Below are 288,358 nucleotides of genomic sequence, written 5' to 3' on the forward strand. Positions count from 1 at the left end.
AATTATGCACAAAATTAGAATTTTCGCAAAGAGCCATACTTTATGCCCAAAAGAGCCATATATGGCTCGCGAGCCATAGGTTCCCGACCACTGGTATAGAGTCAAGTATACCTGTTTGATGCTAGTGTGATCAGACGGTTATATCGATCATTGCTATCTGATACCGAATACTGTGCATGCATTTTCTCTGTACCACCATCGTTGCCGTTTGTTTTCATGTATTTTGGTTGGGTGAAAATAAATACTCTCTCTCTCTCTCTATCTCTGCAAATACAGCGTAATTTTCGAATATTAGATTACCGGGATACAAGGTAAAACCTACTTGAGTGTCTGGAAAAATGACAGTAGGCCTACTTCGTTACAGGGCTGTGGTGTCGGAGTTGTTGTTGTTGTTGTTGTTGTTGTTGCTGTTGTTAGTATTGTACAGTGCATATGGTGTTCGGCTACTATGGCCTTTTACACCAGGTCTTAAGAGTCTGACAAATCCATTAGCGTCACAACTGTCTGCCGGTGAGGATAACGAATTCAGCCACTGGTCGTAAAATCCGTGGATCTGATAACAGTTTTGTGAGCTGGAACGTAATCCCTAGATTCGCCGCTGTCGTCTTCAAGTGATCGCGGTGGGTCGAATAGCGTTAGCAATCAATTAACCCTGGCGTCGGAGTCGGAGTTTCGTTGGATTTTGTCATTTAGGAGTCGGAGTCACAGAGCATTTGTAGCACGCCTTGAAGTCAGAGTTGGGGCACCATATATACTATTGGCTGCGGTCGGAGTTGAAGTTGGTCAAAATACTCAGAGTCCGACTTCGACTCCATGCACTATAAAATAGAACCCAATGTTACGAAAAAGTGGCTTTCACGTTTTCGAGCCATCGCAAACCTTATTGCTTTCTGTGAGTACAGTTTTCATAATTTCTGCGAACCATGTCTAAAAAATGTAATAATAATGTTTCAAGTATAGATTTACAAGAATGTCGGAGTCGGAATTGGTGTTGGATTCGGAATCGGAGTTCTGTGAGGAAAATATTAGGAGTCGGAGCTGTAGTTGGGATAGGTATTTTGAAAACGTCTTGAGTCGGAGTCGGAGTTGGAGTCGGCGGTAAAAGTAATCGACTCCACAGCCCTGCTTCGCTACTGACCACATCTAGATATAGGACTAAGCCAGGCCCGACAAACATGTTCGTACTTCGACCTCGAAATGTAATATTTCCTCGTTTCGAAAGTACTCAGGTGACTAGCAGAGTTGGATCAATTGTAATTTGTAATTGAGATGAATGTAATAATTACATTTTTTCATGTAATTGTAATTGTAATTGTAATTGAAGTATTTCTATTTTGTGTAATTGTAATTGTAATTGTAATTGTAATTGTAATGTGATGAAAATTCTGCTGAATTACAATTTCAATTTCATTGTTATGGAAACCTGACAATCACAACATAAAATAATCAATCATTCAATCAATCAATTTTTCGTCACACCAGTGAAAATCCAGTACGGACCAGGATGACGACGAGGGGCCGCAAGGCTTTAAAGCCTTAGTACACAGTCACCGCCTGTAATAATTCGCCTATTTACATCGGTGTTCTATGCGTGCCGCGTTATAACTAGATAATTCAGCAATGCATAACTGTTTCCCATACTTCGAATACGTTCGAGTTTTTTTTTTAATCAAAGGGTGTTCTACGTATCATGAATGAAACATGAATAGCTTGAGATTGTTGCTAATTAAGTCGCTACGGTTGTCAAAGAACACCTCTCCGCCGAATCAATTACATGTTTAACAGTAATTATAATCGTATTTGTAATTGTAATTATTACATGTTTAACAGTAATTGTAATTGTAATTTGATATTTTTAGCATTGAGTAATTGTAATTGTAATTGTAATTGATCCAACTCTGGTGAGTAGTAGTATATTTCGTCGAAGCCTCGCATCCTTTTAGTAGTTCATCGGAGGTGATTATATTCGAATTCAAGCTGAACCATCGCGATTAACGCAAATTACTGATGGCAATACGAATAGGTAAACCTTTTGGAAAATATTCAGATCTTAATCTACAGGAGCTGTTCCGTTCGACTGCCATGACAATTTCACTCTTAATATTGATACAAGCTTACTGTCTACTTTGCAAATTTCAAAGAGCACAAACACAGGTAGATTTGCTTCAAAAACTGTTAGATAGAAGAGGAAGTAGTCATAAAGCTTAGGCCTATCCACTTAAATAAGCAGATCAAGTAGTAGGCTAATACAACTCCACATATATACAAAAATTGAAGTCGGTTAACAAAACCGGGTTTCAATCGCATTCATAAAAGAAATTCACAACACTTTCCAAACTCAATTTATTTAAAATATGATGTTTTATTTCTCTAATCAATGGACAAGCGTCCAACTTCTTGCATTTTGGAATTGACATGTACAATTCTAATATAGTTCGCGGGCCGGCAAAAAAATTTCCACGGACCGGCACCGGTCTGTGAACCACTGTTCTAGAGGGGTGCGTGAACTTGGGATTAATTTCAAATGGGTGCGAATCAGAAAGAAGGTAAACAACTACTGAGCTGTAATAAACATTTAAATATTGAGCTTCCATACGGGAGAAGGTTTGTGGCGTTCGGAAACTGATCATAATTCGGCATCTCGTTTCCCACCAAAGCGTTGGTCGTATCCGACAACAACCGCCAGGCCCACATATATAATATAAGACCATTGCAGCTATTCCCTGTTCTGGCGCTGTGGAATTGAGAGGCGCTCTGGCGCTGTTACGCAATGAAAATCATTACCCGCATACTGAATATACAATCAACAACAAATGCCGTGAACAAATGTTGAAATATATGAAACATAGATGCCAATATGAACGTGATCCTTATTCTCCCATGGCCGATAACGAACGGTCGTGCATGCGCTATCAACTTCTTTTTGCAATCTTCATCTCAGTGAAGCGCATATTCATCCACGTGGTTACGACTTTATCGTACCAAGCCAATCCGACAGTGCCTCTTTTCCCATATCGCCCATTCAGATTGGAGTTATGGCACGCGGCATACCACCATCCACCTCCGTAAATTTGCGCGCAATTGGACGCATGGTCGTCGTGATCCGCATCTTTTGTGCTGAATTGTTTTCCATCATGAACCCGCATGACTGCATCCGCAACGTTCCCAGTAAATCCGCTTACGGACAAGCGGTAATTATCGGATGCTGGCGCCACAGAAAACGCACTGGATATAATGCATGGAATGAATTCATGTCGTCGGATGGATAAAACGAGACAGCGCATTTCAAATCTATTTGCGCGGAGTGTCATTGAGAAACGAATATTTCCGAATGCAGTGCTGTCCTTCTACAGACAGACAAACAGACAGACTTTGTCAAACTTCAAATTTTATAGGATGTGACGATATGACATGTAACGGTCTTGTTGCTCCTCACCTCCATGACAGTGGAGTAATAGTGTATTAATTAAAAATAATATAACAGTGGATAGTCTGCAATCATCGAATGTGAACATTCGATACTGCAATTCTAGGAAAGGATAGAAAAACATAAATAACAAAACAAAAGTCATGGCAAAATTCTCGGTAAAGCAATACATGGAATCAATAAACAGAGGCATATTATATCAATCATCAGGCACATACTCTCAGTTCTTAATATGCTGGTAATCCAAGTAATGGATTTTAAATTCATTCTGAGGCGATTCTTTGATATTGTCACACGCACTATTCCTAATGTTTGGGGCTATATATTCATTAGAATGTTGTGTCAATGTTGAGTTCATGCGGTGAATATGTATAGATGGCCAAGGAGATGAATGATATGGAATATTCAAAAAGAAAGATGTAATATTATCAATGGTTTCTGCACGAGTTTGTAGTCAGGATTTTACATTGAAGTATATTTTTAATTGGATAGCAGGCGCCCAGAAGACAATGCTAAGACACGGTATTTTCTCAAAATTCAGAGGCTGCTTTGTGAATATAGAGCCGAATACTAACCTATACTCCGCGTGCATCCTTGTGCCGTTCATCTCAATCATATCGATTCGTAGTTTGTATTCGCCAGTTTTCGTCAGTTGATGAATTGCTTCCAACCCTGCATACCAATTATTTTGGCTTCATCATTCGTATTTAGAACTGAGACTACGTTAAAACTCTGCGCTACGTGCAATTCTTTCATACTAATACGATGGCTGTAGTTACACGTAAAAATAGAAGCTTGTGCGGTTACTTAAGTATGTGACAGTGTTGGGATCAAGTCACTACCTTCGAGTCACGAGTCATTTCGAGTCACTGCACATTTTGACTCGAGTCAAGTCAAGTCACTCGGTTTTTGGAGGTGACTCGAGTCAAGTCAAGTCAAGTTGCCTTTTCGAAGTATGAGGCATGATTATGTCATTGCATTTGGCTAGCTGTCTGAAATACAGATTGAGTGGTCTGAACCAATTAACTAATATAGAGTTAAATATACACGCAATAAGGCGCTGTATCGCTCACATATATGTAGAACTGCTAAACTACGTAAGTAATTGCATAGCCTCAGTTTATAGTGACCAGCCAAAATAGAGAATAGAGAAACGGATTGATCAGATGCAATTATACATTACCCATTTACAAATTGATATGATACAAAACGAGCCTATGCCGGTGGTTTATGACTATTTAAACTATATTCGAATTCAATTACAATAAAACAAGAGGTTTGGTTAAAGTAAGAACAGAAAACAGAAATATACATTTAGCTATTAAATTACTTAACAGTATTAGTTTACGACCTCGTAAGCTATAAGCTTCGATCACTTCGTTTGCGGTCAATTTATTTGTGAAAGAACAATGGAGGCACAGTGAAACGCACGATCATTGAATGATTAGTCGCTCTCACAGGTTACACGAGCGTTTCGCGAGCAATCCGACCGTATGCAAGACACAATGATTTTTATCGACACCGATTACATGATGACTTGAAATTGACTCGTGAATTTTGCTCCGAGTCACGAGTCAATCCACATTTTTGATACGCCGAGTCAAGTCAAGTCAAGTCGTTTTAGCAAAGTGACTCGAGTCAAGTCAAGTCATACAAAAAAGGTGACTCGAGTCTGACTCGAGTAAAGTCATGACTCGAGTCATCCCAACACTGGTATGTGACGCAAAAAACTATAATTTTAAAAGCGTCATTATACATCTTATTTTACTTTTACCAACATTAATAATTATAACAAACTTTTTGTTTACTTGTAAATAGGGCAGGGGTAAAATCGATTACCAGAGTAATTCGCTTCTGAACCCAGTATTAGCCTTCGAGTCGTGTCGATTGTAACTCATTATGACGTCGTAACAGGATGAGATATGTATGAAGTTTAAATATGTAGCCTACATTCTGTTCACATATGCATTGCTGTCACAATAAATAATGTCAGTTATCCATCACAATAAAGATAATGTGTTATCATATGCCTATTTCTAGGGTTGCATTTAAAACAAAAATCAATTTAAAGCAAACATGATTAAAACAAGACCCTCGTTGAAAACATGATTTTTAAGCCATGACGTCACGAATATTCAATTGTGACGTCATAGTGGGTTGACATCGACAATTGAAAATCTAGGGTCATTATAGATCCTTTGACGAAATATCTGCACTATTGCTGTTGAACCGACTATTTTGAGGGTTCCAACCATCGCATATCGATATACGTCGGCTATATCGGGTGGTAATTGTCTGTAGGCTCCTACAACATGTTTTTTGAAAAGTATTTACACAACTATGTCATAATTTTACAACTAAAAAAAAGACACAATTTTGTGTTTTTTTAAAAGGCCTTTGTTTAAAAAACTGTTTAAAACATGTTTTAAACAAAATGTTTGAAAACACCGTTCGTTTTAAATGCAACCATATCTATTTCATTGTGCTTTGCGACGATGGGTTGGTCACGACCTCACAGATATTTACTTTCCCCCAACGTCCGTAGCTTTGCACCACATGCTTCGTATGATGCAAAATACCGCACAATCAAAACTATCATTTCCATTGATAACATTGCTGAGAATATCCCTGTTCTCTCACCAAGCCAAAATTCTCCATCAGCATTCCCAAACCCCAAGGCATAATCATTCCAGTCGCGGAAGAAATCGACGCTCCCATCTTGTCTTCTTTGGAGAACCTTGGTGAAAAATAGGCTATAGATGTGACGGATTCCTGAGTTACATAACACCACATTATGATAGGCTCTAGTTATCTGGATATGAAGAGCTTCTTGGAGGTACAGAACTTCAATATACAATTAAATATTATATTCATATTGAAATGAACCCGAATATTTTCGGTGGAAACTCGTCAGGGGTAATCGTCAGCAACTAGTAGAGAATTGGAAAGAACATTGTATATCAGTTGCTGACGATTACCCCTGAATAGTGTCAGCCGAAAATATTCGGGTTCATTTCAATATGAATATACTATTTAATTATCTGGATATGAACCATATAATAATGCTTATTAGAACTATGGTTTGGAAGTAGTATGAAATATTTATTAAAAGTAATAAAATTACACTAAAAAGTCGACCTCGACGCAATGTACGTCAGAGTTTCGTAAAATGGGCAAAACCGAGGCCGAGTCGACGTGATGACCACTTTGTAGTCAACACTGGTACTATTGGTTGAAAACTTTCAAAATTAACCCTTTGTAACCGGCCGGCCTATTGACCAAAATTTTACTGCATCCACATAGAAAACGATAAAATGTCATCCATATGGCTTAAATCGACGCCCAATATATTGCCGTAAACCGGCAGTAGCCGCCTAGCGGTCTGAGATACTCTCACGGCTTAGACGCCAGAGGGAATAGCGTTATGCGAGAAAATGTTCGCGATTTCTTAAAAATAAATTACAATTTTGTTCTTCTATATCTCCTGACGTCATACCTAGGCCCTCTCTTAGTATATGACCACCTGATTGCCTTCCGCATGAATCTCTACGTTCCAACGAGACATTACATTCTACCATAGCGCTTCATAGCCCAGCGCTACGATCTTGGAAAGGTAGTGATGATGAGCACAATCACGCGGCCGCCGCCGATGAGTAATCGATTACGTAATCTCGTATTCTCGTTGAAGGCAACGCGCGTCCAGTTGTGCAGAACATAGGAACTGCCTTGGCAATGTTGCCGTTAGTATAGGCCTACATCTCCATGCTATTGAAGTGTTATCAACCCCAGTTGCTTGTTATATGTAATTTGCAGCTGCAAGGAATCCGTAAGTATACACATATTGCCTTATTCGACACTGCCCAGTGCCCATATACGCTCGGGAAGTCATTTCACGTGATACATTGCTTTATTTCGCATCAATTTGAACTGTATTCTACACGGCTAATGCTCCATGTATGATCAACAGTAGTCATACAAGCCAACAGTAACTTCGTGTGCCATCTGAAACAGATATATAACTGCCTCTATATGATGTTGTTATCACAGGCTCGGGTACAAAAATAGCCTAACTCGCACGCTTATTTGTGCGGTGTTAGGGCTGGTGTCGGCTTTCTTATACAAAACTAAGCTCCATGATATGGATATTGATGGATATGCCAGGATAATGGCTAACTATATGTATAATTTGCTATTGCCTGAAGCAATTGTACATCTGTTTGAAACCGCAACGAGTCAGGTCATCTTACGCAGCCATGATTTTCACGTAATAAGGTATGCTTCTTTCACGTCAATTTGAAACATCTTCTACGTGCTAATCTTCGATATAAGGACTTTCATAGAATAGTATGACCAACAACAAGTCATAGAAGATAACTGTAATCGGTTATATGAAGTCTAGAACGGAAGATACAATGGTTTATATTTCAGGCGGTCACTCGCGCGAACATCATTACAAATTCAATTTTGCGGGAAACCTTTTTGCGTGTACAATCTGCATTTCAAGCAGGATATACATTGCAACATTAGGTTATACATGGTCTGATGTATGCGTATTTATAAGAGCTATACATACCAACCGATTGCAATCGTTTATGACCAATACAGGTCTAGCTATCTAGGATTAAATATCGACTCCTCTGCGTTAAACAGTCGCGGTCTAGTATACTAGACCGCCGGTCGCAAAGGGTTAACCATATTCTCTTCCCGTATTTCTGCTTTCAAAGTTTTAAAAAAGTGTCCTCTCTTTTTCGGATCTCAACAAATGGTAACCCTATTAATTCAATTTTCTAACTAGCCACTGATGATCGCATTTAAATACATTTACAGCCGCTTTCGCTATAGAATAAATTACTTGACCTGGTGGAAGATGAGAATTAAATGTTTGACGGTACTGAAGCAAACAAATTTACATATATCGGTGGAGCAAAAACAGCATTAACCGTAATCATCTGAACTTCATATTTTATGATCGAAATATGATGATATTTAGAGTATTACAAGCAAGTGACTTATTTAGCCCGTACTAGAAGATAAGCAAAAAACAAATCAGAATGAAATACCCATAGTGTTTTGATGTCTACATTTACATGCATTTACGTCAGCTTTTTCTGTTTACTGAATGAATAGGCAAGTACGCAGCACGCATTAATTCCAACACCGTGGTATGAAAATTACCTATAGCTTTACAAGCAAGTGACCTATTTAGCCCGCACTCGAAGATAAGCAAGAAACAAATCAGAATGAGATACCCATAGTGTTTTGATGTCTACATTTACATGCATTCACGTCAGCTTTTTCTGTTTACTTAATGAATAGGCGAGTACGCAGCACGCATTAATTACCTATAGCTTTGTTATATTTTCATTACGATCTATTTGGAATTGGAACATAAATACAGAGATCGTCAAATTGTCTGAAGCTGTTGACTTATGTTAATGCGATTTGGCGGCGCTTGGCTTCGCCAGACAGTAGCTGGCCTGAATGTTTCCAGAAATCGTGCCGACCGACGACGTAATAAACGGTTTAAAAAAATTCTTACGTGCTGAGAAGCACTGCTGCCAATCTGCCATACAGGAAGCAGATATAACAAAGTATTAGTGGTTGTCACGCTGAAGGCTAAACTACAACGGTACACCCAACACCCCTCTTCACCAGGTCCGAGTCCGACCTAGTTTAGGATTACCATATTTCTGCAACCCAAATTCCCGACACTCTTTAGCGCCCACTAGTGGATTTCAGAATTAGTTAGGACGTCACATCAGCAAAGCTTTGCTCATAGACCAGAGGTGGTCACGATCCGGTTCAGGAGTATGTGGCTGTGTGTTGTGTAATCGGGACCTAAAGCACATGTCTTCAGCCCCTTCCCGCCCAAATAAACAATGATTTTGAGTCCACACTATAGAGCCATCGATGCAACTTCTGGGGGGGGGGGGTGTTTGTCATATGAATCTGGTTTCTGTATGAATGAATTCTGTCAATAATATTGGTTGTTCCATATATTACTATATAGATACTACTCTCCGCCCACATGATAACAGTTAGCGGGGGGAGGATGATGAGTTCGAAAATTCAGGGAGCGTATAAATTGCACATCGTTTAGTCATGTTCAATTGTTCATGTCCCACCGATAAGATTGTTTATCAGCCTTATGCTGGTGTGCACGACTGAGCTTTATAAACAGCCCCACATCCAGTGGTTTCGAACCTTTTATGGTCGCGCCTCCATCTCTAATTTGAAATGTTCCGTGGCCCAGATCAAAATTTGACGAGCTGATTACTAAAAGAAGTCAGCACCTTTGCCCAGACTTACTCACGGGCTATTTTGTAAGCTGATTACGTTCACAATATTCGCAAACCCCAGAAGAAAGGCAAACGACCCCCCCCCCCCCCCAATTTGGAACCACTATCTTTGAATAAAGCATTTAAACGGCCTTAACAATCTCTAGAAGTATACCGTTCTCTTATAATTGCGATTACAATTAGGCTTATTCCAGTAATGAAGGTTGTTTTTATTTACATTTTATTTCAGTTTAGGCGAGCGTGGCAGTCACCATATTAAATTCAATAAACGTAATAGTAAATCACGCGCACCGCGAAGAAATATATCATGCATCAGCATAAATATTCTCAAAAAATATTGTTTTAAGGCTGATTTACGAAAAAATATTATGAGTCTACGTCAAGTCTTCAAAATTCCGGACGTTTGGCATATTTTAGAAATTCCTCCCGGACGCTACTTTGAACAGTGAAATTCCGGACATGTCCGGGAAATCCCGGACGTATGGCAACCCTAACCTAGTTAGACTCCGGAACCCTTACTTGAGGATTGGAGGTTTACCTCGGCTTCTCATCTCCAACCGACCCGAGAAAGTGGTGTCTTACATTAGCCCAGTGTGAAAGTGGACCGTGCTATTTATTAGTCGGTATAGCTTAGGAATAATGAGATTAGAGTATCGGTCTTGTGCGAAATGATCATGATCACAGGTGTCGAGACACCACGATTGCAATACCAACAGACATTTTGAGGACAGGGTTTCAAACCACGCTTCAAAATCTATCACAACCTATCTAGAGGGTGGTGTTCGAATCTTGAAGTTATATAACAGAATATTCACGATTAGTTACTGCTACAATTCTTATGATCGTAGATGATTAAACGATTGTCAATTGATATGACACAATATGACGTCATTTACTTTTTTTCGTTATAGCTACGACTCGTGGTAACAATCGTAACATGATGTAAGCTAGTGACCAGAGATGGGCGGATTCCCAAATTTCGGGATCCGAATCTATCCGGATCCGGCTGGCAATGTGAGATTCGGAGTCCGGCTGTTGAATGTCCAGCTTGGAATCCGAAAAAATCCTGCCATAACAATGCTAATTAATCATATTGCTGCAAAAAATCCGGCTAAAATCCGACCATCACCGCAAATTCAAAATCCGGATCCAGTCCGGCCAGGTAAAAATTCAATGAAATCCTGCTCCGGCTCCGGCTCCTGAACCGGACTGTGGCCATCTCTGCTAGTGACTAATGACCAATGAATGTAGAATGGCGAAGTAATGAGTGTGGATGTCAATAGGTCATTGTTATGGTCATTGTGTTGCCACTGTCCGAAAATCGGCATTGCTCGGAACAATCAGGAAGCCGCAGCGGAACGACCATAACAATGACCTATTGCGGGATCTGATTGTTTTAAAAAATGCTTATTCGGCTTTTTCGGCTATTTCGAGGCGGTTCCATTGCCCTGATCATATTATAGATTAGGGTTACCATATTTTTGTGACCCAAATTCCGGACACTTTTTAGCGCCCACTAGTGGATTTCAAAATGAGTTATGACGTCACACTAGCAAATCTTTCCTCATAGACTAGAGGTAGTCACGATCCGGTTCAGGAGTATGTGACTATGGTGCTGTGTAATCGGGACCGAAAGCACATGTTTTCAGCCCCTTCCCGCCCAAATGAATAATGTTTTTGACCCCACACTATAGGGTGATCGATGCAACTTCTGGGGGGTGCTTGTTATATGAACCTGGTGGTTAACTTATTTGAATTAATTCTGTCAATAATATTGGTTGTTCCATATATTACTATATAGATACTACTCTCCGACCACATGATCAGAGTTAGCGGTAGAGCTAGTTCGAAAATACAGGGAGCGTAATAACACGTCGGTAAGTCATGTTCATGCCCTACCGATAAGATTGTGCACCAGCCTTATGCCGGTACACTGTAAAAAATAAACATGGATTTTATCATGGAAATGACATGACTTCCTCTTTCTCATGTTAATTCCATGAAAACACCGACATGGTTTTAAAATCTCATGTTGACATGACAAAAACTTCCATGATGGGACATGATAAGTACCCATATGTCTATGGTTATCAAGTAATAGTATCACGTTGAGCTTTCGTGATATCATCATAATTATCATCATCATCGTCACTGAGAGAGAGGGAGAGAGAAAGAGAGACAGAGAGGAGCGAGAGAGGGAGAGAGAAAGAGAGAAGGAGAGAAGGAGAGAAGGAGAGAGAGGAGAGAGAGATAGAGAATAGAGCAGAAAGAATAGTGGGGGGAGAAAGAAGGGAATGAGAGCATATAGCAAGGAGAGAGAGAAAGAGAGAGGGAAGGGGGAGGGGAGGGGTGGAAAGAGATAGGGGAGAGAGAGTGGGGGAGAGATAGAGAATAGAGCAGAAAGAAGAGAGGGGGAGAAAGAAGGGAAAGGGAGCATAGAGAAAGGAGAGAGAGAGAGAGAGAGAGAGGGGGAGGGAGAGGGGAGGAGAGAGATAGGGGAGAGAGAGGGGGAGAGAGATATCAGACTTATTCTCGTTTTCACCATTGAGATGCTTTGACGATTGAGATGCGATAACCATGCTATCCCTGAATGCTGAAAGTTGAGCCGGATAGCCACGGATACCAGTTTTTTAGTCTTTTGTCTGACATGGCCGGGAATTGATCATAAGACCTACCGATCACGAAGCACGACGCTTTACCATTTCACTATATCGCTATTTCAGCTGAGTGACCAGTAAACATCGTTACATCCTCACAGGATATATTGCAATACACAAACATCGTGATTCGTACATAGCTACATCATCGCACGCAAATATAGCCGTTCGGTTACGGAGCCATAATGACTCCGGATTATCTGGTTACAAAACCAGTCATGCGTACAGTATAGCCGTAGCTTTCAATAGGCCTTTTGCAGGACTTCGATCACGTGACTAGATACGCATAGCAACCACAAATTGGTTAGCAAGCTACTTTCTCGCGCACCTGCTTCAGTGCTAAATATCGCATAGTGTACTGTTGATTTCTGGTTGTAAACGTTTCGGAAATTTGTTGTAGAAGTCATCAGAGATTCACCTATGCTAGATGTCAATCCTGTACAAAGCATTTAGAATGATATCGTCCGAATTACGCAAAAATACATCGGTAACGTAGTCGTATTACGGTACCCAACTCTGATCATATGTACTTAAATTTATGCATTTGAAGTAAAGCGATTGGTTTATATTCTGGTAAGAGTATTTGTTAGTTCAAGCAGTACTATTTGTCTGTTGTGGAGCCTGATTTTGGATGGAAGATATGACTGAAGCAGCCGGGATATGCAAGGATCAGGATATACTGTATGCTGGTTTGGGTGCTGACTGCTGGCGTGCTGCTATAAAACAAAAGTCGCTGAACATATCGGAATTATCTTTTGGGAGAACCTGCCATCAAGACTAAGCAAAGCAGTGCACTTTATTGTTGCATTATACAATGCTGATTTTATTAGCACTACTTCGCAACTGCGATTGAAGTGGATGTGGCAAATCACACGCGATTTTGATAAATAGTTGATGTCACATATGTGCGCTATTTAGCGAACTGAGGGAAGTAACTATCAAATAACTCTTAGAGCAGCTCAAACGCAGTGACAAGATCGGTCATCCGATACCCAGAGGTGGTCAACGTGGTCATTGTTGGGAACCGAGTAGAAGTAATGCCTTAATTTATACTCCAGTACAAGTAGCACTAATTACTCCCAGGACATGTCCAAAGTACTTCAAGTGGAAGTAGAAATGAATTTCTGAAAAGTAGTCAAGAAATTCGTTACATGAAGTAGATTTGGTTGAGGATCACTTAGTTTTAGAAATTGATGCCATGTGACAACTGTAAACATTGCATGTTGCATCTTCTTGATCAACGCAAAAGGGTGATGACACCACAAATAGGTGCAATTTTCAAAAATTAATTTAGTTACCGTGGTACTGGGGCTATTTTGCCCAGTTGTTATGACAACCTCACGCTTGAAGGGGATGCAATCATGGGCCAAAGCTACTTTCTAGTTGACAAAATCCCAAACCTGACAAAAAAGTACCACCTAAAAAGTGTCAAGTAGAAGTGGAAGTAGCCTAAACTCATAATGACGCTAGTACTCAGGTAAAATAGTTCTTCGTTGCTGACCCCCTCTGTGTATTGGTTCAACCAACTCAGAAACATCCTCTAAAGACGACTAACATTGTTTCTTTTGCATTGACTCCGTAATATTCTGAACTTATGATAGTCTTTGATTCATTGTATTTACAAATAAACTTGCAAAGAAGTGCAATTTATTAATTTTTGTGCATTTGATACCCAGAGCATAAGAAAAAGTTGAAGAAAAATGCATGTTAACCTTATCAAGTTCAATAACTGCCGAGACTCTTATGCCTATGTATTTTCCTCTACCTCCATAGCCACTTGTCTAGACATATTCATAGCATCCACGGAAGAGCGCTTGTCTTGCTGTACACAAATGAAATATCATTTTCAAAGCAGACATCAACATCGGGAAAGAAGTTCAGGACAGTTAGTCAGTGGTCAGATCATCTGCTGACATTTTCTGTTGGCATGAAACCACGCTGCCTTCTACCACATGACCGAATTTTATGTGATGATAATCCAGGCTGAATTCTTGACGAGGGCATCATCACTTTCTCAGTTGCCTATGTTCGGCTCTCTTGGGATAATCCATCAGATCATTAATTCATATACATGTGGTATAGCCATGTCTTGAAACTCAAGATATTTGCACTGTGCCATAGAGTGAAGTAATCCAATCGAGGCAATCAATCAAGTAATCCAGGCCTCGGGACAGTTTGTTGCACCCTCAATTGGAGCTGATGATCATTTTTCTTCGAGTAGTGGCACTTGGCAGCATGACAGAATGATCAATAACTTGTAATATAGGTGTAGAGGTCTAAATATTTTGAATTGTTTAACTGAGAAGCTATACAATAGCATAGGATGTTTAATATATATATATGGTATGTAGCACATTGCATGAATTCATAACACATCAACATACTGGCACTGGCAGTCATTGTCTCTAGGCTTAAAAATAGCAGTATCCTATGTATATTGCAATCGACATCAATCATCAAACTGCTGCAATGATTACCAACTACCACTACAATACAACTATAGCATAGTATACTATCCACGCCTAACTTAATGCTGCAATAAATATCACGCAGTCAATGTCCTGCAATGTCGAATTTTGTGTCATAAAATCATAGTTGACTACCAAATAACGGCTACAATGTCGATCATTTTGACGCAAGGAGTTTACATAGTTCATGAATTAAAGACATCCAACATATTTGAATCCTTGCCCATTTCCATGACACTTGCGTTTTATATAAAACGTTTACAGCCCGAAAACGATAATATACTGTATCCGAAATACGGCCACGTTAACGACGGATTTCTGCGTAATTCTGACGATATCATTATATGTGCTTTATACAGGATTGACATCTAGCATAGGAAAATCTCTGATGACTTCTAGAACAAATTTCCGAAACGTTTACAACCAGAAATCAACAGTTCACTATGCGATATTTAGCACTGAAGCAGGTGCGCGAGAAAGTAGCTTGCTAACCAATTTGTGGTTGCTATGCGTATCTAGTCACGTGATCGAAGTCCTGCAAAAGGCCTATTCAAAAGGATTGGAAAAAAGAGGAAGTTTGATGGAGTTGGTCATTTCATAAGTTGTCTTTGTCAAAGTTGCAAAGTTTATGGCTTGTTGCTGTATTAAGCCGTGGATTGGATGGTAAGTATTGATGTATTTATTGTTCCTGTCTTCGTTGTAATATATCCGTCGAATCTGCAATGCGTCACTGGGTAAAGTCGAACCTGAAGCAACTTATCGTATTCAGTCAGATACCGGTATATAGCGGGAACTGCCAAACGGCTGCAAATAGTGATCAAAGTTTACTGCGTATCCATTTGTATGTAGTTGTGGATCATGTGGTAGTTGGTAATGCGTTAGTAGTCATAGACGTTTCACAAGCTCCCTTGCTTTTATTTTGTACCGTACTGGACAATGTTAAAGTGAAGTATTTATCCAACTGGAGGAATATTCATCCTTAGGTGATTGAAAAAACTTCAGCTTTAAAAAATATGGGATATCATGCTATACTCGAGCCTTTGATTCAAGATTTGAAAACCCTAGAAACATAAGGAACTGATGTAAATTTGTATTTTACTGATATACATACTGCAGTTGTTTGTTATATTACTCCTGTGATATTTGTGACATTGAAAATGAGGCTGCTGGAGATCATTAACGAGTGATTACAGTGGATCACAGATCTGAGATAGCTGAAACTGTGAGAACTGTATTTCGGAGTAATATCGGGGACAGTATATTCAACTTCTATATTACGACGAGGCATTTGCCTCGTATGATCTCTCGACAATTCAAGATAAAGGAGTAATATGACTAATCTTGACAGACGATGAAAGTAAGTAATTATTACCACAAATAAATTGGTAGGCTACTATACTATGATTACACTCTTAACGCTTATTGGAAGAGTTGTTTCGCGGTTCCGAACGACACTGATTCCAAATATGACCTTGGTTTTTCAAATTGTCTCTGGTTTTCGTGATATCCCATGGGGTTATTTTGACTAACGTCACATTTTCACTGTATGGTCCAGATAAAAAAAAACGGCTAAGAAATTAAATCTACTTGTTATACTGAACACTGTATTAAATCAAAATGCAGTAAAATAATTATATTTAGGGTAATTGGATTTATCATAATTGGAGTTTTTTATAGATTATTTCTTGAGAGACCACATCATATTTAGAGTGCTGCCCCTTTAATTTCTGCCTTGCAATCGATTTCTTACATGAACGTTGCTACTTTTTGCGCTGAAGAGATATTTCCATGGCTAAGCTAAGTATTATCGTGACTCTTCTATACTTGTGCAGAGAAAGCTGTTTGCAAAGTCAACACATCTACCCTTCCGAAGACGAACTTAGCGCCGACGAGCATCAAAAGGAAATAAGTCAGTGGAAATAGAGGGTACCAGATGAAGAGATGCTGCAAGATAGAATGAGAAGAACTTTTAAATCAGGCCGCGACAGTGTCGTAAATGGAACATCAGCAAGAATACTGATGGAGAATCAAGATATACCCAGTTTTGACCCATGCTCCCTTGGTAGGTACAATCCAACGCAGTGGTTTCAAACACAACATTGTCATTTGTCATGATCGAGTCAACCTGCGACTTTGCAACAAACTCACAAAGAGTTCGTTTTTCAGAATGCTATGATAGTACAAAACAAACTACATATATATATTCCTGAAATAATTTACGATAGTTGTGACTTGTGAGTTGTGACATATCCTCGTTCACAAGCCCGACCTGTGCTTAAATTGAGACTACTGATAGTACTAAAGGCTCCTGCAGACTAACTTAATTAATTAGCTATGATGTAAATCTGTCACAATGTTCAGATTTTGGAAGAAGTTGAAATATGTTGCCTGAATCAAGCCTGTTGGATGTTGACTTGACCTCAAAGATTTTGGAAAAGACTTGGAGCTCTGCACTCAGTCTCCTGCAACCGCAGGAAATTCCGATAGAAATTCAAAAAGTTATGGGTAAGTAAGAGACTTTCACAAATTTAGTTAGTTGGCGGTCAATATCTGTCGAGTAGTTGTAGTCGCGGATTGTGAAAAATAATTAGTTCAAATTTTAGTTGCGGGTTTCGGGAAGTGAGTAATTCTTGTTCCAGCTTCGCAGTTGTGTAGGTGCTCAATAACTGAAAAACACATGTCATCGCGAGGGTGGGTTGAAATCGAATAGCCTACCTGAGTGATTCCACAGATCTAGTTGGTTCAGGGGTGGGCAATTATTTTTCTCTGCAGGCCACTTCAGTAATAGAAAGTTAGTTGGCGTGCCAAGCCGAGCCAACATGTTCAGCTATATTCTCCACTGTATAGATTTTATTTATAAATGGAAAGCAGTGAATTACATTTTTAATAAATACGTCTCCGTGGATGTGTTGATATTAGATAGCCTAATGAGAAAAGTACGGTTAATTAACGAAATGAAAATTTATCTTTATTTTCCCTCCTAATTCAAGATAATGTTAAACATGATACATTTTGAATTCTCTGTAATCCGGGTTTTTATATCAATACATTAAAAGGTAGGCTATATCTTAACAGTGCGACTTGATGAAATTGACATATATATATCGGTTTCGGCCGACATGTAGCGGTACTTTTGGTCAAGGTTTCCTCGCCGTTGAGCTTTTTTGCAGCACACTTCGCAGAGTCACATGTTAGTCGAAACGTCATTGTCAACGTCTTCGTGTGTCCTGAAGTGCTAACGGCCGAAGCCGAAATGCTGATCTCTATAAATTAGCTGTTCTTGCGGGTAGAGTGGTACCCATATTATTATCAAAACATCTAGTCACTATATATCGCGCGAAGAAAATTTGAATTAAGTTTCATAAATTATAGGATTTATGTCCATTTACGAAGTAATTTTTGGTGCTTCGAGCTCGGGCCCTCTCCATTTGAGGGGTCTGGGATGCGGCAGTTGCGGCCCTGTGTTTAGTGCTCCATACCTTCTTTGCATTTCAGCTTTCGACATTCTTTTTATGATATGCCCATTCACCCTTTATGTATGATGAGGTCTCAGTCAAAACGCGCACTGACAATGGCAACAAAGAAGGTTTGAACCAAACTATACGGAAGGAGTAACTTATTGTGACTAATTGTTACGACTTTGCTACATTGACTTGATTTTAAATCTGGATTACGCATACAGGCTTGGGAGGGACGTAGGCTATGTAATCGCGATATATTATTGAGCAGGTTTCAAAGTAAATCAATTTCCGTTCCAGCTCAGTTTATCCAGCTTATGGTTTTAATCAGCAATATTCAAAAGTAGGTTTTATGTTTTTAATTCCAACAAATGGCCAAACTTGCTTCTCAAAATAGCGGGGCTCACTTTGCCCATGGCTGAGTTCGATGTATTATAGTTCGTTAGTTGCGGATTTATAAAGGTCATTACTTGATAGGATATTATAGAAATAGGGTATTTCAAATTGCCGATTTTAAAAACTGTCTGGTTCCTAAGGCAATGTTAAAATTTGCATATTTTTTGCCACGCCCATATTTGCAGTTCACACTACACAAACAGTAACTATGCATTCATTTAATTTTTGTAACTGCATTTATTTAATTTTTAAAACGTTTTTTTTTTCTCGAGTGTTTCACTTGAGCTGATCTCTCACTTCTCATTCAGGTAATCAGAAATTGGACTGGATGGTCGGCATCCCCACCATTTTCAATGAACGCTTCGACAGCTTCCTGATTGTGGATAAGGTGAGTTGTTGATAATGGCCAAAACTGGTTTGCTCAATAATACTACAAGACATTACTACAGTAATAATAATAATACTCAATTCAGATTCAAGTGCTCGAATCATTATGTCCAGCCCTACAAACAATGTGAGTTTAGTGTGCGCCATTGCCTCGCGGGAAAACCAGTCAAAAACCACTGATATTGTTAGTTGTGATTTAGTCCGTAAGCTACTGATTTTAAAAGGTTGCTAGTACTAGTTCTAGTATCAAATTTTAAAAAGTTCTAGGTATAGTTGTAAGTTATAGTTATATTTGTGGATTTTGAACATTGAGTACTTTTAGTTACAATTCTAGTTTTGAATTTTATAAGGTGATTGATTAGTCCTAGTTTTAGTTTTACTTGCGGATTTGAAAAAGCGAGTAGTTCTGTTTTCGGAATTCCCAGAAAAGACACAAACAACCTTTGGCCGGGTCACAATCACCAAAGTTGAACTCCGTCACCAAAATACAAGTTTTCAAATCCTAGATTTACCGCCCATCCGTGCATTAATCCATCCATTTATTAATAATTGGATAATCGTAGGTCGTAGCATCAAATAGTATAGTGGTGCAGAGGTAAAGGAACGGATGACTGTGCATGTGTGCATACTTGATATTGTCAAGTGAAAAGTAGATTTTGTACATACCGAGACAATTCATAGACAAGGTCAATGTAATGAGATGCTAATAGATTTTTGTCATCTTAACTGGCTGTGTTTGATACAACTTTAAACCATCTTGGAAACTATTCATATGTATTCTATCCACCTGTGTGCCTTGAATAGTGCATGGATGGTAATGACATTTATATTCATTTTAGGATCCGAAGAATGTCTACCCGACGATGAAGTGCGATACTCTTCAGAAAAAGTGGACAATCCATTTCGTTGGCGAATCTGTCGATGGACTAATGAGTTTCCATCATACATTGGCGACATATTGCGTTTTCAACATCAAGTTTGCGCCAGCGTCAGCGAGTTCATTGAACTTTTCGCAGATTTTCTTGCAAACATTCCAGATGTCAAATACAGCTAAATACATCTAACCACAGGGTATGTGTACATTAGTAGAGGTGAAAGGTCAATTTGAAGCATTATTAGGACATGGGTAGGAACATGGATGTCAACAGGTCTACATGGATGTCGACAAGTTATCATGGGCCTTTTCCATGTCAACATGACTCAGGGGGGACCAGGTCTAGACTATGGGTACACCCATGATTATTTTTTACAGTGTACGCACCACGTAGCTTTATCAACACCCCACATCCAGTAGTTTCCAACCGTTTATGGTCACGACTCCACCTCCAATATGAAAATGTTCCGTTGGCCAGATCAAAATTTGACGAGCTGATTACTAAAAGAAGTCAACACCTTTGCCCAGACTTACTCACGGACTATTTTGGAAGCTGATTACGTACAACATATCCGCAAATCTCGGAATAAAGGCGAACGACCCCCCCCCCCCCCCCCCCGTATATGGAACCACTATCTTTGAATAAAGCATTTAAACGATCTCTAGGAACATAGTGTTCACCTATAAGTGCCATTACAATCAGGCTTATTCCAGTAAATGAAGGTTGTTTTTATTTATATTATATTGCGAGGGCGGTAGTCTCCACACTAAAATCAAGCAATGTGATAATAAATCGCGCGCAGCGCGAAGAAAAACATCATGCATTAGCATAAATATTCCCAAACATATTGTTTTTATGCTGCTTTACGAAAAAAAAATATTAGCCTACGTCAAGTCTTCAAAATTCCGGACATTTGGCCTATTTTAGAAATTCCTCCCGGACGCTAGTTGGTACAGTGAAATTCCGGACATGTCCGGGAAATTCCGGACGTATGGCAACCCTATTATAGATATACAGTGTATATTTTGGGGATCAGGGTGATAGGCCTACTAACTTTCGTAGGTATGGAACATGATGCTATATACCGGCTTATTATGATATACAATTTTAGATGATGTACAGTAGCCTGCATGTATACCACATGTTACCTTGAAGCCCTCACTTCGTCCTTTACAAAAAGCTAGGGCTGAATTGAGATGGTTCCCAGTTCGTTACACTATATGTGCCAAATTTTTCAATAAAATCACTGTGGAAATTCACCAATAGGCCGCATCCAACTGCGAAATTCAGACTATGATTCGTCTCTAATACTCCAACATTGGAATAATTGCTTGTCCATGTTATCTTCACGCGCGTGAGTGGATTGGTAGCTTTGAATCAGCCGAAAACAAGAGTTGATAATATCCATGCTTCTCGACCTAAGTAGCCTAGTACTTTGTTGTACGAATCACAACAGCTACCCAGTGGAGGAATGGATAATTCATTACTGTGCCATAGTTGGTATAATTTTCATACTAATGTGAAGTGTTCATGACCAATGTTACCTCTAAGCTGCGCACGTGCGCAAATGCGCAGTGCTTACACGGTCTTTGCGCAGAGAAAATCTAAGTTGCGCACAAAAAAATCCAAAGTGATGACCATTTTTTGGCGTTACGCACTGTTGTCCAATGGTCTGCGCAGTGAGTTGGTGAGTGTGCGCAGACTCGTCAAAAATTAGATGGAACATTGTTCATGACAATATGCCACATCGGCCTTCGTAGATACGTTCTAGTAAACCCGGAATTTTAATTGGATTAATCTTAGTATATGGATCAGAAACCTCGCTGAAAATCCCGGGATCCCGGGATGAGTAGGGGAGATGTGGTACCGATGGATCACTGGGACCGAAAATACTTGTAAAATTCTCCATGATAATTCCATGATTACACTCCGTGAATTTGTCTACAATTACATGCTGGCAGAATCTTCCCTCACGTGCAAAAAAATTCGACCTGCGTGAGTTATGGGGTCTGTGACGAATGATTTACGTTTAAGGGGGTGTAAAGTAAATTTGGATCGACATTTGCATTTTTCTATATCACCTTTCAGACTAACAAACCCGCCATAATTTTTGATGTGAAGTATAGGGCTTGTATCAGGGTATATAATGGCACATATTTTTTGAATCAATACCATCCGTGAGTGGACTATTTTCAATTCAATTACAATATTTATGGGGTGCGGGACCTATGGCACCCTAGCCAAATCAAGCAAAATAGATGGACCAACTAATCACTTAACAACAGAAACTCGCCTACTTATATATAGGCTGTAAATCATAGTTACTTGTAGTGTTTTATCGCTATTACGAGGTATTTGAAAGTCTAAATGTCGATTTGCGGGAAATATGTATGTGGCATTAATTTTGTAAGTTTGGGCGTAAATCAAAACATGAGTTTATGCCAACATTGGAGTTGATATAATCTATTTTATTCTTGAAGGTCGCGACGAAACATTCTTCATTGGCTTGCTGTAGCTTAGCTTATAGTACACAACAAAACAAGTTAACAAATTTGAGTTTTTGAGCGTATGTCTCATAGGTCCCATGGTCGTGTGCCTTTGGACCCACCGGGTGGGGAACGATGAAACGTTCGAGCAACAAATTTCAAACGTTTATAAATATTTTTTGAAAAGGCGGATATACATGTAAATGTCCGCGACAGGTAGAGCTTGTATTGAAGTGTTGAGACAGCAAAATACCTGCTATTCTCGGCTGAAGATTTGAGGGCCAGAGATCATTTTGCAATTTTTGATCCATCGGTACCACATCTCCCCTACATATGAGTACTTATGAAATGAAGAAGTTATGCATGCACAGAACATTCATACCAATCATCGATAGGGATTTAATGGTAAAACAAACGTACTGTCCAAATTTCCTCTTCGGTTCGTCGGCACAATGCATTTGCGCCTTCAACAACCGACGGAAATATCCTGACTGCCACTTCAGACTTGTCATGAAATTCAAATTCGTCACAGCTTCTCGGGAACATCTTTGGGAATTCTGCAAATGCTCCTGACATAATGAATTATTAGCCTATGCGTGATACAGTGTTTGATATTTACCAACTAATAATTGCTCTCTGATGATTTCCTTCAGTACGGTTACATTACAGCTTCCGGCTGGTCCAATACGCCCGGTGTCACCTTTTGCTCCAGTCAATCCAGGGTTCCCAATAGCTCCTTTGGGCCCAGGAGATCCGCGTCCCCCAGGAGGGCCAGCCGGCCCGGCCTTTCCTACTCTCGTGATAGCTACGACATCTTGTTGTCCTATATTCATCGAGTGACAATGTTGACTTATTAAATCCATAAATGTTACTACTTCATTGTGCCCACGAGCTGACAACACAGCCAATGAGAAAAACACTATATATTTCAACATTCTGTAAATAGTTGTGTCGAGTAGAGAGTTTCATTATCAGTGGAGTCATTCGATGAATGTAATCTTGATAACCACAAAGGTATATATCGGAACATAATTTGTAGTATTTTCCAATTTGCAAGTAGACTATTTGCCGACAATACCATGCGAATCCAAACCGTAACCGCTTCTTCTGAATCTACACGTAGATCTATACGCCTCCATGATGTCACTAATCCATATATATAATATACAATACATACACATTTGGTGCTATTAACTCTACACTAGCAGTCGTGACACGACTATATCTCACCCACTGAATGAATTACAGAAAGGGCGAGATTTTATATCTGTACGTCCACGACTAATGTTCGTTTCTGTTTTTGTTGTTTCTCAACGGTTGTCACCACTGTCAATTACACATGCTAGACAAATTCATAGCGTCTTGAAAAATATTATGACATAGGAAAGTGTTTACAATTTTTCGACTAATAATGAAACTGGTGGTAACAGCTGAAGGTTGTGACTCATAATTTGAGATGAGTCATATAATAAGTCATAATGAGATCTCGTCTCCCCATAAACACTCAACAGGTGCCGGGTGCCAGCTGTATATATGCAGTAATAACAAGTAAGTGGAAATGGTGATGCGCAAAATGATTCGATAATACTCGTATCCAAACCGAGTATTGATTAGTTGGAGTCGCCTACGGTTCGATATTTTCGAGCAGGGAATGTGGGGCACAATGCGACGATACACATTTTCTGTCATAAATATATATTGAATCCTGAAATACCAATGTACTTCAGCAAAACGATGGTTGAATATAAAACGCGTAATTCCATAGAAATATGGTATCCGAATGTACCAGTTGCATAGCGACCACTGCCCCGCAGAATTCAGCGGCATATTCACCTCCGAATCGAAAGCTCGTAAGCGCATCCCTCTACAGCAGGGGTTCTCAACCTGGGGGGGAGCGCCCCCCTTGAGGGGCACGGGAGGCTCTCACGGGGGGGGGCGAGAATTTTTAATCAATTTTGTCATGGGCCGCGCGATTTTTTTGACCATCGCCAAGGGGGGCGCGTGTCAAAAAAGGTTGATAACCGCTGCTCTACAGTCTGTATTATATCGTCTAAGATCCAGGAGAATGTCTGAATTCAAAGTCCATTCCAAGTCGCTCTAACATCATCATCGAATCTTTTCATCGTATTGCAATCAAACGGATAAAAATCAAACCAATTTGAGATTCGTAAGTTATGCATACATAAACTGAAATTGAGTAATTTCTTTCCAACACTTTCAAATATAGCAGGAATCTATCCGGGGCAGCGACAGTGAACAATTCATAATTATGATTTTGTGAACAAATCGACGAAATATATATAGGGTAGGCCTATGCTGTCAAAATCGTCATACGATCCTGTTTTCGCAACATATGAAACATTCAGATGTTCAAATGCGCGGGGCCTCAAAGTTCCACGCAAGCAAATTTTTGAATAAACTTAGCCAAATTGGATATTTCAATGTTAGTCAGCGCCGTCTTCTCTGCGATGTTACTGGTAATGGCACTAACCTCGCGGAAGACCTAAATCTGGAAATGAAATCCGAAAAATAACGTATTTACATCGACAGTGCGTCTCAAATTTTCACTACGTTTGATCGCTTGAAATCTGATTCGGAGATTTGTCTCGGAGTATTGAGTCGCTCCATATTGCTCACGAGTCGAGTCCGGGTCAAATCAAGTCCATTCAAGGCATAGCGACTCGCAGCGACTCAATTCATTAGAAAATCAATAAATAGACTTGGATTTTCCCACACCGCTCATTACCGACCGATGATATCATAAAACATTTTGTGGTCGACAGTCATGGCGACGCAGTTTATTACTATTACGATGGAAAATAGAAGTTATGGCTCTTTATTAAATATAATTTGAAAATCAGGTTAGTATGCTCCAGAAGTTCAGCTTCCGCGCAGCAACTTTAATCCCGTGCTTCGCCTTTTGGTGCCAGAACGTTTGGTTTGAATCTGCTGATGACGCGCGCGTTTCCTATCGCTATCGGATTCGGGACTCCCCTTCTGAAACAGATCATTGTGGCGTCAGCGTCATCGCAGTAACACAAGGGTTCTCAAATTTATTTAGCGTGTATCCCTAATATTGATTGGGTGGTTGCTTGCGCCCCTATTCTGTGACCTAGACTGAGAAAATCCTTCGATATGCACAACTAGGGTTGCTAAATGTATACGCCCAAAATACGAGGAGGATTGGTGTCATTGCATGCAAATTAAGGTCAGTCACACGCACAATACGGTCAATTGTTACGTGAAAAAAAAATAAGGTCAATCCGCACACGCGTGCACAATAGAGACCGTATTCCTACTGAGCCCAACCCCAAATCCCAACCTCTAAAGGTAACGCTAACGACCACAATCCCAACATCCACCCACAATGACCCCCTACCCCACCATATTTACTCTAACTGTAACCCTAAACCGTATGGGTCCCATCTTAATTACCCTGGTCCGAACCCTAATTACCTCAAACCACAACCCTACTGACCCCCACCCCAATCCTCGGGAGTCAGAACCCTCACCCCCAACCCTTGTGACTGTCCTTATTCTGCATGTATAGCTACTGACCTCATTTCTCGTGTAACTGACCTAATTTTGCGTGTGACTGACCTTATTTTGTAGTTTTGTATAGTTTATAGCTGTAGCTTAAGCATTGGTCTTTCGTGGCCACTTAAAAATAGTTTGTACAGCCCCAAGAAGTCCATGGATCCCAGTTTAAGAAATCCTGTTGTACTACATGGAACACCTTTTGTTACTTGGAGTCCAGATCTGCAACGGAGAACATGTCCGGCTGGTGTTGTATTTGCTTTGCAGATTGTCCTGTGAAATTTATAAGAACATGCTAGCATATGCACCATCGTAGGAGCGGATTAATTTGACGAAATAAACTCATTAAGCACATAACCAAGTGATGTAGATAGGATAAACCAACGGGTTGTGCAGTGAATAGGGCAGCACCTTGAAATGATAGTTGAACAAGATCCAGTTCTGCGCGTTGTCCGCATCCTTGCTCGCGTAGAACTTGCCTTTGTATTTCCATCCGTGATGTACCACGAACGCGTTGTTCAGAACCGCAAACTTGTAGCCAGCCACATGAAGCTCGCATATCTGAAGCGAAATAAAGCGTTCGACCAGACTGGGACAGCTAGTCAATTCCAGTTGTTCAATTAGACCTGGAGAGGCCAACCCGTCGCCCGCGAGAGGGTTTCATTCAATATAAGAAATTAGTTATATATTATCTATGAATCGCCCAGGTAATTTACGGTGAACTAGCGACGCCAACCAAAATTGGATTAGCCTGACCGCAAAATTTGGCATGTTGATGACTTTGACGCATTGGCATAGCCAGGAGCCAGCCACTGTTTTGTACATCTTCGTATTTTACCATGAAGCAGAATATTTCGCGGCATATTTATTGAATTTTCTTCGCGCATGGCGTGAATAATTGTCACTCGATTTCTTGCTTTTAATATTGGAACCCCTTCTGAAAATGAAAAATGAAAAATATACGCCTAATTTCCAGTTTTGGAGTCTAACTAAATTAGCAATCATGAGGGATTGTGACGTCAAACATGCGAGTCCGCGGGTGCTCAGGCGGATAGTTGACGATGAAACCTTGGAACAAAATATATGCATTATGGCCAAAACCTTCAATATTGATCATTGACGATATTGTCAAGACGCCGAATAGTCCTGTCCTTGCAAATTGAGCCCAGCTGCATACAGAGGCCACCCGCTATCTACGTCAGTAACAATATATTATTGACCGAATTCATTTATAAACTTTGAAATATCTTCGCTTCGCGTGGCTATACGACAGTGAGTTTTCAATTTTGAAGCGTAATAGTATAAGTCCTGTTTTCACCGTTACCGAACCCGGCTCGGTCCTATCTGACGACAAAAGAATGGTCATCAACATTCAAGTGTCCCACGTAATGGTTCGTAAATTGCATGTGGCCCGTTGGCTGAAAAGGTTGGCCGCCCCTGAATCACACTAATTGAAGTGAAATGTTTGTGAAATGTGAAGTGCTACTGTACTCTAGTTTCAATGATAGTCTGAAAGGTTCCCTGGAAATGCTACAGGAGAACTGTATGTTAGTGCGCAACCAGTCGAGTTTGTTGTTCAGAAATGTATTATTGCATTAATGGGCCCAACACAGTGGAGCTTATCGCCTTTTTAAGCCTTGTAATCCACGACACGAATTTCATAATGTTCATAGGTCTATTCTTTCGTATTCTTGGGAACGTGTTTCAATCTCTGTCGTAGTCATTCGTCATTCTCTCTCGCTCCCATGCGTCACCCCATCACCATCGTGGTCTCTGCTACCGACTTGTAGCACGGCTCACTTTCAGTCTGGGCTTTTCAATGCACTACCGTAATATTGACTGGTGAGGTCGGCGATGAGGAGCCAATACCTGTGTTCAGACATCATTAACGAAGTACTTCTACTTTTCGATATACTCAAGTACGTGCTGGCCTACTTGAACTTCTTCCTCGAGTGGCCATGATTTCTATTTGTGCACCCTTTATGACTATACATTGAAGTGAACTCTGATTAGATAAGAAGTGAGCTTTCATTTTAATTCGGAACTGAATTCAATTTACAAGTTTTAGCGAGCTCAAAGTCATTCTGATCCTAATCTAATTTGCAAGAAGTGTGCAGCTATCATTCTAGTTGTAATCTAATTTGAAAAGGCTGAGATTTCCCTGTTGTTCAAATCTGCGTGCAGGAATAGTCTCAAATCTCCCAACTACACTCACTTGCTGGATTCTATCGAATCCGTACTGTCTGAACCTTTCGTCGAACAGCGGCACGTCGCGTTTCGAGATGTAAAAGGGCTCCCAACTTTTGTCCCAATCAGCGTAGAAGGCGATGCCAAGTCGCGAGTGCTGGAAAAGGAAAAGTGAGGCATCTGTGGTACGACATGTTTGAACTAGTCCAGACATGGTTATTGGTTTCGTGTGATTGTGTGTTGGAAGGCAATGTGTGCGACAGATGGTCTTGTTGGCTAAAATCTCAGGGTTGGGTTTGTGTTTGGGTAAGATATAATGTTAGGCTTCATCTGCTTTATTTTCTTTAAGATATTGATAAACTGTGTAACTGTTGCACCAAAATGTGGGTGTCTGATTATAGATAACTAACCTACGGATAGATGCGCAACACGTGACTCACGGTCGAGTGATGCGACAACGGCAGATTTGTTGTCGCTTCATAGCATGAAACGGCAACGTAATTGCTAATCCCATAGATGACGACCCGAGCGCTCAAATTCAATAAAGTTGATCATATTTGAAAGCTACAGTCGCGCTGATTCGGATAATATACTTTCATCAAGTCAGAAACCCATTGTGTTGGCCGCAATAGTCAATTGCTGATTGGTTGCGCGATTTCGCATTTGTAATCATCATTCTTGTCTGCTTGAAACATCATATTCGAGAGCGACGCGCAAACTTGCCAGTGCGAAACATATTTCGTTACTCACGCGGCGCATTGTGCGTGAATTACATCGATGCAGCACAAAACTCTCAGTGACATAAATTCTGCTTTGGAACGGGAACTTCTATATTCCAATAAATTGATCGCCGTCGAACGGACTGGTAACACAGTTCCACTTTTGAATGATTGTACCGTTTTAAGATTCCATTCAATAATTCGACTGTATGGTTTGATATTAATGAGCGCAGGAGCGGTATCAAAACGTCACTTGAGTTGTAACGCTGTACAGATTACGTACAACAGCGGCATGTAGTACAGTGCGTTCTAATGCGACTATGACGTCACTAATAAGGCATGATTATGGCGTCACAAGACTCGACCACTTCGTACGAAAATAGAAGTAGGCGCCTATGAACACTGACAAGTCTGACAAAGGCTATTATAATCTGCTGTGTGTGTGTGAAATAAAACTGATATTGTCAAATATAAGAATGGATCTCAAGCCGCAAGTAGAATGGTACAGATTTTGAATCTTGTTGGGTTTTAGGCTGTAAAGTCGCATACACAAGTGCAGATGTGGTCACTATCGAAGTCATTCTACTTTTGAAAATACTCAAGTAAGTTTATGCTTATATACTTGCGTCAGTTACCCAAGTGGTCGTGATATTAGGTTATTTGCTATTCCGTTTAAAAGTTTTCAGGTATTTGAGCAAATTTACAGATCTACAAATCGAATTTTACAAATTTAATCACTACTCATTTCGAAATCACTACTTCTACTTCTACTTGAGCGACAATGAGGGCGACTTCACCACTTTTGCTGAAGTGTCGCATTCTCAAAGGTGTGACACGGAAACCGTTTTGAATTAGAGCCACGAGATAAAAACCAGAGAGAAGTGAATAGTTGTCTATAAAACTTGCATTTGGTGGCTATCTGTTAGTTCGTCTTGTAGGTAGAAGCGATAACGCGATAGATTGTTCCTGCTACCCATACCATCGGAATCTTTTTCCAGAGATCAAAGTTCTCGCTTCTGTGGCACCACCAGCAGGTTTCGTTGTGGAACGGTCGAACCGTAGAGTTTTTAACCTAGAAATCCAGATACAGAATTGGCGAAGTGGAAACCTTTTTGCTGTTCCAATTTAGATTACACTTGGAATGATAGAGACGCAGTTTTTCAGATTAGATTAGAACTATTGAATTCGATTAGGCCTACCTCTGAAATTGAATTCAACTCCAATTAGTAAGTCAAGTTAAGTACAAATCTTACCAGAGTTCACTCTCATCAGCGTGAGAGTGGCAAATGTCTATACTATACACCTAGCTTGGCTCGTTTCGCACTACACAGTTCTTCTGCAGCATTCTCAGAGAAAGTAGAAATTAGATTGGAATTAATATGAGAGCATATACACATTTCACACATTATATTACAATTACATTACTCAGAACGAGTCATAACTCATGATTGATATGACGGCACTCACCCCCTCGAGAAGCTCGATTTTATCGCCTGGCACCGAGAAACCTAGTTTGATCTCGAAAGCGGGCACTACGAACACGGTTCGATCAAACATGGGACGTCCCAACAAACTCTTTTCGATGAACGAATTGAAGTCGGTTCGCAAATTCAGGTTGGGGACAGTGTCGATGTCTGTGTGGGGAGTCAGAATTTATCAAAGTTAATTAAAGTATATAGTCATATTTGGTACTGAAGTATATGCGTAGAGCAGGGGAGGCCAACCCGTGGCCCGCGGGCCACATGTGACCCACGGAGTAATCCTCGAAATTAGTTACATTATCAAAAAATAATCAACCAAAACCAAATTCCCAAATTTGATTAGCTTGATCGCAGATTTCTATGACTAAAATATTAGATCCGGCGCATGGGCGTAGCCACGAGCCAGCTATAATATTTTGTAGATCGTCTTTTATGACCATAAAGTATACAATATTTCGCATATTATCCGAAATCATCGTTATTTATATACGTACAAGCGCCCAATAATCATGTCTTTTACAAATGAGCCCAGCCGTATATGCAGAGGCGACTCGCTAGTCATTATACATGCAAGAAACATTATTATGACCGAATTCACTCATTAACTCTGGAAAATTTTCGCTCTCCGCGCTGATAGGTGCTGGTTGCATCTTGACTTTTCATATCATACTTGTTATTGATTTTGATGCGTAATATTATAAATACTGTTTTCGCCATTACATAATACGGTTCGCTCCTATCAGAAGAATAAAAAAGGTCATCAGCATTCAAGTGGCCCGCCAAATGGTTCGTAAATCTGATGAAACCCTTTGGCCGAAAAGGCTGGCCACCCCTGTTGTATAGCATGGGTTGTCAAACTTATTATGTTTGCGATCCCAAATTTCGACTAGAAAATATTGCACTACCCTACCTGTCAATTTGGCATGCTGATTAATAAAAACTGGTCCGAACCTTCGCTCAAACCTACTCACGATTGATTCCTGAATCTGGCGACTATGTGAGCACTGAGCAGTAATAGCAATTATGAACTCTTCCACATATGATCTTGGATTAAGAAACTCGAACAAGAGTATAGCAACGTATCTAGGTCTTTTGGAACGATTCCTATCTATATCCAGTCGAAGTAGCCTATGCTGCTACGTGTCGCGCTGAGCGGTATATTGATTGTTATTATGTTCCTGATCCCCACATAGTAAGGGCCTGTTACCAAACTTAAGTTATAGTAGGCGACGCTTTAAAACGACGATCTGATACCCTGTTTACTGGGTTAGCATTCCTCAGAGGTTGTGCTTTCTTCTATTTTGAAAAATTACCTAAAATATTCAGAAATGAGCCGCCCATAGTATCCGCGTAATTGGCATTCTTTTAATAGTCATGGGTAGATAAATCTCGTCTCCGCGAACCCCGAGAATAGGCAAACGGGGCTCGCGACCCCTAGTTTATGAACCCCTGCATGGTGAAGAGAGTGAGATATGATGACGCATGTTGAACGTTACTGCTGGAGCACACCAGAGCTTAATGCGTCATAGAATGAATCCAAGTTTGGGAAACTGAGAAAGACGGTCGTGACAATATTTGTTCTGTTCGGGTCCATACATACATTTGCTAGCAAATATGTTCGAACATGAACAATAACAAGAGAAGGATGCGTTCCAATAAACCTGATGCCAGACTTCAAAGAACTTGTTGACAACTTTGATCGATCACAAATATCTGATTGACTTCAACAGCTACTGAAGTAGGTAGTAGGTTGGTATATTCAATACATACTGTCTTGGTATCTATGTTTACGCTTAAAGTTCACAATAAATACGATTTATTCCTTGTATAGGTAGATTAATATTCTACTAATGTGTCGATTCTGTAATCCGGCCCGCCAAGTATACATAATTTTCCCATATCAGACCCGCCAACATGAGAAGTTGCCCGCCCCTGCTACAATGATGTAATGTAAATTACAGCATGGACTCTACTTGACCAATTTGGAAATGTGAAAAAGACAAATTAGCAATCTTGCATGAAATGATGTTTCAATGTAGACAGGTTTGATTCGAAACCTAGTCCGTCTACCTTTTACAAGTAGGGTTTACCAGCTTAAACTACTTCCTCAAGTGGCTATGTTTTGAACTACTGCTACCTTACCATATTTCTATACGAAGCTACTTAATTTAAGCACTTTGAATTACAAAAAGTACAGGGCAGTTTTGGGATATGCTTGCATCACATTCACGAGTGAAATCGTCAGCAAGTCGCTAGCATTAGTTGCGAAATGCGTATTGCAATTGCGAAAGAACTTGCTTAATCCCACGAACTTGATTACAATGAACGCACCTATGAGCAGAACGTACTCTGTGATGATCCCCAATCTAGCCGCGTTTCTAAGCACATTGTGAGGAAATGGAATCTTTTCAGCCGCATAATTCTCCTTTCCAAACTTTTCGAGACGGCCGAGCAACTCGTCGCACCTCACATCGCTCCACGACCCCACCTAGAGGAAATTGCAGGCTGATGTCTCCGCTGCGAGCCATTCAACGGCAAACAGAAATCCGTGACCTGACTCAAATCTGCCGGATGTTCGGAAGGATAGACGAGATGGAAAGTGACGTGTTTCTTTACGTAGGGGAAGCATCGTCGCAACAGAACGATCGCGTCGTCTGCGCAACTCGCGTCCTGAGAGAGAGAGACGAGAATTAGCAGCAAATCGAGTCTGTAACGTTGATATTTCACCAACGAGGTTCGGGGCGAAAACTCCGCAAGAGATCGGGCCTTTCCATCTCTCCGCTAGCTCGACCAAGTGATGCAGATGATTCACCGAGCATTGAGTCGCGAGGGTCAGGTCCTGAACGTTTTAGTTGAAGGTTTTATAAAGGCTAAGTTCAAGCTGAAGCTCAGGTTAAGTAGCAGTCTTCTGATGTTGTGACTGATAAATTTTTCATTAAAGTGACTTTCTGACTGGCTGACTTAAAGTTAAGTGAAACCTTATTTTAAAGCTGAAGCTAAGTTGAGGTATAGTTGATTCGTTCTGTGTTTAAAAGGTCATACTCACGTAGAAGTTGTAGTTCTGTGGAATGCCGAGATGTTTATAGAAGTGTACGATCCGATATTGCCCGCTGACCGAACACAAGTATTGCTCTCTTTGATGAGGACTAAGAAATGAACTCAACTAACCTGAAGTCAATCGTCTCGCCTGCAAGCAGAAGCGACTGATTGTCTTCTTCGTTATCAACTGACAGGAATCGAATCAACACTGCGAGTTGAACCAGCAACAAAACTGCCGCCAAACGAAACTCAGAACGCATCGGCCCACTGTGACGCAGGAAAACGCAGGCCTGACTACGACAGGTACGCTCGAGACGGAATACAACAATTCTACTAATGCATTATAACAAGCCGTTGAACTTCAACACTCTGTATGAAGTCCTGATCGATTTGAGATCATCAGAATGAATCGCCCGAGGCTATATCAACAAGTCATCCGTGATTCTAAGTCAACCTGCTGCAGTTTCGAAACCGCCTGGTTTGGGCTGAGACTATCGAAAATTTGTGGGTATTCCAAATTATATTGGAATTGGAATTAATTAGAATTACTAAAGTCACAATACCAGGGATATCTAGAACTATCTAGGAGATCTAGATATCCCTCCACAATACGTTGGGATTGAATTAAATTCTGGGTTAGAAAGAAATACATCAAAAACACAACCTCAATTCAGTTCATACCAGAGTTCATTCTCATTGACTTTTTTGAAATTGTCCTCGGAGGACGCCCTAATGTCCTATTTTTTAAGATTTTGTCCTCTTTTTGAGAATGTCGGGTAAATTTCGGGTAAAATTCGACTAAGATGCAATAAATCGGCACTGAAGTAGGCCTACCGTTCCGCCCGCTATTTTGGGAGCTGAGCCGGAAAGTTAACCTTATTATTTTTTGTTAGTGAACTAACGGAGAATTCAACAAATGTGTGAATTTCAGGAGCCGAGTCGTAAATGACCTCTTTTTTAGTCAAACAACCACAAAGTCGAAAAAATTAAACTTTTTTTCGGCCTTTTACTCCAGTATTGTAAGTCTGACAATTTTGACAAAGTATCCTCTTTTCAGATTTCCAAAATATGGCAACCCTGATATAGCACGACAGTGGCTAATGTCTCTACATCGGGATTGGCTCGGTTTTCCGCTATTCGGCAGTCTTGTATCCTTTTCAGTTAAACCATAAATTAGACCAGTGGTTTTCCAACTTTTTGAGACACGCCCTCTTTTATGATGGTGAAAAATATCGCTCCCTCTTATCTTCCTATCACCAAATCTGTATTTTAAAAAGGGGATGTCCTAATTTTTCATATTTACAGCGCTCATCCCATGCCGCGAACGAGATGGATACGAGGTTTCAACTATACCAGATGTCAATTAGGCTGTGGTTAGGAGTGGGCGTAGGTCGTGAAGTTTTTTCTTAGTCTTTCCCAAATATACCGCCATCGACGCATCAGACCTGGTTTCAGTATCGGCAAAAGCAAGTGTTTGAGGTTTATTTAGGCTCCTCCTCATCTACGTTGATGTACTCACGGCTTATTTACAAGCAAAGGCCACAGAAAGAAGCGATGAAAGAGAAATGTCCAGAGACATCTGAAAGACAGCCGAACACTATTCCGTTGGACATTATAGGTCGAGTGGATGCTAGATTGAGATATATTTCAGTTGGCCGTCATGCCAGTCACAACCTACTCGAATGTTCGATAGTCGGCGCTTCTTCGATATACGCCCGAGATCAAAACAGTGTTCCCGATGACACCCGTAAATGTTTCCCCATGAACACGATATAAATTTATAAACGTCAAAATATTTTTTTCTTCATTTGAATAGACGGATATTAGGGTTGGTGGAATGGATATATTGGTGTTGGATGTGGGTTAGGGTCAAAGTCGGGGTTAGGGTATCCCAAGATTACGGTTGGGGGAGGGGGGTATTAGGGAAGAGAAACGAGGGAGATTAGGGTTGGATGTGGGTTAGGGTCAAAGTTGGGGTTAGGGGATCCCAAGAGTAGGGTTGGGGGAGAGGGGGAAATTAGGGTTGGGGAAACCCTAACCTCAACTTTAACCCTAACCCCAACCCACATCCAACTCTAAGACCCCCCTCCCCCAACTCTAATATTCCCCTTCCCAAACCCTAATTTTGGGGTACCCCAAACTCAACTTTGACCCTAACCCTAACCCACATCCCACTCTTATACCCCTCCCCCAACCTTAATATCCCCCTTCCCCAACCCTAATCTTCGGATACCCTAACCCCAACTTTGACCCTAACCCACATCCAACCGTAATATCCCTCCTTCCTCTTCCCTAATACCCCGTCCGCAACCGTAATCTTGGGATACCCTAACCCCAACTTCGACCCTAACCCACCTCCAACCCTAATATCTGTCTCTCCAAAGGCCAAAAAAAATTTTTTTACGGTTATAAAATTTTATCGTGCTCATGGGAAGCACTTGCTGGTGTTACGTGAAACACTGTTTCGATCTCGGGCGTATATCGAAGAAGCGCCCGATAGTCTTTGTCATGGTCCGGTCGAAATCACTCGTCCGCACTTCACTGCACTTTTATCAGACTTAATACCAATGTTCCCTCTAAGCTGCGCTCGTGCGCAAATGCGCAGTGCTGAGATGGTCTCTGCTCACAGAAAATCTAAGTTGCGCACTAAAAATCCGAAGTGATGACCTTTTTTTAGTCGTTACGCACTGTTGTCCAAGAGTCTGCGCAGTGAGTTGGTGAGTGTGCGCAGTGGTAATAAGCAATGTTCCCACTCTAGCTAGAAAGCCCTAGTTGCAGCACAACCCGAGTTGGATCAATTACAATAATTCGGTTTAATTACAATAACAATTACTCCCTTGCATGTTTCAATTACATTACAATTACTGTTAAACATGTAATTATCAAAATTACTGTTAAACACGTAATTGATACGGTAAAGGTGTTCTTTGACAACCGTAGCGACATAATGAGCAACAATCTCGAGCTAATCAGTATTTATGTTTTTATATTCATGGTGCGTAGAATTAGGTAGATTAGGTAAAGAGGTGTTCTTTGACAACCGTAGCGTCATAATTAGCAACAATCTCAAGCTATTTATGTTTCATTCCTGATATGTAGAATCCCCTTTAATTAAAAAAAACTCGAACGTATTCAAACTATTCCTAATCAGGAGTACTGAAAACTAAAAACACAGAAAAATGTTTCAAGCGACAAAAGTTTGAGCGACTAACAACGAATAGGCTACAGGACAGTCAATGAAATGTAATTAAAGGATTAGGCTACTCAGAGCTGAGTGTGGATAATGAAATGTAATTTGTAAGGCGTCCGCGATAAGGATAATACCGATAAGACGTGTAAAATTGAAATAAATGCAAAAGGAAGGAACTTCCTGATAACTACGAGTTACAACATTTTGGTTCACATTTACATTTGCACTTGCTCGGAAACTGTTAGATTGCATTTGATGAACATTAAGGTGCGAAAATTTCTGGCCCCAGTATTAGTCTAAATCTGGCCAAGACTGGAGGTAAGATTGGGATAACATCTCGACAAATGCGTGATCAAGTTTGATGAAGCCTTTATTGGAAACTTGAATTTATTTTTGCAACTGTTGCAGCAAGCCTCGGTACTGGCCAGAGATATAAAAATATAACTATGACCGTGGTGCAGTAAATGGTTCAGCACAGGTTTCAGAAGAGTTTATTTGCTGTTCATTCATTTTTGATATAGTATGATTTAGTTTAGCCCACTAGCCCGCCAACTACTTTAGACACGTCCCCTTTATGACAGTGAAATATTTCGTCCCCCTCTTATCGTCATATCACACAATGAAACCAGAATGTTATTAATCCTTACAGATAAGTTGATGGTATGGAAGGTTATGACTGATGATGAGAGCATTCTCCAATATGAAATTCGGACTATACACAGAAAAATAACTATGAAATGGAGGTGAATCGCGCCAAGCGTGGAAAAAATTTCAGTTTACCGGAGCCTCGCGCCCCCTTCAGATGCTTTCAAGCCACCCAAGGGGGACACGCCCCCCAGTTGGAGAACCACTGGTTTAGCCTACATTGTAATTCACAAAGTTTTCTGTTGCTACTGAAGTATGGTAAAGAGTTTAGCATGGCTGGCTTATTTAGTTATAACGCGGCACGCATAGAGCACCGATGTCTATAGGCTAATTATTACAAGTATGTATGTATGTACAAGGGGTTTTATGGTGCTCGACTACTAGGGTCTTGTGCACCAGGCCTGAGAGGGAGCCATAGTTGAATCAGATATGTCTACACTACAACTTCTACGACCGCAATAACCATGTGCGGATCAGTCAACAGACATTTCAAGGTAAATCTCACACTGCTACGTTCGGCTACGTTTTTTAAATATTGTCTCTGGTGATCGTATCGAGGACACGTCAGTAGAAAATGTTCGACAGTTTCAGGTACGCTGCACGTTTCGCAGAGACCACTGTCGTGACAACCCATGCGTTGGAGGTGTGAGTTTAATTTACAGTGTCCAGTTTGCAGTCGCAATGTAATTGCTGATTCCCTCCGCGACAAATTTCGTGGACGGGTAATGCATGAGAACGGTGCGTGCATACGAAGGTACGCAGAGTCTCGATCGATGCCATTTAATTCCGACATCCACTTCTCAGTACATAATCCATTGGTGTATGACTTCATTTCGGGAAGTGACAGAATCGTTCCGTTTTCGTCGTTGGGTCCAGATGTGCTAGCGGCCAGTTTTGCGAGTTTATCCGCCCTTTCATTGCCACGTATTCCTGTGTGAGCGGGAATCCAAGTAAACGTGACTTGTACTCCATTTGTTGCCAAGTCTCTGCAAAGTAAGATAATAGTTTCAATTAAACTATTCGAATTGCCATTGTTTTTGATCGACGTCAATGCGCTTTTACTGTCGGAGAATATCGCCAACCGTTTGGACGGCATACATGCGCTGCTCGCCCAATTTAGACTTAACATAATTGCGTATAATTCCGAGGAAAATATTGATTGATTGGCGTCACGTGAGGCCCAATGAGAATATTGAACTTCGTCGACCCAAAATGCTGCACCACCGCGCGTATTTGTTTTCGAACCGTCGGTGTATACTTTCGTATAAGTGCGATAACGTGTCGCTATGTAACGTTCGCATTCCTGACGTATGTATTCAGGATGGTGTGCCCCGGAGGTGATCAGCGTCAATTCAAAATGGACAACAAGCTGTTGATGCACCCAGGGCGGCCATGCACTCGGTATCCTAGACTGTAAAATAATATTTTGAATAGAAGCGGATCTGGTTTTCATATGAAACGTCATAAACTGAGGCGAGTTGGGAAAAAATTCGTGCCAAGATTCTCGAGTTAATGATATGCAGGGGTGGTTTGGAGTTGCCAGAATCATACTGCGATACTTATAACACGCTTGAAGTTGTCTTATGTGAATTGGTGGTTCCCCGCAGGAATGCTGCAGGGCGTAGACTGGCGTGCTCATCATAGCTCCACAACATATTCTCAGAGCTGTGTTCTGAATTTTCTGTATTGCTTGTATGATGTAGAGTGGCGAAAATAAATATGCTTCACAGCCATACTCAATGACGGATCTAATTAGTGCTCTATATACAGCTAGAAGGCAAGGCTTGCAGGTGGCGACTGTGTACTAAGGCCGTATAAGGCCTTGTGGCCCTTCGTCGTCATCCTGCTCCGTACCGGATTTTCACGGGTGTGACGAATAAACGATTGATTGATTGATTATTTTATGTTGTGATTATCAGGTTTCCATAAAAATGCAATTTGATTGTAATTGAGCAAAATTGTTATCAAATGCCAATTATAATTACACAAAATAGAAATGCTTCAATTACAATTACATGAAAAAAATGTAAATAATCACATTCAGCTCAATTACAAATTACAATTGATCCAACTCTGAGCACAACCCAGCACGTTTCCCGTTTAGCCGGACGCAGAAAGGTTCACGCTCAATGCTCATAGCGACAAGCTGCAAAACGCGATTCGGTGATACGGCGGGCGGACTGTTGGCTCGTCCTGTCGGCTTATTTACAGTGTCGAAATTGTAATCCCGGATGTAATGTCAGTTCAAAGCTGAAATTTCTTTTTGCTTACATTTCATGTCCCTGCCCGAAACGCAGTCAACATCAGGTCCTTCCCTTGGCCAAAATACGCGAGGCCACCATATCAGCTACATTTTCTAATTTTCAATTCGAAGTAAGCCATTACTAAAGTTGGCTATTCACCGCTGCATGAAAGTTCCAACGCGCTATACTGCGCAAAAGGTGAGCCCGAATTCGCCACCACAATAACTTGGAAACCTACGACTACATATACAGCTTAGTGAAAATAGTCCAAAGCTACACTTGACGAGGACACCATCACTCATTCGCTATGCATGTATTTCATGAATAGACAATAAACGAATGGAAGTATAATGCATCGGATCGCACGGACTAATTCTATCGGCTATGAATAACCGGAAAACATTCATATTATATATAATTCATCGGAACATTGACCAATCATAAAGCATTTCATGAATTCTTTGAGACTGGGAATAGACAGAGAGATTTAAGACGTAGGTAAAAGTACGTGAGAAGCTTGCCAAGTTACTGACAATGACTTCGTGACCCGGTGAATAACGGATACATCATTTCCTAAATATCATGCTGACCCATGCATAATATTGCGCAGGCAACTATAGAAGATAATGCATGACTATCAATTCAAAACCAAGCACAATTTCAATGCACACTTCGAACTATACTGAATTGCCAACCCATGCGCTTCAGCTGCGTCGGGCTTTTTGTTGGCAATAATCAATCACGAAAATTATAATGCCAACAGCAAAGAAAACACCGATCATCCCGAAAATGATTGAGTGCTGAAATTCGGCTGTTTTAGCGGCGGTGCAGTTAAACTGTTCATCACACCTGCACACTGTCACATCTAAGGTAGACCTTCCCGTCATAGGATTGTCACCGGAATCTGTGATGGTGAATATCAGAGTGACATTTTCTGATTCGGAAGTCAAATTATATTCAGTAAACTTGGCAATAATGTTCCAACTGTCGCTGCCAATAGTTTCGAAACCCCATTTCTCTGTATCCACGGATTGATCAAATTGGAAAGTGAACTTACTGCCGTTTACTGATGAATCGATATCCGCGGCCTTAATGAATTTAATGGTGGCATTGGGTGGACTATCACAGACGACTACATAATCACCATTTTGACTTTGAGCCCAGTCTGGCACAGGCGCGTTATCATTGATATCGTAAATGGTGATATCAACAAATTCACGGGCGTGTGCTGGTGGTCCATTATCGTAGTTATCGGTGGCGGTGACTTTGAGCCGATATGCGCCATCGATAACGCAAGGTGCTTCGTAATCTACGGATCCTACGACGCTGATTAGACCGTTTTCGGAATTTATTGTAAACCACTGTTGTTCATCTACCAAATCGTACGATACTGTTTGATTTCCTTTGAAATCTTTGTCCTTTGCGGATACTATGAGAACTGGTATTGGTTCAGTGGGAGCAGGGGCTTCGGTAATGATAATTACGTAATGGGTATCTTCGAAAATCGGCGGTTCGTTGACATCTATCACCGTGACTTTTAAAGTCTGAATAGTTGCGTATGTATCATCGGCAGCATTCGATGCCTCTTTATTGAAAGCTTTTATCGTCAAAACGTAGTTTGCATTGCGTTCATGGTCGAGTGGTTTTAGAAGATATAACTGTCCAAGACTATCGTTACCATCAAGCAGCTTCGAGGCAATGCTGAAGGTTCCATCGGTATTTCCGGCTGTTATTTCAAAAAATACCTTTTGGTTGACACCTTCATCCACATCAGACGCATACATTTTGTACAGCGACTTCCCTAGTTTCGAAGATTCCAAAAGTGTCACGCCTGTGAGAGAGCCGAAAATAGGGGCATGGTCATTAGAATCTTTGACAGATACGACAACTTCTGCCGTAACGGAGTTGGAACCAAAAATGCGACCACCATTGTCAGTGGCCTTCACAGTAAATCGCAGCAGTTCCGGGTTACTTTCGTAGTCAAGGGCGACATTCTGTCTAACATCTCCTGTCGATGAGTCTATAAGGAATCTACTCCCCGATGAGGTTGGCGGACTGTCGCTTCCTTCTTGCATAGAGTACTCAATTATCGCATTAAACCCAATATCTGCGTCTGTCGCCTCAACTCGCATGAATGGTGGAGAGGACGGACCATACTCGTCGCTTTCGGCCACGGCTCCAATCAAAGTAGATTCGTTGAACACTGGGATTTCATCATTTAAATCAGTAACAAGAATTTTGAATAAAGCTGGCTTCTCCGTTTGGTGTCCTTTGGCATCTTTAGCTATCCCAATCATACTATAAACGTCTTTCTTTTCCCTATCTAACTCTTCGATCTGGTAGATGTGTCCAGTATCATGATTAATGCTGAATTCGGTTGTATAATCACCGGATATATTATACCATACTGTCGAACGATTCATTGAAAAAATTTGAACCACAAATACCGGAACCATATTAAATAACGGCCCTTCCGAGAGTCTTTGGTCGGGATAACCATAATCCGCTGAAGCATAGGGAAGGGTGGACAGCGCCGTGATGTTGATAATGAAGAATACAAACGCAGCCCCATGCGAAAATACATTATGTGAGCCTTTCAAAAGAAACATCATCGTTTATCTTTTATACACTAACAGTGCCATATATTTCCAATTTGCACTTCAGCTGTGTCGCACCTAAATATATACATGTAAAATTGCAAGCAAATATGAGTCAGGGAAGAGTATAAAACTGCTACTTTAAAATTCCTCTGAGCTACCGGTATTGTATTTATGCTGCAAAAACACCAAGGTGAAAGTCAACAGTTGCGTCACATTGCGCAAATTGTTTGGAATACAAAAGTGCATTCGCCTTTAGTGATTTCGCTACAGCGCACTACCCCCATTTATGTTAGGTATTCAATACACTTTGGTAATATCCAATGCATTGAAAGTGTTCCACACATCATAAAAGTTTCTAAATTGTCAACGCTCCTCCTCAACATCCGTCCACAATATTAGACGGTTTTGTAGCTATTTTAAAGTAACGAAGTCCTACGAACGAAAGCATAGCCTAGCCTACTATATCTGACGTAGTAACACTTTATTTTCACTAATTCACGTGCTGGAATATTATTACAACCATTGGATAGATGAGGTCTCATATACCAAAGAATGTAGAAGGACCTTCTACATTCTTTGTCATATACTATAGGAAACCAAATGTAACCCGGCGTCCTGTTGCCAAGGCCGCATCAGCTCACTAGCGCCAAATGTGGGCAAGTAGTCGACATTCTCATGGTCATGGTCATGCGACTATACTTCCGTTGTAGGGTGGCCCCAGGTCCAAATAAGTTTCGATGTGAAATCAAGCGCCACGAAGCCTCGAATCACCGGTTACGTGCTTGGAATGTCTCATTTGTGATCACTGATCATCTCAACAAAAGCATGTGGTCGCCAAGTAAAATTTGCATCACTGTTAAAGATAGCCTAGTCTCTGAGGTTAGAAGAGGACGATCAAAGTACAATCTTTCTGGCAGAAAAGTCAACGCGTCGGGTTTATATCGAATTGCGAACGCAGCTGGAATTATAAGTCATATTCTGAAAGAGTCGACGTAACAGATATTCTGATTCGAATTTATATTAATATCACATTACGACGACGAGAAAGTACCATTGGAAGAAGATAATAAGCACATATATCCTCATAAATTACCTAATATTCATATGTTCAACATGGACAATTGAACATTCATCATGTGCAATGCGATAAACACGACACAATGCGAAGTAATGAACAGATGGAAGATGTTGAAACACACCAATTATGGTATACAGTATCCATCCATACATTTTACATTCGATAGGCTACTATGGGGGCACTGGTGGATACCATAAACAGTGGCGTAGCAACCACTTGGCGGTTATGGCTCTGCGCCAGGGGCGGCAGGCTCCAAGGGTGCGGCAAAATGAGGCTGCACAGTAGGGCTCTTCAAATATGACTTTTTTTCTCAAATCGTACTTGCTACTTGATAAAATTGTAAGGTTACCTAATTTAAGCCTACACACAAAATTTGGTTCAATTCCAGCCAGTAACCGCTTTGCTACAGGAGAAGAAAGTTTCTATTTATTATATAAAAATAAATAACAAAAAATTTGAAACTTCTCTGTTCACCCCATGAAAGTGTTAGGCTGTCTATAGAAACGACGCTCACCAAATGTGGTTCAATTCCAACCAGTGGAGGCGGAGTTATTGCCGTCGAAAAATTTGGATTTGAATAAAATAGTATTTACGGTGACCGATTCTTTGTTTATTTATTAAAGTTGTGCTCCGAAATAGCCGTTAATGCCAATTGTTCCGAACAATCGGAGCGCCGCAGCACAATGACCAATTGACCATGATAATTGCAACTGTATCGAGCGATTATTCGGAAAATTGCCGATTTCCAGACGTTGACGGCTATTTCGGGGTGATTCCGTTGGCCTGGCCAGCTTTTAAACTGTATTTCCGGAATCAGGGCAACAATAGCTTTCGATTAAGATAAGTATTGATGTATTGTTAAATTGGAGTTGACAGGTTTAGGAGGCTGATTCTTAGCAGTGAAACCACGTCTGATCGTAATGCAACAGCGTTGATGTTTTACAGTGGTTAGTTCATAGGGTTGGCTAACCTGCGGCCGTAGAAGCAATTTTGTGCTGGCGTGGACGCCTAATTCAATTAGAAGAGCTTCTTGGAGGTACAGAGCCTCAATACAATTGAATATAGTATATTTATATTGAAATTGACTCGAATATTTTCGGCTGACACTCGTCAGGGGTAATCGTCAGCAAATAGTAGAGAATTGGAAAGAACATTGTATATCAACAATCGTATCACAAAATATGACGTCACCAGCATGAAATTTCAAGTGAGAGAGCGTTCAATGTACTATTTTTAGGTGGTGCACGAACTCCTTTTGCTGACAGAGTTTTGGTTGGTGTATTTTGATAAAAGCCGTTCACTCTGGCATTTGTGTGCCTTGGTGTCGAGATTACGATATGATTGGAATGTGCAAGATTGTGAAACTACCAGAGGTTGTCAGTAACTAAGCACTTCTACTTTTTCGAAGTACTCAAGTAGTTTTTCTCTACTTCTTGTACTTACTCAAGTAGATCTTTTATTCGCTACCTCTACTTCTACTTCGTAATATTTTGTGAACTACTTACTTACTTTTCGCTATTTTCAGTTTGTCAAGTAGAGGTAGTTTAATCCCCCAATAAGAAAGAAAGCTTAGGGAATTTCGGGGCTGTTTTCACGTAGGACCAACATTTAATTTTTATAATAGTCATGTAATACCCAGAATTTTCGTTGCGCTTCGCGCACAGTAGGGGAGATGTGGTACCGATGGATCACTGGGACCGAAAATACTTTGAAAATTCTCTATGATAATTCCATGATTGCACTCCGTGAACTTGTCTACAATTGCATGCTGGCAAAATCTTTCCTCACATACAAAAAAATTCGACGAGCGCGAGCAATGGGGTCTCTCACAGATGATTTTTGTTTTAGGGGGTGTAAACTAAATTTAGATCGACATATACATTTTTCTTTGTAACCTTCAACACGAACAAACCAGCAATCATTTTTATTGTGAAGTCTAGGGCTTGTATCAGGCTATATAATGGCACCTATTATTTTTTTCAGTACTTTCCTTGAGTGGACTTTTTTTCGATTTATGTATAAAATTCGTAGGGTGAGGACCGATGATACAATAGCCAAATCAAGCAAAATAATCAAGCATACTAATCACGAAATAAATGAAACATGCCTACGTACAGAAAATCTTTATGGAATAGTTGCATATGATGTTTTATCGCTATAACGAGGTATTTGGAAGTCACACTCTCAATTTTCAGGCAATATGTATGTACCCACAAATTTATAAGTCCGAGCCTAAATCGAAACGTGATTTTATGACAACATTTGAGTTAATATTTATTCTATTTTTTGACAGTTGCGACCAAACATTCTTCTTTGGCTTGCTCACTGTAAAAAATCTGGTAGATTTACTGGGAAATCTCTGTAAATTTTGCAACGAATTACCGGTAGCTGCCAATAACTGTTCGTAGCTTGTAATTTCACATTTTGATATGTAATATTACCTCAATTTAGCTCTAAAGTTAAGTTACCAGATTTCTTCGCAAAATTACTGACAGTTACTCGTTACTGAAGTTTACCAGGCTATTGGCAAAATTGATTAACCTGAAAATCTCTGCAGCCAATGTATACGTGGAAATGAATGTTACTGATATCATTCTCGTGGTGATTTGACCTGATTCAACCTCGGTCACCAGACTGGAGTCTGTCATACGGAAATTGTTGGCCCTAGTACCAATTTCAGTATAGTACAATAGTACATAGTAGGGTAAAAGAAACAACTGACAATCGTAGATAGCCTAGGCTTACCATACGTCCTCTTTTAAGAGGATTTGTCCTCTTTTTTGACTTTTTTGAAAGTGTCCTCGGAGGACGCCCTTTTGTCCTCTTTTCTGAGATTTTGTCCTCTTTTTTGAAAATTTAGGTCAGATTTAGAGGAAATTGCGAGTGATATGCCGCAAATTAGCGCAGAAGTGAAGCTCCGGCGGGTATTTCGGAGGGAAAAGTGGTGATTTCAGCCCTGAGCGAGAAGTAGACCTTTTTTTTTTTTTTTTTTTAGTCATCCACCTGGCAATGTGGAGCGAAGAACGTGATTTTGAGCTCTGAGCGGAAGTGATGACCTTTTTTTTTTTTTTTTTCAGTCATCCACCTGGTAAAGTGGAGTGAAAAACGTGATTTTGAGCTCTGAGCGGAAGTGATGACCTTTTATATTATATTTTATATTATAAGGCTATGCCTATACGACCGGTCTCGCTGGTTACATTCGTTGTCACGGATAGGACTGATGAGTTAGAATATCTGTTTAGGATGTATAATATTGTTCAGGAACTAGAAATATCAGCGCCGCATGCTAAGTTGACCATTCGTTGATGGCGAACAAGGCGACCTGTCATAGGTTACCGTTACGCGTTACTGCTTTTTCTGAGATTCGTAGTAAACAACCAATGCACAACTGTGACATCACAGGGAGCGTCTGGTTAAGTAAGTACGGTAAGTAGTGACAACATATGGAATAAATATCAATTTATACGCAATTAGATGGAAAAGAAAGGAACTAGATGTAATGATAAATGTTTCTGTATGAAAAAAACGACCTAAATTAACCATTATAACGCAGTGGCCAGTAGATATTATTGGTCGCATGTCAGCGGATGAATACCACTTATTTCGAAATCGTTTGAGTGTCGTATCGTCGTCTGGCCATTATTGAGATTTGAGCAAAGGGTGAAGCGAAGCTTGTTGACTTGAAGAAAGTGGACACGATCGTTGAAGATTCGTAGGAATGCCGATTGGGATACGCATCGTAAAAGGTACAGTACTACATAGTATTCGTTACCGTGAATATCTACGACTGTGCACACCACCGGGATGACTTTGATTTCATGATTGAAATACTTCATTCGCCGCATTCTCTGTTCTATTTAGGGATGTTAGTCGACCTATATACTGACCTGTGACACCACATACTCTGCCGCGGAGTAGTTGAAACTGTTGGCATGTTTATGTCATTTTTGGGCCATAGCATAGAGATGTTTCCATCCACTGCTGGATTTGTTTGGCACACATGCCACCTCAAATGAGGAACATTTTGCTTCAATACCCTAATATCAGTGGTTCTCAACCTGGGGAACGCAAGAAATTGACTAAGTCTGTATGAATTCTGACTAAACATGTGTTTCACTACCAATTTCAGAAGACGATTGTTGAAGATGAAACTTATTTCGTACCGGTATTGAAGAAAGCTCGCCAAATTCAAACTCCAGCAGTCGCGTTCAACTTCATTCAAGCAAATTTTTGATATTCGTTGAAGATTTAGAGGAATTCCCACGTGTAAGTCATTCATTACTTCATAGCTTTGGCAGTAGCCTAAAACTCGTTGCGCTGGGTAGCTGTTGTTAATAGATGGCAAACTGCACTGCGTAAGACAGACTTGGATGCAATATAGGTTGCTCGGTTTCACACTCAATTAAGCTACCCTATATCAACACAATTCAATTCAATTCCAAAACTGATCAAATTGGGCATGGTAGTACAGAACGTCGAACAACTCCTTGTTCTCTGTAGTCACTAACAGCATTAGGATTAGTCTAAGTACAACCGACCTTGAAACAAATTGATGTCCTGTCAAATGTTTTTTTGCTATTTTCAAACAAGTTTGGGAAATTTGTCAAAAATCTTGAAGACTGGAGTACGTATTCAAACTTGGCGTAAGACATACCATACATATACTATTAGATCTGAGATGGGCACCTACTGCCGTGAATGGGAATTTGTGCGGCTGTCAACACCTAATTCAATTAGTATGTGTTAGCATCCGTCGACATGCAAATTGAAATTACTAATTCACTCCCAATTTTTTAAAATTTTTTAATTATTCTCGAAATTTTCTTCGCGCTCCACGCAACATAACTTAATTTTTTGATTCTAATATAGTAGCGCCCTTCTAAATCTGAGCAGGAATCAGAATCGTGTGCTCCTCACAAAAGAAATTTTTTTATGGTACATTTGGGCGATTTCAATATATTTCCACTACCGATACGATGAACAATTCGGATCGGGGATCAAGGAATAACAGTATGCAATAAAGTGCATGACTAATAATAATTGCCCCACACATAGGCGCTGAACTCAGGTATGCTAGGTATGCCGCGCATACCTAGGAAAATTTTTGGGTATGCGGCATACCCAGAATTCGGTTTGGTCTGTTACTGACTGGGTGGTGAATTGATCGATTTAGAAATAAGCGTTTCGTAGTGCTGCTGAACACGTAAGTAAACCGGCATCAATATGTTCAGGCGCTTAACAAAACTCCGTCCTCTAGTTACAATTCAGTTGTCCGTATTATATCAGTGTTGCGCGCGGCCACGGCCAATTAGCCGGAAGCGCGTTTCCAATTTGCGAGAATCGTTTGTGCACAATGTAACGCAACGCGATCTCGACGCTGAGATGATTGCGAAATTAGGTCATTGATTACCGCGCGCAATCGTCGCAGGCCTGATTTATCCCGTCTCCGTCAGGTCTAGTTGCGCTGGCTTGATGAATCGCATCGGCAATAGGCCCGGTGCGCACTATACCATCACTGGCCTGCGCACGATAACATCGTTGGCCTACACAATTGCGTCTGCGTGGTTCGAAATATATCATTGCCGACCTAACTATCGCGTCTCCGGCCTAGCATGCGTTGGCTCCTATCTATCGGTTGTGATTAAAGATTGATATCACGAAACTTACTGACATCGAATGTCCGCAAAAATGTGTGACTTGTGCGTACATGCGTACTTGATTTCCGCTAATACTTAAACATAACCAATAACCATCAGAAGATGCGAGTCAAGGCTTGAGTTATAAAAGTTGAGAAAGGTTTGAACCACCTGAAATCGATGCGGATTCCATTATAAAACACACTCCATAACTCGGCTATGCGCCTGAATATTTGATCAAACGCGAGTGGTCACAAGACGCAACGCGAGGCAACAAGACCGAGAACTTGATACTAAAGATGTCAATTTCTATATGCGCGAAATGTTGCGATTGTCATCTCCTGCTGTGAAGGAACATGATATCTTATGCGCCGGCCGGAACTATCGCTTCTTCTGTGATTGTGATGTCAGACTGGCTCAGACATTGAACAATGAACATGGACGGAATTGATTGAAATACATACTGACCGTGAACAGACAGCGGCGTAATTGATTTTGACTAACGCTAATAATAAAACAGAATGATCAGAAAATGTCTTGCAGGCTCTTGATATTGAAACTTCTAACTCCTATGAAATCAAAGTCACTAATGAATAGAGTCGAGAACAGACTTTCTATTTGGGAAAATAATTCCTGCAACCTTATTAGCCGTCGCCGAAGATGCGTATTCGTTTGTTCTCGAGGCGGAGCGATTGAAATCTCCCGATTGTCGGCGCGTGTGTTGGCGAATATGTTGCGGAGATTGCGAGCTCGCAAATTGATTACACAGTCGCACGCGTTGGTAATCTTATGGTAGCGTGATGTGTCGTGTATATTACACAAGGATGCTGATCCGATCGATGTATTATCGGCATTGGTGCATGTTTTTAACCACAATAAACTGATGCTACCTTGGTAAATTTGAAATGGATTCAATCAATTCAGCAAGCGGCCGGCTGGCTACGCGGCCTGCTTAATCATATCGTAATTTTGTCACCATATACAAGTGCCAGGTGATATTGAACACTTGCGAGTCGGCTAATTTGCCAATTCTGGCGCACTATGACGTCATCCCTTTGTGACGTCATCGATCTCGCATACCTAGGGAAAATTAGAGTTCAGCGCCTATGGCCCCACACGAAGATGCAATATCATTTATAACTTGCCTGCTGCATTTGATAAAGTAAGTCATGAATCTCTGCTATATCATGTAAAATGTGGAGCCGTCACCACACAATGTACCAGTACCGGTACTTCAAAAATTGTTATATTTTTGTTACCCTATTTATCTTAGTAGTCTTTATAATGTCATGTCTAGGTTAGGAACTTTGCTTAATATAGCGACTTACGCATGTATTCTTTTTAGTGGAACTGCAAGATAAAGCTACACAGAAGGAATGAGGACGAGAAAAAGAAACAATTGGAAGTTTGACCGATGGTGGGAGACCACTCGTGTTACTGCATGTCTCCTAAAGAAAAATTAGACCTCCAGCAGCAATACTTTTCCATCGATAATCTTCTCATCGTGAATCATGAATGAATATACAGTTTGTACCAATGTCGTTTGGGGGTGTGGAGAAGCTTTTGCGATATTTTAGCATCAGGTTGCTTTGCGATAGGTATGGGATGTACGTGAATTTACAAGCTGGTATGTAATCCTGATTTACACAGACAGCATGTATGTAGCTAGGCGGTTAAATTACAGTCTGAGTGGCAAATATACAGGATACAATGTAGATTGGATATACTGGAGGTGACTGTAACATTACAGTCTGGCGTGTAAAGTGAGATTGCCGGACGAGTGTAAGTTAAATTTACATTGACTAATGGTAATGTTGAATTACCACGAAATGTCTGGCTACCGTGCTTCCAAACATTTCGCGGTAAATCGAGGTTGTTTTTTTTACAGTGCTGTAGCTTGGATTATAATACTGAGAAAGAAAAGTAGTCAAATTTGAGTTTTTTAGGGTATATGTGTCATAGGTCCCCGGGTCGTGTGTCATTGGACCCACCGGGTGGGGACCGATGACACGTTCTAGCAACAAATTTTGAACGCCCATTAATATTTTTTTAGAAGACGGATATTCATGTATATGTGCGCGATAGGTAGAGCTTGTATCAAAGTGCTGAGCCAGCAAAACATCTGCTGTTTTCGGCTGAACATTTTAGGGTCAGCGATCATTTTCCGATTTTTGATCCATCGGTACCACATCTCCCCTAGATATGGTGTAACAAATACGCTTTAATAAAAGTATCGCTGAATATAAATTAGATACCGGGTTGCGTGGTTCCGTTCACACCGCATTATCGCCTATACCAAATATTTTTTCACAGTAAATATGGCCCCCCATAACGTTTGAAACTATCGTTTCGCAATCTAGCAATAACCTATAATACCTAGCAGCCCATGACGTGTCCTAATCTGGAAAAGTGGACTTCGACTTTTAACGTAAGACCTGTTTTAGCAGACCACCGTGGAAACTTCCTGGACGAAAGACGTGAAATATATTTTCCGCTTTTTACAAGTGGCATTTGTATTTTTTTCTCAATTACGAGCCAAACATATGGTCACTATATATTAGTATACAATACCCATTTGTGATGCGTCAGGGGTGGGGGTACGTGAGGCAGTGTCTCACCTGTCTACTATAGTTTGAACATTTTTACTACCAAAATCACGCAACATGCCTATTTATTGTCAGAAAATAAAGTTCGAAACAGAGGTTAAGGCATTGTGATAGCGCATTTCATCGTAAATAGCATAGAATGTATAGTAACTGATATTATTCGAAAGTAATTGTCGCACTGATTTCGATTCGGCTTCTCAAAGTATTCGGCGGTAATATTTGCGCAATATGCCTACATTTTAACAGCGACCACGAAGCTACATTATCAATCAAGATCGTGGACAGCTATGGCGTTGTTTGTAATTTGAATTTGTAATTGTGAATGTCACTTCCACGGCAGTATATTTCTCGCCGGAGATCAGAAAGACAATGTATAGGCTATAGGCAAACTGCATTGTGATACAGCGCCGCCATGTCTCCTAGTCTCTTTGATCAATGAAACGCATCGTGCAATTCAAGATTTCGTACCGGCTACATCGAATCTGCGAGGGATATTAGTCGCCGGCGCGACAACAACTTAAATTTGAGGATTTGAAAAGGGGGTCCGAACCCCTAACCCTCAATACGTCACTGTATTAACCTCTCAAAGACATGTTTATACTTCCACAAGAATAATTATACTGCTCGTGCTGAAGATTTAATAACAAGTTGCTGCAATATTAATGAATTAAGCACAAAAATAAAAAAAATTCACAAAGAGCCATATCTTCTGCCCAAAAGAGCGGGCGCCACCACAATACCTTGGAAACCTACAACTAGGCTATACATATACAGCTTAAGTATAGCGAAAATAGTCCAAAGCTACACTTGACGAGGAAACCATCACTCATTCGCTATGCATGTATTTCATGAATAAACAATAAACCAGTGGTTCTCAACCGGGGGTCCGCGAAGCAATTTCAGGGGGTCCGCGAGACCTCTAAATTTTTTTAATGGTTGATAACCAAATTTATATTTTATTTTTTAATTTGAGAAAGCATGAGGCAGTTTCGCACCACAACTGCTAAAACCTCATGACTCATATCATCATCATAATCGTCTGACATGAACTAGCGTAGTGTCGAAACTCATTTTCATTGCCAATTTTCCAATAACCTGCTGATACAAACATATTGCTGTTTAGAGACGTTTTGTTGGGGTTTGTGGAAAAAATAAAAATATGGATCAGGGCGACTTCGTAACGTTTGCGAAACCTTCTCGATTTGAAGTTGTCAGTCTCATGAAATTAGTGAACAGTCGTTTGAAATGAAAATTTCCGAAGTATTTACATAATTTGTCTCAATGCAGGACACAGCCTCTTGGAGGCACAGAACTGTAATATACAATTGAATAGTATATTCATATTGAAATGAACCCGCATATTCTCGGCTGACACTCGTCATAAATCGGACAATGATATACCGGCTTTTAAAGCTCTGCTATCAGATTTTGCGCATTCTTATTGCGGATGCCCTATCGACAAGACTGATTTTTGGATGAACAATGAGTGTTTCGTTGCTATCAAAGCATTACGCTCCAATCCTGAAATTCATATCACAAGTTATATTGGCATGCAGTCTTGTCTTGTTAATGTTCAATTGTTCATGGTCGGAAATGTGTGCTCAGATGCTGGACGTGATATGTTCATAAAACATGTGTTTCTTCATTTTGGTGCGATAAATGTTGCGATCACACCAAAAGTATCGTCGGAAGCGTTATGCGTTAATATTGCATTAGCCTCCATCTATCTCTGCGGAAATAGTTTTCGCGACTCCTCGTTCACATCAAAACGAAGACGCGGATTTTCAAGACACGACCACGTAATTCAAGAAATACAGCAGCAAAATTAGCTTTGAAATAATAAAAGTCCACCAATTTCTACATAAATAGTATGATGTTATAATCAGGAAAAATCGTTATTTTGCTGTTCATCACAAGCCTACAGTTCATATTTGCACAAGACAGATGAAGGTTGCACCATAATAGAGCTAAAATTGAACTAAAACTCGAGGGGGTCCGCGAGGGTCCGTGACGGTCAAAAGGGGTCCGCGAAGCCAAAAAGGTTGAGAACCACTGCAATATATGAATGGACGTATAATGCATCGGATCGCACGGACTAATTCTATCGGCTGTGAATAACCCAAAAACATTCATATTATATATAATATATCGAAACATTGACCAGTCATAAAGCATTTCATGAATTCTTTGAGACTGGGAATAGACAGAGAGATTTAAGACGTAGGTAAAAATACGTGAGAAGCTTGCCAAGTTACTGACAATGACTTCGCGACCCGGTGAATAACGGATACATCATTTCCTAAATATCATGCTGATCCATGCATAATATTCCGCAGGAAACTATACAAGATAATGCATGACTATCAATTCAAATCCAAGCACAATTTCAATGCACACTTCGAACTATACTGAATTGCAAACCAAGCGCTTCAGCTGCGTCGGGCTTTTTGTTGGCAATAATCAATCACGAAAATTATAATGCCAACAGCAAAGAAAACACCGATCATCCCGAAAATGATTGAGTGCTGAAATTCGGCTGTGTTAGCGGCGGTGCAGTTAAACTAGGGTTACCATATTTTGGTTGAACAAATTCCGGACGCTCTTTAGCGCCCACTAGCGGATTTCAAAATGATGTCTAATCACATTGTCAATCAATATTACGTCACACCAGCAAAGCTTTATCTATCGACTAGAGGTGGTCAATGGTCATGATCCGGTTCAGGAGTATATGGTTGTGTGTTTGAAGTTGTAACCAGAGCCGAAGTCACCTTTTTTCAGCCCCCTCCCGCCTAAATAAACACTGATCTAGGGCATACCGTAGGGTAGTCGATGCAACTTCTGGGGGCTTACTAACTGCATATGGTCGTTAAATGATTTTAATTGATTATATCAATAATATTGGTTCGTCCATATATACTACTATAAAATTTTGATCCTCTCTCCGCCCACATGATCAGACCTGGTGGAGGCTGATGACGACTTCGAAAATGTAAGGAGCGTAATTGCACATCGTTAAGTCATGTTCATGTCCCACCGATATGATTATTTTATCAACCTAATGCCGATGCGCACTGCACCACCGAGCTATCTAAACACCGCACATCCGGTGATTTACAACGTTTTATGGTCGCAACTCCATTTCCAATTTGAAAATGTTCCGTGGTCCAGCTGGAAATTTGATGAGCGGATTACTAATTAAAGATTGGCACATTTGTCCAGACTTACTCATGGCCAATTTTGGAAGCTGATTACGTTCAACATATTCGCGAACTCCAGAATGAAGGCAAACTACCCCCAGGTTTAGAACCACTATCTTTGAATAAAGCATCCAAACCGCCTAAACCGACTCTATGAATACACCGTATCTCGTAATTGCGATTACAATTACACTTATTTTTGTGAATGAAGGTTATTTTTATTTATTTTTGATCGCAATTTTTGCGAGGTTGTTATAGTCCCCATATTAGAACCAACATATATGGTACTGAATCGCGCCCCGCGCGAAGAAAAATTTCATGTAGCATAAATCTGGCCAAAAATGATATTGTTTATGCTGATTTATGAAAAAATTATGAGCTTACTTCAAGCCCTCAAAATTCCGGACATTTAGTCATATTTTAGAAATTCCTCCCGGACGCAGTTTTATCAGTGAAATTCCGGACATGTCCGGGAAATTCCGGACGTATGGCAACCCTAAGTTAAACTGTTCATCACACCTGCACACTGTCACATCTAAGGTAGACCTTCCCGTCATAGGATTGTCACCGGAATCTGTGATGGTGAATATCAGAGTGACATTTTCTGATTCGGAAGTCAAATTATAATCAGTAAACTTGGCAATAATGTTCCAACTGTCGCTGCCAATAGTTTCGAAACCCCATTTCTCTGTATCCACGGATTGATCAAATTGGAAAGTGAACTTACTGCCGTTTACTGATGAATCGATATCCGCGGCCTTAATGAATTTAATGGTGGCATTGGGTGGACTATCACAGACGACTACATAATCACCATTTTGACTTTGAGCCCAGTCTGGCACAGGCACATTATCATTGATATCGTAAATGGTGATATCAACAAATTCAAGGGCGTGTGCTGGTGGTCCATTATCGTAGTTATCGGTGGCAGTGACTTTGAGCCGATATGTGCCATCGATAACGTCAGGTGCTTCGTAATCTACGGATCCTACGACGCTGATTAGACCGTTTTCGGAATTTATTGTCAACCACTGTTGTTCATCTACCAAATCGTACGATACTGTTTGATTTCCTTCGAAATCTTTGTCCTTTGCGGATACTCTGAGAACTGGTATTGGTTCAGTGGGAGCAGGGGCTTCGGTAATGATAATTACGTAATGGGTATCTTCGAAAATCGGCGGTTCGTTGTCATCTATCACCGTGACCTTCAAAGTTTGAATAGTTGCGTATGTATCATCGGCAGCATTCGATGCCTCTTTATTGAAAGCTTTAATCGTCAAAATGTAACTTGCACTATGTTCATAGTCGAGTGGTTTTAGAAGATATAACTGTCCAAGACTATAGTTACTGTCAAGCAGCTTCGAGGCAATGCTAAAAGTTCCATCGGTATTTCCGGCTGTTATTTCAAAAAATACCTTTTGGTTGACACCTTCATCCACATCAGACGCATACATTTTGTACAGTGACTTCCCTAATTTCGAAGATTCCAAAAGTGTTACACCGGTGAGACAGCCGAAAATAGGTGCATGGTCATTAGAATCTTTGACTGATACGACAACTTCTGCCGTAACGGAGTTGGAACCAAAAATGCGACCACCATTGTCAGTGGCCTTCACAGTAAATCGCAGCAGCCCTGGGTTGCTTTCGTAGTCAAGGGCGACATTCTGTCTAACATCTCCTGTCGAAGAGTCGATAAGGAATCTACTCCCCGATGCGGTTGGCGGACTGTCGCTTCCTTCTTGCATAGAGTATTCAATTATCGCATTAAACCCAATATCTGCGTCTGTCGCCTCAACTCGCATGAATGGCGGAGATGATGGACCATACTCGTTGCTTTCGGCCACGGCTCCAATCAAAGTAGATTCGTTGAATACTGGGACCTCGTCATTCAAATCAGTAACAAGAATTCTGAATACAGCTTGCTTCTCCGTTGGGTGTCCTTTGGCATCTTTAGCTATCCCAATCATATTATAAACATCTTTCTTTTCCCTATCCAGCCCGTCGATCTGGTAGATGTGTCCAGTATCATGAGTAATACTGAATTCGGTTGTGTAATCACCGTATATATTATACCATATAGTCGAACGATTCGTTGAAAAAATTTGAACCACAAATACCGGAACCATGTTATATAGCGGACCTTCCGGGAGTCTTTGGTCGGGATAACTATAATCTGCTGAAGCGTAGGGAAGAGTGGACAGCATCGTAATGTTGATAATGAAGAACACAAGCGCAGCCCCATGCGAAAATACATTATGTGAGCTTTTCAAAAGAAACTTCATCGCTTAGCTTTTACGCTAATACTACCTTTTTATTTCCAATGTGCACTTCGGCTGTATCGCACCTAAATATGTACATGTAAAATTGCAAGCAAATATAAGTCAGGGAAAAGTATTAAACTGCTACTTTAAAATTCCTCTGCGCCACCGGTATTGTATTTATGCTGCAAAAACATCAAGGTGAAAGTTAAAAGTTACGTCACATTGCGCAAATTGTTTGGAGTACAGAAGTGCATTCCGCTCTCATGATTTCGCTACAGCGCACTACTCACACTTGAATTAGGTCTTCAATACACTTCGATAATATCCATTCCATTGAAATTGAAAGTGTACTAGATATGATAAAAGTTTATAAATCATCAACACCCCCCTTAGCATCCGCCTATTATATTAGATAGTTTTGTAGCTGTATTAAATGTCATGAAGTCCTACGAGTGAACGCATATCATATATGACGTGGTCACTACTCACTATTGTCATGCAACTACAGCTGTGTATGTGGGTAGGGTGACCTCAGGTACAGGTAAGTTTCGATATGAAATCAAGTGCCAAGAGGCCTTGAAACACCGGTCACTTGCTTGGACTGTCTTATTTGTGAACTGAGCACTGATCATCCAAACAGCAGCATGTGCTCGCAAAGTAAAATTTGCACTATTGTTGAAAATAGCCTAGTCTCTGAGTATAGAATGTAAACGTTTACATTTACGTTTACGTTTACATTCTATACTCTGAGGTTAGAAGAGGACAATCGAAGTACAATGTTTTTGGCAGGAAAGTCAACACGTCGGGTCAGCACCGTACCTGCCGCACCCCAAACCCCCCAATTGGGGGGGGGGGCGAGCTCGATGGGGGGCCCAAAATTATTACGTGAATTAGCATAAATCATAGAGTATTTTTTGAAAATTTATGCAATTTTTTCAAATATCTTTCGCGCTGCGCGTGAATTCAAGTAGCCTTTTATCTTTATTATTGGGTATTGGGCCCGTACCGCGCCGCGACCCACCAAGACATGCTGACCGAAGACTTCGTTATATATACAAAATACATATAGGTTCAATTGTCCATAGGCGCCTAAATGACTGGCGCCGAATGTTCCTGTCTTTGCAATCTGAACCTCACAAGACAAATACCATCCCGCTGGGAAAAATTTTGTGCCGGTGAAGAAATACCAATTTGAAATCGTGTGCTTCTCTTAGTTTAGAAGCCTACGTTTGGGCGGTTCTATATTTTCAGATATAGCAGACTGGAAGTCACGAAATAACATCATGTAACGAAGTCATATCAACGGTTCCGCCCGCCCGAAGATGTTTAATCATTATTTACGGGCCCTCCCGTTTTCAAGACACTTCACTCAGCTCTACCGGTAAATCTAATTACGTGAGTAGAGAAGACAATAAATTGATAGCATATTATATATGCAGTCGCCGATCTGATTGACCGATTTTATCATAAATTATCGAAAATTTTCGCGCTTAGCGCTGGCTCACAGTACAGTACGGGTAATTTCGTGATAAACGCGAACAACGTGATGGGGGGGGGGGCGTTTTATCACCCTATGGGAGCCCAAGACCCACGTTTTTGGCGGCCTGACGAGGTGTTGTTTTGTTCCTGCCAACGGGTATACGCCCGAAGATGTTTAATTATTATTGAGTGGTCCTACCTTTTCAAACACACCTCACTCAGCTCTACCGGCAAATCTGATTACGTGAGCAGAGAGAAGATAAAAGTTGATAACAATGTATGCAATTCCCGATCATACTGACCGATGAAATCATGAATACTAGAAATTTTGCGCGCTTTGCGCGCTTAGGCGACTAAAGCTGATTCACTAAAGAAACTTCCAATGAAAATGATGAATAGCGGTAAACAGTGTAGCGCCGGAGGGGGGTCTGGGGGGCGAAGCCCCCCAGACGTTCGGTCTATAACACTATGGGGGGCCCAAGACCAAAGTTTTGGGGGGGGCTGACGAAGTGCTGTTACGGCCCTGCGTCGGGTTTATATCGAATTGCGAACGCAGTTGAATTATAAGTCACATTCTGAAAGAGTCGACGTAGCAGAGATATGAATTCGAATATTACTTTCTTTATTATTTGTTTATTAATATTTATTATCATTTTACATTATATCACGATATGGTGACGACAGGGATATATAGAACTCCGGGATGGCTGACTGCGTCAATTGCGTCATCGCGGTATTACCTAAGTGGGTTCAGATTCGCGCATTCAGTTTTGATGCGCGTTCCGTTCAGCCGCTTCATCTGTGTGTAATTTTAAGTTTTTGAGAGCGGTAGAGGCATATAATATCCATGTTTATGTTATTATATAAAGCTAGAGGTTAACTAGGTTATGAGATGTTCAGGTAGTCTGAAACTTTGCGGTATTAGCCCTATTCCTTCAGCAGCAATTTACCGGTATACCGGTACGGTCATTTACTCGCCTTCGGAATATCTCTGCTTCTGTAGTATCTTATGTAACATGTTTTGCTGCGCTGATAATCGTGAGAAGATAAAAAAAATGTAGAATAATTTCCAACGTTAACATTGATATCCGCAGTATGATTTTGATTACGCCTTGCGGTATGTTATGCGAATGTATGTCACCATCCAAGGCTGTACATTGTACAAGTACAAGTGTAAATTTACACTGTGCCGTGTCAACTATGAAGGCGACCGTTAGGAGGGACTTCTACAGTTAAGATCTTGTACTATAGATTAATGTGTGAATATGCAGGTAGTTCTGGTATTGCAGGCTTACCGTTAATCCAGATCATTGCTGGATTATTCCTAGTAAGAATTGGAGCCACTGAGTACACCACCGGTGTGCAAGATTCAAGAGGCATTTCAGTTAAGGATAACCTAACATTTGAATCTAATACAAACACAACACGTCAAGGTCGTTGCAGTTGTAAGTGTCCATAACAACTGTTGAATCCAATCTCATGTTACAGATACTATTCATCAGTTACATGTCTGGTAAAACAAGGCAGGCATATGTTTGTTAATGAACGGCACCTCAATGCTACAGTACTGGAATTATACTTCAACGGAAGTGCACTGAGTGTGAACTGCCAATGGCTGACTGCCAGTATATGGCCACAGCATTTGTTGACCTTTTGCTCTTACTGAAGCCATGAAGATGCCCACTCCCTTTAATGGATAAGCCAACACAATCGTCAGGACACGATACGACCCTGAGATACGGCCTGTCTTTGCCATATAAACACTTATAGCCTATAGGCTATAGGCCTGTACGATGGAGGAAGAGAAAACTCTGAAGATTGCTTTCAATTTGCAAGGTTTAGTCAAATCGTCGCAATAACGCATGGTCTTCTCCTCAGTTCGCCCAAGGTAAGTTTGGCTGATTCTAGTGATACGTTATTATAAATGAGGGATTTACATTAATCCTGCTGTGGTTAAAGTAGTCTGCATTGCTACTCAAGTAACAGTTGTATTCCCGAGCGTACTGGTATTTAAACTTCCTCAAGTAGCTGTAGAAAGTGAAATGCATGCAAGGTACTTAAGTTTGGAGATGGCTGCTTCACAATTACAAGATGTATCTTCGAAAATAGGCAACACCTACTTGAGTACTGCAATGAAGTAGAAGTTCTTCATTACTGACCAAGTCTGCATACATCTATATGTATTCTCAATGTTAATTTGTGTCTCTAAAAACATCATTTGTTCATTTTTGTTGCAGATTCCGGATAAACAAACGCGATGTTCCAGCATTTGCATCACGTCAACAGTGGATATCCTGATATATTATACTGGGCACATTCCATTGAAATCTTGGCAAAGATTGCCACGATCTGGATATTTGGATCTCTTGCCTCCACACCGAGATGCTTTTTTGACATGGAATCATCTATTGCTCTATCGGAAAATATGCAAGACAATGATACTGAATATTTCTTAACTGATAAATGGCATGAAATGCTTCAGGAGGCCCATTCGTGATGTACCGTTAAGCCATGGTGGTAATTTCTTCACTGCGGTCATGAAACTATTTCTCGGTGAACAAAATATCAGCTGAATTCAACAACTGGGTCTACCGAATGCTTCTTAAATTGATACTGATATGTACCAAACTGCTACCCTGGCTACATTTGAACCTGAAGAGAAGTATCAATGGTGTGTTGATTTCTTGATCAACTTTCATTGAGTGACATAGAAGCTGACAATGCTGCTATCACAATTTCGAGTCCTTACAGGCCGTGCTATCTTTTCGTTATTGGAAAGCCCCCATGGTAGGGTGCATTTAAAACAAACAAACACTATGTTTAAAACATGCTTTAAACAGTGTTTTAAACAAAGGCCTTTTGAAAAAAATTCTTTTTAAGTTGTAAAATTATGCCATAATTGTGTAAATACTTCCCAAAATACGTGTTGTATGAGCCTACGGACGATTACCACCCGATATAGCCGACTAATATCGATATGGGATGGCTGGAACCCTCAAAATAGTCGGTTCAACAGCAATAGCACAGATATTTCGTCAAAGGAGCTCTATTTACAGTATAATTTCAATTGTCAATGTCAATCCAATATGACGTCACTATTGAAGATTCTTGACGTCATGGCTTGAAAAAGTATGTTTTATACAAGGGCCTGGTTTTAAACAGGTTTGTTTTAAATGCAACCCTATACTCCATGGTAATTGTCGATTAACGCTAATTGAAACGGTTAATTTAATCAATTATATTACCCCCCCCCCCCCCCATTTCCAGCTGCAAGGTTTCCGACAATGGCTTGTAAATAGGTAGAAGACACTGATATCATTCGTTATTCACCCTGTTATTTATCGCCTGATGCAAATTATATGATGTGTAGAAATTAAACACATACACGATTTACTGAAATTCAGAGTTGTCATAGTTTACTTGGTTGGCTATACAGCAGTAAGGTTGTGATAAGGGAAGAATGTCTAGCTTACTAACTATTCCGCAAAAGGTTGAGGATCGTTATTCTAGAAAAAGCTGTATCGCTAGCTTGCAGAAAAGTGGATATTTCGAGGCAGATTGCAGGTAACTTTCTGGACCTACTTAGGTAAAGGCCAAAATGAAGTCAGCCATCCCGGAGTTCTATATATCCCTGGGTGACGAGAAAGTACCACGAAAGAAGATCAAGCACATTCTCATAAATTACCCAAATTCATAGGTTCAACATGAACACATGCATCATGTGCAATGCGATAAACACGACATAATGCGAAGTAATGAACAGATAGGAAGATGTTGAAACGCTCAAACATGGTATCCAGTATCCATCCATGATCCATACATTTTACATTCGATACTATGGATGGGTAATGACGGATACCACACATTAGGGTTACACTACGTCCGCTTTTAGGATGATTTGTCCTCTTTTTTGACTTTTTTTAAGGTGACCTCGGAGGACGCCTAAATGTCCTATTTTTTGAGAATTTTGGTCCAACGTACGTGGAAATTCGAGATACGAGATACGAAATACGAGATATAGGAAATCAGCGGCCAAATAACGGCTGTCTATAGAAACAATCCTCACCATATTTGGTTCAATTCCAACCAGAGGAAACGGAGATATTGCCGTCGAAAATTTTGATTTGAAGAAAATAGTATTTAAGGTGACCTATTCTTTGTTTATTTATTATAGTTGTGCTCACCATAAATACTATTTTATTCAAATCAAAATTTTTCGACGGCAATAACTCCGCTTCCACTGGTTGGAATTGAACCAAATTTGGTGAGGATCGTTTCTATAGACAGCCTAAGACTTTCATGGGGTAAACAGAAAATTTTCAAATTTTTTATCATTTATTTTTATATAATAAATATAAACTTTCTTCTCCTGTAGCAAAGCGATTACAGGCTGGAATTGAACCAAATTTTGTGTGTAGGCTAAAATTATGTAACCTAACAATTTTATCAAGTAGCCAGTACGATTTGAGAAAAAAAAGTCATTTTTGAAGAGACCTAATAGTCAGGGACGAAAAAGCGCTTTTTCAGCTCACGCCACAACACACAATGGTCTTGTCCCCCCCATAGGGTGATAAACCAAATTTCGCCCCTCAGCCCTAACGTTTGCATTTATGTTTTCACCAGTAGGCTACTGTAGAGCTTATCTCGCGTAATAGCGCCTAGCACGAAAAGTTTCTACATTTCATGACTGAATCGATCAATAATATTGATAATTGCATATATATTGCTTTCAATTTTTTATCCTGTCACGATTCCTAATTAACCGACAAGATAGCGTAATGGTTAAGCGTCCGGCTTCTTGATCGGTAGGTCGTGGGTTCGATCCCCGGCCGGGTCAGACCAAAGACCTGATTAGTAACATTGGTAGGCTATCCATGGCTTCCCTGCTCGGCGCTAATGCATTACTGGGATAGCATGGAGGGGTGGTGCATGACTTGGAAAGCCGTAAAGGCTATTATATCTGCACTTCCTTGTCCAGCGGCATATGCACATCATGCACTCATGGCATGCATATGCGCAGATCGTGTGTATGTGTATCATTAGTCGGTGTATATACCGCAAAAATATCAAGGACAAAAATAAACTGCGTCCTTTCCTTTCCTTTCCTGGTATTTCTTCACTGACAAATAATTTGTCTCTGTGATAAGGCATTTGTCCTGTGGCGCACAGATTGCCAGGACAGCGAGATTCGTCTCCAGCCTATATGGACAATTAGATATGTATACATCCTCCTCGCCATTCATCCGTGTAAGCGGTGTCTTATAAAATACTAGAAGTGGGCCGTGCTACAAGTCGGCAGCTACGGAATAAAAATGAGGAGAATTGGCTTGAACCATTGCAGTCGACAAACAGCCTGACTACCACAAACAACAACAAGAACAACAACATATATAGCCTACGTCGAAGTTATCGGTCAACGAAGGGCAGTCCTTTTCGGCCAATGTTTTCTCGCTGTCGAACGTTTTGTCACACTTTTCGGAGTCCCGTATTAGCCTAAACGTAATTATTTGTTGGGGCGGCGTGGTGCGGCGATGGCTCACGCCGAAATAGCTATTTATATTAATCATGCGTATTTCTTGAGGACAGAAGGGCACCCAATATTGAAGACATTTAGTGACACTAAATCACGCAGAGCACGAAAATAATTTGGAAAAAAGTTGGATGAAGTTTAAAAAAAATACAGTATAATTTATGCTCATTCACAAAATTATTTTGGGCCCCTTCATGCTCGGCTCCGCTCCAATTGGGGGTTTGGGGTGCGACGCGACAGTTACAGTCCTGCAAAAATGAATGAATCGAAAACGAATGATCGCGCATATTGCGCGGTTTGGCGAGTCAACTTCTATTGTCGGTTGCATGTCGTCAAATGGCACGGCTTGAACTTCAAGTTACATCGAATATTTTAGGCCTAGGCCTACGTCACGAAGTTCTGAATCAGTTTAAAATTTGATTTTTATATTTATTTTTTCAATGTACAAGCCTTCAACGTATTGCATCTTTGAATTAGGGTATAAAATTGTAACATAGGCTACCTGGCGGACCGGCGGTTGAGAACCACTACTCTAATTGGAGGAATATCATACTTCTACTTGACAGACTGTAAATAGGGATGAGTAAGTATATCACGAAATAGAAGTACGGAAAAATTATAGATATACTTAAGTACTGCAAGTAGTGGAAAGCTACTTGAGCACTTCGGAAAAGTAAAAGTACTTCGTTACTGACCACATCTGGCTTTTCCTCAATACATCCCGACTGGATAAGACTTATGTAGGCCTATGTCACAAATGGCCGCTATCACATACGGAAAACTATGGATACGTCCGACAAATGCAGTTTCATTCATAAGTGATGCAGATCAATTCATAAACTTCTTAGCGCTTACCAAATTACGGATTTGCAAACGCAAATCATTTTCGCTCCAGGACTTTCCCGATAGCAATGCAGTGCATTTTGTAGCGTAGCTAATAAATATACGTGAATGGCGAAAACTTAAACTTTCTAATCACTGCAATAAATTCGTCATGATACACATACGAATTCTCTGTCGGGAATCTAGATATTAAAATTATACTTGGATGTATCGAAGCGTTGGAATATTGAAAGTGGAAGACATTTTCAAATTTGAGGTGATGAAATTTATGCATAGCTATGATCAGGGTGAACTACCACTATATTTTGATAATCTGTTCAACATACTTTCAGATACCCACCAACATCATACCAGTTTAGTCTGTGTTTAATCTGTTCAACTTCATACCAGTTTCTTCTAACATTGTCTCTGTCTGTGCAACACCACTCTATCAGACTAGTGCAAAATTCAGTCAATTATATCAGTGTCAATATTTGAAATGAGCTACCACCTAATCTCCTTAATTTAGACACTTTGTGCATTTTATAAAAACAATGTTTTAATTCCCTTATCTCTAACTACCGTTAAATCGTATTGGCATGGTATTTCGAATTGTTTCATGTTACTGTGTCTTGTTTTTCTTTTCGTTCATTAGTTAGTTTTTATTTATTAGGTATCAACTCTGAAAATTGCTCCTGTACTGGGTCTAAAGAATCTGAAGACATGTCATATCGAGCCTGCCGTCTACCTTGCATGTCGCATTTCACTGTGTTACATTTTTGTTGTGTAATGTTGATATGTAATGCAGTGTTGGGATGACTCGAGTCAACTTTTTCGTATGACTTGACTTGACTCGACTCACTTTGGAAAAATGGCTTGACTTGACTTGACTCGGAGCTTCAAAATGTGCATTGACTCGTGACTCGGAGTCAAATTTACGAGTCAATTTCAAGTCATCAAGTAAAAGCTGTCGAATAAATCACTGTATCTTGTGTATGTCTGATTGTTCGAGATACGCCGGTGTCACTTGTGAGAGCAACCAGTCATTCACTGATTCTCGTTACACTGATCCTCCATTGTTACGTCACAAATAAATTGACCGCAAACTAGACGATCACAGGTTACGTTGTCGAAGTAGTAGTAGAAGATTAATCTGAACAGCAATGTGTTTCTTTTTCGAAGACCGCTCAATGCTTACGTTGCGCAGTGCTCACAGTTACCAAACCTCTTGTATGATTTAAATCGAACAAACATAGTTTGTGCGTTTATATTCTCAGGGATGTGTAGACGGGTAGTGTAGGCTATTGTATCATCTCGAAGCTTCGCATTAGGTCCTATATTTTGGCTGATGATACCTGACTGTATCAGGTAGCTGTACAGTTACTCCCATTTTATTAGCAGTTCTACGTGTGCGTGAGGGATGCAGCGTCTTTTCGCATGTATATTTAACTAGATATTCGTTATTTCATTCAAGATGAATGATCAAGTGATCAGTCTTTCACACAGCTAGCAATATGTAATGACTTTGAATCATCACTCGTACTTCAAAAATTCAATTTGACTTGAATTGTGACTTGACTCGTGACTTGACTTGACTCGACTTGACTCGAGTCACCTCCAAAAAACGAGTGACTTGACTTGACTCGAGTCACCTTTGAAAATCGATTGACTTGACTTGACTCGAGTCAAAGATCTGCAATGACTCGAGATGACTCGTGACTCGAAGGTAGTGACTTGATCCCAACACTGATGTAATGTAGTGTAGACCAGTGGTTCTCAACCGCCGGTCCGCGGACCGGTGCCGGTCCGCGACGACATTCCTGCCGGTCCGCCAGAGATATTGCAATTTTATACCCTAATTTCAAGATGCAAAGTTGAAGGCTTGCCAATTGATAAAAATTTATACAACATCAAATTTTATACTGCTTCATTACCTCGTGAGGTAACATGAAAGCTGGAAACATGTTCGATTTGACTTAAAGTTCAAGACGTGTCATTTGTCGACATGCTAGCGACAAGTACAGAACAAATACGAGCTGACTCATCGCTAATCTGCGCACTTTGCGCGATCATTCGTTTTCGATTCATTCATTTTTTGCAAGACCGTAACTGGGGCACCCCAACAAATTGGAGAGGGGCCGAGCTTGAAAGGGGCCCAAAATTATTTTGCAACTGAACATAAATCATAGCGTTTTTTGCTTAAACTTTTCCAACATTTTCCAATTTTTTTCACGCTTTGCGCGAATCAGTGTCACTAAATGTCTTGCTTATTAGGTGCCCTTCTCTGCGAAATACGCATGATTTATAGAAATAGGCATTTCTGTGTCAGCTATTACCGCGCCACAACATATACGAACACAAAATGAATTTTAGGCCAATATGGGACTCCGAAAGGTGTGCCAATAATTCGGCAGCGAGAAACCGATTCAGTGATGAATGATCGAAAATTTCCGCTGTTGGATCGATTAAGCTATATAAACTCTCTGCTTAGACTGAGTAGAATAAATGTGATCACTAGTAGCCCACAGGTGAAAACATCCGCACAACAGTAGGGTCTGGGGACAAAGTCCCCGGAAGTTTGACTTTTCGCCATGTAGGGTCCAAAACCAACGTTTTTGGGGATGGGCTTACGAAGTGCTGTTTTTTCAGTTTAGATTTGCGAATGGCCCGTATAGCTGCTGTAACGTGTTTTCTTGCGGCACGCATTGTATTCGTAGTTGCCAGAGTAGCCTGCGCCTGGTGACAGGGGGCAATGAGCAAGGTAGCACGTCAAAGTGCCTGGTTCGATTCCGCAATGCTTCATCTCTCGATATTGCCAAAGAGAAGAATATTATTCGAGTTGGCGTGGTCGGTTAAACCCACGGCCTTCGGCGCGAAAGACTGTAGGCTAAACGACTCTAGGCGGTATCACGTTTATCTGGACAAGCCAATTTAACCTCGACTCGTCAGACTCACTACCATAAAATCACATGCAGATAATCAATTACGACCAAAACCCGCTAAATATCACTCTCTGGCACAATATAATTGCAAAAAATGGTTGGATACTTCACATCTTGGCTTCATTTCAATTTTGAATGTTCACCGGTCCGCCAGACATTTTTTGAAATTTTACCGGTCCGCGAGATGAAAAAGGTTGAGAACCACTGGTGTAGACGAATAAAGATTCTCTCTCCTCTTCTCTCTACACGGTGTGATGTCACAAAGTTCAAGTCAGTTTTCCATTATTCGCACCGTCCACACAGTACTCAAAAGCTTAGCAGCAGAGCTTACAGACCTTCAATATATCATTTGATATATTTTATCTTTGACAATATATGGTTTGCAATCACATGAAAGAATCGGAAAAGGAACAGAGAAAATGAACTGTCGTGAAAGCCACACATGAAGTGCCGGGTGCGGTTGTACATGAAATGTGAAAAGTCTCTGCTTCACTTCGGTTGTCCGTATATTAGCGCCACCTCTTCCAGAACGCGATCTGCACTCGTTTTTATTTCTTCCGTCAAACCTTTCAACCGCTCCACTTCTTTCATGTTAGTAGAAAAATTGCTTGAAATTCTCAAAGACTCTGCATAGTTCACCTGAAAGAAAAAGCAAGTGAAAAATAAAGAGCAAATTCGACCCAAAATGCTCTCAATATTAAAGCATTGAGGTATGCATATGGAAAAATATCAGTGTTGGCCAACTCTGATTGATATTAATTAATGTGCCTGTCAAGACTTTTAAACTCCCACAACTGTTCCAAATGCAAATATTTTCAATGCTGCCAGATTGATTTAGGACCATACGAGTTAGCTTTTACACGAAAATTCTGACGAGGTGTGTTTCCTTAACAGTGAATTTGGCATAAGAAACGTAATGGCTGTTATTTTTTGAAAGTCATGCATCAACAGTGCATTAACAAATTCGAAAATGAATGTTTTGCCGAATATGAGCTCGAATTGTGCTATACAGCACTTGTTGAATTCTGCGCTATGCACTTAGTATGGGATGCATCAATGTATTCTGGTTAGAGAAGGGGTGGGTTAGGGTTAGGGGCCGTCAAGTGCCGAATTCACCAATGGAGGAATCCAATGGTAACATGATCTACAATACGGCTGTTGGATTGTATTTAAACATGTCTATACGATATATGTTTTTTAAATTATTGCCACTAATTAAAACTTCTATGATTGGGCAAGGCAAAATCGAGCAGGCCTACTAGAGCGATTTGATTCCAAACCGAGTCGTTGGCTGTGAGTCAAGTACCACTCATTATTAGGTTATACCAGTATGAATGACTCTGATATCCCAGAAATAAAATTATGGCGGTTACAGCCTTGTGCTAGCCTAGGCCTACACGTCATGGATGCCACATTATACCCAGTCAGCGGAGGTAATAACCTCTGGATAGTCAACATTAGTAACAAGTCTGCATCATCCAAACCAGAGTACGAGAAGTGAAAGAGCGCATCAGAATGGAGAGTTCTTTGGAAGTGTAGACCGAAAGGTTGCTATTCACAAGGTCAAAAATACCAAGGTTAACCTTTGTATGAAGGTGCTCAAAGCAAATAATACAAATATTTCTGGTCGCACTGGTAGTAGGTCCTATGCAATTTCTGAATCCATGAGTACCAAGCCTTACAAAGCCACCTGGTTTAATTGACTGATATTGACGTTCTGACTCGATACCGATAACCAGCTTATTCACCCATACACCCTACAAATTCAGCCTATACTCAAAAGATATGACCATGTAGCTCAGAACACATTTCCAAAATTCCACAGCCTTTGTTCGATTTGCTTTACAGCTATTGCTATAATGCAGTAATATTATGTATACTTCGAGATGAAATGAAGAATTGTATACGGCAACATTTGGACAAAGGACATTTCTATATTGTGGACAATATATCTATATTCACAGCCCCATATCCATATTCCCATTACGGTAATGTATCCTATCATTACCAACCAATTAAGGAATAAAGTTTCTGGATGACCATGATGCCTGAAATCTGAGACCTAACTCGCTATGGAGTAAACATTGCGTTTGTAAGCCTCACCTTCGGTGCTTCTTTTATGACAAGTTCCAGACTGTTTTCTCTTTTGATTATCGACTGAATGGCCATTTGGCATCTTCCATATTTACTACAAATACCTTTGACAGCCGACGACAGATTGCTGATTGTTTTCTGTGCTTCTTTGACCTTAAAACATAACGAGTGTAGTCATTTAGAAAAGCAATGCGTTAAATGTTTGTAGGCCACCCACAGTTTTTTAATCACAGATTGGAGGCATACAAACTTCTTCGATGATGATGCAGGTTGTAAGAAACGAATGGAATATTAGGAATACCTTATTGTTTTGTAGGCGATTCGCACCAATCTTGTTTGCGTTAATATACATGTGAAAATGTGCCTATACATTATTTAATACAATGAATAGGGTTCTGGCAAATACAAAAGCCTAATTACAAACCTCATCAGGCAAATCTTGATTAGCGGTCAGCAGTGTTGATAGTAAGTCAAGCGAAATGACAGACTTTGTCTTCTGCATCACTTTCAAACCGAAATTGTACCCTTTCGTGGAGATCTGCCAACAAGATTTACATGCTAGACAGGTCTCAGTAGCACTCTATCAGCAGTTACTTTGAGCTTCAAATAATGATGCTTCATTCTGAGGTTTGCAATGTACTGCTCAATGCCCGATGATTCCGTTGAGAATATGCAACCTGGTGTCTGAAATAAAATAATCGTGTAAGATGTATGCACGAAAAGATCAGCAGGTGATTTCGTATGCATGGGAGCTATTTTTGCATCTAGATTCCTAAAAAATCATTTCAACACAAGAACTGTACCGAATTCGGAGCCTTTTCCCAGTATTGGCTTCAAAAGCCTCCGATTTCAATATGTAGTCGCTAGGGCAAGTTTTTGTAACTTCCGCAACTTTTTTACAGCTTCTCGCAGCTTCCTAAATCAGACCTGGGCAAAGTGCGGCCCGCGAAGTTATTCTGTGCGGCCCGCGAAAGGTTGCTTGAATTCAAAACATAAAACTTGTTTTTTGAATAACTAAAACCGTAGGCTGTATCAATTGAACATGAAATTCGTTTACTTTGAAGCCTCTTCATTAATATGCCACGATTATTACGCTGCCTACGTATCCTACCTGACATTCGTAATCCAGATTCAAAATAAAGGCTATGTGGCTAAGTAGGCTATGAGTAGCAATTGAAGTCACAAGAAATCACTTTTTCCATAGCTTAGTTCAAACCTTCTTTGTTGCCATTGTCAAATTCCGCATTGTGCGGTATGTGTTTCAATTTCCAAATCCATAATTCGCAAAACAAGTCAATAAGTGCTTGCGATTACTATATGACTTATCATATCCATCACCCATAAATGATTAAAGGGCATACCCAAAAAACAAAGTCGAAAACTGAAATTTAAAGAAGGTTTAGGTTTAGAATTTACAGCACTAAATATTGGTATACTGGAGTCAGGGGTAAACCCGTCCTTCCAGTTTTTGTCGGGCATGTCGCCAAGATCAAGGATTTTAATTAAAGTCGGTCTTATGACAAAAACACGAAACACTCGGTCAAGGGAGGGCGAAGTTAAGAAAAACTGCAAGCTTCGTTCAACATAAATGCTATAAGCTGCACACTGCTCGGAAGGCAGCGACCAAGAAAATAAGCTTTGTACTGTGGCATATATATTTCAGTGCAGTGGTTCTCAAACTGGGAGACGTGAAAGCATCAGAAGGATGGCGTCAAGCCGAAGTTTACTGAAAAATTTTTTCGAGCTCCGCGCGATATATCCCCGGCTTATATAGCTGTTGCTTGGTGTACACTGGAGAATAAAGCTAAAATTTTTCACTCGGCTCACCAACGTATTTATTTTTCTCATTTGGCCCGCGGAGGAAAATAATTGCCAACCCCTGTCCTAAATACTCAGAAGTTATGTAGTATGATGTTTCAAGGTGTTTGGAGGAATCTTATATCGGAACTTTTTTCCATTTTTTTTCGTGCAACTTTTATCGATTTTTCATGCCACTTTTTGCAAGTATTTTCAATTTTCGATGCAACTAACTTTTCACTGGAAACATTTCGCACTATATGTAAATAGATCGCTGGATTATTTCACTGTCGTTTAAATTTGAGGTCCTTTCTGATTTGACGTACATTCAGGCTAGCCCTCGAAAATTATATTTTGCTGGGTTAATTTTTTCAAGCTATTGACTTTGTTGAAGTCGCTAACACTGAGTTTTGCTACAGTGCCTTGGATACTGATTGATTCGAGCAACTCATACCCTAATAATTTTAAAGAACTTCTCCATAATTATGCAACTTTTGTGAAAAATAGTGCAACCATCCACGGATTTGACTGCAACTAAAACTTGCCCTAGCAATCATTGTGATTGCATCAATAATCATGTGTACAAAAGTATTGGGGCCCTTAAAGAGTGTTGCATTTTAAAATGATCACACAGATTTATCACGATATAGCCTAGCAATAAAATACCTTGTCGCAGAATGCTTACCTGTTTTATTAATGCAATGCAGTCCCGCATTTTCTGATCGTGCTTCAACAAATTTTCCGCAATACCAGCAAGAATGTCGAACTCGTTGTCGATAGAATCGATTTTTGTGTTCTTGAAATTTACGAGTTTAGACGCGTCTTCTTGGTAAGGCGCTAAAGCAGACGCAAGTTGCGATTCCTCTGCTGCTTCTATGTCATTTTCATGATCTTTAGTTTCGTTGTTATTGTCTATCAATGAAAAATGGATCATCTTAATTAGAAACAGTAAGAAGTAACACCAATATAATAGCTAGCTAGACTGTTAAATCACGTGCGTGAGCCACAAATCACAGCATTTTCTAGGATTTAGGAATTTCAAAAGCAGGCTAAAACTGGTGCAAGTGTGGCAGACGGATGAGGCAAAATGTATTACAATTAAATAGCCTCAAATATTGGTTTGGGAGAACACATCTTCGATATTCCAAAGTACTGAAAACGTATCCATGTTACGATAAATTGAAGTTGTTTAAAAAAGGAGTGGCCAACTATTATAACTTGAAGTACATTTGGCATGTTTCAGAAATTGCTGCTTCTGCGTCAGTAACAGTAGAATTTGACTGTTCTACTTCTACTGGAGTGGAAAATCTAACTACTTTGACCACTTCAGCTCTAGAATCACACATAACTACCGTTAAAAACTAAAGCTGTTAACCTGGATCATCTAGAAGTGAAGATGGAACTTCATCGCTGAAAAATGAGAACAATTCGTCTTCTTCCGTGATATGTAATTCTGGCTTGTCCTTCCATTCCGTTAATTTCTTCAAAATATCACTCTCTCTGGAATGTCTATCGCGAGCTTCTGTATACGTGATACCGATCGCTTCCATCTAAAGTGCAAGAAATTGCAATACCATACCGCACGACAGTGAGCTATAAATGGTGTGAAGCACACAATCTACTTATATTGGATAGAAGTAGCGATGGTGATAGTATAACTATACCCAGAAATGTTTATAAAAGCTTCTTAGAGGTACAGAACTTCAATATACAATTGCATAGTATATTCATTATATATAACTGTAACATTACTAGACGCAACAGCACATAAACCATTTTGCAGAATTATAAATCCTTGATATGCTGTTATTTAAACATCTTAAATATTACATCGCTACTTGGCATTGATCCGATTTAATAACCATTCAGGGCACCAATGTCGGGGGTTTTCCACATTCATTATAATATACTGTACTTTTGTTAAGTGGAATCGCATGATATATGTTAAGAGAATCATACTAATAAAGTGATGCTGGATTTAAGTGGGACTGCATTCAATTCTACTGCTACTAATACCTACCTATGGCGAAGCAACTGTACTTACTTATTATCTCTAGTCAGTGAGTGTAACACCTACAATTGTGAACTTAAAATGTTTACCATAATTTGAAACACTGATATTTATTATATTATATATTTATGGCATTGACAAAAGACGAATACAATGACCAATGGCAATTAAGTTATGGGGTATTTTCTACTTCTACTTCAACTATATTTGACATACCTAGTAAATGCTACTTCTATCCAAGTAGTAACAAATTCACAATATGAAACATACATGCTGATATACAATGAAAAGGTGCCGCAAACATACTATTCATGCATAAAACGAAAGCTTACCCTGGGATCGTTTTGTGGAATTAGGGCTAGTGGTGACCTCTGTAGTATCTCGAGTGCAATATGGACAATTTCCCTTTCGTCAACTATTTCAGCAAGCCGCATGGTCATCGAGTCTCTGTATGAACGGGCTGCCGTCACATAGTTTTCTGAAACCTGTAATATCAATTGTTACCCGTGGCCAGATATGGTTGTTACCAGTGGCCAGATATGGTTGTTACCAGTTAAATATCATTTTGAAGACGACACTAGTATTCACAAAAATAACGAAAAATCACCGCTACAGACATCGTTAACAATTCCTAGTTACAGTTTGTCACATATAGCTGGTCCTCATAAATAGTTTCTTCTACAAATTCAGGTATAAGCTGGTTTGCACTAGCATAGCATATAAGCCCAGCTTGAAATAAGCTATGAACTTTATCCAGGGTTGTGACCAAGTCGCTAGGTTCCGAGTTACAAGTCAATCTCACTTTTATAGTTTTGACTCGAGTTAAGTCGAGTCATTTTCAATTCATCATCGAGTCAAGTCCGAGTCCAAGCCATTGCGTTGACTTTTCAGTTCCGAGTTAATGTCACGTGAAATCCACTTTTTACAACGCTGAATTGCGATATCGAATGCCTCGCATTCATAATACACTAGTTTTCCTCACTTTTAACAGTTTCTGGTAGCATTTTCAAGTGCTAGTACTGATAGACCAAATGATAAGAGTGTGATAACTTTACTATTCATCGAAATAACAATGAAATGCCGGTCTTGGTAGACCCAGTCTCGAGTCATATGACTTGGTCCAAGTCATGCGCAATGACTCGAGTACAAGTCGAGTCAATACACAAATTGACTCGAGTCGAGTTATTTTTCATTTATAAGAAAATGACTTGAGTCAAGTTGAGTCACCAAAAAATCGTGACTCGAGTCATTACAACTCTGGCTTTATCACTGGTACAACTAGGGCAACTTCATGCTGTTTCTCCCAGGAATGTGGCCCTGTGGATATACTCAGCAGGTATCCCTCTGTATCATGTCTGATTACCACATATGTATCGCTCAGTTATCAAGACTGTGTGTGCCAATCAGAGGTTAACACACCTGATGTAGCCATAGGGTCCATGTCCAGGAGTAACAGCATGATGATGTCCAAGTTAGGCCAGTGATAAAGCATTCTGACAATACCTGCTCAACGCACACATACCTCATCTTGAGCATAAGCTTGTTTGAACATTTCAACGCTCTCTTGTTCGCCAAGAACTTTACGTCTGGCATCCGCTTCATCTTTGACAATGTCTTTCAGTAAAGTATTCAAAAATTCCTGCCCGAATGGTCCACAGCTGCGACAGATGGATAGTAGTTTGGTTATTGCCACGTAACATCATATGTTAACAATCTTTAATAATAATCAATTGGTCAGTGTAAGGAACATTAGTGCTGGAAGCAATCAAGCAATCAGGTCAGTATCAGCCTTTGTAAAATGTTGCTGTGGTATTGACTCACAAAATTATTTAGCATTCAAATATATCTTTACAGAGACGGAGAGAATTTATTCGGTTCCACGAAAAATACATAATTACATGAATACAAAACAAAATAACTTTAAAACCAGACAGATTGGCCATAGGCCTAATTGCCATCATAGTTATAATGAGAAATGCTGAAGCCGTACCTTATGTGTGCAACAAACAGCTTAGAGATGTGGTTCTAACGTGATCTCTCTTGGATTGAAAACGAAATACACCTATTCAACTAAGTCCTGACGAGTGCTTACTGGTATATATGCCTATGGCATCTTTACCTAGTATTCGAAGTTTCTTCACATTTCTTGTGTATAGATGCCAGAAGGGAAGATCTTTCCTGCAGCAGCGCCTACGAAGCATTGTAAAAGATGATTAAGTTGTTTAACATTATCACTCTCACTTGTTATACATATCTTCATATCAGATATCAGACACACACAAGTAGATATAGACAAAAAGACATGCAACACAGCATCTGACGATGGATATTCAACATGATAATATAGCCTACTAGGATAAATAAAAATAGAATACCTTCTTACAGCTTGATAAGACTTTTATTTGGTGCAACAATAATTTGTCCAAGTCATAATTAGGATCTTTCAAGGCATCCTTTATAGCTTGTGGCAGAACATCTTTAATATATACCGTCTGATTTCTTGAGCGAATAATCGTTGGCGCAGACATACTACAACTATCGAATATAGTATAACTACAATACTACAACAACTGTATACTCACGATATGATATCAAAACAAGAATTGCAGATAATGTAGTTTTCTCTGATCATATTCTAAATAACATACCTAGAATATTGTAATATTCTGAACGACAATCAAGTACTCTCTCCCGTACATTTCAAGTAAGCATATGTCAAATGTGAATCGCTTATTTTAAATTAAATTCCAAAAATTCCTGCTGTGATAATGAGCGTATTGACCAATTTTTCGCCGTACCTGATATCGTCTTACCGACCCAAATCCGTTCCCGTACTATCAAAGATTTTTGAGATATGCAGACTTTATTTATTTATGCATGACTTCAAACTAGAGTACACAAAGTCACGTGCCACACGCGACAGGTCTTTGCAAAAGTCACACATACTCGGTTAAACGTGTAGTTATGTATTGGATCTCGTCCATAAAATTATTAGTTAACGTCTGTGCTACTCAATACGTTACAACTATTTCAAAGCAAATGTATTAAATAGCTTCCACCATTGTAATGAGTGAATTGTGATTGACAGCGTCACACCTGATTACACATAAAATGACAACAAACAAATCATTTCAGTCATATCGGCTAGTGGTAGTTTTGCTGCATGGGATACGTGGCTGGCTATGGTGTGTCGTGAATAGCATGTGATGAAATGTAGTATAGTATCTAATGGTTTGTAGATGAAGGATATATTCAATCGAAGAGGGAATGTTGATATTGATGTACTGTACAGGATTTATTGAGTATGTTTCAGAACCTGAACCTGAAAGTTGTCGTCACATATGACATTGCCTTGCCGGCAAGATCTGCCCTGCATGTATGAAACGATGAAATGCCTTGGTCCTTGAGGTAGTGCGGTAGTGGTCCTTGAGGTAGCGAGGTATTGTAATGGCTGTGTGTCCGGCTTCTCGATCGGTAGGTCGTGGGTTCGATCCCCGGCCGGGTCAGACCAAAGACTCGAAAACTGGTATCCGCGGCTATCCTGCTAGGCGCTCAGGAATCACGGATAGCATGGAGGAGAAAAGAACCGGGGGTGCAGACTAGATGACCTTACTATAAAGGCCGTATCGCATCTCCGTCGTCAAAGCATCTCGATGGTGCAGGCGAAAAAGAATACCATATCTCTCTCTCTCTCACTCCTAAAACATTATGAGAGTTTTTCCATCCTACCTGTGATTGAGATTAATCCTCATTGTACATTTGTATATGCTTGCCTCGGCTATTTTAAAACTATATAGTACGGTAATAAGTACAGGCGTACATCTTTTTAGAGTAAGGGCATTCGAGTATCATCACTCATTATGTCACCACAGATGTATGAATGATGTGGAAATTTTAAATATGTACCTTTTATGTGACCATGATGGATTCAATTTCATTTCAATTCAATATTTCGTTAACAATTTCATCATTTCAATACACCACAAGACTACGATAAAATGAAAGATAAGAAGGTGTCAAAACGACTCGGAGTATAGTCTTCGAAATCAGACACCCACCTGGCCTAGGCGACGTTTAAAGGAGGCATGCACGGCACACTGAATGAAATTAAAAGAAGAAAAGGAGATCGATATGGCAGGTCATGAATATGATGCCAGTTCTCTATACCGTACATCACATGAAATATGTTTAGCGTTTTTTAAACTATACCTATTTCATTGCACTTTGGGACAATGCTGTAGGTTGATCACAAGTTCATAGATATATCATTCCCACCAACATGCGTAGTTTGTACTTATACACATTTGTACGTGCATAATACACAGCACTCTACTAGTTGCTGACGATTACCCCTGACGAGTGTCAGCCGAAAATATTCGGGATCATTTTAATATGAATATACTTTTCAATTGTATATTGAAGTTCTGTACCTCCAAGAAGCTCTTTAATACACATTTGCAGGCTATGCTGCAATATTATGACCCATGCAGGTTTACAGCCTTTAACAGTGAAGAATAGCATCGGAACTGTAATTCTCATTAATAGATCAACTCCTAGTGGCAAGGAGAGTTGTAGTACTCAAAAAAATCTCACAGTACTCGAATCATTAGAATATTTTATACTCATTTCAGATACGAGTAGGCCTACTAGAATCATTGTGCCCATCCTACTCATTGTACTGTATAGGCTACCAGACATGTAATACGATATTTCTGAATTCTTTACAGGCGCCATAATTTGTGTGCATAAAATTACCTTAATACAGAATAATTCCATATTCTTTCGGCATGAGTTGGAACACCAATGATAATGTCAGCGAAAATGAGATGTTTCCCCTTTCATCTATGCAAGATGACAATGTGCATGTACGTCTGTTATCGATGAGTGATGACGACGACCAAGAGAGAATGTACACGGCGGAAATACCGGCCTTGAATTTGCGAAACAGGCCAACCAGCGTGCGGAAACCTTTGAATGACGAGAAGTCGCGATGTGCCGTGATTTCCATCTTAATAATAGGGCTTCTCTTGATCATCACCATAAATATCGGGGTCGCGATGAAACTGTATGATAAAGATGGAGGCCTTAACATATTCTCCACCACGAAGCCTCCAGTAAACACAACTGTATGCACCCCGGATAAAGAACAATACTCTATAAGCTGCAATGAATCATTCCCCTGGAAAAGTTACAGACTACCAACCTCAATCCACCCTGATTTATACTCTATATTTCTATGGCCAAACTTGACTCTTGGGACATTCAATGGAACTGTGAATATATCGCTCAACACAGTGATGGCAACGGATATGATAGTACTGCATAGCAAAGGCTTGAATTTGAGTAACATCGGTATTCTCAAGGATGGTATAATGAGCCAGCCTAAGAGCGTACTTTACTGTGAACAGAAAGACTTGTTTGCTGTTGTTTTAAAGGAAAAATTGCACGTTGCGGAAACCTGCACACTAACAATTGCGTTTTCTGGAAATTTAGCGAAAAAGTCTCTTCGCGGTTTGTACAGAAGTAAGTACTCTCTGAAATCTGGCGAGAATTTCACCTTGGCTACCACGCAATTTGAGTCCATCTCCGCGAGAGAAGCTTTTCCTTGCTTTGACGAGCCAAATTTCAAAGCCAAATTCTCTGCGTCTATCGTCAGAGATGAAGACTACGTCGCGGTATCAAACATGCCTGTCAGTAACACCAACGACTTTATGGATGGACTGAAGCAAGATTATTTTGATACCTCGCTGACAATGAGCACGTACTTGTTAGCGTTCACGGTGTCGAAATTTGCTAGTATCAGTCGGGTCATACAAGCTGCAAACGGCCCTTTAAAAGTCTCTGTGTATGCGACTCAAGACCGTATGGACAGTGCCGAGTTTGCTCTCAATGTTTCGTGCAACACGATATTGTTCTACGAAAATCTGTTCAAGATTCCGTACCCTCTTCCGAAAATGGATCTGTTCGCGATTCCCGATTTTGAAGCTGGCGCTATGGAAAACTGGGGGCTTGTTACTTATCGGGAAACCTCTGTGCTGTGCACCCAAGATTCATCGACGGCAATTCAAGAAAACGTGGCTCTGACAATTGCTCACGAGTTTGCTCATCAATGGTTCGGAAACCTGGTCACGATGAAATGGTGGAACGACCTTTGGTTGAACGAAGGTTTCGCTAGCTTCATGGAGTATTACGCCGTGGATAAGACATATCCCGATTGGGATTTTATGAGCTCGTTTTATCAATATCACACCAGCGACGCGATGGCTATCGACCAGTCGAAGTATACTCATCCGATAACTGTTCCTGTCAAAAATTCAGTTCAAATCGAATCCGTTTTTGACGAGATATCCTACTCGAAAGGTGCCTGCATCATTATGATGATGGTCGATTATATTGGAGCTGACACTTTCATGACTGGAGTTACTAACTATCTCAATAAGTTCTCCTACAATAATACTGAAAATGAAGATTTAGTGACGGCTATTGCAGCTGCTAGCAATAATAACAATTTACTTGACATGTTAAAATCTTGGACGACGCAACCAGGATTTCCTATTATCTCCGTTTCACTTAACGGAAATAAGGTGTCTCTAAATCAAGTGCGTTATACCTTGACTAACGACACTGACAGTGATCATAATTGCGGAGAAAAACACCATGATTTGATATGGAAAATACCCATGTCTTACTCCACTAACTTAGATTCGACTAAGAAATGGTTCATGTTGGACACCAAGTCTGCGTCTATGTATTTATCCAACCATCCAGAATGGATCGTTCTCAACATTAACCGTGGCGGATACTATGTGGTTAATTACGACTCTGCTGTTCTGACCAAGATTACTGAGCAAATGATCAAAGATCACACTGTGTTTTCCGAGTTGAATCGCGAAGGGCTATTGTTTAACGTGCTAAAATCGGCTAAAATCGGGCTTATACCTTACAAATATGTGTTTGACTTGATGTCTTACGCTAAAAGTGAAGAGCACTATGGTCCTTTGAGGTTGGTCGGTGGTTTTATCGTGGCTGTATCGGATTCGTTACGAAAACAGTACCGCGATAATGAGGTTTCGAAGTTACAAAGCTTAGGAAGGAGCATATTTGAAACGTTGTACCATCATAACGGATGGCCCAAAATGAATGAGACATTGTCCGAACTGTCTCATTCGAAGAAGAAACTGCGTAGCTTGTTAGTTAGTGTGATGTGTTCGTTAGATTACGAGAATTGCACATCGGAAGCGTTGCGAAGATTTCGGCTATGGAAAGACAAAGGCGTGCCAGTGCATCCTGATTTTAGGAGAACAGTGTATATTACTGGAATTAGGTTAGGAACCGCTGACGACCATGAGTTTGTGTGGAATAAATACGTTACCGACAAATCGATGCAAGCTGATGAAAAAGTATTGCTTTTGATTGCGTTATGTCGGAGTGGTGACGAGAGGAAAATTTTAGAGTTATTGCTCGAAACCATAACAAACACCCATGTCCGCTCGCAAGATACCTCAACTGTACTTTCGGGTCTTCAGTCCACCCAAGTAGGCGGTATGCTGACTTGGAGATTCTTACGCACAAAGTGGGTTGAATTAAACTCAAAGTTTCAAGCGGGATCTACGATGACGCGAAGATTCTTAACTGTTTTCGGTACGTTTATTGACGATGTTGATTTGGCAGCTGCCGAGGAATTTGTGTCTGAAAATCATTTGGGTGACATGCTCTACGTACAACGCGAGCTTGATCAAGCTAAATTTCATGTACATTGGGTGAAGACTGCGTTACCGCAGATTATCGACTGGCTGAATGAGAATATCCATTGAGATTCGTGTTCAAACTACGATACCTACGTCAACTATTCGCTTGCCGCTGTGTTTATGGACTTGAAAGATAAGAGAGGAATTTAACACCATAGAGTGCGATGAAAATTTTTCTGTTCATTTCTTCCAAGTTTATCGAAGGAATCTAATTCCGCCCAGACTTGTAGCTGGTGAGAGTGGGTGCTGACATTGTTCACTCGTTTCCGCTAAGAGTTAAGTTGTTACAGTAACGAGAATTATGTTTTGGATCCTTTTTTGCAGTAGAGTGTGGAATAGCGATTGATAATATTTTATGGTTGTCACAGCCCAATTTCCGATTGGAAAATGTTGATATACGATGTTTTTTTGAATTCTCTGCCAGTTGCTGACGATTACCCCTGACGAGTGTCAGCCGAAAACATGCGGATTGATTTCAATATGAATTCAATTGTAGTATTGAAGTTTTGTACCTCCTAGAAGCTGTTGAAAATGTTTTGTGACTCATCTCTAAAAAGCTGGTTACTAACAAACAGTCAGCATCTTCACGATCCCCAGGTTGAAAACCGCCGGTATGGATACTTCATTTCTCGTCGATTGTATGGCAATGCGTCCTGCATTTTTTGTAACGAGGATGTCCTTGATAGTGAATGTGTGGTGAATTTTCAAATCTGTGTGCGATTTTGGACGGTGCCAAATGATGCAATATTGAAATGCTGAGAGTATTTGTTTTGTGTTGCCTATGGCACACTAGGTTTGCAACCAGATGGGCCACGTCAGTGGTGTGAAATGCTACCCGCATAGAAAATTTATGTGGCACACGGAGAAAGTCCATTTTTAATGGAGTTTGTCTTGCAAAATAGGTTTCTAATTTAACTTAGTCTGATAGGCTACGTTTGCACAAAGCTCAAGTGGGCTATGAGAAAACCAAAAATAACGCTAAAATACACATATGCAGACTTAGCAAGTACATTTTGGTGCTTGGTGTAATTTGCCTTTGGGTATTCATGATGGTTATGCGTTATCTGACACCAGATTTTATATCTAAATGTCACGAACACAGCAATATCATGGCAATATCTAATGAGATGGTTGGCCTTGCATCTGCTATGTGTGGAAGTGTGGTCTTCGGTTACAAGTCTTAACCCCTTTGTAATTTTAAAATGTTGCTCGCGCCTGGGCTATATCCATACCTGTTGTCATACCAAGTGTGGCTACGAACCGCTGGCTACTTGTTCTGAAATACATTGAGTAATTGTATTTGCAGTTGAAAATTATTATCTCTGCATAAATTCTAAATAGTTTTGTAAGAGTGATATTTCAATCATGAAGTCTGTCGGGTGAATGTTCACTTCGTAAATCCAGATTACACTATAATTTTCAATGATATGCATATTGTTTATAAGATTTCATTCAATGCTATTATAACCTTGTGTAACCACATCATTTAGCACAAAACCATAATATTGCAAAACCTACAAAATGTTTCGTTACTGTTTTCATACTTATCCCCTCTGCTTGATATTGATCAGGCATCCGGAATCTAATTACTAGTTTGTAGCATGTTCCATTGTGACTATGTCTGATCAATTGCAGGATTTCCTCATGTTGACAGCACCTTTTCCTGAGCACCTTCGCTCGGGGGGGGAATCGTTGTTACTAATCCTACAAAATTGCATGCAAAGAAATTGATTAGTTTTCTTACACAACCCACATGCGATGTCATCACTCGTGTAATGAACAAATTGCAGACCAATAGAGATTTGTTTTCAAATTTTGTAATTGGATTCATCGTTGTCAATATTATCATGATCGCTTGATCAATCAGACTTTGCAATTTGTGGTTAAGTTAAGTAGCCAGTTTGTTTCTTGACAAATAGTTATTCCTTATGAAATTGAGTTATATTCAGCAGTAAACAACAATAGTACGAAAAAATAGTAATATTTGGATCAATAGTGATTTGTTTGTAATTACTAGCCCTCTTTTAATATCCCTATAGCCTACAGTATTTCATCTTGAAACAACCAGAACTGCTCTTGTATCTCTACAAGCTTCAGTACTTTCTGATCAATCTAAACTATTTATAGACTTATGATTAGGAATGCTACCTTGCCTTGACAAATGTCTTCCAACAGATTGTTTCGTGCAACCTTATCTAAATGTTGTTACGAATTTTATTATTGCACAGCTATTATTGACTTTATTCTATAGAGAGTGATATAGGGCTACTGAAGTGGCTCATATTTTTTTGTGCCAATAGTCTTTAATGTCAGTGATTTTGTGGACAGGGGATTTTTTGACTTCTGTGTATATGTGAATTGTGTATCTGTGTATGCGAATGTTTGCAGTAGCACTGAAAGGTGAATGGTTATATTTTGGAAAGTGTGTAACTTTTTCAGCATACTCTACTATTTGATATTTTTATACTGGTGTGGTGAGATAAGCAATTGTGAATCCTGCAATGGACGGAGATGTTACCTCTCCGAGCCAAGTTAGTGGTAAGTACTGTTCCTTATTGCCTGGTTATCATCCGTCAATATGCTATATGCCTTATAACCTACCAGCCTATATGTTTCATAACTTCATCAAATTTTCAATAGTTGTATGTATCATGTATTGCAAGCAATCATTTTATAACAATATGTTATTTGGAAGTTATAGGCCAAGAACAATGTCCAAATTGAAAAATTGTGATTTTATTATAAAGTCCACTGGCTGTGTTGGCCTAATTCAGTAACATAGTAGGCCAACTTCTGCTTTTATGAGTATTCAATACAGTTCTCCTACTTTTTTGAAGTACTCAAGTAGTTTTCTGCTACTTGTGGTCCTTACTCAAGTAAATCTAGTTTCTTGCTACCTCTACTTCGTAATATTTTGTGGTCTTCTTACTTACTTTACACTGAGTACCAACATTTAATTGTCATAAAAGGTAATTAAAGCTCAGAATTCTGTCATTCTTGGCGTACAGGAGTGATAAATATGTTACCCCGAAAGTATCGATGTATATAGTTAAGGTAGCGGACTGTGTGGTTTCGTTCACACCACATTTGTCGCCCATAGGAAATACTTCATCACAGTAAATATGGCCCATGATAATGTTTGAAACTACCGTTTTGCAATCTAGCAATTTCCTATCACATCATAATCTAGCAGTCTATCGCGTGTCCTATTCTGGAAAAATGGAATCTCTTTTTTGAGCGTTTGACCTGTTTTAGCAGACCGCTGTTGAAACTCTCTGGACTAAAGACATGAAATATATCGTCCGCCTTTTAGAAGGAGTATTTGTATTTCTCTTTCAATTCCCAGTATCATACTTCAAGTTCTAATTAGTTTTTTTCTTTTGTCTGCGGAGCATGCATGCATCTCCACTAGTTGCTGACGGTTACCCCTGAGGAGTGTCAGCCGAAAATATTCGGGTTCATTTCAATATAAATATAGGCCTAGGCTACTAGGTAGGCCTATTCAATTGGATAAAAGCGAGTGTAGCAATGGCTCTATTTTACGAAAATTCAGCTTCAGTGTATGGCATTTTTATGATCCCCATATCTTTTATTAACGTACCCAAATCGCACAAAGTATTAACAACGTATCTGATAAAACCTATCAGTATTGCTCTTTGACTAAACTACAGACCTTATAATAGGAAGGAGGGAGCCATGCAATGATATTTTCTAAAACGGGGTGCTCAAATAAACAAAAGACAAATCTTCTTCTTTTGACTTTGTATCAAGTATATGTAAAAATTATCGAGTTCGTGATATCTGCTCGCAGTTTACTTGGTCTTCTTCGTAATAGGCTACACTTAATTTTGAAAGGTACAGCAGTTAACTAAAATCATCTTCATATTCTGATATATAGGCCTGCTGGTATCGCTGGATGTGAGCATTCTTATTACTATTTTCAGCTATGGCGAGTGCGCTGATTGCATCCGCCGCCGATAAAAGCCCAGAAGTCCAGGGGACTGTAGTAGTCGCTCTAACGAAACTTGGCAAGCATCAGCACGCAGTGGTGTTAGGTGCATTGCGACAATATATTTTGAACACACCGAAGGTACGTCTAAGTTTTTTAACTGCTAGTATTCAATGAATTGATTACAATTAATTATTTTGCAGTTGGAATTGAATCACCGAATTATTCTGCTACGGTCCATGAATCACATTCTGGAGGAAGTTATTCCTGACACCGAAATCAATGTCAATCTCGCAAGGGATTTGATTACGATGGCGTTGGACGATATGACAAAATCAAAGGTACCTTACACGGTATTCTGCGGAGTTCATCTCTTGTAAAATTGTATTGCGTTTTATTTTTTAGAAACTCGTTTCCGAATGGCAGTCTGCCGCTAGCGATATATTGGTGACGTTAGGCACCGCCTTTGTCAATGAAGTGATGGAGAATCTGTTGAAAAAACTTGTTCCCGGAACTCTCCCGCATTTCTTTGTGGTTAAGAGTCTGGGCAATCTGGCTGTCGCCAACGGTAAGTTGTTCTGATTACGGTATGTCGTAATTAGGGCGATTCTTTTTCGACATAGCAAAAAATGTCAAGATTTTGTCAAAATTGTTTACAAAGTCAATACTTTTTTGCAAACTGCATTTCATTGGTGTCGTTGAGGTTGCACTTTCATTTGACATTTTGCACCTTGTGGCCTACTTTACAGGCTTACTGTTGCAGTCTAGTCATTTTGAATCAGCAACCATCGCGTATAACAAATAAGTTGACATGACGTGATAATCAGCACACGTCGAAACTAGTCAAATTTTTAGTGGCTGCAAAGTTTTTCCAACTTCACACTGATATCTCACTGAGTCTGAAACATGAGCTTGGTGGACTTGGTTCTTATATCGAATTGGTTCTCAACGTTTGGGTGGATCGTGAGATGTTAACAAAACTCAGAATTTGGTAGACAACATTGTGTGTCACTGACACTTGAGCAGTATACACAGAACTTCAATGTTGCCAGTAAACAATTGCTTCTGTTGAACGTTTTCTTTATTCTTGCCAAGATATTTTGTAAGGACATTAAGTTCCAAATAAAAATGTAGAAAAGTAGGCCCTACTGCAATTTCAACATTATGTGCAGCAATGCCTAATTTAAATAATTGAGTGCAAAATTTTGTCAAAATAAAGTTTTGTCAAAAAATGATCGCTCTCGAATGTATGCCTGCGGAATTCTGTTAATGGAGTTTTTTGTAGATGTTAGCAACATTGATTGTGTCATATTTTATCAAAGATACATCTCTAATCTGAATTATGTAGGCCCTCTATTGCCCAGTGCTGATTAGGTCAGTTGTAAGAGTAATTTGAATATAAGATTGATGTAGAAAGGGATTTAGTGTGTTCTGAGCATTTGGTTGACAAATAACCATTATGCTTTCCGAAATCGTCAGTAATGGAGTAGGCTACTTCTATTTTTTTGGAGTACTGAAGTAGGTTTTTTCTCATTAGTTATATTTTTTAATACTAGGCCTACCACTTGTATATAACTGCTTTTTATGCAGAACTCTATGAAGTGGAAAGTAGTTTGGGAATATTTTGACACAGTAACTGAATATATTTTTGGAAATCGCAGCTATGTGTACTGGCATGGCATTAGTAATTTTTTATTTGTTGTAAAGATGCACCCTGTAATTTTAAAAGTAGCCTTGTACAATGGGCTGCCAAAAGTATGCGGCGTCTTGATAAAATCCAGGCTACTTTATTCGAGTAGTTTTCAAATCTTCATTTTCCGCTTCCACTTGATTCAAATTTTACATGTTTTCGGAATCGGTAGCCTACTTGGCTTTTACTCGAGTGCCTATGTTAACTGCTCTGGCCTCCTCAGTATACATAGCACTGGACTGGATGTATGCCTAATCATAACAAAAATCATACTCAGTATGGTGAGGAATGATGTCATAGTTTCCTTCCCAGTTCATCATACTCTAAATCAGGGGTCTCCAACACGCGGCCCGCGAGGTCATATTTTGCGGCCCGCGGCCTGATTTGGGGAAATTTTGGAAGAACGTTCTGTAAACCATTTCGAAATTGATTTCAGTTTAAACATATTGTTGTTGTTGTTGTACACAGTAAGCCATTCCACTGTGCCCAATATCACTATTCCTTATTCGGTTCGGCATGGTAATATCATTATATTGAGGAATAATTTGCTGATATGAATGGGCATATTGCCTTGGCGTGCAATGGCCCACCACTGCCAAGACCGGGAGGCTTGATAAACGACTTCGGGCTCTCCAATAGACCATGCGTTTCGAGGATATAGTTTTTCAGCAAATTGGCTATCGCTGTACCGTGTCTATAACTAACCCGAATATCTATTCTCCAATCCTGGGGCGGCCAATCTGCGGCAGTAGAAGAAAAATCGTGTGGTCGTCGACACTCAATTCAATTAGGATGTGTTAGCGGCTTTCAATATCATGCAAATTGAATTTACGAATTGACTCCCTAATTAATGTGAGGTTTGAATTATTCTTGAAATTTTCGTCGCGCTATGCGCGCTTCAATGCGAGTTGATTTTGGATTTTAATGCAGCAGCGTCCTTTGTAATCGGACTCCCACAGCAGTACAGATGCGAACACTAGAGAAAAATTATTCACCCCATAAGGAAATACCAATTTATAATCGTGTTCTCCTCATCTCGAATTATTTTTTTCTGATAGACCTGCATTTGGGCGAATCCAATATATTTCCACTATAACGACAATTCTAATGGGAGGTCAAGAAATAACTGCATGCAACATAGGGGACTAATGAGAATTGGCCTACCCAAAGATGCACCACAGCATTAATAACTCCTTTTATGTTTCTGAAAGACACCCCCTGCATAAACTCTACCGGTCAATCTGATCACATAGGCCGAGAAAGGATGAATATTTGATAGTAATATGTGAAACTAGTACTAATATTAAATGATGAAATTCACCCATGAAGATGAAAAATTTTTCGCGCTTCGCGCGACTAAAGTGCGAATCCCCGTCGTGCTTCACAATATGACTATATTAACGATCTCGGTGCCCATAATAAGCCTATATGCGTAAATAGTTTGGTCTGGAGTGTATACAAGCAATGGACGGCCATGGTGAGTTTGACGTGGATATTTGGCCCCAGTTTGTTTATTACCACTATGCACCATAATGCGGCCGCGGGCTATACATGCATGAGTAATCGAAATGCGGCCGTGAATAACAAAACGGATCCCCACCCCTGTTTTAGTTGCTACAGAGTGTTGTCAGGTAGCGTGCGCAGCTCATAGTTCAAAACATAACGAAATTGATGAGCATGATATTTTTAGTTGTATTTGTGTTTGTACAATAAAATATTATTCATTTTGTGGTGACTATTATGCCCATCGACCATGTGAGGGAGCACAGCATTGTACTTACATATAGTTATCATACGTAGTTGTTAAGCTGCGTTGGCTATGTTAATCTCCATATTGTAGTCATGCGGCCCGCGGCCTCTAAAAATTTTGAAAAGTGGCCCGCGACCCATTTTGAGTTGGCGACCCCTGCTCTAAATCTTCTTCCTACTAATCTTGCTGCTCCATAGCTTTCAAATGTTATAATTCGAGATTCAACCATATTCGTTTTAGACATTGTATGGATGTATGATGTTACACTGGTGGTGCTCAACTATTGAGGGCGTAAGCCAATTTACAATGTGATGAGTACGGTTTGATAAATGGGCCATAAATTAGAAAACGTTTTAGAACCACAGTGTAATACCAATAGTTTATTCCTTATCGGAAACTCAAACCACCTTAATTGAACTACTAACCAAGAGATACAGCCTATATATGGTTTTGGAGTGACACCCATTTCAGCTACTACTGTGTGTGATCAGTCATTATTATTTGTAAATCATGTGGATATATTCTTGACTTGTTAATATTAGGTATGTGCGATTCGCAAATAAGATTTTACTATTCGTCATGCAAAATGATGTACTGTACCCACTTTACAAAATTTATTTCTGCTGTTAATGTTTTTGTCTATTTTTAATCGCTACTTGCACTGGTATATGAGCAGAGTTAGTGTCTACGTTCGTGACCTGTTTTGAACAACTGGCATTGTTACATTATAATTTATTTTCCAGTTTTCAAAATGGTGCCCTATCTCAGTCACCTGCTGACAGTCTTCATGCCCATGCTGGGACTTGCTAAACAGGATAATATGCGGTGAGTGCAATATTATTAGAATATAAATTATTTATGGACTACAGGCAAAATGCTCTGCCTGCTAGTGCTGGTTCAACTTTTATTTTGTTGTTGTTGTTGTTTGCATTACCAGTAGGCCTATAGGTTTGTCAAGTGTAGCATTTTGATGCTTGCCTGCTTGCTACTTCAATGTTGATCATTTAAATCAGGGTTCTCTTTATGCATGTTATTATCGCCAATTATAGGGGGAGAGCAAGGTAGTGGTACGTGGTCCGCTCCACAGCTTTAAAACCCAATTGATTTTTTGGTAATTGAACATTTCTATTACTATAACAAATTAATCATTATATTCAAGTTGTTATTGATCTGTTCCAATATTCAAAGGCAGATTTAACGCTGATTTAATTTGATTTTGGTAATGACATGATCAATAGCACAGTTATCAGGACCATGCCCGAAACCCAGATTATGCTGTGCTGCTCCAATGCTCTGATATCAGATCAATCTTAGTTAAATTCTTAAATACTCTACCTATAATTGTGGCACGTCAAATGTCCTCTACTGCAACATACATGTAATAATATAATGTATTTGAAGAGCTTCTTGGAGGTACAGAACTTCAACATACAATTGAAAAGTATATTCATATTGAAATGAACCTGAACCCGAACCCCTGACGAGTGTCAGCCAAAAATATTCAGGTTCATTTCAATATGAATATACTTTTCAATTATAATGTATTTAGAAACAAATATATATCCAGGCTAGAAGATCATTCATACATAAATTCAGTGCTACAATCCCGCTAATTAAATAGTTACATCACAGACAAGTTAAAATTAAATCACATGCTGAGGCATAATTAATGATTTCTGAGTTCATCCCGGTCTTAATCAATAGTATTTTGATAGAATTCGGTGTGGATCTGGACTGATTCGCTATCAATTTAATTCAATTTATTGGGCCTGTTAACAATTTCCTCATTTCAATACATACAAGATTGTGAAACAATGAGAGGATAGGAAGGTGTGAAAACGACTGGGAGGAGTCTTTGACATCAGACACCTATCCGGGCCTAGGCGTTGTAAAAAGGAAGCATGCCGACCTAATGAAAGTAAAAGACAGGGTTGTAACCAAGTCACAAGTCTCCGAGTCACAAGTCAATATCACTTTTATAGTTTTGACTCGAGTCAAGTCTAGTCATTTTCAATTCACCACCGAGTCAAGTCCGCGTCCAAGTCAGCTAGTAGAGGGTCGAGTCCGAGTCATGGTATTATGACTCGAGTACAAGTCCAAGTTATGTGTTGACTGCTCAGTTTCCAGTTTAAGTCTTGTTAAACCCACTTTTTACAACTCTGTTTGGTGATATCGCACGGTTCGGATTTATGTTATACTCATTTTCCTCACTTTTAGCAGTTTCTGGTCGCATTTTCAAGTACCAGTACCAATAGACGAAATCCCAGTAGTGTGGTTACTTTACTATTCTTCGAAATTACAATGTAATGTCGGCCTTGGCCGTCTGAGTTTCGAGTCATTTGACTTGGTTCGAGTCATGCGCAATGACTCGAGTTCAAGTCGAGTCATTACACAAAATCCTTTCCGTTTTTTGAGAAAGTGACTCGAGTCAAGTCGAGTCATCAGAAAATCGTGACTCGAGTCGAGTCACTACAACCCTGGTAAAAGAAGTTAATATAATAGTAGGCTACATGTGACAAAAAGAGGTGGTATGATTGTGTCGCAAGGCAAGATTGGTATGTCAGTTCGTGGTCCGGTAAACTTGAGAGCTGACTAGTATTGATTATATTGTATTAACTTTGATAATTGCTCCTTGTATCAGTTATTTGGCTTATTTTGGTTATTAGTTGCACACTGTAAATGAATTCCAACTGTCGTGTGTGTGATAATACTGATATTTTGGTGCAGATGGGTGTTTTCAAAATGCCTTGGGCAATTTGCCGAAGCCATTTTGGAATATGTGATGAATTTGGAAAAGGCTCCCGACCCGTCCATTACTAGAAACACATTCTCGAGCGAATTATTTGCGGCCTACAACGTATTGTACAACGCTTGGGTGCTGACCAGAGAAACCAAGGTAGGTTGTCTTCATAATTTAATGATTTCAATCCACTGTAACCTGGAGGAATTTTAGCTCGATGGGTCAGAGATATTCGAAGAAGAACATGGAAATATTCACTCCCATTATTCCATGCTTATCTCTCTTCGCAGATGTGCATTATACACTGTTTATTATTCTGCAATTCAAACTTCTAGTGGTACAGAACTTGGGTGTTACAGCAAACAATACGTTCAAGTCCTTCACTGAAGTAACATTTGGCAATATCCACAGTGTTTATATTGTTTGGTGCAATCTGTAAATCTCAACATGTCCCACAAGAGGAACTACATGTTGATTTGGATGTATGTATCAATATAGAAAGGTATTGGTGGAAGACGAAGAGCAATAGCCATGTTATAGTCGAATGTAATTCTGATTTCTCAATACTCATGATGCAACACAAATAGGCTTGGCCGCGCATGTGCCGGGTTGTAATGTTTACTGTAGAACAATAGTCTGGCGGTATCTTCATCATTGCTATTATTAGGAATGCTTTGTCTTTAAATCCTCGTCAATCCTAAATGAATTCTAAAATGATGCTGCATATTTCTGTGATCGACTTCCATCTTTATTGTAAATCGTCAAATCGGACTCTCGATTGAACGTCTTCTACTATTCAAAATTTAATTCATACAGAAATTATGAATGGAAAGTAGGCTTAACCTGTCTTTTCAATGAAGTTTGGTTAACGCTATTTTTCAACTGTTGTGACTCGAAATGGACACAGCCAGTAGTGGGTTGATTACAGTAGCAATTATCCAAAATATGACTAGAATTGTACAAATGTACCAGCATATTAATATTAATCAATATTCAATGATGACAGAGACAAAATCATGGTTTTTCATGAATATATTTCTTCCACATTTCCACACTGTCACAGAATGAGCTTGACTCGTAGTTCAAAACTTAAAACTAAGGATGGACTCTGGTGCACTCAAAACCAGAATGTGTAGGCCTACTGCCGCAAAAATCCGTTTCCATAAATCGGGTGGTTAATTTTACAGATCTAATTTCATTGTTAATTTTGACCGGCATATTGCTCGCTATTTTATTCAGTGCAGTGAATAGTACTGCTGGCTGACTGATTTAATATAGAATCGGGTATATTAAGCTTCAAGGCCAGTATCCGAATAGCCTACCATTTATTATAACATTGTATATAGTAGCCTAAAAGGGAATTGCAAATTGAAATTTTCATGCAATGAATGTGAAAATCATGCCAGTTCCATGATCAAAGTCAATATTTCCATAGTTGTTAACCATATCTAAACAGACCATAGCAGTACGAAAAATACCATTTTCGTCATGATACATGTTTCCGATGTTGACAAAAGGCAAAATCAAGGTTTAAGTCATCCAGGGTAGATAGAAAGTGTCAAAATGATGATATCTGGAGATCACATAGTTTTTTATCACAAGGGCTGTACCATATAGTTTATTTACCCGAAAAACAGACTCTTGCTACTCGACAGAAATCCTTACCATACTCGCCTCAGATGTGAGTAATGAAATGGACGGGCCCAGCCATTAAGGCCTTCATTATGGACGTTGGTCAAAGATGTTTTTGGATCTTGAACTGCAGCTTGAATGAACGTCGGCTTTGAGATTTCAGTTACTAATTCAGCATACTCTACTCTTACGCAATCCATTAGAAGTGTCATCACGTAATGTTTACTTTCGCTCTGTTTTTGGTCATCAAATCTTGTCTCCCGCGATAAAAAGCAATACTCGCGCCGGGCTGTTTGACTTGTGAAGCGGGCGACGTGATTATTAATATGTCACCGATTAAATACGATCTGTTGGTTTTCAATCAATATTCGAAATAGCCGTTACCAATGTATACAACCTACGCTAATATCGTTCTAGATGTGATAAAACGAAATATACATTTTCATGTCCAATGCGGCACTGGAATGCTCAAGTCTTTGTCCAATTGTTGGTTCTTTTGTTTTGATAGTCCTATGGAAATTTGAGATCATTCAAACTTTAGATATCTGAAATCAACTGTAATGTTTCAATGCATATTTTCCATCCTTGGCATAGTTCGAGATGGTCGCATGCAAAGTACAGTAGGCTACTAGTTTGTACGAATGGTGAAGTAACTTCTGTCTACTGACGCTATCAAAATTAATATTTCTTGTAAGATATGGCAGTGCAAGATGGTGTATATAGGATAGGCCTAGCTTATAATAATATGTCTCATCCGGCAGTCGACGAGCATGTCCACATTCAAGTCGAAATACAAGCAATTACTACTAGATAAATACAGTCCATCCTCAAGATTACCGGAACGCGACTGACCTATCGATATCGCTTCCCATGACATGCCGCCCTATTTGTTGTCGCTTTCTTTTTCTATACTATCTTCTTTACTTTTTATTCAGTGTGCAATGTTCATGCCTCCTCTTTACATCGCCTAGGCCAGTGGTTCTCAACCTTTTTCACCTCGCGGACCGGTAAAATTTCGAAAAAATGACTGACTTTCAAAATTGAATTAAGCCAAAATGTACAGCATGCAGCTGTTTTTTGCAGTTATATGATGCTGGAGAGTGACACTCGTAGGGTTTTGATCGTGATTAATTATCTTCACGATGGCATCCATGTGATTTTCTGGTAGTCAGTCTGCTGAGTCGATGTAAAATTTCCTAATCCAGATGAACGTGCTACCGCCGAGACAGTCGTTTACAGTCTTTCGTGCCGAAGGCCGTGGGATTAACCGACCACGCCAACTCGAATAATATTCTTCTCCTTGACAATATCGATACAAGAAGCGTTTCGGAGTCGAACCAAGCACCTTGTCGTGCTACCTTGCTCATTGCCCACTGCCACCAGACGCATAGGCTAGTCTGACAGCTACGAATACAATGCGTGACGCAAGAAAACACCTTATAGTAACTATACCGGCAATCCGTCCCGAAAAAGCACTTCGTCAGCCCACCTCCAAAAGCATTGAACTTGTGCCCCACAGGTCGATAAAGCCACAGTTGGGAGGATGTTTTCACCTGTACTTGTGAGCACATTCATTCTACTCATTGTAAGCAAAGAGTTTAAGTAGCTTAATCGCGTCAATAGCGAAAATTTTCCGCCATTCATGACTGAATCGGTTTTCTTGCTGCCGTATTTTTGGCACTCCTTTCGGAGTCCCATGTTAGCCTAATCTTCATTATTATGTGTTGGTACGTCATGGCGCGGTGATGGCTAACGCCCAAATGCCTATTTCTATAAATCATGCGTATTTCTCGGAGACGGGCACCTAATATGCAAGACATTTAGTGTCACTAAATCGCGCAAAGAGCGAAAAGAAATTGAAAAATGTTGAAAAAAGTTTCAAATAAATACGCTATGATTTATATTCATCATGGTTGTAATGACTCGAGTCAGTTTGTGTATTGACTCGACTTGTACTCGAGTCGTTGCACATGACTCGGACCAAGTAATATGACTCGAGACTGGGTCTACCAAGACAGGCATTTCATTGCAATTTCGAAGAATAGTAAAGTTATCACACTGATATTATTTCGTCTATCAATACTACTAGGGCCTACTTGAAAATGCTACCTGAAACTGTTAAAAGTGACGAAAATGAGAATATTATGAATGAGAAGCATTCGATATCACCGAGTAGAGTTGTGAAAAGGTGGTCTCACATGACATTAACTCGAAACTGAAAAGTCCACACAATGACTTGGACTCGGACTCGAGTCAAAACACTATGACTCGCACTCGACAGTCCACTCAGTGACTTGAACTCGGACTTGACTCGGTGCTGAATTGAAAATGACTCGACTTGACTCGAGTCAAAACTAACAAAGTGAGATTGACTTGTGACTCGTAACCTTACGACTTGGATACAACCCTGATGTTCATTTGCAAAATAATTTCGGGTTCTTTTCAAGCTCAGCCCTTCTCCAATTAGGCGGTTTGGGGTGCCCCGGTTACGGTCCTGCACAAAATGAATGAATCGAAGACGAATGATCAAACAGCGCTGTTTAGCGATGAGTCAGCTCGTACCTGTTCTGTACTTGTCGCTCGCATGTCGTCAAATGACACGTCTTGAACTTTAAGTCAAATCGAGCATGTTTCCAGCCCTAGTGTTACCTCAAAAAGTTCTGAATCAGTTTAAAATTTGATTTTCTATTTATTTCATCAATAGGACAAGGCTTTTACATTTAATCTTGAATTTATGGTGTAAAATTGTAATTTACCTGGCGGACCGGCAGGAATGTCGTCGCGGACCGGCACCGGTCCGCGGACCGGCGGTTGAGAACCACTGGCCTAGGCCAAGGTGGGTGTCTGATAGACTACTCCAAGTCGCTTTGACATCTTCCTGTCTTTTCATTGTATCGCATTTTTGTGGTGTATGGAACTGATAAAAATTGCTACTAAACCAATGATGATGATGATGATACTTCAAAACTATTTATTTTATGTGAAGTTTTGAGCCAAAAGAGTCTTATAGGTATTAGACACCGATATTTCTTATAATAGGCTCCACCGTTTATGGGTAGGCTTGAAGTTGCACAGTACATTTTCTGATGCAATGATGTTTTGGCAAAACATGTAATTGCATGTAAATTTCCTGTCATCCTTTTTAAATCACACCCACGACCAATCATGAACATGAAACATCCACTATCATAATTGCTGCTTATATTCTTCCCCTGGGGACCTGGCCTGGCTAAGATTGATGTCAATGGGTTACATTGTCAGGAACTATACTGATACATTACCAGAAACAGTTACTGTTGCTGTTTAAATTGTTTGTAATATTTTATTTCAGCTACGTTGTTCTGTGGTGGATGCTTTGGGCAAGATAACGATGCTGCTAGACATGGAAAAGCTAGAGGAGCAGGCGCCCAAGCTCGTGTCTTTGCTGGTGTCCTTGTACAGGAAGTAAGATAACGCTGTTACAAGATCGTACTCGATCAAAATAGTGATTTCCTGCGTCTACAGACAGCCGAATGATCCGCATCCCATTACGAAGGCGTTATGCGACGTTATTACTGCTACGACGGATGCGCAAATTAAAGTTCTCGATTTGAATTTGGACGCCCTAGTTACGGTCCTGCATGGACATGTAAGGCCTTCAAATTATTTCTATTCTATTATTTGGTGTACTTCGGTATACAATTGATTAATCTATTTATATTGAATTGAACCCCATCATTCATCAGCGGCAATCCTTGTTGTAATGACTCGAGTCGCGATTTTTCGGTGACTGGACGTGACTTGACATATTTTAAAATGCGTAAAATGACACGACTATGCTTGAGTCATTGTGCATGACTCGAGACTAGGACGACCAAGACAGACATTTCATTGTAACTTCGAACAATAGTAAAGTTACTGCATTATTGGTATTTCGTCTATCAGTCCTGATACTTGGAAAATAGAGCCAGAAACGGTTAAGACTGAAGATAATCACGATATTATGAACGCAAGCCATTCTATATCACTCGAGCTGACAAAAGTGCATGGAACCCGATTGAACTGAAAACTGAGCAGTGCACATAATGACTCGGACTCGGGTCAAAACACTGTGACTCGGACACGACCCTCTACTAGCTGACTTGGACACGACCCTCTACTAGCTGACTTAGACTTGACTCGGTGGTTAATCGAAAATGATTCGACTTGACGCGACTCAAAACCAGAGTTGGATCAATTACAATATTTTAATTCAATTACAATTACAATTACAATTACTTCCTTGCATGTTTAAATTACATTACAATTACAATTACTCAATGCTAAAAATATCAAATAACAATTACAATCACTGTTAAACATGTAATTAATTACAATTATAATTACAATTACAATTACTTTTAAACAGGTAATTGATTCAGTAAGGAGGTGTTCTTTGACAACCGTAGCGACGTAATTAGTAACAATCTCAAGCTATTCATGTTTCATTCCTGATATGTAGAATACCCTTTAATTAAAAAAAACTCGAACGTATTCGAACTATTCCTAATTATGAGTACTGAAAACTACAAGAACAGAAAAAGGTTTCAAGCGACTGTTAAGAACCAAAGGTTTGAGCGACTAACAGCAAATATAGGCTACAGGACAGTCAATGAAATGTAATCAAACGATTATGCTACTCAGAGCTGCGTCAGAATAATGAAATGTAATTGGTAAGGCGTCAGCGATAAGGATGATACCGATAAGATGCGTAAAATTGAAATAAACGCAAAAGGAAAGAACCTTCTGATAACTAAGAGTTACAATATTTTGGTTCGCATTTACATTTTCACTTGCTCGGAAACTGTTAGATTGCATTTGATGAACATTAGAGTGCGAAAAGTTTCTGGCCCCAGTAAACTTGGCCATGATTGGAGGTAAAATTGGGATAACATCTCTTCAAATGCGGGATGAAGTTTGATGAAGCCTAGAATGGAAACTTGAATTTTTTTTGCTATTGTTGCAACAAGCCTCGGTACTGGTCAGAGATTAAAAAAAAACTTTGACCGTGGTGTAGGAAATGGTTCAGCACAGGTTTCAGAAGAGATTATTTGCTCTTCATCCATTTTCGAAATATTAAGATTTAGTTTCGCCCACTGGCGCCACGTTAAGATGCTTTCACGTCACCCAAGGGGGCACGCCCCCAATTTGAGAACCACTGGTTTAGCCTATATTGTAATGAGCAAAGTTTTCTGTTGCTACTGAAGTATGGGAAACAGTATAGCGTGACTGAATTATCTAGTTATAACGCAGCACACATAGAACACCGATGTAAATAGGCTAATTATTACATGTGGTGACTGTTTAAGGCCCCTCGTCGTCATCATGGTTTGTACCGGATTTTCACGAATAAATGATTGATTAAATGATTATTTTATGTTGTGATTGTCAGGTTTCCATGAAAATGTAATTGAGATTGTAATTGAGCAAAATTTTGATCGCATTAGAATTACAATTACACTTACACAAAATAGAAATGCTTCAATTACAATTACAATTACATGAAAAAATGTAATTAATTACATTCAGCTCAATTACAAATTACAATTGATCCAATTCTGCTCAAAACTATAAAAGTGAGATTGACTTGTCACTCGGAACCTTGTGACTTGGTTACAACCCTGTTGGCAAGTAGAGAATTGAACAGAGCTTTCTGTATCTACGATTGCATCACCAAATATGAGGTCACTGGCATGAAAATTCGAATAATCGAGGCGAGCAGATGGCTTAAGCTCAATTAGATTATCTAATAATCTTGAAATAATGGCTAAAAAGCGAATCATAAGAATTAATGACTGCGAAATTTGGAAGTAATTATTACTGTTATGATGTCAAAATACTTGATGATCTAATAGTCGACTCGAAGCTTACTTACTGACTCGGAATCATAGCATCCAAGTATGCGATTTTTCTCAGCCCTAATTCTATCACTTGATCCCGTTTCGCAGATATGCAACGGAAACGGAGAGAAAAATCAAAAGAACTTCAACGAGGTGCTACGGTGCTTCAGCATTTTGGGTGCGTATTCCAACATTCAAATTCTCTATGAATGTCTGACGGTAAATTCTGTATCAATGTCTGCAGCTGTTCTATACAACGAGATGCTGGTCAATTACATGCTGGCCCGAGTGGACGCCAGGGACGAAAGGGTCCGAATCGGATGTCTAGTTATTTTGAGACACCTCATCAATTCGGCGCGTGAGTTGTTAGGTTTTTGCAGTCCTCTGATGAGTGGGTGGCAGCCAGGATTGTAATGACTCGAGTCATGACTCGACTCGAGTCACGATTTTCTGATGACTCGACTTGACTCGAGCCATTTTCGCAAAATACGGAAATAACTCAACTCGACTCGAGTCAATCTGTGCATTGACTCGACTTGGACTCGAGTCATTGCGCATGACTCAAACCAAGTCATATGACTCGAGATTCAGACGGCCAAGACCGACATTTCATTGTAATTTCGTAAAATAATAAAGTAATCACACTATTGGGATTTCGTCTATTGGTACTGGTACTTGAAAATGCGACCAGAAACTGCTAAAAGCGAGGAAAATTAATTTATTATAAATGCGAACCATTCGATATCGCCGAACAGAGTTATATAAAGTGGGTTTAACAAGACTTTAACTGGAAACTGAGCAGTAAACAGAATGACTTGGACTCGGACTCAAGTCATGATACCATGACTCGGACTCGACCCTCTGATCGGTGACTTGGACTCGGACTTGACTCGTTTACGAATTATAAATGACTCGACTTGGCTCGAGTCAATATTATAAAAGTGAGATTGACTTGTGACTCCGAGCCTTGTGACTTGGTTACAACCCTGGTGGCAGCCATACCAACATCAGACGGAAAACTTTTCATTAGAAATTGTCAGCTGCTATCGATGATACTCAAGTAGGAGGAAGTGAAATTGCGTTTAATTACCAGAGGTGGTTAGTAACAAGTACTCAAGTAGATTTGCCTACTTTCACTGGTCACTAGAGATTTTAAGGGAAAATTATTTACGTTTGTCACTTCAAATATCGAAAAGTAGAATATAGTTCAGAGATAGGTACGCATCACTTGTATGAGTGGAATTGTCATTGGAATCTCATGAAATATTACCCAATATCAGTTTCAGGTACGCCTACTCACTATTTGCGCTGCGTAAGAGGCTCTTTTTTAGGCTAACTGAAAAGTAGTTACTTTTACTTGTAATTTAGTGATTTGTATCTACTTCTACTGAAGCTGTAAAGCTGATTGCTTTGACCATGTCTGTCTGTGTTGACATAAGTAGTCGTTTTTGGGGCGGACCTTCCAAGTCAAAATAAATAGGTCGGATGTGGTAGGGATGTCTTGTTTTGTATGTTTGAAGGTTGAAGTGATGAAGATTTCACTTGAAAAAAGTATCATCAAAGCATTATGAAAATTACAGTAGTTGGCAATCAAACCAACTTAACACGAATTTGGAAAATCTATGTAGTTTTGCCTGAATCCTGGTGATATCTGAAGAAGTATTTTCTTTTTGCCACACCACAGGGAAATAAACATATTAATAAGATGACCGATGTGGGAAAGCATGACGAAAGAATCATAATCCATAAAAAACACTGGCATTTCAATTCTCAATGCATCAATGGCATTAACACAAAGTCATAATTTTACTGTACAACAAGTCACAAGGGAAATCAGTTAGATCTTTTTACCTTGCATAGGATGTCTCTTTTCAAGCTCGAGTCTTATGCGAATTCATTTTTCAGCAGCACAGATGAGTCAGAGGAAGGACATTATCATAGTTGGACTCACAAAGGTGTTGGTGGAAACGAGCAACAAAGTGAAGCAGCATTTGACCCGGGTATGTCTCAATTGCTTGAGGTCTGTCTAACGCCAACTAAATCATAGTTATCCAACTTCTTAACTCCAGTGTCATAATTTTTTGTAGAAGAATTTCACAGCAAGCTAATTTGTAACAGGATTAGAATCTCAATTGAGCTCTAGTCAAACAAACTCCCTACATTTGGATGCTAATGGGGGATGCTATCTTTGTATTGACTTTTCTTAAAACAATCCTGGCTTTTTATATCTTACTTATAATCATACTTAGTGCTTAGCTCTAGTCTTAGTGACTTGTTGGAAGATGTCCCATCAATCATATTGTCTACTTAACATTGTAAACAAGCAAAACACTGCATTTAACATTGCAAAGCAATGTAATCTTTGATTTATTAAGTCACGCAACAATGTGTGACAAAACCTTGTTCTCACTTGACACATAAACGTTAGAATCACTGTAGTAGGCCTATATATTGTAATTAGGGCATTTTAGCACTTCGTTTCTACCTTTTCACCCTCAGAACTTCTGTCAGGAGTGTGTCAGTATCGAAACCCTGTTGCACAAAGCTAAGAATGGTCACGAAGTGCCAGTTCTGTCAAGTAGTGACCAACCCACACAATAGTCACAAAGTCAGCTTCAAGAAATATGTTATTTTTTAGTTTGGCCATCTCAGCAATCAGATATTATTATCTAATTCTGGTCATTTCTCCTGCATCCTGTTCATAGTAATGATGCAAATCCATGCAATCTGTTTTTGTTTCAGGTGATCTCTGCCATGGCGACGCACAGTTTCCTGCTTCAAGAAGGCGGCGAAAAGTTTGTGGAATTCATAGTTAAGCAATGCGCTTATAAAGGTCCTGATAAACCATCAAGTACTGTCAAGTCTCATAGCTTTTCTGAGTGTAGATATTATTCGTTGTGCCAATTACCCTATTAGACTTGGTTGGACAGTCGGAACAAGAAATCGCCAACGATGTAGCTTTACAGGGCATGTGTGATGACGTACTGTATCTGATGACGACCACCATCGATGGCATGGATGTTGTAAGTAGCTTGATACAGCAAGATATTGATTTGGTACTCTGTGTTCTTAAAGAAGCGCTTACTGAATCTTACCAAAACCACTTCAATTATCAGTAGGAAATAATGATGTAAGAAGTAGTTTGTTTGTTTCTTTGATATTCATGGTGTTTGGACTACTATGGTAATTTACACCAGGCCGATATTCTTTATTTTTGATTTCGTAACTGCCGGCCTGTAGCGCGGCCCACTTCTAGGCTTTTATAAGACACCTGTTATGCGGTTCACGTGACGAGGAGGAGCCTAGATAAACCTCCAACACTTGAGTAGGAATTCTGGAGTCGGACTCGAACGGTCCGCAACCCATTGGTGTTGCAGCCGTGGATAATACCACCACGCTATCACTCCACTGCAAGAGGGAGTGTGTTAGTAGCTTGGGATTTCCAACATCTAATCAGAGAGGATTCAAAACAGGCCCTAAGATTTGTATCCAAAATAAAGTAAACCCCTGTTATTCAATGGTTACATATGAAATATAATAATACCCATCTAACCCAACAGACCCATCTTCAATGAACAGAACACGTCCTTCCGCCATTAACAAGAAACGCCAGAATTTTGATCTGCACAGTGCACACAATACAATTTGCAGAAATGAGCAGATTGGAGGATGACTAAACGACCATATTAGGTCCATCAATCTCACATCAACCTTGATGTACTTGTTGAGAGTATCTATGCCCAACATAACAGTCCTTTTTGGTGTTTTTCCCGTCATCCATGCTGAAGGAAACGCTCAGTTGGACGCTGATACAATTACTTCGTTAATATTCGGCACAAAAGTTGGCTTTTTTAAAATGAAGGAATAATAATAATAATTCAATCAATGTTTATCAATACCGGGTATTAGAATATCCAAGAATTCACTATTATTAGCTATTCAGTAATTCGATAAGAATAGTCAGATTCATATGGTAATAATAACTGAATATAATGAATACATATGGTAATAATACCTGAAAAATGAATAGATTTACAGGCTGTAGTTCTGTGAAGAAATGATTAGTAGTCCAAGCCAGTGTGAAAGTGTGTGAAAGTCAACTGACTCCACAGGTCTTGTAAACAGTAAAATTTAGGCCGAATCACTTGAATTAGTATCAGTGTCCTTATTCTGTATGTGACAATATTTTGAACCCGTGGAATCCCATGGCCCGTTTCATTCAAACAGACAGTCGTTATTTTCGTGATATTATTATCCTGGTCGTTTCTACATGGTCGACGTAAAAAATCATCGCTGTATCAAATACATCGGACCTGCAGTTTGGAACAGTATCTCGCCCGCTATCCGACAGTCGTCGAGAATGTCCAGTGTCCACATTCAATTTGAAATACCAGCAATTTCTGCTGAATGAATATTACTCAAGTTTACCAGACCACGACCTGACATATCGATCTCGCCTTCCGTCACAAGCCACCTCATTTTACCACTTGTCATATTGTATTATCTTCTCCTACTTTTCATGCAGTGTGCATGCCTCCTTTTTGCATCGCCCAGTCCTGATTAGGGTTGGATTATCCGGATAACGGTTAACCGGTTAACCGGTTAACCGCAGGTATTTTCACTATCTGATATCCGGATATTTTTCTGCCGGTTAACCGGATAAAAAAGAATCGTTGCTAATGCATTTTACACGTTTTAGTAAGCTTCAATAAGTCGTATTCAGTGTTGGCGCGGCCGATTAACGAGAAGCGTGTTGCCAATTAGCGAGATGCGTCTGTACACATTGCACAATGTAATGTGACGCGATCTCCTGCTGAGAAGATCGTTAAATTAGGTCATTGATTGCCGCGCGCTCGGCTATCGTCTCTGGCCTGATTTATCGCGTCTTCAACAAGCCGATAGTTCCACTGGATTGAAGAATCGCATCTGCAATGGGCCATGTGCAGTGTACACACTATTCTTTGGCAGGCCTGCTCAATCACATCTTCATTGGCTTGGTGCTCACGATATTATCGTTGACCTACACAATCGCATCTGCAATAGGCCTACGAACGATATAATCGCTGGCCTGACCATCTCGGACCCAGCATGCATTGGCTCCTATCTCTCGATGGCTTGTTGACGATACGCCGTTAAGTGTATTCTAATCAGTGATTCTGAGTGTGACACCGCGAAACTGAATGACATCGAATGTTCGCAAAAATGTGCGTGCGTGCAAGCGTAATTGATTTCCGCTGATGATTAATTCGAAAAAAAATCGAAACCCCCTGATTTTATTTCATTTCAATCCCCCTACATTTTCGGCTGGCTGCGTGCCTGATCACGTGAATTAGAGCGAGGTATCATGTCGGCATCAATTCCAGTATCAGCTAGTCGTCCTTCTAGTACTCCAAACCTAAACATAAGGATGGTCAAAAGGATGTAAAGCCGTTGAAGTTTCCGGCGTACGACCTGCCAACCTTTTGACTCTCTACGAAGCGCTGCTTTCTATTCAGCCCACTTCTGTGGAAGCTGAAAAAGCATTCAATGAACGTGGACTCTTTGTTACAAAATTCGGGTCCCGGCTACAGGATCCCACAATTGATGCATCTGTGCTTTAAAAAGAGGGCATTGCAGAAGCAGTGAACATTTAATTTGCGTGGTTTTTCTCGTATTCGCTCATACTGCGCGCGTAGGTAGGTACTCTACAATAACACTGTGTAATGATTTTGCGATCCGTTTTACATGCAGACCTAATGAAATCGATTGTCTCACTTAGCAGTTATTATCCGGTTAACCGGTTAGATAAATTTCAAAATATCCGGATATATCCGTTATCCGGATAGTGAAAATTATTGATATCCGAACTAACCCTAGTCCTGATCTGATTTCAAAGACTACTCCAAGTCATTTCGACACCTTCCTATCTCTTCTTTGCATCACAGTCTTGTGGTGTATTGAAATGATGACATTGTTAATTATAAATTGAACTGAATTGATTGAATTTTAGGTTTTGTGGCCGTACCTGTTTGAATTCTTGAACGTGGACACGATGACTCCTGCCGTAGGGGTAATCTGCCGATGCCTGGCTCACATTGCGAAGAAGAAAAGAGAGAATCGCGCACGAGATTATGTCATCAATTTCTCAGAACAACGTAACGAATCGTTTATATGTATACTAGGGTTGTCCAAAATTTGGAAAATCTTAAAAAGTCTCCGTGATTGTGTCTCATTCTATAGATTATTGATAAAACAACAATTAGCCTGAAAGAAGCTTACAGAAATGCCGTTAAGATTTCGGTCAAAACGTTTGAAAGTAGCTGCTCAAGAATGGGCGTGCCACCGACCATAGAACGGCGAGAAGACTAGTAATCAAACAACAACGGCTCTTGATTGGCTAATCGTCTATGCTTCAATGATCACGGCAGCAGCAGCTTGCTGATTAGGTGTTCAAGAAGTCTGCTACCGGCGGGGATTCTGAGTGCGCATTGTTAGTATTTTGGCAGGTGATGATTTCGGATTAATTCAGGACATGTTGAGTTACGAAATACATGATGAACAAACAACACCTGCTTCCCAGAAGCTTTTACAGCACGACTGCTTTAGTGTGAAGGAAACGGCTGAAGCCTACATGCCGTGTTTTCACCGAGATAAAGCAAAGGTGCTTATGCAAGTGTTGAGCGAATTCCCCGTTTCAGTACGCATCCATCATCAGTGAATACAAATATATATAGCTTAACAATGACACTATACTTTGTGTGATCTTATTGGGCTGAAGCTGTAGTCTATAGGTGACGTTTTGAATGCTCTAGGGATTGGCGGAATCAGCCGGTTATGCTTGGCACTTATCAGATGCTTACAGCAAATTGCATGCACTTGTAGGCGTTGTTTAAGTCATTAATGAAAACGCAGAAAAGAGGTGGTAATGTACGCACACTCCTACAGGCTATGCTGGATATGGTATCTCAAAGTCCTTATTGATCCCGCTGAAAAGAGGTGAGAAGAAAAGCACAGACTATGCTGCATATAGTATCCAGAATAGTTTGGATATCATATCCAGCATAGCCTATGCTTACCTTACACCTCTTTTCTGCAGCATCAGTAAGGACTTTGACAACTCTTATAAGTGAATTTAATTTGCTGTAAGGATAACTGCCAAGCATAACCGGCCGATTCAGTCGATCCCTAGAACCTTCAAAACTTAAACTATATACTACAACTTGGGTCCAATAAGATCACACAAATTAGTCAAGCTTTATATTTGTATTCACTGATGATGGATCCCTTCTTAAACGGGGAATTCGTTCACCATTTGCAAAAGCACCTTTGCTTTTACTTGTAAAAAAACACGGCATGTAGGCTATAGGCGCTTCCTTCACAATAAAGCAGTCATGCTGTAAAAGGTTTTGTGAAGCAGGTGTTGTTTGTTCATCATGTATTTCGTAACTCAACATGTCCTGAATTAATCCGAAATCATCACCTGCCAAAATACTAACAATGCGCACTCAGAATCCCCGCCGGTAGCAGACTTCTTGAACACCTAATCAGCAAGCTGCTGCTGCCGTGATCATTGAAGCATAGCCGATTAGCCAATCAATAGCCGTGGTTGTTTGATTACTAGTCTTCTCGCCGTTCTATGGTCGGTGGCACGCCCGTTCTTGAGCAGCTACTTTCAAATGCTTTGACCGAAATCTTAACGGCATTTCTGTAAGCTTCTTTCAGGCTAATTGTTGTTTTTTATCAATAATCTATAGAATGAGACACAATCACGGAGACTTTTTAAGATTTTCCAAATTTTGGACAACCCTAATGTATACATGTATATATATATGCAGGATTGCGATTTCGGGGGGTTTATCATTTTGCGAGACAACTCCTGCTCATTAGGGATGTTCAAAAATAAGTTCTCTTTTTATATTCTCTGGCTACACACTACGCCATAAATTGTTAGGTTCCTCAAAAAAGCGCTGGATATCAGACTTGGCTCAACTCCAACCCGTAGAAGCGTAGTTATTAAAGTAGAATATTTTTAATTTATTAAAAGATATATTATATTTTTCAAATTTCACAGAAAATGTTCAGGTGCTTTGAAAAACTATGCTTGAACATTTGGCTGAATTCAGACCAGTAGCAGAGCAGTTATTGGAGTGGAAAATTTTATATTTTACTAAATCTAGTGTTAACGACAGTAAATTTTATCATACAACTATGTCGAAATATTGTTGCCGAGTATGTAGGAATAAGAAGTAGTGCTTATTTGCATGTCTCGATCTTCAAAGATAATTGTAATAACATTGAATGGAAGAAGCGTTACCACCACGTCAAAATGAATCTGACACCAGTGCTGTTGAAAGAAGCAAATCTTATTAAAGGAAAATGTCACTGCAACATTGTTATTAGCCATTTCACTGAAAAGAACAATAGAAAGAACAAACAGCACCAAGAAACAAGCACATGCATTATTCAAAGGCTTAAAAATACTAATGATAACATGATGATAACATTAGTGACGAATTTCTTGGGATGTATGTGCTCAACTGCTCATCCCAATCGCAATATTCATCACCAAATCTGTTTAGTTAACTGTTTAAGAGGCTGATTCTTTTTCAGCGATTGTACCTTCTGCTTTCGGCATACTGTGCCGACTCATGATCCTGGCTTCCTACCCGAAACAGCCCCGGTGTCACGCGGATCATATTCTACACCTGCTCGTCGACATTGGGCCGGTCATACACCACAAATTGGCCAACCTGTGGGACTCCATGATACCGGAGATGAGCCAGTTCCTAGAAGGTAACTTTTTCGGGATAGTGCTCGGAATTACGAATGCAAACCTAACAGAACAACCTGATACTATTAGCCTACTCGAAAAAAATTCCCAAATCACCCGTTTTCTTCTTCAGTATTATTACTTTCAAAAATTTTGAAAATTGTCCCTTTTTTCGGACCTCAAAATTTGGTAACCCTAATCTACTTTCACTATGTCCAGACTTGTACAAACTTCTGGATTTTCTAAATACTCACCTAGAACAAGAATTAGAACTACCCACTTTTCAAAACTCACAACTATAACTATAACTATTAGGCTACTACCCAAAAATCATTAGTTAGTTGACCGTCAACTAATTAGATTTCTAGCATACACAAGTCTGCCTGTATAATCAAGTGCCTAAGTTTTGAACTGACTCCATTTTCAATTGGAAAGTTCTTTAGACGTTTTACGCAATTATGATTTCCGAAAGTAGAAAATAGGTTTCGGACAAGTTTGCATCATTTCTATGAGTAAAATTGTGATGATAACTGCATTAAATAGCCTGGTAACTATAACTTTGCAATACAATGAAATTTCGCATTTCCAGATGGCCTGACAAACGGCTTATGGTCGCAAAAAGGTTGGGAAGAAAAAGTTCTTCAGGTTGTATTACCGTTACTTGTTCTCGGGTAGGTCTTCAGGGCCTAATCGCCTTTGTATTTCTATTAGCTCTTGTCCAGCAGCGTGGAAGCCGTTTCAGACGACGAATGGACTTGCTTGCTGGGCGTTGAACTGACCAGTCAATGGAACTTGTACCAGCAAATTTCTTCGCACAAGGTAACAAATGTTTGATATAAGGTAATGGCGGTGCAGAACTTGACATTGTATCGCCCAATTGATTTCGCTCGAAAGTTTTCAGACTGAATCTCTCGTCTGTAAATGGCGTAATACAGATTCTTCAAAAAAGAAACTTCTGAGAGAGATGAAGGTTTCTAAAAATCAAACAAAAATCACCTGGCGTCTTTCATAAAATGGTATACCAAACTTTTCCTTCTGGGAAAATCAATATGGCATCCGAGAGCACAACCAGAAAGTTATTCGAGTAACTAACTATCGCATCTCGGGTCTAACATTTTTGGCTACTATCTCTCGATGACTTGGAGACAATGCCGTTTAGTGTATGCTGATTTGCGATTGCGATTAAAGAGTGACATGGCGAAGCTGAATGACATCGAATGTCCGCAAACATGTGCGTGCTAGATAACATAACCATCAGAAGATGTGTGTCCAGCTTGAGTTATAAAAGATGAGAAAGGTTTGAACCACTTGAAATCGGTGCCATTATAGAAGAGATTTCGTAACAAACAACTCAGACATTTTGACTTGCGCAAATCAATGCTTTTTTATATATAAGGAACGCACAATTCACATTCACGAAATTTTGGGTATGCTGCACACCCAAAAAAATTCCTGGGTATGCGTGGCATACATAGCATACCTGAGTTTAGTGCATATATGAGTTTACCTATATGAGTTCTTGATACATCAAAATTTGCCAAAAAAAGGTTTTTTCATATGAGTAATGTCAAAATTTCCACTTTTCACGTGGAAATTGAGGTCAAAAATCAAGCGCCCTATGGTGGTGTGATGACCACCGTTTCTCTAATTTTGGTAATTGTTTTTTACTCATGGTTGTAAATGAGTAATGAATCGGACGATTCTTTTCAAAAGTAGACAGAGAAATCATTGACGTAATGTTCGTATACGACCGTCTGCATTATTGCATTCGCTTCTTCAAAAGTAGCTATTTTGTTTTGTCAATTTATGTAATGTACGTAACATCGCCCTTGAACATAATTCTGGAGGCTGTCGTCGAGTAAACATCTAATCCGTCTGCATGCTTGCATTTTCCAGAATTTCTCCTTCAAATGCCTGGGCGTTCTCCTACGCTTGTCTGCCAACAAAGATTTTGTGGACCTGTCGCTGGGATCTCTTTTCGAGTCGGTCAAGCCTTCGGAATTGCCTGAAAGAGAGGTACTGTTGCCTTAGTTGAATCTCTATGATCACAAAGATCTTTCACCAGTCAAAGGTGTTGTTTAAAGCTGGGGTCAGTCGAAAGGTGGTTCTGGGTCGCGAATATAGATGGGCTCGCTGATTCGAGTACTCGAATTTGAATCTAGTATTAATTCTAATGATTTTAGTCAGTTAGTGAGTGAGCATTAGTATTACGTGACTTACACAGGAATTATCATACAGTAAACGTGCTTTCTATATCTGCTGCACAGGGCGCTGGAATATGTCTTGGGTATGCTGCGTCTTCCCATCTCGATCTGGCCCTGTCAAAGCTGGGCACTTACGTGAAGCAGCAGGTCTTGAAGAAGGACAGTTCACTGTTCAGTGGATTCTTCAAGGTAAGTCCGTAACCTATTCTGTGATGTCTACTGAGAACAGCGACTTTTTCATTTTAACCTCGCAGAAGCTCGGCGTCAGCTTGATATCTAGTAGCGTCATTTCGTCAATTTCATCAATGAAGGTCTTTGCCCTAAACTGATGGGAAGGCAGTCACAGAATTTCATCGAGTTTTTGAAACCCCTACCATTTGAGCATGGGACGCACGTTTTTGGTGTGACTTTGTCTTTCGATGAATAGCCTAAATTTAAAAAATATCATGTTTGACCTGTCTATCAGAAAGATTGTGATTGAGTGTCACAGTAACAAGGCAGTGAAAATAGTGAGACACGCAAGATGTGGAGTGTGTCAAAGTGTCATCGCACCGAGGCATACAAAATAGACACATCTCAAGTAATTGTGTCTGGTAAATTAACTAAGTTACGCTGACTCCAGCGCTAACCCCAATCCGTACCATAACGCAAGGTAGCCTGATAGCAGGACCTTACACCTAGTCATGATATACATATACCAAGGAAGGTACCAAAATACATAAACATATCCTCTTGAGCCTCCAAGTCTGGCACCAGCCTTCCATGCTATCCCGGTAACGGTGAGCGTCAAGCGAGGAATCCACAGATAGCCGACCAGTTTTACTGGTCAGGTGTTTGGTCTTACCCTGCCGGAGATTGAACCCATGCTATACCGATCAAGAAGCCGAACGTTACACCATTACGCTATCTTGTTGGTTGATCTATTGAGCATATATATAGTATGTATAACACAATATGGCAGTGTTCTGATTTTCACTGCTTCATTGACTTTGAATTCATTGAAAATTTCCTCAGAGCGACCGAGCAATGCAAGAAGCGGAATGGCTAAAAGGAATAGCTGCTCTTTGTTGCGGCTACGCGGCTTACTACGCTCCGCCAGAACTGGTTCCATCCAGAGTAGACGCCGTCATTGTGAAGATCCTACTTCAGCTGTTCAAAAACGTAAAGGTACGCTGTGCCCAAATTGTGAAAATCTCAGTAAGGTATCGTAGATTCGTTTTTAAGAGCCATATGTAAAATCCAGTGGCGTTTTACATCAATAATGTATCACCGGCAACACCATTGTTAATATACAATGCTCTTTTCAATTCTTTACTAGTTGCTGGCGATTACCCCTGATGAGTGACAGCCGAAAATATTCGGGTTTATTTCAATATAAATATCATTTTGTTTGTAATCTTTTTTTGGTAACAGGATATTGGTGTGAAAGAAAATCTGGTGTACGCCGTCGAATTGATCGCTTGCGCAGTTCATCCGTACCACCTGGACAACCACCCTGTACACCAGCCCCTGCCGCCTTCGGAACGCTCGGCCAAGAATAAGAAAAAAGTGGCCCTGGCGTCGCGCCCCGACATAGTCGGCCATTTGCTGACGTTCTTGAAGGAGGACGGATTGACCGCGGCTACCACGCTGAAAGCGGCCGTCTTATCTGCAATGACGGAGCTCATGTATCCTTTACGTAACAAAGAGTTTTATAAACTAGGTTCTGCGGTCTAGTCTTTGAGTTGTACCTAGAAGGTGAATGCAAATCTTAGCGTTTTCATTCCAAAGTCATCAAAATTTTATTCATTATCGATATGGCTGTGCAAAATCTACTATCTGAGTGATTTAGATTCTGAATGGAGTATTAGACTTGAGTATGGTATTCGAGTATCACTCATTATGATATCGCAACAGTATAGGAGATATGAAGAGTTTGAATATGTACATTTTACGTTACCACATAGAATATAATACCAGTTGTACACTGAATGAAGGTAATTTTGTTATTTTTTTGACCAAGCCAATTTCATCACACTTTGTGACACTGATCACGATTTCACACATATGCTATTTCCACTCATGTTTGTAGCTTTTTACTGCATATCATTGCAGTATTCGGAAAATGAAACGTGTTGCCAGCAATTAGACTAGTTTAGTAACATTTGAACCTTTAATTTTAGGGTTCTCTGTCTGAAATGGTGTTACAAATTGTGTGTGACTCAATTACTGACTGATGCCTATCTCTAATGATAAGGACAGCTGGATCAAATAATAAATTAGTATGCTGTGCTACACAGTGGAAGTAACTTAATAAAAACAGATTTCCCATTCAAAGTATAATGCTACGCTAACATTGAAATGTGGTTGTAGCTAAGCCGGACAATACTGTGCCAGCCAGGGATAATCTTTGAATAGCTAATCGAAGATACCAATATTAGACAACAAATTAAGAAAGGTAGTAGGTATCTGTTATGTCTGCGTTTTAGTAGTACCGAATGGTATTCTCACATAATACATAGCCTGAAATTATAGTTGGAGCAGTGGATTCAATAGTGTGATTTACTGCAATCTCTCTGTGCTGGTACCCAGTGCCTGTGATTTGCTTCAATTTCTGGTGATGTGTTCATAATTGATAAGTGGGTCAGTACATTTTTCCTTGACAGTATTCTCACAGCAAACTTGATCCACCACTGAACGACGCAGATCTCTTTCAACTGGTGAAAATCTCAACGGAACATGTCATTTCTCTTCCTGAAGTAAAAGAGGCTGATGGAGATGATAAAGAGGGTTCCAAATCGGTATATAGTTTTTATTTCTTATTCCTTGATTTACATTCCACTTCCATCAGACTTCTATATTGCAGCACAAAGTAATATTTCAAGTAACATACCTGATCAAAGCAATCTGCTTTGCTACTCGTGCAGAAGTATTTATATAAGTTCCATTTCGTACATATTATGTATATTGTAGCAAGCAATACATTCATATTGCCACATTTATTCACTCTATGCTTGTCAGCTGTCAGTTGAAAAGCTTAGACTGAGTAAATGTGTCAATATGAATGAATTATTAGTGTCAACAATTTGAATTTCTGCTCACACAATCAAATCACAAATAAAACCAGCCATATCATTGCTATGGGAAAATTACTTATAGTCGGCCTATGCTAGAAGTAGAAACTGAGGATCTCAAGAGTACTTGAGTAAGTGGTTCGAAAAGTGGATTTGGTTTGTGATTCGCCTACTGTTAGCAGTTAACTGAAGGCGGGAGCATTCGAAATTGCCAGAAGTATTATCCCAACTAACACAAAATAACCATTGGAGCTACAAATAGGTGCATTTTCCAAAAATATATTCAGTTAACCCAGTTTTGTCATGACAATTCAATTCAGGACTGATTCGTTTTAGGTATTGGGAATGTATAATAGTCCGGTTGTGTAGTAAAATTTGCACAAGTCTATAAAATTACACCTGGCCAATCCTGCTTAAGATAGGGTTACCATATTTTGGAAATCTGAATAGAGGACACTTTTTCAGACTTGCAAAACCGGAGGAAAATTCTCAAAAATCGGTAAATTTTACCCACTCATTGGTCGGTTGACTAAAAAAAAGGTCATCTTTCTTGCCCGATGCCCGAAATACAGTTTTTTTACCCTCACATTGTCGGGTGGCTGACTAAAAAAAAAGGTCAACTTTCCGCTCAGCTCCTGAAAAACCCGCCAGAGCGTCACTTTGGTGCTGTTTCACGGCATCTCAGTCAGATTTTGCTATATATATGACCATAATTCTCAAAAAAGAGGACAAAATAGGACGTATGGTAACCCTAGCTTATAAAGAGTGATACTGTTTTATAAAAAGTGACCGTCTCTAGCATTGTTTACTGGTTTTCATTGGAATGACTCGCATTTGATTAATATCCGGCATGTTTAGCGATCTATAGTTGTCAAGTGTTGTGAATTCTTTGTTATTTACGCAGCATGTTCAAGAGCAATGCACCGTCTGTCTGTATTCTGTAATGAGGGAGATTATCATCAAGAAACCCACGCCGGCCGGATTGGATTCAGTTTTCAAGGTGCGTGATCGTGCGAGTATGCATTTGTGTATCAGTAGCTGCTCGCTACACAGACGGCGGACTGATTAGATGTACATACTGTCCGGCGCCATATCATGATATAAAAGTAGGCGTTGAAATGCATGTTGTTTACAAAGCCATATTCGTTACATTATATTTTATTGATGTTGGAGACATTTTATTTGTCTCCTATCGAGAGTAGGACCATGCACAACGATTTCAGTATTCAAATCCACGTCAAGTGTCAATTGTATTGATTCGAGTCAAGTAAAGTAATATGAGCAGAGAGTTGATTTGTTAGAGTAATGAAAATATACCCCTTCAGAACAAGAGGAGTATTTTTACAACGATAAACATAGTGCCAATGCTTCATTCCCACTGATCTAGCCTCTAAACGTCGATTGAACGTATCCCATCACGAAAAACGTGTTACGCATAGCTACTAATATTCGTGAAACGACATTTCTGCCAAGTCGTGATCCACACTCACAATGGTCACACGTTTTCACGAAATCGTCATGGTTAAGAAATATAAAATTATTTTGGATGATGTGCTAATGGCAGAATTTGCCTTGTGGCCGCAAAAATTTTCATACGGCATCTCAAATTATGCTACCTCTTTTGCCGCCTGTTTTTTTTATATCATCCAACTTTACTTTTCATTCACTGTTCTTGTGCATGCCTCTTTTTTACATCGTCTAGGCCGGGAGGGTGTCTGGTTTCCAGGACAAGTCGTTTCAACACCGTCCTATCTTTTCATTGTATCGCAGTCTTGCGTTGCATTGGAATGATGAGATTGTTAATATTAAATTGCAATGCATTCATATTATTCTCTCATTCTTTTGAAACACCAGCACCTGCACACCTGGCTAATGTCGGAGAAACCGCATGAAAGGGAACGAGCCTTGCGTGTCGCTGGACGCGTCTTTGACGTTTACTACGACACGTTCGAAGTGACCAAGGTATTTTGCAACACTAGACCTCCATTTTCTTTTCTTGTATTTTTTGATTTACCTTGAAAATTGTGTTCATTTCAGCACAACAATTCGCTAAATACAATGGGCGTGCTCATGTCGCGCGTTATCGCGAGATGCTGTGACCCTGCGCCCGGTTTGAGAAAGGAATCCGTGGAGTGCGTGAAGCAGCTGTTGAAAATTCAAAACAAATATAACGGTAATTTGTGGCATACAATTGTATAATATATTCACACTGAAATAAACCCAAATTTTTTCGGCTGACACTCGTCAGGGGTAATTGTCATCAACTAGTAGATTTCAGAAGAACTGTGTATATCATCTGTTGCATCAGTGAATGAAATTTAAATAATCGAGGCAAACAGCTGGCTTATGCTCAATGTGCTATTACTTCTACTATCGTTTCTAATACAATATGGGCTACTACTAATATGTCATTGAGCCTAAGCCATCCGTTAACCTAGATTATCAAAATTTCTCATACCAGTGATGTCATATCTGGTGATAAGGCTGTTGATGGACTTAAGACTTATGCTAATTTATTTCATGTATTACTTGTTTTCCCAACAACAGGCGCAAAGCCTGGTGACAGCGACAGTGCTATTGAAACGTTGACGACTTTAATTCCCTATCTGGAATCCAACACCCCTCAAGAGATGTATCAGACTATGAGGGACCTTGCTAAGGTACGTAGTAATGTAGTAAATAACGATTGTTTTGTGGGTACCCCTATTTTGATGTCAATATCAGCAAATGGATCCATCAATTTTTAGCAATTTTAACCATCACCTATCTTAATCACTGTTGACTTACTGTCCTGATAACTCTTGATTAATTATATGTGTTCAGAATCAAACTTAACTTTTCTGCCATAACGCAAAAATGACTTAATAACAAATTGTTTTGATAATTTCTAGGGAACGTGGCTTTAATCAAAGTTTGTCTGACCCTGTGTGAAATGTTTTGCTTGGCAGTGTGATAATCCACCCTCCACAATGCTTCAAGATATTGTGTTGTGATAAACCCAAGTACTGATTTCTAAAATTAAGCTTTCTTTGCTCGTAATAGGGTAAGCTGATTTGAAATGGTCTCTTACCTCATGAGGGCGTCATACTTCCTTTGGCAAGAACCTTCCCAAATATAAAAGGTACATTTTGACTTTTGTATCGCACTGCTGTGAGTGATGAAAATGTAACCAAAGCAAATATATTCTACACTCTACTTTTTTGGTATATCTCGATATGGTATGATTAGTTAGACAGATATAGACTAAATTATATTGGCCGTGAAAAAAAAACACTGAGATTTTGATTGAGGTTTCATGGACCACTTAAGACTTATCCGCAGACCCCAGTTTGAGAGCTGTTTGTGTTTGAGTGTTGTATTAATCATATCTTGTGTCGATTCTTTTTTCATGTCGTGTCATGTCGCCTTTGTTGTAGGTCGTTATGAGCAAGATGCCCAACGAGTTGACGTATTTCGTCGACGGATCTCTGACGACGGCTCTTGTTGAGTGCTTACGGGATCCGCACCCCACTTGCGCCAACGGTGCTTGCCTTACGCTGCATCATATCTTCAAGACCCGAGGTGCTGGCTTTGGAAAGCAGGTAAATCATCGTAATATGATATGCATACTGTTGTACGAACAATAAAATTTTTCTAACAAGAAAAATTAGGTCGTTATGGCGACCTTGTGTATTGAGATGAGGACTAGTGGGCATATAATCTCCATATTACTTTGTACAGGTGATACAAATTGTGGAAGCGATTCAAACGGCGTTGAAATCTGTTACGGATGGAACAACAAGAACCGGAATATTGAAGCTGGTGTCTTTGCTGACGAGCCATCACCTGCAACCGACCGTGAACGCGTTGCTTTCCCACCCTGTGCCTTTCTCTGAGTGAGTTTGATTTACTAATGTAGCGCAACAACTTCACCGAACCTTTTGCTCTAGGTTTTAATAATGTTTGTTTGGATTGTAATTCTTCATTTTAATCTGCTGTCTGAGCTTCACCCGAATTTGTGATACAAGTAAAAGCCTATTTCCTTCCATACTTGGGGGTTGGCAAAGTGAATTTACAGTTAACGATAAAGTAATCCAACAGTGTTATAGCCTTGCAACACGATAGTAATGTTTTCGATGTCATTATTGATAAAATGTAATTTGACTATACCCTAGTAGAGAATCAGTGAACTATTTATGATTTTTTTTGTCAACACAAGTATCATGTGGCAGGGTTACTTATTGCCTAGAGACAGGACATCACTGGATTGGTACCTTAGGTAATTGCGGTCTCTAATATTTTTCCAAACACTGACATCGATCCTGCAACGGATTTGATATTCAATCATCAAAAAAATCAGATTTGGAGCTTATTTTCGCAACCCACTGTTGCAATGGAGTAGTAAGCTACAGCTGCTATGGGATGACATTGGGATGTCGACTCGGAGGCTTTCACTTCAGTCGGACCTGGTTGAGATTATCTTGATTTCGTTGGGTCTTTTCAATGATTTTATTTCGTAGTTTGCGTGATCGTATCGGTGTACTGTCATTGTCCTTGATTATGTATTTCTAATCCAGTAAATTGGCAAAGTCGCATTCATCAGAATCGGACAGGTATGATGTACATGATTCAGTGATTGCTTTGCGTTTTCTCATCCAGCATGGCTCTTGGTGTTTCATTCGCTGATTCGTTAAGAGGAATAGCAAATCAGCGATTTGGAATATTTCAAAGGGAGTAAAACTTGCATGTGAGGTGTTGGCATCCTGAACGGATCAGCAGTATTGCATATGCATGGCATTCAGCAGGACTGGTCAAAATTGTCAGGATTGTTACTTGCGTGGAACTAGTAGTGACGTTGTAAATTTCTACTCAATTACAAGTAGAAGTAGCAATTTTCAGGACGCGTAGAAACTATGTTTGCAATGAACGCAAAATGGCTGATGATGATGACTAGGGTTTTTTTTACATTGCAAAAAAACATTGAAAATTTAGTCAAAATTCTAGATTTAGATCAAAAATTGTCAAAAATTTTTACAAAGTCCCAAATATTTTGCAACCTGCATTTCGTTTGTATCGTAGATGTTTGCACTGTAGGTGAACTTGTTATTTGACATTTTACAGCTTGTAGCCTACTTTGTAGGCCTACCGTTGTATGCGGCCCATTGTCTGCTCCTTGTGAATTATAAACGGTCAAATGAAACAAATAGGATGACATGGCGGTATGCTTAACGTAACGCAATGAGGGCAAAATTCTTTAGGTCAAAATTTGCCGTTTTGTTAGGTTACACAAAATCGCAATACTGATGACGCTACGAATGGGAACAATTATTTAAAATATATACAGGGCTATTTCATGTGACATTTTCACTCATAATAGTGATACGAAGTTATCCTACAACTATTTGCTACTTTTTAAAATCTGAATTATAAAAATTAAGTAGTTTTTCCGGAAAAAACTATCGCAGTTGAAGTAATATAAAAACAAGCTCTTCAGTAAGCTGTGCAAGTATTCTGGAACTACTGGAGTGCTCCGACATTGGGTAGATTATCAACATTGGCGATATGCAATATGAATCAACTATTCAGTGCAGATTCAGACCATTGCGGATGCCGTCCAATACGAATCAGATATGACCAATATAAAATCAGATGATTTGTGGCGAATCAACATGAATATTCACGTTGTGGGCGCATTGTATGTTCTGACTGGGCACAGTGGCTTCGATTGATACCTTCATGCAGCCATGCTCAGCGATCAAGGATGTCTTTAAACTTGAAGTGATGGGGCATGTGAGCATACATTGCGACATGCAATTGTATGTGCATTGTGTTGTGCTCATCAAACACTAGTACTGGTGTGTGTTTTTTTTCTACATCTTGAAAAAAATGTTTCAAAATAGCCAATAACGCATGGATATTGCATTCCAATTGACTCGAATGTGATTCAATGTTGCCAACCCAAGCTAACACTTATTGTCTGCTGTAATAATGATTGGAAATGTAACTGCACCACTCTCGGCAATATTTTTTCCTCTTCAATATCTACTTCCTCAGTTCTAAAAGCTGGCTACTTGCTTTTCAAATTATGCCAAGTTGATTTGCGTTTTAGATGGATTTGCATGATAACATGCAAAAATCGATGTAGCCGCTAAGTAATATTGTCCCTTGCATGACAAAATATGTGTTCACTGATGCTGCCCGTTTTCCAGTAGAAATAATGCTGTGACATTATATATAAGTGCAGAATCAGCGATACACACCACAAGGCAAAACCATTTTATATACAAGGGTTAAAAATAGGTTTCAAGAACTTTGTGCCAAACTTATTTATATAATTCTTACACAAGGCTAATGTTCTCGGCGGGTTATGAATGATGAATTCGTTATTCACTACATCCAAATCCATATCATACAAAACACAATTGGATCAGTAAAGCATAAGTGTTGTAATTATTGAGGAGTACAAGTCAATTGGCTGAGAATCTGCAAAGAAATCCATGTTGGTGTGTCTAGCGAAAGATGAAACCCATAGGAGTAATTCACAGATTAGAAGTCCTTGAACAGTTACCTGTCATTGTTAGATGTAGGGTATGAAAGTAGATGGTGATTCTTGTATATACTACTGCAAATCCAGATCCTGATCTATATTTCTGTACAGATGTCTTTGCGGCCTCTGCGGTTTAGATTTTGCATGTCTTGGGTAAATGATCAAGAGTTTTAGTTCACTAATGAGAAATAGCAAAACATATTCAACTAATGCTCTGTTGATATTTCTGAAATGACACCTTCTGGTTTGCTTGCTTTGATTTGGAACGCATTGATTTCGACGATGAATGTTTTCTTTTATATTTACCCTATATTATGATGAGATGTACTGATTAGACGAGAGTCAATATTTTATATCTGTCTAACTGAGTAAAAGTTTGTATCTGTGAAGAACTCATTTTACTTGTTTTTTATGTCTTATTATTGACTTATCTTATGGTTCTACAAATTGGTGTGAATATTTCACGATATTGTGTACCAGTTGTATATCATATTTTTATATTGCTCGATTTTAAAAGTCAAATTTTGTTGTGGTGAAAGTGAAACAAATTGAGTAAGGGATGCTAGTATGGAAACCCGACATGATTATACAGAAAAAGGGGGATGGTTTGTTACTGTATTTTATAATTCGTGGTAGGCTATAACTGATTGAATTTATCATCATTGGTAATACTGCAACCGTAAAGAATCTCCGTTTATTTTCAGGCAAATTATCGCTTGCTGGCGGGCTTTGGGAGCGGATGAGAATCTGTGCGGACCCGTCACCGAGCACCTGCTCAATCTTCTGTCGAAAGGGCTGCCTTACGACGAGAAATCAAAAGGGTTCATGAAAAAGGAATACACGCGATTCGCGACCCTGCAATTGATCGCTGTAAGATTGTCGCATCATTAAAAGAAAACTTTGTTCAACTAGTATTGTATAAATGTGACCAAGAAATTTACGCACGCCATATGGTTCCGAGCGTAAAATCAAAGCCCTTTTATATATATACTTGCATTTCGGCTACAGAATCAATCTAGCCTTACGCGTCTTCTATACAAATCCTTACACTCTAGCTCTAGTGTACAGCGCCCTTGTGTATTTATAATAGAGATATGGACCAGCGCTTCCCATTGGTGGGTCGCAAAGCAACTTAATGAGGGGTGCGAAGCATTTGTAATGGTAAATGTCAAATTTTTCTATTCAATATGCAATGAAATTTTTGGTAGGCTATTTCTGGATGTTTTCCGAATCGGAAAATCAAAACAATCAAGCCTAGACTTGACCTGATATTATCTAATATGCAAGATGAACTTTTGTATTACTAGTAAATTACAGGGGTCAGGGATAAAATGTCCACAACTGGTAGGGAATTCAGAAGAACTTTGCTGATATACAAACTTTGAACTGTCAACATTACTAGGTGCTTTTGAGTTCTCTGCTAGATGCTGACGATAACCACTGGCAAGTGTCAGCTGTAATTATTCGGGTTTATTTCGGTATGAATATGTCATTCAATTGCATATAATCACTCGTTTAAAGAGTGCGAGTAGGGGAAACGCACTTCACGACTCGTTACTGACAGCCTCTGGTACTCTCACAACCATAACAATTGTAAAAAGCCAGTACTTTTGCCTGACAACTGTCCAAGTTGAAGTGGAAGTGGGCAATACACACAACTACTTCAGAAAGAGTGCAACTTCTCAAAACCGACTCAAATATTCTTGAAGATATGGTTGGCGGTACTAAACTTGAGTACTGCTTTCACAGCTACATTCATTGCAGTAAAGAATTTATTAACCCGAAGACTTTTCATTTGCCTCTTATCGAGATTTAACGGCACGATAACAAGCATACAGAAAGAGATTCAAACGAAAACCAAATTGGCAAAGTATGATGTAATAATACAATGATAAAAATGTATTATTGTATGAGATAATAAATTCTTACTGCAATGAATGTGGTTGCGAAAGCAATACTCAAATATTCTTAACTGTTACAAATATTTCCTGTCTGACCACCTCTGCTCCATATCAGGCGTCCTGCGCGCTCCGCGAAGTTTTCGAAGCGTCTGCATCCAACAAGTCTACGACCCCCTCGAAATCTGGTGGAGGATTCTCTAGGACAGCTGCGGTGTGCCTGGTACGCGCCGGGTCAATGAGAGCTTGCGGACCGCCGCCCAAAACCGAGATTAATCCCTACAGGTACGTAACCTTGCGTCCAATTTTCAGTCAAGTGTAGGGTCGTCATTAATTGGTCAAAGTAGTGAGAGTTGCTACTCCAGCAGATGTAAAAGTACATTTCTGCACAATTGCAAGTACAAGTGGCAATTTCCAAGACATGTTAAGGCTACCTCAAGCAGAAGTACGAAATATACTACTCCAGAATCACTTGAGATTTTATCGGGGGGCTCGCATAATTTTAACAAGCTTCTTGGAGGTACAGAACTTCAATATGCGATACGAATGTTCGATATGACCTTGGAGGTCAATAGTCTGATCACTCCCACATCAAACAGGTAAACTTGTCTCTATACAGTCTGGACGTAACAAATGTCGGTTAAAAAAGGAAATTTGAGAAGAAAAATTTGAAGAGGTAGCAAATCAGTGAAGCAATGTCTGGGCGAGATAGGACAACAGTGTTAGTATGACGACAAAAGGTTAATTAGCTATTGCTCTACTAACCTCAACCGCCCTGTAACTTTGTAAAATCAGAGTTAACACCCCTTGAAGCAAAGCGACCCTAACAAATGTTAAATCTATTATAAGGATATGTCGTGGTGATGCATTCCACATGATAGGTCCTGAGCAGTCGACAGATCTCTTAGCTAGGCTGCTATTGGGTGGGAGTAAGTAGATATTTGCCTTTGGTGAGGATCTTGTGTTATGGGAGTGGACAATTTTAGCAGGTAAGAAAAGTCATCAAACACATGAGGCAAACTTCGAAGCGACATAGTTCGTCAACTTTCAAAATGCGATGTTTACGGCGGTAAGGTGATAATCTACTAGTGCGTAGAGATTCAGATCAGATCAACCGTATCGTATAATTTTGCAGGGTTTGAGTTCTGCTCAAAAACGTTTTGCATGCACCTAGCCACCTACCTGTATATTCTTAAAAAGCAGATGTAGTTCGTTACTGATAACCTCTGGTGGTCATTACTTGTACAGGTAGAAGCAGTGACTTTGAATGCGGGCTATTGGACACTTACAGGTCTTGCAATACTTGAACTGTGTTGTAAAGTGTGCTGACATATAGAGCCATTACCTGGTCTACGTTTGCATGTTTGCATCTGGATAAATTCGCCTGATATATATTTTCCAAATCCAAATCACCGCTTCTGACTGCTCTGTTGTTTGTTGCCTGAGTGAGAGAAACTCAACTCCCATTGCTTCTGGATACTATTTTGACATTCTTTCATCGTAAAAATTTGCATTTGCAGGCAAGCAATCGACACCCTGTACTGTCTGATATCATCGTCCTGCAGCCGCGAACTGTCTCAATTTCTCGTCGAGAAAATGGTTTGGAATAACTTGGAAGCTGTGGAGGAAGAAAAGTTCTTTGAAGCAATCGCGACATTCGCAAGGTGACTGAACATCAAATACTCGAGCATGTAGTATCAATAGTTAGTATACAGCATTGGTTCATTAAGTGTGTGCCAGCGCCGCCCTGGGGATCTTTACGACCTCGAAGGGGGCGCTGAGAGAAGGGACGCTGAGAGTAAACGTTGGCTGCATGCATATGCTCTGCTTCAGAACATATGGACTATCATTGGGTATACCAGCCTTTTCTTACAGTACTTCATATTTATTTTAGTGGGTTGGCGCAACACAGACCGAAAGACATTGCCGACATCGTCACATTCCTGAACGCCTTCATCAACAGCGTTTATGTACCGCAACGTGTGACAGTGACCGCGTTCTTTGCTCAGGTATGAATGCATGCGAATTTCTAGTGACAGCAAAGCCAGTTTTTTTAGAAGCAGAGCTACATACCTACGGTAACTAGCATCAGATGGAAGAAGGTATTGTCAACGAGAATAGAAATGTGAGAGTCGTCCGTATGCAGTGAAGTGAAGAGTCTTCGATAGGACTGCTGGGCGCCATTATCGTAGTTGTTATATTATATTTTAGTGCAGTTTCGATTCCACTGTTTTTGAAAAACCCTAACTATTTCAAGCATCATGAGCTGGTTTGCGGTGGTCGGGAAGATGATACATCTTGCAATTAGCGTAGTAGCCACCTCCGATTATGATAAAAGTATGCGCCGGAAATGAAAGGTTTTAATTGAATTTGTATCGGTGTATGATGTAGATGCTACACAAGTTGGTGACGCGTTGCTTGTATTACGTGGCGGTTATGACGAGGCACCTCGAAATCCATTCCAAGGCTTGATACTGCTAATCAAAATTACGGATGATAATTGCGGTCGGTTTGATTTCAAAGATGTGCAAATATAGGCAGTAACCGCTTGCTTATGCTTGCGAAATGAAGTTATCTAATTCTGAGCATTAGCCATCGCTGCTTTTTATTTGTACTCAGCTATTCTAGAAGGAAGTGCTGTCTTAACATTGAGCCGTGTTTGGTAATCAGCGGATCAGTCCGATTGATTTGCAATCAGAATAGAGGCAATGGGGTGCTGCTTCTGCGTGATACGAATTACGATTTACTGCGACAAGAGCTGAACAAGCTTTCCGCAAGATGGCGATAAAAGTTCACGCTTTTTTTGAAATGCTAATCCACACAGTTTTCGAGACTTGTATTCCGACGCAAAACTATCGAATTCTCTCAGGGAAGGCATAATACTTAAATGCTGCTACTGCAGTCTGAATTCCATGTATTCCATCATCGGGTATAGTCCGCTTGGGAACACCTATGGGTGTGATCAGATAGTTGACCACCAAAGACGTATCGATCATTCCTATCCGATTTCGAATGCACGGCAGTCGTATTTTTCTGTATCCTTGCTGCAGTCCGTTTGATCTGTATTTCGGTTTGATGAAAATAACAATTATATCTATCTCTGAAACTCTTTATGCGTAGTACGCCTTGGTTCATACCTTATTTCGAGATGTCTTCCTTCAGTTTCGACGCAAAACGCGCTTGTCCTTTGTGTTCGAATTGATCGATAATTTCTAGTAAGAATATCTATCTGCACGTGGCACTGCTGATCCCAGATTATTGTGATTATTATCGCACTGCGCAGGTATTGTGGATTAGGCTAAGTATTTGCCTCGTGTTTTGTAGTTTTTCGGTCAGAGCGTTGAAACCGTTATGTATACTGTATATGAATCGCGTGTAATGAATCGACTATAATTACGTTGGTAAGAAACAGACGAGGATTGTGTTTGATTCCTTGCAATCATATTTTTTAACATGCTGAGAAATATCAGATGAGTGCAGACATCGCCTTTTTGTTTTTCTCGAAGAGTGCAGGCGTTCATGTGAACGTTTCGAAATTCGTAGTTAGAGCTTTTCAGCCTTCGTAACTTCGGCAAACTCATTTTGAAGATGGTAGGCTATCGCCATTTATGCCGTGGACATGCTAGCAAGCGTGACGGGTCCTGTCCAACGTAGGCCTACCGCTATAGTGGATTTTTACCTTACTCTATTAGCTGCGACTCACTTGATATTCAAAGCCGTCGTCTGTATAGTCAATGCAGAAGAATATTGATATCGACATGTTTGCGTTTGAACATAGAGTATACTCTATAGGCAAAATAACACATGGTTTTGCTCAATACAGTAGCCTACGTCCAATGTAATTGCGTGCACAGCTGAACATATCGGGAGAAAGACCGGCTTGAAATATAGGTATATGCTGATTCTTCAAGCAAGCGGTGATACGTCGTCATATTCGCGAGTATCGTGACTCCTCCATTACTTGTATGGTATGCGTACAGGATCTTTGATGATTTCCGTTCGTACTTCTTAACCTGCCGGTTTTCCCTTGTTCGCCCGTCGCCATTATTTCACGGGTAATGTTCGTCTTTACACCGTTTTCCCGCAGTACAACAGCTCCTGTTCAGTACCGTAGTGGCTGTGAATGCATTTACACAGCGCTTCCCAATCTTCCTCCAAACGGAATTTTCGGTACTTATCGTCGTTCATGAAGCGACAACGCTGGTAGCTGTCCTTATCCTGGAAGTGAATGACGAAAACTTGCTTTTCCTGACCTTCGACAGAGGCGTACTTTTGCATTATATTCTCGAATGTCTGGTCGAAGAATCTTGCCGCTTCCTCGTTTCGCAACGCGTCCGGAGCGCTGCTGATGATGATCTTGTTCGCCCAAGACAGGCTCTCATCCATCCACCTGACTATTCCGATAGTCGAGATTTGAGTCATTTCCCATCGGTTGTACTTCACCGTGACATCGCCCATCTTCTTGATTCGGCTCAGTGCCGTGGCTGTCCAGTTGGTTTGCTTTGCCACCCCGGCTTTATCGTCAACGTTGAGCAGTACGAGGATGCGGTGTTCTCTGGATCCGATGAGTTCTGTCGCGATAAAGCAGTTTTAGAGAGATATTTCAAGCGGAACCGGGCAGCATGAATCAGATTGCGTACTTGTGTGGAGCGTCATTAGTTCGGATGTGATCAGTGAAGAAATACTTCTACTTTTTTCATTACTCACTATACTCAGGTATGTTTTGGGCTACGTCCATTTCTATTCAACACTTTTTCTCGAAACCATACTTAGCCTACTGTGGATTTTGCAAAAGTAGTTTTGGGATATGCCTGCGTCTTTGGTTGCATTAAAAACAAACATGTTTATAACATGGCCCTTGTTTGAAACATGTTGTTATTGTTTTATTTGTGTTTTTTTTAGCCATGACGTCACTAATCTTTCATTGTGACACCACAATGGTTTGACATTGATAACTGAACATATACGGTAAATATGGCTCCTTTGACGAAAAAGGGTTCCAACATCTGTTAGCGAAAATATCTCCGTCCAAGACTAGATCGTTATGTATATGCAGCATGTTTACGGTCGGCGGTCATCATCATAAGAACATCCATCGTGTTGCAGTGATATATAACTAGTATCTGCGTGCTTGTTCAACCGACGGCGATTTCGAGGCTTCCAACCATTCCATATCGTATACGTCGACTATATCAGGTGCAACTCGTTCGTGAGCGCATACCATATATTTTTTCGAAATATTTACAAAATTATGGCATAATTACACAATGCTTAAATAAAAAACACATTTTTTTTAAAAAAAGGGCGTTTTTTGAAAACACTGTTCAAAGCATGTTGTAATTTCAATCTCGTGGACCGTTAAAATGCTGCATAACAATTAGGGCTGGGCACAATGATTCGAGTACTCGAACCTGAATCGAGTATTAATTTTAATGATTCGAGTCGAGTAGTAAAAGACGATTTTTTCGAGTACTGAAATTATACGCTCCTCGCAACTGAAAGTTAATTTGCTAACGAGAATTATTGGTTTGATAGTATTTTCCACCGATGAAGCCTTGTATTCTTGATTTGGCGTGTCGCAGCATAAGAGACATAGTACAAAGCTACGAACGTTACTGGAAATAACATATTTCCGAAGTCATGATCATTCCACAACATTGTCAAGAAGTGAAATGAAATCGGTATGGACGAAAAAATACCGAAGTATCGTTAATGTGACGGATAACAGGCATTATCTTCTTCGTGGTGGCCCAAAAGGTCCATATTTGGACGTTGACACGATACATTCTGTTGTGACGTCATAATGAGTGATACTCGACTCGAAGCATTTTACGTGATTAATAATCGAATCACTCAGGTACTCGATTTTGCCCTGCCCTAATAACAATGTAGTCCTGGTTAAAGATATTATTGGTCCATTTATAAGAGGAATCGGAAGCCTTTTTCGTCAAGGAGCCATATTTACCTTATATATTCAATTGTCAATATCAATCCACTATACTGTCACGATTAAAGATTCACGACGTCGTGACTCGAAAAAAAACAATTATAAACATCTTTCAAACAAGGGCAATGTTGTCAACATGCTTGTTTTAAATTCAACCCTACTAACATGAATGTGGGAATCGTTAATATGAATATTGGCTACATATAAACCGTACATTTGTGTCGAAAACACTATGAATATAAAACCACAACAACGTCAATATAATTTACATAACCCCATAGTTCGTAAAATGTAACTGGTAGAATTTCACCTTTATGATCGGCCTGTCTTCTTTTCCAAAACAATCCCGCAAGCGCAACCGCAATCACCAACAAAAATATCGCTGCGAATACACCTGCCGCTACTGTCCAAGTGGAGATACTTGTTGACTCGTCGAGAATTTGGGTTGTATCGGTATCTGAAATATGACATCGTTTCATGGTATCAAGCAGCGTGGTCTAAAACGCAGTGAAATCCCAGTTTGTTGTCTTTTGAAAATAAGATTACATCACAATCACAATGGCTCAATCAAAAATATAGAGGGAACACTTGATCTTCGTTGACACCCTGCTGATACGTCATATTCGTATATGTTACATTATCATGATAATGCGAATTGCAGTTCTTCGAATATTTGACGATACAAGGTTGATCTTAATACTGCGTTAATTTCCTTTCTGACTGTCTTACCACCGTGATAAGTAGCTGAAATTCAATGAATATTTATGGAATATGTTAATATTAGGAAACAGTACCACTGCGTTCAACAAAAGTAAACATTACGATTCTGTTGAAAACGTTTTATTTTACATCTTCGTCGCTAGGTGGTGTGTTTTCCCGCGGCGATTCATGCTGTTTTATTCATTTTACATTAAAAATGAATAGATGCGAAAATGTTGGAATGAATTCGGTATATTGAAATGATTTTGACCGAAAAAGCTATAGGCTACTGTGAGTAGATTATATACGGCTCGTATAAGTTGGTCAATGATCAGGGCTGGGTTAGTAGAGCGCACACCATACCATTCCGACCGCCTTCTATGCGTTGATGGCATTAGTCACATAGTTCGATTTCGGTATGTTTACTCGAAGGTGGTAGATTACTCGGTGATAACTTACCCGTCTTACCGTGTCATCGGGCAATACCATTCTCACAGACATGATTCTATCATTCTATGCAACTTAGTGATCTCGTCAGTTCACTACGTTGCCCTGGACAACGAAAGAAAACACAGCTTCAGAGACGTGCCTATTAAGTTACCCTATAATGAGCCGCATTAGCGTCTAATGAAATATAATTCTTTATGTCTATCAATATGCCTGTGGGAATTGTATGCCGGAATGACTTGGTTTACACCTTGGTCGTGCAATCTCAATCTTTGTTCGGCTTAGCTGTACTGTATTGGATTACTACGCTTGTAAATCCATCCGTCAGCAAGCTATCTAAACGACCGGGCCAGATTTACATCTTCAATTCGCATGTCAATCGCGTTGAAAGTGAAGTCCATTCAGACTGATACGGTGTTTGCCGATTAGGGCCGTGGGAACTTCCATTTCGTCCCGTGTTTGTTCCTCCTACTGTGCACGATACTCTGGCTATTCTTCGACTAATTGAATATTGAAACCGCTGCTGAATCACTATATCTATTATACTTATTTAGTAGAATTTAACGGTACGCCCTCTGGCTTTACCTGGATCTATACAAACAGGTACTACTTTGACCGCTGCGACAAAATAACATATATGTTTCCGAGTTGCTATGACGGCTAGTTGGTGCCAGCGTACTACGTATTTATGAAATCAATCGATGTTCATTCGCACCGAACTTAGCTACAAGATACATCGCATCCGTTTCGCTAACATACTAACTATACAGTGCATATCATACTTGATTAGGCTCGACGTAACTAGGTTCGCCAATTTTATAGTTACAGCGTTGATACGTAATTTGGAATCAACCTCCGCCTTGCTAGGCGCAATTCGCATTATTGGCTCCCAAATATCCCTAGCTAGAGTGCAACGCCATTGAAATACAGCATATGGAACTTACCTTTTTCACATTCGCGTCTTCTGAATTCATCTAAAATAGGAACACAACATACAGACATGATATTTCAACGCCTCGGCGCGTTGTGAAACTACGTACTCTTCACCATTATTGATTTTCGAGCTTTCAACGGTCGCTGAGTTCTGTGTCGCAGTATCGGGACTGATTCCAGTGTTATCATATACCTTCCATTCTCGTTTATCTTTGGCCCGGATTCTTCCTTTGATCCGTTGTAATAGTAAACGAATTTTACCTGTCGATTGTATCGAGATTTTAGCATGACAACAATTTCAAGCACTGAAGTCGACATCGTTGGACGAATTACTAATATGTGGAACGTGGGGTTGCAGCGTTGACATCACATTTCTATATAATGGGGTTACTGAGAAATATATCGAATTTCGTTGCGAATATATCTCTAATTACTCCGGCATTGCTGCATCGATCAGTACAGCCAGAATTGCTTTACCGTGATTATTATTTTTACGGCTTGTCCTTCGTTTTGACTGATTTAACGTTATCACTTCTCATCATAGGTCATAATAATAGAATAAATACTCGTGCGCTAAGAACCAGAATACACGTTTATTGGATGTCGGTGAAACCATGATCTGGGCTGGGCGAAAATGATGACGATGTTTTGGCGGAGAAAACTACACAATTGCGCAGTAAAGCTATTGCAATTCACCGTAAGCACCAGAAGTGCGTTATGGAAATTGAGATTTTCGACTCTCCTTAGGTTTCCAGCCATGTCTATGGCAACCCTGGTTATAGTGTTAACAATGTCCCAATGATTATTAAGTATGATCAATCGTGCAATGATCTTATTCGGCATGTTTGCTCTGGTACCGTGGCCTAAAAAGCTGTGTCGGATAGTTTCAAAGAATTTTCAATTTATTCTGCTAAATTATTCTGTCGCTCCTCTCCGACACATATCGCTAGTCTTAGCTGATTTGCCAATTATTCGGTACAGTATACGATTCGGCACGATTCACTGGACGTCGTAACTGGAAACCCTTTCGTCGCCGCATGCATACGGCGTGAAATCAAAGTTCTGCTTTTACGATATGGCACACATGACAGTAATTTCGTGCTATTATTTGAACTACTTCAAAATCGAGTCATGCTTCGAGTACTTTTACATATGTATTATTTTGCAATTATGTAGGCCTACCTATACCAAACGTATCGAGTGATGTATTAGATCTGTGCTTGCCAACAGTTGGGTCGCGATTCGCGAAGCTATTTCAGACGGGTCGCGTGTCATTTTCTAAAAGTTACAGTTTTCTATTCAATTTGTCAGATATGCCAAACACCGTTTCTTCTCAGGATAAGACGGGCAAAAACCCGTTCTCCTCTAAAGAAATTGCGCCTCTGAGTGTCGTAAGCCACGTTCCGGTGCTCACAATAATTCATGTCAGCTTTTTGTTACAGTCATTTTGATCGAAGCGCGAAGTTGGGCAGTATGTTGTTTCTATGCCTTGAAATATGAATTCATTCCTTTCTTCGAAGGCATTGCGAACGTTGATTGGCAAATGCAATCCAGCCCGTTTACAATCAACCAGCAATAGCCGGGACGCAATGCTGTACTCGTAACTCCATTGTGTTTGACGTAAAAGGCGAATTACTGCTCGAATACGCGCTTTCTCGTTTGCAATCATCTATCGCGTGAATTCTTGTCTGCTTGATACATTCGTTTTCTCGCAATTTGGCTTGTTGGCGACGATTTGAACGCATTGTGCGTCGAATTACGTTTTCATTCGTTTGGACATATCTCATGGTGGGTCTTGCAATGAAACGTGCATTAAAAGCCGGTTGCGAACTGGAAAAGGTTGGGAAGCACCGGAACCTGCGATATCGAGGGCCCCGGATTTAATTTAGTCTATACTTGCGGCGCAAGTTACTGTAACGGTGGTAGTGACTATTTCTCGCAAGGATTTCTAGCTGTGCTGAATAATCTATACTAAACGTACTTTTGGGATTGCAATTTTGTCATTGGTAAGTATCGGCTATATAGCTGATATAGTTTAAATGCGCTGTCGCACCTGTGGTACCAATTCAGTGTTGTCATATTGTATAGCTACTTTTACGCGTAGGCGATGATACCCGGCGTTACCTCGCAAATTGAGTAATATCATCTATCATGTACGATTTTACTTATTCATCAGTCACTCACATGTAACTAAAGCAATAGTCTGCCTATCATGAATTACTCAATTCCTAACGAAAGTTGAATAATTACTATACGTGGTTGGGTTATTTGTATACTATTGCGCGAGCTATGCCGATACACAAATTATGTCCACGTCCTATTACTAGATTCTTACCGAACATAGACTTTTTCTTCCATACTTTTAACTTTTGCGTATGTAGTAGTAGCACTGTCATGTGAAAGTCATTGCACTTAACTTTCATTAACATTGTGCATTCGCACAAAGCGATTGTACCATTGGGTTCCACGACATATTTAGCGGTTGTCCAACATTTGAGCATGCGGCATATTGAAAAACGACAAATGCACAATGATCATGTGACAAGTTAGCATGCATCACTTGAAGATGTGACTTGCTAACTCCCATATTAATCCTAAAACCTTTGCCATAACACCACCCCTGACCCAAACCGAAGACCAAATCCAACCCAAGCCCGAACTTTAACGCACCTGCATATTGCTTAGGTTTCACATGCAGCAATGCAGCATGTTTGTATGTCATGGCCTCATCAGCGCGATTACCGTGGTTGAATATCTATCTACTTTTACGGCGCTAGGCTACATATTAGTTCACTGTCATATACTAAATAACTGGTACTCACTTCCCGGTTGGTGTATGCAGTTTGGTTTGGAGTAATGAGAAGGAATGCTTCCGTTGTACTACTCATTTCGGACACATCTCGTATTATGGCGTGAAATCCTGTCACATCTCGCGCACCCAAATACTGACCTGAACGCAATTCATGAATGTTTCACCGCCAAATGTTAGTTTAGTTACTTCTTTACCTTTAATTTTCCAGCTTAATTCGATTCCCAAGTGCATCTCGTCTTTGTTAGCGGATTGATGGCATTTTACTGTCACTGAAAAATTGGTCGGCTGCGGTTTTGGATGTCCTACGCGACTTGGTGGTGCATGATCTGATTGAAAATTTAGGCGTAAGCCACTTTGCTCAAGTTGTAAGTTTAGGATGTATCCAAACCAAATCGGCAAAATTTCAGTCTGTAGTGTACATTGTGAGGTCACCTAACATACGAGATGTATGGATTTTGATACCAAGTGTGGGGATCTCCGAAAAACCGTAATCCTGGTCCAAACCAGAACCCCTTGGCCAGAAATCAATATTTGTAAAAATGGTTCAAGTTGGTACCTTAATGAATCATGGCCAAGATCGTTCGATATTCGACTTGTTTGTTCGTGTGAATCATGTATATTTTGCCATCGTGTATACTATGTGTGTTGTATTGCCAAAAGGCCGAGGATATTAATTAAATGTGATTTGAAATCTCATGCGCAAACAAGTAAAATTATGTTTACTATCATGACTTGAAAATTGATTTTCTAAGGCGAGCGTATATATCCGGTGGTGTCCTCAGATAACCTGCCGGATTTCTAACCGTTTACTAGAACCGAAAGCAATTACTCTGAGGGTCTCTATCAACCAAACAAGATTGAAAGATCTTTCTACTTTTCTTTGAAACTAGGCATAGTGGCAAGTCTGGATTGGTGAACATTGTCCCAAACGTGGATTTATACGCTCTGTTAAGACACTTGCATTTTTTAATCCCGCCAAACAGTCATTGGCCACTTAAGCGTCTATATTGGCGCGGTTGTGGAAGCTCGGAATATCCTGCCTAGTGCCCACGCAATTCTAAACACACTCATTTGCTGCAAGTTACTTGGTACAATCCAAATGAACGCAGCAATTCGAGAAACATTGAGAACAACGTTCATCGCACACAAGCGAGAACCCAGGGCTTCGGATTTGATCGGATCCGAAGCACTAGGTCACTTCGAATAATGATTAGTTCGTACAACACCTAAATAGCGCAAGTGTTCTGCCAAATACGTCATCCAATCTGGTGTTTTGGTTACAGTGATTGCATTATAACCTACTGCATAGATATTGGAAGTACAGTACATGCTTCATACTGGGAATAGTCTTACCATAAGTAACTTTGCATGCGAGTTTGTCCTCATGAGGCCGATCAATTTCACCACCAGCCTGCTGACTGCAGCTTGATTGCGCTTGAGGTAATAAGTTGACGAGGGCCAGAACTAACCACGCAGTGCTAAATGCGGTCCTCATTGGTGTGCTTCAGATAACGCTAATCACAAAGACAACTACAGATCTGCTGGAGCCTTTCTGAAATATATAAGTCCGTAGCCATGTTTGAAGTTTACGTTATCTCCGTATCGCGCACTGGTATCGAATTAAACGGTGTTGGGTGCGTAGCTTCTGAATATGTGTCAGGTCTCTTCTCGTCGGCCTTTTCAACTAAGTAACTTAATATCCACTCCTTTGTTTAACGTAACCCGGTCTTTTGTTATGGCGGGTAAATCTACTCAGGGCTGTACTAGAACCGTTCCGTCTGTCACTGACTGTCACAAGCCATTTTAGTCAATGCTGGTGACTGCGGGTCGTTTTCACTGTTATAGCCATTTTTGAAACGTTAAATTTGGCGAGAGCCGCATGGGCGAGGTGCAGGTACTTCCGAAATAAAGCACCCTAAGAACGGCGCTTGAAAGGTAGTGCAAAGCCGCCTACTGGGTGATATCATTTAACAAGGTCTGCGATTTCATTGTGATAACTTCAAGCCATCGGTGTTCGCATGTTTCAATGCGTACTTCGATTATAAGAAATTGAATGTACAATAAGATTTCCACTTATCCCTTTCCCGTGTTTATCAAGGCGAAGTGTCATTGCGGAAGATGCGTTTTAGTCCGCTAGAGCAATTATAAATCATCGCAGTAACCGCCTGACGTCCTGCCAAACGTGGGGAAAATAGAATATACACATTTGCTCTTGCCTTCAAAACTCTCCTGATGCAAGTGACCACACTACCGTCAAACTCTCAACTCGGCTGACTTGCATTCGTTAGTCACAATGTAAATATAATATTAGATATATATTTATATTTCGGAAACGCATGGTCTGCTCGAATCTTTTTCACGTGTAAATAAAAGAATCCGTGGGCCCCGCGATATGCGGAAAGTGACTGCAAGAATTTACATTTTACTTTTGCGGAGTTGATGTGGTGGCAAATATCCGCAAACCCATTCAACACACGTACTGGCATACCCGCACAGCGTGCCGCGCTTGAACTTGTCTTCGCGTGTTGATTGCTTTGCATTTTCACACGGTACAGTTGAAACGCGTGCGATAGGTTCACGCTAAGTGCACTCAGGTTATAGAGGTGATTTGTAGTAGCGTAAGCACGCCTCAGATTTTGGCCCGTAAGTATTTTCTCGTGACGATGCTTACCGCAACAAACACTAAGTTAAAAAGCGAGTGCTTCTTTAGATTTATTTTTTATTCGGTGCGACAAAACAATTCTGTGCTCATTGAACCCAAGCTCTGCTCGGGTATACTATGGATTCTCAAACATTGCCCAGTAGCGAGTCAGGCGTTGACCTTTTTGGCTACTTGTTGACCAATGACCAAGTAACCAAAATATGTTTTCTGGCAATTAATCCGATGGACACCCAGAGTTGATCAAAAGCAGCGACTCAGCGACATACTGAAGTACAAGTATAAGTAACACACCGTTAGTTTCTACTCAATTACAAATAAGAGGTAGCCATTTCCGATAGATGCCAAAACAAGAGAATGAAGGTCCGCAAACCTGTGTCTATGACTAGAGTCACCTTTTTCGTATGACTTGACTTGACTCGAGTCACTTTGCTAAAATGACTTTACTTTTCACGGCGTGTCAGAAATGTGGATTGACTCGTGACTCGGAGCAAAATTCACGAGTCAATTTCAATTCATCAAGTAATCGGTGTCGATAAAAATCACTGTATCTTGCATATGTTTGGATTGTTCGCGAAACGCTGGTGCTAGCTTTCTAGCATACGCGGTTATCAAGATATAGCACAATTAGCTATTTTCGGTTCGTTCGGTGAAATTGCACGGACACTAGAGGGTGGAGGTACCTGAATTGATGATAGAAGTAATTCATTCAAGATTTGGGACCAAATATCAAAAGCACTTTTTGAAAGTCAAATTTTTCTTTTTTTCATTCCGTCCTACTGGTCCATGTGACGCTCTAATACAGTGGTTCCCAACCTTTGTGTCTTCATTCCCCACTTCAGATTTATTCCGAGCCTTCATTCCCCACCAAGACCGTAACGGCACTACGTCAGCCCCCCCAATAAAACGTTGGTCTTGGGCCCCCCACAGCGTGATGAACCAAACAAAGCCCCCCAGAACCCCCTCATCCCGCCTGAGCCTGTACGCTTTCCCCCGTTACTTATCAGCTACATTGGGTTCGCTGTTTAGTGCGTCGCCTTATGAGGACTAAACGCGCCAAGCGCGATTTTAAAAAAAAAATCATGTTTGAATCGGTACATATGATCGGGAATTTCGTATATCTTGCTATCAATCTTTTATCCCCTCTCTGCCCACGTAATCAGATTTACCAGTAGAGCTGAGTAAGGTGTGTTGCAAAAGGTAAGACCCCTGAATAAGTAATAAACATCTTCGGGTGGACCCGTTGGTATATTGACTTCGTTACATTATGCTATTTCGTGACCTCCTATATCTGCTATGTCAAAAGATATGGAAAACGCCAAAACTAAAAGGCACACACGATTTCAAATTAGTATTGCTTTACTGGCAAATAATTTTTTCCCTGCAGGATGGCATTTGTCCTGTGGGGTTCAGATCGCCAGAACAGGAACATTCGGCGCCAGCCATTTAGCCGCTAATGGACATATGTATATTGTATATATATCGAAGGTTTCGGTCAGCACAAGGGCATTCCTTCTCGGCCAAGCTCTTCTCGCTGCTGATCGTTTTGGCACACTTCTCGGAGTCGCATGTTACATGGCCTATAACTTCATATGTCTTGGTGCGTCGAGGCGCAGTAATGGCCGGCGCCGAAGTCTCCATTGCCATAAAATCTACGTATTTTTGTGGGGGAAGGGTACCCAATAATCAGTATATTCGGCAATATTAAATCGCGCACGCAGCGCGAAATATTTTGGAAAAAGTGGCATATATTTCCAAAAAATACTCTATAATGTATGTTAATTCTTGAAATAATTTTAGGCCCCTTCAAGCTCGCCCCATCCCCAATTGGGGGGTTTGGGGTGCGGAAGTTACGGTCCTGTTCCACATTACCCAACACTTTTTTCTTCACAGATCAGCTCTTTGCTGGTTTGACTACACAAGACACCCAACCACACCAGTACGCAAGACAATCGCCTATAACTGCAACATAAAACGTATTGTGAACCGATACCAGTAACAGTCAAAATTTCGCGGAGGCGTTATTTCACGTCAAACTATCCGAGCTGGATGCGTTTGTGACGCCATCATTGGCCATCCAGAGTTAAAAATGAGGTTTTGTGAACGACACGCAATATAATTTTCGATACATACATTCCAGAGCAGTTAACCGGTAACGGGAATTGCGCATGTGTCTCCGTGAATATGTAGACTGTCCTGTATATAATTATGAACAAATGCGTCTATTTCCCACCAAAAACCATTGAATTCCCCACCAGTGGGAACCACTGCTGTAATAGCTATTATATTCCTAAATATATTCAGTTATGAATTATGAGGTCATTTACAATCACAAGGGTCATTTCACGCAGTTCGTATCACATGCACTAGGCACTCCAGTGAATGTGATTTAAACGTAGGCCTTCCACAAAACTGCTTTTATACTTTACGGAACCCCAGGTGTAATAGTGAGTAGTTTTGAGAAAGGTCTGTTCAAGTAGAAGTGGAAGTAATCTAAAAACGTAACAACTTACAGAAGTATTGCAAATAGACAAACCCTATATGTGTACTCAATCAAGAAGAAGTCTTGGTGCTGGCTGTCAGTAATAAATACATGTGGATTGAGGACACACCTCGTTAAACGCTTCGACTCGAGATCAATCAGACAACTACAGCTCATATATTTTCATCGCACTGACAGTGTATTCGCGATAGCGTTAAAATGAGATTTCATGAACACTTGTATGGACAATGGAAAACACTGATGATATAAAATATAAAATTGAAAAGTAACAAGAAAAATGAATACCTCCAGCACATGTAATCGAGAATATAACACAACGCATAACGTCACTTGGGAGTATAGCGCTGCACAGCCTCATATTGATTTAATATTTGAAGAATTGACGCTTATACCAGGATAGACGCGGTAATCTACGTAAGTAGAAAGGGTGGCGTAACGTGAGGAAGAAACACTATTAATGGTTCCGTGCAAAACTTTTAAATATATAAATATTTATGTTGAGCCATGTCTGACGCCGCCAGTTTTTATGGTTTCTGTCAAAGTACCTACGAATAATAATATGACTGACTGGACTTGGTATTTTTCAGCAATCACCAAATATCTGTGGTAGATATAGACGAAAAGTGTAATGACCATAGTATACATCTATTCATTTTTTCGAACAGTTCTGGCTCTCATCGCCTGCTAAGCTTAGCAGAAGACGGACTGTCTTCGTGGCCTTGTGCATTTTCGGTCTTGTGCGTTCGTTAGCTTCGTTAGCGAGACTAACCATCTCGTCCGTGCTGAACGGGCATTTTCTCGGCCCTTCCGAAAACAAGTTATCGTAGAACTTCCGCAGTTCCTCCGGCAGTTTGAACTTGCACAAATTATCCCGATTGCCGAAGTCTGGCCACGAGTCTTGCTTCTTGAGATGAAACGACACCAACGCGATTTTCTTCCCAGATGTTTCCTCGTTACGAGTGCTTCCTATCAGACTATTTATCCATTCGTTGAAATACAGATTAATGCAGCTTTCGTTGCTTGTCTGTGGGCTCACTAAAGCAACAATGATATCTGATTGGGCGGTTGCGTTTCGTATCCAGGTCATTGGATCTGCGATGAGTCTGACTGTCTCCCAACGGTTGTACGTGATATCCGCCAGATCGTGCTTTCTGATTTCGTAAACTAGACTTTGGAAGGCGTACGAACAGGGATTGTCCAGCTCTTCGTTGATTTTCTCTAAGAAGAGGATACGCTTTCTTCTCCCTAAAACAGGATGGGGATTTGTTCCGTTAAGTTGCGTATAAATTCAACTCTTCTGTAGTATCGTAGTCCGAGATGTAGTATCGCAGTATCGTGAATTTGTATTCTGAATCTAGTTGTGACCTTTGTGTGAATTTGATTCATATTCCGGCTATGCTATGGACAATGGACATTGAAAATGGACATGGAAGTGAAATCCGGAACATTGATCAATAAATCTAATGCAATCCTACTTGTAGGATACTTGGTAATCATTAACATTTACTTTGAGCGAAGGCGTTAGAAACATTTATTGATGATGATCACCGATTTTAAATGATGATCGCCGATTTTATACAAGTGAGTAGTTTTAGTTGTAGCTCTAGTTGCGCATTTAAATACAAATTAGTTCTAGATGACTAGAAAACACGTAGCGTCGATAGGCGTGAGTTGAGTTGTGATTACTATGCTCTATTCTGATGTTTTTCCAACCATTTCTCAGAAAATTCACATCTAACAGTGGAGTAGCCAGGGGTGTGTTTTGAGGGTCGAAAAGCCTCCAATTTCAAAATTGAACTCCCCTTCCCATTTAAATGCCGATTATGTATCCAATCTTTCTCCTATCATTTGCAAACAATAAATTTATATTATCAGTTATTAGTTGTATTTTAACTCGTTGGTTGCGGGTTGTTATCTCAGATGAGAGATAATAAGCATTCGTTTCTTATAGTTAACAACGATCAGCGGATGAATACACTGAGCATGGAAATGACAATGTAGGTCTACTCAAGTGTGACCTTGTGAAATCTTGAATCAGTAACTGCCTGACTATCTCTATTTTGTAACCGGCATCGACCGTGACGAATTATCACCTAGTACGTAATTCCTGGAAGTACCATGAGATTGCGGTTTTATTCAACGTCATATCATATCGTTTGCATATCATTTATGATGGCTTGCTCCTTGCGATAAGCCGCGATATGACAGACGTAGTCACTGCTGACGGATTTTCTATTAAGTAAACCGATTTTATCTATAATCACTCACCGATATTTGCATTCAGTCCCCAGGTGATCCATCCTATGAACGCTATGGAGAACGCAATGCCTCCCAAAGTGATGCTAAATGTGGTTAATCCGATACCTAAAAGAGGGATAGGATCTTGTTTGTTGTTTTAAATCGAGGTCCGTGTGTCGTAGATGGAGTCAAACGTTTCATATAATCATTGCCGGCCTAAATTCCAACGATAAGTGTGTTGTAGTGCAAATTCCTGTATTCCTAAATCCTTTCTACGAGATTGTAACAGATTAATCGACGAAGCATTGATGAAAGCTAGCGGTTACGCGATACCCATGTTGCCGTATTTTGATAATAGTAATCTTCCGTAAAATCTCTGCTTAGTCAGCTATTCCTGTGCTACGCAATGTAAAGTGCTAGCTGCACCTAGTGGTGACATTTAATTTGACGAGAGAGAAAACTAAAATGGCGAAGTTCTCGTGGGCTTTTCGTTGCATTCGAGAACACGTCCGCGTATCCATATCATTGGTTTCGATCTATACTTGGTTGAAAATTATGTCACACTGAAATATGAATACGTTTTAATAGTGCTGTTGCTATTGGTACGAAATGGTTGATTGAGCAACTAGCTGTTGCAAGTACGGGAAAGTAAATCTGCTAACCTCATTTCAGATTGATTGTATTTTATGTTTAATTTAGGCAGATGCTGGGGAATGAATGATAGAATGCTCAAGGCGGTATTTTTAAAATTTATTATCCTTTGTACGTAGTGCGCTGTCAAATCGTCATACTTCGAAATGAAGACGTAATAGTGTTTTCATTACCGATTTCTCGTCGAAGATATTTACGAACGGGTAGTGAATATATCTGTGATTTGCATATTCCATATCGCACGCTAGAAATGTACCTCGTACGGGGAATGTTAATGCCATGCCGATACTTTATCTGTGTCCTAAAATAAGACCGAGTGCTATAAATACGCTTATCGGTCCATGTATCGACTTTATGTAATTGAATGGGGGTATCGTCCGGTAATTATGTCACAGACCTCGTCTAAGTCTCTTTACCTGTGCTGGAAGGTGATGAAGATATGGTGTTGTTATCTGTAAACAAAAACATTCCTTTAAGCCTTAAAATGTATTCTCTATAATTTCTCTGTTAGCATGGTATATTGTCCACAGAGTTATAGTTATTTTAGCATGCTGAATGGTTTGTGTGTGATATGATTCGAACGGGAAATGCCTTTGTTATCAACAACTCTTACGTTATCATGATCGGGATAAGTGCGCGACAATTTGAATTTTGTAATAACAACTAAATGTATGTGCTGTTAACTTGCTTTAGGAACTAAACCTATACGTACCAAGTATACCACTCGGTATTAATGATATAAAGAGGTCAACCAGTCGAGATACTAGAATTGTAAATTGTATATTCTTGTATCGTTGTATCAAATAAATAGCAGTGATGTTATTATGCTACGATGGTGATTGTATGACCTCTTCAATTTTACGCATTTACGCATGCTATTTACAATGCATCTATGACACCAATGATGGTTCACCGTTCATTGTACGCACATGCGTCATGATTCATGAAAATTGGGTGCCGGACGATACTTATCGCGAGTTCGAGTCGTCCGCAAAACCTGGATTTGCAATGTATTCTTTTTTTTTGCGAAAAACATGTCAACAGTAGTTTCGGCTCGACTCACCAGTCGCTGTTATCGTAGATGCCACCGTCGTCCGTAGTTCTTGCTGTTGCTGCTCAGGCCGTGCGTGTCTGCCTTGAGAAATGAAATTGTTAGGTAAATGCGTTACCAACGGCACAGTTTATATGATCAACAGGTATAACATAACTCGCTGCTCTATATAGATGACACAAATCTGTGTGTAATCCATCTGACACGGAGAGGCTGAAGTCATTTCTCATCTCTTGGAGTATTTCTTTATTTTTTTCGAAGGAAATAAGGAATCGTTAACATCTTCACGTAGTATCGCGGATTCAAATTCTTCCGACCTTTAGAGTGTCCGGAAACATGATATTTTTGGTCAATGGCCATGCAAAATATGATGGTTTCAGAAATATTTTGGGCTCCTCTCATCAGATTTGCCTCTATTCCCCGTAACGAAAAATCATGATCATTTAGTACATGGAGTTCCCAAACTAGGGGTCGTTCGCCTATTCTCTGAGGTCGCGGAGATGCAAATTAACTACCAATGACAATGACTATTTCATAAAAAATAACTTGGGTCGATTGGGTGTAGATAGAAATCGATCGTTGTTATTGTATTGATTGACTTTCTTAGACTGAGGACGGATGATGACGGGTTCATAATTGTTACTACTGCTCACATATATAGTCGACAGCTTCACGCAAAGGCAGTGAGTAGGTTTGGGCGAAGGGGCTAACCATATTTTTAGTAACATGCACGTCAAATGGAGAGGTGGGGTCGAGAAACATTACCGAATCGAAATTTGGGGTCGCGACCATAAAAAGTTTGGGAACCCGTTGTTTAGTATCTAGGTGCTGACGATTACCCCTGACAAGCTTCAGCCGAAAATATTCGGGTTCATTTCAAAATGAATAGAATATGCAACTGTATATTGAATTTCTTTACCTCCAAGAAGCTTTTCTTGCCCAGAGTTGGTCTGTACGCGGTAGCTTACTCCTACATTTTCGGAGTACTCAAGCGGTTATGTTTATACACTACTTCCACTGCTACTTCACAGCTTTGTAGGCTGTAGTATTGATGCTGGGAAATGCTACCATATAGTCACAACATATCAAACACATGACAATTGTCCACGACACATACGGGCAATGGTACCTACGTCTAGCACAATGTATTGTCTTTCTCGTCTTTTTATGTCGGCAATCTGAAAAGGAACGGCAGTGCTGAATGGATATCCCTTGGGTAAATCGTAAGCTGCGGGCCTTACCTGGAATCTTAACTAGCATATACGCGGCAGTGTCTTCGCCAACGTCGAAATCCCCAGGCATTGATATGATCGTCACGAGGATCTTATGTCCAGGTTCCAACGCGACGCACTCGTCGTTTTCGCAAATGTAACGATAAATGAAATGCACCTAAAGTAAAAAATCACGATTCCCGAAAACCTGAGATGGTAAAAGGGGTTTCGAGAATTCCGATACTTCACAAGATTCAATTTCAAAAAGCGTCCAACGAAAGTGGGCCATGCTACAAGTTGGCAGCTCAGGAAATATAATCAGGAATGTCGCCCTAGTGTAAATGACCATAATAGTCGAAACACCGTAAATACCAAGAATAACAAAGACGAAATCTACAAATTAAGAACTACATTAATCGTTGTTAAGACATGGAGGCAAATTGAAAAATATACCAGTCAAAAATTTTCATGTACATTGTACAAGGTTATGTATATGAATATGTTAGTGATTTTAATATTTTTCTGTTCTCTCAGTCCACTTCAGATTTGTTCAGACGCTAAATCAATGTCAGATTTTGCGTGTTGTGCGCTCGTAAATTGTCCCACTACACATTAGCATGCTTAGAAAATTGTGCTAAGAATCACCACGAACGTAAGTATGCTACAATATGTATCCTTGGACGTCACTCGAATGCCGAACGTCTATCTTTCGTATTACCGGCCTATCATATCTCGAACACTTACCCTTCTGCTGCCGTCTTCTTCTGTGGTGGTGTTATGAACCAAGACGTCATTGAAACAGACGTCGTAACCGAATAGCTGTCTCGTGGAGTGGAAATTTATCGTGTATCCAGTGATATCGGTCATTTGACTTGCTGCGGGAGAAACCATATAAAGATTATAGCGTGACTTAGCGCATATCTTTTTCCGACATGCACTGTGCAATGTACATTGGGGATGTGGAAAAATGACTTTTTTTCTCAAATTGTACTGGCTACTCGATAAAATTGGTAGGTTACTTAATTAAAGGCTGCACACCAACAAGTAGCCGAATTCCTACAGCAGAAAGTTTTCTTATTTATTATATGAAAATAAATGAAACAATTTTCTAAATTTTCTCTTCACCCCATGAAACTGTCTATAGAAATGATGTCCACCAAATTTGGCTCAACTCATACCAGAGGAAGCGGAGTTATTACCGTCGAAAATTTTGGATTTGAACAAAATAGTATTTACGGTGGGCACATCTATAATAAATACCATCGGATGAACAGAATATTTTTATTTTTTATTTATTTAATTTTATATAATAAATATAAACTTCATTCTATTGTAGCAATGCGGCTACTGGTTGGAATTGAACCGAATTTGGTGTGCAGCCTTTAATTAGGTAACTTGACAATTTTATCAAGTAGCCAGTACAGTTTGAAAAAAAGTCATTTTTGAACACCCCTTGTGCATGTCAGGCGATCCAATGTGTCATGTGTGCAATATCTATCCACCCGCATCTTATAGATATTGACCATTCCAATCACGCAAATAGTACAAATACAACAACGATGTAGTCTTTCGACTGACGACTGTAAGACCATAAGAGAGACTATGACAAGATAGTTCTGTTCAGGGGTGGTCAAAGTACTCAGCGTTGTTAGTCAAGTAGACCTAGAAGTAACGACGTAACTACTTCGAAGTATAGAATGGTAGGTCTGAAAATTACACAATTGTTACTTTAAAGAAGTTGATTTGATCGAGGGTTCACATGCATTTAACACCTAATAGGAACTGGCTACATTCAAAGTTAACCAAATGCGTCTCCATGATTAACGGTTAATTACGGGCGACTCCCAAATGGGCTTACGGTAATACAGGGGCTATTTCACACGCTCATTACGATAATTACACTCATTGAAGTGATCCAACTCCTCTTAAAGCTATACCTTATAGTATTCAGGTCGTGAGAACAAACCCCGGCCGGATCAGACCAAATCCGAAAGTAAACTGCTATCCGCGGCTTCCCCGCTTGGCGCTCAGCATTACCAAGATAGCGTGGACGTGTGGTACAAGCCTTAGAAAACCTTGCAAGGCTATATCTGCACCATCATTGTCCAGCGGCATATGCACATCATGCACTCATGGTATGCATATACACAGATCGTGTGTATGTATATCATGAGTCGGTGTATGCCGCAAAACCATCAAGGACAAAAATATACAACCTCCTATTCCTCTTCCAATTTCAAAAACAAAGTGTAAAAAGTAAATAGTATTGCCAAAAAAACTGATAGGCATCAGTGGATAGATCAGGAGTTGTTGAACGTTTTTGATTAAGGAGCATTTCAAGTTTTGTGGGCGGTCGCGTGGACCCCCAAAGTATCAGAGCCCGAAAGACTGAAAAATCATTGCATGGAGATCAAATTTATTCAGGCTATTCCATGCTTAAAATAAGGTAACTAATGACTAGACAAAGTGATCACGGACCCACTCACGATGTCATCCTAAAAGGACAATTGGCTTTTGTAGTTTCTTGATGACGTATTGTTGTTTCATGTTCCACCTAAAACCACTTTGTGGGCCCAGAACCCGTGGATAAGTCAAAGTACTTCGTTACTGACCATCTCTGTCAGCATACCGTTACGCGGAATATCAGCCGACTATACGACCGTATTCAGGATTCATGTATAATAGGTAATGAAGGCGTTTTCTTCACCTTTGTTCGACCAACGCAGTTCAATCCCAATCAATTTTGGACGTCTCCCTGTTTTCCGTGAAGATCCCGACACCCTTCGAGTGTTTGAGCTTTTGTAGACGTAGAACGACGCCTGGGCTTCTTCCGGTCTTGGGGCTCGGCTGGTAGCTGTTGGATAAAATGACGGCGTGCACCCTGGAATGAAAATAAACGAAGGGTGATGTATTTTCAGTGATATATGTTATCAAACAGAACAGATACGATCTGATCGAGGTGTCAAATTGTGCTAGGGTTACTCGTAATGGATCGAATTTCTGATATGAAACCTCTTCATCTAATGGGTCTAAATACGAGTAATCGCTACTTTCGCCGTAATACGAACAATATGTTTCGCAATTGATCATATCATGCTCGGTTTATCGTACGTTTAGCTTTGAACAGTAAATCCATATAGCTGAAGGACAGATCAAATCAATATGTGATGTGCTGTTTGTTTTCGGAGGTTGATTTTTAGGATTTTTCCAAAAATCGGCCATCGTGGCTGCACATCTTTTTAATAAGGTAAGTTACTTCAACTTATAATATAACGCATGTATAGGTTATTACAGAACTAAAGTTTATGCACCGCGCAATACGTATGGCATTGTGTTGATACGAACTGAAACTAATTCGTACTTCAGTCTTTGTTTGTTGGAATCGCGCAGGCGATCACATTTCCTGGCAAGTGAGACTATTTCCTGGTAATAACGTTACTAAAATATAATAGCGTGGTGATTGCATAGCGGGTCTCGCAGACAAGCCGTATCAGCTCGATCTTAGCTCGCGGTCCAATGAATCCAGTCCAGGGATAGTGAAATCAGTGTCGGTACCAGCCCGGGTGAATGAGCAGGGCTGCGACGGGAGCGATTGTCCAGCGCAAACACTGAGACGCATCAATGGACAGAAAGTGGGCGCTGATCCACCATGGAAAGTCACCACACATGAGAAACTGAATGAGTGTCTCTCACAATTGCTAGAACATGTTTGACAGTATCAAATATGGAAAAGTTATATCCATTGCGACAGGATACGCAATCGTTTGACGAGAAAACGTGTGAGTTTTCCCCGTGGCATATCTTTGCAAGTCTGTGCGGGCGCCAGGGCATACACCTGACAGATATCGCTAAAACATATGTAGCGCTGGTCCTAATCTGGAATCAGATTGTAGCATTATCTACATACCCTCAACAGCCCTAGGCTGTTATTGTTGTAATTGTGTACGTTTGTTGGTTTTATTGCGCGCGTTTTAATGAGATGTAAACATTAAAATTCCGCAAGGACTTCTTTACTCACAATGGATGTCGTAAATTAAGCGACAAGTACGGATTATGTTCACGATGCCATCTGAAATTGATAAAATCCATGTATGCGCTCTGCGCGATACTCCGTCAATGTCACATGTGACTTATTTTGAACCTGGTATAACGTATGTTCGTTGTCCAATTCAAGCTAGACATTGATGTAGCAGCAATCGAGAACGGATTTGTGACGGAATTATTTGCTGTGTTAAACGCCCAGCGACAATTATTCGTTTTTAAAATTTTTGCCTTCCGTCGCTAGAATACCGAACCGTATTTTTGGTTTTGGCGCAAAACAGTCGGTAAACCACTATATTAGACTCTGAACTCGTACAGCGCGTGAGTCGTTAGAGTCCTCGTACCTATAACGCCTAGTTTCTAGAGGTCCTGTCAGACTGCAATCACAACTATTAGGTACGGGTAGGACCGAACCCTGCCATCGTCACAAAGCGTTATGGAGAATAAACATTGCACAGAAACATAACATTATTTTGACGACATGTTACTGACATTATTCTCCTTCTGACCCAAAGGCAGATAAGTGCTTGGATTGTCGAAGTTATCATCACTGGCATCGCGGCATAATATAGGCGATAATCGAATATAGTCGACTCGACTCGTGCCCGATGTAATAGAAAGTACTTCGGATACTCACATCTTTCGCCAAAGCACGACTTATCGATTCCTTCATTCGAATTCCCATCCTCTTTCGAACTGCCCGGGGCAAGCCCGAGTCTTTCCAGGGTCACACTGTCATGGCAACGTATCGCACCTTCGACGGATACTCGCGACCAGCTCTGTGCAATCGCACACACGAACACCGTTGACCATATCGAAGACATTTCGGATGATTTTGTATCCCTCATCGCGAATTTCGCCCTTTTATATATGAACTCATCTCCTCGAGATCTGAGCAGTATCCTTTCATCATTTTCCTATTTTTTTACTTGTTATTAGCGTGCGTTTAAGCACTCCCTCATTTACATATAATTTGCTCATGATTAGATACATTAGGTGTTCGTCGTTTTGTCCCGTTTATGCCCCGTACACGTCTTTTTTCCACATTTTCTCTCATTTTGAGTACCTCGTGCATTGCATGTACTGCACAGATCATAGTTCCACATATAGGATCTTCTTTAGCACTATCCTATGCTCTCTCGTATAGCCTAACGCGAACCCCGTGTGGGGCGATCACGATCAGTAATTGCTTATGCTTGCAGATGAGTTATTATGTAGGTGTTCCAATGATCACATACGGCCATATATCTCAAGCGGGCTAATTCCTGCACAATTGCAATCGTGATTGATACTAATATAACCTATTACCGAAGCTTGCAATGTTGTCGGCAAGAATCGCATTATTACGATGTCTTTCTTACATTGCTATTACATTGTCCACTCGCTTACTACATCCGAACGGCTGCATGTCGCGATGCGTGTTTATCGCTTTGAAACCAGCAAATCTTGTGTTATTTCGTATCTTCATCGCACATCATGATCGGATTATTGCATTTTCCATGATTATGAGGTTAATCTGTACGTAAATGCAAATTTCTACGTAGACAATCGATAATCCTCTCAATAAGTATTCACTTGACCGTTTGTGTATGCGCGCTACGGTTAAAAATGGCACTCGACATCCTTTTTCAATCCATGATTCCATACTTGGTGCATCATATTCATAAATATCGGGATATTCGAGTTGTGTGGTCGTCTGACGCGTACTTTTACGTAGTGGCGAGCCCGTATTTGAGCGAGGCAAAAATTGCATAGAATTGATGATTCCATGTTCCAAGTGTGTGTGGAGCAATGAGAAGTAATTGTCGAGGCTCTCGGCGGTACATAGCCGCACTATGCAATTGAATAGTATGTGCGAATTCCAATAAATCCGAATTTTTTTTTCTAATCCTTTCTTTCGCGAATGGACGTGTCGTCATATTACCTTTCGAAATCAGTTTAAAAAGGAATAGTTATCACATCGGAAAAAAGGGGCATAAAGTTCACATTAGTGGTTTGTTAATACGCATTCCTTCTTCCCTTGTACAGTTTAGGCGCACTTCCACGATTTACCTGCATTTACAATTGTACAATGTACATAGTTCAAAGAGGACGCAAGGAATAATAGTTTTCGACTGTTGAAAATGTTAATGAAATCTGTTGCATGGCATCTATAAAGCAGGGGCGGGCAACATCTCCAGTCGCCCAGGCCTGATATGTGAAAATGAAGTACTTGGTGGGCCGAACTCTCGAATCGGTACAACAATCGCGTATTTATTCACCTATATAAGGAATAAATCATATAAATGTAAACTTTCAATTTAAAGCATACAGACCGGAAACAGTATTTAAAGAAGTTACTAACGTAATGTACTTCAATAACTGTTGAAGTCAATGAGACATCTGTGGTCGATCAAAGTTGCCAACAAGTTCTTTGCACTCTGGCCGCATATCGGACGTAGCAACCGTTAGTGAAGACTGCTCGTGAACATCAGTTAGATTGATAGGTAAGTAGGAAGATATGAGAGGATGTTCATTCATACTGCCTTTTCAGCCTAATTATACATGATGTTTATGTGCAAATAATTTTGACGCGAATTTTGCCAGGAAACTGACTGATACAATCAGGCCCGGCCGATGGCGCTTGAAATTGAAGACGTAAATATGGCGTCGTACAAAACAAGGTCACATTATCCTATCATTTACAGCTGCATATGTGAAAACGTAGAACGTGTTTATGCTACGCTGTTCAGGCATTAGTTGCGATCGTGGAATCATTCCAACTTGCGAAATACTGTGTGATGCGTCGACATCATGTATACGATATATTACGTTACTGTTAAGGGTCCACTTGATTGACCCTGTACGGTTCTTTTTAGTGGTTTATTACTAGAAAAAATCACGTGATACGATGTTTAGCTGATGCATCCGTCAAATCGCTGACTTTCGATGTAGCGTATACCTATAGCGTCATGACATGCAAGAATTATGCAGAGCCGAATTAGAAATACCCGCGTTAAGTTTATCCAGTGTCGCACAGCACATCAAACGCGCACGTCATAGTATTGCCACTAACATTACTTGAGTAGAAACACTCATACGTGATCTTATCGCTTAATGTTGCATAATGAAAAAAATCTAGAATGTGTTTATGTTCAGCCCTTCAGGCATTGCGTTAAAACTGGAATCCTTAACGTTTTGTCACTACCTCTGATGAGTCGTGACACACGCCAGGTTATCGCTGTATGGTTCATCGATGGTGACGAAACAATCCACGTATACCCTACGTACGTAGGCTTCCCTTTGTGTTTACTTCTTCGATGACTTCATGTCTCTAATATAAACATTTTATTGCAGTTCTGTTGTAGGTATAGCCTAATGGATGTTCATTTACATTAGTAACCTACTCTTCACTAATTCGTTTCGACACTTTCCTATCATCTTGTTGTATCGCAATATTATTATAGGTTTATATCGTGAAAATGTTGGATGTTTGATTGATGAAATGCTTTCCCGTAGAATGGTTCGCACCTGATCTGTCCTCAGCTATACTGAGTCGACGGGACTGCCATGCGCTCTTGGCATCAGCTTATGTTTGCTACACTGTCGGCTTTTATCTCTTTATCGCTGCATCGTCATAGCTAGAGTAGCATCAAACCTGAACAAGCAAAAAGCACAGAAAATGCCGTTTACTGTTAAACCTTTGTTTGTGGAAATGATATGATTGTGAATTGGAGATCAACCCACAGCATTGTCGCATAGGAGTCAAATGATATTGGTATGATGGAAAAATTCCGATGCGATGTAGAGCTGACATTATATTCGTTATGGTCGCATAAAAGGCACATATTTTAACTTCCTAAATACTCGATTCAGAGTTGAATCACTCCATTCCTTGTAATGACAGCATTGAGACGTCGGTACCCATTAGGGTTGTCCATAATTTGGAAAATCTCTAAAAAGATGCGTATCCATGTCTCATTCTGTAGATTATTGATAAAAAAACGTCAATGAACCGGCAATAAGCTCATGGGAAAGTCGTTAACATTTGTCTAAATGCGTTTGAAAGTAGCTGCCGTAGAGTGGGCGTGTCAGCGACCATAGAACGGCGAGAAGACTAGTAATCACGAAATCACGATCCTTGATTGGTTATTCAGCTATGCTTGAATGATCACGACCGCAGCGGCTTGCTGATTATGTGCTTCTATTAATCCAAGGAGATCGCTAACGGCAATGATTCTGTAAGCGCTTTGTACATTGGTGATTTAATAATAAAATGAGAAATCTGGTCACAGAGTGTTTTAGTGTCAAAACTAGGTAACGATAGGTTTAGAGCAACAATAGCCTCTTACATGCATTGATGCATGACAGAGGTGAAACAGCGAATGATTGTGAACTTATAGAACTAAGTATAGATCCAAGAAATACCTATATGATACGCTTGAGATTACGCCAAGTGGTCCTGCTTTTCTGGGTGCAGGTAAGGCATATTAGACATCACCAAACTGGAGCAGCATAACATGTGAGATGGATGCTGGACACAATCCTGCATGCTCAGAAGATATGTTGGCCGACCAGGTAGCTTACATTGGATTTCTGAAGAAGAGTGTAACTACCACACCGCTTCAATCCATCCTTTTTATGTCCATGTCTGGTTTGATTCAAGCATTAGTCGTTATGCAGCCGGTAATGATCTAATGTTCATTGAGGACAAGCTAAGCAATGAAAGCAAACTGTCTTTTTGCTGGTCCTACCAGCATAGTCTGTGCTTATCTTTAGAGCTCTTTGCCCGGCATCATTGAGGACTTTGACAGCACTTGCGGGTATGATTCATTATGCTGCAAGAATCTGACAAGTGCCAAACATAAATGACTGATTCATCCAGCCCTTAACAGCACTAAAGACTTCAATTATGTACCACGACAACAGCCTAATAAGATCAGACAAAGTAGTGTCAATATCAAGCTTTATATTTGTATTCAATGATGGTACATCCCCTCTGAAACTAGAAATTCGTATGCCACTTGCATAAGCGCCTTTGCACTATTTTTCCGCGTGTTTTTGTGCTTTCCATCAATTAAATCAAGGCATACAGGCTACAACGGTTACCTTCACAATAAGCCATCAAGTCATCTATTTAAAGATATTGTGAAGCAGCTGTTCTTAGTTCATCATGTATTTCGTAACTCAACATGTTCTGAATTACTCCTAAATCATTAGTTGCGGACTAACCTACAATACACTTACTGAATCACCGCCGTCAGCCGACTCCTTGACCAGCTGATCAACAAGCCGCCAACGTCGTGATCATTGAAGCATAGCAGATTAGTCAATGCAACGCCGTGATTTCGTGATTACTAGTCTGCTTGCCGTTCCATGGTCGCTGACACGCCCACTCTACGGCAGCTACTTTCAAACGCATTTAGACAAATGTCAACGACTTTCCTGTGAGCTTATTGCAGTTTCATTGACGTTTTTTAACTATAATCTATAGAATGAGACATGGATACGCATACATTTTGAGATTTTCCAAATTATGGACAACCCTAGTACCCATGTACATTGTACATATTGTACAACGGTCATTGACGTGCCTCCAAGCGGATATGAAGCCACATATATACGCATACACTACAGAATCAATGAAAGTTGTAATCAAGTAATAATCGTGGATTGAAATCAAAAAGGTGGAGTTAGGAATCAACCCAGACATACTTTTGTTACTGTATAATATCGTCCCCTAGCAGTCACGGTCACAATTTGCTACGAGAGAGTACTTGACAGCTATAGCGCCTTACGTCTTGCACTGTGTTTACGTATCGTGATCACGCACTCACTTACGTAAGGCGTCGATTAAAAACGTACTGTTTCCAACTACGCGTAGTGTTTACCCACGTACGTTCGCATCCCGATTCGGAAGGCCGACATGCGATACCTTTCAACACGTTAATGCGACAATTGCACTGCAGAAACGTAATGCCGGCGCTTCTAAAATTAAATATAGGGGCTTGAGAAATACCGGTACCGGTACTTGTTTGCCTTTGGATGCAGGTATCTATGACTTGGTACCGAAGCGGCTTCAAGCATTACAATTTTGAAACATTTTCACCGCCTCATCTGAAGGTAATCTTAGCAAACTCTATCGATAAGCAATCGACGAATAATCTGTAAGGCTTTGTATTTCCGTGTACATCTCCACGGTTATTTTCAGGACTGGAATATCAATTTGTTTCCGGAGCAGTCCCGGCACTGTTCCTAAATGTCATTTCACAGCACATTGAAGTCTGACTTGCTCTTTTAGTATTTTGAGAATTCTACAGTCTTTTCGCAAACAACTTTCATATGCAGCGGAGCTAATTTTGGCACTAGAGAGGATCGAGCAAAATCAGTATCGCAGCAAACAATAAGCTCATATTTCCAAATTTATTCCACTCGAAGCTTTTCGACTGACTCTCATCAGAAGCGAATGTCAGTAAATGCGGTTATCAAATTAGAAATATAGAAAAGTTTCTTCGTTGTGTCGTAATAATCACAAGTACACAGAGTCGCGAACGGCACATAGCAGCGCAGTGTACGGTATAACACACAAATTCGGCTGTAAAATAGCCGAATGACAACACAACTCAAATGAAGTATTTATTCCCAGGGTAATACAGATGCTCTTCCTGGCGGCACAGGATCGGCTTTTGCAGCTTTATAATCGTAGATTCGAGGACCTTTAAATAAGGGTTATCATACGTCTTCCTTTAGGAAGATTTGTCCTTATTTTAGAGGAAATTTGAAATGTCCTCCATTTTGGCAATTCGTCCTCCTTTATAGCTTTTCTAGCTAGGTTAATGTACAGCGTCAACTGAAAATCGGCAGGAATTTCGTGAAATAGGGTAATACGAACGTTCGAGCGGGTCATTCGGTGCATTTTCAGTTTAGGTACACTAACTTTTATCATTTGAAAAAGGGTCCCCCTTTCGCAATTCCAAAATATGGTAACGCTACTTTAAATGAAAAAGAGAACGACCACGAGCAACTATATGGAAATCTGATTACTGTTATAATGTTTTGCACACTCGGGATGTTTCAAAAGGTGCTGTCCGATGGCAAAATTACATGCTGTTAATTGATCATAATAGAGACTGTGATGATGATCATCATCATCATCCCGTGATTTTATAATTTGACGTGGAACATGCTGACGACTTCTTTGTTGCAAACGCATTACTGAACTCGGCTAGGACCGTTGTGCACAGTGTGATGTACCAGAGGTGGCCAGTAACGAAGTACATATTCTTTTGCGCGGTACTCAAGTAGGTTTGCGTACTTGCACCACTTGCTCAGGTGGTTACATATTTAGAATACCAACTTTGTAGCGGAACAGTTTTTCGGCAGAATGCCTTACTTTTGCAGCTACGATTGGAAAAGTGAAAATCAGTTTTGAGATAATTTTGCGAAACTCTTACAATTGAAATCACCATAAAAACCGTATTCCACCTATTTGTAGTGCTGTCATTAGCTGTTTTGTGATAGTCTGGTAATTTCGTACGTCAATCAGATCAACCTTTGAGGCCTACCGGAGTATTTTTCAAACCTTTTATTCTGTACTTCCGCTTGAGGTAGTTTTGTCATTTCATGGAGATCGCGACTCCTACTGAAGTAGAAACTGACTACTCTAACCATCTTTGTATACAAATACTGGTATAATTTCGCCTCGCTGATAGACGTGCCCGACATGGTGATACATGCATCTCCCATAAGTAAACTCTCAGTACACGGCTCACTATGGGGCCTAACTGCTTATGGGGCGAAGAGGAACATAAGCCTCCTTCTTTACGTTCATAAGTTATTGTACTCAGTTTGCTGCGAATTATTTTGTAGCAACGTCTCTCTTTGATGAATTGCGTCAATGTGATCCGTCCCATACTGACAATTAGACAGCGTGTTAGTTGATTGTGTTTCTAGCGCGAGGAATTTATTCATCGTCACGTCCTTGCGAATATGTTTTCCTGTTACTTTACGCAGAAGTCTGAAGAAATCCCGATCAGCTTCGTATATCAGAAACTTTGTTTGATGCTTCCTTTGATTGTTTTTCAGCGTTAAAATCGCAATGTCAGTATCGCTGGCAATTGAATGACAGTTAGCGCATTGAAGGGCTTGTTTCATTTCGCTTGACACGTTAAACTCTTCCATATCTTCGGAATAATTCCATCTTTCAACTATAAAAATGACAATTGTCGATTGGTTCATTAACTCCTGGTACCAGCGACAGCCGCTTTTTCTGATCTCTTCCTGGTTTTCCCAATTGACGGTGATGTCCAAGTTGTATACGTCACGTAACTTTGTCACCAGTCTGTGGGCTTTTACGATATCGAAACTGCTCTCCGATGTTATCATCGCTATAGAGTTGTGTCCTGAAAAGAGGATTCAAGTGCAAACGTTTCGTAATAGTGAACTTTATTCGTTATCAACGACGTAATGCCTGGTCCAGTCAAGTCAGGGAAGGCATGACCTTAGACCAGGGGCGGGCAAGATACGGCCCGTGGGCCGGATCCGGCCCGCGAAGGGATTTTGACCGGCCCGCAGAGAGTTTCTACCCTGAAAGCGAAACTCTTTTCTGAAAGCATTGACAAATTTGATGCGTCACAGAACGAATCCAAGTTTGCCAACCAGAAAAAGATGGACATGAAACTACTTGCTCTGTTCGGGTGTACGTATATTTTCGACCACGAAAATTAACTAGACAAGGCTGCGTTCCAATATAATTGGTGTTCACGTGCATTCTTTACTAAGGGTTTCTACATACGACATGTAGCCATAGTTTAAATAACTTGCTGACAACTTTGACCGACCGATGTGTGATTGACTTCTACAGCTACTGTTTGTTTGTTTTGTGGTATTCTTGGTGTTTGTCGACTACCATATAGTCATTTACACCAGGCCGATAGTTCATATTTTTTGCTTCCATAGCTGCCGTCTTGTAGCACGGCCCACTTGTATAGGCTTTTTTACGACACAGGTTACGCGGTTGAGATGGCGAGGAGGAGCAGCTACTGTTAGTATATTTATTAAATACTGTGCTCTAAACCTAAAGTTTACATTAAATACGATTCATTCCCTATATAGGTGGATTAATGCACGATTAAGGTATATATTCTGTAATCCGGCCCGCGAAGTAATTCATTTTCCCATATCCGGCCCGCCGACCGGAAAATTAGCCCGCCCCTGCCTTAGACCTATAGTCAAAACTTTCATTGACTAGCCCAAGCGATACTGCTGGCACCGTTGTAGTCAGCATACTAACATAACGTATACGAAGGAAATGAATATAAATGAGAATAAAATCATTTGCTTATGGTTCAGAATCATGGCAAATGTCGACCTTATTTCTGTCGGGCTTTAGATTTCCGTTAAATTTCATCTTTTACTACATATTATATATAGGCTACGTTATGATCTCCTGTCCATGTATGGAAGTCTGTATGGAAAAAACGTCTATGTGTGTGAACACTGAACAGTTCTATCGAGAAATTCTTAACTGCCGTTGCAAAGCAATCACTTCGTATTATAGTGTTGTGATAAAAAATATTACCCTACCTCTCGAAATATGATGACTCCTCTGAACCATGCACAGTAGAATGGGGATGATGAGAAACGTTGCTATCGCCCCGGCCAGCACAAAATAGATGGTGTGATCTAAAACGACATGGCTACTTTGACAATCGAATTATTCCAATCAAACCTCGTTAAGTTTTGAGCTTTACATATGTGCGGAAGAAGGATACAGTGGACAAGGACTCAAACAGGATCCATCGATGGTGGAATAATCCAAAGTAATTATATTCTGACGCCAAATATCGTTGGCAGTCAACAACACACTTCCTACCATGATATTGATGTAGCGATATGACCTTTATCTACGCTATTTCTATTACGTGTAGGCATAGCTTGTCAACATGTCACCGTGTCAATCAAGGTGATTTAATTTCCATTGTGATGGATATCTCTAATCTGATTCCGCGGTGTATTTGTTAGTAGTGTATACTCACCAGGATACCGTTGGTGCACGAGTATTGTTGTCCTTCCTAAACAAGTGTGATAAAGAAAATGTTAACCTGAAGCTGGTCACGATTTTGCACTTCCGATATTGCCCCGGCGCATACCGCTTCGTATTTCCCGGAGGAAATGTCGTATACTTGCGGAGTTGCGGTGACACAATTAAGTAATGATGTCAAATGCTTTGGAGGATTAGTGTTGCAGATGGCTATCGGAACTACCATCAGATAACATGGATTGCCATATGCAAATTTGTAGATTACAAGATGTAGATAACTGGATTTTGAATTTGAGGATGTTTATGAAACACGACGTAATAACAAAGTGCATTCACGTGGCCATCGATTGGCGTATTATCGTCGTTATTACCGATTTACGTTTCCAGTGTTCATGTTAAATATTATGAATTCGCCAGAGTAATTGCTCATGGACGCGTCAGGTCAGTATACCGGACATTCAAAATAATAGTATACTTGACATGGACATGCGAAAATAACGGAAATGTAGATTGTACAAGGTACAATTGTACATGCATTTGGAGACATAGTGAGTACTCCGTGTATTTGGTATTACCTCGTCAACGGCTACCCGAATGGTTTGTCTCCTACTTTGGATATCTCGGCTTCTATATTTTTGGCTTAATCTAATCCCCTTTCAGCAGTACTAAAGCGCAAACTACGTTTATTCTGACTATAAGTGACGTACAGTTGCTAATATGACGTGTTCCAAGTGTGATGAAATTAACGCGGTAAATTTTGGGCGTTCAGCGGCTGATTGAATCTTACGGACTGTACCGCACTTTTGAAATTGGCGACGGACAAATACAATTCAACAAAAACTCTCGTATGATTCAGGTATACTGTTCGTTGCCAATTTGTAATTATAGAATTTTCGAGGAATTTAAGAGTTTATTCTATTGATGCTCGAATCTACAGTATGGAGTGGAACGTTTTGAAACCCGGGTCATGCCAGGATATAAACTTTACAAGCCTGACACCGGACGTGATGGGCGCATCTATATTCCTTATTCTTACCTGTTAAATTCATTTCGCTGGTCTGGTTTATTGTCCACGCTTCGTGAAACCCTGAGAGGAAAAGTTTTCTGTAACAGCCGATTGAATAATGTTTTGATGAGTCATATCTGAAGTAATTTATACAGCAATCGATTTAAAACTTCCCGTTGTTGTTGGCCGAGATAATTTCAGGCTGATAAGTCTTTTGATTACCATTATCAGCGATTCCATTTCGATGTTTCATGGTCTCGCTTGTACGTACATGTCCAATTGTCCAAGTACATATGCGTTGTGCACTGTAAACCCTACGTATGAGGTATTGGCTGAGAGGTGAGGTGTATTTCCCCACCCGGGACGGTAAACGAACCTGGATCAACTGCGATATAAATCCGCATCTTACATCAGAGTGGAATTCTTAATGGATTGCATCCTGAAATACCGCGACGAGATAGCGTAGTGGTATGATCCACGGCTGCAACACCAATAGCCCGACTGAAGTCGACTCCAGAATTCCTACCTAAGTGTTGGAGCTATATCAACGCTCCTCCTCATCTGATCCGCGCAAGCGGTGTCTTTAAAAATCCTAGCCTAGAAGTTGGCCGTACTACAAGTCGGCAGATACGGAATCAAAATGAAGACAATAGGCCTGGTGTAAATGACCATTGTAGTCGACAAACACCATGCATAACACAAACATACAACCTAAAATACCAATTCACCTTTCCAGTATGCTTGACATTCCGCCATTTCAGGTAATTCCAAATCCGCGAGCCTTTCATCTTCTTCGCAGCCTAAATTTAAAATTAATCACATTTACTTCAAGACTTTCTTTATAGATATAGGTAACTCAATTACGTGCTACGGCTACGTTGATTAAATAAGTCAGAGTCGGCAGACTATCGGTACTCCTAGTTCACTGGCCGGAAACCTTTTTCGTCAAAAGAGCCATATTGGTCCTATGATTCCTAATGAGCCATACAACGATATCAAATCAACTGTTACGTCACCAATCACCATCGAACATTCGTAATAAGAAATCGATGTTCTATACATGAGAACCGTCATGCGGTTTTATAACCAATCAAACGCATCGTGCAATTTAAGATTTCCTGGGCTAATTCGCGAGAGATATTGGCTGTCGACGTGACATCAATTTGCCTTTGCGATCATGCAAACTTCTTTAGAATTTTAAAGAACGGGGCCGGATCCTCTAGAACAGGGGCGGGCAACATATTGCCGACGAAGCGATTTTGACCGGCCCGCGGAGAGTTTCTACCCTGGGAGTGGAATTCTATTCTGAAAATATTGACAAAGTTATGCGTCACAGAATGAATCCAAGTTGGCCAACCTGAGAAAGGTGGACATGAAACTGCTTGCCCTGTTCGGATCTACATACATTTTCGACCATGAACTGTAACGAGACAGGCTACGTTCCAATATAACTGATATTCACGGGCAGTCTTTACTACAGGTTGCTACATACGACATGCAGCCAGAGCTTCTTGTTGACAGCTTTGGCCGACCACAGATGTCTGATTGACTTTAACAGCTACTGTTAACAAATTCATTAAACACTGTTCATGGTCTCTATGCTTTAAACCTAAAGTTAACATTGAATACTATTTTCCTTGTATAGGTGGATAAATACGCGATAAATGTATATATTCTGTAATACGGCCCGCCAAGTACTTTATTTACCAGTATCCGGCCCGCCTCTGCTCTAGAAGAAAAAAACGATAGCCTATCTTCACCTCACATAGACATGTGCCAACTACCATAAGAATATGGATTCTTGTCTGGCTAATATGAAAATTTGTTGAAGAAGTTGTATCATTATTGATAATAAAATTATTAAGCGAGTTAGATGTAATATTGATAATTTATTAGATAGCCATATCTAGGGTTACCATATTTTGAGAACTTAAACATAGGACACTTTTCAAAAATTCCGAAAGCTCCGGCACCGGACAAGAAAACTGATGATTTTGAAAAAATTTCGACCGATAGTACTATGTTGACTAAAAAAGAGTTCCGATTGTCCTGTTTTTTTACGAAATTCTGACGTTCGTTTCGTCGGTGTCTCTTTTTTGGTCGCATTTAATCCTTTTTATAGAAAAAATGAACAAATTCCTAAAAAGACTACATTTAGGCGTCCTCCGAGTACGAATCCTCTTAATAGAGGATGCATGGTAACCCTAGCTATATCATAACATCTAGACAACCGTGGGATTGCACTCATCCGTCTTACTTGGTATTGTTACTATGGTCTCCATGAACTGCGGGTTGTTGTGTCGACGGTACATTGGCAACGAGTGTAGTCGGATGCGAACTCGATCTCGCGGACGGAGCCATAAGCTGCCCGTTTGTCCGATGCACGGAAATTCAAAGTGAACCACATCCTGCAAAAAGTGAACTGCATCAGACTTATTGCATTGATCTGGCATTGTAAGATATAAACAGTAGGTGACCGAGATTAATTTGTTTTTCACTGGAATCGAACCAGAATCCTGATATCAGGGACTTCAAGGCAGAATTGGGCAACTGGAAAATATCTAGCTTTTCCAAATTAGACAAGAATTGGGAATAGAAATAGAAAAAAGACGTTTAAGAGCTTCTTGGAGGTACAGAACTTTAACATACAATTGAATAGTATATTCATATTGAAATAAACCCGAATATTTTCGGATGACACTCGTCAGGGATCAGCAGCTAGTAGAGTATTGGAAAGAACATTGTATATCAACAATCGTATCTCAAAATATGACATCACCAGCATGGAATTTCGAATAAGAGAGCTTTCAATGTACTAATTTTGGATGGTGCACGACAGGGTTTTAATGACTCGAGTCGCGATTTTCTGATGACTCGACTTGACTCGAGTCATTGTCTCAAAATACGCAAATGGTCAACTTGAGTCAATCTGTGTATTGACTCGACTTCGAGTCGAGTCATCGCGCATGACTCGGACCAAGTACCTAATGTGACTCGAGTCTCAGACGGCCAAGACCTGCATTTCATTGTAATTTCGAAGAATAGTAAAGTAGCCACACTGTTGGTATTTCGCCTATTGGTACTGACAATTGACAATGGGCCAGAAACTGTTAAAAGCGACGTAACTTAGGCTATTTCAAGTGCGAACCATTCGATATCACCAAACAGAGTTATAAAAAGTGGTTTTAACAAGACCCTAACTCGAAATTGAGCAGTCAACGCAAGGACTTGGAGTGCGTGAGTGCATGATGTCTATACGCCAGTGGACAAGGAAGATTCGAATTAGAATTATACTACAAAGTTTTCTTTCCAAATTAGAGTAGAATTGAAAATATAGCTGCAGTTATTTCCAAGTCAGGTTAAAATTAGAATTATAGCTACACAGTTTTTCTCCAATTTGGATTAGAATTCGAAGTACTAAATTAGCGAAAACTTGAACATAGAATCAAGTTCCATTAATATCAAATCCCAGCTCATCCTTATGAACCTGAGACTATAGCAAATGTCCGTAAAGCAAGTTTGGCTCGTTTCGTACTATGCAGTAGGGCTGTTAAAATATAACTTTTTTTAAAATTTATATTATGCAAAACAAATTTGACTCAATCCCAACTACTAGAAGCGGATAATTTCGTTGATAATTCTCGGATTATCCTTGATTCATGGATAATCCGTGGATTATCAATGAAAAACTCCAATAACTCCGCTTCTACTAGTTGGAATTGAGTCAAATTTGTTTTGCATGGTCTCTGATGACAGCTCAACAATTTCGTGGGGTTGACAGAAAAATTTGAATTTTTCTTTTAATTTTCCCGTATAAATTAAATAATTAATGGGATCTGCAAAGACTTATACTTGTTAGAATTGAACCAGATTTGGTGTGCAGCGTTTTTTAGGGTAACCTGACAATTTAATGACTGAATAGCTGGAATCCAGAATAAAAATATTATTGAACAACCCTACTATACAGTTTTTCTGTAGCATTTACAGGAAAACCAGAAATTACAATTAAAATATGAGCATTGAAGGCTTTCACATATTAGATTAGAATTAGATTAACGGCATTTCGCTCTAATTGGTCGAATTGTACAACTTTAATTATCTAGTTGTCCAAATCTGCTTCAAGGAATGAATCTGAACCTTTTTCTAGGCATGTCCAATGTCTGTATTGACAACAGTCCGCTGCTTACTGGTTACAAGTAATTGAACTCTGGAAGATTGTCATTAAACTGTGGCGGTGGCAAATTGTAGAGGATTTGTTTTATATTCATCGCTTCTATCAGGGGCGGCTAACCTTTTCGGCCAAATGGCCACATGAGATTTGCGAATCATTGCGCAGGCCACTTGAGTGTTGATGACCTTTTTTTGTCGCACGATAAGAGCGAACCGGATTAGGTAACGATGAAAACAAGAGTCCTATTACTACGAATCAGAATCGCTAACAATTATGTCATGAAAAGGGAGTCTGTATAGCGCACTAAATACCTAATCGCGCGAACTGCGAGAAATTTTCTAAGTTTATGAATGAGTTCGTCCAATACTAATGTCCCTTGCATACATCGCATCTGTATACCGCTGGGCTCATTCGGCAAGGACAGGACAGGCGCCTGGACATATAAATATCGAAGGTTTCGGCGAATATCCGTCTGGAAATTTGTGCAAGGGCTTCATCGCCGAGTGCAAACGCGATGTCTTATGTTGGATGACAAGTTCTCTCATAATTGCGAATATAGTCAGCCTCATTTCAGTAAATTGGGCGCATTTTTTTAATTTTCAGGAGGGGGCACTAAAAGCAACAAAATGATTGAAAATAAATCGCGCGAAGTGCTAAGAAAAATATCAAGTCAACCAAATGTACCGCGAAATAGGCTATTCTACTTTATGGTCATATACTAAGATCTACGGAAAATGTGGCTTGGCGTATACGCTAATGCGTCGGAGCTGATATTCCGCGGTCAGGCGATTCAAATTTTTAATTGGCCTTGCAAGTTCACAATGAATTCCCCGGGTAATTTATTATTCGATATTTTATCTATTTTCGAGAATTATCTCTCGGCCACGGGTTGGCCGCCCCTGTTCTAAATGATATGCCGACCCGTCAATCCTATTGTGAGACATCGAAATATAATTTGTCAGATCAGGCGTTATGATACTTTGGTGTCAAAGCGTTAGCTGGTATCAGACGCGGAGAGGTAACGCACGAAGGGGTTTCGTATCCGCGCGTTGTACCAGCGCCTGCGTGCGTGATTTACGTGATATTTGATATCACATATTTTCGGGTACAAAAATACCTACACGTACAGTACGCAAACATTTCTGGCAAAAAACGTTATGTAAGCAATAAATATGATTGAGATGGGCAGAAGAAAGATTTACTTAGCAAAGGGGCATATCTCATGTAAATGGTATGTTTTTGCGTCCACTGGGTAATACTTTGCCGCGAAGTTAAGTCTAGTTCATGTGTTTTGGTAGCGAGTTAACTATATTTGAAATTGAACATTTTGAGACAGATTTGCAGTTGATCATCAACTGGCGCGTTTGCGGTACCCCGGTTTCAAAATGCGAATATTTATAATATTATAGGAACGTTTGCACCACCTTAACCGTCTCATTGCCTTGCTTACGTCCATGGGTAAAGCCCGAAGCTGTACTTCGATGTTGATTTTTTTTCGCTGAAAGCTCTCTAATGTGCAGCACGAGATGAAACGTTTTTTCCTCTCGATCTGGCAGCGCATTCAACAAAATTTACGAACAAATCATTATTGCTCCTTGTATATATTATATATCTATTGTACAAAGGCTCCACGTCGCCAACTGCATTCGCATTAGCCCACCTCGTTTTCATATATCAAGATAATTCAACCCGCATGTAACTACGACTATGAGATTTCGCGTGAAATTGTCAAGCACTATCATGGTTTTACGCCACGGTATTAATTTGACCAAACCAAAATTTTGTCAAGCATTGCACAGGGAAAAGTGTTGTACGTTAAAGGTTCGGTTCAGCATAGTTTTATCGATTCAAAAAATCACAAGATTGCGATGAAATGACAATATAAGGAATCGACGTGACGCGGGCATGTTCATTGTACACTGTATCAAAAATACTGAAGGTAACATATATATACCGCACGAGATGAAAATAAAGTGGGATGTGTCGGTAGGCTAAATCGACGTGTCAGATCCTGACATGGTTATAGACTAGTATTCGTATAAATAGGCTGTTTCTGATGTTTCCGAAGTGAGATAATTCGTTGGCCAAGTTGTGCTGCAATGTTCATAATGGATTTGATCTTCTCTTCCGAGATAGAAAAGCGCATTTATATAAAATGTCTCAAACACGGTTTCCGCTCGCAACCGTTTGTTGAAATGTTAGTTACGATCTACGTACCACCACACCACACCAGATGTGCTCCGCGTTTGCGATGCTGCGTCAGTAATCCTGTGTGACATTCACTTGCAACTTTGATTTCATTTGTCGATTGTTGGAGGCAAATTCCCGTCCATATGTGAGTGGCAACGCTGGAAACGACTTACTCGTACATATGTCAACCAGTCCGATTTCGTTCTATTCATGTGACGATTTGATGCGACTGTTTCAGATTATGAGGCCACATGCGGAATTATATCCTATAAGTCAAAGTTCAATCCCATTGTATTGATGTTCTCAAAATATCCTTGTGTTTCGGTATCATTGTACTCTCATCAAAACCGCTCGCTCACAATAAGGCTGAAAAGGCAGTAATTTGAATATCGGTAGTATCAAACGATTGCGTTGTTGCTACGTAGCGGTGTTAGCAGCGTGAAAAATTGACTGTGGCAACAGGTACAAAAGACTTCTGGATTGGGTATCAATAGAGAATATTTTCGTTAATCGGCTTCAGTTTCTCAAGTTGCGGTGTACTGCGCGGATACTTTCACGTTCATCTCGGCTTATGTGCATCATAAATAGACTCTGGTTAATGACGCACGCGGTTGAGCGCAAGAAAGGGGGTCCTGTACACAACAGTGTACTTATGTAATTTAGAAACTTCAGGCATGGCGTGCGATGTTCCCTCTAACTTTTCACGAGTCTGCGCGCACTCACCAACTCACTGCGCAACTCGACGCAAAATAAAGTCCTTGTGATGAGTCCTATCTTGCCGGTTGATCGTAACTCAGCATCCATATTATGCGGAACAAAGCTGGGGATGTTCGCTGAAACGACTACTAATCTCTCGATTAGTAATCAACCCACGACATTGTCAGAAAGCGCTTTGAAATAGCCATGAAGTGCAAAAACTTTTAATTATTTCTACCATAATTCGTAATGTAACTATTGGAACTCTTCAGATAGCCAGATTTCGTTGAAATAACGTTTTTTCATGTAAAAAGTTGTCAGTTTTTGAGGCATAAAAGTTTTTTTTTGGCCAAACTACTTCGTAAGGACAGACAGTTCCAACGAAAAATGAAGATAAGTAGTACATTTCTAACAATATGTGGGAAAACACCTAATTTGCATACGGTAGGTCAGATTTGGTGAAAATTAATATTTTTAAGGTCAAAATCTTCCGTAATTTAGGTAAAAAAAATCGCACAAGTTATAAGTCATTCTTTGCGTACAAATGCCGGGCTTAGGGACGAAGAAGAATGCCGTGAATCAGATGTCACGTGTCTCTCCAATAACGGGGACATTTATACACTGGGCCTGTTGTGTATTGCAATTTATGTATTGAATGTTGTGGCTTTTAATAGTTTCTATGCATCGCAGTGGATATGTCGACATCATTTTACTCGTGAAAGATTTTCGCGCAGACCTATTATTCGTTTCAAATCACGAGATCGAGGCGGACCGAATTGGTAAAACACGGTCAGGGGCCTACGAATATCGTAGGCCACGCACGGTTTCCGAGATTTGAATCCAAATCCAAATTCATTATGGAAATGAGACACCAAATTTTAGGTTGATTTTGAAATTTTGAACATGTTTTTATTCACCAGTCCGAAAAATTAGTATTGAAATTATGCCGTTCCCCGCAAGCTACAATGATTCAGAACCTCGAACGAAGATCTACGAAAAATGTGGCTATAAGCTACGCCAATGCGTCGGAACTGATATTTTGGTCAGCAACATCCCAAATGTCGCGATCAGGCTAATCAAATTTTTGGTTGGCCTTGCAAGTTCACAATAAATTACTTTGGTAATTTATGTTTTGATATTTTAACTAATTTTGACAATTACCCCGCGGGCAACTAAACCTCTCGGGCCACGGGTTGGCCGTCCCTGAATTAGACGCACACAAGTGAAATTGCGCGACAATTTGAGTATACGAGTACATCAACCTGACAATAATGCTCATATTAGGGGATTACAAACGAGGAAGCGGGTATTCAAGTATGGTAATTCGTCGTTTACGTCGAGCGTAATGGGTCCGGAGTATTGTTTGCCGATTACAATCGGACTGGATTGCATTTTCCAATTAGCGCTCGCAACTTCAAAGCATGCACAAAAAGACAGTGTCCAGTTACGCGTTCCTATCAAAATGACTGTCGAGAAAATCTGGTTCACGAATTACTGCAAGCACGGGAACCTGGCTTTAATTCAGAGGAGAAAGGGTATGAGCCCGCCTAATCGTAAGAAGATTAGGTGTCCGGCAATTTTGGCGAATTGAATAAAAACTGTAACATTTAGAAATTCTTAACGACCCATTATTAGGGTGGAGTGAAAAATGGAAAATTTTGAATTTTAAAACGGACACTTGATATGTGGTGCCAAATTGAAAAAAAATAATTTCTATAATAATTTTGGGCTCGTGCACCCTCTAGTGGTCGTGCAATTGCACCGAACGAGCCAAAAATAGCTAATTTCGCTATATATTGATGACCGCTTCCTCTAGAAAACTGATTTTGGTCTCAAAAGATGCGGAAGCAACAAGTTTCTATCTCACTTCCACGGAACTTTGTCTTAAAAATGAACAGAAAAAAAGTTACAAGCAAATTATTGATTTTTAGACCATTTTTCGGTAAAATTATGCATTGAAGCAGGGTACGAAGCCAAAAGCATGTAGTGATCGATCTTATGACTGACAACTCCATATTGGAAACACATAAATTGCTAATTCATATTGAAAACACAAAACCATCAATTCCATATTGAAAAAAGATCTATTTCGAAGATGATTTCACTACCAGAGTATTAGTCTGCACAAACTTTGAAATCTTGTTTTGTATTGAAAGATTTCATCTGTTTTTGAGACTTCAGTTTTTCTCTGATTAAGTCATCTCTACGTTTAAATCCCGACACATGGGCAGATGCTTTGGTCACCACTTTAACGTCTCTTTCCACTGCCTGGTTGTACCAAGGATGTTTGAGGAGATGACCTTAGATTTTCCATCTCGAGATATGGTGAGTTTTTGATTGCTGGTGGCTGTTCCATATCTTTTAGATTCAAGTTGACAATTTAGTGGTATGATTTGGCCTTGATGTTTATAATTGGGATTTTAAACAATCTGATTCTAGTGTCAACGTTGTTTTTAGGTTTCGGTTCATTAACATATCCCTCCTTCTAAGTCGTCGATTGGAATTTGGTATTCTGTTTGATCTGCTCATAGTTGTAGGCTAATCTTGCAAGTCTTCCGAGGCTTTCATCATCATCACCGAGCATTCCCAAAAGACATTATCCGGATGTGCAAAATATGCTTTTCCTTGTAGCAAAGGTAGTGCAAGGTTGCGAATTCGTGTATCAGAAAGCTTTGTAATATGGGAAACTATGTTGCACAAGTTTTTAGCACCATCAACAATGGAATTGTGCCTTTTTTTTCAAACCATGACGGAAAATTAAACTCCATGCAGAATTAAGCAAGATAGTTCAGATTGCTTGATGGATGACTCTGTCGCACATGTATGCTATGTATAGAACCTCAAAAAAATCAGGAAATCTGAACTATCTTACTCAATTCTTCATGGAGGTTTATTTTCCGTCATGGTTTGAAATAAAAAGGTACAATTATGGATGACTCAGTCCCACATAAAACATGCCGAATTTTGAGTTTCTATGTGCGACAAAGTCATCCATCAAGCAATCTGAGCTATCTTGCTCAATTCTGCATTGAGGTTTATTTTCCGTCATGGTTTGAAATAAAAAGGCACAATTCCATTGTTGATGGTGCTAAAAACTTCTGCAACAGTTTCCCATGTTACAAAAGCTTTCTAATACACAATTCGTAACCTTGCACTATCTTTGCTACAACAAAAGGCATGTTTTGCACATCTGGGAATGCTCGGTGATGATGATGAAGGCCTCAGAAGACTTGCAAGTCTACAACTATGAGCAGATCAAACAGAATATCAGATTCCAATCGACGACTTAGAAGGAGGGATATGTTAATGAACCGAAACCTAAAAACAGCGTTGACACTAGAATCAGATTGTTCAAAATCCCAATTATAAACATCAAGGCCAAGTCGCACCACCAAATTGTCAACTTGCATCTAAAAGATGCGGAACATCCACCAGCAATCAAAAGCTTTTCATATCTTGAGCTGGAAAATCTGAGGTCATCACCATTAAGGATCAATCATCCTTGGCACAACCAGGCAGTGGAAAGAGACGTCAAAGTGGTGACCGAAGCATATGCCCATTGCTCATGTGTCGGGATTTGAACGTAGCGATGGCCTCATCACACAAAGACTGAAATCTCGAAAGCAGATGAAATCCTTTATTACGAAACAGAATTTTAAAGTTTGAGCATACTAATACTCTGGTAGTGAATCCATATTCGAAATATATCTTTTTTCCATATAGAATTGATGTTTTTGTGTTTTCAATATGGATTTGCAATTTATGTGCTTTTAATATGGAGTTGTCAGTCATAAGATCAATCAGTACAAGCTTTTGGCATCATAGCCACTGCTTCAGCGCCTAATTTTAACTAAAAACAGCCTAAAAATCAATAATTTGCTTGTAACTTTTTTTCTGTTCATTTTTAAGACTAAAGTTCTGTGGAAGTGAGATATAAACTTGTTGCTTCCGCATCTTTTAAGCCCAAAACCAGCTTTCTAGCATAAGCGGTAATCAATATATCGCGAAATTAGCTATTTTTGGCTCGTTCGGTGCAATTGCACGACCACTAGAGGGTGCATGAGCCCAAAATTATTATAGAAATTATTTTTTTTAAATTTGGCACCACATATCAAGTGTCCGTTTTGAAATTCAAAATTTTCCATTTTTCACTCCACCCTACCCATTATGGCTTGCGTCTCACCGGATTGAAAGCACTGATCTTGACCAATATGCTAAAATGTACGAGCGTTTCGCGGAACTGCTGCTGTAGACGACCTTATTCGAAATTCTATACGGCTATCATCACCAACCTCCGAAAACGCGTCCTTTGTGAAATTTGCATCTTCTTCTGTAGTTACATTCAGCACCGTTCGTACCGTTGAGTGAAAAGTGTACGCGTCGTCGTGAAGGTTCATTAGGTAATGAAGGTAATAACCTTGGACGGTGCCCGAAGTCAAATGATTTACTACAAAGTGTATCGATAAGGAATCAGGTCTCTCCACAAATTCATGTTTCTTCATACCTTTTTGACTCCACTTTACCACCAGAGCAATGGATCTTTCACGAGTCAGGTACCAAGCGGACCAAATATTTTGCGCCATGGGCGCAGTGACCTGTCCAATACGCGAATACGGTGTATGTTCGCGGTCTGTGAATACATGGAATGTTACCTCGGTAATTATAAAAACAACAATAACAACTAGTTGCAGTTAGTTTTGCGATAGCAGTTGGTAGTAGGGATTGTGTGAACGTGAGGTTCACGTTCGCGCTCTGTGCGTGAACCTCAGAAATTTAAAGGTTCACGTTCACAAACGAAACATCGAAGGTTCTGCACTGTGAACCTTTTTCATATATTACAATTTTCACTTCATTATCTTTGATTGTAATTTATTGCATTTCAACTGCGGGCGACTCCATGCATGGCGCTGGCAGCGTAAAATATCAACACTAAACGACCATGCACCTTGACAATCCCAAACATTTGACTTGCTCTGTTACGAAAGTTTGCTCGAAATATCCAGCTTTCCGTTTGTGAATATTTAGCGACTCTCTGCTGTGAGCTTGACCCGCAATCACACAACACCAAGACCGAAATACACTACATGTAGTCAGCAAATGATGTTTATGCAACTAATCAATGGAAATGATATCGTTGTCTGATGTAAAAAATCTAGCAAGTGTACCGGGTCAATCTTGACCTCATATGTTTATTGTATCGTAAAATCAAAATCCGTGCGATTGGGGTATTGGTTACTGCTGTTCAACTTGTTAATGGGGTGATATCGGTAGCAAGTATAGAAACCCGTTTTACACTCTGATCAAGCTCAATATCAACCTCGCAATACTCAGACGCCGGATACATTATCCGGTTTGGCCTGGACCGTTAAGGCGAAAGCTTATATTCCCTTGCAAGTTCTTGTCGAAATTTTAGGCAAAGCGATGAAAGATATTGATTTTATGGCATTATTATGTCATTCTATTTTCCCGGTTGATACATTTGGCGACGTTTAAAACGTCAATATGTACTTCAGCATTGCGGCATTATGTGACCCGAGTCGTCACTATAGGTATCGTGTACAATGTAATATAGACTATCACTTTACTGAAATTTATAGTTGGAATCAGCACGTGACGTCATGAGGTTTCACTCCATCCCTAGTTAGTATAGGACTAGGAATTTATAATCGACTCGAGAATTCGAGTATCACTCATTGTGACGTCATAAGTTTATTGGTCAACTGGAAGTTCAAATATGCGACCGCAACGAAAAATAAGGCCAGTTCTCCACCACGCTAACGATAATTTGTTATTTCATTGCACTCCTGACGATGCTGTGATTTGATCACGAAATCCCAGGAAATTCATGTTCACTAACGTGCGTGGCCTTTTAGGGCATGTTTTGAATGCTGTCATAGTATTAATTGAGATTTCAACGATTCCACGGTGGGTAAAAAGTATAGAAACTATAAATAATAATATAACTATTAGGGCGGTGGTTCTTAAACTTTTCAGGGCGCAACTTAAATCTGAGTTTAGTGGCATCTCGCTACCCAAAACCTCTATTAGTATGCTATACGCGTTTTTAGGGGATTGTATGATATAGCGAACGCGAAGACGACAGCTTCATGCAACGCAGCTCTATGAAACATTTTTGTCGCACCCGTTTTCAAATTTGGGTGCATTATTCTTTTCTACGGGTTGCTTTTATACTACTGTCTACTCATTTAGTGAATACGGAACTGTGTCGTGCCGACCATGTCACCACATATAATATATAGGTTTTGGCCAACCAGCGACAGTCATTTTTGACCAAGGTTTTATCGCCGCAGATATTGTTGACGCGGCACTTTTGCCATCCGTCTGTTGGCCAAAACTTCAAGTCTTTATGTGTTTCGACGCGGAAAGCGGGTTTCTCTAGAAATAAATGTGTCTTACAGTCGCGCACCCGATCGTTGCACACCACTGCAGTAAGGCATCCCAACGGTCTCCGACGCGGTGTTTTCCAGAGAATCCAATGTCGGATAAACCTTTTCATGAATTCAAACCAATTTGTGTAATACAAAGGGCGACGTATTTTCACGATCAAGCCATATTGTAGTAACGACTTTCTGCATGTCTCGCTTAGTGGCTCTAATACCATAGACCAGCTGGTCCCAACGTGGGCAATATCGGCCCCGCAGTGGCCGATTGTGGGAGAGAACGGGGCGAAAGTACTTGACGCTGCTATAGGGGGCGAAAATGTTAGAACTTCCAGTGAGATGTATTTAATTACCACGGTCAAAAAATGCACTGAAGACGGATGTTTTCTGCATATGAGGGGACAAAAAAAGGTCAACTCAACGGAAAGTAGACGCGGAAACCGGTTTTCCGAGCTACTACCACCTCGGCAAAATGAAATTTTTAGTAAATTCACCAGCGATCAGAGTTAGGTCAAAAATCTCCCGATTACGCGTCTTCCTCGCTGCAAGAGTTTAAGCAAATGTTTCAGATCGCTCTGGTGTCGTCGCGACCCAAAATTATACCCAAACCTTAAGAACGGGAACGGGCGTATAATTTCAGTACTCGCACAAATCGTCTCTATCTACTCCAATCGGATCATGCATCGCTAATATATCATTCTTTACATTCCTAGCAATTGTGTATGTTGCTTCGGTATATTTCTACAAAATAACGACCCTTTTTTAAAACTACATTCCACAATCGCGTTTCGTTTTTCGCTCATATGTGTACTTGTACGCGTCGGAACCTTACTTACGAGTTACGACCAATAACAGGTATATTCAAAACACCGCGCAGACGTGGTCGTGTTATGTAAGACATAAGAGTCAAATTCCAATGATAAACACATTGAGATCATACGTACACAGTAGGGTGGTTCAAAAATAACCCTTTTTCCTGAATCTTGCAGGTTACTTGATTAAATCGTTAGGTTGCCTTAAAAAACGACGCACACCAAATTTGAATTCATTCCAACCAATATTCGCGGATTTCGTAGAGTTTGAAAATTTTGAATTTGCCTGAAAATGCAAAAAAAAAATTTTTTCAAATTTTCCTTCCAACCTTATGAAATTGTTGCGCTGTCTTCAAAAACGATGGAAAACAAATTTGAGTCAATTCCAAGCTGCAGAAGCGGAGTTATTCAAGTTTTTTGATGATAATTCTGAGATGATCCACCAATCAAGGATAATCCCAGAATTATCAAAGAAAAACTGAAATAACTCCACTTCTACGGCTTCGAATTGAGTCAAATTTGTTTTGCATCGTTTTCGAAGACAGCGCAACAATTTCATGGGGTTGGCAGAAAAATTTGAAAAAAATATTTTTTGCATTTTTAGGCAAATTCAAAATTTTCAAACTCTACGAAATCCGCGAATATTGGTTGGAATGAATTCAAATTTGGTGTGCGTCGTTTTTTTAAGGTAACCTAACGATTTAATCAAGTAACCTGCAAGATTCAGGAAAAAAGGTTATTTTTGAACCACCCTAGTACACAGTATTATATCAGGCATTTGAGATAAAAGGATAAGATATTTTGTTGTATCTTGCTGTCATTCTCAGTAAAGTATTTCCCAAAAAATTACAGCACAGCCGATGATTTGAATACAGCCTTCCTATAATTCTCTTCGTCCATCGCAACCGAAATCTCGTGACAACTTATCGGCGTAATCTTTGCGGGTACAGTTGTTTGCAACTTATAATTCCGAATAAATCGCGGATCAATGCGCTTCCTTCATGTAAGCGCTTGTAACCGCGTTGGTTTATTGCTATCTTCGCCACTCCTCGCCGCTATACGCGCAGGGGTCAGCCTAATTTGAATGTAGTAACTTACGTGCATTGTCAAAATGAACACACTTGTTCGGTTCGTACGCGTGGGAGTGTACTAAAAATGCATTAATACCTTATTTACAATTGGTGTGCGGTAGCGAAGTATTAGGAACTATCCTGTTGTTAGCGTAAAAAAGATTTAATCTGAAAAATGCAAAGGAGTGTTTCATGCCCACCCTTTATTACAAACAGATGGAATATAGTGAGTGACGTATACTGTCGTGTGCGGGATCCCTAATCGAAGATACCATGTGTTTTGGAAACTTGAACGACTTGCGCGAAATAGACTCAAATCTAAATCCAGAGAAACAACTGAACGGCTAATTGTTAATTCGGTATAAAGTTGAATGTTACGTTCATGCTAAAAAAAAAACTCGGTCTCAATTTATAAACACCTCACCTCACTTTATGCGTCTCAAAAGCTTCGTACAAATTGCGATTATTGAGTTATATTCATGAAATTATGGTAATATTATCCACTATAGTATTTCACTTTTATTTGGCCTAAATCTATAGAACTTTTAACACCTTGGCGAGGCCTCTTGATGACTGTGCTGTACGCGATAACTAATGTTTTTATTCACATTGGCGGGTAGATTATATCTATTAGTCTACCGAGTGTCGATGTCGGGTTTTCTGTTTTCGCCGTGTCCTGTTGGTGGTAGCCATGGTGTTTGTCGACTACAATGGTTATTTACACCATACCGATATTCCTTATTTTGATTCCGTAGCTGCCGACTTACAGCACGACCAACTTCTACGCTTATTGTAAGACACCGCGGACGCGGATGAGATGGCGAGGAGGAGCCTAGATAAACCTCCAACACCTAGGCTAGGTAGGAATTCTGGAGTCGACCTCGGTCAGACTCGAACACACAACCCATTGGTGTGACAGCTGTGGATTATGCCACCACGCTATCTCGCCACTAGCCGTGTACAAAAAATACCTGATGTAGAATCTATTTTTATCCGGTCGATTCGTTTTTTAGTTGTAGATTTTTATCATCGGTCTGAATTTCATCCCTCGCTGCCTGACCAACGCGTGCTTTCGCGTTTATGTGGCCTGGAATCGTTTGGACAGTGCGTTGTGACAATGCCAGAGACAGACGGTCGAAGTGGTCAGTGTTGCATTCCAATATGAGGAAAAAAGTAATGCGCTAAATTTCTACTCCATTAGAAGTAGAAAATAAAAGGTATGAACCGTACTCAAGTAAGGAGTTTTCAAGGGGATTTGGTCGAAGTGCCTCATACATGTAGTAAGTGGCAATGATATATATATAATATAGTAAGTAAGTATAGTAAGGAATGGAGTTCTTTCAAAATCGCACACGACAACGCAAAATGAATGATGAGTACAGAATACTCTGATAAGAGCAATTTTTGAAAGTATACATTCTGTGATACTATGATACAGGACCCGTTTCACGATAATAATAATAATAATAATAAGATGTTAATTTCACTCAAAAATATGATGCAAACCCACTCCAAACCTACTTTTCACTTTAAAAATGTTTTTCTTTCAATATTTTTATCAAAACCGTTGAATAGAATTAGATGTAGCCTGAAAACATAACAACGTGACTAAGTTATGCAGCTATAGGCAAATGCTACTTTTGTACTCCGCAATAGTAGAAATCCGTCGTTACTGACCTCCTCTGATACCAGATATATACTAGATTAGTGGTTCTTAACCTTGTCTCCAGCGCCCCCCCCCCCAGGGGACGATTTGTATTTTGAAGGGGGTGGAAACGCTCAGGGGGAGAAATGCATGCGCTGAGCTCAGGAGGGCGGTATGGGGCGCTGGAGAAAGATGGCCTCGCAGTAGATAGTGTATACATATGATTATATAGTAGAAGTAGAACAATAGTTCTGTATATCCCTGAGTTCTCATTGCAAGCTAACATACGAAAAAAATCTGTTAAATCACACCGTGTTTCGTTGCGCTAATCGCGAAATATCTACCGACGATGTTTTCATGAATGCAGTGGTTTATTTTGATTCATGTAAAATGAATTTGGCGTATTTTTGGATTGCCAATTTCCCGTTAAAACACTCCCGTCACGCTAGCTATACTCCAAGTCGTTTCGACACCTTCCAATCTTTTGTGGTGCTTTGAAATCATGAAAATACTAATTAACTGATCCTTATACTGACGCAACGCTAGCTCGGGTTATTTTCCGCAAAATTGTTTTGAACTATGGATTGTATCCTGCAGCGCGCTGCGTGTCGAAATCGAAAAGGCACTGTACCGTACATTGTACAGTGTACAACTTTTGAGAGTGGTGCCCTTTGTACATTAAAGATGTTTTGAAGCTTTTGGGCCAAAATGATTAACTAAATATACTTGTATTTGAGAGCTACAAAATTACATCGTCAGAATATTTCTCCATCGTATGATAAAGGATGATAGTGCTTAGTTTCGTTACCCCCATTCATGTTAAAGTTATGAGCTTGGTGCAGTACTGAATTTAATGTGAGAAAATCTCTAACACATTCTCAGTTGATTTAGTAGTCACACAAAGCAATAAAACAAAACCCAATACAGTTAATTTCCCCGTAATGCCAATCGCACAGGAGAATTCGGGATGTGTACATCGATCTCGAACCAAATGCTATGAGCCCGTAGGCCTTACTCGATGGTTGTTATAACAACCGTGATTTGATCCCGAAAATAGCACATACAATTACACCGTTAATTAGTCGAGTGGTCTAATAATGAAGTCCCAACCCGAAACCGGACTTCGACCACTTACCCATTGTTTTGTTTTTACTACAGTATTTAAAACAGGGGCCGCCAGACTCAGTCAATGTTTGAAGGGGGGCGCTGGAGAATAAAAGGTTAAGAACCACTGTATTAGATGGTTGGTATTAATATTTACTCAATTTCAAGTATAAGAAATACGAAGTACGCGAAAGGCCTGTCGTAGTCCTTGCGAATACGACATGTCGCCGTTAGCTGCCGTACGATGGGAATTTCCACTAAAGTCACCGGGTGTTTGTATGAGTTTTAACTGTAGCAGACGTCGTCCACTCGATACATGAATTAACTCGGATGACTCCTACGTAACCGGTCACGACATTGTTGCGATAGATATATTATCGCCGCTGTGATGCCTGTTATCCGCTACGAGTCATAGCTCATTCGTAACACGTTAAGTAAATTAGATATGTCGCGAAGATTGCTCGTATAATGGACATATCAACTGCACGTGAGAATCGTAGGCCTGGTGTTAGATTTCCGTGGCTCGCAATTTCAGCATTTGATTTTCGTATAGAGCAGTGGTTTTCAACCTTTTTCAACTCATCGTCCCTTATCAAGCCCGACACAAAGTTTCGCCCCCCAAACATACAGGTCCGAAACAGAAGACGAAAAACGAGAAATTTATTTACCTAGCTTACCTAGTTTCTCCGGGAAGCTCCTCAAATACGTGCCTTTTATGCGAACACAATTATCATAATGTCAGGTCTACATCACATTAAAGATGATATTGCGTTCCCAGGCAATTTACTCCATGCGAGGTCACACAGGGTTTCATCCGGTATTGTTTAACGCGTAAACAAAGACAAAGCGCAGCCTTCTTGCGTCTTTCGAATCTTTAATAAATTGACACAATGTCTTACGAATACGGTTAACGACTTTCCCGGCTTTAATCTCACTACATGTTACGAGCACATAGCGCCATCTTACTACACAAAATGAATCAAGTCGGACATGACGTCAAAGGGTACTAACCATAGGTGAATGCTGCACAAGTGCGCATAGATACTACGACCATGCCCGATGTTTTATTGCCCTTTGTAACTAAGAAGTGGGTTGCTTACGACTTAACAGATATGCCATTTCCAGTAACACGCGGAGCTCAAGCTTATTACTGCCTGTTGCGCATGCTACGATACGACCATAATAAAGGTTTCAAGACTTCCACAGTTGAAAACATCAAACTACAATTTTCGTTGATAAATTGACTCTTAGTGGAAAATGCTGCATAATTTCATTGCTCGAAAATATCAGTTGTCACCACTTGAACCATTAGAATCGGTACTCGATTCGAATTCGTGTACTTGAATCATTGTACGCGGCCCCATCTACGAAGGCGGCAATGCGTACAAGGCTATAGCTAAATTTACCATAAGTATTTCATCACTATATAGCTAAATTTACTCAAAGTCATTGGTTCCCAAACTTTTTCGGCTCGTGACACACTAGAATAGTTATAAAACTCTCGCGACACACTTGGGCCGAAAAAGGATGCTTTGAAAAAGATCGATGTTTTTTTATTACATGAACAGAACGTAGTAGGTTGAATTGTTCGCAAATTTACCCGCATTTTGCAATATACATCCCCAAACAAACATATCAACATAACCCGCATCTTATAATTAATTCCAAGCAGTGTCTCTCGTTTACAGCTTATAATTTCACTAAAAAGGCCATGTCCACCTAGCCATGAAGATGCCAATTTTAACACAGTATGGATTGCTTTTGCACCGATTTTGCAATAGCATTTGCTTGCAGACAGATAAAAATCACCCCATTTCTTTTGAAGAAATAGCTTTAAATTTTCGTAAATTAATTAGCTGCTCTTCTGCAGAAAGATTGCTTAATTTATCAGCTGTTGACGAGAAGCGTTCGTAAGTTGCGTATGCCAGTCTCCAGGCCTTCTTCAAAATATTTATAATTCTTTTCCAAAACTCCAAAATTGTTCGCGGCACACCTGAGAATATGTGGCGGCTCACCAATGCCCGATATGTAGGCTGTAATACACTGTACGTGTACAGTGTACGTACATGTACAATAGGGCTGTTCAAAAATAACCTTTTTTTTTCCTGATTCCAGCCATTCACTGATTAAATTGTCAGGTTGCCACAACAAAGGCTGCACACCAAATTTGGTTCAATTCGAACATGTCTAAGCGTCCGCAGAGCCAATTAAAATTTTTAATTTAATACGTAAAATTAAAAAAAAAAAAATTTCAAATTTTTCTCTCAACCCCATGAAAATGTTGAGATGTCTTCAAAGACCATGCAAATGAAATTTGAGTCAATTCCAACCAGTAGAAACGGAGTTATTTGAGTTTTTCGTTGATAATTCTCGGATTATCCACCAATCAAGGATATTTGGAGAATTATCAACGAAAAACTCCAATAACTCCACTTCTACTAGTCCGAATTGAGTCAAATTTTATTTGCATCGTCTCTGAAGACAGCTCAACAATTTCTTGGGGTTGACAGAAAAATTTGAAAAATTTTTTTTTTTCAATTTTCCTGTATAAATTAAAAATTTTAATTGGATCCGCGGAGCCCTATACTTGTTAGAATTGAACCAAATTTGGTGCGCAGCGTTTTTTAAGGTAACCTGACGATTTAATCACTGAATGGCTGGAATCCGGAAAAAAAAGTTATTTTTGAACAGCCCTAATGTACAATTGTACATTCTACATTTGTACACTGTACATTAGGGCTCTTCAAAAATGACTTTTTTTCTCAAATCGTACTGGCTACTTGATAAAATTGTTAGGTTACCTAATTTAAGCCTACACACAAAATTTGGTTCAATTCCAGCCAGTAGCCGCTTTGCTACAGAAGAAAGTTTCTATTTATTATATAAAAATAAATAATAAAAAATTTGAAAATTTTCTGTTCACCCCATGAAAGTGTTAGGCTGTCTATAAAAACGATGCTCACCAAATTTGGTTCAATTCCAACCAGTGGACGCGGAGTTATTGCCGTCGAAATATTTGGATTTGAATAAAATAGTATTTACGTTTACGGTGACCGATTCTTTGTTTATTTATTATAGTTGTGCTCACCGTAAATACTATTTTATTCAAATCTAAATTTTTCGACGGCAATAACTCCGCTTCCACTGGCTGGAATTGAACCAAATTTGGTGAGGATCGTTTCTATAGACAGCCTTACACTTTCATGGAGTGAACAGAAAATTTTCAAATTTTTTATTATTTATTTTTATATAATAAATAGAAACTTTCTTCTCCTGCAGCAAAGCGGTTACTAGCTGGAATTGAACCAAATTTTGTGTGTAGGCTTAAATTAGGTAACCTAACAATTTTATCAAGTAGCCAGTACGATTTGAGAAAAAAAAGTCATTTTTGAAGAGCACTACTGTACGTACATTATACAACGCGAGAAACGTTGTAACTTCAGCAACCCTGTGCCCCTAATGTACCAGTACAATCGTGAACAAGCGAGTTTGTCTCAAAATGCTTAAGTATCACTGGTATGGCGTGACCAGGGGTCGAGAATATCTGGAGCACGCGGTCGCGGTTCGCTGAAATATACAGACTACTCAGAAAGAGTATATGACGTTATGTTCCAAAAAGATCAGTGTTTACCTTTATATTTGCAGAGCAAAACTTATGACCGTGTTCTCATTGGCACAATGTTGGGACTGGGAGTATTTCCATTGTGACGCAGATAACTCAACGAGGTCACGGCAAAATGATGGGTTGGCGCTTGATTATATCATATATAAATGTGATATATAACTTCTTACACAATCAGAAAACTGAGATAGTAACGGTATTTAGATAGTAATGTACGCGAGCATCCTGAGCGCTCGCTTGTTACCACTTTCTCATTGGAAATCCTCTTGCCACTGATTTCCCTTTTAGCTAGAAATGCGTTTCTTAATGTGCGCAAACAGAATCCACTGGGACATATATGATATATCCGCATGAAATTGTGCGTTTTTCATTGTGGATTCCACGTTCGAATCCAAACGATGCCAAGTGTAAACACGCGAGAGATGTTTCCATGTTCAGATCAAATAAAAATCTGAGTTAATCCTCATCTTTAGTACACAGTTACACGATACATTAATCATCATCTATATATGCTTGCAGTGTATTATTTGCGCCGCCCACATCGCAATATGCACTATATGGCGACTACATTGAAAATACGTGGGTGTAAACTAGGTGGTTTACCGCATATCCACCAAAGCGCCGGGTGCAAATGAGGCAATCAACACTTTCTGGTTCAAAACTTTGCTTACGCGCTCAACCTAATGGCGGGAGATGATGCGTAAAATACACCAATACTTATGGACATTTGGACATATATTTCAGGGTTGCACCGGGGCCTACGTAGGCCCCGGTTGTACGCTATGGCTTAACCAGGTGAAATACACGATTTTGGTGTACTATGTTCCATCACCTTGAGTTTCAAACGACAGTTTCGATCCAGACTATAACAAATACTCACATTCCATAGAACACCGTATCCGTTTCGTGGCGCTGATCGGAATTGCGTTATTCTTTCCGCACACAGATTGGCATTCCTCCGGGAATGTGACATCAGACATCAGAAGAGTTACATATAATACAAACAACCACATCGCAGATATTAACCAACAATCAACCACATCGCAGATATTAACCAATCTCTCCTATAGCAGAAACAATGCACTTCTCATACGCGTCGGCCGGCCCGAATATACCCTGCAAGCTTATTCAATTAAAGGAAAAGGTTTTTTCTATTCTGTTACAACGCTCGGACGCTATATCGTGCTGGCGCTACGACAAACCCTGTAAACTGTTTTATTGCTATTCAACATGTATTTACAAATGTAGGCACACCGTGGGACAAGTTTTCTTCAAAACAATTCACGCATCGTTTGTTTTAAGTTATAGGAATTTTACTGCGAATGTTCGCCTTTCGGCTTTAGATGGGCGTCATGGTTAGTAAGTTTCATTGGCGTTTCACAATGACCAGCATTGAGAATTAATTAAAGGATCGCTTCGCCGGTAGAAATGGTAACAAGGTTACAATCACACCTCAAGTTCTCCGGAGGTATGTCGGATATACTGAATCAGTTCCGTGCGGTTGAATATTAATTTCCTCACATCAAAACATCAGGAGATTGCAATAAAACGAAAAGATAGGAAGGAGACGAAACGACATGGAGCAGTCATTCAATCAAAACCCACATTGGCTCGGAATTTACAAATAAGAGACATATTCGCTGAATTGAAAGTAACGTCAGAGAAGTAAAAGATGATTTTTCTCGAGTACTGAAATTATACGCTCCTTACCACTAAAAGGAAATTTATCAACTAGAATTACAGTTTTGATACTAATTTTCACTGCTGAAGCCTTGAAATCTTGATTGGTCGTATCGTAGCATGCGAAACATATAGTACAAAGCTACGAACGTTACTGAAAATAGCACATTTCCAAAGTCATGATCATCCCACAACATTGTCACCAAGTGCAATGAAACCGGTATGGTCGAAAAAATACCAAAGTATCTGTACTGTAATTGATAACTGGCATTATATTCTTTGTGGTCGCATCCAAAGGTACATATTTGAACTGTGTCATATTACTCTCTGTTATGACGTCACAATGAGTGATACTCGATTACTAGACTCGAAGCATATTACTTGATTCAGAATCGAATCACTCATGTACAAGGGCGTAGCCAGAAAAAATATTTGGGGGATGCGAAAAATTCGATGAAGTAAATGACCCCCCCCCCCTTAAAGATAAGGAAAAAATAGGTAAAATCGATGGACTTGGGCGCTTATTGGATGATTAACACAACATCTGGGGCGGTCGTTACATATATTCCACTCACAGACGGATGTGATCAAATGATGATTGTGGAAAACCAGGACGACAACACTTTCGCGCGAAGCGCGAAAATTTTTTATGGTTAATGAATGAAATTGGTTCATTATATTGGTATTTGCATATTGCAAATACGTTTTCATTATCAGATTTACCGGTAGGGCTGATAGAAGTGGTGGTCATCAAACATTCAGCGGGCAATTAATTATACATCTTGAGCAATATGTTCATACCACACGGCAAGACTATTTAGAGTTTCTAGAGCAGGGTGGCCAAAGGGCCACATGAGACTTACGAATCATTGCGTGGGCCACTTGAATGGTGATGAGCTTTTTTAGTCTTCCGATAGGAGCGTACCGGATAATAGGTAACGTTGAAAATAATACTTATATTATGCGCATCAAAATCAATAACAATTATGACATGAAGACTTGGTGTCGATCCCCGACCTAGCCGCGCGAAATATTGTACATTATATAGTCATATACGAAGATCTGCGAAATTGTGGCTGGCCCCTGGCTACGCCAATGCGTCGGAACTCGGAACTGATATTTTAGTCGGCAAAATCCCAAATTTCGCGGTCAGGCTAATCAAATTTTGGTTATTCGGTTTTGGTGATTTATTTTGTGATAATATTAGTAATTTCGAGAATGAACCCGCGGGCCTCTCAAAACCTTCTCGCGGGCCATGGGTTGGCCGCCCCTGTTCTATAGAGGGTGGACGCCGGACGAGACAGTTGTCATTTATTGCTGTTACTTGATGACTTGCGTAGAATGCTGTCACCACTCAAGAGATCGAGCACACGCAAGGTCGTAGCCAGAAAAACAATTTATTTGTATTTTGTTTGGGGGGGGGGGTTATGACTTTAGGGAATCTCTCCCGTGGGAACATCTCGCAGAACCGTACGTCCTGCCATAGGCAATTTCATCACTACCCTTTATACATACGATTCTTAGACGCACACACACACATACTCTATGGAAGCTTCCAGTTGCCAACTATATAGCTTGTATTAGGCGGTCGTTGCACGGACGAGCCCAAATCGCTGACATAAGGTGATGAACAATCAGTGTGAATTTCGGCCCTAGTCGCGCGGAGCATAAATGTTTTTTGAAAAAATGAAAGAATTTGATCAATAATATTGGTACGTCTATATGAGCAAGTGGTGTCCACTGTCCATTCTTATTACTCCGTTGAAGCACGGTTTGGGCGTAACCTCTGGTAGAGATTGACGCTACTTTAAAGATTGAAATCGCTGATACATACCAGACCAAATTAAAAAAACTCCTTTGATCAGACTCGTTCAATTTCAAATTAGCAATTTTTAACGGGAGGTGGTGATATTTTCCTGTGCCAGTTGCGTTTATGTTGTAGGGGTCTGATTGCAGGGACAGGATCATTAGGTGCCAGCCATTTAAGCACCCGAAAATCTATATCGAAGGCTTCGGAATACATGGGTCGGTTTTATGGTCGTCAATCATTTTGGGAGCGCACTTTGCGGAGTCGCATGTAGCCTACTTTATATATCTTCGTGTGTCCCGGAACGGAAGTTGCCGGAGCTAACAGTCCCCAACCCCCATACTGAACTGACACTCCTACAGATTCAATCAACCAAACGACCTCAGGCTACTCTAGTGCATTTACTGGTACGGTTGTATTCTCATAATTGAGAATGCAGCTAAATTCAATATTGGGTATTTGCGGAATATTTTTTTCGTGATACCGATAATAAAATCAAGACATGAACGGACACTAAATCGCGCGAAGCGCGAAGAAAAATTTTAGGTTGCATACATTTGCCCCAAAATACTCTAATATCTGTTGATTTTACGAAAATTTTCAAATAATTTGGGGGGGGCGACCGCCCCTTTCGCCCCCCCCTGGCTACGCCAGTGCTCATGTACTTGATTTCGCCCAGACCTAGAAATAACATGTGTCGGCACGGTGCCAGGTATCTTGAGCGCAGACTATTATTAGCGGCTTGCGAGTGGTTTTCTTCCAATTTCCAGCGCATTGTTTCAAAGATTTATTGGATATGTTCGTAAGACTTCGCGTAAGTCGTATACCATAATTTTATACGTAATGCGCGCTCTCCTGATTGACTGAGATGAACGGTAGGAAGCACGCAATTTCATTTCACATTATGATTTCACACCATTAATTAGTTTATGGTTAGGAAGATATGTCTCGTAGCTGAGAAGCGTTACTATATTTTGATGTAATGATGCAATCGACCGCGCAACATAGTCGCACTGCTCACGACAAGATAAATTCAGAATATCGTCGATAACCAGTCAGCATCAGTTGGATTGATATGACCGAATTCGCTAACGGACTCTCTGTCAACATCAAGCGTTATCTCCGATTTATTACCACCATCCTATTACTACTTTTTTGTTAGGAAAATTACGAGTTCAATGCAAGACTTTACCGCTGGATACTGTGTGCTCTAATGTAAAATGTAAATGTGTGAGGATAGTCGCCAGTCACCCATGCTGACATAGCCTATAGATAGATTAGATCAGGCCTGGGCAAAGTGCGACCCGCGGAGCTATTCTGTGCGGCCCGCGTAAGGTTGCTTGAAATTGAAAATATAAAACCAACTTTTTAGGTTGTATGAATTGGACCGTAAATTCGTTTACTAACAAGCCTGTTCATTAACCTGCCGCGATTACGCAGCCTATACGTACATCACATGCCTAATCCAGATTCAAAGTACAGTCAATGTCAAAATTCTGCCGTTATAATTAAAGTCACAAGAAGTCCCCAAACCTTCTTTGTTTCCATTGTCACATTACGCATTACAACGGTCTGCGTTTCAAATTGTTACGTGATAAATTCCAAATGCCTAATTCGTAAAACAAATCAATCGGTGCCCGTGATTTCTATGAGTATATCACCACCCGTAAAGGATGTAAAAAAGGAAAGCCGAAAGTTGAAATTCAAAGAAGGTTTGGGGGACTAACTAGTTGTTTACTAACCGTATTTTTAGTAGTTAGTGCTGCGCACGTCGTCGTGTTTAAGGAGTATAATGTAAGTCGGTTCTCTGACAAAAACACGAAGACATAGGCTACACTCGATCAAGAGATGGCGAAATTCGGAATAGCGGCAAGCTTGGGTCAGCAAAAAAGCCATTTCGGGAAGCTGCACACTTCTCAGAAACCCGCTACCAAGACAATAAGCTTTATAGTAGGGTAGTAGAGCTCGAAGGGCACCCAAAATTATTTCGTGAATGAACATAAACCAACAGGGGCTCCCGAATATTTCCAAGACAGCACCTCACTCAGCTCTAGCGATAAAACTGAGTACGCGGGCTGAGAGAGGATAAAAAATATAGCAATACATGTGCAATTACCAATATTATTAACCGATCGAATCACGAATCATGGAAAAATGCCGCGCTTCGCGCTATTAGGGCACAAACATTGCCAATTAGTGTATACAAGAAATCTCGCTCAGAAGCAGTGTTAAAAACGTGCATCCCGATTAGGTCCGGTCTGGGGGCGAAGCCCCCAGGAGTTTGGTTTATAACTACATGAGGGAAGCAAGTCCAACGTTTCGGGGGGCTGACGACGGGCTGTTTCGACCATTGCAAATACATTTTAATATATTGATAGAAGAACGCGGGTAGGAGTTTAAAGAGAGTTCAAAATGTATCATGTTTAACATTGTTTCGGAATATTGCGGCAAATAAATATTTTTTGGTAATTAACCGTCAATTTCCCATTCCCCAATATCAACACATCCACTGCTTTCAATTTAAAAATAAAATCAATACGCGGGAGAATACAGCTAAAATTTCTGACTCGGCCCGCCAACGTATTTTCTGCTTCTCATTTGGCCCGCGGAGAAAAATAATTGCCCACCCCTGGATTAGATAGATTGTAGTGCTTTAAACAATCAGCACGCGAGCGTCTCAAAAATCTTTCAACTTCGAGCGGAACATGCGTGGTTGTTATGACCGAACCCCACCCGTCTATACAATTCTATTACCAATCTTGTCCGCTTAGTCTGTGCAATTGTAAAGCTTATTGTACGTCCTTACCATTTCATCCTATCAGTAGATTCACGATTGGTTGGCTATGGGCGCCATGTTGTTGTCAACGTATCAAAATAAGTCGTTACTGTGTGTGAGATCACCGCGCGAGATGCTAGGAAGGCTGTATCGAAATCAAGAGTCTCCGGCACTCCTTACCCCTGATTCAGAGTGAAGAATCCAGCAATCAAAAAATGGTGCAACATCTCTCTTTCACAACGTTTCGACTGAACAACACTGATTGCTAGGGCAAGTTTTTGTTGCAGTCAAATCCGTGGAAAGTTGCATTTATTTTTCACAAATGTTACCGTAAAAAGTTGCATTTTTTTCACAAAGTTGCTCCAAAATGTTGCATTTATGGACAAATTCCTTGAAATTATCTGGTATGAGATACTCGAATCGATCCGTACCCAAGGCACTGTAGCAAACTCAGTGTTGACGACTTCAACAAAATTGACAGCCAGTAAAATGTAAGTTGCATGAAAAATCGGAAAAAGTTGCAAAAAGTTTGATGAAAAATCGCAAAAGTTACAAAAAGTTACATGAAAGAATTTGAGAAAAGTTGCAATATAAGAATCCTCCACACTACATAACTTCTGAGTATTTATGAAGCTGCCGGAACCTGTAAAAAAGTCGCTAAAGTTGAAAAAACTTGCCCTACTGATTACGTTTGATTGAAAATTATATTGAGACAATGAAAAAACCGACTAATGTTCTCGGTTCGCCAAAAAAATTGAGTCGAAATCATACTTTGTAGAAAATATTGGTCATCAGTAGAGTGATTTTTTTGACATGTCGAAAAAGTCAAAATTTTGTCAAAATTGTGGCGTTAGGTCAAAAAATGTCAAAAATTTTTACGAAGTCAAAATTTTTTTGCAACCTGTATTTCGTTTGTATCGTAGATTTTGCACTGTCGGTGAACTTTCATTTGACATTTTACAACTGGTAGCCTGCTTTATAGGCCTACCGCTGTATACGGCCCATTGTCTGCTTAGTGTCAAACATAAATATTCAAATGAAACATCGGCTGACATGGTGTTATGCTCAAAGTACCGCGATATCCTAACTGAAGCAAGGCTGCGTGGGCATTGCATGGATCTTATATCAAGATGTAGATACCATTGTCAGAATGAAGCAACACGGTGTGTCACTAGCAGTGTATGCGCAATAGGGTTGTTCAAAAAAAACTTTTTTCTCCAAATCTCACTCGCCTAATGACTCGTCAGGTTGTCCAAGAAAACAATGCACACCAAATTTGACTCAATTCCAACCAGTAAAGGCCGTGCAATCTTGAATTGAAATTTTTAATTTATTAATAAAAATTTAAAAAAAAATTCTCAAATTTTTCTGTCAACCCCATGAAATTGTTGAGCTGTCTTCAAAGACAATGCAAAACAAATTTGAGTGAATTCCGACTAGTAGAAGCGGAACTATTTGAGTTTTTCGTTAATAATCCCCGGATCAAGGCTAATCAAAGAATTATCAACGAAAAACTCAGAAAACTCCGCTTCTACAAGTCGGAATTCACTCAAATTTGTTTCGCATCGTCTTTGAAGACAGCTCAACAATTTCATCGGGTTGACAGAAAAATTTGAGAATTTTTTTTTTTAATTTTTATTAATAAATTAAAAATTTCAATTCAAGATTGCACGGCCTTTACTGGTTGGAATTGAGTCAAATTTGGTGTGCATCGTTTTCTTGGACAACCTGACGATTTAGTCATTAGGCGAGTGAGATTTAGAGAAAAAAGTTTTTTTTGAACAACCCTAATGCACAATTCAGTGTTGTCAACCAACAACTGCTACTGTTGAACGTTCTACCTAGCTGCTAGCTGCCAAATATATATATATATATATATACAAGTTGTCGTCAAGCCCGCCAGTTATCGGTATTATCAGTATCGATTCAAAACCCTATATCGTTATGTTAAACTCTTCGATGCGTTACCGATTCAATTTTCAATAAACATTTGGCTTCCTTGACTCAGATTTGATTGCAGACAGAAAACAACGACCATAGACTTCAACAAGGAGAGCGATTACTGTCTAAAAACTCGAGCAACTCTGTCCCCTCCTGACAGGCGTGTTCGAAATCGAAATACTTTACTCGCGTTGCATCCGTAGCGCTTTCCATTCGGTCTTCCGGGTCGCTGTTTAAAAATATCAGCCATTTTCCCTTTCCCAAACTCGGTTGCTGGTATAAGTTGTGAGGGTACGTAAACTCGCTTTGATCCGCCGTTCCTATGCAGTTGTTATTATCGAAATCAATGAAGCGCTTAGCGTTGATTAGCACCAGGGCGTCGGCTTCGTCGAGCGCGTTGAGGTACCAATTTTTGCAGTCGGTCGGAGAGTTTACGATCTTATTATGTTCGTCCCAGTTTAGGCGCAAGTCGAATCCGTGCTGTCGTAAGTTTTCCGACAGTCTCTTTGCTTGTTGTGAGTCTTCACTGCCGGCTACTATTAGCAGGTGACTGATGCCTGAAATCAATGAGTGTGTTAATAAAGTGTGGACACAAGTGGTGAACTATTAGACCAGAGGGTAACCCGACTTGTACGTTTTCGGAATACTGATATAGGTTTTACACACTTGCACTATACCTTTACTGTTTCTTAACCTTCACCAACGCGCAGAACACTGACGGTAATATGCAAGCCTTCGGGAAACCCCAAATTTCTCTGCGTCATAACAACAAAAACAAACAATACCACAATACGTAACCAACTAGGCGTGTGTCTGGCCAAACGAGACTGCAGCTCAGTCAGGAGAAGGAGCCAGACAGCATTGCTGCGTCACAAAGCCAAACTCGATCACAATACAAAACTTGACGCTGATTTGGGGGGTTCTAGGGCCATGAGCAGAATACAATTTATATTTTCGTAATCGGTACAGCAGCAGGTTTCCATTGATATCCGTTTTATCAGATTTAGCGCTCGGCAATCTGGTAAAAAGAAATGGCCGTAAAATTGCCTTTGGCCAAATGGAAAGTATGACGTAACACAAATGCAGTGAGCCGTTCAATCTCGCTGTGTCCACAGTCCACAAAGTCTACACCATTTAGGACACTTTCACTATGGTTACACTACTATAATAGGAAAGGAAAGTTCAGGAAAGGCAACAACAGTAATTTTTTAAGTCCTAAAAGTCCGATGCGAATCTCCCACTAAAATCCTCTGCCCCTGTTCCCCTGCTCTGCAGGTGTATCCTTATTGTTGTGTATCTTGTCAATCGTTTATTCAATTATATGCCAATAGTGTATACAACTTTTGTTCTTTCGTTGGGACACACGAAATTTTGACACAGTACAGTTCAGTAGCATCATTATGAAAATAGTCAATAGCATGGAAATTGAGTTTCCGGCAAAATTTAGGCAGTAGTCCGCAGAATTACTAATTTGCCTAAAGGGGTCCGGGACTACAAAAATGTTGGGAATCTCATCTGTCAAATCTCTCTTTACACTATTTCTGAATCTATTCTTATTTGTGAAATGTTTCTATGCTCTCATCGTAATTTCGATCTAATTTCTGGTTTTCCTGTAAATTGCTACCACAGGAGAACTGTATAGTGCGAAACGAGCCAAGCTGGCTGTACGGGCATCTTTTGTTCCTATCATTTAACAATGAACTATGACTTGATATTAACGGAACTTTATTCCATGTCCAAGTTTTCGCGAATTCAGTGATTCTAGTTCTAACTAAATTTGGGAAAAACTGTGGCCATAATTCATATTTTATTCTAATCTGGGAAAAACTTTGTGGCTGTAATTCGAATTCTAATCTAATTTGGAAACTGAAAATTTTCTAATTAACTAACAGTTTACAACAGATTACGTAATATGGGTGGAATCAATGTGTTTTCTGGATTCCGAATAAATTCCGGTTTCATATCATGACCAAGTCCACAAGGTAATCGTCAAGGTGCTCGTTCAATGATTTTGCACGAGCATCCATGATTACATCGGTTAGAATGAAAAAAAGATACTATTGCAACACGTTGTCGCGATAAGCCTCACGGCCACCAAGATTGCTAGCGACACCTTGTGTATTGTATAAGATATGCACACCTGATGATAGATTGAGTGAAGTAGCACATCTTTTCTTCCATAGCTTCCTGGATCGTAGATATGCTATTATTGTCAACAGGACAATATCAAGCATCCCGACACAGATCAAGACAGCAATCATTTGACCTTTTCTTGTGCTTAGATAACCGTCCTTGTCTGTGAATAAATTATTACTGTCGCGGTACGTTACTGTAAACCAGGGATGGTGTGTACGTCTGAAAGGTTCAGGTTCGTGTGAACGCGAACCTTTTTGAAAGGTTCTGTGTGAACGCGAACGTGAACCTCATGACGTCACGTGACGTCATATTGCTAATTCCAACCGTACATTCCAGTGAAGTGATAGCCTATATTAACGTACACGATACCTAGCGACGACTCGGGACACAATATGCCACAAATGCTGGATACTTATTGACGTTTTAAACGCCGCCAGATGTATCAACTGGGGCAATCAATGGATATCATCATCTCAGAAAATCAATATCTTCGCCAACAATTTCGACGAGGACTAGTAAGGGAATGTAAGCTTACTCCTCAACGGTCTAGGCCAGACCGGACAATGTATTCGGCGTCTGAGTGTTAACAAGTTTTACAGCAGTAGCCAACACCCCAATCTCACGGATTTGGTTTTTATGATACAATAAACATATGGAATCAAGATTGATCCCGTACGCCTGCTAGATTTTTTTTATCACAACAACGACATCAATTTCGCTGATTAGTTGAATATTTCAATGAGCGTCATTCGCTGACTAGTGACTATCTATGTAGTGTATTTCGTTCTTGATGTTGTGTGATTGCGGGTCAAGCTCACAGCAGAGAGTCACCAAATATTCACAAAAGGAAAGCTGGATATTTCGAGCAAACGTTTGTAACAAGGCAGGTAAAATATTTGAGATGTTCAAGATGCATGCTCGTTTAGTGTTGATTTTTTAAGCGGCCAGCACCATGCATAGAGTGGCCCGCAGTCGAAATGCAATACATTCCAACCCAAGATGTTATAATGAAGTTTTATAGAGTAAATAATTCTAGATGATATGGAATATATTTTGAAATTAGCGCCACTAATTAGTAGTTCTACTTGATATTTGTTTCATTTTGATATCCCTTCTGTCGGTAAAAATAATTTATATCGGTATCGGCTGAAAATTCTGATATCGGTTGGGCTCTGACAATAAGGATTCACCTTCGCCGAGCAGTAAGGTTTCGATTTCGCCCTCAAAATGTGAGTTGTTCAATTTCTGTTTCGATACATAAGTTAACATTATATGAGCAGGTGGATATGATTTGTAAGAAGACTCTGTGAAGCTATTTATTAGTCGATATGAGACTTGGAGGATTGGCATTATTAATGGTACTCGTTGCGAGCATACATTATCGCAGTGCTTTTCAACCCATGGGATGGTTCGAACTTGTGTGAATGAAACATATAGCAGTGCGGATGAAAATCCTAAAAACCTTTTTGACGTAAAATAATTCAAAAAAATTAATAGGAAATTCAAGTGAAGTGAACTCAACTTTTGTCGTTGCGGCGCAATTGTAAAAATTTCATTGACTTGCAACGCACCACTAATCGTAGCTTTTACAATAACTTTTTCTGGCACCAGCCGCAGTGAATTGTTACTTGCGCACTATAATTATTGTGTAATCAAAAATCTGGTCCGAAAGCCGGTGAAATGGAAGGCATACTGTTCAACAGCCCGTCTGAGCCTGCGATATGCAGGAAAAATGACGTAAAGTAGACTTACAGCTTTCTTTCTAGGAGCAATCATCAAATTTTCGTAATAACGGCTTGATTAGCACTAGTAACGAAGATATAGTAGTAAATGCCATCATTACAGACCCACATTTGCATGTTACTGTAACGCAAATTTCCCCCCCTTTATGGGTTCTCAAAGTATGGATCGCAAAGGGTATAATTTCAAGTCGCCACGGCACAAGAGCGATCTGTGTATGCAATATTAGCTGCAATTCCTGCAAAAATGTATATTCCCGCGATTTCCGGTGTCTAGTTTTTACAAATCCAATGTCACTGTGTTGGGTACAGTAGCCAATATGCGAGACACGCAGAAAATGTGCCAAACTTTGTATTATACAAATTGGTTTGAATTCATGATAACATTTGTCCGACTGGTTTCTCTGGAAAACACCTTCGAAGACCGTTGGGAGGCTTTGGAGTAGGTTTTTTTTGTATAACAATTTTCGGCTGGTTCGTGCGGATGAATTTTTTTTGCTAAAATAGTACAGATGTAGCCCGAAAGATTGAAAAGCACTGTTGCTCTATCGTAGCAAATCCATACCCGTTATCGTGTTCACTGTCCGATAGTCGTCTGTTGCTGAGTAACTTGCTGTTGTGTTATAGATCTGATTTGTAGCCATTTCCTGCGTGTCGCTCTTCGAATTTGAATAAGTTTTTAGCAGGTTATTGTATGTTGTCGTGTCGCTTATGTATCTACGTGTCGCTTCGTTTTCCAGCATCTCTGCACCTGATTGTAAAATCTTTTAAAATAATTCTCGAGTTCGTATTTCGAAACCAAATTATTCGTGCAACCAAGATTTAGCGAGAAGACTCTGAATAAATTAGTCTACCTGTGTACAGTCATAAATAGTAGTGATTACTCTATCGCAGTGCTTTTCAACCTTTCAGAGCTCCATTCGGACTTATTTGGAAATTAAATTTCATTCGCACAAACCATCCGACGAAAATTGTTGTTATACAAAATGAACTATTACCATGCGGCGTCCGAATCGAAGAGCGTCTCATTGGTTTTTTTGCGAATTGTTTCGCGCGGCACTGATGTCACTAAGTGGCGCCTTGTCAGATGTCGGATCCTGTCTGCTATACACTAAATCTAGCTCGGACTAATCAAACCGTTGCTTATCAAATGTCTTCTGATCTCAAATTCAAGCAGTGAAAACGAACAATACGGAATAGCTTGTTCAGAATAGAGATACGTAAATGGCGAGATTCGTAAGATTGCTTGCTTGGTCGTCCGATAACAGTGGAAGTAGAGAATGAAACAACAGCTATAGGGAAAGATAAAGGCAAACGAGAACGGACAGTATCCATCAAACACTAGGTGTCGCCAGACTTCGGGTGTTAACCGCCGTTGCTCCGAAGTTTTAATTCATCCTTTAACGAGCTCACGGTCCATGTAGAGCACGTTATAGCCATTATTTACAGTCGGGAAAGCAGCCTACAGGTTTCTGACAACGGTATGGCGTACGTAACAACTGCGGTTACCACCCAAAGTCTGGCGACACTAGTGGTTTGATGGACCCTATTAACCAATCATCTAATCCAGTGGTTCCCAACCTTTTTCGACTCATCGCCCCCTTTTGAAGCTCCACACCGATCATCGCCCCCCAAATATTGGGAACCGAAAAACAGCACTTCGTGACGCCCCCCCGAAAAAAACGTTGGTCTTTGGCCCCATAGGGCGATAAACCAAACCCCAGTCCCCCTCAGCCAGTGGGCTTTTTGTCGCTACATATAAGCTATATCCTATTTCGTGTACTGTCTGGTGACTCACCGTATTTCGCCTAAACGCGCGAAGCGCGACAAATTTATATAATTCATGTTTGAATCGGTCAATATGGTCGATGTGGTATGTGGGAAAAAGTAGGACCCCTAAATAATAATTAAACATCTTCGGGCAAATAATTTTTTCCTTGCGTTATGGCATTTGTCCTGTAGGATTAAGGTCGCCAGGACAGGAACATTCGACGCCGGCCATTGAGGCGCCTATGGACAATTAAACATATATGTATATATATAGAAGTTTTCGGTCAGTGCAAGGGCATTCCTTTTCGGTCAATTTCTTCTCGCTGCTGATCGTTCTGGCACGCTTCTCGGAGTCGCATGTTACATGGCCTCTAACTTCACATGTCTTGGTGCGTCGTGGCGCAGTAATGGCCGACGCTGAAGTCTCCGATTTCCATAAATCATGCGTATTTTTGTTGGGTGACGGGGACCCCAACAACAATTGACATGAAAAGATGAAATCGCGCAAGGCGCGAAAATTTTTTAAAAAGTCGCAGGAATTTCTAAAAAATTACTCTATCATTCATGTTAATTCACGAAATAATTTTGAGCTTCCTTCGATTTCGGCCCCCCCACCCCCAATTGGGGGAGGGGGGTTTGGGGTGCGGTAATTACGGTCCCGACTCCAATATAACCGTTTTAACGCGCCATCGCCCACCTATCGCCCCTTCGTTGTTTTCGCCCCCTATTGCCCCCTTCGTCCATTTTCGCCCCCTATCGCCCCCTTCGTTGTTTTCGCCCCCCTAGACCGCCAAATCGCCCCCTGGTGGGCGATATCGCCCACGTTGGGAACCACTGATCTAATCAAACAGAACAATGAAGATTCGACGATGAGAAAAACGAAATGCAAATGAACGACAGTTGAATTAAACTGATTCACTGAAACATCCAAACTAATTCACTACAAACATTTACATGACTCGTCAAACTCAAATCGGATTGCGGGCCGGATTTAGGCCCTCAAATCGCCGGCGGGCCGGACCAGTCAACCGATTCCTAAATGTTACCTCATGCCCTTGTTTTTCACTTTAATAGCTTATTATCAAGCATATATGGATAATGAACGGCTCATAGAGGTTTTATTCTAGCAAGTCGCAACACCTTTATTCGCTAACAATGGAATAGGCAAAATACGATGATTGTCCGGTTGAATACAGTCACGAGCCGACGAAACAGTGGCGCTAACGACGATATAAGTATTTAGTGTATATATGATATTTCTATGCTATCTTTCTGTAGTCGTAATCTGGCATTAGCCCAGCACATGCGTTGTGAGGAATGCAAGATATTTAACGGCAGATGCGGGCGTTTGAATTTGGTTTATGGTTATTTAATCTCAAATCGAGTCTCTCGGGGAACGATTGGGTGAAAAGTAACATATAGCAGTGCGATCACACATATTTGAAATGTATATTTTTTCAACTAACATATTTTCCACGTAAACGGCATATGACGGCTCAGCAATGGCGTTTCCGCTTCTGTGAATGACTACTTTTTGGTCCAATTTTCCATAGAACTCTGAACTCAGCGCCGTAGCCGGGTGGTAATATTGTGGCCTATGACATTTGTTGTCTTGAGGGAATATTTATTGAAAGTATTTCCAGCAAAAAATCCTCCTTTTTATTGGATAAGATAAGAATTTTTAAATCTACTCAGAATTGCTTCGCGGACCAGATGAAATTGTCTGGCGGACTGGATGCGGCCCGCGGACCGTTTGTTTGACACCTCTGATCTAAAAAGGTGAAAAAACCACATGTTTGAGTTGAAGCAATAGTCTTATGTCATGGAAAATAAGCTCAAAAACGATCAACGTATGATACGTTGCTCCAACTTTTGTTCTGTTTTTTTTCCCTATTCGATTTTCCTATTTTCTGTCGTGCGAGTAAATGAGGAGAGCAAAGAAAGTCACAATACCGAGTGTTGGGCTCTTTTGCTCAATCTAACTTGTAACAGCTAAATAACCTTCAATAACCAATAATAACCCGCTTCTCAGACAACAAAAATCTGAGTTTTAGTGGCAACTCGCGTCTCGAGCCTCACAGGAAAAAGAATGCACTTTTAATATTACAGTAGTATGCTACGATTTTACGGACATGTATAACGCGAACCATACATTGTACCCAACACAAACATGTCGGACGCACCGGATTTCAAATAGGGATGATTTAAATTCCTCTGCTCGTTGCATTTGTACTACTGTCTACTCGGATTTCAGGAGCGTGACTATTCGGTGCCGACTAACGACAACGGAGCATATCCAAATCGAAAGGTTTTGCCGTCGTCCAGTAACCGTCATTTTCAGCCAAGGTTTTGTCGTCGATGATGTTTTGGCACCGCATTTTACCAGCGGTATATTAGCCTAAATTTTTACATCTTCATGTGCCCCGACGCGGAAGGGATTCGCCTGGAAATGAAAGAGTCTAATAGGCCCGAACTCGCTCGTCGCACACCCCTACAATAGTTCATCCCAACGGTCTTCCACCATATTTTCCAGAAAAACCAGTTGGACAAATCTTATCATGTATTCAACCCACAGGTCGGCAGATTCTCATGATCAAGCCATATTTTCGGGGTGTCTCGATTATTGGCTATAGTACCCAACACAGTGACCTTGGATATGTAAAAACGATCGCAGGATTTTTTGCAATAAATTCAGCAAATATTACTCATATCGGGGACTACGATACTTATATATATACTTATATATATATCGTATAGGCCCCGCTCATATATTACCAAACAGTTCTGGCACCGTCTCGACTCAAACCTAAACCTTTTGTACGCAATACTTTAACAACCCTTGGAGGTTTAAGAATTTGCGTTAAAGTAACTTGCAAATGTGAGTCTCTAATGATGGTATTTACTACTATCCATCTGCCTCGCGCTAATCGAACTGTTATTACGAAAATATGATGATTGTTTAACGAATTGAAGCAGAAAGTCAATTTGACGTCATTTTTTAAGCCTGTCGCCATCTCAGACGGGCTGGTAGACTATATATCTGCTACTACACCGGCTTTCAAACCAGGCTTTTGGCTACGTAACAATTATAGTGCGAAAATATTTATCCACTACGGCTCGTGAGAGACGAAGGTATTATCAAAGCTATGATTGGTGGTGCGTCGTAAGTCAAGCAAGTTTTTACAGTTGCGTCACAACTTCAAAGTTGTGGAGAAACTGCCCGTGAATTTGCTACTAGGTTCATTTGAATCATTTCTCGTCAGAAAAATCATCAGTTATTTAAGATTTCCATTTGCACCACGTTCGTCATTTGCACGAGTGCATACCATCCCACAGGTTAAAAAGCACTCTGTATCGTGTGATAGCAAACCCATACCCGTTATCATGTTCACTGTCCGATAGTCTGTTGCTGAGTAACTTTCCGTTGTGTTATGGATCTCATTTGTAGACATTTCCTGAGTATCGCTCTCCGAATTAACATCAGTTTTGAGCAGGTTATTGTATGTCGTCGTGTCGCTTATGTGTCTACGTGTCGCTTCATCTTCCAGTATTACTGCACCTGTCACACACGTGATTATAAAATGGTTTAAAAGAATCCTCAAATTCGTGATTTTAAACCAAATTATACAAGCGATAATGGTGGGAAAGCTTAATGCTTTGTTGAAAACTTTCGAATCCTGGATTCAATTTCTATCATGCCCCCATCGAAGCCATTATTCGAGTCAAAGTCTTTCATAAATCTCAAATTTTGTCTTTAAATCCCTTATCAGTGAAACTCACATTTGTGATTTTTTAGCTCTTCCATATGTAGGTCCAGAGCATTTTCCGCATAAGGTCCGTTAGCAATCGGGACGCTGTACATCCGCACGTGGTATTGTGAAGAGGTATAGACACCTCTACTTTTTCCGTGACAGTTGAACGTAAATATCAAGCAATCCTCTGTCTGTTAAGTAAAGTTGAAGTAAAAAAAAACATTTTGATGCGCTATAGAAACCGCCTTCGCATTACAGTCAGGACATATACTTCAAGGGTTGGTATTTATGTTTTTTCTCTCCTTTTGCCGATTAAGTAGGCTTATAATTATTGAGATGTATGCCGTGTTTTTATTTTAAGGGATTACTGGTGCTGGACTTACAGCAGCTCAATTTGACTTTATTTTAAGTCACGTAAGCGATGTGGCGAGATAGCGTAGTTGTGCAATCCACAGCTATGACCACACCAATGGGTTACGTGTTCGAGTCCGACCGAGGTCGACTCCAGAATTCATGCATGTTGTAGGTTTATCTAGGCTCCTATCCGCCATCTCATGCTTGTAAGCGCTGTCTTATAAATGCCAAGAAGTGGACCGTGCTATAAGTCGGCAGCTAAGGAATTAAATGAAGAACATTGGCGTGCTGTGTAAATGACCATAGTAGTCGACAAACACCACGAATACCACAGACAACTACAAGTCATATAAGGATGATCAAATGTCCATTGTTCAAGCACGCTAAAGAGAAGAGATGGTTTCTCCTTCAAATCGGCTCAACTTCAACCGCTTCTCTTTCGTAATCGCAAATTACTGATTGCTATATACCTGGTCTTGAGTTATGTTCTGCGGGTCCGTAACGTCCTCGATTACCAATTTCGCGTAATACCTTGAAATATCATCGCTTAACTCTTCATCTTGCACAATCAGGTAGAAACCAAGGGCATCTTGGAGGTATCTCGCTTAACAAGAATAACAACATACTCTACGATTTGATTATACAATATTTCTCGTTACAACCGGTAAATGCATTCGCCATATGTGTCAGATTTTCTTTGACAAAAGTATAGGTTTGGCATTTTATTCAGCAACGAAGTACTGCTACCTTTTCGGGGTACTCGACAACACGAGTATATAGGTTTAGCCTGTTTTTAATATACATAATCGAGATATGTTTTCCAAATTCCAAGTCTATGCGATGATTTTTAACGCAAAACCAATTCCTTCTTATAGGCCTACTTGAGCTTTTGTTAAGTGGACAGTAGTTTTGTGATTGGTTTGCATCAATTTTGTGAGTGAAAACATCATAGAACCGCTTTTTAAACCGGCTAATTCGTCATATTGCCTTAGAATAGACCCGGAATCCACCTTAAAATAAGACTTTGAGTTGATATTCCTATGAGATTTGAAAGGTCATGCGTTACCCAGTAGGCAGGCTCGGCCAGCAACCAACTTGTCATCTCTAGATATTTACAGTGAAGAAACCAGCTCGTATATAGTTAGTAGTTACGTACCTTCATATCCCCATTTGAATGTCAACGCGGCAGTCTTTCGCTGCTTTCCATGACATGAGACATTGAGAAAATCGGGAGAGACGGCTACGGACTCGTTATCGCTACGCCTCGGCACTTCGCCATCTGTTAATAGAAATGATGCGCATCTTATTTGATTGATTTGTAGTCTACCGGAATTTCGTATTGTCTATTTCCCGGTGATTTTTGGAAGTTTATGTTGTAAAACATCGCAATGTCAAGTACTGCGCGCCATCCATTCATCCCTCAATTGGTTCAATCGTACGATATCGTAGGCCCCGGTTCAATATATTTGTGTCCATAAAAGTTGTTGCGCAACGTAAAAATAAGCAATGTGACTGCTACTTGAGAGAATATTACTTGATGTTGTCTTTGACGACATGTACACAACAGGACAATAGAAAATGGCTGAAAAATGATGATTCCATCTCAGCAAGTCGTTTGACCAACTAAAAAGTAACTGATGGATCATTCATTTCGTATTCTCAATCGTAAAGTAGGAAACAATCTTGTGGGAATTGCCGTTTTAAGAAGACTGCTTCGCAGCACAACAAGTTTCAGAAGAAGATGCAGTGTAACGTTTCCTTTTGCAACCGACTTTACCGGTATTCGCTATAGGCCTTGAACAAATTTCCAGTTGATCACAGTCTAACAGAAGCTGTTGTGACTTGTGGCAGGGTTGTAAATTGTAATGACTCGAGCCACGATTTTCTGATGACTCGACTTGACTCGAGTCATTTTCTCAAAATACGGAAATGACTCGACTCGACTCGAGTCAATCTGTATATTGACTCGACTTGGACCCGAGTCATTGCGCATGACTCGGACCAAGTCATATGACTCGAGAATCAGACGGCCAAGGCCGACATTTCATTGTAATTTCCAATAACAGTAAAGTAACCACCCTATTAGGATTTCGTCGATTGGTACTGGTCCTTGAAAATGCGACCAGAAACAGTTAAAAGCGAGGAAAATTAGTATATTATGAATGCAAACCATTCGATATCACCGCACAGAGTTGAAAAAGTGGGTTTAACAAGACTTTAACTGGAAACCGAGCAGTCAACACAATGTCTTGGACTCGGACTCGGGTCATAATACCATGACTCGGACTCGAACCTCTGCTCGATGACTTGGACTCGGTGGTGAATTGAAAATGACTCGACTTGACTCGAGTCAAAACTAGAAAAGTGGGATTGACTCGTGGCTCGCAGCTTTGTGACTTGGTTACAACCCTGGCTTGTGGTATTCATGGTGGTTTGTGACTACAATTGCCGTTTCGACCATACCGATATCCTTTACTATGACTCCGTGTCTGCCGACTTGTAGCTCCGCTCATTTCTAGGCTTTTTGATAACACCACTTACGCCAAACAGATGGCGAGGCGGAGAAAAAACTAAAACACTCGAGATGTGATTTGAGAGTAGACCTCGGTCGGGCCTGATTCCGCAACCTATTGGTGTTGCAGATGTGGATCATACCACGACACCGTCCAGCCCGTCACGTTCAAACAGAAGTTCATCACTCCTGAATGTACAAGAGTTTCGAAAAGTAGCATGATACCTTGCACAATGCAATATTATGGCTTCACAACGGTCAAATTAATACTTCGTAGAAGCCACCAACTACAGTCGCTTGTAACGTCAATTCATTTGTAGAAAATTCAGATTCTACATCAAGTCTCTAAGCATTGTTGGATTCAGTACGAAAAAGAGTATTGGGTTATTTCGACATGAACACCAAACATAAATCCTCGAGTGAATAACCGTGAATGAGGATTGTTCGAAAATCACTTTTGTTATCTGAATTCCGGTGATTCACTGGTTAAATTGCTAGATTGTCTAAAAAAATCTCCACACCAAATTTGGCTCAATTACAACCAGCCGAAACCGCGGCATGGAGAGCCAATTGACATTTTTTGAATTATACAGTCAATCCCATGAAATTGTTGAGTTCCCTAAAAGAACGATGCATGACAATTTTTGCTCACTTCCAGTATACACGCGAAGTTATTGCGGTTGTAACTTTTGGATTTGCGAAAACAGCATTGGTGGTGGGTAACCCGAGAATTGTTGATGAAAAACTCAAAACACTTCTCTTCTACGGGTTGGCATTGTGTCAAATTTCTTCTGCGTCGTTTTTTATAGACAACATAACAATTTCATGGGGTTAACACCGTTGACAGTAAAATTTGAAAGGATTTTTATTTCAATAAATTCAAAAATATCAATTGGCCCTGCCGTGGATTCGGCTGGTTGGAATTGAGCCAAATTTGTCGTGCAGCATTTTTAGGCGACAAAACAATTAAATCGATGAATCCCCGGAATCCGGAAGAAAGTTATTGTTGAACAACCCTGTCGTGCATGCACATGCACAATTCTACAATGTACTCAAGGATGTAACTCACACTTTGCATCTATATGCATTTCCAGCCGCATCAAAATCACCTGATAATTGAGTATCCCTATATGTTTTACTTAGGGCAGTTGTAGTAAATAACATAGTTTACGCAGAAACTACGTACTTACTGTGAGACACCATTTTAATCTGGCACGAAACACGTGACCCATTTTTCAAGTATCCGTAGGTCGGTCTATCGTCGCACAGATCCTTGTTGTAGCACACAATGTTGGTCGCCGCTAGTTTGTCATGGCATTTCCGTTCTCCTCCGTCGGAAGACTGGAAGTGGGCGTTGGCGTAATCCAGGTTCACTCCATGAATCGCCTCGATGGCAGCGAGGAATATTGAAAGGCACACAATCATAGCTGTGTGGATAACTCAATGGCTTTATTAAATGTCTGTTATAATATTCAGTCGTAATTATCCTGCTCAACGTAGCGAAAAACTTCTTTTCTGACAGCTGCTAACGCCTGTTGCCCTTGTAACCGAGGTATCATTTTCCGAGGCTGAACCTTCCTTACGATTACGTAAAGTTCAATGAGCTACTCATGGAATTAATTCTGCTGCCGAGATTCGCTCAGTTTTGCATTGAATCGTTGAATTCGACAAGTGCGTCTTTCGCCAATTTCTCGCATCTTTGGGATTGTTTCGCATGGTTTTTGTACGTTACTATATCTCATCTATTCATGGCAATTATATCTTCTGTGTAATTGAATCATCAACCATGTCGTGGCAGAAAATGCAAGATTTAATTTAGGAAATTGTCTGGGCTGTTTTGCTATTACAGGTTTAATATGTGTGCTTTCAAAGTTTTTGAAAAACATCTTACGCGACTGTCTTACCTTTTTTTTCTTTTGGTAGAAGTTCCTGTCTAAGATGAAACATAATACACTACACTACACTAAATTTATGCCTGCTAAGAACTAGTTGGCGACTTTCGAGCGTTGGAATATATATTTATCGTCATCGCGATACAGTACATGTATACTTGCTAACTCTGAAATTAACATGGCAATATTCTGAATTGAAGTTTGCGATCTCATACACATACTGCAATTCTTATAACTGCTAGTACTGCGAAGAGTCTATATAAGATTGCTCTATCCATCATAGACGTTCCCACACTTCCGTCTGAAGCTTATTTGGGACAGCAGTGAAATTCTACCAGCCCCGGCATTGTTTCACTGGTATCTTTCAGTGTGTGTCGAGCGCGCTCCATTAATTGCTTCCGTAAATGAGTACGAAGAATAGGATTCTTATGTTTCTTTGGGAAGTTTCGCGGCGTATATATATTGCCTTGTCGCAAAATTATGAAAGACTTGCGATATCGCACTTGGTCATCAGAATTGGAATGGAAATTGATGTCAACGCATACGATGTTATACTGTTAGGCTATTCGCGCAACACAATGACATCGTTCCATCTGCTATTCAGTCAACGCAGTTTATGAATATATACGGTACGTTCATAAGTAGAATGAGATAAGGATAGTCGCATACTGCAGATTACCGCCGTATAGCACCGCGAACTGATACGAGATGTCAAGTTCGTTAGTTTCCGACCAGGCACTCGCGTTCTCCATCCATTACAACAACACAGCGCTGTTCTCCACAATAATCACTGGTGTAACATGTGTTCGAGTGTCATAGCACAATTATTGCAGTACGTTTATTGAGCAATTACGGAATTGGTAAATGAAATAGAGAAGACAAGTCATTCAATAGGAACACACGGGCAGATTGCCTCTACCGTGTATGACCACCTCAAAATAAATCAGTTCGTATTTCGTCATAATGTTGCGGTTGCCCACACGGATGGTCTGGATGTGAAGTCGGATGTTGTTTGCATAACGCGCGCACTGTTATATATTTTAATGTGTACTTTGACAATGTTCCCACTCCCTTAATTTTCCTATAAGGGATTAATAAATAGACTTCTTCAAACCGACATCCCACGATTTAGGATGGTGTGCGGTTTCATATAAAACAATCTTTCGTTTTGATTTCCCGCTGAGTGTGTATCCGGCGATGATACAGTGTTGTACAATGCCAGGAAAGCGACCGTCCTTTTAATAATACCTTTCAAGTTCGAGTATCTGGGTATAACTAAGATATTGGTGTCAGAATATTCAATGTATGTTCGCTAGTTGCAATTATGGACATAATATACTCGTTAAACATTCAAGCATCGCTTATATTTGTACCCGATTCGAGTGAATATATAATCGAAAAAGATGAACCGATATGGGCTTCTGCTTTACAGTGAGATCATTTTGTTGGACTACATTTCTCCTGTGCCAGTTTTTGTACTGTCAATAATTGTTCTGTTCGATGCAGGCTGTAAAAGATAGTCTGTGGATAGCTGTTATCACTGAAATTGTCCCTGCTGTACGCCACCACGGAGAGGATACGTAGTTTCTGAGTTGAACCTCTTTTTACGTCTTATACGTCTGCTGCGCCTCGTGAAAGGGGCGCAGTTTATGGTGTTGGAAGGCTCGTTTTGAATTACTGTGCAGAGCGTCCACGAAACTGCGATCCCAATCTCCAATTTTCTATTATGAATTGGAGTAATCTTGACATTTCCGTCAGGTGGTTGAGTGATCTTCACTTCGTTACAATTGCGCAGTACTGCTGATACTGTACTTGGGTCAGTTCAACGACAAATCTGATTACTGCTGGAGTATTCCGAGCAACGTACAGTATCCTCGCAGATCATACGCCTTATTCCAACTCTTCAAGAACATCATTCCCGATAAGTCGCGATGTACTGTAATGCTGCTGTATTAGTTTTTCTGCGTTGCTCGTTTGAGAATTGTCGAAATACCCAGTGTCATCGCTAGTCATGCTGATTGTGGTTCGACTGTTGTACTGTGACGAGTAAACCGAGTCGAATTGGTGTTCGCTCTTACCACTGCTCGCGGATTCGCTTCGGTTTCTTCGTCGCTTCTTGTCGATTTCGTCTTTGTGTTTTCGATGGCAAAAGTTCTCGAATGTTTTACGCTTGTCGTAAAGCGACGGGTTTCCATGCGTAGAGTCGTCCGGCGAGGAGGTTATTTTTACGGTTTCATGTTGATACTTTTGATGTAATCTGGCCACTGCATGTGCGTACATCGAGCTCAACTCGTCTTTCTTATATTGATCCATTCCGTTCGGGCTCAAAGCCGTTAACAACTCCTTCATGCTGTGCGCAATATTGTAGGATTTGCTTTCGCGCAAAGATACGAGGTCGATGTTTTTAAAACACGAATGAACACGGACGTCTTCGACACAAGCGATTATAAGCTTTGTTTTGTCGTACGATACACTGTTCAGCAAACCTTTAATCAATTGCGTATAAGCATCCGGTGATTTATGAAGATCGGGCGCGCTCTGCTCAATGATGTGAGCATTGCATAATAACACGATTACATCATTCGTGTTCATGACGTCATGTGTCCATGACGCTGCGCCTTTACCCGCCAAATCTCCCGTCATCCAGAGATTGCACGCTACTTGAAAGCCGGGTGCTGATTTCAAAGTGTTGGCGAGGCAAAATGCGATGTCTTTGTGGTACCCGTTATCTCCGTCCGACTTGGCCATCACTAGTATTCGCGTTAACTTGCGTTGCGCTGTGCTCTCTAATAAACAAGATATGATTGATAATGATGTCGATTGGGGTACCGGTACGCTCAATTATACCTTTCTGCCGTGTTCCCTTTTCAAGCAAATCTTCGCTTTCGGATTCGTTCCGCGATCCTAGATATCAAAACAACACTACACTAGAAACCGATTTTAAATCCACCACATCCGATCCTATATTATAAACTAGTTTAAGTTTGTCCCATGATTCGTCAATGTCCACTTTCGTGCCGGTCCTCCAAATATATTGCAATTTGACATCTCAATTTTGAAATGCAAGAGTTTGAACGCTTGTCCGTTAATTAGAGAAATGAATCATCGTATGTTGAATTGATTCAGAACGCAATATAGAGTTCATGGTCTACTTCAGGCTAAGCGTAAGTCGTAATCGTGCGAGTGTTATACCAAACTGTTTGTTAGCAGACCCCAACCAATTTGACACTAGTTATGTCTGAAAGCTAGCAAGGTTTTTATCCCGAATCTTGTTAATTTTCGACAGTTTTAGCAAATAGAAAAGACTCATTTGGTGAGTGGTTTATAACGATAATTGTCTTACAAACGGTTCAATACAGCCGCATATAACCAGTTCAGCATCAAACAGGCTACAAATAATTTCTCATTCAACTGACATTTCCAACATGTGCATTTCAATTGCATAACATTTGTCGTTATTACATTATGGTTCATTTTGATTTTCGAAGGTTCGTTGCTCCGTACAATTTGTTTTAAAATTTTACTGGTCACGAAGCCAAGAAGGTTGCGATATCCTGCACTATAGGGTCTGCATCTTGACTTTGGATACCAGAACCACATTCGGATCCTAAAATTGTAATAACCAGCTCTCAAGCTGTGATATTGAGAACGTAATACAACCTTTTCTCTTCCGAAACTTTTTCTTTGCCATCAACACCATCAATACAATCAATACGGTGGTGAGATTCGATGCGAGCACAGCCACAATGATCCGAGTCCAGCAAGAATTGCGGTTTTGAACTTTTCGTGTGGGCATTTCGTAGTTAGCTCGGGGCGATATCTGGTCTAGACTTGGTGGTGGCTGAGGTACATCGAATGTTGATTCTTCGAAAAGTTCATCGGGTAGCAGCACCGATTGTTCAGAATCACTTGCATCGGTATCTGGCTGAGGCTCTGAAAGATATATTTGATTTCGTAGGAAATATCATTGCATGACCTAATGGGTGATCGCATTCCGCTTGCAGTGCGCGATACTTAGCGGTGGTCAGTAAAGAAAACTTCTCAGTTTTCGACTACGACTACTCGCACTATACTTACTTATGAGCTTGCCAATTTGTGCTGATATTAGTTGTGGTGCATTTGTCGTGAAGATACATCTTGCAATATCGAATGTATCGCCTTCGATTAACTGTTAATAGTACGCTAACCCGCGACTAAATCTACTTTCTGAAACTGCTTATACTTGAGCCATATTCATTTTGAAACAGGTGGTTGCGATTCAAAACTGAGAACTTAATTGCTTTGTGACCGGTCGCAAAAATGTATATGAACATTTTTATGACATGAAATAGTCCGATGAAACAAGACAGGGTACCTTGCATAGCGATCCTGTAGTGGTCTTGATGATCTTTGTTATACAACGGTAACGCATATAACGTCACTGTCGTAAATGATTTTGGATAGTATACCGCCTTGTCAAAAGTAAAGTGCACCTGAATATAGGAAAATGTTTCATTCAATATAAACTGCGCCAAATGTAACATCTATAAAAACAGAATATGAAAAGGTCACTTGATTTCGATTCGAGCCAGCCATTTTCTGTATATTAGTCTTACTACAACCTAGTTAGACAAGCTGTAAATTTGCCAGAGGTGGTTCAGGTAGTCATCGTTTGTATTACAGTCCAGTAGAAGTAGAAGTAACACCGTACATTACAATTCAATTACAAGTGGAAGTAGTAACAAACCCAAGCCATTTCAGAAATACATCAAGAATATGAAGTGTTGAATTTTGAAGGTACTCAAGTATTTTTAAAAAGTATATTTGGTCGCGGGTTCGCATACTTTTATAAGTTACTGGAACTAGGTGGTGACTACTATCTAAGATGTATCTTAGTCACTTGTTGGAAATGAAGAACTACACTACATCGAGGTACTATCTTTGACATATATTCAGTTACCGGGATAAAGGAGATATTTCGCGTGGTTTTCATGACAACTTCACTAAGAAAAACGGTACAAACGTGTGACCAAACCACTCTATGCTTCTCAAAATCCAACGTGTTAAAAAGAGTAGTTTTGACTAAGGAATTGTTCAAGTATAAACGAAAGTAGTCTAAAAATATAACCAATTGAGCAAATAGCGCAAGTGCAAAAGTTTACTTGTGCATTTCGATAAACTAGAAATACCACTACTGATCACTCTCTGAAATTTACACCGCACATGAGTCCAATAAATAAAAGTATATGCATCTTCCTATCAAATTACGGCTACTCACCACGCCATCACCGCTGTATACTTCAGTCCGAATCGAAGAAGAGTTTATTCGGAAAATCCAGCCATGGGAATCTCCCTCGTTTGTTGTCACTTCGAGAGAGTAACCGTCAACCGAAGTCAGATGCGATTCTACAAAACAACAATAATATATACAAGACGCTTGCCAGGTTTTTCCGCATAGGCGTCTCTCTCACCGCGTTGTGTCCACGAGATGTCGAGAAATATTCCGGATACGTTCAGCGTTAAGGTATCCGGAACCGGTGCCGTGTCGGATGCGTTTCCGAATCTCGGCAAATCTAATTGAAGTGATAACAAAATACGAAATATAGCCGACGTGTGAAACGAAATCTTCGGTAGCTATTATGAATCGTATGGGAGTATGAGACGCCCGACATTCTCATTTTATAACGTTGTTCATGTTGCGTGGTTTCCCGCCAATACTAGTTCATGGAATTTTGTGTTGAAATCGCGCTTCAACTTTGACAGACGGACAGTAAGAGTGGGCAATGGTCATGCCCCTGGTTTAAGGCAATTATTGTGGTAATTTACACGAGATCGCTACAGGTCGTTTAATGAGATGGTTTCATATTTCATGTGCAATTTGTAGGAGTAAGGCGTAGCTCCTATAGCTTAGCGAATCGATTACTGGTGTTTCATTGAGTAATTTTCAATCATACCAGTTCGGTCCGAGTGTGACATGGCCACTCTCGTTGTAATGATGCAGTATCTGTGATTGGTCTTAGATTTGAGATCAATAGAAGATTCATTTGTTCTTTCATTTCGCTTGTAACAGTGTAGTTCAGGGCATAAGTAGCGTATCGTTTGTTACTATAATACAATAGCCATTACGATTAGTTGAATCTTGAGTTTACTGACGACCGGGGACTTTACATTGATATTGTCTCGGAGAGATGTAGCTCGTATTGCAGTTTTAAAAAGTCTGAGCTAAATCAAGATTAATTGCATGCGCACTGCGCAGCTTCCTTGATTGGTTCAGTTGAAATAATAAGCTGTGCTCACAGTAAATAACCTCAATAAAGTAATATACTCGTATACTTACTTGAGTCTTGGTAGCATAAATTTGATGCCTGCTCAGTGCAAAATACGCGTGTCCCGTCGCCAAGGGCCCTAGCGACCAGCAAAGCTAGCAGAATGATCATAGCATAAAGTTTATACGCTGTTCAAAGACAAATTTGGCGTTGCATGTCAAGTTTATAGATTGCGATATCACATAAATGCGGCCACTATATACGCTGATCGGTAATGGGCAACGCTTTCATTTAGTCAACAAAACGCTGCCCGCGAAATAGGTAAGACTAGGTCAATGACTATGCATGAGTGTTCTCAGGTAAATTAGGTAAACTGGAGGCAAACACTGCATTTATATATCGGGGCACAGGAATTGGGGATTGGTATTTCGAAAAAAAATTCTGTACAATAATGATTGATATATCTTCCCAACTATATATGAAGTGGAGATGAAACGGATTTCGATGCAGTACACAAATACATACTTCCTGATGTCAATCACCGTTTGCCTCATGCTGTTGAAGGATTACATTTAACCAGGCCGTGGGCAGACATAACACAGTTTACTCAGCCTTTGACGCGATATCAACCGGGCATAATCATAACCGTGTAATGAATATATCGTCGATCCGCGACTTCTGTTCCTATTTGAGTGACAATCGTAAGGCATGGAAGGAAATTTTGTGCCACAGATTCACTTTGGATTGATGCAAGATTGACTTTTATTCCCAAAGGGTGACTGTACACTAGGGCTGTTCAAAAATAACTTTTTTTCCCGGATTCCAGCCATTCACTGATTAAATTGTCAGGTTACCTTAAAAAACGCTGCACACCAAATTTGGTTCGATTCTAACAAGTATAGGACTCCGCAGATCCAATTAAAAATTTTAATTTATTATGGAAAATTGAAAAAAAAAAATTCCAAATTTTTCTGCCAACCACATGAGATTGTTGAGCTGTCTTCAAAGACGTTGCAAAACAAATTTGAGTCAATTCCGACCAGTAGAAGCGGAGTTATGTGAGTTTTTCGTTGATAAATCGCGGATTATCCACCAATCAAGGATAATCCGAGAAATATCAAGGAAAAACTCCAATAACTCCGCTTCTACTGGTCGGAATTGACTCAAATTTGTTTTGCAACGTCTTTGAAGACAGCTCAACAATTTCATGGGGTTGGCAGAACAATTTGGAAATTTTTTTTTCGAATTTTCCAGTTTAAATTAAAAAATTCAATTGGATCTGCGGAGCCCTATACTTGTTAGAATTAAACCAAATTTGGTGTGCAGTGTTTTTTAGGGTAACCTGACGATTTAAGAGGTGACCGGCTTGAATCGGGAAAAAAAGTTATTTTTGAACAGCCCTACTGTACACTGGTACACTGTAAGCGAAAATCGTGTATTTTGCCGATTCCCGCCAATCCACAAGGTAAACGATAAATCAGATAAGAAATTCACACCCATTTCAAATGTTGGACAGCAAGTCAAATTCACCTATTCATACGGAGATTTATCCGTGGTCCGTGGAGTACGTTATCTTTGCGTGCACCACCCTGCAAAGGTGCAATAAGGTAGCACACATAAAATTGTAAACAAAATCTGCTACCCAGCTGGGATATATCGATTTCAATGTCGATGTATATGGCTCATTTTAACCCACTAGAATGCGTTTGAAAGCACAATACTGTACCTGAAAAAGAGGATGGCCGGATTTCAAATCTACGCTGTGGCGGAAATCTGTTCCCTGCACCTATTTGATTTCATACGTCCGTATGTTGAGCCTGAAGTTAATTCATTCCGCACCATGAAGGTCTACGATATTCAAACACTGAATTCCATGGGTCCGCTTCTATATTTTAAGATGTCATAAAAACATCACCAGCCTGATGATTGCTGGCTCATAAGCAATCAAATTCCTTATATCAGCGGATCACGACTACCGAATCAGACCACTGCCATTTGGTTTGGCGATATACGCTCAAAATATGTTTTACATTCAAGCACAACATCATCTACTACCTCTTATTCTTTTGCCTGAAGTTTCGTCCTGCCAACCTGATATCAGATCCCTTATCTTGTAGCTGCCAAAGGCTAAACCACACTATATAAAGGATCCTTATGATTCATTTTATTAGAGTTATAACGGATATATCGTGTATATCCTAATCACTCTGAGAAACAGCGCGTCGCAATTTACAGATATCCGCACGTCGATAAAAGGCAGGCAATTCATCAAGCTATTATTTGATGCATTATGAAAAACAATATCAGCTTTTGTCACCTTTTAAATGACATCCTGTTTCGGCGCGTATTCATCCGCCCCCTCTCAAACGACTTCAATCATAATATTTGGAATGGATGATATTTCTAACCGCTATTTATCAAGACTGCACAATAGTTCCATACCATAACAGCATAGGAAAGAAATCCGACTCTTTTTCGAGCGGTGCGGGTGAAGTAATGGAAATGACACGAATTGTGATGGCAAAATTTGTTTCTCGCTGTATGGCGTGTTATCTTAGGGTGCAGGGAAAATCCAGTACCTGAGTAGGGCAGATCAATTATCAGGTTATCACTCCTTGTGACGTCATAAAACTAAACTTCAAATATGTGCCTTTTATGCGACCACAAAGAAAACATTGCCAGTTACGAATTACATTAGACATAATGTTGTGTTTTTTCATTCCACTTTTTGACAATGCTATGGGTACTGGTTAGGTTGATACTTGATAGCGACGTCAAAGAAATGACATTACCACAACGTGGGTAACTTTGGGCTACATGTTTATTTGATGCTGCACTGTGAGCGTGTGTATTTCCACTCGTGTACCAACCCGGATATACGGGTTTGATTATGAATATACACAAATGGCACACAAACAATTCTGTTTCTTTTCAAACGGAATTTGTTTGAAACAACTTTTAAAACATTAAGTGTTTTAAAACACCGTTTGCTTTAAAATGCAACCCTATGTACAGATGCCCGCTTAAACACCAAGTTTGTTGCATATCTTGGTTATTGGGGAAATGCTTTAAAATTGATTTTCATGTTCAGTTTCATCAGGATTACTTCGTAAAGGCAGTCCAATACGCAAATCTACATCGAATACGACATGAACTATCTTTTTCCCATCGATATAGTACTAACACCCCCTATGCCAAACAAAAGTCACACATGACATTAGGATTAGATCGCTTAGGCCAGGCCATGTAATTCCCATGTCTCAATATCGTGCCTCCAGTGCTATGTCGCAGCTCGGTGTGTTTGACGAGTTGAAATGATATGGAGTGTATATTTGATGATAGATTCATGTAATTCGAGTCCATGCCAACCTGCTATCCAAAAATACTTGAAATATTTAGTGCGACATTCGCGGACATAGCCAGAGTGATTTGATAGCATAATGTAGGCGAGGGGTGCCGCAACGTGATTGCAGCACTGAATCGACCTCACCAATATAACGTCACGTAACAATATGCTAAATCGGTCAGGTTGCCAAGCGTTGCGTCTAACCATGGTGTGATTTACAAGCTTTGCCTTGTTTGTCATTGTATTGTGTTGATTTATTCATCCAGTTATGCTGACAGGCGGTCGTTACAGCCTTATGTCATCTCATGACATAGTAACATATCCTGCTGATCTTGGTAATTTTGTTATTGTGGTTTTGCAGTCTTTTATCTTTATGTAATGTATTATTTCCGCGTTGGGTTAACTTGTGGCGTTCGCGTGGAATATGAGTGCGTCAACTTCGGCGTTGGTTACTTGAATACGCGCACAAAATCTAGCTAGACTTATCTTCGCTTCATGCTATCATGGGTATCGCGTTCGATGCAGTATGAAATCGCGAATTTATATGGTTTCAAAGAAGCCATTCGAGGCACAAAAACTTCATATTGTTCATTCATTCCCTGAACGCATTTCAATCGACTGTCATCAGTAGCGAATATAAGCAATGCTGTGAATGAAATTCGAAATGTTTAAAATATTATATTACGTCTCGTGTAACAACTAGTAGACATTGTGGTAAGCTAGTAACGGTATATAATAAAGTTAACAAGTACAAATGGCATTTTTATGTGAGGTTTGCGCTGAAAGATCGTATTCACACGGTGAGGTTGTATGGCACCGTCTTTTCTCATATTTCCGTAGTTTCCTGCAGCGTTGAAATCAATTCACTATACCTTTGAGTCGAAAGTGATTTCAAATCACTGCAAATATTGACTCGAGACGAGTCGAGTCGAGTCTATTCCAAATTGTCGAGTCACAAGTCAAGCAACGCAAATTTTCCAATAAGCTCTATACAAGTCAAGGTATTTAACTTTTTGTGATTTGGAGTCAATATCTCTCAATATTTCCAGTTTGAGCAGGTTTTATGTGTGCGGATGCAGATGCATATAAATAGAAGATGCGCAGCTCCAACTTGGTGCTATGCATATGCAATTTCTAAACTGCTACGATTTTATCAGTCACGGGTTATCGATGTCAGTTGTCAGGAATGCTGCTCTCAGGGTATAGTGTATATTTCGCGCTAAAACTGCAAGGGTATAATTTATCATAAGTAAGGACTGCTGACTGGACTGATGTGTGATGGCCATATAAGTAAGCACTGCGGGCTTCGTTTGTGTATAGAGGAGAAACCAGTATTTCGTTTTTCTAAATCTATCGTCCTTTGTTCGCACTTGTAAATCCCAGTTGCAATATTGAATACGGCCCGATATAGCCAGTTAAGGTCATGACGAAGCTATTTGTCTCTGGCGTCGAGTCCGAGTCAATTCAAGTCAATTTTGGTCAATAACTCGAAACATCCCAACATTGGGCGTTGATGACATGCAAGCGACACGCACCTCGCCTAGCAGCCTCGGCATATCCTGGTAACTGCGCTTATGCGCATCCAACAAATCAACGACATAATGCGTTGGGTTATAGATTTCACATGGCTCGAATGTGTGGTTTTGGGAAAATTGAGTTTTTAGTACAATTTGATAATTCTGAACGCGCGAAATTTTGTATTTTGTAGCACAGAGGAATGGACTGGCAAATAGTGTGCCAACTCCCATTTGTAGCGCTGTAATTGTTGTGGGGAAGCCAGAAAGTTGATTATCCGACTACGAGTGCTATTGATTAATGAATACGTACCCCGGACGACATGCTCAACCGTTCAGAAACGTATCTTTTATACCGTACTATGACAAGACCAACTTCATGCATTTGACAGATACGAACTATGATATAGCACTATAGCTGCTGGTGACTATTCCCCATGTCAGTCTGCTGAGATTTGTTGTTCAGAAACTGCGCCACGTGTTATAGAATTTAGATGCTGCGATATAGTCAGAACTCAGGATAATGAGCTGAAAGCATAAATTAAGTTTTAAACGAGCTTTAGTCTTATAGGGCGCGAATTTGGCATCGTGAAAAGCAAGCGTGGCTTTGCGACTCGGGTGTGCAGTGTGCAGCGTTGCAAATTAATGTCCAGCTCTGCCTGAATTCCTAAACCCTTCTACAGCGTGTAGGTTTGCCGCTTTCGTTCTGGCTGTATTCGAGCCTAAATTATGTTCTGTCTATTTCAGCTTGTCGCGGACTCTGCCGCCAATAATGAAATTCTGCTCGAAGTGATTGTAAACAGCATACGCGGCAGACTGGTGGATTCGTCAGGGGCTGTTCGCAGACTGAGCATCAGGGGTCTGGCAAATGTGGTCAAGTCTACGCCAGAACAGGTAAATGAACTACCAAAGAAAATATCTGGAGTATGAATTTATTTTCATCTTGGGGATTGCTGCGATATAACTACCGTAGCAATGATCTCAACAGTGGCAAGGGCGATAAAATAATGTCTTATTTATCGGCTGTGGTTCGTTGTAGGGAAGTTTTTTCATCAATTCCAAACACCACAAGACGACGATACAGTAAGATATTAAGAGTAGAAACAACTTGGAGTATAGTCTTTTTCAATCAGACACACACTTTGGCATGTAAACATGGTAATGAGAGGTATATTCTCTGAATGGAAGTAGCAGGAGATGACATAAAAATAACAATCGTTCAAAAAGAGGTAACAATAAACGATATAGGTGAAATGATATGTGAGATCATGGTGGGGTGAACGTTTACTTCAAACTTCGCTAGACCCTACAATGTGTAGTTTGTGTTGAAGTCTTCATTAAGCACATCATAGTAGACTTGGTAAATACTCCGTTCACAGTAGAGTGATAGATTAGGGTTTTCCTACAGGAAATCATTTTTATGTCAATCGACGAGCGATCATTGTTAGATCGGGACCGCGAAGCTGTGACGTAACTTTTCAAATTTAACAATTCCGCACTCCGAGGAATTCAATCAATTTTTATGGAATTCAACCAGAGATATTCATAGTAGCCATCGTTGGTACTGGACTAAAAGTGGAAGGGGAGGTTTTCAACCGAATAAAAAAGTAATTTGCGAAAGTGCGACAAATTTTCGAAACTGAGTACTTGAATATAGCTGTGTACATGTCTACACTAATTTACGGTGTCACTTTGAAAGAATTCTCACCCCCAGTTTTATTTAGGTTGAAAGATATGGTACCAGCGTACTGAGCGCTATGATGTCTGGAATGGACGATAAACATGATCATGACGACTCTATTGCATTGGAAGCAATGACTGGTTTGGAAAGGTATACCCTTGATTTTCCCTAATTCGAGACAGGAAGGCGAAAATTATGTTATCGGGATCTCGTTGCTGTCGAGTTTCAAGTGTTCAACTCACATTCGAGTTCAAGCATTTACGTGCATGCGACCCGTAGATTGTGTCTGCCTGATTGTTCTATAGACCCAATGAAAACACCCACAAAATGTTCACTCACACAATACCAGATTTTCTTCCCAGGCCAACATCTATTTTTAGCGACCCACCAGTAACCTCACAGAGAAATCGATCTACTATGCCGGTCCTGTCATATGGAATGCTATACCCTCATCAATACGTGACCTCCCATACCACTCCTTTAAAAAGGAATTATTCAGTCACCTCGTCTTCCATTACCAATGATCCGCTTGTCTCACACCAAATTTGTCTTTTTTCAGTATTTAATTATTATGCTGAGCTGAATTGATCGATCCCAACCAAATGCATCCAAATTTATGACACAATATCTATATTTGTTAATGCAGGGTGTGGTCAGACCAGTTGACCCTACCCAGAGTCATATCGGTCACACGCTGTCCTATACAGTTAAGTTCATGTACTGTTGTTTCATGTGTCAATGTTGGTTTCTTTAAGGTTGGACAAATCAATAAATCTCTCTCTCTCTCTCTCTCTCTCCTATTAAATGTAAAATTCCACATCACAGGTACTTGAATGGTGTCAAAAACACGAATATTCACTCGATTTTTGTGAATCTTTGCCTGCGAATACGCCCATGCTTTGAAAAGGTTAGTAGAATTGAATTCTAAGTCGAATTTTTGATAAATTTCGACTCTGTATGCGACTACGTCACACGTCATTGTTCCTAATAGAAGAGAATATTACCTGATGATGCCAGTATATTTGTATGACTTTACGGCCTCTCAATCCGCCCCGACGTTGATACAATTCCATATATAGAGGAGGTGCGTAGAACTTGAACATACGCTTTTGCCATGTATTAGTGTCACGAATGTATAGGAACCTGTACGCTTTCAAGCCGACACTTTTACAGAGGCTGTTAAAGTGGTTCTGCACAAGACGAGTAATTCCGTAATATCTACTCAATTGCAAGTGGAAGTAGCTATTAGGTCAAAACTAATTCTAGTAGCAGTGGAAATAGCGACCTAATAAGTAACAACAAAGTAGCTTTAAAAGTAGATCTGGTCGAGGGGAATCAGCGCGCCTTTGTTGACTCTGCAAATACCTGCAGTTTGCGATAGAAAATATATTCAGATACCGTGATAGTGGGACTCTTTCCCCCAGTCGCCATGACAATTTTCATTCACGAAAGAGTTGAAAGCATATCCCGAAACTACGTTCTACTTTACCAAATCAAAAGTGTCAGAAGTCAATAATTTTGCCTAAAAAATGTCGAGTTGAAGTGTTGAAGTAATGTATAAATATAACCTTTTGAGTAAAGTGTATAAATAGGTAAAACATACTTGAGTACTCCGGAAAAGCATTATCTCTCCGTTACTGACCTTTGCATCTATATATCATTATATTAAGATACTTTTGTAGGTACAGAACTTCAATATACAGTTGAATAATTAATTCATGTTTAAGTAAACCCGAATATTTTCGGCTTACACTCTTCGTGGGTATATGTCTGCAGCCAGAAGAGTTTTCAAAAGAACTTTCCATGTCATTATTGTAAGCTACTGTCTGATGATAGGCACACGAAGCAGCTTCTTGTATGATAGAGTATGCTGCAATGAATATAACTTTGGCAGCAACAGTGCATTAATATTAATCGATATCGATAACAGGACAATCCGGAGGTGAGAAGCACCTCAATCAGACTGTTTGGTTGCCTTGCGAGGTGTGCCGCCGGGCCGTCGGAAAATAGCTTCCAGGAACAAGTGCATAACAATCTCATCGCGATTTTGCTGCATCTGAACGATGACGAGCCCGCAGTCCGAAAGGTAAGCTAATTGTGTTCATAAAAACTACGTTCCTTTGCAGTGTAGTGATAAGCATATACGGCATTGTCGCAATGCATTTCTGCGTATTTATGATGAACTCATGCGGGTTTTTGTTGTTGAGCTGTTGAACTGGCGATATTTGATTTGCGGCCGAATGAAAGATATATAATACCGTAATTTTCCATGTATAATGCGCGAAAGTTTACCTTATATATGCAATTGGCGTATCTAGATTATCCGTGTCTTTCTTTCAGGCGTGCAAAAGCACACTGCACAAAATCGGACCTGCGCTGGGATCCGAGGCAGCCGGCGAGATGTTCACGAAATTCTTGAGAGAAGACGCAGAGCTGCATTACGGAGAGTTTATGAACGACCTATCCAAAATTCTGGTAATTACACTGAGTTTGGCGATTGGAATCTATGAATGGCAGTCTGTCTGCTTTGAGTGTCTGGATTGGAGCATGGTATATTTGCGATTAGGACTTGTAAGTCGGTACAGTTGTGGACACAGATTCAAAGTGAATTTAAGTTTACGGAGTGGAGTCGCAATTTTAGAATGCATGGTTGTAATACGGAGTCAGACACGCAATTTGGAATCTCAAGAGAGCCGGGAGTGGAGTCGCATATATATTTGACGACCCAAATCTCAAATCACTGGAATTGCGATGAATCTATCCGATTAGTTACCGGGGCTTAAGTAGAATTTTACCACTTGCAAACTACTCCCTCAAGGGGGTGTGTTTGGAGACAACTATAGTTCAGGGACATAGGTCATTTTGCGTGCGTCGTAATTATAGACGTGACTATCTTCGAAATTGCAGGCTTCATCTTCACGAGTAAGTCCAATCGACTGCTAAAAGCATGCCACCACTCGATCAAACCCACAACGAATACCTTTCAATTTGGGAACCCTTGATATAATCTACTTTCGGACCTACATACTTGAGTACTTTCAGACATTTCATTTTCTACCTGCACTTGCAGTACATTTGAGATGTCTTGGAAATAATACTCCTACTGACGATTGAACAGAAATTGTCAACGCTACTTCTGCTTGAGTAGCAATGCTGAATACTTTGACCATCTCTGGCTCTATCCACTGTGGAAATTGTGAATTTATGCTACTATTGTAACATGTAACATAGTCTTTTACATTCAGGTGAGAGACCTCACTGATAAAATCAACGTTTATCTGATGGGCTGCGTGACTTTCTTCAAAAGTCACTGGTCATCGATTCGATCGAATTCTGCAATGTTAGCAGGTATACTGGTGTACAGTACCATTATTGTTCGTGTAATTAAGGCCATCAAAAGCAATTTCTCGTTGTAGGTTTTCTGATGAGTAACGTGCCTGATGATAAGCAAGGAAGCATTACGAAGGAGCAGATTTGCGCTGGTAGGATGTCAGCATTTTCAATTACTTGTTTTCTTTATGGTCCAGTAGCTTTCCAGTGCTAAATTCTCCCTGACGGTGTTTTTGGGCTGCTTCCGCTTCTGGGATTGCCCAACCTTATAAGTTCGCACTAAATTGATATAATATTGTGCGCAATACTAAGTCCAAACCACTTAGAGCTTCTACTCAAACGGAAGTAGAAATAATGACGAAAACTTCTGCTCATTACAAGAAGAAGTACTTAGTGCGACGACGTATGTGTCAACGTGAAAATGGAAAAATCAAAGGTCCGAAAGTAGGCTATGGTAAGCATTTACAAACTGTGGAATTGGTCGGGGATTCGCATATTTTAGCAGTTCATCGAAAGTCACTACTTTAAAAATTGCAAGATGCATCTTCGCGACTACCAGAAAATTACTAATGCCGCTAAAATAGGGGGAATCTTCGAATATATGTCTACATCGCTCAATATCTATGACAACTTCGCTGCTAAAAGCGATGCAAACACATGGAAATAAGAATAGGACGTCCTATATTTTTCCTTGATGTTTTGTGGCATGTCAACCTACTCAATGTACTCATGATATACACACACACGATCCGTGCCTATGCATACCGTGAGTGCATGGTGCGCATATGCCTGAGGACACCAGGAAGCTAAGTCTAGCTCAACCCCCCCATGATATCCGGTAATGCTGAGCGCTAAGCGGGTAAGTGAAAGATACCAGTTATACTGATGTCTTTGGTTTTAGTCGGCCGGGGATTGAACCCAAGATTTACTGATCAGGGATACGGACGCTCCACCATTATGCTATCATGTGATATCCCAAAACACTACTATCCACTTTCAACAGTCCAATAGATAAGTCCAAAGAAAAGTTCAATGCATAAACACTTGAAGAAATATAACGCTGTGGTTGATAAAACGCACTTCAGTACTGCGAAAAAGTATTAGTTCTTGGTTACAGACCACCACTGTTTGTCAAGTCAGTTAAACTTGCAGTTTAACTCAATGCAACTGTGTGATACATTGTAAAAACGTACTGCTGTTGAGTGTTGGCAAAACAGCAAGTAAGTAAGAAATCGAAAAGAGGAATTTCAGCATGATATCTCGGTCTGATGGTAGCACGTTACAGTGATGATACGGTATTCCGCTGGCGAATTCTTTGATTTCTCTTTTAAGCGTTGATTCAACTGCTCAAAGATTCGTCTGAAACCGTCAGATCAAAGGCCGCGGAAGCTATGAGTGTGTTGCACCAGTACTGAAAGACTTGGAAGTCAATTACATTTCTAGAAAGAAACCACTACCAGCACCTTGATTTTACAAATGATTTTGATCCACGCCGTAATCTTCGCTGTCTAATTTGTTAGCAATATATATATGCCATTTCGTTTTACTATCTCTAGCCGCTAAGAGCACTGTATCATGTTTGAATAATTGGATATTTTTGCGTTTACATATCTATGCTTTGTTTGATAAGTATGAACATTGGACATATTGTAATCCCTATGCAACTGATTAGCGCGCAATTAATACGACGAGACGGATTTGTGTCGATTTGTGATTTTGCGGGGTGCTGTATTCTCGTCATTTTCAGTCTTCAAACCGAATCTGTACACTTCGGTTCGCGTTTTGATCGCGAAACTAATCACACCCGATTTAATAAACCAATAGAATTTCAACGTTTGGGGAACTGTATTTGACAGGGTCGTTTGCATGGAGATTCGAATCGAACTGAACACTAAAGGAAATTCTCGGAGCAAGGAAATACATAGCATAGCTTATAAGACAAGTATTGGTCCAGTGGTTCCAAGCCGAGGGTTCAAGACCACCTTTTCGGTCCGTGATTTTACTGAAAATAGGCATAATAACAAAATCTGAATTCAATTAATTCCGCATAGATGCAAGGTCAAATCTGATAAATCCATCGAGATCTAAAAGTAAAAGTAAATGCATGGGAGAAAAATAGGTGCATTTACCAGATCTCCGCCATGAAGTATATGACATCATATAGCAGAGTGAGATACTTGGTAAGTTTATGCAGTGCCTTATGTACTGCCTCTCAGTGAGAACGGCGTATTTATTGATTGCTCGAAAAGAAAAACGTTTCAGTTAAGAATCGACTCGGATCGTTGTGGCCAGCTCGAAATAGTATCTTTAAGTGGATGCTTTCTAATGGCTCGCTTACGACTGCGGCAGACACGAACAGAGAGACTTCATCGATATCCAAATGCTGACACAAGTGGTTCGTCCTTATTCCGCGTAGCATCACCGCCTTAAAACGATTACTTGACTTTGAGGAATCAAATTCTTGGGCTATGCATATATAGGGTTACCATAATTTGAGATCCAGAAAGGACGACACTTTTCACAGGCTGCAAAAGTTCTTACACAGCGGCCAAGAAAATAGAAAATACCGAGATTTATATTTGTAGAGCTAATTTCGTTGTGTTGACTAACAAAATAGGCATTTTTTCGATTCGACTCCCGAAATACCCGTCGTGTGTCTTTTCAGTCAACATTTGACCATTATAGGCTAAAACGGATGACATTTGAGCGAAGGCGGGACATTTCTTGAAAAAGGAGGACGTATGGTAACCCTACAGAACATATACTGCGGCGATGTGATACGGGCAAGTGGTTATAGTGGGCGTACAATCGTACATCTTCCTTGTTGAGGCTGGGAGAAGGAATATCTTATTATAATAAGTGTATTTGCGAGTTCCAGAGCAGCTGACGAACGGACGTGATATGTTTTCAACAACATACTGCACAAAATCAAGATGGCTATTTGCGCTAATGAGTGTGTGTATTGAAGTATGACCATCAAGGTCACAGCCTTTCGGATTGGTGTTTTAGATTAATACTAGCGCATCTGTTGTGACATCGTCCCACGGAATGGCAATATTATCAATAATTATATCATTATGTGAGCTGATCTCGGCACATTCTCCTGAAATCATCTCGTGATACTGTGATATTCGCTAGGTGACGCGGTGGCACTCTACTTTCAGGATGGTTACCAGTACAGTTGACGAAGTGTAGTGGTGGCTATATCATTCATTCTACAATTATATTTTTACGTCACCCTTTGCTAAATAGCTTTTATTCTAATTTCTACTGTATTTCTATGCTTGTTCGCGCGTGATTAAATTTAGATAAAGGGCAAACGAAAAGTCTTCAACTCAGTAAATTATGTCGCAATGAAGGTATACCTGAACGCAATAACCATGTTTGGTACCGCCATTCTTCAGAATCTATCACATTGGCATCACAATTGTATTGAGTCTATATTTGCGGTTGGCATAATGATAAACCGATTTCAATAGTGATTGCTCATACGGGCTACGCCGTAGTCTTACAAGAGATATTATAAAATAACAGGCCAACGACGCCCATTCCATTGTTTGTCCTGACAAAGGAATGCCGAACGCTTCAATAGCATCATTGATGTCTCGGTGATAAGTAATGCCTTGGTGAGTAGGTTCAGGTACGGCAGCGGGTGGTTAGAATTGTGTCAAGATGGGATCATCCCCGTCCAAAAACGGCGAAGGCACGGATACATCGAGTGCAGGTTAGTATAATGCGAAGTTTAGCACTATTTAGACCAGAGGTCTCAAACTCAAATGTGCTCGCGGGTCAATTTCCTAGTTCTTGATGACGCCGTGGGCCGCATCATCAATAATAGGGATATTCAATGTATAATTCCCAAGTAGGCCTTATTTGACGGGACCTTGCAGACAGGCATTCCACGAACATCGTGGAAATGTAATTTACTATTGTACTATTCACGTTTGACACGTAAAAAAATCACATTTTCATATATTTGAATAAAATTGTTTTTGTGCCGGGCATCATAGACATCATGCGAGAGGATGCATCATGACATCGATAAACTGTTGGGTTATAATATTGCAGCTAGTGGACCTTTGACGTGCCACAATTTTATGTAGAATATTTGAAAATCTACTGAAGATTGATCTGATATCAGAGCATTTAAGCGGTGTAGCCTCATCCTGGTTTTGATATAGTCGTGATAAGTATCGGCTATTGTTATTATTGTCATTGTCAAAGTCAAATTAAATCAGAGTTAGATCCTACCTTCAATTATTATTGGACCATATCAATAACAACTTAAATATAATCATTATTGAGCCATAGTAATAGCATTGCTTCTTAACCTTTTTAGTGATCGTATCCAATGTGCTTCCAATTAAATTTCTCGTAGCCCCTGTCCATTTTCAACACAATTTCGTATGGTAGGCTACTTATATTAAAATCAGAAAGCCCATCCACATAAAATCGCGCGTAGCGCGAAGACTGTTTTCCTGTTGAATAAATTGTCCCAGAAAATATTCCACAGCATATATCCCTAATTCCACAATGCATCTCGTACACCCTGATGTGGTGCCTCGTACCCCGATGGGGTCTGCGGACCCTGGTTAAGAACCCGTGGATTAGAAATGTCCAATCGGCGAATAATTCATTGGTGTTACAGCTATAGAGCGTACTACTACCTTACTCGCCACCGATAATAACATGGATTAAGAGACCAAAAAACACCCAGCATGAAACCAACTATCTACTTCACGGGGGTCACAGAATACCAATTGTTTCCATACTGACATGATTAGATAGCAACCCTACGCAACGCAATCTACGACCTTTTGATATATTACTAAACTCCATGACAGGTTCATAGATCCTTGCGTCCATGGGATTACCAAGTCACCGTTCGGAGTTGCAAGTCCTACTCTGATTGTAACGTTTGAACTGACTCAACTAAAGTCATTTTCATTTAATCACCCATAGTCAATCCGAAATCCAGTTATTTTACGAGAAGGTCGCACCAAACCAAATCACAATTTTCAGTCACGAATCATCCACGGGTAATGCTTTATCATCATGAACTAGAAATCTGACGTAATAGCTGATTTTCTACCGCATAGTAGCTTTTAAAAGTGATGTGATAGTGAAGTTCTTGGAGATTTCAGTGATTTTTGTAGTAGTTTAGCGTGAACTTTAAGTTCTTATACATAAAAAAAGATATATGGAACTTGAATATATTGTTGAATACTTGAAATTCCAAAATACCGTGGCAGGCCGCACAAACTGCTCTCGCGGGTCGTGTGTTTGAGACGTCTGATTTAGACAATAGAGACCGTCTCATGCTTAATACTCACAAAAGCACATAAAAATATTTGTTGAAGTGATGTTGTATGCGATTTTTCGCTATCACTGGTGTGTCAATTGATTTACCAAAGTTTAGTAACTAAACATATTCATAACTCGTTAAATCTCAAGGATACCACTCGAACGTGATCAGCGTAGATACACTATAGTCGGGACGTGGTATTAAAACAAGCTATAGCTGAATTTCAGTATTGTAACATCAGTATTGTAAGGTTTTGGTATTCCAACAAAAGACACGTCAGAACGATAAAAGTAGGCTATATAATATTATTTGTTCTCAAGCCTTTTAAGTAGGGGCTACCACGTAGACTTGGACAACTAGATAATTCTAGTGCCTATTTGTCTGCGGCATTTTGCAGCGAGCTAGCAAGAATATCCCGCTCGAGCAGGGAAGTCCAGTGCCAAGCCGTCATCGCATTACTTTCACCAGGGGCGGGCAACTTTTCCAGTCGGCGGGCCGGATATAGGAAAATTAAGTATTTGGCGGGCCGGATTGCTGAATCGATACATTATTCGCCCATTTATCCACATATACAAGTTCTAAATCGTATTTATTGAATGTATTTTAACGACAGCAATGTCACTTCAAAGCCATTTCTCGCCGATAATGACGAAGACAACGTGGATTTGAGAACAACATTGTCATACAGGCGCCGCATGTCTGCTTCTCTCTCATCAATCACCACACGGTGCAAACACTAATTAAGATTTCGCGGCGTTCGATAAGTCCGTTACCCCAAATTTACCAGGATATCAATTCATTAGGGCTGAGTAGGTGACGCGATAGCGTCGTTGTTCAACTGTGTGGCCCATTTTATCTCGATATTGAATTCATGCGGAACGCGGCTTCTACGACATTTGAAAAGTGGCCTGCGACCCGTTTTGAGTTGGCGACCCCTGGCATAAGCGGTGTCTTACAAAAGCCTAGAAGTGTGCCGTGCTATAAGTCATCGGCTACGGAATCAAAAATAAGAAATATCGGCGTGGTGTAAATGGCCATTGTAGTCGACAAACACCATGATTAACATAAACGATATTAGGGTTGAGTACATCATAAATGCCGCTTCGACGAACTTACGCGTAAGCTCCACTCTCGCACGCTGCGCAGTGCGCATACATGTATATAATAACATACAGTCACTAAAATTTGACGTAGTAAGCAAGCAGCGGGCAATCTCGGCAGACTGTAGCCGCGGGCCTCATTATCATATAAGACTGAAAACTGTCCGCGGGCCGGACAAAATCCCTTCGCGGGCCGTATGTTGCCCGCCCCTGACTTACACCGTACAGCCATATTTAGTTATTGTGCGACGAACAATAGCCATGCTGGTATAGTAGCTTGTAGTCTGCGAACAACATTCTAGTTTCGATCACAACTAGAACAGAAGCCAAGAAAAAGAAATGATTATCACAGGCTTATTCACTTTCATGCCCGCAACAACACCAAGAAAAAAGAGAATGATTGCTTCAGATCTAACCTAAGAAAATATATTAGAGGATGAAGTGGAAAGATATTTCGCAGCAAAGAGTGATAGCATGGACTGTGATGTTTTGAGTTACTGGAAAAGAGAAAATCGTTTTCCTCAGCTCAAGGCCGCTGCTGGTCCTGCTCGAGAACTCGGCGGCATGACTGCAACATCAGCTCAATCGGAAAGAGTTTTCTGCCATAAAGGAAAGCTGTATAGTGTAAGGATCGCCAACTCAAAACAGGTCGCGGATCACTTATCAAAATTCGTAGAGACCGCTGGCCGCAAGAATGCAATTTCAAGACAAAATAGGCCACACTGTTGAGCAACCACGTGTTTAAAACTTTACGTTAGTACAACGTTGTAGTTATCAACATGGGCGATGGGCATGGTTACCACAAAAGAAGTAATATTTTATTAAAGTAGTACAAATACAGCGATAAATTTCATGATCATTGATCATATAAGTCATGTTAGTTTGAACTATGAGCTGCGCACGATACCTGACAACGCTTTTCGGCGAGTACTGAATCGATATTGGGGTTAGCCAGGCATGTTACTATCTGAAAGCAGGGATATCTAGAACTAGTTCTATCCCTGTCTGAAAGACTATCTCATCCTAAAGATAGATCTTGTGGGGACGCCCCAGGCCGTTTTCTAGGCGTCTGGGTCTTGGTGGTGTCTGGGCCATTGCAGGTCAAGACAATATGCTTATTGCTTATTCATATCAGCTGACTCTCCATCGATGGAATGCTGTTACCATCGCCGAAGCCGTTTCAGGTAGTGAGGAATAGTGTTGTTGGGCACAAGCGAATAGCTATATTTAAAACAACAACAATAACAATTTTTAAACTGAAATCAATTTCAGCATTTCAAAATCCTTTATTTCGCGTTCTTCCAAAATCAAAAATCAGAGCGCCGGCCACAAAATATGACCTCGCGGGCCGCGTGTACATAACCCCTGATATAGTGCAAAACGAGCCAAGCTTGGTGTACAGACGTTAAGCATTTCATGGTTAATGGAATGCACCATGATTTGATGTGAACTGAACCTTTTGCTGTATTGATTTCTCATTCACAATTTCAAAGCTTTTGCTAATTCTGTAATTCTAATTCTATAATACCCAATTCGGAAAAGCTGAAAATTTCTAGTTGTCGAAGTCTGCTACCACGGATCAGTTACTATTAATGCTGCTTTTTAGTCTGACATTGGTCGCCATAATTTACCATTTGGTCTTGATTTCAACTCAGTTCAATGGGGAAGCGAGTGGCGCAGTGTGCTAAGCGACATCGGCACATCATATAACCAAGTATAACAGCGTGATGCAATTCATCCATCGGTCGACATTTGATTCATAACCCGGTTTGCGCCAAAAACTATTCCTAGGGCAGATCGACATTCCACTTATTAGTGTTGTAATCGACGTTCATTAAATAGAACAACCCGGCCGTATGTCGTCAGAAATAATATTTGTATAATTTTAAGATTACCCACTAGTTGACGTTGTGAAGTTGTTGTGGGTCTTGCTATCAAACACCGTTTCTTGTTAATGTGTAATATTACATTTGCTAATATTAATTGTATCAGCAGTGTCTCACGTTTTCATTCCTGTTTTACGCTGCCTGTTGCTACATTCCAACTCTACTATTTTTATTTATCAATTCGACATTATCTCCATTTGGTTTTGAATTAAACTCTGTTTTATTTCCTTTATTGTGTCGGTAGCTCTTGATAAGTGACATGCGAAAAGCTCTTTGAATTTCGGGTTTTATTATACGTTGATTATGAACGTACTTTTGAAAGCGGTATTCAAATTTTGTACCACCATGCAGTTGTTCATGTTACTTTATTGTTTCACATTTTTCCATAGTTTCCAGGTTGGGATATGCGAAGCTGCTCAAAAAGCTGGAATCAAAAAATAATGAAGTCGTTCAACTCAAGAGCCGTGTTAAAGCGTTGGAGGCCGAACTGTCCAAATACAAGCGAACGAATCCACCAAGTCGATATAGGAATACATCAATCTCTTCAGACGAAAAGTCGATGGTTGGTTGTTTGTTTTGTTTCATTCACAACATTGGCGCTTGTCTCCTATAAAGTAGTGAGGAGCGGATCGACAAATTCTCCTGTTTTTATTGCTCTGGTCCGACTCCTAGTCCTGATTCTAGAAATGACCGTGATCTGGTCATAAAGAACTCCCGATAATAATTATATACTCACAGGGTGGCATTGAATATTGATTGAAACAAATCAAACAGGAAATTAAAAACTCAAAGATTAAGACCAACCCTTATCTGAAGTAGCAATGCCAACATGGACTTAGTATGGGGTTTATTTCCATGAACATTTCACTTTAACTATTGATTCGAGGGTGGAAGAGGGTAAGGGTGTCATATTCTATAAAAAAAAATGTGCTGATCCGTCTCCGAACCGGCTCCAGTCAAAAACGAAAAAAATCCGGCCGGATACCCAATCCGACTCCGGTCCATGCCCCGCCCATTTGCGCCCAGCACGGTAATTTCATTAACATCAATGTCTCTTGCTGCGGTCTTTTTTCATATTACGGATGCTCTCCCACCGTCGGTCACTCTCGTTTGTCGTGCGTCCGTACCTTGAGTTTTTGCTGCCGACTTTTGGCCTGGCGCAACTTCACTCTGGGCTTTTTCATACACTGCAATCGCAGCGGGGTTAGCGATAAGGAGCCCATATAAACCTTCGACACATAGCAGTTGGCCCGAAACGGGATTCGAACCACTGTCATTGGTGTCGTGACAACTGAGCCACTCGCTTCCCCTATTCAAATGGTTTTCTACCAAATCTACTGAACAGATTTTCAGCTAAAATTACTTTCAGATTTTATAAAGTAGAGAGTGGTTTTTGGATATGTTTTCATCGCGGTTACGGGCAATCGTGATAGGGACATATGGTGAAATAGCACCTGCGTCACGACTCACGATTACTGAATACATCATTTGTAGTGACATTGGTCATGTTCAGTATCAGTTCATGATCAGCACTCTTCCAATCTGCATTCATTATAGTTTTGTTACGCACTGGGAAATCACAGTTCTGGTTGTAATTGAGTAAAGAGTTTCGCTGTTACGTCTATGTCCTGTCCACTTGAGTGCCAACTATGACTACTTAATATATGGGTGGCGGTACTAAATTTAAATATTGCTTCCAGAACTACAGTCATTGCAGTATAGAATTTATTAAACTCGAAGACTTTTCGTGTGCCCCTTATCAAGAGTTAACGGCACAATAACAAGCAAAGCATATAGAAGAGATTCAAACGAAAACCAAATTGGTAAAGTATGACGTAATAATGCAATAAAAAAGGAACGCTAGGCAAAGTCAGCTATACCGGTAGTCATAACTAGGGCTGGGCACAATGATTCGAGTACTCGAATCTGAATCGAGTAATTATTTTAATGATTCGAGTCGAGTAGCAAAATACGATTTTTTCGAGTAATGAAATTATACGTTCCTCGCAACTGAATGTTATTTTATCAGCGATAGATATTGTTTGGATGCTATTTTCCACTGCGAGAGCCTTGAAACCTTGATTGGGCGTATCAAAACATATAATACAAAGCTCCGACCTTTACTGGAAAAACATTTCTGAAGTCATGACCCTCCTACAACATTGTAACAAAGTGCAATGGAATCGGTAGGGTCGAAGAAATATCAAAAGTATCTTTAAATTGCTAGATAACAGGCATGATATTCTTTGTGGTGGCACAAAAGGTACATATTGGAGCTTTGACATATTACATTTTGTTGTGACGTCATAATGAAGGATACTCGATTACTCGACTCGACTCGAAGAATATTACGTGATTCAGAATCGAATCACTCAGGTACTCGATTTTGCCCAGCCCTAGTCATAACGAAAAGACGAGAGAAAATCAAATTATACAATACACGATACGATACGAGTTTCATTAATTCTTTACTGCAATGAATGTAGTTCTGAAAGCAATACTTAAATGACTACTTTGACGAACTCTGCTTGTATGAATCGTCGAAGAGAAGATATAGGGAAATAGAAGTGGCACTGTGGCAGTAGGTGAAAACCACAATCACTTGAGTATTGGCCTAGCCCTAAGTGATGCAAGGTGGCAAAATCTGCTCGTTTACTACCAAAAAGTAGCAGTACACCGTTACTGACCACCGCCGTATATACCGCAGAACTGATCCTCTTTTCTGTAATAGGTATATCAAGCATGACATAATGTTTAACATTTTGGCTACACATGAGATAATGTCCCAGTTCGGTTTTGTGGCAGCAATCTGTACTTCTCTTCTACACATATAGATCATTTACAACTCGGATGGCCTCGACGATTTCGTACAACTTCCTTCTCGAGCAAACCCAGCAAAGAATACAACTTCTTCGACACCGCACGGCAATCTACCGAAGCCGGGAGATCACGTGGTGTCCATGTGGGGAAGTAGCAAGTGGCAGTATTTCACAGGTGTTTATTTATGTTGTTTTGTCCGTGCAATTGTATTGTCTTATTCTATATTCTTCAATCATAGCGACAATATTGAGTTTCGACGCGTCTACACTGAATTATACAATTGAATGGGATGACAAAGATCCCACAGGCCGTATCGTGCATTATTCAAATCTGGCGCTGGACAAGGTACCGTCGGAGGACCAGATCGGAGTCGGGTCCAAAGTCATGTTTCATCAAGGATCGTAAGCGCACATCGGAAATAGTGGTTTCGTACTTTCGTATGCAGCTATTGTAGTAATGTTCAGGTATTTTGTATAGCACTCCAGTTACTCGAATACTTGTAAGTATAGCCTACTCGAGACATATCAGTTCCCAGCCCCAGATCCCTATATTGTTCGCGTCTAAATCAGGATTTTTACCGTTAGACAAACATCGGGAAACTGCATTTCGTAAACGTAAAAGCCTTTGAAAATTTTGGGTTGAGATGAAAGTCAGTTTCAAGGTAGTTACTGACGTAGCCTACTGATCCGGGGATATATGTACATATGAAAATCTATAAATCTCTTTACTGGTCTAACTACAGTCGATTTTTCAGATAGGTTACTTGACCGCTATAGCGACTATAGCCTATAAGACCGGTAATCTTGTCGGTATGCAGCAACGGCATTAGATTCTGCTGTTCCATTCTTGAACAGTCCAGAGGTGGCCAGACCTGTGACATTCTCGAACTGCATATCGCAAAATCTTGGGTTAAAAACAGCGGTTACGCAAAGTAATCGAAATTACGAATTTATTTACTCACGATCAAGTGTAGGCTACGAAATGGGGGTCATTGGTGTGGGGTGATAATGTGAGTCTCCCACGTGGGCTGTAAGCTGTTTGAAATTAGGTTGATATGAAGTTAAAGCAGTGCGGAGCAATTATTTCAAGTATTGGTTTGTCAACAGTGGACGATATTTTCACTTCACAAATTTTATCGCGGAATATTATGACACACAACAGCTTCGTAGCGAAGATTCAAGCTAATGGTTTTATAATGATAAAGCTAAACGCAACAGAACATACACACAGGTTTACCTCCATTATCAGCGGTTGCAAACTCTCGATGCCATTCTCTTTGACAAGTTTTATTTTCCTGCTCATATTTTAGTTTTGCAGATATTTCTCAAATATATTTTCTTTGCTAAGCTGAGTAGCTTGCCCGATTTTGTGGTTGGTTGTCTAAAAAAATGTCATTTTCTGGCTCAAGTCCCGAAAAGACCGCCGGACCGTCACTTGAGCAATGATTTACTATATCTCAGTCCAATTTCCACGTACATTTAACAAAAATTTAAAACAAGAGGACGTATGTTAACCCTACCACGTCATGATTGTCCAATTTCAGCCCTGTTTAGCCCCCCCTTGCGTTATTTTTTCCTATTGCTAAGTAAACGTTACGGCGCATACAATACCTTTGTGATATATAACGTATTGTTGTATACTCTTTCTAAACCTCTTGGTATCATGAGGACATACATCTGCATTCTGCAATTTGTGCATCGTCCATTGTCCAATCATTGAAGAGCAGCAATCAAATGCTCAATGAGCACCTGTATGATCAATAAGAACATTTTGCTATGTCACGGGGAACACGCCTTGTAATAAGTACTGGAGAAAAAAGTTCATCAGAGAACAGAACATATTATGCTCGAAGTATACATGAGGTAGCATCGTTGTATGCCGTACTCATAGATACCGCTCGCAAGAGGTTCACGGAGTCAATAGGAGTGGCGGTCTGCGTTGGCATCAAGGAGAAATCACGAAAATCACCAAGCTCGCAGACGGTACCAAAAGATACGAAGGAAAGCATACAAAGGGAGAACAGGATGGAAAATGGGTCACTTTTAAGGTAAGAACTGCTCCCACAATATATCTACGTATGCCGGTAGTGAACGTTGATTTTATCAAGGCTTATAAATCGGGCCAGGGTTGCATTGTGTTGTAGTGGTATGTCACGCCTAGAATAATGGTGATGATAGAGATTTATCAAGCACACAGTATCCAAATATTTTTACGGTACAACTTTGATTTCAATGCATCTGACTGTGCTGATTATAACGAGATAGTCCTTGTAGCGTTGTCCTACCCGACTCGTGCCCATTGTCCATCCGGACTACCGTCCTAATCCATTACAGATCCGACTTAATTCTTCCCGCTACTATAACAATTATATGATGTATCCTGCTATCATGAATACATGTACCAGCATATTTATTGGCGTGGTGCTCTGTGTCTGTTTGCTCATTGTATAATTGCGCAGGCCAATGCGGGTTATTGGCAGTTATGATATCCAATTATATCGGATATCGATGATCAATAAAGTGATAATGGTCCCGTCGATTCGCTCGATTGTGGGTTTTGACTAGCGGGTCATTTCACACTGAATCGAGACAACATCGTCCGCAATACTGCATTTACATATAATACCCCTTGCGTCACTAAATAGAAGAATGATAAGTTTTCTGTAAGGGCTATATTGGACTTTGTTAGACACTCAGGCATATAGGCCTCAGTGATGAGCTGATATTGATTTCTGAGAATCCGAATCCATCCGACAGCTCGAATCTCTGAGGAAGTATCCGTCCGAATCCGAACAGTTTCATCAAAATATCCATGCGAATTCGAAAAATCTTGTCCAGAATCCGAAATATCCAAATAGAATAACTTTTCCGGAGAATACCAATTGTACAGCTGAGCTCAGGTACATTTCGGGCGTAGCCTTTACAATGGCAAAGCCTATAGAGTTGGTTGATTCATATTTGCTCGGACCTATATATATGACAGACCAACTTTAGAGTGCTACCAGTCCTAACACAAGGGGTACACTGTCTGTTCTGGTTGTCGAGCTGACTTGAAATCAAAAGTCACGTCTGGTCAAAACTATCCAAAAATATCCAAAGTAAAGTTACAACTATCCGAAAATAGCCGAAACAAAATCTTCCATAGAATCCGAATCCAATCCGACTGTCTCAAAATTGTGCAAAATCCGATCCGAATCATATCCGAATACGTCCAAGGGTCATCACTGATAGGCCTGGATAAGATATGCGATATGCTCAGTATAGTTGGACGAAGATCGATTCGGATATAAATTTCCTTGGAATTTCCTTCATTACAGGATTATTCTCCATTTTTCTCAAATTATAAAATCGACGACTTCCGATTGCCTCCCAACGTGTTCGATGTTCTTGACTCCGTAAATTCAAGTGAGATCGTAGCAGTGTTGTCCTGCCGTTCTGCAAAGTTATTGCAACCCTCCGATCATACTTTTGCAGCTCAAACCTCCACGGTCGATGATGACGAAATTGATATCTTTTTGTCCTACTCGATTATAAACAGTCCGGCGGCAGTCAAGAACAAAGAAGTGAAGCAATCCGATTTACCGCCATCGTATGAAGAAGCTATGTTGGATCAGTTGTGTGATCCACGGGACATTGTGCAGCACCTCAGAGAACTTGGTAAAATATGAATCTCTAACATTCCTGACTTACTTATGACAGTTTAACAACAGTATTTTGTTGCGATTCTTATTATGATTGCGAAGAAATAGAATTACCTGTAACAAAATGCTGAAAGTTCCACAGAATGCTCAGAAGTACTCATCGCCGCTGCTCAAGTATGGAAGTAATATTAGAAGTAATAGTTGTAGAAGTAATCTTTGCAATTATAAGTCATGTCAAAACTACTATGCCAAGTGAATATAGAAAATGTATAGTCTGAAATATACTAAAGTACGTAGTTTCTAAAGGCAGCTTTGCTCTAGTGGTCGGATACTTTATGCTGTGAATAGGAGGTGGCTACTTTGCAAATTACAAGTGTATCTTCGTCACTTGCGGAAAATGTCAAGTGCTGCCACAAATGTTCGGAAAAATATTCAGTTACCGTGATACAGAGGCTGTTTTAGGCTGTTTTATGACAATTTCACTCGTAAAAGTGATGCAAAATTATCCCAAAACTACTTTCTTGTGTTAAAAACTGTTTAATTAAGTAAAAGTGGACGTAGTCTAGATTCCAGAACATAACCACAAGTAAGAAAAACGTACCAGTGAGTCAAACAAACCTCGGGCCACAATAGAATTGCTACCAAATATATGTTTATCATGATGTAAATAATTTTAGTCCCCATTGAACTGATCTGTAGACTGTAGGACTAATAGACTAGTTCAAGTAGTATAACCAAGTACACAATGGTCACTTTATGGAAGACCTACTGATATTGTAGATGTAAAAAGATTCAATAACTGTTTTCAGAGAGCTTTATTATACGTTCTCACTCCTCACAGTACCCAGCTTAAGCAAGAAAGCATGCATTGTCATGTGTCCACCAAGTGTCTATTCTACCTAGTCGGAAACAGACACCTGGTGGACCCAGCAACAACAACACACTACCACAATGACCATAAAGGATTGTAACAAATTCACTCCTAATGATGGGTGGGCTGCCACAACTTTACCACAATGTGTCAGTATTCCTGTTTCTGTTATAGGCCTATGGTTTACCAAATATATATAAACTTCCGCGATTCAGGTGTCCGAGTTTACTGCGTTGACAAACAAGACGCCGAGAATGCATTATTGGAGACCGCTACGAACTTGAAAAAAGCTAAAGTTTTTATTGCGTGTCTTAGCGACGAGTATGCCAGTGATGACAGATGCAGAATGGAATTCCAGTACGCCAAAAAGACTCTACACCTACCCGTCATACCACTAGTGGTAAATTCATATCTCAATAGCAGCAATAGCTTCCATATTGAATAATGCACATTGCTTTTTGTAAGGTCGGTACTGGTTCATTCCAATGGAAAATGACTGTGGTCGGGATGCTGATAGCGGGAGAGCTGTACATTCATTTCAAAGACCGCACAATTCAAGGGTTTAAAATGAACGAGTTGTTGCGATCAATCAAGCGCCACATACCTGACCTGCAGTTGAAGAATATTCAACATCGGGCTACTGGCGATGCGAGATTCGACAACATGTTTACCACACCCGGACTCACATTGACCGGTATGTTCAAATCCTCTAGTTTGCGCAGAGTACAGTTGGAAATACTTCGTAATGGGTGCCACCCCATCATTGACGGTGAACTCATCTGATTGATCTTGACTCGTATATTACTTACATTTATTATAAGACAATAATTTCCTTTACGTGTAGGTGGTCAAATCACTTTTGATATGCCAGTAGAAGTAGAAGTAATGCTGTAAATTGCTTCTCAATAACAAGTAGAAGTATCCATTTTCAAGAAATGTAGCAGCATTTTGCTCGACGTGCAAATATCACAACCTATGTCATCTCATAATACGACATATAGGAACGTGTATATTTTTTCAAGGCGATCAATTGGAAACTGCGAAGCCGGATATATTCTTCAGTTACTGCTGGTCCAATTCGTGCAAGGCCAAAGAAACGGGGCAAATTTCAGAATTCGTTGGATCACTGTGGAGCGATCCTCGATTAATCGCGGAGAAGCTTGCAAATACCACGCGGGCAATGACTTGGGTGGATATCAAAAGACTGGAAAGCGCGGCCGATGGAATGGGAATGGTGAGTTAGTTTCACCATTGGTATAGTAGAGATGTAGACATACTGAACATATATATTGATATCTCAATACCCAATTGTGACTCCTCTGAAACCTTAGGACATTCGCCACCCGGACATGCAGTGATAAACATCCAAGTGTGTCCATCAAATGAGCAGACACTTACATGATCTGTCAATCATTTGATATAGATAGCTAGATATCTACCTTACTCAGGGACAGAGGTGATTGGTAACAAAGTACTGCTACTATGTCCATTGTCCATTGTCCAATTACTGAACGAGGTTTAGCCTACCTGTGCTACCCACACGCGTGGTTGTGTTTTTCTACTATTTCCTCTTCTAATTACCAGATTTTAGGTCAAATCAATTACTTTTTGCACTTTAGAATTTCAAAAGTAGAAAGCAGTTTTTCTGTTAAGTTCGCATCACTGTCACGAGTGGAATTTTCGTAATAACCACACTAAATTATTCCCGTATCACGGTAACTAAATATATTCTTGACTACTCCACTTATTTTTAGTGCCATTGGTCATTTTACATTGGTCGCGAATATTACGAAAGTAGTCACCTCCATTAACAGTAAACAGGGTGCGACTCATCGACCAAATCTACTGTTTTAAACCACTTTCTGCAGCACTCTCCAGAAGTTAATTTTTTAGTTATTTTTGAAGTGGTTTTAACCTATCTTTAAAATTGCTACTTCTACTGGTAATGAAACATATATTTAGGGCCTTTCATCTACCTTTACCGGACTAGCAGCGATGTCTGCTTTGACCACCATGCTCAGAGGGCACTGATAGTCAATTTCCTGTGACGAAATTTGCATCCAATGCCTTTACCTTGTTCAGTTTGATCAAATCGCGACTGCCATCACCGATTGCAAAGTGGTGGTGGCATGCGTGAGCAACGAATACGCCAAAAGCGACAATTGCAGAATGGAGATTCAATTCGCAGCGTCATCGCTCGCAAAACCTCTCATCATCGTAGTTGTAGGTAAGACATATAGCACAAGGAAAATGCCGAACTCATATTACCCGAAGGCTCGCTTGTTATCATGATGTCGGATGTTTATTTGTGGCAGGTGCTGGTGATGAATGGAAAGAGACAGTAGTTGGAAAGGTTGCAATGGTCGGTATCGCTACGATAGACATGCAGGAAATCGAAGACGCCGAGGAAATGGACAAAAGAATTTTTGATATTACGTAAGTCTTACTAGGTTTCACATCACGTGTCATCAGAAATGGTCAAAGCTCTTCAAGTGGGAGTAGAAAATCAAATATATCAAGAGCACTCAAGTAAGTAGCACCGTAGTAGATTTGGTCTCATACTTTTAGCAGCTTGTCGGTGGACGAGGCTACTTTTGAAAGCTTCCGAAAGCTGCATCATCATGGCTAACGCAAAATGACTGATTACATTTGAGATATTTTACCACTCTACTTGAGAATCAATGTTGACTATACTTTGAACACCTCTGTATATCTGTCACATTTATTTCGGACAACTAGTAAACTTCAATGGTCGTGTGCATCTGATCTTACCACTCAGGCTTCGTTCCTTTAAAATTTTATTTTGCATCCGTTTTACTTCTAAATGTGACTCGCGCGTCATGTATCTTGCCGGTGTTTGATCTGGTGACCTCTAAATTGCATTTGTAATTCGAACCTTCTTTTTTTAATTTCCCTCCGATAAAATTTTTGCGTGCATAGTTTTGTGGATGTAAAAATATTCAACACAAACTGCTAGTTTTACGTATTTACGACTTAACAAGTTACTACAACTTTGCAGAAGCCATATTCTCGAAATCGACGGCTTCGAGGGCAAAAAGCATGAGAAGGAGAAAAAGAAAAAATCAAAGAAATCGACCGCGCCGTCGACACAAGAAAAGAAAAATGTTTTCAAAGCCCCGGTGCCAGGTGACCACGTGATCAGCCTTCATCAGAACTGGGCTTACTTCATGGCTACAGTGGTTGAATTCGACCCTACCGACCTCGTCTATACTGTGGATTGGGACGACGGAGATTCGTCCGGGAGAGTGCAATCCTATAAGGTAATTCAAGTAACTTGATTCGCACACTCACTTCACGTACGTACAACTATACTTAGGCCGGTCATGGTATACCTTTATGTCAAGGTGATGCTAGTTACTGTACTCCTCATAGAAAAGCAATTGTGCAGGGCAGAAGTACAGTAATGAATATTCGTTCATTAGTTCCTTGGTATTATGGGTAATGGGTATATCATAGATATATATTATACTCGGTGTTGAATTGACATACTCTCGGTATAGTCCCGAAGTACGTCACGTCAAGTTCGTCACGTCGAGGTTTGCGACCGCTGTATGGGCACTGTGGTAGACTATATGACTGCTCAATGCTAATATTCGGATCACTTAGATTACAGCATTTAACCGTTCGTCTGCAGGAAAGAAGCACATGCTATACTGGATGCAGATATTCAGTAATTTTTGGTCTTTGAAATTGTTTCTTTCCTACAGGATGTTGCTCTGGACGTAGTCCCGACCTTGAGCGAGATCGGAGTTGGATCGATCGTATTGTTTCCTCAAGGCCGTTACGGAGGAACGGAAGGTAACAATACAGGGGGACAACGGTATCACCAGGGCAAGATAACAGCTATTAGACAAGAGAGCGACGGGACTACATCGTGAGTATATCAGTTATAGGTTTGGGTACGCCGTGAGTGCTACGAAATAGGAGTGAATGCATTAGTTGCATTTAGTATCGATTTTCAAAGTCGGCAATACGAGAATGGAATAGAGTGAGCATTACGTATATGTTTGAAGAGCTTCTTGGAGGTACAAAACTTCAATTGAGTAGTATATTCGTATTGAAATGAACCCGAATATTTTCGGCCGACAATCGTCAGGAGTAATCAATCGTCAGCAACTAGTAGAGAATTGAATGAAAATTGATATCAACAATCGTATCACAAAATATGACGTCACCAGCATGGAATTTCAAAAAGAGAGCGTTTTTTAGATGGTACACGAACTCTTTTTGTTGACACAGCCTAGTCTGGTGTATTTTGATAAAGGTCGACTCCGAGGCACACAAATGAAAGTATGAACGGTCCCTTCCGACGATGCGAAATCTGTCTTCTCGATAATATTTATCACTAGCGGGATTATCCAACAGATGTTTGCCAATGGTAGAATTTAGGGCCTTAGATTGACTATTACGTATAGATGTATTCAAAGTTGTTAGCATTGCTAGTCATACAGAAGTATAGAAGCTGTATATGTCTACTCAACTAAAATTGAAAGTAGGCCTATTAATGTTCAAGACCTGTTCAAACTATTTCGAATAGAAGTAGATAATGAAAGTTCTGAAAAGTACTCAAATAAATAGTTTCTCAAAGTCGATTTGGTCGAGGTGGGGTGTTATCTTATCAGTTAATCAGATACTTTCACAATTACAAGATACATCCTTGCGACACTACACATTGATACAATCTTATAAAATATATTCAGATTCCGTACTGGAATAGATGGTTCTTTTAACAATTTCATTAATGAAGGCGAAGAAAACTCTTCACAAACCTACTTTCTACTTTTCAAAATAACAACATACTTCGCTGCTTACCACCTCTCCATAAAAATAAAACTTATTAGCAATTCCATGTCTAAGTACAAATCCAAATCGCACTTAAAGAAAATTGTAAATCCAAATCCCTTCGTAATTCGACCAAAATCTGTTCAAATCAGATCTAAATCCAAATCACTGCTAAATACTGATTCATCTATCGATGCTCTCATGTCGAGACATGTTCGGTTGTGCAGCGAAATGAATAATTATAATCCAATATAGTAAAAAGAAAGCACGACAAATTATTGTATTATAGTTAGGATCGCGTGCTAATACACGCGACTGATTGTGTGGCGAAAAATGACTGAAGGGCTGTTCGACCGAATTTTGTACTGGTCTTGGTCACACCATTGCAACATTCTCACATCTTCGAATCTGACAGGTTTGATGGCGTTCACACGAAAGGAAGCGATGATCGAAAATGGATCACATGGGCTGGATACTGTCAGGAATTTACCGGAATGAGACTACAAGACCTGCGTATCGCTCCGAACGCCATGGACGCGCTATTTGCGTGTAAACAAGCCTTCAATTTAGGCACCTAGTCTTTTGCCAACTGGATGAATCGACTGTTAATATATAACTTGGGCGATAAAGTTAAAAATTAGTTATAAATCAAGTTTCAGTAATGATGTAAGGGTTCTGCTCTAGTCTAAGTAAAACTACCATTTCAAATCTTCAAGTATTTTTTTAACGCTCGTACCTTTTGTGATTTCATGAGATGTTCTCGTACCCCCAAAATGGCCCTCGTACCCCCAAAATGGCCCTCGTAGACGAATAAAACTGTAATAACAGGAATGAATCTCAGTATAGGCCTATTAATTGCATGCATTACAAACAGTATAGTCGCGTTTTCCAAATGACTTGATGTGACTCGGACCCAACGTATGAGACATATCAACTGACTTCGAAGTCGTGTTTTCTAGTCAACTTTCCAGTCATTCTGCTTGTTCGCAAGGCATTCTAAACTTTCACCCTGACAAGCGACCACGCCGTATAAACTATTAGGCCTACTTTATTTAGTTGATCCGATTCTCAGTTACGTTTTCGATGTGGTTATCATCCCATCAGCAGCGGCATCGCAGATAAAAACAACTTCAGCATTTCAGTATAAATTTGTTCAATATAAGTATCGTTAGGGTGAAAGAGATATCTGAATCTATCTCGGGTTAGCATACATCTCAAATAATATATTCAAGCACCATTATAATGAACGGCGGATACAAAATAAATATATATACATTTGCGCATTTTTTTGCGAGTTAGTCATTGAATGCTTCGATTCGATGGATTTTGAAGATAGCGGTACTTGTCCTTCACTACAGCCACAGCGCGCAGATATATTTTTTACATTTAGTTGAATGGTCAGTGATTGATGGCCTTTTGGGCAATTTGATAACATGTAAAAATCCATGGTTTGGTACGTAACCGCTCCGATGAATACGTATTCTTATAATCTTCGTAACCCAAACACGTACCCTTGGTTAAGAACCGCTGAAGTAGAGGTAGATAACGACGGGTTTACACCACAATCAATTGTGGCATGGGAAGTGGTTGAAACAGTTACTACAACTCCCCGAGTGTGTATATTGCAAATATAAAAAACATGCTCGAAGAAACGACTCTCTGTGATGCTGTAAAACAGGGGTTTCAAATTCGGTCAAATGATTCCCAAATGTTACCCTCGAAATCTATACCTTCGTTTTTCACTGTAATGTATTATTTTATCAAGACTATACATAATAGTATGCTTACAGACCATAGGGGCTCTATTATTAGCGACACCTTTATTCGTTAGATACGGGACTGTCGAAAATACAAGGATTAGCCGATTGAATACAATTATAGACCGCTAAAACAGTGGCTGCAACGTCGATATAAATTTTCATATTTTTATGCTCTCCTATTTTAGTCGTAATGCGTTTTAGCTCTGCTTATGCGTTTTGAGGAATGCAAGGGGTTTAATTGTAAAAGTGATCGTTGCAATTTGGTTAATTGACGTTTTCGCCTCTGTAAAATACCCATTTTTGGTCCATCTTCCCAGAAAACTGTGGACGTCAGTATCTCGCGACTTTCTTAACATTTGGTGTCAATGCGATCGAATTAAGTGAAAATGCTACACTGCCGTCGAAGGGCTAAGGTGTGGACTATATGTCAGAGATTTGCTGTATTGTGGAATAATCTAAATACATTATTCCCTAATAGAATTTAGTTAGCAATAGGGCTTGGCACAATGATTCGAGTACTCGAATCTGAATCGAGTATTAATTCTACTGATTCGAGTCGAGTATTGAAGCGCGATTTTTTCGAGTACTGAAAATATACGCTCCACGCCACTGAAAGTTCATTTATCAACGACAATTATAGTTTCGATACTAGTTTCCACTGTGGAAGACTTGAAACCTTGATTGGCCGTATCGCAGCATGCAAAACACCTAGTGAAAAGCTACTAACGTTACTGGGAATAACATATTTCTGAAGTCATGATCAACCCACAAAATGTCACTAAGCGCAATGAAATCGGTGTGGTCGAAAATATACCAATGTATCTCCAATGTGATGAATAACAGACATTATATTCTTTTTGGACGCATAAAAGGTACTAACTTGAACATGGACATCTTACATACTGTTATTACGTCGTAATGAGTGATACTCGAATACTCGACTCGACTCGAAGCATTATGCGTGATTCAGAATCGAATCACTCAGGTACTCGATTTTCCCCAGCCCTAGTTAGCAATGTGCTAGATAATATAGGCATTTGCCCATCTACTCAGAATTGCTTCACGGGCCGGATGGAATCGCGTGGCGGGCCGGATGTTTGATACTCTTGCTGTAAAATATGGTAGATACAGCAGTATCATAAGGTTATTCTTGACGAACACTGTTGATGGAATACATTATAAACTACACTATTGATACAATACGATATTCCGTGATATATACACCATGCACTTACGCTTACGTACTTGTGTTACGTTTCTCCGATGCAGAATAGGCATATTGTCATGTTTAAAAAATATATTTGAATGAGGTGTCAAAATCAAAATCATTCCTACTGTGGTGTAGGTAGTGCTTGAACTGTGTAATACCAGACTTGGTTCGCCATGTTTATGAATCGTATGTACAAAGGGTAGTGATTAAATGACCAGTGGATGAAAGGGTATTTCGCATCCACGGGGGGCAAAGATCATCGATTCATTTTGCGGGAGGCTGTCAAAATGCATGCTCAGCAACGTGAAGCAATCCACGGGACAAGCCTCGATTTCCAATCTGTTGCAATCAAATTGACGCAAATCAAATTGACTTTAATATTGATATGGGGAATTATGAATCTGAAATTGACGAGGACAAAGTAATAGGCCATAGCTACCGCCACGACAGTGTCAGAGGCCAGGCACGCCGTCGTCAGAACAGTAGTCCGTTTTATTAGTTGAACGTACTTCAAGCGAGTCACAATATTCGAATTGCGATTGAAATCTTTCAATTTAATAAGCGGATATATTAAGAGAACCAGCATGGGCAGCTGGACTGCCCAGGGGAACAGCAGCAACAGCGCGGTTAGCGACCCGGAGCGCAACAGGTCAGTCGTGATTTTTAACGAGTAATCATGGAAAAAATACATGCATACACTTACATTACCAATCGTGAGGACGGTGACGTAAACTATGAAATATTTGCTAATGCACCTCATCAAGTTATTGAGAAGGTGGGCCAGGGCCGGTTCCTGATAAAGCCATCTCTGTCTCTGCCATATCACCCCGTATATCACCGCGAGAGAAAACGCGTATGCGGCAAAGCCACAGTAGCCCCCAACTGTATCAAAGTATATGGCATTGTCCCGTTCTATTTCCGGGCATGCAGGAACAGCTGGGAACGTTTCGAAGTTCAGAGAAGATAAGTTGCAGTAACTCATCACGTTAGGGAAATCCTCCGTAAGGTTATACAGATGTTTCGTATACTTCTTCGCATCGTTGATGATCTTCAAGTCGACGCAGTAATTTTCTCTTACTGTAAGATATACATTCACGTATACCATCGCCACGATTTCCATGACTTCCGAGAGAAGCAATACTACGCAGCATACCGCCAATAGAAATATGGGAATTATCGTTTCTGAATCCTTGGACTCGCGCCGGACTTGCGCGCGATAAACATAAATCCACTGAACAACGCAGAGGTATAGACTAATTCCACACAAGATCGATTCTGTTGTTATAACACGATCTGGGTTAAGTTCAACGCCGTTGTCAGCCAACGGCACCGCATCCCCTTCCATACACGACATGCTTTATAGAGTTGTGACGCAGATTTGAGAATCTTCGGTCATTGAACTCATTAGAGTGCCATGACTATCCTGAAAGCAACGACAACATTTTTATATTACCAAGTCTCTATGACAGTAGTTCGTGACCTTTAATAACACTTCTACTAATCGGCAAGCGTTCGCGAACACCAAACCTTCGCTGAGTCATAAAAACAACAATCTATCGCAATAAACATCTAACCACACGTCTAATACATTCCTATGCACAAAATGAACTACGCGAAACAATAATTTCTTATTGTTAATTTATTCGCTAAAGGCTTTTCGACTGACTCTCATCAGTAGCGCTAGTAATAGGGCGAATCTATCGAATGTGACTATGGAACGGAAAGTCCCGTTTTTCCATTGTTAGGTCACGCTTGACTACTTCTAGTGATCGTAGTCAATCGCAAAAATTTGCCGTACGTTAAATGCCATATCTACAGTGCTCTTCAACCTTTTTCGTCGTGGTACTCCCTTTCAACGTTTTCTCAAAACTCGTACACCCCAGACCTTATAATACACTGATAACGTAGAAAGCCGCATTTCGGTTACATATACAAAACGTCCGCATTCCAGTGGGGAGTCGCCAAGGCCCATGGATGACAAATACTCATATGAAATTGGCTAGTGAGAACTTTGCCCCGCGGAGAGCCCTTGCGGTGTTCTGTGCCTTCACTAATTTCTTGAGATATGCCTTGCATAAATTTTCTATTGTAGAAGCAAAACATCCTAGCAGGCTTACAATATATAATATATGTACCGAAATCGCGAGTATAAATGGCAGGAAAGATACTAGAATTACGTGTGTAGGGGCGCGTGTGCCCCTTGAATGGATTTCGTAGATAGTGTTGTTAGTTTCACATAATACTGACAACAATTTATTCATTCTCAGCTCACGTGATCAGATTAACGCGTAGAGCTGATGGAGGGGGGGCTTCGAAAATTTTGGTAACAAAATTAATGATGATGCATCTTCCGGTTTTTATTAATCACTTTGTTGCATGTTGTTATTTCTTGACCTTCCATCAGGATGTTTTGTATTGTTATTATAATTATCATCATTACACATCACTGACAGTGGCGCTAATCGTTTAGGATTTGTGCGCCACGACAGTGCATTTCTTAAAGTTCAGTCTCTTTGCTTTGGGTAATGAGGACGACTCTTGCTTGCACGCGCAACTCTTTATTCTCTCTCGCTTACGTGCGTCCACTTTCAGGACTCTGCTGCCGACTTAGGAGCTCGGCTCACTCTTTTTCTAGGCTTTCCAAGACCTGCGTTAACAGCGGGGCCGGCAATGAGGAGCCCAGATAAACCTCCGACACATAGAAACATGGCAGGGACGAGACTAGAACAAGCAACAATTAGTTGCATAATGACGACCGCCAAAAACACGCTAATTTGAATATGTGTAGACGGTCGCATAATTATGGGTTTACGGCTTAATGTGGCCGTACGTCCGCAGGTTGAGTACCCCTGGCCCAGGCCTGGAAATAAGGATAAACATTTGAGCAACGCTGCAACGTATAGAAAATGCTAAATACGAATGACGGCTCGAGGTTACCGGACCACCATCTAACACAGTGGTTCGCACACTCGACCTTCGAGACCCCTGGCTGCGCAATCATGTATTCTGCGCTATTTATAAGCTAGCCGCAGGAAGCACCAATTCTAAATGTCTACGCTATAGCGGTGGTTTCCTCGAGAATCATTATAGACAGATATCGCAAGCTGAACACATGCTAACTTCACCCTGTTTTACTCCAAAAGGTACTAATAAATAGGGATGGTGTGAACGCGAGGTTCACGTTCGCGTTCTGTGTGTGAACCTCGAAAATTTAGAGGTTCACGTTCACAACGGAACCTTGGTAGGTTCTGTACTGTGAACCTTTCGCGTATATTACAATTTTCACTTCATTATGACATTTTTCCTTCAAATTTATTGCATTTCAACTGCGGGCCACTCAATGCATGGCGCTGGCAGTATAAATATCAACAGTAAACGACCAAACGACCATGCACCTTGACAATCTCAAAAGTGTTACTTGCTTTGTTACAACTGTTTGCTCGAAATATCCAGCTTTATTACCCTTTGTGAACATTTAGTGACTCTCTGCTGTGAGCTTGACCCGCAATCACACAACATCACGAGCGAAATGCGTAGTCAGCAATGATGCTTACTCCCCCAATCAATGAGATTAATATCGTTTTCTGATGTAAAAATTCTAGCAGGAGTTCAGGGTCAATCTTGACTGCATAGGTTCACTGTATCATTAAATCCAAATCCGTATGGTTGAGGTGTTGGCTACTGCTGTATAACTTGTTAATGGAGTAAAATCGGTAGCAAGTATAGAAACCTGTTTTACACTCTCCTCGATATAAATGTAGCAATACTCAGACGCCGAATACATTGTCCGGTCTGGGCTGGACCGTTGAGGCATAAGCTTTTATTCCCTGGTAAGTCGTCGTCGAAATTGTTGGCTAGACGACGGAAAATATTGATTTTATGGGATTATTATATCACTTGTTTGCCTGAGTTGATACATTTAGCGACGTTTAAAACGCCAATATGTACCTCAGCATTGTGGCATTATGTGGCCCGAGTCGTCGCTAGGTATTGTGTACAGCTGTACACTGTACGATATAGGCTATCACTTCACTGAAAGATAGGATTGGAATTAGCAATATGACGTCACGTGACGTCATGAGGTTCACGTTCGTGTTCACACAGAACCTTTCAAAAAGGTCCGCGTTCACACGAACCTGTACCTTTCAGACGTTCGCACCATCCCTACTAATAAGTCCATTACCAACGGGTAAATGATGAGAGACATTTGCTTATGACATCACTAAAGGATTATAATTTACAAGCTGCATACAGTTGATATGAACATTGTACGATATTGCACATCCAGTCAACCTGCTCTGAAGCATAAACTATGATGGCGTTTTTCTTGTGATAGCTATAGTCATCGTATCATCGGTTCATTAAAATGCGGATTTGGTACACCCCTGTACACACCATCCAAGTGCTCCACCATTTTAAAATTATGGTACACCCTGAGGTGTACGAAACACCCGGTTGAAGAGCCCTGCCACATCACACTTATAGATACTCGACTTTGACAACGATAGTCAATTTAATTCAATTCAATTTATCGCTAATAATTTCATCATTTCAATACACCGCAAGACTGCGACACAATGAAAAAGGAAGGTGTCGAAACGACTTGAAGTAGTCTTCGATATCATACACCCACGTGGCCTAGGCGTTATAAAAAGGATGCATGCACACTGAATGAAAAGTAAAGGAAGATAATATACAAGGACAGGTGATAAAAAAGGGACATGTGTCGGAAGGCGAGATCAATATGTCCGGTCGTGGTCCGGTAAAATAGAGGGCTAACTGGTATTGATTCAGTAGAAATTGTTTGTATTTTGACTTGAATGTGGACATGCTTGATGACTGTCGGATAGCCGGCGAGATACTGTTTCACAAATCAGGTCCGGCATATTTGATAGCGCGATGATCTTTTTGTCCACCATATGATAGTTGGACGACGTTGACGCGCGTGCGTCGTACTTATGCACTTTTGATACTGAAGTAAAGAAGTCATTGAAGTTTTCGGGGCAGTGGCCGAAGTGGAACTGACACGTAAACTTGGCAATGAAACTTCCTACAGCGTTAAATGACATCATTAAGATTCACAATTCGAAAGCTAGTCGCTCATCCCGGTATGCAATCATCGTCACAATCTACACAGAAACCAGTACCGGCTTCTGCGAAAAATCCGTTTTGCGCTAGGCTGCGCACACCTATAAATCCTAGTGCGAAGCGGCTCGACAAATTCTCTGGTCCGGCTACGATCCGGCTCCGGTCGTATCAGTAAAAGTACTGATCCGGCTCCGATCCGGCTCTAGCTAAAAATGATAAAGTCCAGCCGGATATCCAATCCGGCTCCGGTCCATGCTCCGCCCTACACGGTGCGGTGGTTCCGTGAATTTAAAAATATTGCTCCTTTATTTGCGCACTGGCTTGGCGGTTACTTGCGTGTGGTTGGTTGGTAGTTATTTAGTTACAAAAGTCATGCTTATCAATAAAGATTTTATCCGGATCAACAAATTACTGATGCAGCTCCGGCCGTATCAAAATAAGTACGGATCCGGCTCCTGACAAAATTGGAACAATCCGGCCGGATATCCAATCCGGCTCCGGTCCATGCTCCTCACTAATAAATACTCGACGTATTCGATAACGAAATTACTAGGCCTACCCCAACCGTGGAGTAACAGCCTTGAAATTCGCACAAAGCTAAAACGTATATTAGAAAAATAGATACGAAATCTCATCATCTCTCAAGCTATGAAACACCTTTAAAATCTATACAGAGCAATACCTGCTTTTGGGTAAAATCTGTTTCGCAGGTTTAGGCTGGATGTGATGTAGAAGTACTTAGTTACTGACCAGTGATAACTCCCGTATACGCCACTGAAAAAAGGAACATGCGACCAGCATGCAATAACGTAGAACATTGCGGCTGCAAACGAGACGGCGTCCCGCCTCGATTCTGCAGCTTCAATCTGTACTTCTACACATATAGACCATAAGATCGGATTGACCTGAACATTTCGTACAGTTTCCTTCTCGAGCAAATCCAGCAACAGATACAACTTCCGCGACACCTCACTGCAACCTACCGAAACCGGGAGATCACGTGGTATCCATGAGGGAAAGCAGCAAGTTGCAGTATTTCACAATCACAGGTGTTGTATTTATTTTGTCTTGTCCGTGCAATTGGATTGTCTTTTTCTATTCTTCAATGATAGCGACAATATTGAGTTTCGACGCGTCGACAGTCGACAATGAATTACACAATTGAATGGGATGACGAAGATCGCACATGGGCGTATCGTGCATTATACAAATCTGGCGTTGGACAAGGTGCGGCCTAAAGACCAGATTGGAGTCGGGCTCGAAGTCATGTTTCATCAAGGATTGTACCTGTACACAAAAATTGGTGGCTTCCTACTATATAATGCAGCTATTGTAGTATTGTTCAAGTGTTTCCTATAGCAGTCAAGTTCACTCTAAAATATGTGACGTAGCCTACTCGAAACAGATCGCCTCCCTGTTCCAAACCAGTAAACAGATCCCTGTTGGTCGCGTGCCTATTTTCTGGCACCTATGCGATGTGTTTAAATGAAGATTTTCCACGTTATTCAGACATCGGAAAACTGCGTTTCGTGACCGTAAAAGCCATTGGACATTTTGACTTGAGGTATAGAAGTCAGATTCAAGTACTGGTCAGTGGATAAGTAGCACTTTTTTATATCCCTTTACTGAGCTAATGAAAGTTGAAATGCCTTAATAAAGCCTATAAGGCCGGTAATCTTTTCGGTATGCAGTAACGGCATTTGATTCTGGTGTTCCATACCTGAACAGCCCAGGGGGTCAGACCTGTAACATGATCGAACTTCATACTACAAAAATCTTTGTTTTAAAAGAACGGCAACACAAAATAATCGAAATTACGAGGTATAATTCAATTGGATAGTATATATTCATATTGAAATGAAACCCGAATATTTTCGGCTGACACTCGTCAGGGGTAATCGTCAGCAACTATAGTAGAGACTAAGAAAGAACATTGTATATCAACAATCGTATCACAAAATATGACGTCATCATCTAAAGAACGCTCTCTTATTCGGAATTCCATGCTGGTGACGTCATATTTTGTGATACGATCGTATGTACGATCAGATGTTTGTGGAATGCTAGTCTGCAAGGTCCCGGCAAACAAGGCCTACTTGGAAATTATACATTGAATATCCCTATCATTCATGCTGCCGCCCGCGACGTCATCAAAAACTAGGAAATTGGCCAGCGAGTAGGGCTGTGCAAAATCGAGTACCTGAGTGCTTCGAGTCGAGTAATCGAGTATCACTCATTATGACGTCATAGCAGAATAAAATACGTCCAAGTTCAAATACGTACCTAATATACCACCACAAAGAATATAAAGCCTGTTATTCATCATATTAAAGATACTTTGGTATTTTCTCGTCCATACCGATTTCATTGCACGTCGTGACAATGTTGTGGGATGATCATAACTGCGTAAATATGTTATTTCCAGCAAAGTTCGTGGCTTTGTACAATATGTTTCGTATGCAGCGATAGGCCAATCAATGTTTCAAGGCCTCCACAGTGGCAAATAGCATCGAAACTACAATTCTCGTTGATAAATTAACTTGCAATGGCGAGGAGCGTATATTTTCAGTACTCGAAAAAAATCGTCTTTTACTACTCGACTCGAATCAGTAAAATTAATACTCGATTCATATTCGATTACTCGAATCATTGTGCCCAGCCCTACCCGCGAGCACAGTTGAGTTTGAGACCTCTGACGTTAAATAAATTACATGATGTCGGTCTCATGGTCTTTTAGCGTTAATATCATAAGTGTTTCCTCATAGTATAAGTGCTCAGGCCTATGCATGTTATTGGCAATTACGATATCCAAATATATAGAATGTCGTCCCTAGGTTCCAGTATAGGACATTTCGGCTCAATCTAGTCTTCGTACGGGATAATCAATAAAGTTACAATGATCGCGTCGATTGTGGTTTTTTGATTTGTCATTGTACTGAATCTGCTATATTCTCAGTATGACTTATATGCGGACTGGAGGAAGATCAATTAGGATATCAATTTCCTTGGAATTTTCTTCATTGCAGGATTATTCTCCAGTTTTCTCAAATTATACAATCGACGACTTCTGATTGCCTCCCAACGTGTTCGATGTTCTTGACTCCGTAAATTCAAGTGAAATCGTAGAAATGCTATCCTGCCGTTCTGCAGAATTATTACAACCCTGCGACTATACTTTTGCAGCTCAAACCTCCACGGTCGATGATGACGAAATCGATATCTTCTTGTCCTACTCGATTATAAACAGTCCGGCGGCTGTAAAGAACAAGGAAGTGAAGCAAACCGATTTACCGCCGTCGTTATGAAGAAGCTATGTTGGATCAGTTGTGTGACCCAAGTGACATTGTGCAGCACCTCAGAGAACTTGGTACGATATGAATCTCTAACATTCCTGACTTACTTCTGCCAGTTTCACAGTATTTTATTGTGTTTCTTGTTCTGACTGTGAAGCAATAGAGAAACCCGCAAAAAAGCGCTGAAAGTGCCATAGATTTATATTACAAAAGAGCGGTATTATTATGCAAAAATGGTAAAAGTCGTCAACTTTGCTACTCAAGTATAGAATTAGAACAACTATAGCAATTTCTAAGACATGCCTGTCCAACAATTCACTGCTCAAAAGATTCATTGTCGTAAGCATAAAAGATACGCGGATACTAGAAATTGCCAAGTTTATGTATCTGTTCCACTGCGGCCACCGCCCAGAAAACTTCAGTAACTTCTTCACATCGGAATCAAAAGTGCATGGGTTCGACACACGCGCGTCCCGTCCATGTCGTACAATTACCATATGGTAGATAAAAAAGATCATCGCTCTATCAAATATGCCGGACCTGATTTGTGGAACAGTATCTCGCCGGCTATCCGACAATGATCGCTCATGTCCATTGTCCACATTCAAGTCGAAATACAAGCAATTTTTACTGAATCAATACTAGTCAGCCCGCTGGTTTACCGTACCACGACTGACATATTGATATAACCTTCCAACACATGCCACTTTTTTGTCACCGGTCCTTAGATTGTCTTCTTTTGCTTTTCATTCAGTGTGCATGCCTAGCTCCGTTTTTACATCGCCAGGCCAGGTGGGTGTCTGATTTCGGTAACTATACTCCAAGTCGTTTTGACACCTTTCTATCTTTCATTGTATCGCAGTCTTGTGGTGTATTGAATTGATGAAATTTTAAGCAATAAGTTGAATTGAATTGAATGTCAAAACTACTAAGGAAGTGTCACTATAAGATGTATGGTCTGGAATATACTGTTCAAATTAAGTACTTTCCAAAGGTAGTTTCGGTCTAGCGGTCGGATACTTTTGGAAGTGAATAGGGGATGGCTAGTTTCCGAATTCGCGACTAACGGAATATGACAATTGACGTCACAAATCTTCGAAAATATATTCAGTTACAGTGACACAGGGGATATTTCATGCTGTTTTTATAAAAATTTCACCCATAAAAGCGGTGCAAAATTATACCAAAACTACTTTCTTGTGTTAAAAAAAGTTTAATTAAGTAGACGCAGACGTAGGCTAAATCCCAGAACATAACCACAAGAAAGAAAAACGTACCAGTGAGTCGAACACAACCCGGGCCCCAACAGAATTGCTACCACATATATGTTAATCATAATATAAATACCTATAGTCCCCATTGACCTGATCTGTAGACTTTAGGACTAATAGGTTGGTTCAGGTAGTATAACCAAGTAAACATTTACAACTTTATGGAAGACCTCCTGATATTGTAGATGTAAATGTAAAGAGATTCAATAACTGTTTCTAGGGAGCTTTATCATACGTCCTCAGGGCACCCAACTTGGACAAGAAAGCATGCATTGTCATGTATCCACCAAGTGTCCATTCTACCTAGTCGGAAACAGACACCTGGTGGCCCCAGCAACAACAACACTACCAATAAAACCAGTGGTTCCTAACTTTTTTTCCTGCAGCGTCCCCTTTCAAAATTTGCCTGGGTATGGCCGTATCCGGACAATACCGAGAATGCTATTACCGAGAATCAATGTTCCCTCTAATTTTTCAAGAGTCTGCGCAAACACGCCAACTCACTGCGCAGGCCCTCGGACAACAGTGCGCAACCACCCTCCAATAGGGTGATAAAACTAACTACTGGGGGGCTTCGCCCCCCGGACCCCCCTACGGCTCTAGGCTTCTTCCGGTACTTATCATGTACATTTGGTGCCCATTTAGTAGTAGCGTCCCTAAACGCGCCAAGCGCGAAAAAAATTCTATAATTCATGATTGCATCGGCCAATATGATCGGGAATTGCATATACATTGCTATCAATTTTTATCCTCTCCCTGCTCACATAATCAGATTTACCGGTAGAGCTGATCCAGTGAGGTGTGTTGGAATAGATAGGCACTCTAAATAATAATAAAACATCTTCGGGCGTACCCGTTGATATAATGACTTCGTTACATAATGCTATTTCGTGACCCCCTCCCTATCTGCTATGTCAAAAGATATTGAAATCGCCAAAACGTACTAAAGTAAAAGACGTACACGATTTCAAATTGGTATTTCTTAACTGGAAAATAATGTTCCCTCGATATGGCATTTGTCTTGTTGTGGGACTCGGATCGCCGGGACAAGAACATTCGGCGCCAGCCATTTAGGCGCCTATGGACATGGACAATTACACATATATTTGTAGATATCGAAGTTTTCGGTCAGCACCGGAGCAGTCTTTTTCGCCCAAGGTTTTCTCGCTGCTGATCGTTCTGGCGCACTTCTTGGATTCGCATGTTACGTAGCCTTTAACTTCATATGTCTTGGCGCGTCATGGTGCGGTAATGGCCGACGCCCAACTGCCCATTTCTATAAATCATGACTAATTTTTGTTGGGAAAGGGTACCCAATAATCAGATCTTACAACAATAAAACGCGCGTAGCGCAAAAAAATATTCCTGAAAAATTTCAAAAAATACACCATGATTTATGTTAATTCTCGAAATAAATTTGGACCCCCATCGAGCTCGGCCCCTCCAATTGGGGGGTTTGGGGTGCGAAAGTTACGGTCCTGAGTAAATTTTACGCAATGTTCATGCCACGCGAAGAAGACTATCATTCGTTAGTTTCTCGCAGATTAACTTCGAGCTAGCCCAGCATTGTTATTTATAACTTTGTTAAAGCATGTTATTTCGCCATTCCCAGAAAATAATGCGCTATTGAAATGATATCAGTATCGCTCAAGTGTACGAGGCCATACTAAAAAAAATATCTTCCGTGAGGCGCAGGTGATTGTGAACTCTAATTTCTTCACGGAGCGCAATAGTTACCTTTACGGGGCGCACTTGTACCTCGGTTTCAGACTTCAGTGATAACACTATTTGGCCCTGGCAATGTTCCATCTTAATTTTCACGAATCTGCGCGCCTGCGTGGTCCATTGGACAACAGAGCGCAACAACTATAAAAAAAACATCACTTCTGATTTTTTGTGCGCAGCGTAGATTTTCTGTGCGCAGAGACCCTTTCAGCACTGCGCATTTGCGCACGTGCGCAGCTTAGAGGGAACATTGCCGAGAATGCTATTACCGAGAAGGACAATACCGAGAATGGACATTACCGAGAATGGACAATACCGAGAATGCACATTACCGAGAATGGACAATACCGAGAATGGACATTACCGAGAATGGACATCACCGAGAATGGACAATACCGAGAATATCATTACCGAGAATGGCTATTACCGAGAATGGCTATTACCGAGAATACTATTACTGAGAATGGCTATTACCGAGAATACTATTACCGAGAATGTCTATTACCGAAAATACTATTACCGAGAATGACCATTACAGAGAATGACCATTACCGAGAATGGACATTACCGAGAATGTTATTACAGAGAATGACCATTAACGACAATACACTTTGGCGCACTAATGCTCGGCGACCTCACGTCCCAGATACCACCCGAGGGTGTCGACGCGATAAGCGATCTCCTCCTTTGCTGTACAGACTAACCGAACCGATCGGGCTCGGAATAGTTTGAAAAATCGCAATTTTTGACTTATACACCCGTTTTTACGAAACCTTCAAAATTTCCATCATTGTTTTACGTATGTTAAAAAAATGAGTGATGTAGCTGGACAGACAGTGTCGCAATGACCTAGATTTGTTTTGCTACACGTGTTACGAGAACACGTTGAAAATGAAGCGATTTAATATGTGAAATGTCACCAAGTGCACTTACAAGGAGTGTTTATGGTATGACGTTGGGAGATCAAGATAAACGCCGGGCACCAGCAGGCTGAAACTTCGCGCTTATGGACTCAAGGTAAAGTCAAATTTAGCTCAATTATCACGCAACCGTCATCAGTCTTGTGCACACATTAACTGTAGAGTGCTAAACCGGAAAAACTGTATTTTCCTGAAATATCACCATGATATATGTCGTAATTCGGTAGACTTCTAATATTTCAAAACGAATTCTGTAGCAGCATTTCTTGAAATTCGTGGCCGTGGCTTGAAAATCCGCGCCTGTGATTTGATATGAACGACTGCCTAAAATATGTTTCCTCAAAGATAGTTGGTCGCGAATATACTATTAACGCGTAAAAGCTTCCGACGATATCTTTGGATATATTCGCAACATATGCATGGCCATGGCCCCAATATTGAGAAAGTGATTTTCGAAAATCTGGAATAGTGGTTATGTATATTGTGTATCACAGAAGAAAATATATTTCGTGGCGAGGTCTCAATAACTTTGCTGGGACGGATTAGGAATTTATAGTCTGTAATTTCTATTCCAAACTATTGTTTACAATTTTGCAGGTACAAAGAACTTCAAATCCCAACATTTCAAAGTCACCCTGACTGATCTTTTAGTACTCTAACTTTTCTTCGCACAAACCCCAACATAACATCTCTCAGCAGCAAAATGTTAGTATCAGTGAGCTATTGGCAAGTAAAAGGAGTTTGCACAGTACGATATATTTCATATCAAACCCTGTTCTGTTGATGTGAGTCCTGAAGCTTTTGCACTTATGAAGCGAAACTGCCTCACGATTTCCCTGATATTAGGTTATAAATCATTTTGCAAATTTAGAGGTTTCGCGTACCCCCTGAAAATGCTTTGCGGAACCCCGGTTGAGAACCACCGGTCTAGATGATGCATATCAGTATCAGTTTATTATTATTTTCATCATTTCAAAACACCACAAAACTGCGATACAATGAAATTGGTGCAGTGCATTTTTCTTCGATTTCGAAACGCTGTTTGCTGCGGGATAAAATACCCAATTCGAAGCATTTGTGGAAAATAATCCGAGGTAGTATTTCACAATGGTATTAGCGATCTAAAAGTTCGCGCAATTCATTTTACATGAATTATAATAAAGCACATGGCCGGCATATATTTCGCGCGTAGCGCGACGAGAAATTTCAAGATTTGACCGATTTAGTCGAATGTTAATTTGCAATGAGATCTCAGGGATATATAGAACTGTTGCTCTACTATGTCCCCACTGCGCCCTATACTTCGACGCCATTGTTCTTCAGAGCCATCATACCGCCCCCTGAGCCCAGCGCACCCATATTGCCCCCTGAGTGTTGCCGCCCCCTTCAAAATCCAAAACGCCGCTTGGGGGCGCTATTATAACAAATAAACCCCTAATTGGTGGGCCGCCACCACTTTGCATTAGTGTGTCAATATTCATGGTTCTGTTATAGGCCTATGGTTCACCAAATATATGCATATACTTTCGCGATTCAGGGATTCGGGTTTATTGCGTTGACAAACAAGACGCCGAGAATGCATTATTGGGGACCGCTACTAACTTGAAAAAAGCCAAAGTTTTTATTGCTTGTCTTAGCGACGAGTATGCCAGTGATGACAGATGCAGAATGGAATTCCAGTACGCCAAAAAGACTTAACATCTGCCCGTCATACCACTAGTGGTAAATGCATATCTCAATAGCAGCAATAGCTTTCATCTTAAATAATGCACATTGCTTTAAGGTCGGTACCGGTTCAATTCAATGGAAAATGACTGTTGTCGGGATGCTGATAGCAGGAGAGTTGTACATTCATTTCAAAGACCGCACAATTCAAGGGTTTACAATGAACGAGTTGTTGCGATCAATCAAGCGCCACATACCTGACCTGCAGTTGAAGAATATTCAGCACCAGGCTACTGGCGACGCGAGATTCGACAACATGTTCACTACACCCGGCCTCACATTGACTGGTATGTTAACACCCTCTGGTTAGTGCAGTTGTAAATACTTGGTAATCGGTACCATACCCATCATTGACAGTAAACTCATCTGATTGGTCTTTTTTCTCTCCATTTTACTCGTGGAAGATTACTTACCTATAATTTATGACAGTGATTTCCTTTAGAAAGAGGCAGTGTTGGGATGTCTCGAGTCACCTTTTTCGCATGACTTGACTTGACTCAAGTCGCTTTGGTGAAATGACTTGACTTGACTTGACTCGGCGTATCAGAAATGTGGATTGACTCGTGACTCGGAGCAAAATTCACGAGTCAATTTCAAGTCATCAAGTAATCGGTGTAGATAAAAATCACTGTATCTTGCATATATTCGGATTGTTCGCAAAACGCTGGTGTAACCCGTGAGAACGAATATTCATTCAAATATTGTGCGTTTCACTGAGTCCCGATTGTTCTCTCTCAAATAAATTGACCGCAAACGAAGTGATCGAAGCTTACAGCTTACGTTGTCGTAACTCGAGTAGTAAAGTAATAAAATAGCGAAATGTCTATTTCTATTTTCTGTTCTTACCATAACCAAACCTCTTGTCTTATTGAAATCGAATATAGTTAATATAGTTCTCAACCATTGGCGCAGGCTCGAATTGTATCATCAATTGGTAAATGGGTAACGTGTTGCATCTTATCAATTCGTTTGTCTATTCTCCATTTTGGCTGGTAACTTTAAACTGAGTCTATGCAAATACGAGATTCAACAGTTCTACGTATATGTGAACGATACAGTGTCTTCTTGCGAGTATATTCAACTCTATATACGTTCATCGGTTAGGAATTAATGACCACTCAATCTGTATTTCAGACATCTAGCAAATTGCAATGACGTAATCATGCCTCATACTTCGAAAAGGCAACTTGACTTGAAATGTGACTTGACTCGTGACTTGACTTGACTTGACTCGACTTGACTCGAGTCACCTCCAAAAATCGAGTGACTTGACTTGACTCGAGTCATCTTTGAAAATCGATTGACTTGACTTGACTCGAGTCAAAATGTGCAATGACTCGAAATGACTCGTGACTCGAAGGTAGTGACTTGATCCCAACACTGCAGAGAGGTGGTCAAATTAGTCACGTTCGATACGCTAGTAAAAGTAGAAGTAACGCTGTAAATTGCTACTTAATTACAAGTAGAAGTAGCCATTACCAAGAAATTCGCAGCATTTTACGGGATTTGGAAATATCACAAAGGGGCAGACATATAACCTGTATCATCCGATGGTATGAAATGTCGGAACATGTATATTCTTTTCCGAGGTGATCAATTGGTAACTGCGAAGCCGGATATATTCTTCAGTTACTGCTGGTCCAACTCGTGCAAGGCCAAAGAAACGGGACAAATTTCAGAATTCGTTGGATCACAGTGGAGCGATCCTCGATTAATCGCGGAGAAGCTTGGAAATATCACCCGGGCGATGACCTGGGTGGATAACAAAAGACTAGAAAGCGTGGCTGATGGAATGGGCATGGTGAGTTATGTTTCACCATTGCTAGTGGTGATGGACTGAAAATATATATTGATATCTCATTGCCTGTATGACTCCACTTAAATCTCTTAAATCTGTAATTCAGTTGATATAGATCCCTGATGAAGATATCTACCTGATTTAGGAGCCGGGGTGATTCGTAACAAAGTACTTCTACTCTTTCGAATTACCTGCGCTACACACGCAAGTGGGTGTGTTTTCTACTACTTCCTTTTCTAATTCACATATCTTAGGTCAAATCAATTACTTTTTACACTTTAAATGTTAAAAGTAGAAAATCGTTTTTGTGCTGATAAGTTTGCATCACTCTCACAAGTTGAATAGTCATAATAAGCACATGAAATTACTCCTTATCATGGTAACTACATATATATTGTTGACAAACCCACTTATTTGTATAGTGGCATTGGTCATATTACGGTAGTCACGAATTTGCAGTTTTTTTAAATTGCGAAAGTAGTCACCTCCATAAACTGTGAGGAGGGTACGACTAATCGACCAAATGTGCTATTTTAAACCACTCACAGGAGCAGTTTCCAGAAGTTCATTCTGACATATGTTTGAAATTGCTAATTCTACTTGTAATTGAGCAGAAACTTTCGGTCCTGATTAGTAATACTAGTATCCATGACGTCCCTGCTTGGCACTAATGCGTTACTCGGATAGCTTGGCGGGGTGTTGCAATACTTAGAAAGCCCTACAAGGCTACCTTCCTTGTGCAGTGGCATATGCACATCATGCACTCATGGTATGCATATTCATGTACAGATCGTGTGTATGCATATCATGACTCAGTGCATATGTAAAAACATCGAGGAAAAAAATATACTACGTCCTTTCCTTACCAGTTAGGTTTCGTTCCTTTTAAATTTCATTTCACATCCTTTTTACTTCTGCTATGTGGGTGTGACTCGCGCTCGGTATCATGTCGATGATTGAACTGGTCACCCATAAAATGCGTATGTCATTTGAATTCCCATATTTAGTTCCCCTTCAAGACAATTTTATGGGTTGGTATCTTCGTCGATGTAAACATATTGAAAACAAACTGCTAGTTTTACGTATTGACGTCACAACAAGTTACGAAAACTTGTCAGAAGCCATATTCTCGAAATCGAAGACTTCGAGGACATCAAACATACGAAGGAGAAAAAGAAAAAGCCCAAGAAATCGACCGCACCATCGTCACACGAAAAAAATATGTCTTCAAAGCCCCGGTACCAGGTCATCACGTGATCATGCTTCATCAGAATTGGGCTTACTTCCTGGCGACAGTGGTTGAATTTGATCCTACCGACCTCGTCTATACTGTGGATTGGGACGACGAAGATTCGTCAGCGAGAGTGCAATCCAATAAGGTAATACAAGTAACTTGATTCACTCACTAACTTTACGTATAACTATACTTAGGCCGGTCAAGGTATATCTTCATGTCAAGGTGATGCTATTTGCTGTATTGCTCATAAAAGAACAATTGCGCAGGGCAGATGTGCAATAGTGAAAAATCCTTCATTAGTTCCTTGGTAGTATGGGTAATGGTTATACCTATACCATAGATTATATTATATTCGATGTTAAATTGATTTACTCTCAGTCATCCCGAAGTTCGTCACGTCGAGGGTTGCGACCCCAGTATGGCACTGTGGTAGGCTATATCACTGCTCAATGCTCACATTCTCACTTGCGCATTTGGATCACTTCGATTATAGTATTTAACCGTTCATTTGCAGGAATGAATCACATGCTACTTGAGGCCGAAATTCATTAATGTTCGGTCTTTGAAATTGTTTCTTCACTACAGAACGTTGCTCTGGACGTAGTCCCGACCTTGAGCGAGATTGGGGTTGGATCGATCGTTTTGTTTCCTCAGGGCCGTTACGGAGGAACGGAAGGTAACAATACAGGGGGGCAACAGTATCATCAAGGCAAGATAACAGCTATTTGACAGGAGAGCGACGGGACTGCATCGTGAGTATTTCGGTTCTAGTGTTGGGTACACTATGAGTGCCGCGAAATATTGCTGATTGCATTAGTTGCATGTAGTATCGATTTTCAAGGTATGTAATACGAGGATGGGATAGAGCAGGGGTGGGCAACTTCTCCAATCGGCACGCCGGATATCGGATAATGAAGTACTTGGTGGGCCGGATTCGTAAATCGCGGCTTTATCCACCAATATACAAGGAATAAATCGAATTATATCTAAACCTAAACTTTAAAGCATAGAGATCAAAAACAGTATTCAATGAATTTATTAACGTAATGTACTTCAATGGCTGTTGAGGTTATTCAGACATCTGTGGTCGATCAAAGTTTGTAACAAGTTCTTTGAACTCTGGCTGTATGCCAGACGTATAAACCCTTAGTAATAACTGCACGTCGACATCAGATAGATTAGAACACGGCTTTGTCCTTTTAATGTTCATTGTCGAGAATGTTTGCTCGAAAATGTATGTAGACCCGCGGGCCACATTATCATGCAAGACCGAAAGTGTCTGCGGGCCGCTTAAAATCCCGTTGCCGTATGTTGCCCGCCCCCTACTTTCTAATTTTCCAATTCACAAAATACTTCGTTGCTGACCACCTCTGCATAATTATAACTTATTAGTAGGAGGATTTTTTCTTTATAAATGAACGATTTTGACCTAAATGACATTTTTTACTTAAACAACTAAATTTGACAATATTATCTCCTCCCCCTAGAAGTACTACTTATCTTCATTTCTGGTTGGAACTGTCTGTCCGTACGAAGTAGTTTGGCCAGAAAAAACTTTCTGACTTGAAAACTGACAAATTATTACATGAAGAAACCTTTTTTTACCGAAATCTGGACCTATGAAGAATTTCAGTATTGCATCGCGCATTATGGTATATATAATTAAAATTTGTTTTAGTACAACGAAAGATACTTTTCTACATTCTCGGGTAGAAAATGTGTGTCTTTACTATGTAGCTTGCCAAGAATGGAGAAAGAACGTTCAACAGCAACAGTTGATGGCTGGCAAGACTGAAGTTGTGGGTACACTGCTGGTGACACACCGTGTTCCTTCATTCTGACAATGTTGTGTACATCACACTTTTTCATCATACGCTTCTTGATATAAGAACCAATGCCCACACAGTACAAAAAAAAAATCGCCCTACTTATTAGCAATCCCATGTCCTAGTGCAAATCCAAATCAATACCAAATACCGCTACATCTATCGTTGCTCTAATGTCGATACATGTTCAATTGTGCAGCGAAATGAATAATTATCACCCAATATACTATCAGTTAGGATCACGTGCTAATACACGCGACTGATTGTGTGGGCGAGAAATGGCTGCATGGCTGATTGACCGAATTTTGTACTGGTCTTAGACACACCATTGCAACATTATCACATCTTCGAATCTGACAGGTTCGATGGCGTTCACACGAAAGGAACCGATGATCGAAAATGGATCACATGGGCTGGATACTGTCAGGAATTTACCGGCATGAAACTACAAGACTTGCGTATCGCTCCGAACGCCATGGACGCACTATTCGCGTATAAACAAGCCTTCAATTTAGGAAACCTAATCATGTACCGACTGGGTCAATAGACTGTTCGCATATAAATTGGGTGATAAAGTTAAAAAGTAGTTATAAATCAAGTTTAAGTATTGATGTCAGCGTTCTACTCTATAGTGCTAGTAGAACTAGATTTTCAAATCTGAGCTTCCTTTTTAGCGCTTCGTATACCTTTTGCGATTTCATGATATGTTCTCGTACCCCCTATAAAAGTGTATTATTAGGAATTAATCTCAATGTAGGCCTAATGATTGCATGTATTACAAACAGTCAGGATGACTCGAGTTTGTACTTGACTCTATAGTCACGCATTCTAAATGACTTGATTTGACCCGGACCTGACGTTTAAGACAGGTGAACCGGTTTCGAGGTCTAATTTTATAGTCAATTTTTAGGTTTTTCTGCTTGTTCGCAAATAATTATATGAACAGTCACAATGAAAAGTGCTCACGTCATTAAAACTATTCCTTTATTCATTTGATTCAGCTTCCAGTTATGTTTTCGATGTGGTTATAATTCCATCAGCAGCGTAATCGTAGATAAAACAACTTCGGTATTCCCGCGTAAATTTATCAATATAGGTATCGTTAGAGCGAAATCGCTTACCAGAACCAGTTATATGCTAATCAACTCGAGCGTGTATATTGCAAATATATAAAAAAAATACTTGGAATATAGATGAAAAAATACTTTCTGTGATACTGTAAAACATGGTATATACAGTGGTATCATGTATATATATACATAAGTTTATTCTTGACGAACACTGTTGGTAGAATACATTATGATATTCAATTTAGATATTTTATGATAGTCCGTGATACACACCATGCACATCACATACACGTACGTTCTTGTGATACATTTCTCTGATGCAGAATATTGTCATGTTTCATAAATATAGTTCTATGAGCTGTCAATGCCGTAATCATTCCCATTGCATATGATGCAGTGCTTATGTACAAAGCGTAGTGATTAAATAAAACCAATGGATGAAAGGGTAGTTCGCAACAAACAGGAGACAAAGACTATCGCTTATTGTTTGGAGGGAGACTGTCAAAATGCCTGCTCAGCAACATGAAGCTATCCATGGGGCAAGCCGCGATCTCCAATCTATTACAATCAAATTGACGCAAATCAAATTGACTATAATATTTATATGGGGAATTATGAATCTGAAATTGACGAGAATAAAATAATATGACATAGCTATCGCTACGACCGTATCGGATGCCAGGCACACCGCCGTCAGAACAGTAATCCGCTTTATCAGTCGAACGTACTTCGGGCGAGTCACGATATTCGAATTGCGATTGAAAGCCTTCACTCTGATAAGCGGGTATATTAATAGAATTAGCACTGGTAGATGGCCTGCCCAAGAAAACAACAGCAGCAGTGCCGTAAACGACCCAGAGCGAGTGAGACTCAACGAGTATTCATTGAAAAAATACAGCCATACAGTTAATATGCCGATGGTTAGGGTTGTGACGTAAACTATGAAATATTTACTAATGAACCGCGTCAAGTTATTAGACAGGTGGGCCAGAGACGTTTCCCGATAAAGAGACCTCTGCATCTGCCATATCACGCCGTATACTACCAAGAAAGAACTCGCGTACGCGACAAAGCCACAGCTGCGGCCAGCTTCATCAAAGCCTATGGCATTGCGCCGTTCTTTTTCTGGGCATGCGGGATCAGTTGGGAACGTTTCGAAGTTCAGAGAAGATAAATTGCAGTAACGCATGACATTTTTGAAATCCTCTGTAAGATTATGCAAATGTTTCGAATTATTCTTCGAATCGTTGATCATCTTCAAGTCGACGCAGTAATTTTCTCTTACTGTAAGATATATTTTCACGTATACCATCGCCACAATTTCCATGACTTCCGACAGAAGCAATACTACGCAGCATACCGCTAATAAAATGATAGGAATCATCGTTTCTGAATTCCTGGATTCGCGCCGGAGGCGCTCTCGATAAACATACATCCACTGAACAACGCAGAGATAGACAGTAATTCCACACAAGATCGATTCTGCTGTTATAACACGATCCGGGTTAACTTCAACGCCTTTGTGAGCCAGCGGGACCGCATCCCCTTCCATACAATGCATTATTTATAAAGTTGTGACGCGGCTTTGAGATTACTCGAGTATTGAACTCATTAGAGTGCCTTAACTAATCTAAAAGCAACGAGAACAATATTTTATAACCACACCACGTCTCCATAACAAGTTCGTAAATTTTAATAACAAAATAAACACCCGTACTAATGTGCAAGCTTTCGCGAACGCCAAACTGTCGCTATGTCATAAAAACAAAATCACCCGCAGTACACATCTAATTACAGATTGCTGTGCACAAAATGAATTGCGCATCGACAAAGTGTTGAAAGAACAAAACCATTAAAATATCATTTTGACACAAAACAAAAACGTTATAATGAATATTTATTTCAAATCAGTTTTTTTTACCGGTCTCTTTCAGATACCAGTTGCGAAATGCTCCACCTTGGAAAGTGTCCTCGTATTGTTCGGTTGAAACGCAACAGCCTGACACAAATTGCTCAATTGCAAATTAGATTATATATATATAGTGGAGATATAATTGGCATTTGAAAAGGATGTGGTTTCGATTTCGAACACCAAACTTCCCCACGTATACGGATGTAACCGTTCACAACATATACCCCCATGCCAGTCGCAACTAGATTACTGGTCAGGCCTTACCTGCAATCAATGATGACCAACATGGTGGGCGTATTTCACAGATCATATTTATGATTTGAGTGTGTATCTTGGCCTAAACCCCTGGGACCAGCTCAGGCAACCTCTAATGTTCCATGCAACACCGTGTAGGAGCAAGAGTTTGGGTGTATTGTGAATGATCTGCACGCGTTCGCAAGGCATTTACTGAGTTATGGACACGTAACTATAATGTTGTATCCGTCTTCTCGTTATTATTGATCCAAACCTAGAGAAACATTTACAATTGTAAGAGATACCTTGTAAGAGCCCCTAATATAGGATACTTCACCGCTTACGGGTACATGGCATTCAAGGACGAAGTTAGGAATTAACTAGTTATCCATTATTATCTGCACTGTTCATTCTAGTGATTTACTCTTCACAAACCTGAACCTGCAGCTCGACCGCGGACAACGAAATGCTATTGAACACGCGTTTGAAACTATAGTAAAGTTTATCCTTATCCGGCAAAAAAACCGCTGGTGTTCTTATGCAGTTTCCTACAACAAATCCGAGTGAGACGGCATCACCAGTCCTTAACGCATCAGAAATGACCACGTCAGCTCTAGCAACTCTTTGTTTACATCGGATTACTCTGGATTCTATTTCCATTTACGTCTTCGATATGGTTAAAATTCAATCAGCAGGGAGATCACAGAAAAAAAACAGCTTGGCCATGCCGATAACTGCCGTCATAGTGGCTTAGACTGGCATTATTATATCCTTACAACCAGCATGTATCTGTTTATTCAATAAATATCGGTTTTATGGAATTAGCTGAGCGCATGTGTCACACATGCTTGAATCCATCATGGGCTATACGCCGGATTGTAATTAGGGACGGTGTGAACGTGAGATTCACGTTCGCGTTCTGTGTGTGAACCTCGGAAATTTAGAGGTTCACGTTCACAAACGAACTTTGGTAGGTTCTTCACTGTGAACCTATTTCATTTAATACAACTTTCACGTAATTATAACATCTTTGGTGGATATTTATTGCATGAATTCACTTCGGGCCACTCTATGCATGGCGCTGGCAGAATAAAAAATCAACACTGAACGAGCATGCACCTTGACAATCTAAAAAATTTTACCAGCTTCGTTACAAAATTTCGCTCGAAACATCCAGCATTTTGTTTCTGAATATTCAGTTATTCTTTGCTGTATGCTTGACCCGCAATCACGCAACATCAAGAGCGAAATACGCTATACATGTATAGGTAGTCAGCGAATGATGCTTTTTCAACCAATCAATGAAATTGCTATCGCTGTCTGATGTAAAAAATCTTTCAAGCGTTACGCGGTCCATCTCGATTTCATATGTTTATTGTTTCATAAAAACCAGATCCATATGATTGGGGTGTTGGCTACTGCTGTATAACTTGTTAATGCGGTAAAACCCATGACACAGCACTCTGCTCAATATCAATATAGCAACACTCAGACGCCGAATACATTGTCCGGTCTGGCCGAGATCGTTAAGGCGTAGGCTTATATTACCTTGCAAGTCCTTATTGAAATTGTTGTCAAAGCGACGGAAGATATTGATTTTACGGGATTATTTTATCATCTGATTCCCCCAGTTGATACATTTGGAGATGTTTAAAAAGTTGTACCTCAGCATTTTAGCATTATGTGGCCCGAGTCGTCGCTATGTATCGTGTAGGCTACATTAATATATATCACTTCACTGAAATATATGGGGTGGAATTAGCAATATGACGTCACATGACGTCATGAGGTTCAGGTTCGCGTTCACGCGAGTCACGAACCTGAACCTTTCAGAGGTTCACACCATCCCTAGTAAATATATAGGATTTACGAGCACCAATAATGGCTGGTAGGTTTGGAATAACAGTATACTTCCGCACTGTTTCGGATAGTCTGTCGTCGAATTCTAATCTACACTTGGCTGCTTCGATTTCAAATAGGATTTTTTTTGTTGCAACCCCAAAGGCACGAATGTTCACCAAGAATTAGCTTAGGTGGTCATATGCGGGCCGCGTGAACATTTTATTCGGTCCGCGTCGAAATTTCGAATTTTTAAGAATTTGACAATGTTTACGTGCCAATTATCATTTTTCATATTTGAAAAGCTAAATTCACGCTAAAGCTGCTCCAAAAACCAGAACTACACATCAAACTTCACAATCACAATCACTGTCTAACGCTATACTCCACCATGCGGTGGAAGATTTTCTATTACAGCGCATTGCCCACACTTGGAACCGCAATTTTGTTGACTTCGACCTGACATCTGTTTTTGACTAACTTTTGGACGCAGAATTCTGAAATGACTTAGGCTTCTTATCTGCAAAACTTCAATGTTGTATGCGGCTAACCCAAAAACTTGACGTGCTAGAGAGAAACCGAAGTTTACCGTGCAAGCTCTTCGTGGGACGATGAATTTGCTTTCGCAGAGATAAATGGAAAATCGTCATGTCTAATTTGTCGAAAAACAGTTGCCGTGACGAAACAAGGAAATTTAAAGCGCCACATGGCATGTGCCGGACGGCAATATTTAAGATCGTGGTCAGGTAATCTCGAGCGCCAACTGGTATTTATTCGGGGTAATATTCTTGCGTTTCTACTCGAATGTGGACAAACTTGACATGCTCACCGACTGACGGATTGTCGGATTGTTTTCATGCTGACGCCATATGATAGTTGGACGACGAGGACGCGCGACTGTATACTTATGCGCTGTTGATTTCGAGCTAAAGAAGTCATTGAAATTTTCGAGACAATGACCACAATAGAACTGATACTAAAATTGGCAATTTTCAGTTTCCGCCTATCTTTAATGTTACATATTTTGAACATCGTTCAAAATTGCTTGGAATATCGCTAAAGCCAGGAAGCCAGCTACAGAACGTGAGTTATTTAAGGAAAACTGTGGCAGACTGTGCGAATTCACTTTTTTTGGAATTCGGCAACAAGGATAAGATTAACTGGCAAATCTTACGTGGCGAGGTCGTGTATAGTGGTAGGTTCCACAGCTGCAACACCAAAGGGTTGCGGGTTCGAGTGTGACCGAGGTCGACTCCAGAATTCCTACTTATAAGTGTTGGGGGTTTATCTAGGCTCCTCGCCACCCGATCCGCGTACACGGTGACTTTAGAAAAGCCCATAAGTGGCCGTGCTACACGTCGATAAATATACCGAATCATAATACAAAATATCTGTCCGGTGTAAAATGGCCAATGTAGTCTAAACACCATGATTATCATAAACAACAACAATTAGGGTTGCATTTAAAACAAACGGTGTATTAAAACACTTTGTTTAAAGCATGTTTTAAACAGTGTTTTAAACAACAGACTTAAAGAAAATTGTGTTTTCTTCAAGTTGTAAAATTATGCCATAATTCTGTAAATACGTTCCAAAAACATGTTGTATGATCCTATACGGACAATTACGACCCGATTTAGCCGACGTATATCGATATAGGATGGTTGGAACCCTCAAAACAGTCGGTTCATCAGTTATAGTACAGATATTTCGTCAAAGGAGTTATATTTACCCTATATTTTCTATTGTCAATGTTAATCCATGATGACGTCACAATAAAATATTCGTGACGTTATGGCTTAAAAACAAAAACTAAACAAAAAAAAAACATGTTTTAAACAAGTGCATTGTTTTAAACATGTTTGTTTTAAATTGATTTTTGTTTGAAATGCAACCCTAATAACAACACTAACTATACAGCTGCAGATGCCCGATTCAAGCGGGACCAGAAGAGAAGAAGCAAAGTCAGACTATATTTAATCACAGTTCCGGAATGAGTGGAACACGTTGAAAAATGCCGATAAGGCTACTTTAGCCTAGCAGTGAGATCGACTCGACAGAAATTGCACATCTATTAATCCGAGTACATCTTCTCAAATATAGGGTGCATTTGTAGAAGAAATGCTTGCTTTGCTACGCCTGACTTGTGTGCCGATAACTTTTGATATGATGCACCCGAAAAGTCTTTGAGTTATTATATATGTACTCTTGTAATGGATGATGTGATGTCAGCAATATTCCATTTCCGTATCACGAACCAGATGTAATAGTAATAATACAGTAATTCGACATCGCCTATATACGGTTGATGGTAATATGCTAGTGACATAAAACAAGAGGTGGTCAGTAACGAAGTACTACTTTATGAAGTACTTGAAGTAGCCTACTCGCACTACTTTTCAAGTAGTTACGATTTTAGACTACTTCTACATATTAGTTTTCAGTTTTTTAGGCAAAATTAGGCGTAGAGAATCCTACTTACTTACTTACTTACTTACTTGTGAACCGCCACTCCTACTTCTACTTGAGTAGAAATTCCGGTGTTACTTCTTATTCTACTTATATATATATATATCGACTTTCAATTAAATGAAAGGGCAAAAGAAAACAGGAAACACATGAACATCAAGATAATCCGTTTTGGGCCCTTGTTAATCGCCTCCAGCGTGGGCGGTCTTCGAGCGATAGCCCGCGTTGCGCTAGCTCGGTATCTATTGTCGAGCGCCATGTGGTTCTATTCCAGCCACCTCTGCGCCATGGCTCCGTCGGAATGTGGTTGATGATGGCGGCGGCTGGTTGATCGTCTTGATGCCGCACTAGATGACCGATTAGGCGGAAGCGTCGCTCAGCAGCCAGAAAACGGCATGGGACCGTTCCTGTGAGTTTGCGCAGAGCATTGGTGGATATGTGCTCCGGGTGGTGGGTGCCGAGTGCGTAGCGGAGTAGTGCATCGTAGATGGCGTTGAGTGTCTTAGTCAGCTTTTCTGTCAGCGTAGAGAAGAACCTGCTCGACAGTGGCACGGAAAATACGGGTCTTGAGCTGGGGTGAGGCACTCGAGGGAAAGAGGCAACGTAGCCGTCTTGCCGCGCCCCAGGCCTTTGCTCGCCTCGCCTTCAGTGCTTTTCCAGAGTCCCCGACGTCAATACCGAGTTATGTAAAACTCTTGACATTCTTGAGCCTGATTTCTCTCAGTTGAATTGGTGTCGCGTTCTCCGGCAGAGCTGGTATGGCAAGAACCTCAGTCTTCTTGGCATTGATCTGGAGGCCAATAATAGCGGCGGCGGCCTCTAGTTAGTTGATGAGGCGCTGTGCCGATGCGGTATTCGGGGCAAGCAATGCGAGGTCGTCTGCGTAAGCAAGAATACCTACGTGGATAGCCTCGCGAGTCGTACGCGTACCCGTTCCTTGCCGCGGCCGCCATTCTTCTACTTGAGTAGCGACTGTGACTACTTTGATCACCTTTTCATAAGACGACCAAATATTAACCTTGTGGGATATACTAGTCATAACTGACCACGAACTGAAAAGCATGGTTGTAATGACTCGAGTCACGATTTTCTGATGACTCGACTTGACTCGAGTCATTTTCTCAAAATAAAAAAATGACTCGACTCGAGTCAATTTGTGTATTGACTCGACTTAGACTCGAGTCATTGCGCATGCCTCGAAACTCAGACGGCCAATAAGGCCGACATTTCATTGCAATTTCGAAGAATAGTAAAGTAACCATCCTATCGTGATTTCGTCTATTGGTACTGGTACTTAAAAATGCGACCAGAAACTGCTCAAAGTGATGAAAATTAGTATATTATAAATGCGAACCATGTGATATCACCGAACAGAGTTATAAAAAGTGGGTTTAACAAGACTTTAACTGGAAACTAAGCAGTCAACACAATGACTTGTCCTCGGACTCGAGTCATATTACTGTGATTCAGACTCGACCTTCTACTAGCTGACTTGGACTCGGACTTGACTCGGTGCTGAATTGAAAATGACTCGACTTGAACTCGAGTCAAAACTATGAAAGTGAGATTGACTTGTGATTTTGTTACAACCTTGCTGAAAAGTAGTCACCCGGATATCAATTCGAAATTGCAAAACCGATGACTACAACATCCTAAAAAAAGATAGGCAAAAGTGATCGTAAGATGCAGAACTAATGCGAGAAAATGTAGCAATGCAAAATCCACAATTTGCCCGTGGCAATGGTCATCCGATTTCAGGGGTCCTAAAGTAAAGATCTATAACAGTGGTTCTCAACCTTTTTGCCTTCGCGGACCCCTTTTGACCGTCACGGACCCTCGCGGACCCCCTCAAATTTTAGTTGAATTTTATCTCTATTATGGTGCAACCTTCATCTGGCTTGTGCAAATATGAACTGTAGGCTTGTGATAAACAGCAAAATATTTAATTTTTCTTTAAAATAACATCATACTATTTATGTAGAAATTGGTGGACTTTTAATATTTCAAAGCTAATTTTGCTGCTGCATTTCTTGAAGTACGTGGTCGTGTCTTGAAAATCCTAGTCTTCGTTTTGATATGAACGAGGAGTGCCGAAAACCATTTCCGCAAAGATAGATGGAGGCTAATGCAATATTAACGTATACCGCTTCCGACGATACTTTTGGTGTGATCGCAACATTTATGGCACCAAAATGAAGAAACACATATTTTATGAACTAGCGCAGGGACGGGCAACATACGGACCGCGGGCCGGATTCGGGCCGTGACGGCATTTTGATCGGACCGCAGAGAGTTTCTACCGTCAAAGTGAAATCCTAATCTAAAAGTATAGACAAATTTTATGCTCCAATGAATGGATCCAACTTTTCCAACCAGAGAAAGACTGCCATGAAAAACTTGTTCTGTTCGGGTTTACATATACGTTTACGAGCCAACATTTTCGACCATGGACAATTGAACATTAACAAGACAAGGCTGCATACCATTATAACTGGTGATATGAATTTCAGGGTTGGAGCGTAATGCTTTGATAGCAACGAAACACTCCTTGTTCATCAAAAAATCAGCCTTGTCGATAAGGCATCCGCAATAAGAATGCGCCAAATCTGATAGCCGAGTTAAGAGCAGGTATATCATTGTCCGATTTATGACGAGTGTCAGCCGAAAATATTCGGGTATATTTCAATATGAATATACTATTCAATTGTATATTAAAGTTCAGTACCTCCAAGAAGCTGTTACCTGCATTGAGACAAATTATGGAAATACTTCGGAAATTTTTATTTCAAACGACTGTTCACTAATTTGATGAGACTGACAACTTCAAATCGAGAAGGTTTCGCAGACATTATGAAATCACCCTGATTGACGTTACTATCTCCTATTATTATGATGATATGAGTCATGAGGTTTTAGCAGTTGTGTTGCGAAACTGCCTCATGCTTTCTGAAATTAAAAAATAAAATTAAAATTAGGTTATCAGCCATTTAAAAAATTTAGAGGTCTCGCGGACCCCCTGAAATTGTTTCATGGACCCCTAGGAGTCCACGGACCCCCGGTTGAGAACCGCTGATCTATAATCAACTTATTCAAAATGAAGCTGCACATGTTCGATTTGACAAGATCCAAACAATCACTTTACCTAGAATTATGCACATTCTACGGAAGAACACGGTTACACCAATGAACAGATTTTACCCAGAAATCATGGCATAACTCTGTAATTTCGATTCTTCATTTTTAATTATCTCTACCTCTGAAATACTTGCTGTTGCTAATTCCTCGATGACCTCTATTACGTAATCTAACCTGTTCGAGAATTACATAGAAATAACAATTCGACTTTACTGCGCCATTCTCCTTCGGGATATAGGTTGCTCTTCAGACGGTGTGTGTGTCTATATTTACCAGGTTTACGGTGAATAAAGAAATGTAATAATAACAATACGGAGTTGAAAGGAATTCGAACGAAGGTAAACTATAGTAGGTGATCTCTTTAGAACACTGGTCCCCTGGAGAATATTCACGGTTTTAATACCATCGTGACAAAATACTTTTTCTGTCACTACTGCTGATTTTAGTATAATTGCATTAGAAAAAAGCATGCACAATATTAACATATTCGATAAGACAAAGGATGACGTCGTCCATGCCACAGCTCCAGCTTGGTATGTTAATCGCAAATAACGGGCGTTCTTGGGTATTATCCATGACAGCTGAGGATGAGGCGGATAGTGAGAATGAGGTCTGGGTTAGCTGGATCTTCATCATGATCGCCGATAGTGATAATATTATGGATATGATTGGTCCATAACAAGCGTAATCGTAGATAAATCAACTAGTGCGCTGCAGTGTTGGGATCAAGTCACTACCTTCGAGTCACGAGTCATTTCGAATCATTGCACATTTTGACTCGAGTCAAGTCGAGTCAAGTCCAGTCAAGTCACGAGTCAAGTCAAAATTCAAGTCAAGTTGTCTTTTCGAAGTATGAAGCATGATTACGTGATTGCATTTCGTTAGGTGTCTGGATAACAGATTGATTGGTCATTGATTCTGAACCGATGAAAGAATATAGAGTTAAATATACATGCAATAAGGGGCTGTATCGCTCGCATATACGTAGAACTGTTCAACTACGTAAGTAATTTCATAGCCTCATTTTATATATACCAGCCAAGATAGAGAACCGAGAAACGAATTGAAGAGATGCAATACAGTACCCATTTTACATATTGATATCATACAATTCGAGTCTGCGCCAATTGTTGAGGAGTATATAAACTATATTCGATTTCATTTTCAATAAAACAAAAGGTTCGGTTAAGGTAAGAACAGAGAACATAAATAGATATTTTGCTATTGAATTACGTTACTACTATAGTTTACGACAACGTAAGCTGTATCTTCGATCATTTCGTTTGTGGTCAATATATTTGTGAGAGAATATTGAAGGCCAAATAAAACGCACGATCATTGAATGATCGGTCGCTCTGATGGGTTACACAAGTGTTTGGCGAACAATCCGAACATATGCAAGATAAGGTGATTTTTACTTGATGACTTGAAATTGACTCGTCAATTTTGGTCCGAGTCACGAGTCAATCCACATTTCTGATACGCCGAGTCAAGTCAAGTCAAGTCATTTTAGCAAAGTGACTCGAGTCAAGTCAAGTCATACGAAAAAGGTGACTCGAGTCTGACTCGAGTCAAGTCACGACTCGAGTCATCCCAACACTGTGCGCTGTACTTTGGTATGTAACTTGACACTGCAACTCTGAATGAGTGTTCCAGATGTGCATTAGTTAGGCGTGTTCTGTCTTTGTTTTTGATGAAGTTCATGTCTGAAAAGGCTGATTCACAACGATCAGTTGAACCAAGCACGAGTGAAACAGTCATAGCATACACCACTGTAGGCTACTTTTCCGTATCAACGAAGGCACCACAAGCTTGCTGCAGCCTGGTGGGCTTTGAGGTGGAGGTCTTTTTGCAGTGTTACAACTTCAATCTTCAACTGTTCACCATCCAGACATGTCAGATTTCATTATACCTGACAGCAGCAAAGATTACCGAAAGTTAGAAATGTGGTACTAAACTGCGTTGAGTGAAAGAGAAACAAGCAGTGTCAAAAGACGCAATACGTAATGGGCATACATATATTGAAATCTGCTAGTAGGCTACTTCACGGCTATCTGTTACCTACTAGTAATGTTGTTTACTACTTCGGCATTCGTGGAAGACCGTGGATGACATTTCGTCATGTCGCCTGCATTGCATAGGCAGTGCACCATATTCTACGTCTTTGATATCTTGTGATTCTATTACATGTTGGTATATTACTAATTATATTTGAGTATATTTCATAATGTATATGCATTGTCATTTGTAAGTTACATGTTAGTGTGATCTAAACACGAATAGCTAAATCAATCAATCCATATCTGAAAGCTCACTGGTAATAATCTGACGAATATTGGTAAACGCTGCTATTCGATCTATTTTTAAAACAAGCTCGCGGGTAACTCATCTCGTCCTCGCGGGCTACGTGGTGCCCACGGGCACCACGTTGGTGACCCTTGAGTATAGTATATATATAAGTTTATTCTTGACGAACACTGTTGGTAGAATGCATCATGAAATACAATTTAGATATTATATGATAGTCCATGTTACACACTATGCACTTACATGTACGTTCTTGTGATACATTTCTCTGATGCAGAATCTTGTCATGTCTCTTAACTATATTTGTATAAGCTATCAATGTCGCAATTACTATTGTACATAAGTGCTTGCGTAAAATATATGGTTACATTTGGCGTTTCCTATTCGGGCTCGTTCGTGAATTGCTACGTTTGTGAATCCTATGTACAAAGGGTAATGATTAAATGACCAGCATATGAACGGATACCAAACGGGGGATAAAGACCATCGCTTATTGTTTAGGGGTGGGAGAGACCGTCAAAATGTATGCTCATGCTCATTGCTCATCAACGTGTAGCTATCCACGGGGCAAGCCGCGATTTCCAATCAGTTGCAATCAAATTGACGCAAACCAGATTGACTTTAATATTTATGTGGGGAATTATGAGTCTGAAATTGACGAGAACAAAAGGATATGACATAGCTACCGCCACAACAGTATCGGAGGCCAGGCACACCGCCGTCAGAACAGTAATCCGTTTTATTAGTTGAACGTACTTCGGGCGAGTCACGATATTCGAATTGCGATTAAAAGCTTTCACTCTGATAAGCGGGTATATTAATAGAATTAGCACAGGTAGATGAACCGCCCAAGAAAACAATAGCAGCATCGCGGTAAACGACCCAGAGCTCAACAGCTTACGAGTGAGATCTAACGAGTATTCATTGAAAAAATACAGCCATACAGTTAGAATGCCAATCGTTACGGTTATTACGTAAACTATGAAATATTTACTAATGAACCTCGTCAAGTTATTGGACAGGTGGGCCAGGGACGTTTCCCGATAAAGAGACCTCTGCATATGCCATATCACGCCGTATACTACCGAGAAAGAAATCGCGTACGCGACAAAGCCACAGTTGCGGCCAACTATATCGAAGTACATTGCATTGCGCCGTTCTATTTCCGGGCACACGGGAACAGCTGGGAACGTTTCGAAGTTCAGAGAAGATAAATTGCAGTAACGGATCACGTTTGGGTAATCCTCCGTTAGGTTATACAGATCTTTCGTGTAATTCTTCGCCTCGTTGATGATCTTCAAATCGACGCAGTAATTTTCTCTTACTGTAAGATATACATTCACGTATACCATCGCCACGATTTCCATGACTTCTGACAAGAGCAATGCTACGCAGCATACCGCCAATATAATGATAGGAATCATCGTTTCTGAATTCTTGGATTCGCGCCGAACGCGATCTCGATAAACATGCATCCACTGAACAACGCAGAGATAGACAGTAATTCCACACAATATAGATTCTGCTATTATAACACGATCCGGGTTAAGTTCAACGCCCTTATGAGCTAACGGCACCGCATCTCCTTCCATACACGCCATGATTTATGGAGTTGGGAGGCAGATTTGAGAATTATAGGGTATGTAACCCATTAGACTACCATGAAAATCCTGAAATAAAAGCAAACATTGATATATCATCAAATATCTATAGTGAAGACTAAATATATTTGCAGTAGTTTTAGCCTTAATGTGAACGGCCTGCGCCCGTTCGCAAGGTATTTCCTGAATTATGGAGACATATCTATAATGTTGCATCCGTCTTCTCGTTACGATTGATCCAAACCTCGAGAGTTACTTACAATTGTAAGAGACTCCTTTTTCCCGCGCCCCAAATATAGGAGATTTCACCCGGACTTCAAGGACGAAGTTACGAATTAACTATTTATCCATTGTTATCGGCACTAGTGCTGTTTAAAAAAACTAAAATCAGCTTTCTCCTAATAAATCTGATCCTGCTGCTCGACAGCGGACAACAAAATGATATTGACCTATATTGAACCTATGGTAAAGTGTATCCTTATCTAGCAAGAAGAACCACAACTGTCCTTATGCCGTTTCCTAGCATACAACATATCCCTGTGAGACAGCGCCACCAATCTGTACCGCATCAGAAATGACCGCGTCGTCAATAACAATTGTTTGTCGATACTGGATTCTATTTAGTTAAAATTTCACCAGCATCGAGATCGCAGATAAAACAGCTTGACCATGCCGATAACTGCCATCATGATGACTTAGACTGGCATTGTTATATCATTATAATCAGCATGCGTCTGTTCATTCAATAAATATCGGTTATATGGAATTAGCTAATCGCACGTGTCACACATGCCTGAATCCATCATGGGCTATATGCGAGATTGTAAATATATAGGATTTCCGAGCAGCAATAACTGGTGATGCGTCTGGAAAAACGAAAAACCATATACTTTCGCACTGTTTCGGATAGCCAGTCGTCAAATTCTAGTCTACACCGACAGTTTGCATCGATTTTAAATGATGGGTGATGCGTGCTACCCCAAGGGCACAACCTGGATTAGACTGTATCCACATGGATTAGACTGCTCTGCCCAGATGCTGTGCTATCAGATCAATCTTTGTTAAACTCAAAAATATTCTACCCATAGTTGTGGCTCGTCAAATGTCCGCTAAGCTGCAAAATCAACATCTTCTGTGACTGCATGATGCATTTATCCTCTCTTGCGGTGTGCCTGTATCACATAATTTTGACAAATTATGCTGACGCTCTACCAATTACAACAATAACTTCATTCAAATATTCAAAAAGGTGATTCATCACCTCCATCAGCTATACCGGTAAATCTGATTTCCTGGACTGAGAGATAATAAAAATATAATTCTGCGCTTCTCGTGATTATGGGATAGGCAAGCCGATGGAAATAAAAGATAAGTGTTGTAACCTTGTAAGCACCACTCGTATTCGCAATAATAATAATATGACAGGTGTTGCGTTCGTCGTTACCTATTCTGGCTCGTTGGTATGTATGTGTGTATGTATGTATGTATGTATTAATGGGCACAACACACTGGAGCTTATCGCCTTTTTAGGCCTTGTGCTCCACGACATGAATTTCATAATGTTCATTGGTCTTTGCTTTCTGTATTCTTGGGAACGTTTTTCAATCTCTCTCGCAGTCATTCATCACACTCTCTCGCTCTCATGCGTCCCCATCGTGGTCTCTGCTGCCGACTTGTAGGACGGCTCACTTCTAGTCTGGGCTTTTCAATGTACTACCGTAGTAGTGAGGTCGTTGATGAGGAGCCCAGATAAACCCCCGACACGTAGACGTCAGTCAGAACCGGGATTCGAACCAGCGCCCATTGGTGTCGTGACTTCAGTGTTTAACCATCGGATTTATAGCTCCCTGGGGAGCGAGTATGCTTGTTTAGGGATTGTGCGAACCCCTGAATGGTTCAAATTCGTGTGGACGCGAACCTTTTTGAGAGGAACTGTATGAACGCGAACGTGAACCTATGACGCCATATTGTTAATTCCAACCCAACATTTCAGTGAACACCAGTGGTTCTAAAACTACATTGACCACGACCCAAATTTTACTTTCGGTGGCATCTCGCGACCCAAGCACCACACGCCAAAAACAATGCACTCTTTATATTAGTATGCTACGTTACCACGGGCATGTATGACAACAGAGAGATGACATGAGTTGTACGAAATGCAACTCTATAAAACATTTCTGACGCATGCGATTTCAAATTGAGGTGCAATACTTTCATCTGTGGGTCGCATTTTTACTACTGTCTACTTAGATTGCAAGGACAGGACTATTTGGTGCCGACAATTTTCACGACCGAACATATTACTATCGAAGGTTTTGGCCAACCAGCGACAGTTATAATTTCGGCCAAATGGTTATCGCCGTCGATCTTTTCGCCCGCCCTTTCCCCAAACGCAGGTTACCCAAAACGTAATGTTTCTATGTGTGCCAGGGCGGAAGGGTTGGGCCTCGAAATACCTTCGTATCATAGACCAGCATCCCATCCGTTGCACACCTCAACACAAAAGCACCTTAACGGTCTCTGACGGTGTTTTCCGGAGGACCGTGTCGGACAGATCTAGTCATGAATTCAAACTCAAAGGTCGGCACATTTTCATTATCAAGCCATATTGCAGTCCTAACTTCTCTAAGTGTCTCCCTTATTAGCTATAGTACCCAAGATAGCGATGTCGTATATGCACAAACTACCCACAGAAAAATAAATTTGTTTCAGGGAATTTAACAAATATTATATATATATATATTATAATTATAAGATCGACCTGGTAACGTCGCGACCCTAAATTACACCTTTCGCGACCCATGTTTCGGTCGCGACCCATACTTTGAACCACTGGTGTACACGATACCTAGCGACGACTCAGACCACATTATGTCACAATACTGCAGGATATGCTAACTTTTTTAACGTCACCAAATGTGTCAACTGGAGGTAGCAAATGCTATAATAATACCATACAATCAATATCTTCCGTAGCTTTGCCAACAATTTCGACAAGGAATTGCAAGGGAATATATGGTTACGCCTTAATGGTCAAGGCCAGTCCGGACAACGTATATTCGGCATCTGACTATTGCCACATTGATATTGAGGAAAATGTGAAACGGATTTCTATTCATACTACCGATATTACACTCTTAGCGAAAAGAGTGGTTATACACACCCCAAAAGGTGGTACACGAAAACAGAACTTACGTAACCCTGCCGGTGTGAATGACCAGAATCCACCCCATTCCTTGCGGTGTATATCGGATATCTCACCCTAGCCATTAGAATTGATAGGGGCGGAATTTCAATATATACACCCCACTTGAAATCCTGCATCTTCTTCCAAATGGCACGCTATTGCAAATAAACTTTCTTGATTGCATATATTCGATATCAATTGAACCATAATAACATAAAATGGAAACATATTTCGTGAAATAACAAAAACAGAGATCCCAGCGACGGAGAAAAAAATTCACTGAAAATACTGCTCGAAGAACATTGCCCATGTAGTATTGGGAAGTCGCCTCCTCCAGGTTTCCGAAAAACACTCTTGTACGGCGAAGGCTGAGTCACTATCTTCAGCAAGAACTTGTGGCATCATCCTGAAATCAAAATGCATATTCACAACCCAAATAACAGGCACATATGCTAACATGCATAACTTAATGAAAGACCACAAAAATAGAAGCCATTACAAAGTATATATATTTTCACAAAGTACTTACAAAAAATCACTTGCTAAGGAATTGCAGCACAGACTGTGGTCCGATAGGGTGAGCTTACCGCTATAGGAATCATGTTCACACACGATCACTGTATGTGTGGGCAATTAGGCATCGACAAGATGGAAATTGATGGATAGTTTTCATGCAAACCGCATGTAACAGGCAGACTTGGACAACTAGAAAACGTTCCCTTTTTCCAAATTGGATTGGAATTATATTACAACTACAAGTTTTTTTTCGAATTAGAGTAGAATTAAAATTTGAGCTACACAGTTGGAAATTAGATTAAAATTATAATTCTACCTAACAGTTTTTTTCAAATTAGATTAGAATTAGAATTACTGAAATCGCCAAAAGTTGAATCAAACTCCGTTATCATCAAATCATAGTTCATCTTATGAGCATGAGAATAGCAAATTTCTACTGTACAGTAGGGATGTTCAAAAATGACTTTTTCTTTCAAATCTACTGGCTACTTGATAAAATTGTTAGGTTACCTAATTGAAGCCTGCACACCAAATTTGGTTTGATTCCAACCAGTAGCCGCATTGCTACAGGAGAAGAAAGTTTTTTTATTTATTATATGAAAATGAACGAAAAAAGATTTAAAATTTTCTGTTCACCCCATTAAATTGTTAGGTTGTCTATAGCAACAATGCTCAACCGATTTGGCTCAATTCCAACCAGTGGAAGCGGAGTTATTGCCGTCACAAAATTTTGGATTTGAATAAAATAGTATTTACGGTGAACGATTCTTTAATCATTTATGACTGTTGTGCCCACCGTAAATACTATTTTATTCAAATCCAAATTTTTCGAAATCAATAACTCCGCTTCGGCTGGTTTGATTTGAGGCAAATTTGCTGGGCATCGTTTCCATAGACAACCTTACAATTTCATGGGTGAACAGAAAATTTTGAATTTTTTTACTAATTTTTAAATAATAAATAAAATACCTTTCTTCTCCTGTAGCAATGCGGCTACTGGTTGGAATTGAACCAAATTTGGTGTTTAGGCTTCAATTCCGTAATCCAACAATTTTACCAAGTAGCCAGAAGAATTTGAGAATAAAGATTCATTTTTAACACCCCTACTGTACAGCAAGCTTGGCTTGTTTCGCACTATACAGTTCTCCTGTAGCATTTCCAGGAAAACCAGACATTAGATTAGACTTAAAATTAGACCATAGAAAGATTTCATACATTCGATTAGAATTGGAATTAGAGCATAGAAACATTTCACAAATTAGAATAGCTTCAATTAGGATAATTAGACAACTAGAATACTAGCAACACCGCCTATATCAGAAATAACTGAATATATTTTTGAAGATTCTTGCTGTTAGTAGTGTCATATGCCATTAGTAATTTTATATTAGTCGCGAAGATTCATATCGCAATTTTCAAGGTAGAATCCTCTGAAAATCTGCGTACCATACTTAACTATTTTTCCAACATTTCGTATTCTACTTCCACTTGGCGTAGTTTTGACTTGTATTGGGAACTGTTGCATCTACTTGTAATCGAGTATAAATTGAAGTTGGTATGTATACATCGACTTGAGTAGCAACGCTGGTAACTTTGACCATCTCTGCTTTGGTTTACCTCATAGATGCGACTAGGAAAGTTGACATCAGGTGTCATTACTAGGGCAATTTTTTTTGACATGTCAAAAAAAGTCAAAATTAGGTCAAAATTGTAGCGTTAGGTCAAAATTTGTCAAAATTGTTTACAGAATTTGTCAAAATTGTTTACAAAGTCAAACATTTTTTGACCTCTGCATTTCGTTTGTATCGTAGATTTTGCGCTGTCGGTGAACTTATCATTTGATATTTTACAGCTTGTAGCCTACTTTATAGGCCTACCGTTGTAAACGGACCATCGTCTGCTCATTGTGAATCATAAAGGGTCAAATGAAACAAATATGGACATGGTTTTATGGTCAACGTACCACAATATCCTAGCTGAAGCAAGAATGCTTGGACATTGCATGGTTCTTATATCAAGAAGCGCAAGCTTAAAAATTGTGATATAGACAACATTGTCAGAATGAAGCAACACGGTTTGTCACCAGCAGTGTGCACACAACTTGAGTGTTGTCAGCCAACAAATGCTGCTGTTGAACGTTCTTTCTCCGTTCTTGGCAAGCTATGTAGTAAGGACAGACACTTTCTACCCGAGAATGTAGGAAAGGATCTTTCGTTGTGCTACAACAAATTTTAATTATTTCGACCAGAATACGTAATGTAACTATACTGGAATTCTTCATAGGGCCAGATTTCGTTAAAATACTAGTTTTTCATGTAAAAATCTGTCAGTTTTTGAGCCAAAAACGTTTTTTCAGGCCAATCTACTTTGTAAGGACAGACAGTTCCAACCAGAAATGAAGATAAGTAGTACAATTTTAACATTATATGCGAAAACACCTAATTTGCATACGTGAGGTCAAAATTAGGTCAAATTTTAGATTTTTTAAGTCAAAAAAGGTCAAAATTTAGATTTTTCAGATCAAAATCTTCCATGTTTTAGGTAAAAAAAAATTGCCCTAGTCATTACCAAAGTTGTCATACCTGCTGGCTTGATAACGAGTCTTTCAGTTTTCGCAGCAAACTTCTAAACTCGGTTAGTTCCTATGATATAATCTTGCTCTTGCAGCATGCAGTCTTTAAGCAGCATCCTAAAATTAGAAGAAAATCAGAGAAAGAGATGCATGGACTTGATTTAAATTTGACTACTTGGTATTAATGCAAAACACGAAACGTTTTCTAGTTGGGCAATATTGACTTTCAGAATGGATTCAAAGCGACCGCAGATACAGGTCTGATTAGAAAACCTTGACTTGCCTTATACATGGAAATTAGCAAATTAGCTGGATGCTAATGATTACCTTGCAATATGTGCTGTTTGATAACGATCCATCACTGTTTCGCAGCATACGGTTTTATGGTTCAATGCAACGTCGACTTGGTTGAAATGCCCTGACATGATCTTGTATAGTAGCATCCTAAAATTGAAATAATAACCATGAGGTATAAACGTTTAGTTGACAATTTGGATTGGATTCTAAACTCATCTGATATGTGCGCTGGGGGTCTTCAAAAATGGATTTTTTCTCAAATCGTACTGGCTACTTGATAAAATTGTAAGGTTACCTAATTTAAGCCTGCACGCCAAATTTGGTTCGATTCCAACCAGTAGACGCATTGCTACAGGAGAAGAAAGTTTTTTATTTATTATATGAAAATGAATAAAAGAAGATTTGAAATTTTCTGTTCACCCCATTAAATTGTTAGGTTTTCTATAGAAACATTGCTCAACCGATTTGGCTCAATTCCAACTAGTGGAAGTGGAGTTATTGCCGTTGAAAAATATTGGATTTTAATATAATAGTATTTTTACGGTGACCGATTCTTTAATCAGTTATTACAGTTGTGCCCACCGTAAATACTATTTTATTCAAATCCAAATTTTTCGACATCAGTAACTCCGCTCCGGCTGGTTTGAATTGTGGCAAATTTGGTGGGCATCGTTTATAAACAACAATTTCATGGGTGAACAGAAAATTTTGACTCATTTTAATATAATAAATTAACAAAACTTTCTTCTCCAGTAGCAATGCGGCTGCTGGTTGGAATCAAACCAAATTTAGTGTGCAAGCTTCAATAAGGTAACCTAACAATTTTATCAAGTAGCGAGTAGAATTTGAGAATAAAAAGTCATTTTTGAACACCCCTACTGCACCGCAAGCTTGGCTCGTTTCGCATTCTACAGTTCTCCTGTAGCCTTTTCAGGAAACCCAGACATTAGATTAGAATTAAAATTACTGTAGACCATAGAAAGATTTCATAAATTCGATTAGAATTAGAATTAGAGCATAGAAACATTTCACAAATTAGAATAGCTTCAATTAGTATAATTAGACAACTAGAATATCTAGTTGTCCAAGTCTAGCAACACCACCTGTACCAGGAATAACTGAATATATTTTTGAAGATTGTTCCTGTTAGTAGTGTCATATGCCATTAGTAATTTTATATTAGTCGCAAAGATTCATATTGCAATTTTCAAAGTACAAACTTCCGAAAAACTACTTACCATACTTGACTATTTTTCCGACATTTCGTATTCTACTTCCGCTTGACGTAGTTTTGACTTGTATTGGGAACTGTTGCATCTACTTGTAATCGAGTATAAATTGACGGGGTATTTCTACATAGACTTGAGTAACAACGCTAGTAACTTTGACCATCTCTGCTTTGGTTTACTTCATATATGCGACTACGAAAGTTGACATCAGGTGTCGTTAACAAAGTTGTCATACCTGCTGGCTTGATAACGAGTCTTTCAGTTGTCGCAGCATACTCCTAAACTCGGTTAGTTCCAGTGATATAATCTTGCTCTTGGAGCATGCAGTCTTTAAGCAGCATCCTAAAATTTAAAAAATAATCAGAGAAAGAGATGCATGGACTTGATTTAAATTTGACTACTTGGTATTAATCCAAAACACGAAACGTTTTCTAGTTGGGCAATATTGACTTTCAGAATGGATTCAAAGCGACCGCAGATACAGGTCTGATTAGGAAACCTTGACTTGCCTTAGCCCAGTGGTTCCCAACCTTTTTCGACCCATCGCCCCCTTTTCAAGGTCAACACCGATCATCGCCCCCAAAATTTTGTGTACCGAAAATTGGGCATACAAACTGTAATCACCGGCGGGTTGACTAAAAAAAAAGGTCAAATTTTCGGCTCGATGTCTAATTTGAAACACTTTTGTAACTAAATTTCCGTGGGTTGACTAAAAAAAAAAGGTCAACCGTTTTGACGCGTCATCGCCCCCCTATCGCCCCTTCCTATTTTCGCCCCCCGTCGCCCCCTTTGTCCATTTTCGCCCCCCTGTCGCCCCCTTCGTCATTTTCGCTCCCCTAGACTGCCAAATCGCCCCCTGGGGGGCGATATCGCCCACGTTGGGAACCACTGCCTTAGCCTATACATGGAAATTTGCAAATTAGCTGAATGATAATGATTACCTTGGAATATAAGCTGTTTGATAACGATCCTTTACTGTTTCGCAGCATACGCTTCTACCGTTAAATGTGACGTCGATTTGGTTGAAATTCCATGATATTAGCTTGTATAGCATCATCCTAAAATTGAAAAAATAACCATGAGGCATACGGTAAACGTTTAGTTGACAATTTGGATTCGAAAGGTCCACGACATCCGAAATGTGTACTGATGTTGTAGCCTTGACTTGCTTTATGCTTGTAAATAAGCGAGTTAAAGTACAATTTTGTAACTATCCTACGCATAGTATATTACTCGCCAACAACATATTTGATTTCACATTCACAGAGTAAGAGTCTGCTACTAATAGCAATCAGTCCTTGAATCTAACAAAAAGCAGACTTGTGCATATGCACAGATCGTGTGTATGTCATATCATGAGTCAAGAAGTGCATATATTATGATTTGTTTATATTGATCGAAAGGATAGTTTGATAAACTTTGGCAAGGCTATGTTTGCCTCTTCATATTGGTCAAAACATTGAAGACCCAGCTAATCCGTGCATTGTTGCACACCGAGTTGACCGCAGTAGTGCGCATTGCTACTCAAGCAATAGATGTCAATTTCTACTCAATGACAAGCATATAGAAGTGGCTATGTCAAATCCATGTCAAGCTGCTTCAAATTAAAATAAATATATGAACATAACTCAGAGAAGTAGTTTCAAAAGAAGTAGTCTGGTTGATGGGTCACATACTCTTACCAGATAGTCTGAGTTGGCCACTGCAAAATATGTTCAATGAGGTAAGCCTGTTCCTAGTCAAGTCTCTCATATTCATAGTGATAGCAATATAGCATCGTCATATTTTCACCCATGTCATAATATCATTAACATTTACTGGCCCCAATTTACGGGGATCGAAAGCTTTCATCAAATGTCCATTGCTCACCTCAGATACCATTGCTTCATATGCTTCAGCCCTTTGCTGTTTGAATGTTACACTTGTTTTCTCATGAGAAATCAATAATTTCATTCTTCAAGAGCCCCAAATTTGCGATCTTTGCCCATGCAAGTCTGAAGTAGAATAGATAATATGTTTACCTTCCTACCATAACATAACATAATATATAATGTGTATATAGCTCAGTGATAATGACAGGGTGATAGGCCTATAAACATAGCTCTGCATAGTCAGTGGTAGGCTACCCTTTACACTTAAACAGGTCGTGATGTGCTTTGGTAATCAATATAACGTCAATCGAGTCGATTTTTTTTCAATGCACTTACAAACGATGTCGCTCAAACCCAAATTACCGTAGTTTATAATCATAGCTAATGCTGGACCTGTCAACAGTATCTCCATTAGAGACATTGAGCTACTGTGTCTTGGAGATTGGTATCGGTACTGGTGATACAACAATTTATGTGAATTCAATGTATCGTCACTACCGGTACGTTTAAAATTCCAACTTGCTACATATAATTCTGTTCAGTACAGCTGCGACAATGAGTAACAGGAATCGGATCTGTACTGGAAACGCAACGGAACAAATGTTCTTCACTACAATAGTACAGATACGAAATGTGACTCACCGTCCAGATATTTTCAATCTCGAAAGAGGCTTTCTTCACAGATTCACGACGACTAATACGGTCAGTCGATAGCCAGTCTGGTCTCTTAAGCGCGGAAATACGGCATATAACGAAACATTTTACATAGCTGTAGCCAAACATAGCAGCAGCTGTTCTGGTGACGACGGTTTGTATATTCCATTATGATGTGACAATTGACTCACTGATGTAATAATTATATGGAAGTTAAGGATCTCCGGAATATTTGTATGTATACTATAATTGATTTATCGGAAATATGGATTTGATAGCTGTGAAGCTGCAGATTGCATCATAATAAGCTTCAAAAAGTCTTGCAGTACTAGATTTATCTTCATAGATCGAACCATTGATACGATCCGACAGCTGTATGCGAATTGTCGGTCAGGCTTAGTGTGCAATTCATAAAGCTACCAAATAGTGAATAACACATCAATATAGATATGAAAATAACCAGGAAACTTTGCCCAATTTAGTCCCTCTTTCGCCCAATTCAATGATTGTTCCGTGACGTAACCTGGTGTTCCATTCTAATTTGAATTCTTGCTACGCCCATATTGCGTACTGCTCATATAAGTTTGTGGCTGAAATTTAACTCCTTCTAGTATTCCCAGCTCTAAATACCCTTAACCTGCATTATATTGTGGTTATACACTAATGTTGTGCGGAATAGGCCCGATATATTTTGTACATATAGGCTACGTACAATGTACAATTGTGCATTTGACGTGACATGAAAGAAATTATAAACCAGTATCGTGACAACTTCATAATGTGTCGTATTTTTGCCACACACTTGAGATACATCGGTCACACTATAGTAGACAGGGTGAAATTTCAGCCAAAGTACGAGTACCGCAGTGCACGATAAATGTGAATTACAATATGATATTGCGGACTTAGCTATTATTCATTCATGCCAATGTAGCACACGAATGTTATACAACGAATGCTTATTTGTCACTGAAGCTGAAACTATATGCGTAGGCGAATTTACTTGATCGAACCGGGTTAAATCCATAAAAACTGAACAATGGAACATTGCCGAAGCCTACCCAAGAAGCCTTAAAGACATGGACAACAATAAAGTGGGCGAAAACACGCATTTTCGGTGGATAATTCAACCCCAAAGAGAATATGTCCTACACGACCTACGGTTAGACACAGCAGAGAAGTTCTCAAGTGCCCATACAATGATCAGTACAGTGATTCGACTGAATTTTTAACAAGAATGCAGACTTGCCGCACCCCTGCCTGCTTAACCAGGCTACTGACCGACACAGACTTAAAACTTCAACAGTCAAGTTTTGTGGAAGCGGCTAGCGCGGATTGAATCCCAAACTTCATATTTGTCTGACAAAAGGTGTAATCTTTAACAATTCACCCCACATGCCAATGCTTGGGGTGTATATCTTATGGTATATGTGTGTAGGGGTGTGTTCGGCTCATTTCCACCAATAGCTTAGGTGTAAATGACAAATTTAGTACCCAATAGGTGTGATGACCCAAAACACACCCTACGCTAAGGTGTGAATTGCGAAAACACACTATTTTCGTTTACAGTGTACCCCATAAACAAGTTAGCCAACACCCCAATCGCACGGATTTGAATTTTATGATAGGCTACAATAAGTGTAAGTACAGTCCATCCTCAAGATTACCGGACCACGACTGACCTATCGATCTCGCTTCCCATGACATGCCGCCCTATTTCTTGTCGCATTCTTCTTCTATACTATCTTCTTTACTTTCATTCAGTGTGCATGCCTCCTCTTTACATCGCCTAGGCCAAGGTGGGTGTCAGATTCCAATTTCCATAGACTACTCCTTGTCGCTTCGACATCTTCCTGTCTTTTCATTGTATCGCATTTTTGTGGTGTATTGAACTGATAAAATTGCTAATAAACCAATGATGATGATGAAGATAGATCCCGTACGCCTGCTTAGACAACGATGTATTCTTTATATCAATTTCATTGATTGATTGAATAAGCATCTTTGGTGGACTACAAGTAATGCATTTCGTTTTTGGTGTTGTGTGATAGCGGGTCAATCTCGCAGCAGAGAGTCACTAAAGTTTCACAAACAGAAAGCTGAATATTTGGAGCGAACTTTTGTAGCAAAGCAGGTAAAATATTTGAGATTGTCAAGGTGCATACTCGTTTAGTGTGGATATTTTTTATGCTGTCAGCGCCACGCATCGAGTGGTCCGAAATTGAAATCGAAAGAATTGCAACCAACAAATATGTTATAATGACGTGAAAAATTGTAATATATGAAAAAGGTTCACAGTGCAAAACCTTCCAAGGTTCGTTTGTGAACGTGAATCTCTACATTTCTGAGGTTCACAAACAGAACACCATCCCTATAAAAGGCAACGACGAAATGCCGCATCTAGAAGCAAGTGGGTTTGGCGGGCGAAGTTCGGTTTAACACCGTATATGGGGGCCCAAGACCCAAATGGTGACAAAGTGTTTTTTCGACAATAACAATTACGAATTGGAAATCGAATTTGTGGTGAAAATTCATTATTACCTCTTTTTTTACAATACTTTCGCTTATTTGATATGCTAAATTCGCCATCTGAATATGGATGCATATACCGGGCAATATCCCACGGTAACATGAAACTGGCTGCGATAGTTGTGTCAGAAAGTTGTCAATAGTTTATTCTGGGCATTTAGAGAAGAATTTAGCTCATCGAGCTCATTCCTCCGTAACTCGGACTTGAGCGACTATAGTTGGTTGAAAAGTAACTGCAGGTTTATAATGAATGACGAAGCTTTACTTATAAGACACACCGCGCAAGCTCTGAGTGGGACGATAAATTTGCTTTTTCATAGATAGCTGGATAAATGGACAGACATCGAGAGAACTAAACGAGAACGAGATCTAAATTGCCTGGAATATCGCTAAAGCCAAGAATCTAGCTACAGAACAAGAGGCTTTTTAACAAAACTGTTGCAGACTTTGCGAATTCGGGAGTCAGCAATAAGAACGAGATCAACTGGCAAATCCTGAAGATACAGTTGTCCGATTCAAGAGTGACCAGAAGAGTATACGCAATGTCAGACGATATTGTAGCACAGTTCCTGAAACAGTGACACACGTTGAAAATGCCCATTAGGCTACTTCAGCTTAGCATTGAGCTCGACTCAACAGACATTGAACACTGAGCAGCTATTAATCTGAGTGCATTTTCTCAAAGTGGGCACATTTGTAGGCGAAATGCTAATTTGTTACGCCTGACAGGGCAAGCGCGGGGAAAGGACAGTTGTCCTACAATGATGAATCTGTTTGAATGGTGTTAGTGTGCCGATAACTTGATATGATGCACCCGAAAAGTCTACTAGTTAAAATTTACATATTCTTGTTATGGGTGATGTGATGAAAGCAATCTTCCAGTTCCGTGTCACGAACCAAATGGAA

At 40.1% G+C, this 288,358-nt stretch overlaps 14 protein-coding genes, 3 long non-coding RNA genes and 1 pseudogene across 35 annotated transcripts; 6 read left to right on the forward strand and 12 right to left on the reverse strand.

Moving 5' to 3' along the window:
• Nucleotides 1-2,838: 2,838 nt before the first annotated feature.
• Nucleotides 2,839-23,678, reverse strand: LOC145434996 (microfibril-associated glycoprotein 4-like). The gene is made up of 5 exons (XM_080312247.1): nucleotides 23,073-23,678; nucleotides 22,874-23,010; nucleotides 6,068-6,164; nucleotides 4,003-4,099; nucleotides 2,839-3,225 (listed from the first exon to the last, which is right to left on the reverse strand). The coding sequence occupies exons 1-5, from the start codon at nucleotides 23,386-23,388 to the stop codon at nucleotides 2,913-2,915; spliced, it is 960 nt and encodes a 319-aa protein (XP_080168373.1). The 5' UTR covers nucleotides 23,389-23,678; the 3' UTR covers nucleotides 2,839-2,912.
• LOC145435898 (uncharacterized) lies at nucleotides 17,210-20,164 on the forward strand. Its single transcript, XM_080313160.1, has 3 exons — nucleotides 17,210-17,356; nucleotides 19,014-19,093; nucleotides 19,932-20,164. Exons 1-3 carry the CDS (start codon nucleotides 17,233-17,235, stop codon nucleotides 20,154-20,156), a joined length of 429 nt encoding a protein of 142 aa, XP_080169286.1. The 5' UTR covers nucleotides 17,210-17,232; the 3' UTR covers nucleotides 20,157-20,164.
• A 1,543-nt stretch (nucleotides 23,679-25,221) lies between the features above and the next one.
• On the reverse strand, nucleotides 25,222-33,788 carry LOC145435899 (beta-1,4-glucuronyltransferase 1-like). Its single transcript, XM_080313161.1, has 11 exons — nucleotides 33,546-33,788; nucleotides 33,424-33,487; nucleotides 33,109-33,216; nucleotides 32,931-33,047; nucleotides 32,709-32,865; nucleotides 30,364-30,530; nucleotides 29,876-29,968; nucleotides 28,206-28,334; nucleotides 26,402-26,551; nucleotides 26,190-26,263; nucleotides 25,222-25,450 (listed from the first exon to the last, which is right to left on the reverse strand). The coding sequence occupies exons 1-11, from the start codon at nucleotides 33,674-33,676 to the stop codon at nucleotides 25,354-25,356; spliced, it is 1,287 nt and encodes a 428-aa protein (XP_080169287.1). The 5' UTR covers nucleotides 33,677-33,788; the 3' UTR covers nucleotides 25,222-25,353.
• Nucleotides 33,789-39,791: 6,003 nt separating this feature from the next.
• LOC145435900 (cadherin-13-like) lies at nucleotides 39,792-42,639 on the reverse strand. Its single transcript, XM_080313162.1, has one exon. The coding sequence runs from the start codon at nucleotides 42,104-42,106 to the stop codon at nucleotides 40,199-40,201; it is 1,908 nt and encodes a 635-aa protein (XP_080169288.1). The 5' UTR covers nucleotides 42,107-42,639; the 3' UTR covers nucleotides 39,792-40,198.
• A 3,693-nt stretch (nucleotides 42,640-46,332) lies between these two features.
• On the forward strand, nucleotides 46,333-50,167 carry LOC145435007 (uncharacterized). Its single transcript, XR_013913666.1, has 3 exons — nucleotides 46,333-46,918; nucleotides 47,302-47,438; nucleotides 50,154-50,167. It is a non-coding gene; the product is annotated as an uncharacterized LOC145435007 (long non-coding RNA).
• A 1,862-nt stretch (nucleotides 50,168-52,029) lies between these two features.
• Nucleotides 52,030-53,971, reverse strand: LOC145435902 (uncharacterized). Its single transcript, XR_013914095.1, has 2 exons — nucleotides 53,486-53,971; nucleotides 52,030-52,287 (listed from the first exon to the last, which is right to left on the reverse strand). It is a non-coding gene; the product is annotated as an uncharacterized LOC145435902 (long non-coding RNA).
• Nucleotides 53,972-54,464: 493 nt separating this feature from the next.
• Nucleotides 54,465-56,737, reverse strand: LOC145435395 (cadherin-13-like). The gene is made up of 2 exons (XM_080312671.1): nucleotides 55,107-56,737; nucleotides 54,465-54,582 (listed from the first exon to the last, which is right to left on the reverse strand). Exons 1-2 carry the CDS (start codon nucleotides 56,735-56,737, stop codon nucleotides 54,465-54,467), a joined length of 1,749 nt encoding a protein of 582 aa, XP_080168797.1.
• An 11,244-nt stretch (nucleotides 56,738-67,981) lies between these two features.
• LOC145435903 (uncharacterized) lies at nucleotides 67,982-76,132 on the reverse strand. Its single transcript, XM_080313163.1, has 10 exons — nucleotides 75,923-76,132; nucleotides 75,667-75,737; nucleotides 75,070-75,205; nucleotides 73,880-74,032; nucleotides 72,912-73,086; nucleotides 72,222-72,448; nucleotides 70,334-70,423; nucleotides 70,164-70,277; nucleotides 69,749-69,892; nucleotides 67,982-68,284 (listed from the first exon to the last, which is right to left on the reverse strand). Exons 1-10 carry the CDS (start codon nucleotides 76,073-76,075, stop codon nucleotides 68,135-68,137), a joined length of 1,413 nt encoding a protein of 470 aa, XP_080169289.1. The 5' UTR covers nucleotides 76,076-76,132; the 3' UTR covers nucleotides 67,982-68,134.
• Nucleotides 76,133-78,258: 2,126 nt separating this feature from the next.
• On the forward strand, nucleotides 78,259-83,734 carry LOC145434978 (endoplasmic reticulum aminopeptidase 1-like). Its single transcript, XM_080312209.1, has one exon. It carries the CDS (start codon nucleotides 78,335-78,337, stop codon nucleotides 81,359-81,361), a length of 3,027 nt encoding a protein of 1,008 aa, XP_080168335.1. The 5' UTR covers nucleotides 78,259-78,334; the 3' UTR covers nucleotides 81,362-83,734.
• LOC145434976 (maestro heat-like repeat-containing protein family member 1) lies at nucleotides 83,696-219,581 on the forward strand. 3 transcript variants are annotated; one of them, XM_080312204.1, is made up of 41 exons: nucleotides 83,696-83,833; nucleotides 85,240-85,385; nucleotides 85,448-85,585; nucleotides 85,650-85,812; nucleotides 89,428-89,509; nucleotides 91,412-91,580; nucleotides 96,388-96,500; nucleotides 96,561-96,684; nucleotides 99,023-99,092; nucleotides 99,159-99,272; nucleotides 100,820-100,914; nucleotides 101,657-101,765; nucleotides 101,831-101,937; nucleotides 104,904-105,048; nucleotides 107,504-107,686; nucleotides 108,253-108,308; nucleotides 108,375-108,482; nucleotides 109,560-109,679; nucleotides 109,931-110,056; nucleotides 110,882-111,034; nucleotides 111,281-111,534; nucleotides 112,524-112,647; nucleotides 113,825-113,920; nucleotides 114,775-114,882; nucleotides 114,958-115,093; nucleotides 115,468-115,580; nucleotides 116,337-116,501; nucleotides 116,641-116,795; nucleotides 117,477-117,512; nucleotides 120,151-120,316; nucleotides 121,463-121,629; nucleotides 122,865-123,008; nucleotides 123,239-123,353; nucleotides 213,486-213,632; nucleotides 214,463-214,569; nucleotides 215,245-215,326; nucleotides 216,350-216,505; nucleotides 216,760-216,894; nucleotides 217,665-217,767; nucleotides 217,836-217,901; nucleotides 219,082-219,581. In XM_080312204.1, the coding sequence occupies exons 1-41, from the start codon at nucleotides 83,797-83,799 to the stop codon at nucleotides 219,162-219,164; spliced, it is 5,016 nt and encodes a 1,671-aa protein (XP_080168330.1). In that variant the 5' UTR covers nucleotides 83,696-83,796; the 3' UTR covers nucleotides 219,165-219,581. The 3 variants fall into 3 exon arrangements, with proteins under 3 accessions (XP_080168330.1, XP_080168331.1, XP_080168332.1); XM_080312205.1 differs by having other exon boundaries at nucleotides 100,823-100,914; XM_080312206.1 differs by lacking the exon at nucleotides 117,477-117,512.
• On the reverse strand, nucleotides 125,207-134,692 carry LOC145434991 (uncharacterized). The gene is made up of 7 exons (XM_080312236.1): nucleotides 133,536-134,692; nucleotides 132,377-132,508; nucleotides 132,193-132,320; nucleotides 129,478-129,631; nucleotides 129,382-129,411; nucleotides 127,602-127,748; nucleotides 125,207-125,915 (listed from the first exon to the last, which is right to left on the reverse strand). Exons 1-7 carry the CDS (start codon nucleotides 133,675-133,677, stop codon nucleotides 125,413-125,415), a joined length of 1,236 nt encoding a protein of 411 aa, XP_080168362.1. The 5' UTR covers nucleotides 133,678-134,692; the 3' UTR covers nucleotides 125,207-125,412.
• Nucleotides 135,916-150,451, reverse strand: LOC145434988 (uncharacterized). Of its 2 annotated transcripts, XM_080312232.1 has the most exons (9): nucleotides 147,174-150,451; nucleotides 145,203-145,376; nucleotides 143,240-143,370; nucleotides 142,526-142,673; nucleotides 142,418-142,462; nucleotides 141,297-141,368; nucleotides 140,650-140,685; nucleotides 139,613-139,708; nucleotides 135,916-138,589 (listed from the first exon to the last, which is right to left on the reverse strand). In XM_080312232.1, exons 1-9 carry the CDS (start codon nucleotides 147,382-147,384, stop codon nucleotides 137,994-137,996), a joined length of 1,509 nt encoding a protein of 502 aa, XP_080168358.1. In that variant the 5' UTR covers nucleotides 147,385-150,451; the 3' UTR covers nucleotides 135,916-137,993. The 2 variants fall into 2 exon arrangements, with proteins under 2 accessions (XP_080168358.1, XP_080168357.1); XM_080312231.1 differs by having other exon boundaries at nucleotides 142,418-142,673.
• Nucleotides 152,925-180,905, reverse strand: LOC145435904 (uncharacterized). Of its 4 annotated transcripts, XM_080313164.1 has the most exons (9): nucleotides 180,155-180,904; nucleotides 169,125-169,250; nucleotides 168,913-169,067; nucleotides 159,821-159,971; nucleotides 158,292-158,363; nucleotides 157,594-157,644; nucleotides 156,553-156,588; nucleotides 156,101-156,199; nucleotides 152,925-154,917 (listed from the first exon to the last, which is right to left on the reverse strand). In XM_080313164.1, exons 1-9 carry the CDS (start codon nucleotides 180,285-180,287, stop codon nucleotides 154,343-154,345), a joined length of 1,398 nt encoding a protein of 465 aa, XP_080169290.1. In that variant the 5' UTR covers nucleotides 180,288-180,904; the 3' UTR covers nucleotides 152,925-154,342. The 4 variants fall into 4 exon arrangements, with proteins under 4 accessions (XP_080169290.1, XP_080169291.1, XP_080169293.1 ...); XM_080313165.1 differs by lacking the exon at nucleotides 156,553-156,588 and having other exon boundaries at nucleotides 180,155-180,905; XM_080313167.1 differs by lacking the exons at nucleotides 168,913-169,067; nucleotides 169,125-169,250; nucleotides 180,155-180,904 and adding exons at nucleotides 164,648-166,236; nucleotides 168,773-168,864.
• Nucleotides 187,338-201,729, reverse strand: LOC145434986 (uncharacterized). 4 transcript variants are annotated; one of them, XM_080312225.1, is made up of 8 exons: nucleotides 200,932-201,729; nucleotides 198,386-198,508; nucleotides 197,700-197,833; nucleotides 196,904-197,066; nucleotides 196,500-196,682; nucleotides 191,919-192,104; nucleotides 189,619-189,774; nucleotides 187,339-188,035 (listed from the first exon to the last, which is right to left on the reverse strand). In XM_080312225.1, exons 1-8 carry the CDS (start codon nucleotides 201,164-201,166, stop codon nucleotides 187,581-187,583), a joined length of 1,635 nt encoding a protein of 544 aa, XP_080168351.1. In that variant the 5' UTR covers nucleotides 201,167-201,729; the 3' UTR covers nucleotides 187,339-187,580. The 4 variants fall into 4 exon arrangements, with proteins under 4 accessions (XP_080168352.1, XP_080168351.1, XP_080168354.1 ...); XM_080312226.1 differs by lacking the exon at nucleotides 196,500-196,682 and having other exon boundaries at nucleotides 187,338-188,035; XM_080312227.1 differs by lacking the exon at nucleotides 191,919-192,104 and having other exon boundaries at nucleotides 187,340-188,035; nucleotides 200,932-201,728.
• Nucleotides 202,432-208,082, reverse strand: LOC145434983 (uncharacterized). Its single transcript, XM_080312223.1, has 7 exons — nucleotides 207,950-208,082; nucleotides 207,084-207,185; nucleotides 206,891-207,018; nucleotides 205,988-206,105; nucleotides 205,294-205,566; nucleotides 204,481-204,537; nucleotides 202,432-204,419 (listed from the first exon to the last, which is right to left on the reverse strand). Exons 1-7 carry the CDS (start codon nucleotides 208,047-208,049, stop codon nucleotides 203,524-203,526), a joined length of 1,674 nt encoding a protein of 557 aa, XP_080168349.1. The 5' UTR covers nucleotides 208,050-208,082; the 3' UTR covers nucleotides 202,432-203,523.
• A 1,684-nt stretch (nucleotides 219,582-221,265) lies between the features above and the next one.
• On the forward strand, nucleotides 221,266-238,962 carry LOC145435905 (uncharacterized). Of its 2 annotated transcripts, XM_080313170.1 has the most exons (15): nucleotides 221,280-221,473; nucleotides 226,430-226,602; nucleotides 228,875-229,034; nucleotides 229,099-229,261; nucleotides 230,751-230,907; nucleotides 232,177-232,264; nucleotides 232,334-232,516; nucleotides 233,587-233,771; nucleotides 233,837-234,065; nucleotides 234,394-234,605; nucleotides 235,454-235,598; nucleotides 235,687-235,807; nucleotides 236,391-236,652; nucleotides 237,100-237,266; nucleotides 238,590-238,962. In XM_080313170.1, the coding sequence occupies exons 1-15, from the start codon at nucleotides 221,422-221,424 to the stop codon at nucleotides 238,750-238,752; spliced, it is 2,460 nt and encodes an 819-aa protein (XP_080169296.1). In that variant the 5' UTR covers nucleotides 221,280-221,421; the 3' UTR covers nucleotides 238,753-238,962. The 2 variants fall into 2 exon arrangements, with proteins under 2 accessions (XP_080169295.1, XP_080169296.1); XM_080313169.1 differs by having other exon boundaries at nucleotides 221,266-221,473; nucleotides 232,177-232,516.
• A 14,181-nt stretch (nucleotides 238,963-253,143) lies between these two features.
• LOC145436510 (uncharacterized) lies at nucleotides 253,144-261,136 on the forward strand (annotated as a pseudogene). The gene is made up of 7 exons (XR_013914320.1): nucleotides 253,144-253,213; nucleotides 254,979-255,163; nucleotides 255,225-255,453; nucleotides 256,756-257,003; nucleotides 258,083-258,343; nucleotides 258,787-258,953; nucleotides 260,388-261,136. The product of XR_013914320.1 is annotated as an uncharacterized LOC145436510 (transcript).
• A 16,818-nt stretch (nucleotides 261,137-277,954) lies between these two features.
• LOC145435906 (uncharacterized) lies at nucleotides 277,955-284,815 on the reverse strand. 8 transcript variants are annotated; one of them, XR_013914102.1, is made up of 7 exons: nucleotides 284,663-284,801; nucleotides 284,268-284,392; nucleotides 283,340-283,456; nucleotides 282,634-282,740; nucleotides 281,200-281,316; nucleotides 280,883-280,989; nucleotides 277,955-278,190 (listed from the first exon to the last, which is right to left on the reverse strand). It is a non-coding gene; the product is annotated as an uncharacterized LOC145435906 (long non-coding RNA). The 8 variants fall into 8 exon arrangements; XR_013914097.1 differs by lacking the exon at nucleotides 284,663-284,801 and having other exon boundaries at nucleotides 284,268-284,383; XR_013914101.1 differs by lacking the exon at nucleotides 284,663-284,801 and having other exon boundaries at nucleotides 282,634-283,033; nucleotides 284,268-284,383.
• Nucleotides 284,816-288,358: the final 3,543 nt, after the last annotated feature.

This window comes from Botryllus schlosseri, chromosome 3 (assembly GCF_051294905.1).
Source record: "Botryllus schlosseri isolate E-star chromosome 3, Bs_hap1, whole genome shotgun sequence".
In the NCBI taxonomy this organism is placed as follows: domain Eukaryota; kingdom Metazoa; phylum Chordata; class Ascidiacea; order Stolidobranchia; family Styelidae; genus Botryllus; species Botryllus schlosseri.

Bases quoted from the DNA above. Each gene is read 5' to 3' on its own strand.
- LOC145434988 (XM_080312231.1), bottom strand. From the start codon at position 147,384: ATGAGGGATACAAAATCATCCGAAATGTCTTCGATATGGTCAACGGTG. The intron at 141,369-142,417 runs GTAGGTACCATT...TCATTTCTCAAG, and splicing joins GACAATACATTGTGCTAGAC to GCAGACACGCACGGCCTGAG. The intron at 140,686-141,296 runs GTGAGTCGAGCC...TTTTGTTTACAG, and splicing joins ATCTACGATAACAGCGACTG to ATAACAACACCATATCTTCA.
- LOC145435899 (XM_080313161.1), bottom strand. From the start codon at position 33,676: ATGCGTTCTGAGTTTCGTTTGGCGGCAGTTTTGTTGCTGGTTCAACTC. The intron at 33,048-33,108 runs GTTGGTGAAATA...TCTCTCTCTCAG, and splicing joins GAGTTTTCGCCCCGAACCTC to GACGCGAGTTGCGCAGACGA. The intron at 30,531-32,708 runs GTGCGTTCATTG...CTCCCCACACAG, and splicing joins AGAGTACGTTCTGCTCATAG to ACATCGACACTGTCCCCAAC.
- LOC145435905 (XM_080313169.1), top strand. From the start codon at position 221,422: ATGGGATCATCCCCGTCCAAAAACGGCGAAGGCACGGATACATCGAGT. The intron at 232,517-233,586 runs GTAAAATATGAA...TCCGCGATTCAG, and splicing joins GCAGCACCTCAGAGAACTTG to GTGTCCGAGTTTACTGCGTT. The intron at 234,066-234,393 runs GTATGTTCAAAT...TATTTTTTCAAG, and splicing joins ACCCGGACTCACATTGACCG to GCGATCAATTGGAAACTGCG.
- LOC145435900 (XM_080313162.1), bottom strand. From the start codon at position 42,106: ATGATGTTTCTTTTGAAAGGCTCACATAATGTATTTTCGCATGGGGCT.
- LOC145434983 (XM_080312223.1), bottom strand. From the start codon at position 208,049: ATGATCATTCTGCTAGCTTTGCTGGTCGCTAGGGCCCTTGGCGACGGG. The intron at 207,019-207,083 runs GTGAGAGAGACG...GTTGTTTTGTAG, and splicing joins CATCTCGTGGACACAACGCG to AATCGCATCTGACTTCGGTT. The intron at 204,420-204,480 runs GTATAATTGAGC...CTTGTTTATTAG, and splicing joins AAAGGGAACACGGCAGAAAG to AGAGCACAGCGCAACGCAAG.
- LOC145435395 (XM_080312671.1), bottom strand. From the start codon at position 56,737: ATGGTTCCGGTATTTGTGGTTCAAATTTTTTCAACGAATCGTTCGACT. The intron at 54,583-55,106 runs GTTGCCATACGT...TCAAATTTCCAG, and splicing joins GATGAACAGTTTAACTTAGG to CTGGACCACGGAACATTTTC.
- LOC145435904 (XM_080313164.1), bottom strand. From the start codon at position 180,287: ATGTGGTTGTTTGTATTATATGTAACTCTTCTGATGTCTGATGTCACA. The intron at 169,068-169,124 runs GTATGAAGAAAC...TACACTTTGTAG, and splicing joins GGTAAAGTGGAGTCAAAAAG to TAAATCATTTGACTTCGGGC. The intron at 154,918-156,100 runs GTAGGGTAATAT...TCCTCTTTTCAG, and splicing joins GAGTCATCATATTTCGAGAG to GACACAACTCTATAGCGATG.
- LOC145434986 (XM_080312225.1), bottom strand. From the start codon at position 201,166: ATGATTGTGTGCCTTTCAATATTCCTCGCTGCCATCGAGGCGATTCAT. The intron at 197,067-197,699 runs GTATATAGCAAT...TTTACTTAACAG, and splicing joins AGAACATAACTCAAGACCAG to ACAGAGGATTGCTTGATATT. The intron at 196,683-196,903 runs GTGAGTTTCACT...CGTGTGTGACAG, and splicing joins AGAGCTAAAAAATCACAAAT to GTGCAGTAATACTGGAAGAT.
- LOC145435903 (XM_080313163.1), bottom strand. From the start codon at position 76,075: ATGTCTGCGCCAACGATTATTCGCTCAAGAAATCAGACGGTATATATT. The intron at 72,449-72,911 runs GTTAACAGCTTT...TTTCATTGATAG, and splicing joins TTCACTTCTAGATGATCCAG to ACAATAACAACGAAACTAAA. The intron at 70,278-70,333 runs GTAACTGCTGAT...TCTTGTTGGCAG, and splicing joins ATCATTATTTGAAGCTCAAA to ATCTCCACGAAAGGGTACAA.
- LOC145434978 (XM_080312209.1), top strand. From the start codon at position 78,335: ATGAGTTGGAACACCAATGATAATGTCAGCGAAAATGAGATGTTTCCC.
- LOC145434996 (XM_080312247.1), bottom strand. From the start codon at position 23,388: ATGTTGAAATATATAGTGTTTTTCTCATTGGCTGTGTTGTCAGCTCGT. The intron at 23,011-23,072 runs GTAAATATCAAA...GAGCATTTGCAG, and splicing joins CAGAGAGCAATTATTAGTTG to AATTCCCAAAGATGTTCCCG. The intron at 4,100-6,067 runs GTGAGAGAACAG...ATTGGTATGCAG, and splicing joins TGATGGAGAATTTTGGCTTG to GGTTGGAAGCAATTCATCAA.
- LOC145434991 (XM_080312236.1), bottom strand. From the start codon at position 133,677: ATGAGGACCGCATTTAGCACTGCGTGGTTAGTTCTGGCCCTCGTCAAC. The intron at 132,321-132,376 runs GTAAAGAAGTAA...AATTGCGTTCAG, and splicing joins ATTAAGCTGGAAAATTAAAG to GTCAGTATTTGGGTGCGCGA. The intron at 129,632-132,192 runs GTGAGTACCAGT...TACAATCGACAG, and splicing joins CTGCATACACCAACCGGGAA to GTAAAATTCGTTTACTATTA.
- LOC145435898 (XM_080313160.1), top strand. From the start codon at position 17,233: ATGTTGCCTGAATCAAGCCTGTTGGATGTTGACTTGACCTCAAAGATT. The intron at 17,357-19,013 runs GTAAGTAAGAGA...CTTCTCATTCAG, and splicing joins AGAAATTCAAAAAGTTATGG to GTAATCAGAAATTGGACTGG. The intron at 19,094-19,931 runs GTGAGTTGTTGA...TATTCATTTTAG, and splicing joins GCTTCCTGATTGTGGATAAG to GATCCGAAGAATGTCTACCC.
- LOC145434976 (XM_080312204.1), top strand. From the start codon at position 83,797: ATGGACGGAGATGTTACCTCTCCGAGCCAAGTTAGTG. The intron at 105,049-107,503 runs GTAACGAATCGT...ATTCTTTTTCAG, and splicing joins CATCAATTTCTCAGAACAAC to CGATTGTACCTTCTGCTTTC. The intron at 215,327-216,349 runs GTTAGTAGAATT...TATCGATAACAG, and splicing joins TACGCCCATGCTTTGAAAAG to GACAATCCGGAGGTGAGAAG.